The sequence below is a fragment of the Biomphalaria glabrata genome, chromosome 14 (genome assembly GCF_947242115.1).
Source record: "Biomphalaria glabrata chromosome 14, xgBioGlab47.1, whole genome shotgun sequence".
NCBI lineage: Eukaryota > Metazoa > Mollusca > Gastropoda > Planorbidae > Biomphalaria > Biomphalaria glabrata.
Window position 1 is genome coordinate 18,151,524 of NC_074724.1, and position 240,260 is coordinate 18,391,783.

Consider the following 240,260-nt stretch of genomic DNA (forward strand, 5'->3'; position numbering starts at 1 on the left):
GTTTATGTTGTCCACTTGTCTTTGTGAGAGATAAACAATTAGATAGAGCCATTGTTTGTCTAATACATGCCTAACGGCTGTCTGTGTCGGCTCTATCGAAGTTGTTAGTGAATGGATGCTGCGGGGGTGGGGGAGGGGCTAGCTGGAGCTTGTGACCTTTGACCACTGGTGTGGTAATTTGCATACAGGCGAAATGACTCTGGATCAGAAGAATGTTTTTTTGGACATTCCGATGGTCTAGAGGCTAGTTTCGCTTGGTGCGTTATCGCTAGGCGGTGGTGTCGAATCCAGTGTCACAGGTTCGAGCCTCGGTCGGCGCAGTCCCTTATTTTCGTAGCATTTTAATTCACTACTTTCTCTCTTAAAAACTTGGTCCCTGGTGCTGTTATTCATTTATGTTTAATATATGTATGTATCATTTGTTTCAGCACCTAGCTTCAACTCTATGTTTACATTTACGATTACAGCATTATTGCTCGTACCCACTGAAGCTTCTATATGTAATGTGTTTATGTTGTCCACTTGTCTTTGTGAGAGATAAACAATTAGATAGAGCCATCGTTTGTCTAATACATGCCTAACGGCTGTCTGTGTCGGCTCTATCGAAGTTGTTAGTGAATGGATGCTGCGGGGGTGGGGGAGGGGCTAGCTGGAGCTTGTGACCTTTGACCACTGGTGTGGTAATTTGCATACAGGCGAAATGACTCTGGATCAGAAGAATGTTTTTTTGGACATTCCGATGGTCTAGAGGCTAGTTTCGCTTGGTGCGTTATCGCTAGGCGGTGGTGTCGAATCCAGTGTCACAGGTTCGAGCCTCGGTCGGCGCAGTCCCTTATTTTCGTAGCATTTTAATTCACTACTTTCTCTCTTAAAAACTTGGTCCCTGGTGCTGTTATTCATTTATGTTTAATATATGTATGTATCATTTGTTTCAGCACCTAGCTTCAACTCTATGTTTACATTTACGATTACAGCATTATTGCTCGTACCCACTGAAGCTTCTATATGTAATGTGTTTATGTTGTCCACTTGTCTTTGTGAGAGATAAACAATTAGATAGAGCCATCGTTTGTCTAATACATGCCTAACGGCTGTCTGTGTCGGCTCTATCGAAGTTGTTAGTGAATGGATGCTGCGGGGGTGGGGGAGGGGCTAGCTGGAGCTTGTGACCTTTGACCACTGGTGTGGTAATTTGCATACAGGCGAAATGACTCTGGATCAGAAGAATGTTTTTTTGGACATTCCGATGGTCTAGAGGCTAGTTTCGCTTGGTGCGTTATCGCTAGGCGGTGGTGTCGAATCCAGTGTCACAGGTTCGAGCCTCGGTCGGCGCAGTCCCTTATTTTCGTAGCATTTTAATTCACTACTTTCTCTCTTAAAAACTTGGTCCCTGGTGCTGTTATTCATTTATGTTTAATATATGTATGTATCATTTGTTTCAGCACCTAGCTTCAACTCTATGTTTACATTTACGATTACAGCATTATTGCTCGTACCCACTGAAGCTTCTATATGTAATGTGTTTATGTTGTCCACTTGTCTTTGTGAGAGATAAACAATTAGATAGAGCCATCGTTTGTCTAATACATGCCTAACGGCTGTCTGTGTCGGCTCTATCGAAGTTGTTAGTGAATGGATGCTGCGGGGGTGGGGGAGGGGCTAGCTGGAGCTTGTGACCTTTGACCACTGGTGTGGTAATTTGCATACAGGCGAAATGACTCTGGATCAGAAGAATGTTTTTTTGGACATTCCGATGGTCTAGAGGCTAGTTTCGCTTGGTGCGTTATCGCTAGGCGGTGGTGTCGAATCCAGTGTCACAGGTTCGAGCCTCGGTCGGCGCAGTCCCTTATTTTCGTAGCATTTTAATTCACTACTTTCTCTCTTAAAAACTTGGTCCCTGGTGCTGTTATTCATTTATGTTTAATATATGTATGTATCATTTGTTTCAGCACCTAGCTTCAACTCTATGTTTACATTTACGATTACAGCATTATTGCTCGTACCCACTGAAGCTTCTATATGTAATGTGTTTATGTTGTCCACTTGTCTTTGTGAGAGATAAACAATTAGATAGAGCCATCGTTTGTCTAATACATGCCTAACGGCTGTCTGTGTCGGCTCTATCGAAGTTGTTAGTGAATGGATGCTGCGGGGGTGGGGGAGGGGCTAGCTGGAGCTTGTGACCTTTGACCACTGGTGTGGTAATTTGCATACAGGCGAAATGACTCTGGATCAGAAGAATGTTTTTTTGGACATTCCGATGGTCTAGAGGCTAGTTTCGCTTGGTGCGTTATCGCTAGGCGGTGGTGTCGAATCCAGTGTCACAGGTTCGAGCCTCGGTCGGCGCAGTCCCTTATTTTCGTAGCATTTTAATTCACTACTTTCTCTCTTAAAAACTTGGTCCCTGGTGCTGTTATTCATTTATGTTTAATATATGTATGTATCATTTGTTTCAGCACCTAGCTTCAACTCTATGTTTACATTTACGATTACAGCATTATTGCTCGTACCCACTGAAGCTTCTATATGTAATGTGTTTATGTTGTCCACTTGTCTTTGTGAGAGATAAACAATTAGATAGAGCCATCGTTTGTCTAATACATGCCTAACGGCTGTCTGTGTCGGCTCTATCGAAGTTGTTAGTGAATGGATGCTGCGGGGGTGGGGGAGGGGCTAGCTGGAGCTTGTGACCTTTGACCACTGGTGTGGTAATTTGCATACAGGCGAAATGACTCTGGATCAGAAGAATGTTTTTTTGGACATTCCGATGGTCTAGAGGCTAGTTTCGCTTGGTGCGTTATCGCTAGGCGGTGGTGTCGAATCCAGTGTCACAGGTTCGAGCCTCGGTCGGCGCAGTCCCTTATTTTCGTAGCATTTTAATTCACTACTTTCTCTCTTAAAAACTTGGTCCCTGGTGCTGTTATTCATTTATGTTTAATATATGTATGTATCATTTGTTTCAGCACCTAGCTTCAACTCTATGTTTACATTTACGATTACAGCATTATTGCTCGTACCCACTGAAGCTTCTATATGTAATGTGTTTATGTTGTCCACTTGTCTTTGTGAGAGATAAACAATTAGATAGAGCCATCGTTTGTCTAATACATGCCTAACGGCTGTCTGTGTCGGCTCTATCGAAGTTGTTAGTGAATGGATGCTGCGGGGGTGGGGGAGGGGCTAGCTGGAGCTTGTGACCTTTGACCACTGGTGTGGTAATTTGCATACAGGCGAAATGACTCTGGATCAGAAGAATGTTTTTTTGGACATTCCGATGGTCTAGAGGCTAGTTTCGCTTGGTGCGTTATCGCTAGGCGGTGGTGTCGAATCCAGTGTCACAGGTTCGAGCCTCGGTCGGCGCAGTCCCTTATTTTCGTAGCATTTTAATTCACTACTTTCTCTCTTAAAAACTTGGTCCCTGGTGCTGTTATTCATTTATGTTTAATATATGTATGTATCATTTGTTTCAGCACCTAGCTTCAACTCTATGTTTACATTTACGATTACAGCATTATTGCTCGTACCCACTGAAGCTTCTATATGTAATGTGTTTATGTTGTCCACTTGTCTTTGTGAGAGATAAACAATTAGATAGAGCCATCGTTTGTCTAATACATGCCTAACGGCTGTCTGTGTCGGCTCTATCGAAGTTGTTAGTGAATGGATGCTGCGGGGGTGGGGGAGGGGCTAGCTGGAGCTTGTGACCTTTGACCACTGGTGTGGTAATTTGCATACAGGCGAAATGACTCTGGATCAGAAGAATGTTTTTTTGGACATTCCGATGGTCTAGAGGCTAGTTTCGCTTGGTGCGTTATCGCTAGGCGGTGGTGTCGAATCCAGTGTCACAGGTTCGAGCCTCGGTCGGCGCAGTCCCTTATTTTCGTAGCATTTTAATTCACTACTTTCTCTCTTAAAAACTTGGTCCCTGGTGCTGTTATTCATTTATGTTTAATATATGTATGTATCATTTGTTTCAGCACCTAGCTTCAACTCTATGTTTACATTTACGATTACAGCATTATTGCTCGTACCCACTGAAGCTTCTATATGTAATGTGTTTATGTTGTCCACTTGTCTTTGTGAGAGATAAACAATTAGATAGAGCCATCGTTTGTCTAATACATGCCTAACGGCTGTCTGTGTCGGCTCTATCGAAGTTGTTAGTGAATGGATGCTGCGGGGGTGGGGGAGGGGCTAGCTGGAGCTTGTGACCTTTGACCACTGGTGTGGTAATTTGCATACAGGCGAAATGACTCTGGATCAGAAGAATGTTTTTTTGGACATTCCGATGGTCTAGAGGCTAGTTTCGCTTGGTGCGTTATCGCTAGGCGGTGGTGTCGAATCCAGTGTCACAGGTTCGAGCCTCGGTCGGCGCAGTCCCTTATTTTCGTAGCATTTTAATTCACTACTTTCTCTCTTAAAAACTTGGTCCCTGGTGCTGTTATTCATTTATGTTTAATATATGTATGTATCATTTGTTTCAGCACCTAGCTTCAACTCTATGTTTACATTTACGATTACAGCATTATTGCTCGTACCCACTGAAGCTTCTATATGTAATGTGTTTATGTTGTCCACTTGTCTTTGTGAGAGATAAACAATTAGATAGAGCCATCGTTTGTCTAATACATGCCTAACGGCTGTCTGTGTCGGCTCTATCGAAGTTGTTAGTGAATGGATGCTGCGGGGGTGGGGGAGGGGCTAGCTGGAGCTTGTGACCTTTGACCACTGGTGTGGTAATTTGCATACAGGCGAAATGACTCTGGATCAGAAGAATGTTTTTTTGGACATTCCGATGGTCTAGAGGCTAGTTTCGCTTGGTGCGTTATCGCTAGGCGGTGGTGTCGAATCCAGTGTCACAGGTTCGAGCCTCGGTCGGCGCAGTCCCTTATTTTCGTAGCATTTTAATTCACTACTTTCTCTCTTAAAAACTTGGTCCCTGGTGCTGTTATTCATTTATGTTTAATATATGTATGTATCATTTGTTTCAGCACCTAGCTTCAACTCTATGTTTACATTTACGATTACAGCATTATTGCTCGTACCCACTGAAGCTTCTATATGTAATGTGTTTATGTTGTCCACTTGTCTTTGTGAGAGATAAACAATTAGATAGAGCCATCGTTTGTCTAATACATGCCTAACGGCTGTCTGTGTCGGCTCTATCGAAGTTGTTAGTGAATGGATGCTGCGGGGGTGGGGGAGGGGCTAGCTGGAGCTTGTGACCTTTGACCACTGGTGTGGTAATTTGCATACAGGCGAAATGACTCTGGATCAGAAGAATGTTTTTTTGGACATTCCGATGGTCTAGAGGCTAGTTTCGCTTGGTGCGTTATCGCTAGGCGGTGGTGTCGAATCCAGTGTCACAGGTTCGAGCCTCGGTCGGCGCAGTCCCTTATTTTCGTAGCATTTTAATTCACTACTTTCTCTCTTAAAAACTTGGTCCCTGGTGCTGTTATTCATTTATGTTTAATATATGTATGTATCATTTGTTTCAGCACCTAGCTTCAACTCTATGTTTACATTTACGATTACAGCATTATTGCTCGTACCCACTGAAGCTTCTATATGTAATGTGTTTATGTTGTCCACTTGTCTTTGTGAGAGATAAACAATTAGATAGAGCCATCGTTTGTCTAATACATGCCTAACGGCTGTCTGTGTCGGCTCTATCGAAGTTGTTAGTGAATGGATGCTGCGGGGGTGGGGGAGGGGCTAGCTGGAGCTTGTGACCTTTGACCACTGGTGTGGTAATTTGCATACAGGCGAAATGACTCTGGATCAGAAGAATGTTTTTTTGGACATTCCGATGGTCTAGAGGCTAGTTTCGCTTGGTGCGTTATCGCTAGGCGGTGGTGTCGAATCCAGTGTCACAGGTTCGAGCCTCGGTCGGCGCAGTCCCTTATTTTCGTAGCATTTTAATTCACTACTTTCTCTCTTAAAAACTTGGTCCCTGGTGCTGTTATTCATTTATGTTTAATATATGTATGTATCATTTGTTTCAGCACCTAGCTTCAACTCTATGTTTACATTTACGATTACAGCATTATTGCTCGTACCCACTGAAGCTTCTATATGTAATGTGTTTATGTTGTCCACTTGTCTTTGTGAGAGATAAACAATTAGATAGAGCCATCGTTTGTCTAATACATGCCTAACGGCTGTCTGTGTCGGCTCTATCGAAGTTGTTAGTGAATGGATGCTGCGGGGGTGGGGGAGGGGCTAGCTGGAGCTTGTGACCTTTGACCACTGGTGTGGTAATTTGCATACAGGCGAAATGACTCTGGATCAGAAGAATGTTTTTTTGGACATTCCGATGGTCTAGAGGCTAGTTTCGCTTGGTGCGTTATCGCTAGGCGGTGGTGTCGAATCCAGTGTCACAGGTTCGAGCCTCGGTCGGCGCAGTCCCTTATTTTCGTAGCATTTTAATTCACTACTTTCTCTCTTAAAAACTTGGTCCCTGGTGCTGTTATTCATTTATGTTTAATATATGTATGTATCCATTCAATAGTAGCTGTTTAAATCAGGGAAATAGTTTTTCAAGCTCATTAGCGAACTGTCCAAATGCTGTGTACAGTGTGTTATGCATTTCAGCGTATCTGCATCAATTTAATACTTCAGCACGACATAGCCTAAATTGTGCCGATGTGCCAGAAACCCAATATATCAGATGTCAAATATCAATTAAATACCGGTAGCCCAATTCTTTATAAAGAGAAGAGAGAGAGATATCTATCATTAAGAAAAATTGAAGTTTATGTCTATGTTCACTGGTCAATAATCGATTTAGATTATTCCCTGAGATCGCCAACAAACCTCAGTATGGAAAAGAAGCTGCAGCGACTAGTCACATACACATACTTGCATCCAAAGGATGGTTTTTAGTGTAATGAAGTATTTTCATGCTTTCATCCATTTGAAATTGTGTAGAGTTGTGCATAGCACTAGGAACTCCAAGGCCTGAATGAACGGTATACACCTCACATTAGGCTCACATGCACCATTCTGTCTGACCGGGGGGGGGGGGGGGGAATCAGACTCTGGGTTAAACTCGTGCTTAGTTTGACGTTTAATCCCAGTGACAAGGACACTCCAAACTCTCACGATCGTTTCCACCCGGGCGCCACAGTGAGGCAGGGTAGCTTGCCCGGGCATGTGGAGTGAAAGGTCGTAGGCCTACATGCTTTCATCCAGAACTTTCTATAGGTCTGTGAGCATCTTACATGTTGACAAAGCCTCTCTGGCTACACAACAATGTGTGGATTTGAAATATAGGGCAACATTTTGAATTCATGCAACTAGTCCTTTATTAATTCCAACCATATTTTTGTTCCAACAGTGCTTTTCGAAAACATCTATTCCAATCAATTTTGATCTAGTGCATATTTTGTTCATAGCATTAAAGATATATTTTCCTGTTGCGTGAACTAATAAAGGCTGGCAAAGTAAAAATTCGCTATGAATTTCTTTATTATTTTTTTCTAATAACACCTTATATTTGCAAACTTGGCAATATCAACCCACTGTAATTTAGCCCCTTAAAAATGCTCTACAATAGTAGAGAATGGCAATTCGTAGCGACCTTGACCTTTTTAAGCCACACATATGGAAATGAAAAAAATAAAGTTTATTTATTTGAGTTTGCGGAGGGTAAGTCCTTGATAGACGCACTACCGTAAATTGGAACTCTACCGGGATATATATATCTATATTTCAAGCATGTAACAACTACAAGCAGACACTGAGACACTTTTTAATCACTACATTGTTGCCAACCGACCGTAAGATTTGAAGTGTTAGCATTAATTTAAAAATGAGAAATAAATACTTAAAAGAATCTGACTCGTTGAAATTACAATATATATTTTTCTCTTTTGTTGAGCCCGGCCTACTCTGGCCCTGCCTAGGTCTATAGTTTTGAGTACACAATTCAACAGTTCTCTTATTTTGAAAGTGTAGTAGCATTTGTGTGTGGCTGTTTAGTCCCTCCCCATCCCGCTGTACGTGACTTCTCTGACACTCCAGGTACAAACTACATTAAATCGATGTAGTTAAATGTTGGTCCTCTTTGGGTTTTATTGGGTTGATAGAAGAACATTTATTTGTGTGGAAAATGAAAGGATGGAAAACAAAGAGAAATACAAACACAAGTCATAACTCTACACTTCAAGAAAATGTATTATGTGTAAAATATTTGTAGATAGATGTCAAAAACTAAAATAAATCATTTGAATTCTAACAAAGCAAAAAATTGATCAACTACTGGCCTTAATAGGAATGAAACTATAAATATTAGATAATATATATATAGATCTCCCTATATACATATACACACACCTAAAATGATTTTTTTTTACTGAACTAAATCCACAAACATTTCATTGTTAAAATTAGTTTTCAAAAAGTAGAAAATTGCACACACAAAAATGCATATAAAAAAAATGTATATATTTCTAAAAAAAAATTAATCTGTCAGGCATCTTTGAATGTAAAAAAAGAGTAAATGTTAAAATTAAAAAGATCATGATTATACTTAATTACTTCTATATTAAATCTGATATATAAAATACACTTTCCTTTCAAGGTAGAAAGTAACACAACTTATAATGGTGATAAGATCAAAACATTGTAAATATTACACACAAACACATAGGGACTAAATATATTAAAGAAAATAGTCTCAGCAAATAAAATCAAGTGAAATTCATTTATAGCCTGAGGATAATCCAAAGACTTTCAATAGAGAGTACTAGTGGAGAGGGTAACCAAGGTAATAGTTACTTTGTAGTATGGTTAATAAAAGAATCTTCGAAAGTACCTGAGCATAAAAACAAACATTGTATAATTATAAAGTTTTCTGTTACAAATGTCAAACACATTAATGAAAACTATGAACCTTAGTGGTACAACCAATTACTAATAGCTTAACAAAAAGCATACAGTAGCAGCACTAACAAAAATTAGTTGAGAGAAACATCAAAAAATAAAATAAAAAGTAATAATAGCATAATTTGAAAGAAGGCCTTCACTGCTCTACATTTTTCACTGTTTCTCTTTAGAACTATTGTCATTGATACTGTTATAATCTGTTTTATGTTCAAGACATTTTCTTACAAATAAAAAAAACAACATTCAAAAAATGATACTTGATTAGACTAAAGTAAGAATATGAAATTCTGCTGGGGATTTCTTACTAAAAAAAAAAAACTAACAAAAAAGTAAATTCTCAGAAAAATTATTGAATTTCTAAATGTTTTTTTTTTTTTAAAAAGACTAAAGAATGCTAAAAGTTCATACTAAAATTTCTCTGGAAAAGTGCCCTTGAGGTTCAATGAACAAGTAAAAAAAACAATTGCTATAGTTATAGCACAGTCGAACAGAGATACTGGTATATAGAACACTTGTATCAAACATCAGAAAACAGTCAAATGAAAACACTTCTTTAGATCAAATGCTTTCAAACATGAACATGGGATATGCAAATAATGACTGAACAAAATTAGTTTAAAATTAAATAATGACTAGAATACTTTGAAGACCTAGTCTTATGGTTCAAGGTCATGTAAGAAGTATACATATACACCTTATTTTAAAAATCATTCTCTGAAATTCCTTTTTTTTTTAAAGGATAAAAGTTAGAAAATTTTGCATTTCTCATAAAATGGAAAACATAAATTAAATAAACTAAAAAACAAAACAAAAACAAAAAAAAAAACTAACATTTGAAGTGAACTATAATTTGGAGAATTTTCATCACATGAGTAATGGCTATATATCAGGTGGTAAAAAAACAACTAAATTCTATGTAAATGTATGTGTATAAATCAGTCAGTCTATTCACAGGAGTCAAAGCACCAGAGTATAATGAAGAAGAGTATCACACAAAATAGCAAGGGGAATACAGTCACAGTCAAGGAAGAAAGAAATAGTTCTAGCAACGATGTATTTCAACAGTGGAAGACTAAGTCAAATCAGCATCAGGGATGGCATGTGATGTTACACCCTTTTAGCCTACAATTTGTTAGAAATGAGATACGTTTTATTTGTATATTATCTAAAAACCACCCAAGAATCAGAGTGAAATGTCTAAAACAAGAAAAAAGTATTTCATGAAACAGTCTGATTAGGTACATATGATTACACTGGCAACCCTCAAGTTTTTAACCCCTTCAATGTAAACAACACTTGATTAGTGATGACATATTACCAGAATAGAGAATTGTTATGTCTTGTCAATAGTATAAGATATTGAATTATATTACTGTTAAATCAGCTATTTATAGAGAATATATCATACAGTGGTTTATGTAACATACCCTACTCTAGTTAATTAACTTAATTATTTAGTTTTGTTTCATAATAAATTAAGTACTGGTATAAACTTAGAAAGTAGCAGCATAAAGTTCAAAGTGTAGACACATAATATTTGGGGTACAGAAATGTATATTATAATGATATAATAAATGTAATCCTACTAAAAATGTATCCATGCAATCCATACAAATGTACTGTAGCACCAGGAAAAGGTGAGATGTAAGATCTTGTCTTTATTTACTATAAGCAGGAATACCAGTACTCTGTAAATATAAACACATTAATTATTGTAGTTTTGTTCTTTAGTAAAACTCTTAAAAAAAAATGTGAAGAAAAAAAACAACCTAATTTTTGGCCAATGAAGTTTTTTAGTCAGTGCAAGGACTGTTCCTATTTAAAACAACAACATTACAGCTAGGTAGTATTAGAAACATGATTTATGTACAATCCAATTACAGTAGGAAGAAAAGAGCCTACAGCTCAGCAGCTGGCTAGAAGAATAAGATCAGTGATGCTTATGTTGTTTTAACCAATATCATGCATTAAAATTAAAACCAAATATGTTCTAAATGTCTTGTTTTGATACTTTTAATCTGGTGCATTGAAATGGCAAACTATTCTTTAAAGACTTGTCTTCACTGATAAATCTTTATTATTTTCAATCTTTTACTATAGTTTTATACAAAAACATTTTAACCAATTCAATTCCACAGCAGCCAAATGCGTCTGTTACTTATTCCATCCCTTGAAGCGCTTGGTTAACAAACTGCTATACAACAATGTATGAATAGGCAATGCAATGAAATTCTTGCTAGATACGTTAACATGAGAGGGACAGAAGTTTAATGTCAATTTTTTTGGATGATTCTTCTTCTTCTTCTTCTAGCCAGCTTTATTGCTGCTGAGCTGTGAGCTCTTTTGCAGACTGTGCCAAGGAAAAAAAGTGTGCTGTTTTCTTCAGCTGTTCAGCACTGCCGTAAAGGGTGTTGGTTATGTTGGGCTGTAGTGGAAGTAGGGTCTGCCTAAGGTGGATTAGGGAGGGGCATTCAAAGAGGATATGGTTTACGGTTTCAAAGGGGTGGGCGCAATGTCTGCAAAGGGGTAGTTGTGTGGAGTTTATTTTGTTCAGGTGGTAATTTAATAGTGGTGTGTGTCCTGTTCTTAGTTGGAAGATTGTAGATTGTTCTTTGCGGGGGAGGAAGTTAATACTGTCCAGTTTGTTAGGCGTAGTCATTTCTCTGTACATGGCTCTGCCTGTGTTTCCTGATGCCCATTGGTTGAGCCACTCCTCTTTGTGATTGATGACTAACATTGACCTTAGGGTGAGGTAGCTAACAGGTCTATCTGGTTGTTCCATAGATGAACCTGCCTTTGATAGCTTATCTGCCTTTTCATTTCCCATGATGCCAATGTGTCCAGGGATCCACTGTAGTGTAATATTGATATTTAATTTTGATATCATCTGGTGGATTATCACAATGAGTGTTGTCAACTCTCTTGGGCTGTTAGAGGTGCTGCTGTTAAGTGCTTGCAGAGTAGATTGGGAGTCTGTAAAGACAACAATATCTGATGGTGGTTGCACTCCTTCATATAATTTGTTTTCCACTGTCTGGAGTGCTATGGTAATTGCCTCAATTTCGGCTTGGAAGTTTGAGCAGTAATCACCACAGGGTGCGCTTATCTCAAAATGTTTATTTTTAGGGAAGACCAAGAAGGCACCAAGACCAGCATTGATGGTAGCTTTGAAAGCCGATCCGTCTGTATAAATATGGATAGCTGTTTTTTGATAGCTTTCGATTGTTTCAAGCGTGCCTACTTTGAGCTCCAGTGGATTTGATTCTTTTGTTAAGGTGTTATTTAGTAAATTTGTTTTGATGGTTGGTTGTTTGTAGTTTAGTCCAGGTGTAATGTTTGAAAACCTGGTAATTTTTTCTCTGTTATTGGGTAGGTGGTGTTTTAGGGCTAGTTTGTCAGTAAGTTGGATCAGAGTCCTTTGCTTTTTTTGGTTGTTTTTCCTATTTCTCTGTGTTAGTAATTTATTTGGATGATCGTCCTCCAACCTTCTGTATCTCTCAATAGCTTCTAATGCTGCTCTGTTGCGCCTTAACTTAAGAGGTTCAATATTGGAGTCTATTTCACAGGCTGCTGTGGGAGTAGTTCTCTTTGGATGATCAGTTTTGTGATTGCCTTTCAATTTCAGAAATTTCTCATAGCACTGGGTCATCATGTTCAGATGAAGATATAAATTATTTGAGAAATTAACTAATGTAAATGAGATGTTTATCTTGAAATAATAGAAAATGTCAATCATGAAAATGAAAGCAGTGGTTTAGACTACATTTAGATACGATTATGCATTATTATAATAATTGCCTTTAAGCATTGGTCCAAGATCAACTTGATTTTAAAAATTGTACGTCTAAGCACTTTTCATAAGTGCACATTAATATATAAAAGCACAAAGTTTTTAGACTAATACACAGTAATCAATTCGTATGCAGCTAGATTCTGCTAGATATTTTGGTTAGGGTATTTGTATTTCTTGCTGAGCTATCTCCTTTTGACTGGGATTTGAGAGGTCTACAATTTTGAGTGGGCAGAGATTGAATAAGTTAACTGCCAAGCTTTATATAGTAAGAAATAAAGACTACCATTTCAGCAAACAATTTGTCCTGTACCTAAAGTATCTATACAGTATTAAACCAAAGCAAGGTTTAATATTACTCTTACAAAAATTTTTTCAAAAGTTATTTTACCATAAGACTAGGTTGTAAAGTAGGCAAAAGATGACAAAATAAATGAAAAGATAGACACTAAAAGATCTCACAATTAAACGGACTCCTAGCTGAGATTCAATTTCTTTTGTGCTGGCTAAAGCTGGTTTGAGTTCTCCAGTGGGCAAAAATCCAACATGACGGTTTTTCTCCTTAACAGATTCTAGTGTAACAAACTGTCTTTGAGTCTGACTTAATTGAAATTTGGTCTCCAAGCTCAGGACACTACCTGGAGGCTGTAAGGAATACAAAAGAAGACTAGCATATAATATGCACTATACAAAATATTCTAAATCTCTTGCTGATCTATTTATGAATATTATTTGTAATTACTTTTTGGTTGACTTTTATAAGCATAATAGAAATGGATTTCTCTTACAAGTTCAAGTTAAATAATTTACATCATGGCTAATAACATAGATAGTTAACTTACATCATAGCTAATCTCATAAATATATATAAGTAATTTAAACTAATGGCTTCTCTATAATAAGTTGATTTACAATAATTATTTATTTTATAGATAAGAACTTTCTATTTGTAGCATTTGACTTCAGGGGAAAAAAGGGGTCAGGGTGGGGAGGTTTCCATAGGTGATTTATGTGCTCAACAAACAGCACAGCTTAAGTGAGGATTTGAGCTCAAGCCCCCTTGATAGATAGTCAAGCAGTTTATGCCATTAAGCCACACATCATATGCAAGTGCTCATGTGACTATCCAATTATTGATACACAATAACAGCCACAAGTTGAGCATCTGTAATCAACAGAGGTTTGCAGCCTTTTTCCTGCCTGTGGTGTAATCACCATCTGTGAGCCAGGACCCCTTCTTTAGGATTGCCCTCCATGTTAGCCTATCCTTGTTGTTTTTTTTTTTCTTCCAACTGATAGTGTTAGTTTTGAAGTGTTTCATGTTACTTACTTCATCAGTAATTTACACAATGGTAAATACCATAATTACGTAATTGGCACTAATTTTGTCATATTATATATGTTTGATCTAATTTCATAAGTTTCTTGAATTCTTTGATATAATGACCATTATTACTTAAAATTGCCATGGTTTTTAGAATTAGAAAGTTAATAGTCTAAGTGTTTATTACGTTAATCAATATATCATGTTACTAACAAAATTTATTTTAATTTCAACTTATATAATGATAATTGTACCATTTAACTGATTTTTGGATATAAATACACATACTAGGAGTTGTGTTTTCATTTACCCAATAGGTTTTTTTTTTACAATTAAGTTTTTGTTTTTATATAATAAGGTAATTATTGTACACTTGATCAATCAATCTTTTACATGTAATTTATTTCTTTTCTCTTAGATTGTTTATGACCAAAAATAAAAGGAATTAGTAATATTTAAATGTAGAAGAAAGAGATAAATGTAAAATACAAATTGATAGATAAAATGCCACAATTAATTTTGGTTATTGGGATCTTTTGTTTTTGAACAAAATCTTCTCAAAGGTTTCAATTTATCTTAAATAAGAGTTACATATAAATAAAATATGGATTTGAACTTTTTGTAAGCCCCTATATTGTATTCCATTCAGAATATTTTTTTACAGTTTGAACTACATTATATTAGTTATTAGAATTACTTCAATGTTGGTGGTGAAAAACAAATTGACATTCCAGCAAGGGCTTCATATACTGTATTATTACAGAAGCAGGTCTACTTAATAGCACTAATCTAGATGAAACAGTGATTCCTTGAACAACACTATTTCAAACTACAGAGTTAGTTTCTTATTCTTTTTCGTTCTCATTTTTATGAAGGGTTCAGATAAATAATCCTATATCTGAAATAAACAGCTCTGCGGTTTATAGATCAGACTGTTCTCAATATAGTTTTTTTTTATTGAGAAGTTTTTGGGCCAGTGTCTTGTTTGAGACTCTCGGCAGAGTATGCAGCTTTGTAAAACATGATCAGCAAGGGCAAGTTTCACTAGTCCCAAGTTTTAGCTTCTGGAATGAGATTTGACAATATTTTGGTGTTGCTTTAATATTTTTTGTAATAATCTCTCATACTTTGGCTTTGTTTCTGAAGTGAGAGTGAGAATCAATACTTACACAATGTTTAATAAATGTAACTCCATCATTCACTGCAATATAATTATGATAGTTATGAAGATGAACTTGATTTTTGCCTTCATTGACTACAGTCCATACAGCTGATAATGAGAATTGAACAAGTGAATTTTGATTATAATTACATATGATTTTAAATGAGAAAGCTATTACACAATACAACTCAAACTGTTTAAAGTTAAAGAAAATTATGAACTTCTTGTTTTAACAAGTTAATGCATCAAATGTGAAGAACTAAAGTTATATTCAAATTATATTTATTTTAACATTTCATTTGAAGACTTTAAACACCTACATTAAAGAGTTAAATACATCTATAATTACTGATGGTATGTCACAAGAGATCTGACCCCCATGCATACCCAACACTAGATGTAGCCAATTAACAGGTGTAGATATTCAGACTAAATAAACAAATACCTAGATTTTCTATAAATTTACATTTTTTAAAATAATTTTAACAGCAATTGTAATTAGCCAATTGCTTAGGCATAATTAACACTATGTTTTTTTTTAAACAGTTTGAATTAGACATTAAAGTAATTGAATTGTATTGCATTTTAATTCCCAGAATTATCTGACTATTTATTGCTGGATTAAATTCATGATTTGACTTTTATCTAGATATTTTCACTTACTATTGAATGCTGGAGGGTCAAGAGGTCCTCTTGCATCTAAAACATTTTGACCTTGAGGACTTAGCACAATTTGAAGGCTTTGACCAGTGATCCTTGAAACTAATTGAACTGTATTGCCATTTCTAAACATGTCCTACAAAGAGTCATTCATACAAGAAGCATTAGTTTCAAATATCAATACCTAAAAGTACACATTTTTAAACATGTTTATTTATAGCAGATTACATTGGTTTAAAATGAAAATATTACAGTCTTTACAATTAACAAAAGAAACCACAAATGTTATTTTAGTAGCTTTGTTTAGGCTGAAAAGTCCATGTTAGTTATGTTTTAGAAAATAAGACAAAGTCATTTAAATATAATCATTATTTGTTGGACCTACAATTGTATATTTAAATTATATAGAATTCATAATATCTTTTTTCACTGTTTATCTGAACCCAGTAAAAGAAATTTTGCCTGTAGAACTTTATTCTTTTTTCAATATTACATTTTCTTCTAATGCCATTTAATTATTCAAAATGATTCTGGTTTGGATCTTTGAGTGTGATTAGGTGTATTTTATTTAGAGGACAAACATTGGATAAATTATTATAATGTACTAAAAAAAAAAAAATATTCAGCATCTTTTACTTTAAAAAAAAAAAAAGAATAATTTGTTTTTAAAAAAATAATTTTTAAATGTAATTTTACCTTTATATGCAATTAAAAGTGGATGAAAGAATTTTGGATTGTTCACATGTATGTTGCCCTTGCAGGACAGCTGTACTCAAACACAAATTGAAAACTGACCAATAGTAGACCTATCCTATCATAAACTGAATTTGTAGAGCTTTTCAATTTATTTTGTAATTTTGTTTGGAGAGCTGCATTACCTTCTAGTCAGATAGAAAATCTGGTGTGATTGTGTTTAATATGCACATATTATGTTTATAGACCTAAGAAATTGATCTTAATTTGCTGTAAGTACAAAAATGTTCAATATGAATAAATAATTGGGCAATAAAAATAGCATTTCAGAATATAGAAATAAAAATAACCCTGTACAGATGCTGCTTATAGGTACCTAGTGGTCACTGAATAATGCAAAATCTCTTTTGACTTATTAAATGAGACTTTTTTTCTCTATTACAATTAAGAAGCTCCAATAAAACAAAATGCATAAAAAATTACTTCATAAGAAGTTAGTTTTTCCTTTGTTTCCTAGTACAATGAGCTCTATTGAATTAAGACCTACACTGTAAAAAAAAGTTTTCTAGCTTTCAAAGCAGCAAGCAGTCTATCAAATATAATCAATTTTTGTATCTTATTCTTATATAAGCCATTCCTTACCAGAAGAGCAGACTGATAGTTTTGATCAACAGCTTCATTGATAGATTTACCAGCTTTATCCAGTTCTTTGCCCAACTGTTTACTTGCTTTTTCTGCTTCTTTTTTTAAATTGGAAAAGAAACCACCTTTCTGAAATAATGTTTAGACATATTTTATTTTTTGACAAAATTAATGATGAATTTATAAGTCTTTTTTAATCAATCAAACATTTAGATTTAGACTTTATGACCCATTTGATGAAAGTTTCACAACACAAAACATAAAACAAAATGAGATACAGTGATTTCTCGCAACTTCATTCTTCACATTTTGTGGGTTTTCACTGAATATTAATAAGAAAAATAATTCAGGTATCTTCGCAAGCTTACTGCAGAACTTGATTGGCAGATCAGATATATAAAAATTTTATTACAAATATTAGCTAATATTAAATTAATGTTATAAATAATAAAATATTACAAATTAAGAGTACTGTAATATGTACAGTATAGTATTTACACTCAAATGAGAAGCATCATCACCCACCGGAGATGTCAATCGTTTACATAAGACAGGAAACAACACATGATTGGTTGGTTGCTAGAGAAGCGACCAACCAAAGAGTGCTGCTTTGCATTCCAATCACAATGTTCTTAACTCAGCAAACAACACCTTTAGTAGAAGTCCCTAATAGTCTGAGGCCCAAGATGAGGTAGCAACTTTCCTCTTGGTTGCTTTAGAAACACACATACACTCCATAATTAAAATATATCCTGTAATCTTAGCAGCATTGGGTTTTTCAGTTCACAAAATCAATTTTCTTTGCCAAATAAATCAGAAAGTGTCCATAAACAGATATAAATCAAGAGAATCATTAGCACTACTATGTCTTGAAATGTATCCAATACAAACAAGGAAAATACTTACTGACTTGGATGGTGGTGGAGCTTGAGCAGCAGGTGGTGGAACCTGAGCATAAGGTGGTGGAACTTGAGCAGCAGGTGGTGGAGCCTGAGCATAAGGTGGTGGGGCCTGAGCAGCAGGTGGTGGAGCCTGAGCAGCAGGTGGAGGCACATAATAGCCTGCTGAGGGGTATGTTGGCTGAGACATTTTTTAGCCTGAAAATAAATACAAATAAATATAAGTTAAATACTAAACTTGTTTAATATGTGAAATCCGCTAGTTTATTAAAATTGGTTCTCATATTTACGGACTTGAGGTATAAATCAAACAATGAGAAACTTTTACATAGAAATACATTTTTGTAAAGCAAACTTACATTTTTAGCATAGAACATTGTCAGGACAAGGTAAATTCAATATATAACATTTACAATAACAGAGGAATGTGAAATCTAGTAAGGTCAACTTTTAGATCCATTTCATTTCATGCTTAGAGAGTTGTAAGCCAGAGGCGTAGCTAGACGTGTGCAGGTGGTGCGGGCCACATGGGGCTTCAAGTGATGAGAGGCATCAAACTAAGTACAAACTTTCTCAGTAAAAACTAAACATTGTACATTCATGAGCAAACACAAACTACTTAAATTTGAAATGTAAATTACACATGTATTTATTTAGCTACCTTGTTAATTTCCTCTGGTCTTTCTAAAATTAAAAGTAAACTGTAGACCAGCTTGAATTAAATTGACTAGGTTTGTTTGAATCTCTTAACTCTAAAGGCAATGCACTTTTACACATAATTCTAAGGCAAATGCCAAATGGCAAGAGATTTTTGAGAAAGTAGAATAAAGTACTTGGCAAAACAAAAAAAAAAAGAATTTTTATTTTCCTTCCCCTGCATATTTTTCTCACAAGATCCAGTAATAGGATACATCTGCATTTCAAATTCAACTAAATGGATTCAATGAGTGGTGGGGTTTCTCACTAAAAATTGAAAACCTAGAGACCATCAGAGCTTGGAGGGAACTAGAAATTTGTCTGCATGCAAAGAACAGTATTGACAATAAGCCTCAACTTTATTTTAAAAAGAAGGAAAAAATTGAAAAGACTCTTGAACATCATTTGTTTTCTCTCAAATCAGAATCTGGCATTAATGGGAATCACAAAGTGGTAGAAGAATTCAAAGGATAAAAATACAAAGTCAGTTTCTTGGTATTAGTGAAATCATTAAGTCGAATTCATTCCTGACAGAACATAGTGTTTGAACCAAACTTACAAAAATACAAAACAGATTTATAAAAACATTGTAATTTGGAGTAGTCATGAAAATAAATCATACAGCAAATAAAACAAGCCAAATATTTCTCGATTACTTTTGATAACACACCTGACATCTCAAACTTTGATCCAAAATTTTATGGCAATGGATAATGATGGGGTGAGTCTTTCATTGACTTCATCAAAACTAAGGACAAGCCGCTGAAATCGCTGTACATGTAATGATTTTAGAGGGGCTACATTCGTTTGGCTTAGAAATAATGGACTGGAGAGGTCAAGACTGATAATGATGCAATCATGATAGGTTAATACTAGGGTATCCAAAAATGTATTGTAGAAGTCAATCCTAAACAGAATTCATTGCCTGCTCAAACCATTCTCCTCTGAATTTGGCAGGAATTCAAGCTGCTGAGGTTGATGTTGATGCAGTTACATTTTTAACCAGAACTAGCTTTAAGCGCTTGGTTTCTAAACCCTTTGGAGTACAAGAGTTTAGGGATAAATTTTCACAAATTATAGAAACTCTGGAGACATTTACTAGTACACTTGAGAATTCTTCTACGAAAAGCAGGCAGATTGTTAGCTGTTATGCAATCTTTAAATTTTTTCTACCTTAGTATTTGGGCCCTGTATTAATTGAATTTAACTACGTGCAAGTCTACATTCAAGTACAAGCCATAACAAGCATTGCCAATTCAAAACTGCACTTAAACTGAAAACATTAAAGACATTCTTAACTACTAGTCAGGAGGGCATCACTGAAACCTGTATGGCATCGCACTGATTAATGTTGTATTGCAAAATAATTACACTGCATATGACATATTCATATATGATAAGTTATAACTTTATAAGCTTTACTGCACACAGTCAAAATTCATGCAAGGCAGGCAATTTGAATATTGTTTGTTACATATTGATGAGAGGAGATACCAGATCAACTCAAGTGTCTCAAGACCAAGTGTCGAAGTGTAAGAGTAAGACAAGTTAAACGCAGTGACTTAACTTCTTAAGACTTAACTTTAACTGACTTTTAATAAGTGACTCGAGTTGAGTGAGCTCCAGGCGAGTACAGGTCCAGCACTTCCACTAGTTCCACTGGTCTAGATTCTTGAAATTGAATCTATTGAGATTATTCAGTAATACTAGATTACTAGTTACTAGATCTATAGTCCCTAATCTATAATATAGATCTCTAGGTCTATCTAGTTTTGGTAATAGTAGATCTACTATCTAGTCTAGATCTAGATCTAGATCTAGTAGATAAATAGATTCTATCTCTTCGTCTCTTGACTCTATGGAAGGCCTGATAATAATAAAATTGTATATCTTTAAATAGACTATTCAAACGTACATATGTTCACTGTGTATACGAAACTCTACATATACGTAGTATCTCAGATAAGCACGGTAAAATTAGAATCTAGATCTAATAATGGTAACCAGTGGCGGCATAAACTATAGATTGAATGTGTCAAATTAGAAGGCTGTCTACTAGGACATAGACATAATCTCAATGCGTATACTGACCAAGCTTTAAGTATATTTCGAATTGCTCAATTTTTAGCGGCAACCAAAGGGGAATAATCAAATTTCCAATGCAACGGCTACTATTTTCTTTTAAAATCAACTATGCAAGCAGTTTTTTCATAAGAGTAGCCTACACCATTTTTTCAACTATTTAATGTACTATTAATAGTATAAAAGAGACGACTATCTACCATCTATACAGTATTGTTTTAGATTCTTTGTCAATTTTTTAAAATTAGTATTTAAATTAAGTAATTTCTGTCATATTAACTACAGTAAAGGAATGTTTCCTTTCTTTTTAAGAGAAAAAAAATCTATTTAGTATACATTTAAGCAAGAGGAGTGGCCAGGGCGAAAGAGCGCCGAACAAAACAAAAAGCTGAGAGAAGAACCAGGTCTAGCTGCAACTGACCTAACCCAGGTATGCGGCCGGCTTTTTAAAGCGAGGATTGGACTTTACAATCATCTTCGAGTCCATTGGAAATGATAAATTTGCTCATCTTCGACCACGAAAGAGGAACTTTAAAACAACAATTAATAATGTAATGATTCTATTACCGGTACACGTGAACTGCACAATCGAAAATGAAAGTGGGTATCAACTAAAAAGGGAAGGGGGATTTATTTTTTGTTAAGTATTTGAAGAAAGGATTGACCCTTTACAAAAAAAAAAATTAGATAATCATTCAATAACATTAGTAAGGCTAGGTTCACATTTAACTTCACCCTCGCCTATTCCATAGTTTGCTAGACCGTTGGGCACCACACAAGATCTGTCTACCGTCTTCCTCTCTGTCCTTTGCCTTTAATAGAATGTCATTCACTAACAGGCCTGTCCATTCTTTGATGATGTCTTCCCATCGCTTTCTCTGTACTCTTCCTCTTCATCTTCTTTCAAGTTCTTTCTGTTACTGCTCCTTGAATAAAGGTCTTTGCGAGCCCTGAGGACCTTGTGATGTGGCAATAGAATTTGAGTTTACGTTTTTTTGACAGTGGTTAGCAGGTCATCGTAGTGTCCAATTGCTGTATAAATCCTGTTTCTAAACTCTTCATTCGTGATGCGGTCTTTGTAAGTGACACCTAGGATTTGACTATATCTTTATAACTATCCGTTCATTGACTACATATGAATATTAACGATGTAATAACTACAATGTAATTGACTACACATTATAACATTAATAAATCTCCGTATCCTGTGGTATCAATTTAAGTCGTTAGTCGAACTAACAATTACAACAGCATTGGCAACACTTTCGACACGAGCACATCTCTTCTTTTTATATGGACGGAGGTAGGGTTGTAGTTGTTGATAGTTTGTAGTTCCTAGTTTCTGATGCTCTTTCTGAAAGTATTGAAACCTGCCTTTTTACCTGCCTGAGAGGACCACTTCCGGAGCCGATTTTGTGTTTGTGTGTCCACACAAACTGTCTTTGTAACCTTGTTAATTTATGATCTATGATCACACTAACAAAAATTCTTTAGGACATTACGAAATAAGAGGCCTTTTGTTGTTAATCACTTAGTTATTTAGTAGATTCAATCTTATATGCATGTCAGATAGTAGAATCCCTAAAGATATCATATAAGCTGAGCTTGCGGAGAGAGTCAGATCCAAGGGCCGCCCAAGACTAACCTACAGAGATGTCTACAAGCGAGACATGAGAACCACATGCATTAACGAAAGCATGTGGGAAAAGATAGCATAGAGAAAGACTGTACGAACCTCAACGAGAGCAAAAGAAATGAAGCTGCCTTAGTCAAGAGAAAGAAAAAGAAAGCTGCCCTATCAGTTGGCCCTAAAACGGATGCATATACATGCTCGAACTGTGACAAACTGCCGCTCCAGAATTGGCTTGATAGTCACTCCAGATTCTGCCCTGTCTCAAGACGAAACCAAAAACCAGTGATTTATCTGGGCGCATTCATTGTCTTACGAGACAAAATGAGTCCTTCAGTCGTAGAACGGCTATGGTTCATCTCGAACACTTTTTCATGTGACTGTGGACCCCTATTTTGGAGAGACACTTCAGTCTACATATATCACAGGTTAAACTGGCTTTCGCTTTGGTGGTAGAGGAGCCGGCCATTTTTCGTATGGCACGCTTTTCTTCCAGAGCTGAGGCCCATGTTTTTTCACTGTCAATATATAGCTTCCTTGGTCGGCTTCTCTCTCCATCTGGTGCAGTCTAGGGCTATGTCTTCCCAATTGTCAGTATCAATGTTAACTGTTTTTAAGTCCAGTCTATTACATCAACGTAACGGAGGTGGGGCTGTCAGTTTTTCTTGAGCCATACGCGAGTTTCCCCGTAAAGAAGGATTTTAGGGATGCGATTGTCCTCCATCCGGTGAACATGTCCTACCCAGCGCATGCGGCGTTGTCTGAGGACTGTAAGGATGCTGGATAGACCCATTCGCACAAGGATCTCAGTATTGTACACTCTCTCTTGCCATGTGATTTTCAAGATCCTTCGGAGGCAGCGCAAATGGAATGAGCTTAACTATCTCTCTTGCTTTGCGTAGATAGTCCACGACTCACTGCTGTACAGTAGCGTACTCAGAACGCATGCCTTGTATACCTTCATTTCGGTCGCTGTAGTTAACTTCTGGTTTGCGGACGAATAGCATATCTCTTAGTAGGGTGGTTCGGATTTGAGTTTTGGCCCTTAGTCTGGCAATATTTATAAGTTTGCCATCAAATCTGGAATGAAGATAGATGCCTTCGGTAGATTTGTCCAACGCGTGATGGAATTAGCAGTTAAAAAAGTATTCCGAAGAGGGTTGGGGCCAGGACACATCCTTGTTTGACTCCGCTGTTTATACTGAAACTTTCGGAGCAGGTGCCGTTGAACTACACAGTACCCATCATATTTTGGTGAAAGGAGACAATTACATTTAGCAGCTTGGGTGAAATTTTATAAAGAGGCCAACTCTGATGACTAGATCAATGTACAAAGGCATCCTTTGCTCTCTGCACTTTTCCTGAGGTTGAGGGATGGAGAAAACCATGTCAATCGTGGATCTCCCTAAGCGAAAGCCGCACTGTAATTCTGGATAGACCACCCGATCAGCAAGTTTTTGTAGCCTGGGAAGTAGGCTATCACTCGAGCAAAAACTTTGCTTACAATGTTTAGGAGGGAGATTCCACTGTAATTGTTGCAGTCGCTTCTGTCACCTTTGTTCTTGTAGGCCTACAGGGTGACGATCTTAGCATCCCGCAGGTCCTTGTCAACATTTGGAGAGCTGTTAGGCCTATACATACACACACACACATTAATACATTTTATTTTCATTAAGCCCTTATATTTCTATGTGATGTTCATGGAAAAAAAAAGGGTTGGGGCGCCAGTAAAGTACCTTGCCCCGGGCTCACTACGCCTCTGCTCATGTTATCCTAAGTTTCCTAACATAGGATCGCGTTTGGATATCAATTTGCTTATGTCTTTTGAAGTTACCAGAATCCCTATATGAGTGCTGTACCCACCTAAAATGCCAGATTATGAGAGATTAAGTAATTTATATAGATTTAAATGATTACAGAAACATTTGAGGGGTGATGAGCGCTGCCCCTCGTCGCCATTGGTTTGTGAGTGGCCTCACATGCATGCTTGCACCACCTCTGGTCAAATAAAAAAGAATTACAATGTTCTGTTCGTTCACTATGTATTCAAACTTCGATGGGCGGGACATGTAGTCCTCATGCCAGACAATCGCCTTCCCAAACGACCGCTGTGGGCAGGAAAGCGCTCCCAGGGAGGTCAACACAAGACTCCAAGTTCGGCATAGGATTTTCTTGATTTAGACCTGATCTCTATAACTGACTCCTAAAATCTGTCTTAGCCATCTTTGTTGAGCCACATCTAGTGTTTTTCATTTCGGCAGATGACTATTCACTGCACTTTATTAATGGAGCCCCGCCACTGGTAGAAATGTGTAACCTCTCTTGAATACGCTCTTGGAATTAAGTGAATGTAGTTTGCTAAGACTAAGACTGCTTTATTGATCCTTACGGAAATTTGTTGTGATTACAAGGACTCGTTTCTCATATAAAGACAACACAACAGAAAAATTCACATAAATACAACAGACAACATAAAGAGTTCATTCAGCGACTACACACAGGTATCTTGGTGCATTCCATGTTCCCTGATCAATGAGTGGCGGTGATAGAGTCTGACCGAGTGAGGTACGAACGAGTTTTTGTACCGCTCCGTTCTTGTTTTGATTGACAGTAGTCGCCCACTTCGCGACGACCTGGCGTAGTTCTGATGGAGCGGGTGGCCGTTGTCTTCCAAGATTTTTTCGATTTTTCTTAGGCACGTTTGTTCAAAAAGTTCCTTTAAATGTGGTAATGTTGTGAGTGTAATTTTTGATGCTTTTTTAATGATGTTTTCTAGACGTTGCAACAGTTTAGACGAGGCGTTGCCTTGCCAACAACTTATTCCGTATGTTAGCAGATTTTGTACAGTCGCACCGTAAAATGTCTCAAGGATCTTCTTGTTTAATTTAAAACTGTTGAGTTTGTATAGAAAAAAGAGTCGCTGGGCTGTTTTCTTTGTCAGAGTTCCAAGGTGGTGTTCCCATGAAAGCTTGTTGTTGATGATAACGCCTAGATATTTATATGCCTTTACTTGTTCTATAGATGTAGTGTTTATTTGCAGTTCACGTATAGTTTGTTTTTTCTTTCTAAAATCTATTATAAGTTCTTTAGTTTTTGTTACATTCAGTTCTAGAAAGTTGTCGGTGCACCAGTTTGTAAACTCTTCTATCGAGCTTCGATACTGAGTTTCGTCTCCTGAAATAAGACCGACTATGGCAGTATCATCAGCGAATTTAATGAGTTTAACTGAGTCATAGATTTAGATTTATATCGAAAAGGGAAGTTTTATCGTCAAAATCATCTGTTGGGGGTTTTAAACTAAAAATTCTCTGGAGCTGTTGTTTTCTTTTAAATTCAAAACCCCATTTAGCTACGGTAATATAATTTCGTAACTGTAGTTTGCTTTAGAATAATATTGAAGATAGAGGTTTTCCACCCCAAAACGCTCTGTAGGGGGATTTTAAACTCAAAACCATCTGGAGGGGCTTTAAACTTTAAAAAAAAAAGCCATCTGTAGGAGAGGGGTTTTAACTGAAAACTCCCAAATTGGATTGGCTACGCTCAAATAATTTTAGTGTGTAATTTGCTTTTTTTTTATATTGAGAGGGGTTTAAACTCAAAACCCCTTATGGCAACACTCATAGCATTTTGAGTGTATAATTTGCTTTTTTTCTTACACTGAAGATGTATTTTTTAGCTTCAAACCCCTCTGGCGGGGGGTTTAAACTCAAAACCCCTTTGGCTACGCTCATAGATTTTAGAGTGAGTAATTTGCTTTGTTTTTATTATTAATGAAGTATTTTTTACCTTTAAACTCCGCTGAAGGGAAGTTTAAACTTAAAACTGAGTCAAACCCATTTAGCTACGCTCATAACATTTTGAGTCCGTAATTTGCTTTTTTTTTTATATTGAAGAGGTATTTTTTAGCTTCAAACCCTACTGAAAAGGGGGGGGGGGAGGGTAAACTCGAAACCCCTTTGGCTACGCTCATAGAATTTTGAGTGTGTAATTTGCCTTTTTTTATATTGAAGAGGAGGTTTATCGTAAATTTTGGAGGGGGTTTTAAAATCAAAATCTTCCTTAACTGTGCTCTTGGAATTTGGGGATTGTCGTTTGCATTTTTTTTGTTTTGTTTTATAGAAGAGGGGGATTTAACTGCAAAAACCCCTGGTAGGGGGTTATTAGCTCACCCCCCTGGTAGGGGGTTTTAAACTCGAACCCCCTCTGGTAGGGGGTCTTTAACTCGAACCCCCTGGTAGAGGTTTTTAAATTCGAACCCCCCTGGTAGGGGTTTAAACTCAAATAAACAAAATCATTGCAAAAAATCAGTCATTAAATTCCGATCGTAAATTTTGGAGGGGGTTTTTAATTCACTAAATTCCGATTTGAACCCCCAACCCCCCTTGCTACGCCCATGATATATATATACATGCCTATGTCTATGTATTCCAAGGGCGTGTCAGATTTTCTATATGGGTCTGTGCTCACCGGAAATCTTGTGTGTGTGAAAATATTTACAGTCTATAATACCGAGGTAAACAAGAAACTGCATGTAGTTCTGCAATTTTTGGTAATCTATATCAATATCAGTATATCTAGATAGTAGATTTCTATCACCTAGATAAAAACAAATAGTCTAGAAAACGTAAACCATTCATTTAAGGAGCTGAATATTAATAAACAATGGCTGGCGTGCTCTTTGAGGATATTTTCGACGTAAAACATGTCGATCCTGATGGCAAAAAATTCGACAGAGGTAAGACTAAGAATAAGATTCTAAGAGTAAGACTAAGACAGAGTAAGAGTAAGACTACTAAGACCTAAGACTCACTAAGAGTAAGACTACTAAGACAAGAGTATTAGACTAATTTACTAATTAGAGTTAGAGTTAATTAGACTATTACTCAAATACTATTACTAATACTTATTAGATCTAATTAGTTATTAGTACTACTCACTACTAGATCTAGACTTTAATTTAGTGTAAAGTGTCTTTAAGTACTTAAGTTGACTTTAAGTTTAGAGTAAGAGTTAAGACAGTTAAGTCAACTTAACTTAAGTCGTTCATCGTTAGTAAGTTAAAGTTAGTAGTAAGACTTGCCCACACTTCACTTGATCTAAGTCTAACTTAACTAACTAGATCTAATAGATCTAATATAATTATTAATATATTCAATATATTGTAATTTAATAACTAAGTCAAAGTCACTCTAAGTCAACTAAGTCTCTACGACTCTAGTCACTAGAGATGTATTAATAGAATTATTATATCTATCTATACTACTAGTCTCTAATAGTTATTAACTATTACTAACCCAGGGCATTTGTTATAAAAAGTTTTATCTCTATCTCTAGAGTAATCTAGACTAGATCTATAATTCTATATTCTATATAATCAAAATAATATGTGTTATGAGAAGATCTACATGTTTGACTAACTGTGGCAGTGTGACTGTGAATGTGTATCTTCTGAGATTTTCTAGCCTGACCACTCAACACACAATAAATAAAAAACACTATCGCTTGGTTGTCTTGTCATGGCCCACTACAATAGTCTTGACTAGCCTTACACTGACCATTTTGTTAGAATCAGACACATGGTCTATTTACTTTTTGGGACTGGGAGGGCTGAGGGGTGTAGATGAAAAGGTTACTTTTTTCTCGAGTTGGCTATCTATGCTTTTAGATCTAAATATAACTGTACCATATCTATAGACCATAGCTATGGACTAGGCTGTTGCTAAACAGCCACTGTAAGAATGAAGTGATACACGATTGGTTAGATCTAGATTTTCTTTCAGTATTGTTGAGGGAAGTAACATATATATGCCTTTAGACCCTAAAAAACAAAATCTCAAAGAACACTGTGTTTTTTTTTATGTCAAGAATTTACTGTCTAATTCATTAAATATAAATCTTTCTAAGCGTTAAATAAAAAATGTTAAAATGTTTTTTACAATTGCAACTTGTTAGCAGAATTTAAATATTTCAATAACTCAAATTTGAAAAACCATATCTTATTAATAATAAAAGTCAAATAACTCCTTTTTAACAATTCTTGTTCAAAACCTAAAACAACAAAAACATTTTTTTAAATGTTTATAAAGGGATTATTTTGCTCTTAATAACTAATGAATGTTAGCTTTAAAAAAAAAGAACGTTTGGCGGCAATACCCGAAGACATATAGTCCATTCAAGATAAATATTTTCTAGTTCTCTAGTCAAATTTAAATTTATTTCTTTTTATAACGATCAAATTAGAGTTTTCCAGTTGTGGCCAACGAGCTAGTAATTTTTTTCCCAACTGTCAAATTTCTAGGAAAATCGTTAGAGCCATTTTTTAGATCTGTGTCGAGGTTTTTCCCTAAGGTACAATAGAATTTAAGGTTTTGTAATAAAAAATAAGTTGTAAGACTAGATGTGGAACAAATGAGACTAGATCTAGAGTAATTAATGTCATTAAACACTTTAAGCATAGTCATTGGCATTTATTACATTGAAAATTATTGGCTAAAAAAAGATTCAAAATACCTAAAAACTCCCTGACATCCATTTGATTATAAAAAAAACAAAACATAATGGTAATGTTGTAATGCATCACTCAGCATTGTTGCATTTATATTAAATCTGATGTCAAAGAGGTGTAGGGTCAGTGTTGTCAAATGCAAAAAAAAAAGTTTTATAAGTTATTGAACAATTTTAAACTCATGTTTTGTCTAATGATGCTACCCAAGTAGATGAAGGATTCTTCTTTCTACAAGTGTCAGCCATCCAAAGAAAAGGGTTTTGTGTTCTTCATTAACCTTGTCTTATCCTTTGTTAATAACCAACCTAGTTTATAATGATGTGTCTGCCACTAAGTTAGTCTTTTCCTGTATTAGCTATTGGTTATGGGAAAGAGGTGTGATGTCATATGCCATGTCTAAAGCCTCTAACTGGTTACATAATGTCCATTGTATTCCATTCCTGTGTGGCTATCCTATAATTTGGTCCAGATATTTAACTTATTTCATACCTATTCCATTAAAGTGTAATAGTCAGTCCTATTTAGTCTTAGTCAAAGATGAGCACAATCTCACTTTCTATGAAATGAGTCGAAAACCATGTCAGCTTAGTAGGGCTTTAATACACTGAATGGCTAAACAACACACATTTCGTGAACACATTCTTACGGACGAGTTACAAGCACATGTAAAAATAAGAACGACAACCGATACAGTATATAATTTCATGATTTCAAAATAATGTAAAAGTTTAGAATTTTTATATTTCTGTTTACTTGATATAAATCATAAAAATCTAGTGCCTATGAAAGAATTAAGCTACACCAATGTTTGTCCTTTATGGCTTGGGTTTTCTACACATTTTTTTAAATGTTGAGATACATCTACAGATTAATAGTATTTCTTTATTTATAAGATACAAATAACAAGGCATTGTCTTAGATTTCCGAAGATTAGTGATGAGTGCAGTCTTGCCACATAGACCCAGTTATGACCTGCATATTTTGCCAGTACTGATGCAAACAAACCTGTTTTCCGACAGACATCTGTTTAAGTTTTCTTGTCGGGATCTTCACGTCTCCTGCAAAGACTTTTGGTCTCAAACATGTTTCCAATAACCTTCGTGAGAGCTCTCTAGCTTGAAGTTTATCTTTATACGCTTTGTGTGGGGGAAGTATCTCTTTTATGATGTCCCCGTTTAAGCTCGACAAAACGATCGCCTTTGGCATGTAGTTGTCTCCCTTATGGGTTAGGTGTCCGACGCATTGCAGTTGATGGGTTAGGTGTCGCATTGCAGCTGCTAACCGGTACTAACCTTAACCTTTACACTGTCCACACTTGTCTCCAGCAGAACATGGCCATTCGTAAGATAGTATAGTCAGCATACGCCCATCTTTGATAGAAGCATTTGAGCAGCATTAGGTGTCACCTTTAAAGAGACAGACCTTTTTTTGCCTTTCAATTATTTGAAAGAGACCTTGGCCAGATGTTTCTAAAGACAGTGACACACTGTGCAGCCAGGTCCATGGAGTGACCAACAACATTAAGAAGGTGGCCATTCCTATTGATGTATTTGGCAGTAGCCCTATCTCGCACTCACACTCACACACAAACATACATAAAGCCTGGTAAATTGTTAATGTGTGTGTTCTCACTGAATTAAAATCCGAGCTCGACTGATGGCTACAAGCTCGTCAACAATACAGAATGCTCTACCTATACAACAAAAAGTCAAGTCTAAATTGATAGTCGAAGGCAAGCTGAGACAAAAGATATCAGAAAACACATGCGTAAGACCAACTGCACACACCGACAGACTTGTCCTGTGTCCTAATTGAAAGCAGAATTCTATTTGGTAAGAAGCCAAACAGCTTCATCCTGATGTGGGAAGTTTGTTTCATCTCTCACTTGAACATAACTCCAGATAGTTAGTTCAAATAGTTTCTGTTCTTTCGAATAACATCTCACATTTTGTGTTTTAAAAAGACAAACTTCTTATTTATTAAAAAAAAACATGAGTGATATATATATAAGGCATATATATACATATATCAGCCACGTGTTGGCGAAAACTGCACATATTTTGTATTTGTCTTCTAAATCTAATTCAAAGTTCTGATGTCTGACTCACTGAATGATAAACAGTCATTCTCCCAGTTGGTAGGGACGATCAAATACAAACATTGAAACTGTTATTACTTAACTTAAGCCTATAACAAAAAGCCTTTTTCTCGATTAAATCGCAGCGGTTAAATTTATCAAAAACATTTTTTTTTACTCGCAGATTCAATCCTATATGTTTTTCCGACATTTAAATGTGTCAAGTAGGCCTACAAAATTATATTTCTTTATGCTTTAAGCATTTTTTTACATTATTTCGTTCCAGTTTATATATGTATCAGTTAATCAGTTTTGGTGTATGCCCAGTTCCTGTACCAGTAACGGTTAGATGAACTAGTCTTGACTCAGTTTTGGTGTATGCCCAGTTCCTGTACCAGTAACGGTTAGATGAACTAGTCTTGACTCAGTTTTGGTGTATGCCCAGTTCCTGTACCAGTAACGGTTAGATGAACTAGTCTTGACTCAGTTTTGGTGTATGCCCAGTTCCTGTACCAGTAACGGTTAGATGAACTAGTCTTGACTCAGTTTTGGTGTATGCCCAGTTCCTGTACCAGTAACGGTTAGATGAACTAGTCTTGACTCAGTTTTGGTGTATGCCCAGTTCCTGTACCAGTAACGGTTAGATGAACTAGTCTTGACTCAGTTTTGGTGTATGCCCAGTTCCTGTACCAGTAACGGTTAGATGAACTAGTCTTGACTCAGTTTTGGTGTATGCCCAGTTCCTGTACCAGTAACGGTTAGATGGACTAGTCTTGACTCAGTTTTGGTGTATGCCCAGTTCCTGTACCAGTAACGGTTAGATGAACTAGTCTTGACTCAGTTTTGGTGTATGCCCAGTTCCTGTACCAGTAACGGTTAGATGAACTAGTCTTGACTCAGTTTTGGTGTATGCCCAGTTCCTGTACCAGTAACGGTTAGATGAACTAGTCTTGACTCAGTTTTGGTGTATGCCCAGTTCCTGTACCAGTAACGGTTAGATGAACTAGTCTTGACTCAGTTTTGGTGTATGCCCAGTTCCTGTACCAGTAACGGTTAGATGAACTAGTCTTGACTCAGTTTTGGTGTATGCCCAGTTCCTGTACCAGTAACGGTTAGATGAACTAGTCTTGACTCAGTTTTGGTGTATGCCCAGTTCCTGTACCAGTAACGGTTAGATGAACTAGTCTTGACTCAGTTTTGGTGTATGCCCAGTTCCTGTACCAGTAACGGTTAGATGAACTAGTCTTGACTCAGTTTTGGTGTATGCCCAGTTCCTGTACCAGTAACGGTTAGATGAACTAGTCTTGACTCAGTTTTGGTGTATGCCCAGTTCCTGTACCAGTAACGGTTAGATGAACTAGTCTTGACTCAGTTTTTGTGGATGCCCAGTCCCTGTACCAGTAACGGTTAGATGAACTAGTCATCCCAGAACCTGGTGAACCCCTACTTGAACCGATCCTCCACTAGCCTTCCCTCCATGCCCTACTCAAGTTTCTCTTCTGTACATTGCAGGCTGGAGACACCAATGGCAAGTGGCAATGTGGCAAGTCCCACTCCCCCCCCCGGTCCCTATTCTTCTACTTTTGAGTCTCTTATAAATACTTTAAGCAATCAGTCATTGGAGCGGCACTTACCCCAGTTATCGATCTTTTTTTTTTCTTCTGCGTATCGATCAGCGATTGATTTGGTGGTGTGAACATGTTGGGACAGGGCTGTCACTAGGGAGTATAAGTTAGTGTTTGACCATTGTTTTGTTGTACGTGGGCTGCATGCTACTCCATTGATTCGAATGTATTCTTTGACAATGTATCTGGTAAGTAGAGAGTCCAACTACTGTTCTGCAACCTAAGTATAGGCCTTGTTAACTGAGACATAGCTGATAGATATATACAAGCTAACTCGTATTAAAACTCTTTGCTAAGGCTGTTTTTTTTTTAAATATTAAATGCATGGACATCTATTTCTACTTCTACCCAAATGATTGTGTCAATGAAGGACTCTAGTTTTGCAAAGTATTCTGTTTGCCTTTTCTAAGACTAGTTTCTAACATCACCGTTCATTTGGTGGAGATGAAAAGTAGAACATTAAGTGGAAGATGGACCAAGATTTAAGTATTTTGTAGAAAATTTGAGTCCTTTATTGTAGTTTGAGTATGGGCTAGAGACCTACATATCTAACACAAATATTTGAGTACTAAGTAGATAGTTTACTGATTACTGAGTAAAGGATTGAAAAGTCAATAAAGTGATTAAGTACTGCTTAGAAGATGATCAATTATTGACTTCATCTGGTCGTTGATAAGGAAACATAACGTTGAAACGTATTTCTTATTTCCTAGTCAACATTAGATCTAATTGATGACACTGTCACTGCTTCTTACACTTGATGACACTGTCACTGCTTCTGAAACTTGATGACACTGTCACTGCTTCTGACACTTGATGTCACTGTCACTGCTTTTTACACTTGATGTCACTGTCACTGCTTCTTACACTTAATGACACTGTCACTGCTTCTGACACTTGATGTCACTGTCACTGCTTCTTACACTTGATGTCACTGTCACTGCTTCTGACACTTGATGTCACTGCTTTTTACATTTGATGTCACTGTCACTGCTTCTTACACTTGATGTCACTGTCACTGCTTTTTACACTTGATGTCACTGTCACTGCTTCTTACACTTAATGACACTGTCACTGCTTCTGACACTTGATGTCACTGTCACTGCTTCTTACACTTGATGTCACTGTCACTTCTTACTTTCAACACATCCCTTGGTTTACCTTTGCTCAAACATTTCTATCTTCATTGCACTTAGTAGAAGAATGTCATACATTGCTCTTAGTAGAAGAATGTCCTACATTGCACTTAGTAGAACAGTGATGCCCAACCTAATTCGACCTGCACTTAGTGGAAGAATGTCCTACATTGCCTTTAGTAGAAGAATGTCATACATTGAACTTAGTAGAAGAATGGCCTGCATTGCCTTTAGTAGAAGAATGTCCTACATTGCCTTTAGTAGAAGAATGTCATACATTGAACTTAGTAGAAGAATGTCATACATTGAACTTAGTAGAAGAATGGCCTGCATTGCACTTAGTAGAAGAATGTCCTACATTGCGCTTAGAAGAAGAATGTCCTACATTGCACTTAGAAGAAGAATGTCCTACATTGCACTTAGAAGAAGAATGTCCTACATTGCACTTAGTAGAAGAATGTCATACACTGAACTTAGTAGAAGAATGTCATACACTGAACTTAGTAGAAGAATGTCATACACTGAACTTAGTAGAAGAATGTCATACACTGAACTTAGTAGAAGAATGTCATACACTGAACTTAGTAGAAGAATGTCATACATTGAACTTAGTAGAAGAATGTCATACACTGAACTTAGTAGAAGAATGTCATACACTGAACTTAGTAGAAGAATGTCATACACTGAACTTAGTAGAAGAATGTCATACACTGAACTTAGTAGAAGAATGTCATACACTGAACTTAGTAGAAAAATGTCATACACTGAACTTAGTAGAAGAATGTCATACATTGAACTTAGTAGAAGAATGGCCTGCATTGCATTTAGTAAAAGAATGGCCTACACTGAAGTTAGTAGAAGAATGGCTTTACATTAAAACTAGATATTTCCCCCACACTTGTACAAGTGTATTTCTATTGTTTCATTCTGTACACTGGTTATTGTTATTCCTGTTCGATACTTCCCTCTCACTTTAATCGTTATTAGAATTGATGTACATGCTTACACAGAGTACTAACACAGAAGTAGAAACTTTTATGTGAATACACATTATTTCAAAGAGGATAACTGGAGATCATTTCATAGCGTCCGGCACGTAATGAAACAGACGCGGTCATTGGACTGTACCTCAAATAAAAAATATGTGAATGAATTATTAACCGGAGATTATAACTATCGATTACCTCCCATCTCCCCTAAGAAGCAGGTTAACTTTCTACTCCACATTCCATATCTCCCCCCCCCCCCAAAGATTATCTCCCTTGTACCCTCTGCTCACCTGTGTGCCATTGTTCCGACTCACCCACTTGGCGGGATCCTATTTATTGCCTTTGGTACCTTTTGGCAGGCAGTGTGCGCGCGCGTGCTGTGATGCTAAATCTGGAGGAGAACACCCCCCCCCCTCTTCCTTACACCTCTTTTTGTTCTGTATTCTTAGATTGTGTTTCTAGAACTCTTGTGTCGGGATAGACTGGCTCTCAGTCTCTCCTGCTTCTGTGTTTCTCCTTGTGTTGTGTTTGGGCTGTAGCTAGAATGCTAAATGTGGATTTAATTATGGATAAACTCGTAAGTAGTCAACCTGGGGATTGGTCTCGTTATATCACATCACTAGTACAGCATTAGACTTGAGTTCAATCACTTGTTCTTATCTTGACTTCTTGTAAACAGTGTAGGATATACACAACTTTTAGTAGGCCTTCATGTTTCTTGCAACCCGAATAGGCTGCCCCCCCTTTTTTTTTTAAATTTTCTTTTTGAATTATCCAATGAAAAGTTTGTACACAAGTAAATGTAAACCAGTGAAGGGTGTGTACATATATATGAGAGCAAGCTTATTGTAGGTCTTAGCCAACACGTGGTAACACTAACCTAGCTGGTAGACACTACCAGGAAGTAGTCTTGCACGACCACATCAACTGGACTTATCAAATTTAAAGTGTTCTTACTGGTAGTAGCAACAGTAGGCATGAAAATATTTATCCCAATCCTCTTGTTAGGCCCAAAACTAATCCAAAGTGTAAATGGATCTGTCGTACTAAACTTCAAACCTTACCTTAGTAAGAAAACCAAGCAATCACCTACATTAGTATCACTTTACATCAATATATGAACTTCTTAGTAGGATTCATTCCTTTACATCAAATACATGACCTACTTAGTAGCATTAATTGCTTTACATTTACATCAAATACATGACCTACTTAGTAGCATTCATTCCTTTTACATTTGCATCAAATACATGACCTACTTAATAGCATTCCTTCCTTTACATTTGCATCAAATACATGACCTACTTAGTAGCATTCTTTCCTTTACATTTACATCAAATACATGACCTACTTAGTAGCATTAATTGCTTTACATTTACATCAAATACATGACCTACTTAGTAGCATTCATTCCTTTTACATTTGCATCAAATACATGACCTACTTAATAGCATTCCTTCCTTTACATTTGCATCAAATACATGACCTACTTAGTAGCATTCTTTCCTTTACATTTACATCAAATACATGACCTACTTAGTAGCATTTATTGCTTTACATTTACATCAAATACATGACCTACTTAGTAGCATTCATCTCCTTAGATTTACATCAAATACATGACCTACTTAGTAGCATTCCTTCCTTTATATTTACATAAAATACATGACCTACTTAGTAGCATTCATCCCCTTAGATTTACATCAAATACATGACCTACTTAGTAGCATTCATTCCTTTACATTTACATCAAATACATGACCTACTTAGTAGCATTCTTTCCTTTACATTTACATCAAATACATGACCTACTTAGTAGCATTCCTTCCTTTACATCAAATGCATAACCTACTTAGTAGCATTCATTCCTTTACATTTACATCAAATACATGACCTACTTAGTAGCATTCATTCCTTTACATTTACATCAAATACATGACCTACTTAGTAGCATTCCTTCCTTTATATTAAATACATGACTTAGTAACCATTCCTCCGATGAAATAAATTACCTTCTAGCATCTTACTTTAAACTACATTGATGACCATGATAAGCTCCCCCCCCCCCCCCCCCGTTAATTATTAGGTCACGGTAAGGTAGCTCTAATTGCTTTCCTTCTAACTCATAACCCTGTAACATCTCCCATCGACTAGGTCTCCATGCCAACTCTGGAATAGTCTTCAAGTCGACCCCTGGCACTTTTTACTTTCTCCAGGCCGCCTCCATGTTCATGTAGTCGTTATCCCAGCGCTAATCTGGGACTGTATCCCAGTCACTGAACTGCCAGTGTGTGACTTGCTTACTCAGCTAAATGTGGTACATAGTTGTGTTGGTCTATGCAGTGGTGTGTCTCAGCTAGGGCCTTTAGCATGTTGACACTTGATAACCTTATGACATTTCAAGATTCATCCTAGTAGTCCTGGTCTTGTTTAGTTTACACATATCAAATTCAGATAAAACGTTGAATCTATCTATCTATCTATCTATCTATCTATCTATCTATCTATCTATCTATCTATCTATCTATCTATCTATCTATCTATCTATCTATCTATCTATCTATCTATCTATCTATCTATCTATCTATCTATCTATCTATCTATCTATCTATCTATCTATCTATCTATGTCTGTCTATTCTACAATCTAGACTAAGACTGTAGGGGCCTTTGTATTCAAAGTTAGTGAGAAACGCATATTTTTCTTTGAAAATGAAGTCTCTAAATCATGACTAGTTTCCTTATTGTAAAGTTGAGCCAATCTTAATGTCAGTTTTACAGTAGCTACCAGTACAACTAGAACGTTTCATAGCGTAAGGAAGAAAAATTAACAATCAAATTCTAAAAAATTCTAAAAAAAAAATCCTTTAAAAAAGACAATGCTCTTTTTTTTACAACTTCAATGCCTAGGTATCTTACTTATTTCTGGTTTACCTTATTTGTTTATTTTATTATCCAAGTCACAATTACTTGGAAACTATGACTATGGTCATGTCTGTGTTGTCACAACCCTATCGTCTGTAACTGTAGACTTCATTATTTCAATTGAGATCTTACCTACTCTTTTGTACTCGGACTAAATCTTCATTGCCTGAGTTCTTTCTTTCTCCCATACCCCCGTAGTGTTTTTCTTTCTCTCCCTATCTCTCTTTCTCTTTTTCGCTCTCTCTCCCTCTCTCTCTATCTTACGCTGATACCAAGACGTCTAAGCACCTGCTTTGTTTTACTTGTGTCAGTGGCTTCTATTTGTTGAGTGCCTAAAATGAAACAGATGACTAACAAAATGTACTTTACAACTTTATGTCTCACAATATCAACCTCAGGAGTATTAGAGAATTGTATTGGTCCAAACAATTGGAAATTCCGTTTCATTACACTTGTCCACCTCAGCATTACTACTATAACAATATATATAAATATATGCAAACAGGAACAATATACACACACACAACCAGCGCTTTATTTACATATATATATATATATATATATATATATATATATATATATATATATATATATATATATATATTATCCTTTTTCTTTATTTAAAGGTGTTTTATTGCAACTATTTTGGGCGGGAAGTGGATGTTTCTCTTGATTTTGATTGTATCCTTTTAGATTGACTCACTGTGAGCTGTATAGAACAAGTACACAGCTAACATACTGAGCATTTTGAGGATTTAAGATTAAAAAAAAATTCTAACTATTAAATATTTCATACATCAAAAACTTTACATTTCCAGTGTCAAGACTCTTCTGTGAAAGTGAGTCTTTTAAGATGGACCTGATATTAGATGTCAACACACTCATTTATCCAGTGGAATTAGGTGAGTCATCTTAGTACCAGACACTTTCTCTTTTTTGGTGTTGTCTTCTTACTGTTGCATTTCTGCTTTAATAATAGATCAGTTGAATTGAAACAAAGAAAAGAAATCTAGACTAATAGATCAGTTGAATTGAAACAAAGAAAAGAACTCTAGACCAATTGATCAGTTGAATTGAAACAAAGAAAAGAACTCTAGACCAATTGATCAGCTGTATTGAAACAAAGAAAAGAACTCTAGACCAATTGATCAGCTGTATTGAAACAAAGAAAAGAACTCTAGACCAATTGATCAGCTGTATTGAAACAAAGAAAAGAACTCTAGACTAATAGATCAGTTGTATTGAAACAAAGAAAAGAACTCTAGACTAATAGATCAGTTGTATTGAAACAAAGAAAAGAACTCCAGACTAATTGATCGTTATATATGAAACAAAGAAACTAAAAAAAAAACTATCTTGACCTGAAAATTCTATACACCTACATCATTTTATATAGAATTGTGTTATGAATTCTGATAAGTGGGGACAATTCAAAGACAATATTTAAAACATATTTAACATCTACAAAAAGAACATTTACAACAAACCAAACATTTACAACAAAAAACAAAAAATTAATAACAAACCAAACATTAACAACAGAACAAATATTTACAATAATTGAAACATTTATAACAAACCAAATATTTGTAACAACTCAAACATTTACAACTAACCAAACATTAACTTCAGACTAACCAAACATTTCACTTGATAAACTGGTGAGTGCCTGTTCTCATTAAGGTGCTAGTCTAATAATCCTAATTAATGTATTCCAGGTGACAAATTCCGCCTCGTCATTGCCACCACTCTCCGTGAAGATGGTTGTCCAGACGATGGTGAGTTTAACCCCACGAACACCGGACCTAGTCGAGCTGACCAGTTTGAGTATGTGATGTATGGCAAGGTCTACAGAATCGAAGGAGATGATGGCACCCTCGACTCTTCTAGACTGTAAGTTTTCAATTTGTGCACATTCAGCGACTCTACAGCACTTGGCTTAGCCAGCTTGTTGAGGACTGAGAGGGTTGGGTAGTTTTTCATCAAATTAAAATTTATCTTGTTTTATTATAATGGAAGTCCTAATATGGTGTAACTATGCCTTCAAAGAAAGTGCTGTAAAGTTGTTGTTTTTTCATGGCTTTTCATATCATTCTTTTCTTTTTTTTTTTTTCTTTCCTTATTTTCAAAAAGTATTTGTGAACACATGCACCAAATGAAAAAGTTCCAACTCTTAAATTCTTGACTAATTAAATTGTGTAATACTATTGAGTATCCTAACATTAACACAGCCCCCATGACCATTATTGCACCTATTAAAACTTATGGTTGTATCTTATGGTACAAGTTTTTTTCTTTCACTCTAAAGACAATATGCCATTGTGACTAAGTTTTGTTGATTCTCTAGTAATTCAAAAACTTAAAAATTATTAAAAGTGTAACATGAATTCTCTTTTTCTTTATTTTGTGTAACAAATGTGTACTAAGTCAATAATTCAAGCTCCACTTTAAATCATTGAATCATATTTGACTACATTTTAGTACACTCTGCACACAAAAATAGACTCTTTCCAAACACACTGTGTTAACATCCTTGTTCCCCCCCTCACACACACACAATATAATGGACTTTCCCCAAACACATTGTAAAAGAATACAAAAAACTTTTTTTTTTTTTTAACTGTTTCAATAGATAAACTATGACATATAGCTCAATGTAGATTTTCCAAGAATTCATTTTGTTGACTGGAAAGTTCCATTTCCTTTGAAATACACTGAATATGTTTTCAACTTTCAAAGCTTGCTGGAAATATATTTCAAGATAGGGGATACTCATTTGTAAATATATACTGTTATAATACACACCTATTTATAAATGTATACCTACTGTTAGAAGACACACTCATGCTTTAATCTATATTTACTGTTAGAAGACACACTTATCTAAAAATAGATTTATAGGCCTACTTACTCTTAAAGGACACTAACATAAATCTACATCTAAAGATAAAATGTGAAATACTTTTGGTTGGCAGACCTACAGTTTGAAAAGGAGGAGGTAACTGAACTCTTTGATATTTTAGTGGCAAGGAAATACTGGAGGCCAAAGTAATAGACTACATTCTATTCCGAACTTGAAACAAATCTACAACGTTTTCTCCTCTTACACTTTTTAAACATACATCAATAATACCAGGACATAAAACTCTAAAGTATAACTTATAAATACAAAAATAAAAACAACTAATACAATACAATGACTAAATGATAAACCACATCTTACTTCTAGTGCCATTAGAGCATATCACAGGTTGCCTGAATCAGCCAGGAAAACCAATGACATAGCAGAGTTAAAGTCTCCGAATAGCATACAAGATTTGATACCTGTAACACTTAATGATAATCTAATCGTTTTGAAGGAAGGTCTGATATTCATAAGAAAAAATCAAAAATCAAATTGACATTGAATTATTTCTTTTTGTTTCTAACACAATTCCACCTCCCTGAAAATATCCACCACATCTCAAATCGCCTGTGCCATACATATCAACATCATCATCAAATACTATCAACAGTTGTTTAATATGTAGGCATAGGCCAAAATATGATTTTGGTTGTATTTTGTTTCCGCTGCTAAAGAATTGTCTCAAAGAGAATGGTCCTCTTAACGTTTGTGGGTCAAAATGTTGTGTATTCTGTGCAGCAGTCTGTAATGGATCAAAATGTTGTGTATTCTGTGCAGCAGTCTGTTATGGGTCAAAATGTTGTGTATTCTGTGCAGCAGTCTGTTATGGGTCAAAATGTTGGGTATTCTGTGCAGCAGTCTGTAATGGGTCAAAATGTTGGGTATTCTGTGCAGCAGTCTGTAATGGATCAAAATGTTGTGTTTTCTGTGCAGCAGTCTGTAATGGATCAAAATGTTGTGTATTCTGTGCAGCAGTCTGTAATGGGTCAAAATGTTGTGTATTCTGTGCAGCAGTCTGTAATGGGTCAAAATGCTGTGTATTCTGTGCAGCAGTCTGTAATGGATCAAAATGTTGTGTATTCTGTGCAGCAGTCTGTAATGGGTCAAAATGTTGTGTATTCTGTGCAGCAGTCTGTTATGGATCAAAATGTTGTGTATTCTGTGCAGCAGTCTGTAATGGGTCAAAATGTTGTGTATTCTGTGCAGCAGTCTGTAATGGATCAAAATGTTGTGTATTCTGTGCAGCAGTCTGTAATGGGTCAAAATGTTGGGTATTCTGTGCAGCAGTCTGTAATGGGTCAAAATGCTGTGTATTCTGTGCAGCAGTCTGTAATGGATCAAAATGTTGTGTATTCTGTGCAGCAGTCTGTAATGGATCAAAATGTTGTGTATTCTGTGCAGCAGTCTGTAATGGGTCAAAATGTTGTGTATTCTGTGCAGCAGTCTGTAATGGGTCAAAATGTTGTGTATTCTGTGCAGCAGTCTGTAATGGGTCAAAATGTTGGATATTCTGTGCAGCAGTCTGTAATGGGTCAAAATGTTGTGTATTCTGTGCAGCAGTCTGTAATGGGTCAAAATGTTGTGTATTCTGTGCAGCAGTCTGTAATGGGTCAAAATGTTGTGTATTCTGTGCAGCAGTCTGTAATGGGTCAAAATGTTGTGTATTTTGTGCAGCAGTCTGTAATGGGTCAAAATGTTGTGTATTCTGTGCAGCAGTCTGTAATGGGTCAAAATGTTGTGTATTCTGTGCAGCAGTCTGTAATGGGTCAAAATGTTGTGTATTCTATCAATTTTGTGTATTTTGTGCAGCAGTCTGTAATGGGTCAAAATGTTGTGTATTCTATCAATTTTGTGTATTCTGTGCAGCAGTCTGTAATGGGTCAAAATGTTGTGTATTCTATCAATTTTGTGTATTTTGTGCAGCAGTCTGTAATGGGTCAAAATGTTGTGTATTCTATCAATTTTGTGTATTCTGTGCAGCAGTTTGTAATGGGTCAAAATGTTGTGTATTCTATCAATTTTGTGTATTTTGTGCAGCAGTCTGTAATGGGTCAAAATGTTGTGTATTCTATCAATTTTGTGTATTTTGTGCAGCAGTCTGTAATGGGTCAAAATGTTGTGTATTCTATCAATTTTGTGTATTTTGTGCAGCAGTCTGTAATGGGTCAAAATGTTGTGTATTCTATCAATTTTGTGTATTTTGTGCAGCAGTCTGTAATGGGTCAAAATGTTGTGTATTCTATCAATTTTGTGTATTTTGTGCAGCAGTCTGTAATGGGTCAAAATGTTGTGTATTCTATCAATTTTGTGTATTTTGTGCAGCAGTCTGTAATGGGTCAAAATGTTGTGTATTCTATCAATTTTGTGTATTTTGTGCAGCAGTCTGTAATGGGTCAAAATGTTGTGTATTCTATCAGTTTTGTGTATTTTGTGCAGCAGTCTGTAATGGGTCAAAATGTTGTGTATTCTATCAATTTTGTGTATTTTGTGCAGCAGTCTGTAATGGGTCAAAATGTTGTGTATTCTATCAATTTTGTGTATTTTGTGCAGCAGTCTGTAATGGGTCAAAATGTTGTGTATTCTATCAATTTTGTGTATTTTGTGCAGCAGTCTGTAATGGGTCAAAATGTTGTGTATTCTATCAATTTTGTGTATTTTGTGCAGCAGTCTGTAATGGGTCAAAATGTTGTGTATTCTATCAATTTTGTGTATTTTGTGCAGCAGTCTGTAATGGGTCAAAATGTTGTGTATTCTATCAATTTTGTGTATTTTGTGCAGCAGTCTGTAATGGGTCAAAATGTTGTGTATTCTATCAATTTTGTGTATTTTGTGCAGCAGTCTGTAATGGGTCAAAATGTTGTGTATTCTATCAATTTTGTGTATTTTGTGCAGCAGTCTGTAATGGGTCAAAATGTTGTGTATTCTATCAGTTTTGTGTATTTTGTGCAGCAGTCTGTAATGGGTCAAAATGTTGTGTATTCTATCAGTTTTTTGTATTTTGTGCAGCAGTCTGTAATGGGTCAAAATGTTGTGTATTCTATCAATTTTGTGTATTTTGTGCAGCAGTCTGTAATGGGTCAAAATGTTGTGTATTCTATCAATTTTGTGTATTTTGTGCAGCAGTCTGTAATGGGTCAAAATGTTGTGTATTCTATCAATTTTGTGTATTTTGTGAAGCAGTCTGTAATGGGTCAAAATGTTGTGTATTCTATCAATTTTGTGTATTTTGTGCAGCAGTCTGTAATGGGTCAAAATGTTGTGTATTCTATCAATTTTGTGTATTTTGTGCAGCAGTCTGTAATGGGTCAAAATGTTGTGTATTCTATCAATTTTGTGTATTTTGTGCAGCAGTCTGTAATGGGTCAAAATGTTGTGTATTCTATCAATTTTGTGTATTTTGTGCAGCAGTCTGTAATGGGTCAAAATGTTGTGTATTCTATCAATTTTGTGTATTTTGTGCAGCAGTCTGTAATGGGTCAAAATGTTGTGTATTCTATCAATTTTGTGTATTCTGTGCAGCAGTCTGTAATGGGTCAAAATGTTGTGTATTCTATCAATTTTGTGTATTCTGTGCAGCAGTCTGTAATGGGTCAAAATGTTGTGTATTCTATCAATTTTGTGTATTTTGTGCAGCAGTCTGTAATGGGTCAAAATGTTGGGTATTCTGTGCAGCAGTCTGTAATGGGTCAAAATGTTGTGTATTCTGTGCAGCAGTCTGTAATGGATCAAAATGTTGTGTATTCTGTGCAGCAGTCTGTACTGGATCAAAATGTTGTGTATTCTGTGCAGCAGTCTGTAATGGATCAAAATGTTGTGTATTCTGTGCAGCAGTCTGTAATGGGTCAAAATGTTGGGTATTCTGTGCAGCAGTCTGTAATGGATCAAAATGTTGTGTATTCTGTGCAGCAGTCTGTAATGGGTCAAAATGTTGTGTATTCTATCAATTTTGTGTATTCTGTGCAGCAGTCTGCAGTTGTTGTTTCTCTCATTCAATTCTTGTTGCAATGTTGCTTATGTGTGTGTAGTATCTGTGTGTGTGTTGACACTGACGTGACTTTTGTATTCTCACCAAGTCTATGTTACAGTCCGAGACGCCTCTACACAATGCCGCCATGTCCACTAGATTCGGACACAATGTACATCTTTTTGTTGTTTCCATCAACTGACACTTTGTTCATGTGGATGACATTCAATCATTTTACTTTTATGATTATAAAGGGAAAGTCTGTGCGCGCGTGCGTGTATGTCTGAACTTGCTCCACCCTCCTCCCTCACCGCTGGTCCTCCCTCCCACTAAGCAAGTCCAGCTATGTACTTAAGTAGTGGGTAATCTCCCCAGTCACGGCCATGTCACAACTGGCACAATGGGGGCTCGTGTACGGACGTGTGCCTCCACGTCTTTACCTCCACTGCCGGCCCTGTTAAACAAAGGAGCTATGTCGGGGATCTCCCTGCCTTTCCCACCGTCTAGCTATCAGGAAACTATTTACCACTGGGTCTCTGTTGTCATCTCATCTATTGAGTAGCTGTTGACTTTGGACTCCACTAAACGGAATGTGATTAGAGCTACTTTGAATAGACAACCACAAATATACACATGTGGATAAAGAGCTGAAAAATGTATTGCCCACATGCCTTTGTTCTCCTTCTTATAACATATACAGGTGACAACCGACTTACCACCACTGAAATGATCCGCTCACCCCCTGTGTATTCCTACGCGTTCAAAGTTTTCACTCTGAGTTAAAATAGAACCGCTGAGAAAACTGCGGGGAATCTGGTTGTTAATTGGTTGAAAGGTCCAGTGGGGTGACTTAAATAGGGCTTCATCGTGAACTTAACATCTAAACTAGTCTGCCACATTGACGGTGTGGAGCAGACGAACTGGATTTGGACGAGTCTTGACAGGGATGTGAGCTTTCCTACTAGATTTCTTTTGGAGACAATTTTTTTTTAGTGACTTGTACTTAGCGAGGGCGACATACCGATGTGCACATTTGTTGAACTGAAATTTTCTTCGAGTCAACTAGCAAATGATCAAACTTGATGTAGATCAAATTAAACTGCTTCTGAAATTTTTGGCTCGTAAATACTTTTAGAACAAACATGTGTCGAGTTTATCCACTGTTGTTAGATTGAAGAGAATTTTTCAAATCAAATTTTTGAAAGTAAAAAAACGTTGAGAAAAAAAAAGACTTGTATTTGTTTCAGTGCTATCGTTGTATTAGTTTTTAGTTTTCTGTGTACTTCTGCGAGATGTACATTTGTTCACTTCCTGCTAGTCAATTCATCATGTGTAGGCTACACTGTTTGTATTTTGTAATGCTTTTAACAGTTCAACTCTCCTTTAATGTGAGTTTTCTCGGTACTCACTATTCACTAGGCTATTCAAAGTGAAGTTACTTCTTTTAGACCATGCGGTCAAGGGGGGCAGATGTTGTAGAGCTCTCAGTTTCTGTGACCGACGGTTAACGAGGGTATCGTGTGGCTTAGACTTCACCAAGGTTTGCAAGAGTTGTACGGACTCACGGGACTCTTTAAATAATAATAAAATAAAAAAAAAACGAAGTTCAAAATGTCAGTTTTCACCGGAATTCGAACTGAAGACCCTCCGGTTCGAAAGTCTTGCCACTCAGACACCATTAGGATATTGGTTTCTCTGAGGATGGTGTGGTCAATAAATAGATGGAATATAAAGGCAGTGTCTACTAACGTATTGATTATCAGCCAATACAACTATTGGGACTTAGGTTGCTTATGTTAGCAAAGTTATCTATAGAACTGCCTTGAAAGACATATGGAGATCATTGTTTATACTTCCTCAAGATACATTGGATTATTATTGCCATTTAGTTCGGTATATGCTTACATTAAACTAGCCATTTAGTTCGGTATATGCTTACATTAAACTAGCCATTTAGTTCGGTATATGCTTACACTAAACTAACCATTTAGTTCGGTATATGCTTATACTAAACTAGCCATTTATTTCGGTATATGCTTACATTAAACTAGCCATTTAGTTCGGTATATGCTTACACTAAACTAGCCATTTATTTCGGTATATGCTTACATTAAACTAGCCATTTAGTTCGGTATATGCTTACACTAAACTAGCCATTTATTTCGGTATATGCTTACATTAAACTAGCCATTTAGTTAGGTATATGCTTACGCTAAACTAGCCATTTATTTTGGTATATGCTTACGCTAAACTAGCCATTTAGTTCGGTATATGCTTACACTAAACTAGCCATTTATTTCGGTATATGCTTACACTAAACTAGCCATTTAGTTAGGTATATGCTTACGCTAAACTAGCCATTTAGTTCGGTATATGCTTACATTAAACTAGCCATTTAGTTAGGTATATGCTTACGCTAAACTAGCCATTTAGTTCGGTATATGCTTATATGCGCCCAGATGAGTCACTGGCTTTGGCTACGTCTTGAGATGGGGCAGAATCTGGAGTGACTGATCAAACCAATTCTGGAGCGGCAAAGTTTACCACAGTTTGTGCATGTATATGTATCTGTCCTAGGGCTAGCTGACAGTGCAGCTTTCTTTTTCTTTCTCTTGGCTGACGCCAAGTTACGGTTATATGTTCTGTATATGCTTACGCTAAACTAGCCATTTAGTTCGGTATATGCTTACGCTAAACTAGCCATTTATTTTGGTATATGCTGAAACTAAACTAACCATTTAGTTCGGTGTATGCGTTCACTAAACTAGCCATTTCGTTTGACAAAAGTACAATTCTTGCATATCCCTATAGTTTGATGTATTTCAAACCAGATTCTTTGGTAAATGAGTTATCTTGGACTAGCCATGTCATTTGTGGCAAGCTGAAGTCTGATCATAACCATTTATTTTGATTTATGAAGTGCTGATCTATCCTTATAGTTTTATGTTACAAGTGTCTATTTCCAATCGAATCTCTGTGAAGCTCCAATCCAACAGAATCAATAAGTAGATATTGATGAGTTGAGCAGTTAGCTAGCACTATGGGAACATTACACAACATGACTTTGAATAGATGACGCTACTTCGATACTAGAGCATACATACTGCTGGACTATTTTCCTAGCATTGTTCCACAGTCTAGTTTGTAACAAAGTAGATCGGCCGTCAGTTTAGATTTATGCTGAGTATGGGCAAATCGATAAAGATCGGAGTCGTGGCCAATCGATAAGATCGAGTCGGAACAAATCAATAGAGATCAAGTCATGACAAATCATCGAGCACCTTTTGGCCATTTATCATTTTGTATAGTTTCACTTCTTCTTTCTTTCTTCTTTTAGTCCCCCCCCCCCCTCTCGCTCTTTCTCTCTCTCGCCTCCTTCTCTTTTCTTTCTACTCCTCCTCCTCCCTAGTCTAGAATGTTTCACTCAATGTATACGTACTAACATTGACTCACACAAAAATGTGGAGATGGCCTCTCACAATGTTACGATGTCTTTACACACACATTATTAAAATAGCCTCACACACACAATGGTAAGATGGCCTTACACACATTGTTACGATGGCTTTACACACACACACAGTGTTAAGATGGCCTCACACACACAATGTTAAGATGGCCTTACAGTGTTAAGATGGCTTGCCTCTGTTCAACTAGTGTTCACTATTTGTAGTTGACTTAGAGAAGTGAGTTGCCGTGAGTCATCACTTAGTAGCTCCATACAGGCGAGACCCAAGAATGTAGTCAGGAGAGCTGGGGGGAGATGTGATCTATTACCTACATCGTGCACTTAGATCGAACGTCGGATACAATGGAGCATTCTGTACACGTTTTCAACTAAGTCTCGGAGGGCAGTTGTAGAGGCACATTCAGAGATTTACACCTGAGGAGAGGTCAGTGTCTGTGTGATAGTCCTAAGTACTCTAGCAGCAATCACTTTAGGTCGTTGAGGAGAGGTCAGTGTCTGTGTGATAGTCCTAAGTACTCTAGCAGCAATCACTTTAGGTCGTTGAGGAGAGGTCAGTGTCTGTGTGATAGTCCTAAGTACTCTAGCAGCAATCACTTTAGGTCGTTGAGGAGAGGTCAGTGTCTGTGTGATAGTCCTAAGTACTCTAGCAGCAATCACTTTAGGTCGTTGAGGCAGCGCTGCAGTTTTTTTTATTTAGTTAGTTAGTTTACATTCGGACACATAACTAACAACTAACAAACAAAAACGAAATCAATTTTCTTATCTTTTTCATCAAACATAAATACAAACTCATTGGGATTGCACTATAGTGTAGAAACAACTTTCTATTGTTGTCTCGACTTCATAGAACAACTAGGTGCTGGTTTCTTGATAGTGAATATTTGTAAACACTAAATACTAAATGTTTTTTGGCGCTTACTTTAACAATCAAAATTGCGACAAGTCACAAACTGCTCAGTAAGATCAGTGAAACAGTTTCTTCTCAATCTAAGCATTTCTCCTAACCTGTAGAACTAGAAACGTTTCTGCATGGCTAATCAATGTTTTACCTTATTACAACATTTAGGTTAGCCATTAGGGGGAGGGGCACGCGAGGAGTTGTCCTTACTGTGTGAGGAAAGGGGGGGGGGAGAGAACTCGAGAACGTAGTCCACCATTCCGTGCCCTGTCTAACTCCACACCTACTCGCGCTATGGCGGAACGCTTAGGTTGGGACCTGTAGCGTACGAGTCCCAACTTGTCGCGCTGCTTATCTGTTGGTCTGTTTGCTTCATGCTCGGCTCTTGTCTATGAATGAAGCACAGTTTGAGTTTGGTCCAGTAGTAGTGAATGTGCAGCCCCGGTGTGTACACTTGGATGTCCAGAGATTGAGCCCAGCATTAGATCTAGTTGTAGTGTGAAGGTATACCTAGAGACATAGACTAGTCTAGTTCTGCTTGAGTTGTGCTGTGGACAAGATCTAGATTAAGTATTTTCTAAGAATTCAGTGCATTGTAAATTAGATCTGTAGGAAATGTATATACATAAGTTCTTCGTGTTACATTGTACTTTGGCCTATGTGAAATGTATATTTTTTTCTGTATAATACTGTATTTAACCAGAAATGTTTAGCCTATAAAGTAAGTAGCATAGAAAATAGTTGGACCCAGATGTGTCTAGTTATTTGTGTTTCATCCTTCTTATGTATTTCATTCTATTGACATTGTTACTCCGATAGAATGTTATATTGTTTCTTCACACCTACATGTATTTCTAATGTCATGCACATTTTGTTCTAATGCCTGTGTGGGGCCATGGCGTAGCTCATGGTTTTACTTAATAACTATTAGAGTTATGCCTCTTATTTTTGTAGTCATGGCGACATTGGCCTGGCCAGAGTGGAATGGTGGACCAAGGCAAGTTGATGCTTGTTTATACATTAGTTGCCTCAAAGGTATGTTGGATTCGAAACTGTTGATAATACTATAAGAGAAACGAGCACTTTTTTTTCCCTTCTATTTTTTTGATACATTTCTAGTTTTAATGGAAAGAATTCTCTGTTAGTTCCAGATTTGGCTTGTATTTGTATCGGGAATTCCTCAATATCATTGTCTCTGGTCCTAGATCTACTCGTGTTGCAATGTACACTCTCTTTGATTTACAATCTAGTTATTAGTTGTTGTTTTTTTCTTTCTTGGTCTACACATTTGGTTTTCACATTGCATGTATTATCATTTTTATTTAATATGCAAATTTGTATAACCAGATTTATTTCATTTCGCTAGTTTTGGTTGACCCAAAAATGAGGTTTGGGCTTGTCCATTCGAGATATCACTGCCTATGTGATTCAATGACTAAAACTAAGAGACTATTTTTAACCTATTTCTGTACTATTTCAATGAAAATGCAAGTATTTTGGTAGTCAAACAATCGTTGGACTTTGACTGACTGACAGGAACATAAAGTTGAGTGTGTCTGACTGACTCTAGTCTTTTGTTCACATGTCTAGAATGTACCTGTACTTAGTGGGTACACCACTGCTTGGGACTGGTAGACAAGTGTAATGTATAGCTGTGTGCCCATAGAATAGACGCTTATAAATAGATCAAACAAAGTCGTGGCAGATCTCGTGATGTGTTTTAGTGCTGGCTTTTATAGATATATAAACATATCAGATTTTTTTTTAATAGCCTTGTGAGTTTGAATTGATTCTGTGTGAGTTTATGTCTGTGTGTCATAGAACTCAGTTCATGTATAGTCATGTCTTTTGTTTTAGTTGACTTCACTTACTCAAAGATGCCTGGATATGTCTGTTACATTCTAGGAAAACAATCACTAGTGTCTCTCTCTCTGCAGCAAGGTTTACTTCTAATCACTGAACTTATTAATAGATCTGCTTCATTCTAAATGTTTCCATATGAAACACCAACTGCACTGCTCAGTTATTCAATAAGCACAGCTAGTTTTATTTATAACATTCCCAGTACTCAGTGCTGCTATGTTTCGAGATATACGGTAGACTAGTTTCAATGCAGCTCTAATGCGTCACTGCTTCCATAAGAACACTTACAGTGAAGCTGCACATTTGGCCCATCCACAGCTTGATGCCTCTCTCTTCTCTATTTGCCCTATTAGAAAATACCCAAATCTTTGCTCAATGCTTCTAAAATGTATACACATTACTAATACATAGGCTCAATGCTTCTAAAATGTATATATACATTACTAATACATAGGCTCAATGCTTCTAAAATGTATATATACATTACTAATACATAGGCTCAATGCTTCTAAAATGTATATATACATTACTAATACATAGGCTCAATGCTTCTAAAATGTATATATACATTACTAATACATGCTCTTAATTGGATCTGATCAATTCCCCAATTCTTCGCTGTATACTATTTTCAATGCAGCTTTATAAAACTATTACACTGCTTAATGTTTCTGTATAAAACACTTTGAATGTTGCTGTACATAACACCCGAACTCCTCAACACTTGTATCAATGCTTGTATCAAGGCTTGTTTGTACATGTACATATGTAAAAGCTTGTATATTGAACTGCCACTGTCTAGGGTACTACGTGTGTTGCACAGTGAGTAATGTTGTGAACACAGCTGGTGGTATCTTATCTAGAGGCTAGTTCAAGCATCCAATTTCTTCTAGCTATTAGTAGTCTACCTGAGCTCAAGACACTTGTAGCTGACCATCTGGAACTAGAACTGTGCAGTCAGGTGAGTTGGCACTGACTAAGGTATCATCCTGTGTTCACAGTAAGTACTGACCATGTGAACACAGCTGGTGGTATCTTACTTTGTGGTCAACATTCTACCTTTAACAACCGGCTCACTTTTTTTTAACACCTCACTTCTTTCTGAATGGTTCTAGGGTGAGCTGCGCAGACTTCATGTCAAAAACAATTCAATTGATTCGTTTTACTGATTACAGTTGCTCTGTTATTATGATGACGTATTACACTGACTATGTGTGGTTTATGCCATGTCCAGCCTTGCTTTGACCACTAGGTGGTGGGGTCAACATGCGTGACTTGAATAAAGAAACACACACGTATAGCTGGAAGACTTAATTAGTCTAAACCCAATGCTGTTTTTATCTTCGACTACTTGACTCAAGATAACTCACTTGTATGTAGGCCTATATAAGTCAGAGATAGCCAGAAGTGGGGGCATATCAGATGAAGATAACTTGAAGTTTACCGTAATGTCCATGATATAAATTGTATAGTTTATGGCTTGATGTGTAGATTGTTATAACACACTTATTCAAACACTTCGTGTCCTATTTCAAGATCACTTTTGAAATGTCAGTAGGAACGAAATAATATATAAGGGGAATAACAGACAAATATCTTTTAAATAATGAGTTGTCGCCCTTCTGGCAAGATGTAGGCTCGAATAGTACTGTAATAGTACTGTAACATAAAGACTAGCAGCTATCAAATATGTTTGAAAAATGTTATCGCTTCAAACGTTGTTAGTAAACTAAATCAAGCTAGTTCACTAAATTCAGCTACGATTGTTTTCTATCTCAATGTTTGCGAGTCTGTTGAAAGTTCATTGCTGACTTCATTGGTCTTCATTATCGACTTTTTCCTTTGTCTTCCCATACCGACCGGCACACTTATGTTTTAGTGATACATGTTTGAATGTGCTCATTCATAGCTCAATTTTTTTTTTTTTTTTTTTTTAAACTTTGATTTGTTGAGCCAAAAATGTGGCTATTGGCTTAACATGTTCACCCTAACCCTATGATACATTGCTGATGGCATCTCCATATTTTATTTGTATTTCATTTTGATTCCTTTATGTACTTTGTAGTCTGTGTTTCAATCTTGTTTCTTGTGTAGGCTTGGTCAAGTTATTTTGTTTTCACTTTGTTTGCCTCAGTTCAAATTTTACTTGATGCTTTGATGATTACACATGTACACTTCTTGTATTGTACACTTGTACTGGTCAATAGTATTGTACACTTGTACTGGTCAATTGTATTGTACACTTGTATTGTACATGTTCCACTGTACACTTGTATTGTACATGTTCCACTGTACACTTGTATTGTACATGTTCCACTGTACACTTGTATTGTACACTTGTATTGTACATGTACCACTGTAAACTGGTATTGTACACTTGTATTGTACATATTCCACTGTACACTTGTATTGTACACTTGTATTGTACATGTTCCACTGTACACTTGTCTTGGTCACTTGTACTGGTCACTTACATTGTGCACATGTATTGTACACTTGTATTGTACACTTGTAATCTTGGCGAGACTTTCAACTTTAGTAACCTGTGACAAGTTTGGGTGTGTGTGTACTGAATGTCTCAATAGGTACTCGCTATTTAAGTCATTCGACAAAATATCTTCTTTCTTCTTCTGGTCTTGGTATGCAGGAGAAGTACCGGTAGTTAGGAATCAATATTTTATGTAGCCAACAGTTTATGTTCACTTACATGCAGTACTAGGTTAGTTATTGTTTCATGTATACACATTGTGAAGATCAGATCTGCAGAGGACAACCCCCAGTACTCTGATTTTAGTCACGTATGTAAAAGGTTAAAAAAATAAACAAAAAAATATTTTAAAAATGTGTTTTTGGTTTCATTGATTCTTTTGTTTTGTGTTTTTATCTTTAGATTAGTAACAAACAAAAGTAAACATATTTGTGTACACTGGACATTTAGTGTACATTTGATATACACAAACACACATTTATATATCTTTACATTCCGATATTCCTTGTAGGTGAAGCGTATTGTACATAATAGTTTTGTACATAATAGCGTAAGTTGAAGAAATTACAGGCTTACGTTTAAAGTAGAATTACCAAATCTAGCATGACAAGACACATTTCTAGTTCTAAAAGAGACAAGTATGACGTAGGTCTTGTTTCAAATGAAATCACATTATGATCTTATTATTATCTATCAAGTTACACTTTAGGAATTGTTTAGAATTACTTATCGCTTCCCTACCTTCAAGAAGAACATTAAGACCAACCTGTACCAACAATTGAGATTAGTTTGTCGACTTAATTTTTTATTTATGTTTGTTACTATAGAAATGAGTATGAACTGAGTATTATGAGACATGGGCCATAGTTAGATGAGACAAGAACACGTTCAGACAAGTGTATGTTGTTCTCATTATAAAGTACCGGTAGTACTTAAAAAGACTAATGAACATAGTCTGAATCACACTATTTCACTTTAAAACAAAGAAATGTCCATGACAATGAATAAAAGAAATCTGAAGACTCCAAGACTCCACCTTTACATATTGATAGCAAGCATTGTGTTTCCAGGAGCTGAGCTCACCACTGATGTGCTCTCACGTGTCTTGTATTAACCCATTCCGTCCAAACCCTATTGTAAGCAACAAATATCTAATCTCAAGACAGACTACCTTCAATGAGTATCACACTGTTATGTAGTAGTGATTAATACAGAGCTCATATTAATACGATTCTAGAGTAGAGCATTGACACAGAAACGAAACCTTACACAAGATTAGGATTTTAAAAAAATACAACAATAGTAAGATAACATAATAGTATAGAAACATAACAATTTTAGAGAAATATATACATGTAGAAACAACAATTTTAGAGAAACATATACTTGTACAAACACATAACAATTTTAGAGAAACATATACTTGTAGCAGTAGAAAAACATAACAATTTTAGAGAATTTATACTTGTAGAAACACTTAACAATTTGAGAGAATTTATACTTGTAGAAACACTTAACAATTTGAGAGAATTTATACTTGTAGAAACACTTAACAATTTTAGAGAATTTATACTTGCAGAAACACTTAACAAGTTTAGAGAATTCATACTTGCAGAAACACTTAACAAGTTTAGAGAATTTATACTTGCAGAAACACTTAACAAGTTTAGAGAATTTATACTTGCAGAAACACTTAACAAGTTTAGAGAATTTATACTTGCAGAAACACTTAACAATTTTAGAGAAACATATACTTGTAGCAGTAGAAAAACATAACAATTTTAGAGAATTTATACTTGTAGAAACACTTAACAATTTGAGAGAATTTATACTTGTAGAAACACTTAACAATTTTAGAGAATTTATACTTGTAGAAACACTTAACAATTTGAGAGAATTTATACTTGTAGAAACACTTAACAATTTTAGAGAATTTATACTTGCAGAAACACTTAACAAGTTTAGAGAATTCATACTTGCAGAAACACTTAACAAGTTTAGAGAATTTATACTTGCAGAAACACTTAACAAGTTTAGAGAATTTATACTTGCAGAAACACTTAACAAGTTTAGAGAATTTATACTTGCAGAAACACTTAACAATTTTAGAGAAACATATACTTGTAGCAGTAGAAAAACATAACAATTTTAGAGAATTTATACTTGTAGAAACACTTAACAATTTGAGAGAATTTATACTTGCAGAAACACTTAACAAGTTTAGAGAATTTATACTTGCAGAAACACTTAACAAGTTAGAGAATTTATACTTGCAGAAACACTTAACAAGTTTAGAGAATTTATACTTGCAGAAACACTTAACAAGTTTAGAGAATTTATACTTGCAGAAACACTTAACAAGTTTAGAGAAACATATACTTGTAGCAGTAGAAAAACATAACAATTTTAGAGAATTTATACTTGTAGAAACACTTAACAATTTTAGAGAATTTATACTTGCAGAAACACTTAACAAGTTTAGAGAATTCATACTTGCAGAAACACTTAACAAGTTTAGAGAATTTATACTTGCAGAAACACTTAACAAGTTTAGAGAATTTATACTTGCAGAAACACTTAACAAGTTAGAGAATTTATACTTGCAGAAACACTTAACAAGCTTAGAGAATTTATACTTGCAGAAACACTTAACAAGTTTAGAGAATTTATACTTGTAGAAACACTTAACAAGTTTAGAGAATTATATACTTGTAGCAGTAGAACATATAACAAGTTTAGAGAATTATATACTTGTAGCAGTAGAACATATAACAAGTTTAGAGAATTATATACTTGTAGCAGTAGAAACACAACAATTTTAGAGAATTATATACTTGTAGAAACATAACAATTTTAGAGAAACATATACTTGTAGAAACACATAACAATTTTAGAGAAACATATACTTGTAGAAACACAATTTTAGAGAAACATATACTTGTTGAAACACTCAACAATTTTAGAGAAACATATACTTGTTGAAACACTCAACAATTTTATAGCCACATATTCTTGTTGAAACATGAAATAAAATAGTCTAAAAACATGTCATGTTTTTTTTGGTCTCAAATAATTTAATTACAAACAAAAACATAAAATGTTGAATTTGTAAAACATGACAAACACGTTTTGCGTTGATTCAACAAAAACCTCTAAAGTACGACTGCCTCGCAACTGATCTGTTCAAACACTCCATGCATCATGCAGTCAAACACTAGAATCTACAGTTGACTTTTGTCTAGAAGTTGTACACACTAAGTCTAGATATGTTATCATCTAGACATTATTTTAGGCCTAGTTTTTGTGGATTTACTAAGAGCATCTCGGTCAATAAAAAAAAAAATCAACGGATATGACCTTTTATATTTCTTTTTTGCAAATTAAAACACAAATTCTGGAAAAATTCATTATTATTGATCCAGATTACATTTAATTAATTATGCACACACAAAACTACCAAAGAAAAACAAACATTCTCAGGGTGTTGGTTCTCTTCGTGGTCAAAATAGTTCATGCTTTGGCCCGACAACTCAAGGATGCTGTAATCTGCCTACACTCAGGTCTTGTGGCAGGATAGCCTCGAGACATAATAGATGAACACACTTTTAAGTATTAGGGGGATAACAAAACGAATAACAATCCCCTACTAAACTTTAGGAGAGCAAGAGTTAATAGATAACAAAACGAATAACAATCCCCTACTAAACTTTAGGAGAGCAAGAGTTAATAGATAACAAAACGAATAACAATCCCCTACTAAACAATAGGAGAGCAAGAGTTAATAGGTAACAAAACGAATAACAATCCCCTACTAAACTTTAGGAGAGCAAGAGTTAATAGGTAACAAAACGAATAACAATCCCCTACTAAACTTTAGGAGAGCAAGAGTTAATTGACATTAGTTTGCAATGATTGTTTTTTTTTTACATTTGTAATGTTCTTTTCTCTTTTGAATGACCGGTACTTTGAAGAATGACCGGTACTTTGAAGACTGACCGGTACTTTGAAGACTGACCTCTCTTGATGCTTTCTCTTGACGTTTCAGTTTGTATAGGGTAAACAAGAAAAACATTTTAAAAAATACTCAAAACAACAAACAAAAGAAAACAAAGTTGATATTAAGTGTAATTGTATCGGTTAGTTTGGATCAGCTGGACAGCATTTAGAATTTGTTTTGCTAACTTTAAATTTACCGGTGTGTATATTTAGGGGGAAACTTTCTTCTTTCCAAGTATTAACACGTAAAACTGATCTGACTGTTGTGTAAATGGCTCTTGTGAATGTATTCCGCTTTATGACACGTATATCTAAGGTAATGGTTGAATTTTGATCGAAATTTGTATTATACAGACATTTCTAATCTCTCTTCTCTGTCTCTCTCTCGTTCTATCTTTCCCTTTCTAAACATGACCTTATATTGTATGAGTGGAAACACATTGTAAACTAGACTATATGACTATGCATGTTGTATGAGTGGAAACACTTTGTAAACTAGACTATATGACTATGCATGTTGTATGAGTGAAAACACTTTGTAAACTAGACTATATGACTGGGCATGTTGTATGAGTGGAAACATTTTGTAAACTAGACTATAAGACTGGGCATGTTGTATGAGTGGAAACACTTTGTAAACTAGACTATATGACTGGGCATGTTGTATGAGTGGAAACACTTTGTAAACTAGACTATATGATTGGGCATGTTGTATGAGGGGAAACACATTGTAAACTAGACTATATGATTGGGCATGTTGTATGAGTGGAAACACATTGTAAACTAGACTATATGATTGGGCATGTTGTATGAGGGGAAGGGTGTTAGAGGCAAAGCGTTGATTTGCTGGGGTACTAGATCAACAAATGGACTACGAATCATTGATATAAGTGAATGCTTAATGGGTAGATCAAATTGACTGCTTCTAATTTCACAAAGATTGACATTGATATAACTCGCGCTTTAGTTTCTCGCTATAACGATCTAAACATTTGGTCTGTGGGATGGATTCAATGAGGTACCGGTATATCACACGTGTTTAGAGCAGTGGTTCCTTGTTCTTGTTGTACCGGTAATAAAAAAAAAGACAGTTTCAATATAATTTCGACTTTACTATTTAGTTCTATATTTATACACACACAACATCACGTGAAATATACTTATATTTTTTTTTAAACTTTTAAAGTTGTTTTATTTATATACAAGCACACACACACACACGCACATGTTTGATCAAAGAGTGATAAGGAGTACGGGCCTATTTCCCCACAGTACTTGCCTCTAGTTCAATCTCTCACATGGAACATTTTAATATACAGTTGTTGGACGTCCTAGTCTCTCACATGGAACATTTTAAAATATACAGTTGTTGGACGTCCTAGTCTCTCACATGGAACATTTTAATATACAGTTGTTGGACGTCCTAGTCTCTCACATGGAACATTTTAATATACAGTTGTTGGACGTCCTAGTCTCTCACATGGAACATTTTAATATATACAGTTGTTGGACGTCCTAGTCTCTCACATGGAACATTTGAATATACAGTTGTTGGAGGTCCTAGTCCATCACTCCCTTCGAACCGGCCCACCAATGTTACAGAAGTGTGCCTTACAAGTTCTTTCAAAACTGAACTCATTCCAGAGTCTCACTGACTGCATCCATTAGGACCTAGAACAACCTGACTGAATGACTGCATCTATTTAGTCTGTAGGACCTAGTATAACCTGACTGAATGACTGCATCTATTTAGTCTGTAGGACCTAGTATAACTAGACTGAATGACTGCATCTATTTAGTCTGTAGGACCTAGTATAACCTGACTGAATGACTGCATCTATTTAGTCTGTAGGACCTAGTATAACTAAACTGAATGACTGCAACTATTTAGTCTGTAGGACCTAGTATAACCTGACTGAATTACTGCAACTATTTAGTCTGTAGGACCTAGTATAACTAGACTGAATGACTGCATCTATTTAGTCTGTAGGACCTAGTATAACTAGACTGAATGACTGCAACTATTTAGTCTGTAGGACCTAGTATAACCTGACTGAATGACTGCATCTATTTAGTCTGTAGGACCTAGTATAACCTGACTGAATGACTGCATCTATTTAGTCTGTAGGACCTAGTACAACCTGACTGAATGACTGCATCTATTTAGTCTGTAGGACCTAGTATAACTAGACTGAATGACTGCATCTATTTAGTCTGTAGGACCTAGTATAACCTGACTGAATGACTGCATCTATTTAGTCTGTAGGACCTAGTACAACCTGACTGAATGACTGCATCTATTTAGTCTGTAGGACCTAGTATAACCTGACTGAATGACTGCATCTATTTAGTCTGTAGGACCTAGTATAACCTGACTGAATGACTGCATCTATTTAGTCTGTAGGACCTAGTATAACCTGACTGAATGACTGCATCTATTTAGTCTGTAGGACCTAGTATAACTAGACTGAATGACTGCAACTATTTAGTCTGTAGGACCTAGTATAACCTGACTGAATGACTGCAACTATTTAGTCTGTGGGACCTAGTATAACCTGACTGAATGACTGCATCTATTTAGTCTGTAGGACCTAGTATAACCTGACTGAATGACTGCAACTATTTAGTTTGTAGGACCTAGTACAACCTGACTGAATGACTGCAACTATTTAGTCTGTAGGACCTAGTACAACCTGACTGAATGACTGCAACTATTTTGTCTGTAGGACCTAGTATAACCTGACTGAATTACTGCAACTATTTAGTCTGTAGGACCTAGTATAACCTGACTGAATGACTGCATCTATTTAGTCTTTAGGACCTAGTACAACCTGACTGAATGACTGCATCTATTTAGTCTGTAGGACCTAGTACAACCTGACTGAATGACTGCAACTATTTAGTTTGTAGGACCTAGTATAACTAGACTGAATGACAGCAACTATTTAGTCTGTAGGACCTAGTATAACCTGACTGAATGACTGCAACTATTTAGTCTGTAGGACCTAGTATAACCTGACTGAATGACTGCAACTATTTAGTCTGTAGGACCTAGTATAACCTGACTGAATGACTGCATCTATTTAGTCTGTAGGACCTAGTATAACTAGACTGAATGACTGCAACTATTTAGTCTGTAGGACCTAGTATAACCTGACTGAATGACTGCAACTATTTAGTCTGTAGGACCTAGTATAACCTGACTGAATGACTGCATCTATTTAGTCTGTAGGACCTAGTACAACCTGACTGAATGACTGCATCTATTTAGTCTGTAGGACCTAGTACAACCTGACTGAATGACTGCAACTATTTAGTCTGTAGGACCTAGTATAACTAGACTGAATGACTGCATCTATTTAGTCTGTAGGACCTAGTACAACCTGACTGAATGACTGCAACTATTTAGTCTGTAGGATCTAGTACAACCTGACTGAATGACTGCAACTATTTAGTCTGTAAGACCTAGTACAACCTGACTGAATGACTGCATCTATTTAGTCTGTAGGACCTAGTACAACCTGACTGAATAACTGCATCTATTTAGTCTGTAGGACCTAGTACAACCTGACTGAATGACTGCATCTATTTAGGCTGTAGGACCTAGTATAACCTGACTGAATGACTGCATCTATTTAGTCTGTAGGACCTAGTATAACCTGACTGAATGACTGCAACTATTTAGTCTGTAGGACCTAGTACAACCTGACTGAATGACTGCAACTATTTAGTTTGTAGGACCTAGTATAACTAGACTGAATGACTGCAACTATTTAGTCTGTAGGACCTAGTAGAACCTGAGTGAATGACTGCAACTATTTAGTCTGTAGGACCTAGTACAACCTGACTGAATGACTGCATCTATTTAGTCTGTAGGACCTAGTACAACCTGACTGAATGACTGCATCTATTTAGTCTGTAGGACCTAGTACAACCTGACTGAATGACTGCATCTATTTAGTCTGTAGGACCTAGTACAACCTGACTGAATGACTGCATCTATTTAGTCTGTAGGACCTAGTACAACCTGACTGAATGACTGCATCTATTTAGTCTGTAGGACCTAGTACAACCTGACTAAATGACTGCATCTATTTAGTCTGTAGGACCTAGTACAATCTGACTGAATGACTGCATCTATTTTGTCTTTAGGACCTAGTACAACCTGACTGAATGACTGCATCTATTTAGTCTGTAGGACCTAGTATAACTAGACTGAATGACTGCATCTATTTAGTCTGTAGGACCTAGTATAACTAGACTGAATGACTGCAACTATTTAGTCTGTAGGACCTAGTATAACTAGACTGAATGACTGCATCTATTTAGTCTGTAGGACCTAGTATAACTAGACTGAATGACTGCAACTATTTAGTCTATAGGACCTAGTACAACCTGACTGAATGACTGCAACTATTTAGTCTGTAGGACCTAGTATAACTAGACTGAATGACTGCAACTATTTAGTCTGTAGGACCTAGTATAACCTTACTGAATGACTGCAACTATTTAGTCTGTAGGACCTAGTATAACCTGACTGAATGACTGCATCTATTTAGTCTGTAGGACCTAGTATAACTAGACTGAATGACTGCATCTATTTAGTCTGTAGGACATAGTATAACCTGACTGAATGACTGCAACTATTTAGTCTGTAGGACCTAGTATAACTAGACTGAATGACTGCATCTATTTAGTCTGTAGGACCTAGTATAACTAGACTGAATGACTGCAACTATTTAGTCTGTAGGACCTAGTACAACCTGACTGAATGACTGCATCTATTTAGTCTGTAGGACCTAGTATAACTAGACTGAATGACTGCAACTATTTAGTCTGTAGGACCTAGTATAACTAGACTGAATGACTGCATCTATTTAGTCTGTAGGACCTAGTATAACTAGACTGAATGACTGCAACTATTTAGTCTGTAGGACCTAGTATAACTAGACTGAATGACTGCATCTATTTAGTCTGTAGGACCTAGTATAACCTGACTGAATGACTGCATCTATTTAGTCTGTAGGACCTAGTATAACTAGACTGAATGACTGCAACTATTTAGTCTGTAGGACCTAGTATAACCTGACTGAATGACTGCAACTATTTAGTCTGTAGGACCTAGTATAACCTGACTGAATGACTGCAACTATTTAGTCTGTAGGACCTAGTATAACATGACTGAATGACTGCAACTATTTAGTCTGTAGGACCTAGTATAACCTGACTGAATGACTGCAACTATTTAGTCTGTAGGACCTAGTATAACCTGACTGAATGACTGCATCTATTTAGTCTGTAGGACCTAGTACAACCTGACTGAATGACTGCAACTATTTAGTCTGTAGGACCTAGTATAACCTGACTGAATGACTGCATCTATTTAGTCTGTAGGACCTAGTACAACCTGACTGAATGACTGCAACTATTTAGTCTGTAGGACCTAGTATAACCTGACTGAATGACTGCATCTATTTAGTCTGTAGGACCTAGTATAACCTGACTGAATGACTGCATCTATTTAGTCTGTAGGACCTAGTACAACCTGACTGAATGACTGCATCTATTTAGTCTGTAGGACCTAGTACAACCTGACTGAATGACTGCATCTATTTAGTCTGTAGGACCTAGTACAACCTGACTGAATGACTGCATCTATTTAGTCTGTAGGACCTAGTACAACCTGACTGAATGACTGCATCTATTTAGTCTGTAGGACCTAGTACAACCTGACTGAATGACTGCATCTATTTAGTCTGTAGGACCTAGTACAACCTGACTGAATGACTGCATCTATTTAGTCTGTAGGACCTAGTATAACTAGACTGAATGACTGCAACTATTTAGTCTGTAGGACCTAGTATAACCTGACTGAATGACTGCATCTATTTAGTCTGTAGGACCTAGTACAACCTGACTGAATGACACTCCAGTTTGTTGATGTCTCCATTATCTACTTCGACAGTCGTAACGTTTGGAGTCGTTGTTTGTTTATAAAGTCTTATCTGTAAACTTCATTCCCGAAAAAGTCAGAAAAAATCCATCTTGCGTGACACTCTATAACTTGTCCGTACTGGTCTAATGGTCTATAACGTGTGCACACTGGTTTTACACGTTATAACTTGTGCACACTGACGTTACACTTTATAATTTGTGCACACAGAAGTTACACTTTATAACTTGTGCATACTGACGTAACAATGTATAATTTGTTCACACAGACATTTCACTTTATAATTTGTGCACACTGACGTAACAATGTATAATTTGTTCACACAGACGTTACACTTTATAATTTGTGCACACAGACGTTACACTTTATAATTTGTGCACACAGACGTTACACTTTATAATTTGTGCACACAGACGTTACACTTTATAATTTGTGCACACAGACGTAACAATGTATAACTTGTTCACACAGACGTAACATTTTATAATTTGTGCACACAGACGTTACACTTTATAACTTGTTCTTTTTGTACTTTTGTTGATATTTATATCTCGATTGTCCCCACTATAATTTTTTTTTTTGGATGGCGCTATTCCATTACCTCCCCCCCCCCCCGCCCTTTTTTTTTTGTTTTTTTACAAAGCTTATATCAACTTACTTTGTCTGGTTGTCTGGTAAAAAGTTTATACACTTTATTTCTCCCACACCCAATCTCGGAGCAAGCTAAAATTTGCACAATTATTTCTTTTACCCAACAACACAAGAATCAATTTAAAAAAAAAACAAAAACCTACCAATTAGTTCATTAACTATTGGTAATTAATTATTTTGTTTGGTAACTCGAACAAGGGAAAGAAATTATTCTTGACTGAAGTGGTGGCATAAGCTGAATTAGTCCCCTTTATAGGTCGCCTTCTGAGGCTTAGTGAACACATACATGAAATGTATGCGTAGGACGTAATCATCTTCTTTTTTGAAGTAACGTCTGTATTATATAAGATAGAAGATAATAGGACAATAGATAACCATATAATCTTCCCTGTTCATAAGCTCTTCACTAGCAGAGTTGTTACCGCGTTGGATTGAGAAGCCCTAGAAGGCTTTAGACTACGAGTTTGAATTCATGTCGCTCACTTTAAAAAAAGAAAATACATGTAAAAAGCGATAATCTGGATACCCCGTTTTTTTATCCCCCCCCCCCTCCCCATTTCCAACGGGTCCAGACAAGTTATAGGATCATTGAGAAAGCTAAAAACATGAAATTGCGCTAAATAAAACAATAGGTGAAAATATTTCTAATCGCGTTAGTCTAGACTCTATGTAATGTATCAATGTAATGCCATGCCTGATCCCAACGAATTGATACAACGACACTTTGGTATGTTTATTTTGCTTGTTTCCCACTTTGAAGTAAATTGACCAATTTCATTTTTTTTTTTTTGGTTGAATTTCTGGCCTCGTATTGCGTATTGCTCGTGTTCACTCTGACAAATGTCGAACCAGAATTGTCAAGTTACAAACAAAATTGTGAATGTCATAGGCCTACACTAAAATGAGACAATGCTATTCTTCAAGGGAACATGATATTCTCTAGATATGAAATGTAGGACATTGATCTTCGGCAGTTCTCTCTACACGAGAACTTGATCTGACATTTCTGAATGTCTTGACGTCTTGATCAGCTAGTCAAAGAGATCGATTATTGCCAACTTTAAAATCGATATTTACCTAGCTACCGGAGGGGAGGTCTTCTTCCAATGAATGGAATCTGGGATCGATCATGAGGGTCAATATTGAGACCTTTCCTAAATGTATTTACTTTTAAACTATTACATAAAACAAACTGGCTCAACCAGTTTATCTTTGAACACATTTATCTTTGTACACATTTATCTTTGTACACATTTATCTCTGTACTCATTTATCTTTCAACACATTTATCTTTCAACACATTTATCTTTCAACACATTTATCTTTCAACACATTTATCTTTGAACGCATTTATCTTTGAAGACATTTATCTTTGAACGCATTTATCTTTGAACGCATTTATCTTTGTACGCATTTATCTTTGTACACATTTATCTTTGTACACATTTATCTTTGTACACATTTATCTCTGTACTCATTTATCTCTGTACTCATTTATCTTTGAACACATTTGTCTTTGAACACATTTGTCTTTGAACACATTTATTTTTTGAACACATTTATCTTTCAACACATTTATCTTTGAACACATTTATCTTTCAACACATTTATCTTTCAACACATTTGTCTTTCAACACATTTGTCTTTGAACACATTTATCTTTGAACACATTTATCTTTGAACACATTTATCTTTCAACACATTTATCTTTCAACACATTTATCTTTGAACACATTTATCTTTCAACACATTTATCTTTGAACACATTTATCTTTCAACACATTTATCTTTGAACACATTTATTTTTGAACACATTTGTCTTTGAACACATTTATCTTTCAACACATTTATCTTTGAACACATTTATCTTTCAACACATTTATCTTTCAACACATTTATCTTTGAACACATTTATCTTTGAACTCATTTGTCTTTCAACACATTTATCTTTCAACACATTTGTCTTTCAACACATTTATCTTTCAACACATTTATCTTTGTACACATTTGTCTTTGTACACATTTATCTTTCAACACATTTATCTTTGAACACATTTATCTTTGAACACATTTATCTTTGTACACATTTATCTTTCAACACATTTATCTTTCAACACATTTATCTTTGAACACATTTATCTTTGTACACATTTATCTTTCAACACATTTATCTTTCAACACATTTATCTCTGTATCATTTATCTTTGAACACATTTGTCTTTGAACACATTTATCTTTCAACACATTTATCTTTCAACACATTTATCTTTGAACACATTTATCTTTGAACACATTTATCTTTCAACACATTTATCTTTCAACACATTTATCTTTGAACACATTTATCTTTGAACACATTTATCTTTCAACACATTTATCTTTCAACACATTTATCTTTCAACACATTTATCTTTCAACACATTTATCTTTCAACACATTTATCTTTCAACACATTTGTCTTTCAACACATTTATCTTTCAACACATTTATCTTTCAACACATTTATCTTTCAACACATTTGTCTTTCAACACATTTATCTTTCAACACATTTATCTTTCAACACATTTATCTTTCAACACATTTATCTTTCAACACATTTATCTTTCAACACATTTATCTTTGAACGCATTTGTCTTTGAACGCATTTATCTTTGTACACATTTATCTCTGTACTCATTTATCTCTTTACTCATTTATCTTTGAACACATTTGTCTTTGAACACATTTATTTTTGAACACATTTATCTTTCAACACATTTATCTTTCAACACATTTATCTTTCAACACATTTATCTTTCAACACATTTATCTTTGAACACATTTATCTTTGAACACATTTGTCTTTGAACACATTTATCTTTCAACACATTTATCTTTCAACACATTTATCTTTCAACACATTTATCTTTGAACACATTTATCTTTGAACACATTTGTCTTTGAACACATTTATCTTTCAACACATTTATCTTTCAACACATTTATCTTTCAACACATTTATCTTTCAACACATTTATCTTTCAACACATTTGTCTTTGAACACATTTGTCTTTCAACACATTTATCTTTCAACACATTTATCTTTCAACACATTTATCTTTGAACAGATTTATCTTTGAACACATTTGTCTTTGAACACATTTATCTTTCAACACATTTATCTTTCAACACATTTATCTTTCAACACATTTATCTTTCAACACATTTATCTTTGAACACATTTATTTCTGACCATATTTATCTTTCAACACATTTATCTTTGAACACATTTATTTCTGACCATATTTATCTTTGAACACATTTATCTTTCAACACATTTATTTCTGACCATATTTATCTTTCAACATATTTATCTTTGAACACATTTATTTCTGACCATATTTATCTTTGAACACATTTAGCTTTGAAAACAAAGACATTTATCTTTGAACAAATTTAGCTTTAATTTAAAAAACACCTAAATGTTACTTTCCGTTGTGTAGTTCTTGTGTAGACCTCTTCAGTTATGCTCTCATGTCAGATTATGTCACGAAATGTAGATCTCTTGACTCATGTCCCATTCAGATGACCTTCTTGTATTTGCTTACATCGTATAATGATAATCAGTTCCAGTCAAGTACTATTTACGTGACTTTTCTAAGCAGTGTTGTTTGAACAGAATCAAACGTCATTATTCAGTCTGAATCAGAGGCTTTTGGAGTATTACAATGCTTATAGTAACTCGCTCTGTATCTCTCGAGGATGTTTAGATTTTTACAATCGATTTTTCGATCACTCATCCAATCGTCAGCAAAATTCGCACACAAGCTCATGATCGATGACAACATATTAATCAATAAAAAGAAAACAACCAATTACTTAATCAATTATTCCCATTTAATTAATTTTGTTTTTATTTAGACTATATAGAAAAACATGTACTAAGCTAAGGAGAGGTAAGCCGTGAATTGTGTCGTTCGCTAACATTTTCAAACTGAGACTAGACAAGAAAATGTTCTATTTTTATAACTACTTGGATAGCTCAGTGGCTAACAAGTCGGCCTTTCATCTTAAAGAAAAATTGCTTTTAAAATTACAGTGTCTTTATTTCTATTTTCACTCCTTATTTTTCCTTCTACCAATAGACAGTGACTTACCATCAGAGGGAGCAAAGGACTGTAAACGTTTAAGACTAAAAAGACTAAAATAATAAATAGAAATAGAAATATTTAAAAACACTGCTTATAGTAAAACTCAGTAAAAAGTAGACAATAAATGTAAAAACAAAGCGCTGGGTGTGACTCTCACTTGAACTCCTACTCAACTCATCCAAGTCTGTTGTTTCAATGTTTAGTGGGGTTTAATATAAGCAGTGGTGTTTGTTTTTTTGTTACTATTTATTCATTATTTATTTGACTTTGACTGTACCAAGCGAATGAGTTTAGTCTTGAGTGAACTCAATAGAAACCATGTCTGCCCTTACATGTTGTATTTTAACACGTATGGACTAGATTTAGAGAGCACTGACGCCATTCACCGCTCCCCCCCATCCCAAAGCTTTTGTGTGTGTGTGTGTTGCCCTATATTTTCCCGTCGTTTTTTGTTTGTCATTCGCTGTCAGCTGAACTTGAACGTTTGTATTTCTGACATTTTCTCCTTGATATTTGGCAGCAGAAATCTGATTTCTATTGAACTCCTTTCATTGGCAGCTGTTCAATCAACCAAATCGTCCACAAAGCTGTAGTGTCAATACGTTACCTTTAGCTACTGGTAACCATAGGACTTTGTTTCAGATAGGTAACAGAAAAAGAACCAAAACTTCCTTCTGCTAGAGGCTTGTCTGAAATTTAATATTGCTTATCACTGTAGTTTTGAAATCGAACATTCAAACTTTGTGTTGGCATTAAAATAAAGCTTGCCGTTTGTCATTTGGGTTAAATTTTTTTTATAAACGTTAGTTTGTGTCCAGCCACAGCAAGTCACGTGATTTATTCACGTTTGGGGGGAGAACTTTTTCACAGAGCGTGGCTCACTCAAGTCTCTTGACTGTCTTGTACATTTATTTTATAGTTACCTGAACTGGACAGCCGTCCTGAGACAGCCCAATGCCAGATTGTAATGACCTGGTTTCAGCCGTCCTGAGACAGACAGTGGTGACCAGGTTTCAGCCGTCCTGAGACAGCCCAATGCCAGATTGTAATGACCTGGTTTCAGCCGTCCTGAGACAGACAGTGGTGACCAGGTTTCAGCCGTCCTGAGACAGCCCAATGCCAGACTGTGGTGACCAGGTTTCCATGCGTACGAAGGCCCAATTCAACGTGTCGCAACACGAAGTTTACCTTTCCTTGCACTGACATACATACACACATGTTTAGTGGTGCGTGAACTACACACATGCACAACACACACACACACACTGATAGTTCACTTCTGTCTTATGTGTAAACTAAAGACATTTACTACTCTTGTGTTAAGTAAATAAATCTCCCCCTCCCCCTTTATTGATTTATACAAATGTGCATGCCTTTGATTTGTGTAAGATTATTGCTCCCCCCCCCCCCCCCCCGAGGCTTTATAATCAGCTCCCTTCAAACCAGTAGAAACCTATCAGCAGTGATAAATTCTGCTAAATCACATGAACTGTCTCGTTGCTGTGACCTCTGTCACTGACTGAGGATGTCACCCAGGCGTTGACTCTGGCGCAAAGGTGTTCTAATGTTCTAAATTGTCAGTGAAAAGGTCGCACGGAAACAGAAATAAAGATCTACAAGGAAAACTTCAGTTTTATAGAGTGGAGTGATTCAAGACCTGCTTTTTTCTTTTCACAGTTCTGTAAACTTTTTTTCTTGTCAGTTTTGTATTTTCTTAAGTGGAGCAGCATGTGTCAGACGAACTAGACTTTTGATTTGTGTCTAACATTGTGCCTACTAGACTATTCATTGATTCTGTATTTCAACTAGATGAGTCCTTACACTTGCTATTGAGTACAAGACTGTGTGTGTCTATCAGCTGTACCAGGATGTCTGTTTATTCAATGGTTTATTTCTAGCAATGATGTGATGAGAACACACTGACCAGTGCAATGATAGTTGGAGGCTGCTACTGAACATGCGAACTCCAGTGAGAAACGAAATAGTTGAGTGACAAAACTAGCCGCTAGCCTCCTCTCGAACAAAACAAAAACTACGTCATGTAGCCGCACTAATACACAGATTTTTACTTACGTCCCGTAATTCTACAATGCCTCGACTTGTTTGTTTTGGATTAAGTGCGGGGATAGTACCAATGGACGGGTTTCTGTTAACAGTACGGACACTGTGACGTTAATAGGTGGTTGATTGATTAGGCTATAAACTATTCAAATTCACAGTTAAAACGAGATTTAAATGTTTAATATTTTGTTACATGGTTCAATAATTATTGATATCATTTTTTATTATCCAAGTATTGAAATCTATTTCTCCTGGACCCCCTCAACCTTTTTTTTTCTTCCCTCTAAATCCTAGTCTCATTCCTTGAGCCAACTCCTACCTACCACTCGAGGGCCCGCCCATTTTCTGACTAATGCTCTGTGCCGCTCAGACTTGTCTGTGACTGGTTTCTCGCTGGCTCAGCAGCCGTCAGGAACTGGCGAACCAACAAAAAAAACCCCTAGCTTTCAGAATTGTTTGAAGGGGTGGGAGTGGTACCCGTCAACACACGCATGCACACGTACCCAGGCACGCACACACTCAGTGGGGTAAGAAGAAATCAAACAGGTTTTCTTGTCATCCCCTGAGTCTGGTCACAAAGGACTTGTGTCTGGTCTACTTTAAGCTGTGTCGACAACTGGAAAGTTCAGAAGCCTGGACAACGTGACTCAATAAGTGTTACGGGAATGTCCTTTTCACTTGCCGTTTTCCTAAATCGGCACTCTCCAGTTCTGATGTAGACACATTCTGGGACGGACATGCGCTAGAACAAGAGTTGATGAGAGGACGTTCAGGTGGACTCAGAAGTCATTCAGCTGATCTGTTTCAAGTATCTAGATCTCAGTCTTCTACCTATGTGACCGTCAAGTCTTCCGATAGTTCAGTGTGTTTCTTCTTGGTTGTCACCTGGACTTAGTAATGAGCTACTTCACGTGGCCGTGACATAGAAACATGTAGCACTCCTTTCTATGTGATATTTGTTGAGTAGGATGTTGTCTTCAAGTCTATTTGTTGATGAAGGTATGTAGTGGGGCTTTTGAGGACTTCTAGTCCACCAACTACTTTTGTTTCAAGAGGATTTGTTTTGTTTCGGCTGGATGGACGTTTTTGTCTTGGCTATTTGATGGTGATCATTTGGATCCAAGAGTTGATCCTAGTTTTAAACATTTGGTTTCTTTTTTTTTTTTAAACTTTGTTTTCGGGAAAATTAATAGTCCAAGTATTTAATAATGCGATTATCTCCCCTACACTAATAGCTGAATTTTGTTTCATGATTCTTAATAGTTTAGTTTTTAGAAACTGTCATTTCTATTATTATTATTTTTTCAATGAAGAAAAATCCAATTAGATCATCGATTACTGTCGCTATTGAGGAACTAAAGAGTTCACTAGGCTGAGATAGATTTGATTGATTTGTGTGGCTTGCAGGTAGTGCCTAACATCCGATAATATCGATAGTATCCGCTGTATTGAAGTGCCTAGGATCTATTTAAAGTAGTAAATAGGACACACCACAAGTTGGCCAGGTAATAGAGTTATCTTTGGTATTATCAGCTTGACTTGGAACGTAACTGTTCATTTCGTGTTACACAACTGCTCTGTGCTGTAAGAGTGTTGGGAGTGAGGATCATTCTGAATACATTCCAAAAGTTGGAAGAGTTGAACCTTTTTTACTTCTCTTGACGTCATTTTCTCCGCTTTCTCTTTCTTTCTCTCTCTCTTTCTCTTTTCTTTAATTCTCTCTCTTTTTTCTTTTCTCTCGTTCTCTCTCTTCCTCTCCTCTTTTGTTTTCTGTATTGGAGTCGTTGTGAAGAGTTCTATTTTGATCATCTTCGAGTACTTGTGGAGGTCTGGGTGTTCCTACTTGATGTTCGAGGTGAGCTTGTTGTTTTGGCCACATAGCAGCATAGTTAACCTTTGAAGTGACTTAAGTGTTATTTGGGCCATTAGGGTTTCGAGGGGAACTACTTAATGCTAAGCTGGAAATCTGTCTCTAAGACTTGTGGTCACTGTCTAAAAGTAGGTTTTGTTAGGAATAGATCGAACACCCAATTGATCTTGTGTTTGGACTTGTCTTTCCTCCATCTTGTCTTCTCTGTGTCTCGCATTCCCGAGACATGTCTATCCAACCGTAACGGAATGTGTAACCTACAGTCTCAATATCTATTTTTGACTGTTCAGACTTTGGGACAATGTAGTTAGCAGCAAGCACCCACGCTCAACACACTACGTGTCACATGGGGAATAAATGTCACTGTCAGAAAGGTGACGTCACATCCATGCAGTGACAGAACTGTTGAGGCTTGAGCGTCTGCCTGTGGAGGTATCACTTCTGCTCTCCTGTGAAGGACTTCACTTATGAACGTTGTATACATTCAACCTCAATACTGTCCTGAGCGCTAACAGTAGAGCTGTATGGAATACATTGGCTCTGAATGATGTCTGTCTGTCTCTAGTATTTCTGTCTGTCTCTCATGTCTACCTTTCTCTGTCTCTTGTGGTTCTGTCTGTGTCTCACATCTACCTCTCCTGTCTTAAGTAGTTCTGTCTATATTTTATTTTATTACCTGCCCTTGTTTAGCTTTTCCATACCTATATATTCTTTAAGCAATGAAGTTATTATCACCAATTATCAATTGCATGTTGCTTGATGTCCCTGCATGGATGCATGTATATTACCACTGCATGTAACTATTGTACAGTTTGATGTAAACTTGTTTAGCTTAGCGCTTACATCGCATGCTAGTCTATAACGGTTTTGGTGAAGATGTTGCTTGTAAGACACTACAGAGCGTGTGTCTGCTGCCAGAGTTTCCTTCCGTACCAGCAATGCATTCTACATGTACTTGCATGCTGTGTAAATGCATTATCTGGTATCTGAAGGAGGCCTGGCTAGTTCATCAAGGCACGTCACTAAACACATTTTGAGAGGATTCCATTGAAATCTGTTGAAATGATGACTTGAACTTTGATGAATGAACATTTGCTGCACTTAGAAATGACAGTCATATTGTAACCTATGCTTTTAAATGTAGGGCTCTAGTAGGAAAGAACCTATTGCCTGCCTGCTTATTGGTGACGTGTTTCTACTTCCGGTGCTTCATGCTCAATAGCTTCACGTTAGTTGAACATGTTTGCATGCCTCCATTCTGATCTATTCTGTCGCTGTGGTGTGCAACTGTGTATGGAAGCGACTGTATATCTCCTCTTGTTGTTCTTGTTGCTATGAAACTATTTTTCTCTCTTCTTTTTTGCTATTGAAACTACTATTGTAGCTCGGTTGCTATGTTTAGTTGTGGTTGCTTGCAGTTTGTTTTCATAATAATGCATATACTTGACTTGACTTGCAATGGGACTTTTAACTCAATGCATGTTTTATTGTTTAAGAAACATCATATTGTGTATGTGTGCGTGTGTGTGCACGCACCAGTTTATGTAAGAAACATGTTTAAAGATAAAAGTCACATAGACTTGTGTATTGAATCATTGACTGCTCCCCCCCTGGCTAGGTGTACCCTACATTGTGGAAGAGGAGTTGTTGGTCTTGTACCGACTTTGTGTTTGCTGGCTACAGATAGTCGGTCAAAGTATAAGGAATGTCTGATAAGTCAGCAGTTTACTGAATTTCCTCTGATTGAACTAAATACCAGGCAACTCAATAGCTCTATTCAGGTTTATGTGTAGTTCCATAGAGTTGTTGAATTCACTTAAAAACTGGTTTGATCCAATTCTATTTTTTATTCACTATGATTTAGAATGTCACAACGTAAATGTTACAGTCAATTGAAGACTCGATACGCATTTAATTTACACCAGCACTTTCAAATTGAACAGAGTGACACAATTTGTGGCTGTGCAGGCTAGTAGCCTACTGATGCTATAATGTTGATAAAGTTGCCACATTACAACATTTAGATCATTGGCTCAGTAGATCATTGGCTCCTTAGATCATTGGCTCCTTAGATCATTGGCTCAGTAGATCATTGGCTCGGTAGATCATTGGCTCCTTAGATCATTGATCAGTAGATCATTGGCTCCTTAGATCATTGGGCTCAGTAGATCATTGGTTTAGTAGGTTAATGAATTTGTTATCTAGATTTGTTGCTAATTATTTAAAATGTTTCTAATTTAAATTCTTTAAAAAACAATTGTTTAGATTTGCAATCAGCGTACAGTTCTTGAAGACATGTTTGTTTTGTCTGTGTTAAAACACAATTTAGTTTCACTAAGTGTCTGCTAGACTCTTGTCTGTTTAAGTGAACTGACTTTTGAAAACGACCCTATCTGTGTACGGTATCTACGTATTGGAGTCTACGTGTGTGTATGTATGAATATGTATACATCGTATTTAGTCACCTTTGAAACACGCATATAATGTAACCCACTTTGAATGGCGCTTGAGACCAGGTTTTATTACTATCTAGACCTAGCTAGGAGACACCCACTCGTTCTTATATCAACTGGTTTGGGCCTTTTTTTATGTGGGCGTATAGTGTTCGCATTGAATCTCCGCCACACCTGGTAGTAATAATCCTTGTTTGGGAATCTTGTGTAAGAACGCACAGACTAATTCAGATTAAATGAAGAATTCCCAACGAGCTATATAGAATCTCTATTTGAAATCAACATTTTGTATTTGTTCACTGTTCTACCTTCTACGTGAAAACTTGGTCACTGAGACTCGTCTCTACAAGCTGTCGAGGACAATATTAGCTTTGGTTTAGTTTTGGTCTCTATTGTAGTGGACCTTTTGAAATAGACGACCGTAACGCTGTTTCTGTCCAGCCGTGAGATGACATTTGATGACTGGCAACTACACATTGCTTTCTTTCCAACAACTTGGTTGTTTCTAGGCTTAGGTTTGATTGGAAAGTGAATGTAGTTCTGATTGTGTTACTATGTTTAAACAAAAATGTATAAAAAATTAAAATGGCAGTGGCCGATGTAAAGAAATAAAATAAAAATAAAATGTAAGAACTCTTAGCATTGTCTTGTTAACTTGATCACTTGGTGCTGTCTTGTGTGGGTGTTGTCAGTAGAGACTAGTACAAAGTATCAGACAGGAAGCAGTTGTTTGAACAGGCAGGTCACTGTGTTTCTGGAACTAGGACATGATCGGATGACCAACACCATACGTGGGCTCAGTGACATCACAATAACTAGAAAAGTAACATGGGGGACTCTCAACACGAAGCTAAATGTACAAGAAAAAAAGAATGTTTTAATACTTCATTACAAAACCGGTCAGATAAATGTATAAGGAAACTTTACAAAAATGACACACAATTTTTGTCATCAAACTCTTCAGAATCTAGCCATGATTGAACAAATAGAATTGAACTAATGAAGTGCTCTTCGTAGTGCTTTGCAGTTAGTTCATAGAAAATAATGAAACATTTAGACAAAAACATTGTTGAATTTTAAAATGATTCCTTCCGCAAGTTGACCAGTTTACAAACTGACCCTACACAATATTTAAGAATGACACACACACACACTTGAAAACGTAAAAAACAAAAAAAAAAAGAAACCAAATGTGGTCACCATGAATTGAGTGTCTAAAACTTGTATGTCTGTGCAGTGAGAAAAGATCTGAAGAAAACATTGTAACCTAGCACTCACCTTCATGTGACCTAGCACTCACCGTCATGTGACACAACAGGCAACTCGTAATACAGTGTTTACAATTATGTACAAGAATGAATCCCATTCTTATTACTGACAACATTTGATGAGAGATAATATATATTAAGTTCAGAAAATTGTCCTTCAATAGGATCTTTTGGATTTGAACGCTGCTAACTAGTTTTAAAAAATCCTGTCCACTTCAGTTCCAGAGTCCCTCAACACAAGTCTGCTGCATCAAGTCTGTATTGGTCAAGACTTTTCTGGCTTCTCAACTAGAAACTTTTCATAAGTTGATAAGGTGGGGGGGGGGGGGGGGGAAGAGGGGCAGAACATCGTAGTAGTCAGACGGAAACAAAACAAAAATTAATTGCAGATCGGTACAAACTATTTTCTACTGAAACCTCACGGTTCTTGATATGCGTAGATTAAAGTAATCACAACATTTTGTTCTCTTCAAACTTTTCTTTATTTTGAAATTGAAGCCATGGATTGAACTGAATCCAACGTGATGAGAGTTAGACTTCAGACCCTAGACTTGGTTATTTGTACCAGTTGATTCATTCACCAAGCTACACTCCAATAGTCCCAGGGTATTGAATTCACACGCTTGCCTACCACGCTTCACTGAGCACATTTATATAGGTCAGTCTCGCTCCTAAACCTGTAGACACATGATCCGACACATACAGAACATGACTGATGACCCGAATGCCGTGGACCTATTGAACAGTCGGTGTATGGGAATATGCTATGGGCCTTCATTGAACTGCAAGACAGATCGTGTGATCAACTATTGATTGGAGTAGAGTTCGATAATGCCGGTGTATGTTCCCATAACGACAGCCTTTTGGTTCGCTATACCGCATTATCTCTTCGTGGCGAGAGGATGGCGTCTCTGGGAGAGACATTTCGGTGGAACATTTGTTGTTAGTCAAAGTTGGCGTCTTGAAGAGTTAGGAGGAAGTTCATGAACTAAGGAAAAGTTCATGACTACATTTAGGGGAGGGAACAGAAATGTACTCAATTTAGGAGACACCAGCCAAAACTGTTTTTAGCGCTATGTTCCTGATTGTACCGGGGGGGGGGAGTAACTTGTATATTGTATAGGATAAACTTAAAATGCATAGATTAAATATACTTAGATAAACATAAAATGCATAGGTCAAATATAATTAGATAATTAGAATATGTGGACTAGTGTTGAAAAAATAAAAAAAACGTGATTATTGGTTGGTTCCTGGGCACGTGCTGAATTCTCATTGGATGTGTCCTAACAGATCTGCCGCTCCGTTCTGGTTCATTGGTTTCTAAACAAAATGCTGTCTAGCTGTTCAGTTTCGCTTGACTAGATGTTGCGCGAAAATGTTTCTGGACTGGAGTGGCGGGGAATGTTCACTTGATTATGGCTGGTAACTCTAGGCTACGTAATGGCACATGTAGGCCCAGAGTAAGCAGTTCCAAGTCACCACTGAATAGAACACATTTCTAGGTGTAGGGATGGTCTACAGGTTTTAGAGGGAACGGGGGAAAGTGATTCATATGAAGGAATGAACAGAAATAGAACAGAGACAAAAACAAATGGGTGTCTGGGAAGGGGGGGGATAAGGCAATTAGGTTGAGGTCGAGAGGAGTTCAGTTGTACATGTAGGCGTTAAGTCGTAGATCGACTCTGGCTCATCTCGAACACTTCTTCTTGCTATGTACTAGTAAATCAAATAGCATTTTATCATCATCACGTTTGTGGTTGAGCTGACATTAAACCACTGCATGTAGTTCATCTATCACATAAGTGGTAGGACTAATATAGCCTACAGTGATATATTGACATAAATCAAAATAATAGGCTACCTTATCTGACAGTCTCTTATAGCTCCAGTTTCTGCGATATTATTATAAAGAGTTTCTGCGATATTATTATAAAGAGAATGCGATATTATAAAGAATTTCTGTGATATTATTATAAAGAGTCTCTGTGATACTATTATAAAGTCTGCGATATTACTATACAGTGATGCCCAAAATACGGCCCGCGGGCCAGATCCGGCCCTCGACATGGTTTCATCCGGCCAGCCAAAGCGTCGGTCCAAAAAAATGAAGTGGTTGAAAAGTGTAACTTTACGTACGCTAGGACTCTATTCTTTTTTCTCTAATGGATTGGTACCATGGCTTTTAACTTTGTGCGTTTATGAGATGGGACTCTGAATGTAGAATCTACAAGGAAAAGTGATCGGATCTTTACTTGTTTTGCGAACATTCTAAAAAGTTCTATAAAGAAAGTGTGGCTGTTTAAAAAAAAAAAAGAACAAAATGTAAAAGGCATTCTTGGTTTGAGTCGCGAATAAAAGATTGTTAAACTTCGGGTACTAGATTTTTTACTTTCTAAAAGTTTCAGGTTAATTTCATGTCGTGTTTCTATCTTTTTGTTGATGTGGCCCGCGACACGAGGTTTGGAAATTAAAATGGCCCGCAGGATGAGCAAGAATGGGCATCACTGTTATTATATTATTGGTCTTAACCCCCACCCCCAATCCCTTTATTTAGTTCGTTGCTTTGAATAGCTGTTAGTTTGAACACTATCAGTTTGTCTGGTGGTACTTTTTGTTTGCAAGTCTATTCACCTTGCTCCAGTGGCACGTGAACTGTTTCACCTTGTCTTCATTCTAGGTCATGGTGGAAAGAATCCTCCGATATAAAGTGTTCCATCTCGACAGTGAATATATATATAGGGCAGTGCTAGCCGAGTTGTCTCTCATGATGGACTTAAGTTTCACTACCATCACAATGTCATTGAGAAATTCACTGGCTACTTCCACACGTGTAGGAACGTTCCCATTCATTGGAGAATGTCGATATAGTGTCTCTAGACTGTATAGTCTCAGTTTCTGTTGAACGTTATGTTTATTGTCAACTTATTAGGTGACGGTCAAGTAGACACTTTTTTTCCCCATCGACTGGAATTATTTTTAACTTATTTTTTTTTATCAAGATAAGTCTGTTGACTTTCAAAATGATGTTTATAAAATAATTACAAGAAAAAATAAGCAGCTAAGCCAACTAGTGAAAACCAGATCCTGCATTTAGTTGTAATCACAGGCATATATTTAATGTACAGTCGGTAGGATTGTGGCAATTTGATCGCTGTTTCCTTTGACTTTTTTGCAAAGCTTATATCAACTCACTCTGTCTCGATTAAGCTGAAATTTTTCTTTTATCTGACAACATAAGAATCAATATAAAAAAAAATTAACCGATTACTTAATTAATTAATAGTAATAATTAAAAGAATTATTTTGTTTGGTATTTCGAACAAGGGAAAGAAATTGTACTTGATTGAATTGGTGGTATAAGCTGAATTATTGTTGTTGGTCTAGATCTATTACAAATTTAATTACATGACTGATCCAAACTAACTGATACAATACATTTCGTATAAGCTTTGTTTTTATATAAAAAAAAGTATTTTTATGTTTTTCATATGTAATGATCTAGTTCACCTAAAGATACGCATAGACCTTTATATTAACTATTGCTGTTCTAGTTATGGTTGACCTGGTAGTAACACGTAATTCTATTTTTTTAGCCAAATCAACCGTGGACACCATAAGAAAAAATGAAAACCTGGAATCTTTATATGAAGTTGTTTGTGAATTCACTTTAAACAAACATTTCCAAAGAAAACAACAACGTAAGTGTTAGTACAGTTCAAAGTATATTTACATCCGGGTCATAAGTCTAAAAGAGGGAAGATGTTCTTACTTTCACCTATAGACAAGTCACGAGACGCCAATCAGAGAGTGCTCTGTAACTAGGAGAATGATACGAAGCTCTTAGATTACTTACAATCTGTTAGCAGTTTGTACAATGGTATGATTGGCATCTAAGTTTGACTCATCTGTTAGCAGTTTGTACAATGGTATGATTGGCATCTAAGTTTGACTCATCTGTTAGCAGTTTTTACAATGGTATGATTGGCATCAAAGTTTGACTCATCTGTTAACAGTTTGTACAATGGTATGATTGGCATCTAAGTTTGACTCATCTGTTAACAGTGTGTACAATGGTATGATTGGCATCTAAGTTTGACTCATCTGTTAACAGTGTGTACAATGGTATGATTGGCAGATGTCTGTCGGATGTCCGAGGCAGGTACTCTCGAAACATGGGACTATCCAACCCAGTAAGGGTTGATGTCATAGACTAGCTCCTGGTCCACGCGTTCCAATGAGAAAAGTCCTTCTCAGTGGTCAAGGGCTTTGCCGCTCCGATACCCCTAAATAAGCATTTTCAAAGGTCACTATTGGCATATTCATCTCAAATCTATAATAACGACCCCTACTGAGGCCACCTACGAGTTTATGTGGAAAAAAACAACAACTCCTTTTGTTATCTTGTTTATTGCCATTTCTTTTTGTTTTACTCTACTTTTATGTCCACCTATGGGAGCAGGTAGGATGACGTATATAAAGTGTTCTTTCTTTGCCAGTCAATGTGTTTGTCTTTCAGCTTGGTTTTTAGACTACTCTCCACTAGAGCTCTGCCTGAATGGTATAGCTTCGGCTGTCTGGCAAGTTGTTGAAACACATTGACTGGACATACAGAAATGCTGTCATGGAGATTGTATAGATCACAATCACAATATATGGTTATATATGCTCTCTTGGTGTACGGTGGTGCTGACATCAACTGATCTCTTGGTGTACGGTGGTGCTGACATCAACTGATCTCTTGGTGTACGGTGGTGCTGACATCAACTGATCTCTTGGTGTATTGTCTCACTATCAAGTCAAAGAACGCTAGTTGACTGTTGCACCTAGGACATTATTTTATCATCATCGTTATTATTATGCTATCTGGTGATAATGCTTATCACATTCTATTACGTAAGCGTTAATCCGATTGAAGTAGTTTCAAATGTTTTGGGCGATGCTTTATTCACTTAGAAACCTATTGAGTGTCTCAAACCTAATGGGGAGAAATAGTTTTGTTGAACACGTAGAACTTATATAATAAAATAATTCTTTCTTTAGACCGTTTCTATTTGACACCAGTCTGTCGTACGATCACCAAACTATTTGTATCTACACAGTATTGTTCAGTTCTCCACCCAGTACAAATTATGAGGGAGTCTGGTGTGAATGTACATTTTATATTCTTATAGTTATAATGTTTTTTTGTTTGGTGTAATGCACAAATTGTAAGACAAATTTCCATACGGACAATAAAGATTATTATTATTATTATTGACATCTCTGAGTGGGAGTGTAAAGTAAGTGGCTGTCTTAATAAGATCTAGATCTAGTTACTAGCGAGTTCAACGGCGGCATTGAGTACTCCCTGTTCTGTTACATGATCAAATACACAAGTAAACAAATCAATCAAAAGGGGTGGGGCTAAACCCGGTACAGGTAGCCCTTTCAGACCTTGCAATCTTGTTGTTTCTGTTTCTATGATCGACGACAATGTCATGTCTCCAACACTCATTCTCGGATCAAGTGGACATTTACCACAATTATTTCACAAAGCACGAATCAATACAAAACAAAAATCAACCAACTAGTCAATTAATTACTGTTAATAGATTATTTTATTTAATACAAAAAAATGGAAATGAATCCTTCATTAAGAGATATGGTTAACTATGTGGGGCTTTTGTCACCCTATTGTATTCAGCTTAGAGTATCTTGTGTTCTCACTTGTTGTCACAGCTAGACACCTCGTCTTCAGTCATGATGTTGCCCTAATCTGAGACCACCTGGTTACAGCGATGTTCAAGTGTTCCATTTAGTACACGTTCAGACACTGTCTCATGTATGTAATTACTTAACAAATAGATTTTGTAAGGTCCGGGATACATGGCTGTATACTACACTCTTGTTCAAGTCTTTGACAAATGGGGAGAATCATCTAGCTTCCAGCACTTGGCTCTCATATATATATATCAATTTTTTGTAGAAACTTTCTACGCTTTTTGGGTTCAGTCTGTCCAGTGGTCTCCTAAATGTGATCACCCATTCCCACCAGCAACGAGCCAAGAACTGACGGCACTTTTCGATACGTTAGCTTGGGGGACTCGCGCACTAGTTTCCCTCCATCTCGTCCGCCCTAAGTCTTCATCTGATGACTTCTCGACTAAAACTTTTATTTACAGCGCCATAATTCATTTGCTAGCGGGAACGGGCGGTCAGGCTTTGCTTGGATCCTGGCAACTTCTTTAGGAGACCACTGGACAGACTGCCACCACACATCTGAACTATCTTAGCCACTGAGATGGTTCCAACTGTCCACTTCTAAACTATCTTAGCCACTGAGATGGTTCCAACTGTCCACTTCTAAACTATCTTAGCCACTGAGATGGTTCAAACTGTTCATTTCTAAACTATCTTAGCGACTGAGATGGTTCAAACTGTTTACTTCTCAACTATCTTAGCGACTGAGATGGTTCAAACTGTTTACTTCTCAACTATCTTAGCGACTGAGATGGTTCAAACTGTTTACTTCTCAACTATCTTAGCGACTGAGATGGTTCAAACTGTTTACTTCTCAACTATCTTAGCGACTGAGATGGTTCAAACTGTTTACTTCTCAACTATCTTAGCGACTGAGATGGTTCAAACTGTTTACTTCTCAACTATCTTAGCGACTGAGATGGTTCAAACTGTTTACTTCTCAACTATCTTAGCGACTGAGATGGTTCAAACTGTCCACTTCTGAACTATCTTAGCGACTGAGATGGTTCAAACTGTCCACTTCTGTTTTTTCTCTGGTCCCGGAGTGGAGTTGTTCCATGCACGTCGCTTTCTAAGTTTTTTTTTCTTCTTGTTTTCTTATTCTATTGTATTCCTACACTTGTTTAAAACATAGACTATTAGCGTTTGGAAAAGGTCTGGACACTTGTAGTTAACAAGCATTAGCTAGCGATGTCATTGAGACTAGAACTTGTTGTTTTCTGGTCATGTCTTTGAACCAATGCTTTTACGGTTTCTATGTTGACAATTTGAACTGAATCCAATCAATGTATCCGTTCATCCGATGCCCTGACAGATTACATATCTGTTGCTATCAATAGTCTTTGCTCTAATGATATCCAACCATTGTAGGCAGCATGTGATCAGCTGATAGATCAATCTAATCAATACAGATAATCATTTCAAATCGCAATTCGGGGCTAGTAATGATTTCAAACAAGGTTTCAGGTTTGTTTAGTGGAAACACAAACTCAGAATCGGCCCCCGAAGTGGTCCACGGCAGGTTTCAATGTTTTCAGCATGAATATTCCGATCAGAAGCTATGAACTGCAACACTTTATTTCAAATTGAAGTGGCTCGTAACACTTTGTTTAGGAATACAAATATTTGTTATAACTTTATTAAAAAAGAACAAAACCGTTTTGATACACGTTTTAAAGAAAAAGTGGCTCCTTGGTTAATATAGTCTTCCCTGTTTGTTTGTTACAACTAAAAATGAATTGTAATAAAATGGTGTATTCAATTTTTCAAATTTACCGTCTCGCTTTCAGAAAAAAAGGTAGCCACCAGAACTTTGCAAGATCTAAAATATGATGTTGGATTTTCAATATCTTTTTTTTTAGTTTTTGCGATCTAAACAGGACGGACGGACAGATAGACCAGACAAAACTATTAGCGGCTATTCCCCTGTTGAAAACTGTTAAAAAAAAGACTTTTAGGATATGAAAATCCGATGACCACATTTTACATTTACATAGTAACTTAGTTTTGGCAGGTGTGTTGATGTTGGTTGAAAGGAACTGATTGCTAGGGGGAACAATAACTGTATGTATGATCTAGTCAAGGGTTCAATGTTTCTTCCAAGAGATCTGCTCTAAACGTAACAACTGCTTTATGAATAGAGGTCAATAGTTATTTGAACAACTCTGATCTAAACACATATACATTTTTTACTAAGTGAAACGGTAAATTAATAATACATGAAATAAAATGAAACATAGAATATTGTGAATGAAATAAAATGAAACATAGGCTAGACCATTGCACATGAAATAAAATGAAACATAGACTATTGTGAATGAAATAAAATGAAACATAGACTTGTAAATAAAATAAAATGAAACACAGACTATTGTAAATGAAATAAAATGAAACATAGACTATTGTAAATGAAATAAAATGAAACATAGACTTGTAAATGAAATAAAATGAAACACAGACTATTGTAAATGAAATAAAATGAAACATAGACTATTGTAAATGAAATAAATTAAAACATAGACTTGTAAATGAAATAAAATGAAACATAGACTTGTAAATGAAATAAAATGAAACACAGACTTGTAAATGAAATAAAATGAAACATAGACTATTGTAAATGAAATAAAATGAAACATAGACTTGTAAATGAAATAAAATGAAACATAGACTTGTAAATGAAATAAAATGAACTATTATTTTTGTTCAATATATAAAAATCGTTTTTATGTTAGTTTTTTCTAATCAATGTCTCAGTAAATGGCCACCATTGCTAGCAATAAGCCATCCTAACGCTATGACTTTAGTTTCAACTCGAAACTCACTGCTGGGCTTAGAGAACAACTTTGAACCATTGCACATGAAAAGTTCAAAACATTCATTCTTTTGTGTGTGTGGGGGGGGGGGGGAGGATACAGTCAGGACTTTTGGGACACGACAACTAGGACATACGCCTTTTCGTCTTCCACTGCTGACATTCTTCGAAGTGATTTTCTTTTCTGAATGATCTGTGAGCCAAAACAAAAACATCCTTAGCACGTTGCCTTTGAAACTGTCTCATCAAACCAGCTTCAAAAATTAGAGTAACTCAACGGGTCTAGAAGAGCCCCTGTGATTAGAGTAACGCAAGGGGCCTAGAAGAGCCCCTGTGATTAGAGTTACACAACGGGTCCAGAAGAGCCCCATTGATTGGAGTAACGCAAGGGGCCTAGAAGACCCCAAGTGATTAGAGTAACGCAAGGGACCTAGAAGAGCCCCTGTGATTAGAGTAACAACGGGTCCAGAAGAGCCCCAGTGATTTAGAGTCACATTATGGGTCCAGAAGAGCCCCCTGTGATTAGAGTAACATAACGGGTCCAGAAGAGCCCCCTGTGATTAGAGTCACATTATTTGTCCAGAAGAGCCCCCTGTGATTAGAGTCACACAAGAGACACCCTTGGTTTTAAAACCAACCTACTTCCTAGTTAAATACATGACGAAGGAGTTTGTTCTCAAAGACTCGGTAGACATCATGATTACAGTTGATAGGTGACGTCAATGTTATTAATAGCTTGCTGATCTCCAGAAGAGGTGCTGACCTACTCGCTTACGTGTGTACTTTGCTTGTGGATAAGTATTTTTGTATATTTATTTAACTCAAACTTTGGCCGCATTCCTTGACTTAGACTCTTTTCGTGGTCTTTGACAAACAGACATTTTGGCAGAACTGTGTATATATTGTTAATTGTCTTTGTAAACAGTTGACATTATGGCTCACGCAGATTATTTAGAATTCTAGGCATAGAAACCAGTATGATAATAAAATACAAAGTTGATCACAATTCTAGTTCAAAACAATTAAGTAATACTGTAGCAGTACGCCAGTGGGTGGCCACTGTGGTCACGTGACGCTGACAGTACTACTGATAAATCTGACGACAGCCGATTAATCGATCCGGTGACTTTTTCTTTTAAATTTCTCAGAATTGATCAGGTAATCTTTTTTTTTTTTGAAGTGTTGCCAAAAAGATTTCGTTTGGTCATTATAAGCCAACGAAGTGCATTTGAAAATTCATTTTGCCTTCACAATGTATGACTTCATTTCGTACTGAATTGTTACCTCGTTCTTCTAGAATGGACTCTATCGCTTCTTCTAAATCTCCACCAGTGGATGCACCGTTTAGTCTGTATCAAGCAGTCCCTGATTTTTTGGCAGTGTGGTTAGCTGGTTGTTTCGCCTGCAACAACCACTCTCCACATTACCGCCAAATCAGCCGACCATGCACCAGATAATTCTTTCGGACGTTTATTTTTAGGATGTTCAGACAGGATGCGTTTATTTATTTCAATAAGTTTTCACAGTAATTATACTAATGTGTGACATATTTGTGTGCTGTAATTGTGAAGATAAAGTTTTATTGAAATGAATATAGGTCAACGTATTTGTGTCTCTTCGTTTGTCTCTAGAATGCTGCTTCGTATGTTGGCACCAATTAGAACTAGTTAGATTTGCTCCTTTCTTTCCAAACTATTCAAACTGCTTACGTTTGAGTTTATCGATGAAGTATCGATCGACTCCCAATGTTTAAATATATCGATAGCTAATCGATTGACACACCAGTAATGTGTCGCTAAAATTTGAAGCGATCTCTTAAGTTACCAATAGACCAATCTTTACATTTGCTATTGATCTATTGATTCAGACCAACACAAAGGCTAAGGTTTAGCGTGCAGTGAAAAGTCTTCTACTAGAAACATGCTAGTTGGAGGTGTGCCTTGTCTTTGTTCATAAACTACCAGACCAAATGGTTCAAGACTTAATGTTCAGTAAGACTCTTTGGCTGCAACTTATTGTACTCAATGTGAACCACTGTAATGACTACACTGTTTAAAGATATACTAGCATTTAAACTTGACAAGTACACGCCGAGTCTAACCAAAACTTTGTGAAGTGTCCAATACTGAGGTGTCAATGATATTCTGGGGGGGGGGGTATTTGATTTGCCTGGAAGCTTAAGGTTTTAGTTATCGTTTACTTTCAATGTTCCTCACATGCCAATGACGAGGTTTGGAAGAAAAAAAAATATGCTTCAAATGTTTGAAACTGTATTGGGTGAGGGGGCGGGGTGTGAATTGAGTGCCATTTTTGTGAATGAATAGTAGCTGGCTTATGAAATACTGTGAACATTTCTTTTGTTTCCCAAGTGAACTTTTGGAAATGTTTCCTTACCTTAGCCAGATTACACTCTGCTTACTTGAGTTAAACAAATGTCCTTCAATGCCAACTGAATCTCTCTCTACACGTAATCTTTTGTAGTCCATGTACACATTGTATTCATGTATTTTGTAATGACTGCTAGAATTTAAAAAAAAAAAGCTTAGATATATTAGTATTATTGTATTATTATATGTTAGTATTATTGTATCTGAAGACTTTCTGAAGTATCTAAATATGTACTAAGTGATCACTTCATTTGTTCCAGGGCTGCCTACGTGTCGTTTGGAGGTCTACTGATGAGACTTAAAGGAGATCCGAACAACTTGCATGGCTTTGAAATAGACTCCAGGATATATCTCATGATGAAAAAACTGGCTTTCTGAAGGAGGATGATCTGTTTGAATGGAAATAGTGTGTGTGTGTGTGTTGCTAGTTGTACTCACCACAAAGTGTTCGAAGTTGATGTACTACATTATGTTCTCATTTCAAAATAAATATTAAATCACATGCACAAACTTGACTTACTAGTTTTATTGTTTTATGTGATGTATGATTTACTACTAAATTAGAAAAATTATATATTTTTTTTTTAACTTTCACTTAAAAACTCAATGGTTTGTATTTTGTTTGATCATTCACATTGAATAGTCAAGAACAAATTTAGCTCTGGTCTTCATCATTAGACAGTTTTAGTTTCAAAAAAAAAAATCAAGTCAATTTGTGGCTAATAAGTAGCAAAGGCATTGTGTGGTTATGACACTGACCTTATGATTGGACTAATTGTCCTACTTGATGTTAGATGCAGGAAGTAATCTATAACAAACAGTACCTAGCATAGGAGATGTCAAAATGAAATACTTCTTCTAGATATGAAGGAGGCACTCAACCTTCTCCACTAATTCTGCATCAATGTTAGACTGTCTCAACTTAAGCAATGCTGCCAGACTTTACACACAGAATACATTTTTACTGTCTTAACTGTGAATAGACCTTGCTTTTAATGACCTAACTGTATACAATTTAGCTCTTGTGATATGAAGGGAGAGTAACCCTTGAAGGATTACAGGCACGACATGGCCTAAATTGTGCTGATGTGCCAAAAACTCAAAATATCATGAGATAATACTAACTTCATTAGGTCAGTGTCAAGAAATAGAAACACATTTCCAAAGGAAATAAGAAAAAACTCAGTGAGATATCACAGGCTTTTATTTCATAGTATTCTCATTGGCTTTTTTTTTAGAAGGTGTCAGGACTTCAAGTATACAATTTGCCTTTTCTATCACTATTGCACATACATTGTGGGAGCTGACATTGAAACTTCATTCAAAGCTCATGTTTAATGACATAGTGAACTTTACCAACTAAGAGATAAACCAATAGGAACAATAGTTTACAATTCAGTTGATCAAACTCTTTATCTATTTCAATCTTCTAAGCAAATAAATGCAAGTTAGATAATTCCTTCCATTAATTTGACTGAAAAGCAATATACCCATTAACACAAATGTTTTATTTTGAAACATTAAAAAAAAAGAGCAACAAATAAATACAATAGTTAACAATACAATCAACAAAATGAAGTGGTAATAAAGTCAACTAAACATTGTGTCTCACAATTAGCATGACCCAGTGAAAACTTTGCTTAACAGACATCAATGTACTACAAGATGTGAAATTTCAGCTTGAAATAAATAAATTTGCACTTGAATTTTTGATTCTATTCAATACAAGCATTCCCATCACTCTCTACTTGCATCACTTGTGATTCTTGAACAACTTCCTCCTTTTTTTTTTCTCCACATTTGATCTAGACAAAAGTTACTAGTATGAATTGTGCATTTAAAAAAAAATACAGAATCCTATTTAAAAAAATGAGGTAACCTACAATTGAAGTTTCCTACTTATTTGGCTCAAAGTCCTGTAACAACTAGGGAGAGCTATACTTCTGCTTTGTTGTATGAATACAAAAATTACTAAGTTTTAGTTGACAATGAAAGTGAAAGAAAAAACAAAAAGCTGATAATTAGAAACTAATTTAAATGAATTTCTTCAAGACATTTGCTTTTAAAATAAAAGTCAATGAAATGTCATTAGCTTAAGAAAGCTGAACAATTACTGGCACTACAGAAACTGATGTTTTTAACTTTTGCCAGAAGTACTGTACCAAGCATTGTTCAGATGCCTTTTAATTCAATTTAGCTATTTTATTTTTAATGACAACTCTATTATATTGACTAGCTCAAGACAATCTTTTTGTGTTTTATTGAGGTCTAGTAATAATGCCACCCACATGCCAGATGATAGAATCCCTAAACACATCCTATATGCTGAGCTTGCGGAGGGAGTCAGACCCAAGGGTCGCCCATGACTAACCTACAAAGATGTCTGCAAGTGAGACATTAGAACCATAGGCATCAACGAAAGTATGTGGGATGAGATAGACCAAGACCGGACAGCATGGAGACAGATTGTATGTGCTGGTACGAACTTCGACAAGAGCAAAAGAAACGAAGCTGCATCAGTTAAGAGAAAGAAAAAGAAAGCTGCTCTGTCAGCCAGTCCTAGGACAGATGCATAAACATGCACGGACTGTGGCAAACTCTGCCGCTCCAGAATTGGCTTGATCAGTCACTCCAGATTTTGCCAGTCTCAAAGACAAAACCTAAACCAGTGACTCATCTGGGCGCATCCATTGTCTTCCGAGACAGAAGGAGCCATATATAATAATAAAAAAGAATGTTACGTTTGCATGACCATTTCATTCTCTTGAATCACCAGCAAGTAACTTAGTCATGAAGTCTAAAGAGGTAGAGGACAATGTTGGGAAAACTAATGAAATCAACGTTTTTATAAATAGATAACACAACAAAATTTCTAGGTTCATATTTCTTAGCAATAAAAATAAAATCACATTTTCTTAATATATTTGATCTAGACATACATCATGCAATAAAAAAAATTCAATGAATTTAATGACCAATAGTTGGATCAAATTTAATATATGCCCAAAATGTAAAAAAAAAATAATTCATTTATTAGAAACAGCAAAAATTAGTTGACAGCTGATATACTAGAAGGCCCAGGTATTATATGAACAGCTGGAAGGTTATAAGTTAGAAAGTCCAGAAGTTTTACATATGAACTTCATTTCTAGAATGTAATCAGGGGGGGGGGGGGGGGGGGTATGATAGCTGGCTCATTATATGTAAGCCTTCATTTTTTTTTCTTACCACTTGGAGATCTTGTAGTTTATTTAGTTGGGGTTGAACTCAATGAGGAATTGTTCAGGTAGATGCAGTGAAATGCTATAGAATTAGAACTCCAATGCTAGTGGAAAGCTTTTTATTTTATCTGACACCTTGTGGGATTTACATAAGCTATCTAGCTCTTTCAGTGGGAATTACTTTGATCGAAAAAAATGGAGTTTTCCGGAATGAACACAAATTTTCAAGAGGGTAGAGTTACTAAAACAACTATAACTTTTTTATTTATTCAATAATCTAACATATTTGATTTTATTTTAAAGGAAAATGAATGGGCTACAAAAGTAAAGTAAATTAAATAAATTATTCAAACAAAATTTGTTTTTATTAATTTTAAACTGAGTACGGAGAAAGAAAATATTTAAAAAATTCATAAATACAAAATTGATATACTAAAAGATTTACCTTTTAATTAAATATTTAATCCATAAATATTAAAAAATCATGATACTTAACACATTTAATCACTTTACATTTCATAAAAGATGAACAAATGCACTAAGAAATTGTATTATTTACATTTTTCGGGTCCCGGGAAATAAACTAAAAAAGAGGATCCATTTAACATAATATTGCCTATTTTTTTTAAACATGTTGGTACTGCATCGAATTTACTATCAAAACAAAGAACAATCAGTCCCACATCCGGTAAATTAAAAAAAAAGAGAGAAATAAAAAGACCAGTGCTGGCAAAGTTACTCGCTGAGAGTAACGCCGCACTGAAAGAGCTAGTCAAGGGTGGTTGGAACAGTTTCCTACATTTAAGTTTTGAATAATACTCAAGCTGAAAGGAACAGAAAAAAAAAATTTAAACAAAGGTTAATTTTTTTTTCTTTTTGCTTAAGTTGTGAATTAGTTTTATTAACATTATATACATATATATATATATATATCAATAAATATATAATAAGCAACTTTAATAATTACTCCCCTAGTTAAACACTTTAACATTAGAAAGAGTTCATTAATTTTGTGTAACACGAAACAAATCAAAGAAATTGTACTTCTCAATAAAAAAAATGTATGGAATAATATCTAGGTGGCTATAAATCAGGTATTTTGTCTAAATCTATTTGAGAATCAACATTTTCTAAGTTTGTATTGTCTAAATGATCAAGATCAAATACTGCATCATCTAAAACATTGAACTGATGCTGTGGCACTTGGATTTGGTGAGGAATGGAAACATCTACAGGCAACTCAGTGTTACCAGTTGAAGAAATCTCTTGGTTAATGTTGGGTGAATCTACAGGACCTGATAGGGATAGATTGTTACTTTCTGAATTTGGAAGATTATCATGATGCACTGATACAGAAGCTCCACCTTCAGGATCTAGTAAAGTTGCTGACTCAAGATTCTGGTCTGCTGTTGCTGGAGGTTTTGTTTCTCCTACAGGTGCAACAACCTCAGGAGTTGAAGTTTCTTCAGCAGCTGTTGAGTTGGTGTCTGGATCAAAGTCCAGTGTGAAAGTAACTGGTTGATCCTTGTGGTCACTGATGGTCAGTTCTGGTTGGACAGGCATAAGGTGAGTAATGTTGGACAAAACAACTGCTAGATCCACTATACCTATGTTACCCTGAAGAAAGATAAAGCAACATTTAGTAGTTCTAAAGTAGTAGAAATATGTAAGTTGATAGCAACATTTTTTTGTCTATTTCAATTCCATTTCAAATAGTATACAATAAAGTTCAAGAAGTCAAAAGTGAAGCTCAGATAAGATTGTCAGATACATTAAGTGGTTTAACTATTTAACAAGAAAAACATTTTAAAAATACTTAAAAACAAAAAAACAAAGCATAATTGTATTAATTTGTTTGGATCAGTCATGTATTTAATTTTGTGATCTTTGGGCGCCTCTGAGTTCACCCAGCTTTAATGGGTACCTGACATTAGTTTGGAAAAAGTAAAGGAGGTTGGTCACTGTGCTGGCTGGCCACATGACACTCGTTAACTGTGAACCACAGAAACAGATGACCTTTACATCATCTGCCCTAGAGATCGCAAGGTCTGAAAGGGGAACTTTTTTTTTAAGTCATGTATTCAAATTTGTAATAGATCTAGATTAACAACAATAAATCTGCACAATTACAAATATTTTACCAACTGATTTTGTTTAGCCCTATTTCATGCTTTAAGCTTTCTCAATGCGCCATGATCCTATCAATTGTCTGGACCAGTTGGAAATGTGAGGGGGAAATGGTTAATTTAAAAAAAATGATTCCTGTGTTTTCAGATAAAAGAAATAATTGTGCAAAATTTCAGCTAAATCCAAGATTGGGTGTTGGGGAAATAACGTGTATAAACTTTTTACCAGACAGACAGAGTGAGTTGATATAAGCTTTGTAAAAAGGTGAAGAACCTGAATTCTCCTCAGCCAACTCAAGCTATCAATATCCATTCTGCTAGTGAATCATTTATGTAAATAGGTTATATCAGTGATGCCCAACCTAATTCGACCCGCGGGCCATTACAATTTCCAACACTCGTCTCGTGGGCCACATGAATGAAAAGTTATTTAAATGAAATGAAATTGTTCTGAAACTATTTTGGTGGAAACCTATGGATTTGATACTTAATTAATAGGTTATTTGACAATTATATATTTTTTTTTTACGCATCAGACAATACCTTCATTTCTCTATTTAAATGTGAGCAACACTGGCTCATGTTGTGGTCTCTTTTCAATAAATATTTCCATGGATCCTCCAATTAATAGGCATAGTTTAACAATCTTTTATTCGCAGCTCAAACCAAGAATGCCACCAAATTAATTTTTATAATGCCCTTTTTATGTTGTTGTTTTATTAAACAGCCACACTTTCTTTATAAAATAAATATGTTGGCTTATTATCATGTTAAACAAAAAAAGGTAAAGATCTGTTAACTTTTCCTGGTAGATTCTACATTCAGAGTCCCATTTTATAAACACACAAATGTTAAAGGTCATGATACCAATCCATCAGAGAAAAAGTGAGGGCCCAAACATAGGTAAAGATACATTTTTTCAACTTTTTGTTTTGTTTGGAAGGTAGATTTCTACACTTAGAGCATTTTTAAAGACACTGAAAAACAAAATTAAATATACTTTTTAATGATTTTTTTTGCTTAAAAATTGTTATCAAGTAGCTAAAAATAGCATAATGGCAAAAAGCTGGGTTTTATAAGGTAGGATCTAGCCAAGCACTACACCTATGAGTCTAATGAGTTTTTCATATTTATTGACAAAACATCTGTCTCACAAGGGCAATACCAAAACAGCTCTTCAAACTGTCAAATGCTGTTTCACTAAAGCCTATCTAATATATTCATAGATCTGACTAAAGCTTTTGATAACGCCAGTAGTGAAGGCCTTTGGCAAATCATTTGCAAATTTAGCTGCCAGGATCAATTCATAACAATGGTGCACAAATTCCATGATTACATGCAAGCAAGAGTCCACAACAACGGAGACTACCCCAAGCCTTTTCCTATCTCAAATGGTATGAAGCAGGACTGTGTGCTGGCTCCAATTCTTTTCAGCATAATGTTCGCACAGAAAGCGTTGGTCCGACCACATATCAGATACTGAAATCCTACAGTTGTCCAACATGAACAGTATCGATGCCACAGTAAAAAAGGTCCCAATTTCAATGGGCGGGACATGTAGTCCGCATGCCAAACAATCGCCTTCCCAAACGACTTCTGTACGTGAGCTGTGTGCAGAAAAGCACTCCTAGGGGTGTCAATACAAGAGCTATACTGACAGCCTTACGAGCTCCTTCAAGGAGTCTGATATTGACATTCATGGCTGGGAGGCACATTCTAGATCACTCCTCATGGCATGAAGCTGCGAGTGTTGAAGTCACGAGATATGAAGCAAGAAAAGTGGCCAGTTTAAAAAAGCGCTGAACCATCTAAAAGCTGAGAGAAGACACAGGCTTATCTGCAACTGACCAATCTACCCATGCCACATATGCAGCCAGCTTTTTAAAGCAAGGTTTGGACTTTACAGTCATCTTCCAGTTAATAGGAAATGAGAAATGAGGAGCTATATATCTATCTACAAGGTCAAGTTCAAGGAGCTTGTTTTTTTTTTGGTACAGCCACAAGGCACTTATGAACATTCACCAGGTCAATTTTGTTTTATACATAGACATTTATGCGAGAAAAAGAACATTTGACTTGAACATCAGAATCGCACAACCAAGTAATGATCCTGTTTGTTTTACTTCCACGATTTGTATTTTTCTCATAAACTTGTCAACACACACACACAAAAGAAAGACCAAATGTGCTTTCAATTTACCTTCTTATTGATGTCACTGAGTGTCCAGCCAAGAGAATTTGCAAGCTGGGCTGGAGGAAACAGTGCATGCATACACTTGTTAATAAAGGGAAGCAGGTCTGTGGCATAGGTGGCACAAAACTGTTCAAATTGATCTTTCTCTTTAGAATTCAATGTTGTTTCTTCAGCTCTGAAACATAAATCATACTCTTTTCAAGCAAGAGAGCAAAGCATTGCTCCTACCAACAACTTGTACATTGATTGAATGATACAAAAAGAAATTGAATTTAGTGATCAGATCTACTAAGATAAGTAGTCAGTCTACTTCAAATAAATTTAACTCAATATCTTATTAGGTTGACTAACATGCCATGACTTCAAATAATTGTAACTCAATATGGTACTAGATTCACTAACATGCCATAACTTCAAATAGTTTTCACTAAAATTAATTTGAAATTTTTCTTTAGAAAAAGAGAACAAGCATTAATAATCTATTGTATTAAATTATGTGGTTTGTTTACTATTATTTACCAGAATTCCTAGTTTTAAAAAATCTGAATTGCATTTAACCCAAAATAAGTTGCCCATCTTATCTGTGGAATGCTAGAATTGCATGTTTGACCTGATCAGATCAAATCTTACCTGTGAAAGGCTAGAATGACACGGTTGACCTCAAGGAATGACTTTTGCAATTCATCAGCTACTTTACAAGCCAAATTCATGGGAGCACATAGACGCAGGTCATTAAAAGCAGTAAGGAGATGATTACAGTAGGCAGCCAATGGGTAGAAGTCCAACAATGTTGTGGGGGGATACAAGTGACCACTCTGCAATGGTAAGATATGTTCTTACAGTAATTTTATTTTATGACATTAACATTATGTTTCAAATATGTGAGGCATTATTTTACATGAAAACTTGTTGCATAAAGATAATCCAATCTAAAGTTGATATCAACATATATATACATCCAATCTAAAGTTGATATCAAAATATTTACATCCAATCTTAAGTTGATATCCACAAATAGACAAAGTCTAATCCTCTAGTATACACTACAAAATCTATTTACCTGTGAGGCAGACATGCCAAGAGTTATTCCCCCTGTCATTGCTAAGCCAAGTAAATTGTAAGACTGCATATTTTCTTCAAATCTAAAAAAAAATAAAAAAATCAGGCTTTATTTTTTTCTTATTTGCCAATGTATACATAAAAATGGAAAATGCATTAGAACAAAGCTATGGTTTTAGTTCTCAATACTGGATAGGAACGAAAGAGCCTATTTTCAACAAGCCATTGCAGTTTATAAATAGAAACCCAAACCAGGAGATTAAGCACCTCAGAAACCATTTTAGAGAGGGCAAAGACTGAAAAGGGAGATACAAACCAGAGCACAGAAAACTAGTTAAGTAAACTACCTAGACAACCTTATTCCTGATGTACTGAATCAAAAGTCAAACTTTTGAACATTTCCTTTAATCCAACAATCACATGCCCAGTGCAGACCTAAGCTCTCAACAAAATTTTAGGAAATAACCACTTGTATAGGTTACCAGACAGCTGCACACACATAGAACAAAAAGAAAGACAAAACTAGTTGTTGTTTTTCTTTACAACTGCACAAACATGTGTGTGCATGAAAATGTTGGTCAGACTTTACTTTGTAAGAGTGTTGAGCTATTTTTGTTTATTGTGTGATAATCAAAGAAAAAGCTTTTCTCAATGTCAAGATTATACCTGGGAATGCAAAAGAAAAAAATCATAGAACTTGAGGAGCTTTGTGTTTGAATAACACTTAACAAATTGAGGGTCCAGCAAAAATTAAAATGGTTTGTCCAATTTATAAAACTGCTAACCAAAGATCCTTGTGAACAAACACCATTCACACCTAGCAATAAACTGTCAACAATTCCTAGTGATGGTCTAAAGTAGAAGCAGCAGAAGGAAGTAACTATAACTGTCAATTATATCATTAAATAAAAGCAACTTAAGTATCACAGCGCCCTCTTGAATATCTGCCACTTAATAAGAAAAACAAATGATTAGTGTAATCTATAAGAAATTATTCAAGTTAAAATTTGGTTTCACATGACCATCTGAGCAATAAAAGTTATCTTCTTTGTATTAATTAGTTGATGTTTTAATTGGGCTATCACAGCACTCTCTTCTTTATTGAACTTAACTAATAAGAAAAACAAATGATGAAAATAAAATAATTACTTTTTATTGGCTTCTTTCAGAGCTTCAACAAAATATCTAAGAGATGCTTTTTCAAATATTGGTGCCAGAAGTCCACGGAAATCTGCTCCCACTCGACTGAATGATAAACCAAAGTACATACATTGGCCTAGAATAGAGTCGAGGCGACCTCCAATACCTTCTTCCAGATCTTTCTCTAGAGTTTCTAGAAACTGTAAAATCTGGCAACAAACGAACATAAATTGTGAGCACCTGAATTCTAGGTCATATACTTCACATAGCATGAACCAAAATTCACATTTACTTTTGATTGGTCTCTTCCCTTGCCCATACATATATAAACTGAAACGTTAGCCTGTTGGTTGTAGCCCAAGATAAAATTACAATAGCTTTTCACAATTAATGGGCAGTCAAAGAATGACATCCCCATTTAAAATCCCCCCCCCTCCCCCCTGAAGTTGTTAATGTACATCCTTTCAGCACACACTTCTTATACCTCAGGTTTTTTTTCCTTAAAGAAGAAGTAGCTTTCTTTTCTTTCTCCTACAGAACAGTCTGAGAGCTACAGCTCTTTCTACCCCCCTCCCCCACATCTTATTATCAAGTGCGACTGTACTTACTTTTTGAAGTACCCAGCTGTGAAACAGTAAAGACTCATGAATAGTGTCCTCCTTGCCAGTACTAACAAGTGGATCTTCATCAGAGAATATTGCTCGAAATTGGGTCATGATATCAAACAAGTGAACTCTGCTGGCTTCTATTGTTTTATTGATATGATTGTATGCTGAAAGATATACAACAATGAGTAAAAAAAACAACTAGACATTTGTAGCAGAAAAAATATTTTTTGTATTTGGTCAAGTTATATAAAATATACAAAAAACTACTAAACATATAGGTCTAAATTACAACCAGCTGAAATGGTAATAAAAATTATTGATATTATATGATAAAGAAAATTGTAAGCTAAGACAAATACTAATAAAAACTTACGATCTCCTTTTGGTATAGAATCTAAAATAGTCTGAAACCAAGAATCTCTTGCCTTTTGAAAAAAAGAAGAAAAAACAAAAAAAATTTACGACACTAGCATAAAAACTGAATTTAAGATTTAAAACAAAAACTTATTAACTACCTGAAGAAATTGAATTCTCAGCTCCGCTTCAGTAAAAACATCCAGTCGTCTTAAATATCCAATAACTTTCAGGCAGGCTGGGAGTTGTAGATTTGTTCTAAGTTGTTGAATGAGTTGGTTTAACATGAGTTGGGTGGATGCTTTCACTTCATTTACAATACCCTAGATACAGAAGAATAAGTCTGTATTACTAGGAGACTATTTCATTATCCACTAATAGAACCTATATCTAGAAACTGCTATTAAGATGTTTTTAAAGACCAAATGCATGGCTAAGACAATTAAATATATTTTATTTTCCTATAAAGATTTACTCTTAATCCATCAGAAATCATACATGTTAAGTATAGTTTCACATGACCATCAGAGCAATACAAGTTGCCTTCATTATATTAATTAGTTGATGTTTTAATTGGGCTAATGAATGCCAAAAAAGGAAGTACCTAAAACAAATGAATTTTAAAAAATAAATACTTATATAAAATTCTTCTTTTGTTTACACTATTTCATGACCTACTATCAATTTGATCTCACTGGACGAATGGCTTTAAATCTTTTCAAAGTAATCACATTTTATTTACATATGCTTACAGCATTGTTATTGTTCCTATTATTTTCCTTATTCCAAGGTGATTTCAAATCATCACAAAGTATTCTTTATGATAGGAAAATAATTTTTCCTAGAAATTATTAGCAAAGTGTTCTTGTCTTTAATACATTTTTACTAGTCATACAAATATTTCTATCTTTATTTAAGTACATAAACTTTAAATTGTTTTAAATCTTTGTATTTCCCTAATGGATCTTCTCATTTAGAAAAAGGAAGATTTTTAAGCAAAAAAAAAATCCATAAACATCTCTGATAAGAATCATAGTGTTTGTCTAGGACATGAACATAAGGGAATATATTTTTTCATCTGACAAATTAGTTTTCAGAAATGATCTTTTGAAAGCAGCGTTCCCCTTTAAGACCTTGCAAACTATAGGGCAGATGATGTAAAGGTCACCTGTTTCTGTGGCCCACAGTTAATGAGGATGTCATGTGGCCAGCACAACGACCAACCGCCTTTACTATTTCTCAACTAATGTCAGGTACCCATTAGAGTTGGAGGACTCAGAGGCACCCAATGATCCCAAATTTAAAAATCCCAGTCTAAACCAGGATTCAAACCTGGGACCCTGGTTCGAAGCTAATTGCTTTACCGCTTAGCCATCACGCCTAATTCCAAACAATGTGGAAGGATCTTAATCTCAAATTAATCTTGAATCCTTAAATAAACTGCAGTGAAGTATTTATTTTTTAATCAGATTTCTTTTTTTTAAATAACAAACTTACAATGATGACATGAATATTGGGATGTTTTTTCTCCAGTCTTCTAGCATACGCTGCCAACTCCAATGCTTCTTCATAATATCTATTTCTAACACATGTATCCATCAACTGAGGCATTTCCAGAATTTCAAGAAGTTGCGAATGACGTTGCAAGGTCAAAATGTTCATGCGACGACTGAAAACAAAAACACAGACAAATATAATGCTCAAATAAAGTATTTCTGAAATTGTGTGCATGTATCAGTATCAGTAAGTTTGAAATTGTGTGCATGTATCAGTATCAGTAAGTTTGAAATTGTGTGCATGTATCAGTATCAGTAAGTTTGAAATTGTGTGCATGTATCAGTATCAGTAAGTTTGAAATTGTGTGCATGTATCAGTATCACTAAGTTTGAAATTGTGTGCATGTATCAGTATCACAGTAAGTTTTACATTTTCAATTTCAAATGTAACAATTTCAGCTCACTCAAATATAACACATTTTTATTATGGCCTTATGTTTAAGCCTGGAATGATGTGTCTTTTAAATTAGTAGCTTCATCATTTATAGCTAGATGGCATCTGTCCATCTCAAAAGTTTCTTGACTTATCTTCAAATTTAGTATTTGTCTGATGTTCCCACAATCCACCAGAAGTTTTATAATATGAGCATTTGCTGACAATACCATTTTGATACTCCCCACAAATTGATTGGGGTATATACAAATGAATTGAATGTCTTAGTTTTAAAATGAAACATTTTAATGTACAAATGATGACTAACAGAGTTTAGAAAATGCAGAAATTTTGTTTCAATCTAACAGTAATTTAAAAAAAAAAAAATTCAGTGCTGGCCGAACCTTGAACTAATCTCTTGGGCTTTCTGAATGACATTTTTGCATTCTTCTGAAAAGTTGGGTAATTTATTCAATAGACTTTCAAGATGTTGCTCTATGATTTGAAACTGTAAAGAAAAATATAATCCTCAAAATAAAACATATTTAATATTTTCTTTAAATAAACTATGCATTTGAAACTAAAGAAAAATATTATCCTCAAAATAAAACATATTTAATATTTTCTTTAAACTATGTATTTCACAGTCTACATCTATCTATTATACAATCTAAGTTTTAAATTTTACATCTTGAAATATCTCCTTGGAGCAGTCTGCTGTCTGAATAAATGTTGTGTAGTTGTGAAAGGCTAAGTCTTGAGTTTCTGCCAAAATATGTGCTTTCTCTTCTGACAGCCGGTCAGGTTCTCTTGCTAAACAAAAAAAAAAAATATATATATATATATATATATTTATATATATTATAATAATAAGAAGAATGAAATCAAAATGATAATGACTGCTCCATTACTCAGTGACTTAATATAATATTATTTAATAATTACACTTGACAAACATTTTACTCACAAAGCCTTTCTGCTCCATAAGAACTGAGTTCAACCAAATATTCCACAAAGTCTGGATTTTCTTGCCAACTTTCTATAATAAAGAATGCAACAACAAATGTAATGTTTATAATAGGTCAACAAATGAAGATTACAATTAACAAATTTTCCACACCAAACACAAGTAAGACATATTATTCAGTATTATGTTAATATCATTTTTTTTTCTCCAGAAAACAATCTTTTCAAACAATAACAAACTTCTCTCTTGATAGATAAACATCCATTGCAAGCTGTGAGTCAGATTAAAGTGAATTTATATTTAACCTAACTCATGAAAACATTAAAGTAAAACATTAGATTAGATCTATTATTTCTATATATATATAGTCTTATTACTCTAGTTAGACTAACATTGAGAACTAGATATAATCATATAGATCTTTCTATACTATAGATGAACATAACATAATTAGATCTAAAATTAGAAGATTCTATCCTAGGCTAAAGGCTTCGATTCTTCTTTCAGCCTCAGCGTTTTAATTTTACTGAGAAGTTAATGTAACTCTTCCAGATTTTCCACAGTTTGCTCATGGCAGCAGTTTTATCTCCTTTAGTGATAGATCTAGAGATCTAAATCTAGATTAAATGCAACAGAAAATGCTGGATATCACTCAAGAGACCAGAAAAAGAAGACAAATGAGTAAAGTAAAAGTTTGTATTTTTACAAGTCAATGTCGTCAATGAATACTCTGCCTCTGGTTGGCAAAAAGGAAGAACTCCTCAATACTGTGAAAAGACAATAGCTGAGCTGGTTTGGTCATGTTGTAAGACACGACTCACTGTCAAAACTTGTAAAAAGTAATTCTTCAAGGTATAGTGGAGGGAACACGAAGAAAATGTCCTCCAAAGAAAAGCTGGCTCAGTGGCAGGATAACAATAAAATGAATAATAACATAAAAAATTTATTAAAAATTAAAAGAATGACTTAGAATATGGACCGCTAAAGAAAAGCTGCTGACCGAGAAAAGTGGAGGGATATGGTCATACCAGGGGTTCTGTGTAGACTCTAGATCTAGATGTAAAAACAATGAAAATTCAACAAAATACAAACCTGAAAATGAATCTTTGAATATTGAAGTTAAAATATTTTCATCTTCCACGTCTATGCCTGCCATTTTATGTTGTTGTGGTCTAGCTATATATATATATATATCACAGACCTATATATACATTACAAAAGTCTGTAATCAAAATAGATAGCAACTTCATATTCATAGGTTAGTGAGCAGTGATACCCAGCGTTATACGGCCTGCGGGCCATTTTAATTTCCGACACCCGTGTCGCGGGCCACATTAACAAAAAAAAAATATTAAAAAATGAAATAGAGAATAGTTGCGATAGACCTTGCAGTCTATAGGACAGATGATGTGAAGGTCATCTATTTGTTTCTTTGACCCTCTGTTAACCAGAGTTTCATGTGGCGCCCAAAGATCCCGAAATTAAAATCACAGTCTTCGCCAGGATTCTTACTGGGACCTCGGTTCGGAAGCCAAGCGCTTTACCGCTCAGCCACCGCGCCTCGAAAAATTGTTTTATTACAATTCCCGTGGCTCCATTAGGCTTACATACACCCATAAGCTAATTACGTAACAAGGATTTCAGGTGTCTTATAACTAAAAAAGTCTTTCAACTAAAGGTTTCTGTAGACAACAAGGCGTAGAAATCTAGTAATTATTTCACAATCTGCTGCTCTGTCCTTTAGTTTAAAATGGAGATTTTCACCAATATCGTCCACTCATTTTGCAGTTGTCATGCCAGAAAGGCTGACAGCTTTTTTTCAGGACGATTTTATTCTATCACTGGTAGCCAGCATTTTTTATACTACATTTCTATTCTTTAAATGTGAGCAACTATCTAGCCTCCATGACAGACGACTCATTTTCTTGACTTCTTGGTAAATATTTTCGTCAATCGCTTACTTCTAGGCGTAAATTAGCGATCTTTTCTTAGCGGCTTAAACCAACAATGCCACCATATTTTTGTAATGGTTTGTTTTAGAAAGACAATAGATTAGAATGAATTCCAAGAAAAAGTCCTAATAATGAGAAAATATTTTTTCAATATTTTCATTTTTCTTTTATTTTCTACATTTTATACCGATGTTTTGGCGGGCCAGTCGAAACCAAGTCGCGGGCCGGATCGGGCCCGCGAGCCGTAGTTTGGGCATCACTGGGTTAGTTGATTGATTGATTGTTGGTAGACATAGTCACGTGATGAGGGCAAAATGTATAGATTAGAACAAATATTTATAAACTATCCAACTTATGAAAAGCAAAATTCAAAATGAACAAGATATTTTAATAATATAAATTTATTTTGTATTTCTGTTAAAAAGTATATTTATGTGAAACACAAAAATAATAATGCCTATGTTTTGTATTTGCAGGTTTTATTTCACCTGTCCTTATAGTTAAAGTAACTTATACATCTAGTCTGTTGGAACATTTGGACACCACAAATGATCTGTCAACCATCTCTCTCCAATCCCTAAGCGAAGTGAAAATGGTGGCCCCGAACGAAATTAATAGAAGAACAAAAAATTAAGGCTGAAAATAGCAATGAATTAAAAACCTTTCAACATATCTCAATCAACAAATAAGTTAACTGATTTAGCGCCAATGTAGCATGAATCATAAATTGCTTCATGGATGATTTATGATCGTCAGACTAGAAATAACGTTTTACGTTTCGACATTTCTTGAATGTCTTCTAACATATTGTAGTAACTTAAGTGAGGCAACTCAACGAGGACATTGACGTTTATTTACACGGAGACATGACAAACACAAAGGATATCTGCCTTGAGCACAGCATCTCCATATTGGCTCTAGACTTGGGCGGAAATCGTTAGTCTCTTATGTCAACATCTGACTTGTCTGGTCACTGATAGTGCGCACCTTCTTTCTGCACTATCTTGGAAGGCGGTGCGCATAGCAAAGTCATAACATTGCCCCCGTTTTAACACTTTTCGTCCCGAAAAGAAACAGTGCAGCTGAGGTTTGACAGTTCAGGTGGAGGTCGATCAGTGGGAGCCACAGGCGGCAGGGAGCGTGTTCCCCACGAAGCCATCCGCATTGTTTTCCTCCAGTGCCGCTTTCTCTTTCTCCAGTTGACCAGGCTGTTGTTGCTACGATGACGTGGCCGTTCGACACACAAAGAGATATTGTCGAGCACTGTTTTCTTCAGCACAGCCGTTGATTGGACACGCTGTCTCAGCAGACCTTCCCGACAGACGCCTCTCAAGGGAGCTGCAGGTTCACATGCAGCCACGTTGCAAACAAAGTCCAATGCACCGCAGTCATCCTCAGACAACAGTCTCACGTCTAGAATACAGGTCTCTTCAGTTTCAAGTGGAAAATGTCTTCCTCTTGACGGCTCAGATTTAGAGTAGTCCGATTGACATTCGTCTATGCCAATGTCGATGATGATGGTAGAAGTACATATGCCCTGTTGGTGGTTTTCTTGGCATCTAAATTCTATGTGTGATGCGCCGCACGTACAATTCATGGTAAACTTCTGGATGCAGTTGTCGAGCTTCGAATTTCCTTCGTAGGCACCGGAAGATAGGCAGAGGTCTTTAAAGTTCACAGCAACAGGCTTGAACGTAGACCCAACGTTGTCTTGATCTGTCCGGCTCATTGAGGTACTGGTAACAGGTACAACAGGAACAAACGCTTCAGGCACATAACAGACTTCAGTTAAGGTACTGGTAACAGGTACAACAGGAACAAACGCTTTTTTTTTTTTTTTTTTTTTTTGTTTAAGATCATCACAGCAATCGCCATCACGTTTCTCGTCTTGAAAGTCACAACCACAAGACTTGCACACAACACAGACACAGACGGCGCTCAAATCCCCAGCGTCTCCGTCACCACTGTTTGTGCAGCCACAGTCTTGACCACGCAACTTCTTTACCAACGAGTCTATAGGCAACTGCTCCTTTATCAACGAGTCTACTCGAGACACAATTTTATCTACCTTTTTCCCAATACTGTTAATCTGTTCACACATTGCATCAATACCTTCATTTATCTTGCCAATAAGCTCATAAATCTCCGGTTCAATTTCAAATAGGTAGGTCTCCGGATCTTCGTCTTCATCAATTAAGGCTTGCCGGAGACGAGCTGTAAGCATCTCCTTGCTACCACCAAGCTTCAGACGTCTGTAACGAAGTTCCTGCCTTAGCTCTTTAACTAAAAGCTGGTCTAGTTGTTTCAAAGATGCCATTGTGCTAGAATCCTACCTCCTCTCGTTGAGTCGAATATAATCCCACTTCTGAGACCAATTGTAATAACTTAAGTGAGGCAACTCAACGAGGACATTGACGTTTATTTACACGGAGACATGACAAACACAAAGGATATCTGCCTTGAGCACAGCATCTCCATATTGGCTCTAGACTTGGGCGGAAATCGTTAGTCTCTTATGTCAACATCCGACTTGTCTGGTCACTGATAGTGCGCACCTTCTTTCTGCACTATCTTGGAAGGCGGTGCGCATGGCAAAGTCATAACAATATGCAGTCTAACAAGTAACCTAGATCTAAAAATTCATGTAGGCCTAAGTATATACCTTGAATCATAGCTGAAACCATGGGCGTAGCCAGGATTTTTAGGGGGAAGGGGTTCTCCCCTACTCTGCCATTATAAGTGTGTTTTTGTGTGTGCACAGAATTATATATATATTACATTCTGACCCTTCATTCTTTCAGAAGATGTTCATTTTAACCTAGAATATGTTTTTCCTGGAGGGAGTGGAATAAATTGTAAACACCCGTCCTTGCCAGCAGTGAGCTCCATCAGCAGGGCTCTGGGCGGAGCCCAGCGTCAGGCACTTTTTCCGATATTTAAAAAAAATGCATATCCTGAGGTATCTATACTACAGTGCATTTTCCTGCTATTACAAACTTTTAGTTCAAAACCTAATCTACTATTCGTACTTACTTAGGACTTAATGCTACCGCGCCGTTCGGCGCATCAAGCAGTCCCCACAAAAATCTGTCACTGGCATTGTCTGAAGCCTCTTCCCACCCAGTGTCCACTACTCTGAGATCCTCCATGAAAGTGTGGTGCCAAGTTATACTATGATTTCACTATTTCCGCTTTCCTAGTGATGGCCTACATGTCATTGCAACTCTTGGTATGCATAATTCATTTTGTCAGAAAACATGTCCCCCAAACCTCTTCCGACACTCTGTCACAACCTCACAAAGTGGTCGACTCCCAGTTCGGCATATGATTTCCTTGATTGACATCTGATCTCTATAGCTGACTCCTGCAATCCGTCAGAGCCATCTTTGTTAAGCGACATTTAGTCTTTCTTTCAATTTCGGCAGCTGACTCTCATGCTATTTACTGCACTTTAATAATGGAGCCCAGCGGCTGGTAGAAATGTGTAAACTCTCTTGGCCACTCTCTTGGAATTCGGTGACTGTAGTTTGCTTTAGATTTTAAATCGAAAGGGGAAGTTTTTTCGTCAAAACCATCTATTGGGGAGTTTTCAACTAAAAATTCTATGGAGTTTAAAAAAAAAAAAAAAACTCAAAACCTCCTTAGCTACGCTCATAGAATTATATAGGTGATTGTAGTTTGCTGGAGAATAATATTGAAGAGGGGGTTTTCAACCTCAAAACTAGCTGTAGGGGGATTTTAAACTCAAAACCATCTGGAGGGGTTTTAAACTTAAAGCCCTCTGGAGGAGGGGAATTTAAACTCAAAACCCCCCTTGGCTACGCTTATAGAATTTTGAATGAGTAATTTGCTTTTTTTTATATTGAAGAGGTGGTTTTTAGCTTCAAATCCCGCTGGAAGGGGGTTTTAATAAACTCAAACCTTCTGGATGGGGTTTTAACTTAAAGCCCTCTGGAGGGGGGAAGGGGGTTAAACTCCTCTTGGATACGCTCATAGAATCTTGTGACTGATGTATACTTTAGTCTTATAATGAAGTGGGGGTTTTATCGTAATAAAAAATTTCGGAGGGGGTTAATAAAATCCACCTTGACTATGCTCTTGGAATTTGGGGATTTTCGTTTACATTTTTTTTTGTTTTATATAAGGGGTGGATCGCACCCCCCCCCCTTTTCCGTAAAGGATTTTAAACTCAAAACCCCTCTTAACTGCACTGGGGCAAGTGATGGTTTAATATTAAAATCTCGCCTAAAATAAACAAAATCAAAACAAAAAATTAGTCACAAAATCCCCCCCCCCCCTTTGACTACGCCCATGGTTTGAGACTTATAAGAGCTAGGCTATAAGACACGTTAGAGCCATACAATTCTGCTATGTTTAAGATTTTATTCATGTTTCAAAATTTTCTCTCTAAAAAAATTTCTTGGGAGTTCTATGCGAGGCCCCCACCAATGGAAGGCCCTAGTCCACCAAGTCTGAAGAGCATCCCACATGACCAGGCAGCCATTGACGTTAATGTTTTTTCACTGCCATTGTCTATATTCATAAACATACGCAAAATTGACTACTAGTCAGTAACTATGAAAAGGTTACTCTATCAATAACATGACATTATTTTCAATTTTCAAGGTTAAAGAGGTGAAACACAGAAAGAAAAAAAAAGGAAATTAATGGATTCTATCAACTCATACATGCTATTTTTCAAGAGAAATGTGTTGCTCAATCTCAAAGCATACATTTTATTTCAGCGACAATTTAATCCTTTAGACACACAGATTTTAAATAATTTTTTAAACCTTTTTTCAGCTCTGATGTGAGAAGAAAACATACTTTTTTTTATTATGTAAAGAAATAGTATTCTATATTTTACTTACATTACATTAATTTATAATTTTGTTTTTTCTTTAGCAAACATTAGTATTGTTTTTGTTGGTACAACAAAGTTGTGTTTCTTGATCAGCTAATAGAATGTATTTAGTCAGACTTCTAGACAAATCAACTCAAGTAGCAGTTGAATCTTTTTATGCAGCTCTTTTAGAAGCTGATGATTAGAAATTTTCATTTTGTTAAGCTAATGTCCCTGGTAGACTAGTTTAAATGATTATAGATGATGCGCCCAGAAACAAACTCTGCTGCCAGAGTAACTAAATACTTCAATTCGAGCTACAAAAACTTGGCCAAAGTTCAAGTATGAGAATGAATGTCTTGTTGCTATAAGATAGATTGCTCTTCCTTCTATATATGTAAAACTGCCTTAGAAGACAGAAGGGAGATAGAGACATACACAGTCTCTCCAAGTGGGACCTAAGGACTATGGCTATCATGTTGAAGGAAATTTTTCAAGATCAGAAATCTATACAGAGAACTGCCTGATCTGGAAACCACTGCTTGGTTCATCTCAGATATAGGATTACTGATCTGAACCCTCTGACATGTAAAATGAGAACGATGAAGAAGAAAGCATCTAGAAAGACTATGCATGCTAGTATTCGGAACCTAGTCTCTGATAATTATGCCATCTTTAGACTTAAATTGCATAAATAGGTCCTAATCAATAGTGTAAAATATTTCAGTATGAAATATTTAAGCAAAACAAAAAGTTGAATTTTAAAACATACTCTGGTATTGTTAAGAAAATTTATTTAAAAACAAATGAACAACACATGTCAATATCTGAATGAAGAAACATGTTTGAAAATATCAGTGACTAATATAAATATGCAAACAAAATAAATAGCAATAAAATATTTACATGAGTGATGTATGCTTTAGTTAAAAGTAATATTAACAATTGTATAGAAATGTTGATCTAAATAATGTACATTCAGAGAGATTTTAAATAATATCATCTTGTTCTACTGAGTTAGATGCTCCTGATGGTAAGGGAGATAAGCTGGAGGGATGAGTAAAGGCTGCATAGGAAAGCTGAAAAAAATAAAAGAAAGCTTGTAACATTTTGAAGCTAAATATAATGGACATGAAATGTCACATGAAAGGGAAAAGAGGAAACATTTATTGTTACTTTTAAAACGAGGCTGTTGGATTTAACAATGTACTAAAACGTGTACCCTGGGAGCTTGAAGTGAAGACAGAGAGCACTCACTCTACAATCCTGCTAAATGTAGTACAGAAGTCAAAGTACAAATTAGCAGGAATTAGAAATTAGATATAGTGAATGGAAGTCACTTTTATATTTAAAGAGCTTGTCATATTGTATAAGTCACACACACACACACAAACTTATTAAGTGACTTCGTTATCTCGTTTATAATCAAGATGTATAAAAAACAAAGTTATGGGCAAAGATATCCACCAATCTGGAACACTGTTAACAGTGCTTTAAAATTGAGACATATATATATTGTTACAAATGAACAGTGATAGGTAGAGGTCAACGTATGACCCCGGCGAGATGACACAGCAGCTAGTGTTCCCTGGAATCTACATGTACAAACAAAGACAGGATGAGACGTGTCCACGCGTGTTGTTCCAGGGGACGAACAGATCTAAGTAGGGGGACAGTTACTAATGAACAGTGACAGATAAAGGTCACTACGTGTGACCCCGACTTGATGACGTTTCCTGACATGTTATTCCAGAGGATACTAGGAGTGTTTGTGCAACTTTGGAGAAGCGATTAGGGACTCTATATAAGCCAGAGAGTTAATGTTAAAGTGAGTCGTATGGAGTCGTGAGTGAGCCGTTACAGTCGATACAGACTATGTAAGACGTGTGCGGCTCTGTGGAAGAGAAATGTGTACGACTCGATGCAAGTTAACTAGGGTAGAGTTAACTGGAGTGGACTACTGTCGTTAAAGTCTATACAGCGAACTACAGTGGACTTGAGCCGTTACAGTCGATACAGTCGATGTAAGACGTGTGCGGCTCTGATTCGGTAGACTTGAGTACGACTTGGTTCAGCTTTGGGAGACCTGGAGCGACACTGGCAAGTGTGTCGTTGGTCTGTTCTGTGGAATACGGCTCGAGCAAGTTGAGAAGAGATGAAGTGCAACGAAGTGAAGAGATGCAGTGCAACGAAGTATAGCTAACTGTAAACTGACAGATATTGTACAGTCTTCTACGCTACATGTTACAGTAATGTTAGAGTTAATAGTCATTAAATTTATATGCAACTGAAAGTTTAGTCGTCAAGTTCTTTGCTGTGTTTTTATTTGTGTGCCAACTAATACATCTAGCCAGAAGATTCAGAAATACGTAACAATATATATATATATATATATATATATATATATATATATACTATATGCAATGGGTTATTTGTACTTTGACAAACAAAAAGTGTTTCTTATAGTCGATGTATTTGTAATTGTGATTCTTAATATAAATGTGAATGTCAATATGTCTGTATTTCTGTTACTGAATTGAAATGTTTTGTTACTGTAATCAGAACAAATGAGTAATTTTGCAAACTATAAATGACTTGATTATTATTGGATGACAAAACCAAGTAGTTTCCGTGCCCTTGTTTACCTGATTTAAATTTGGTCTGGGTCTATTAAAAGCACTTGGTGGTCGCTTCAATCTTAAAACTTCAGATGTAGACTCAGGGGGAAATTCTTTGTGCACAGTCTAGAAACAAAGATAGTTAATGATGTTGTTTTTTTTTAAGCTTAAGTTTTCTCTATATTTTTCTTTTTGTGTTTTATTCTGAGATTAAAAGAATAATAATAGTAAACAATGACATTAGATAAAACAACATTTATTTTCAGCCTAAAATTATAATTAGCCATACACCCTTAACTTTCTGTTAGTTCTGCTGAGCAGATTTTTTTAGTTATTTACTTATCTACTGTATACTGAATAGAATGGACAAGAAGCTATGGCAATTAGTTAACAGTCAACTTTTTAATAGGACAAATTTAATAACAAATGAAATAAGAAGCCTAAAAAGCAATATATACATACTATATATCGAAATGCCTAAATACAACAAAGATTGTCTAACTAAAGGTGCAATTCAAGTCTTGAGAGTTATAAAATAATTGCCAAATCAAATTGTCAGCGATTGATAAAGATGGAGTCAAATAGATTTCTTACTAAAAGGTCTCCAATGGTATATTTTTTTACTTTGAAAATTCCAATATATAATTCTACTTAAAAGAAGATAGATTTCTAAAAATAAAAATATTTTTTAAACTAACTTACTTTCAAGGGAGGTAAAACTTGTGGTTTTATTTCAGTGTTGGAATTTTGTTGCTCTTCAGATATCTCAAGAATTTCTTTGTCATTCTTGAACTGTATTGTGTGGGAAGTTTTTGGAATAGGACTATCAAAAGAGATTATAGAAACATAAGTTAGAAATGTAGTTGGAAAGGACATTTCTACTAACCTTTAATGGTAACCCTTAATTCTCCAATATTATTTCCACAAAAAAAATAAAATAAAGTTATGCATTATGGCTGAGGAAAGCTATACAATTCTATTAGTCCTAGCAAAGAGATTTAATGCTTAGATATGAAGCCCAAATACTAGAATAAGAACATATTAATTCAATTATCATATTTTAAAAATTTAAAAAATAAATCATACTCCAAAAAAAAATAAATAAAAGCTTGTGTTTAGATTCAAAATTGCATAGTTTTTAATATGTTACAAAAATTTTATTAAAAAATTAAATAAAAAATATAGATCAATAATTACTGTGAAAGCAATTTATATTTACCATCATAATATGTTGACAATAAACTAATTTACCTGTAGTCAATTTTTTCTTCAAAAACAGGAATTTGAAGTTTAGATTTGGCAACTGGACTTTGAATGTTGTCATTAGTTACTGCTAGTTCTGTATTGTCATTAGTTACTGCTAGTTCTGTATTGTCATTAGTTACTGCTAGTTCTGTATTGTCATTAGTTACTAGCAGCTCTTTATCATTATGGTGATCTTGATTGAAATCTCTCATGTTGGCCTCCACAAACTTGATTTTAGTTTCCCCAAACCTGTCAGACAGAAATAAATATTACACTAAATGTTAGTACTATAACCAGTTGACAGACATAAATACTGCATTATATGTTAGTATACAACATGATATATATATATATATATATAAATATATATATATATATACACACACACTATAACATGATGTTATATCAATAAAATTGTTATAAAAATTTTTTAGGTTAAGTAAGGTAATCAACATTTATATTGCAATTTCAGTGATCACTGATTGTTGTGTTGTCTGGGACAATAATGACCAACCTATTTATAATTTACTCAAATGATTTAATGTAATTGTAAAAGCTGGTTGGAAACAGGTATAGTTTAGTCTAAGTAATTACCCCAGCTTCTACAAGGATTTGATATTAAGCTAGTTCTGCAACCCATTGCAACACAGATCCAACAATTAAAACCAGATTAAGTTCATAAAAACAAGTGAAGTCAATTTGGAGCATACAAAATACAATCAATGTCAATGTCAATAAAAGAAGCAAACTGCAAATCTATAGTAACAGTAAACTTTACTTGTTGACATGTTGCCATGGTGTGGCTCCCTCGGGTGCCACTCTGTTCACAAAACATGGGCAGTACTTGTCCACATATGGTTTCAGACAGCAACAGAAGACAAGCAGCAGTATGACAATAACAAGAAGGATAACCAACAGTGTGATCAATAAATTTTTCAGGACAGTTGAGTCATTGGTCTGTAATATTGATGCTGCTGCTGTTGCTGATCAGAGAAAAATATGAATGCAGTATAGAGTTAAATTACTGTGACAACCAATCCATCAACATTAAAACTTAGGATACATGGAAGGTCAAGGTGTAAAATGGACACTACTAGACTATTTAATAAACATCAGATCTAAATCTGTTACATTTTCCTCTGCTTTAGTAAAAGTGAAAAGATAATGTAAAAGTTAAGACTTCAGCAATTTGTAAAAATGTAATGCATGACGTGTGTATTATGGTAGACAAAATCTGATTGTCACAACATTTTCCACAATTTTATTCAAGCAATGTATAGTGATACTTTCCTATTTTTTGGAAATTTAAAATTAGAATTTAGTATTGTTACAGTACATTTTTCTATTACAATACCTGGTAATAAATTTTAATATAACATTTGTTAATGTAAAACTATGTTGAGAATTGTATGTTGTGTTTAAAATCAAAATTAAACTGAATTTATCTGGCAGCTATAGGCAACTATTAAGTGTACAAAGTCTCAAAAGGTATAAAAGAGAGAATAAAACAAAAAATATTACGGATGTCAGGTCCAGCAACAAGAGTGCTAGTCTGCACTAAAATGGTATTAGGTTGGTCTGAAATAAAATGAATATCACTTTATTGCTAGTGAATAAAAATATTCTAATAAAATGTTCTATTCTATTATACATAATAGGACGACAATTAAATATTTAAGTTATGTAAAATCATTAATATATAACCTAATTATTGTTATATTAAATATATGGTCATTACCTAAACACAGGAGTTTTGAGGTAGATTGTGAAATAGCCGTAGTTTGAGTATAGTCACAGGCATCACAACTAAACTGTCCTGCAGTCTCTGAATAGAATCCAACAGGGCAATCACTGCAATTCTCTTTTGTCAAATTGTAGTAGCTACCACTGGGGCAAGCAGCTATTAGAACAAAGTTTAAAATGTCAATTTGTACTGGTATTTAACAAATTGGAAAAACAAAACAGTTGTGTGTATGTTGAAAAGATGTTGCTAGTTAAAAGTTGAAAGGAAGATTGGCAACAATATTTTGTAAGAATTAAATTGTGTCTTTATTTTGTTGACTTACTGAAACACTCTGAGTTTGAAGTTGTCCCTTGCTGTGCTGTGGTTGTACCAGCTGGACATGGTCTACATACACTTGCATTTAGCACATCTGTTTCTGTTTGGTAAGTGCCTTTAGCACACTCTGTGCATTGCTTAGTCATGTTATTATAAAACTGACCAGCTGCACAAGTCACTATGGAAACAATATGCAACAAAAGAAAAAAAAATCTTTTAAAATAAGATACTACTAATCAATTTTCTTTGTTATCAGTATAAGCTATTAAAAGTAAAACATGGTAAAAAAAAATTTACTACTAATCTACTAATATTAATCAAGTCATACAGCAACAATGGTCTACAAGAACTTTTCCACTGGGACATGTTTCCTCAGCATTTATAACCAGAGACTGAAAGTCTGGTGTGGCCAATGTCTGGAGATAAAAAATAATGACATATCTGAGGCTTGAAATAAATGAAAGTATTAACAATACATTTTAACATATTATCAGGCTACAGCTATGATATATACTAATGTTGAAAAGACTGTATAGAATGGTACTCTTGTATTAGTTAGAATTGTGTTTTTTTTTAAATATTCTTCTTCTTCTAAGGAATTATGATGTACAGGATCTCTCTCTTAATAATTTAAGACCAAATAAAAAGCTAGCAAGATGTGTACTGATAAATAAAATACAACTCTCAACAAATAGGGACTATAAATGCAATGGCTGATGTGGCAAAAACAGATGGGTGGGTGGCCACATGAAACACATCCTCTCTTTGGACATGAAGGTGTTACATTCTTTCTTCTTCTGGTTGCCAGATTTTTGCTGCTCTGCTGTTCATATAGTGTGTCCTGGAAATAAAAGTGTGCTGTTCTTCTTAGCTGCTCCACACTAGCATACAAGGTGTTATACTGGTTGCCTGAGGTAATGAAATTTGTCTAGTTTTTCATATCTAGTTATAGCTGTACAATGCAGTGCCATACCGATCTTAAAAGTGGTCAGCTTAGGTAAATTATTAGGCATCAACTTGTTAACACTTTCTGGAGAGATGCTACTAGACAAGCATGAAGAGGATATTGGACATTATTAGAAGAAATTAAGTGTGCACATTTCCTTGTTTTTTTAACATTTCTACTTCATTGGTAATCATGACTGAAATTACGAGCATGTTTTTGTGTGTTTTTTGTTTTCAATAACATTTTGAAGTTAGTGGTGATTATGACCAAAATTATAAGCATTTTCTTTTATTGTCTAAATCATGGTGTGATTGATAAACTTTAAGAATTAACAATACAGCAGACTGAATAATGAAAAAAATACTTACATCATAAGTAAACAGTCCCTCATCTATCACACTAATCAGAATTAAATTTTGAATGGCTAGTCTGCTGGATTGGTTAGCAATATCAAGATAGGCACTGAAACAGAGAAAGTAAACAAATAGATGACAATGCTATTCAATGATATCACAGTAAGTTTGTTATCCAATATCAATTTATCATGTGAAACCATGTTACACAGCTTTTATTCTACCAGTAATAAACTATCCCACACCCTAGTGCAGGTAAAGTCCAATGAACTGAGCTCTCCATATCATTCAAACAAGTAATATATAATGGAACACTAGTACAAGATGTTGCACAGAGATCTGGCCAATGAGTCTGCAGAGATGTCAGAGATTTCTTTAGGGCAAGGATGAGCTGATTTTCCAAATCTTTGTGAGCTGAAGAGCCACATGAGCTTGGAGTTATAAATGTATAGTTTAGTGTGATGGTGTAGTCATACAATGGTGCTGTACATACTGTGAAAGAGAAAAGTTAATAATTTGAAACACTATATTAAAAGATATTTATTATTATTATGTTATGGTTACCCATTTTTAAACCGTGTATTATACTTGAATATATATTCATATATGCAGTCAATAACTACACTAATTATATAGCAGACTTACAAGAACAAGGGGGAAATTGAAATTGTAGAAGTCTCTCAGGAGAGTCATACATCCCATAGGTTCCACAAGTGTAGTATTTAGGAGACTTGGACACAAGGTGATAGTCCTTTCTGTTACATTGTACTGAGCAATGTATAGCTGACTTGAGTATTGTGCAGTTTAAGGCTTGACTATCACTGGCTTTTGGTTGCATACACTTAGTGCCTTTGAAGAGTAAAAATTTTCTCATAAAATCTTAGTTCAATGTTTGATATGTATAAACATTTTTAATGAAACAAATATAACTTTTGGTTGTTACTGTTCAACAAATCAACAAAACATATTATTGTTACCAAAGGAGATTTCTTAAAGGGCTAGACCCTCCCTTTTATTATATAGTTGCTACTTCAAATATAAATATATGTCTTCAATAGTTTGTTTAGCTTACATTTATTAAGACAAAAGAATGAACTGAAAAAGAAGGGTAAAGGCTTGTTAGGCTTCAAACTCTGAATTCTTGATGTCTAGATTTTTAATATTATAGTAGTTAAGAGATTTAAAAAAAAAAAGTTTTGAAAAGCACATTTTGTTGTGGAAAACCCAAAACTAATTTTAAGACAAGTAAAAAAAAATGACCAACATAGACTTAGGCCTGTCATGTATTTAGTGCAATCATTGCTAGATTCTACATAAAGAAAAAAAAATGGGAAGTGAGTCTTTTTTTTTATTTCAAGAAGTAATTATTGAAATAATCTCAGCATGAATTTTCCATCGGATTAACAAAGAATTGAGAAGAATAACATTAGGTTCCATAAATGGGAGCCTGCAGGATTTTTTGCAGGGGGGGGGGGGGGGGTTGCAAGTTGCCACCTGTGACCCAAAATCGTAGAAAAGAAAAGAACTGGTGCCGACTTGCCCCCGCCCCCATGCGATATTAAGTACACTGTGAAGTAAATACTTGTTTCATGAAATAAAAAAACAGCTAGCATATGAACAAACTATTGACTGTACACATTGCTAAAGTTTATCCGTGGAGCCCGTGCATTCCAAAGGTCGATAACAAATGCCAACGCTGCCGAAATTGTCAATAACTTTACTACTGAATAGCCTCTCGTGGCGATGGACAAGCCGGCGATGAACAGTTATCTGGCAGTTCTGACACTTTTCTATACGTTGCAGCCAGTGGCGTAGCTAGGGTATTTGATGTCCTGTGCGGCAGTTCCTCATGATCCCCCCCCCCCCCAATTTTTGTTTTAAAGCAAAAACTTTCTATGTTGCTGGAAGATTGATTTCCATCTGAGGATTCAATGAAGGTGACTAAAATTCATGTTTATCATGGCGTTGTTCTTATGGGGTTATTATTTTATGAACAATACGGTCCAAGGAAGGTATTTCCATCAGTATCTCTTTCTTATGTGTCGATAGAAAATCTTCATTTTTTTGCCTGGCAATTTTTTCTTATGGCCAATACGTCTTTGAGGCCCTGCATGACAATGTACCATAAAACTTTGTGTCGAGATTTTAGATGTGCACTGTGGGAAATAATTGAGAACTATTTGCTTTTTATACTTTCTGTATGATTTTTTGTTTGTTTTTGTGAACACTTATATTTACTATAAATTCGTTTTTATTTTGTTGGAACATTTACGTATTCGGTCTCTCAGAAATTGATTATACTTGGATAGTAATTTCACTCCAGGACATTTCTTTGATTTTGTATTGCCAATTCTTCTTCAGCTCGTTTGCAATGCCCACGGAGTGCCAAATTCTGCTTTTAGAGAAAAACACATGATGTTCAAGATTCCAAATAGATAATCTCTCCACATCTTTCCCTCTTGCTTAGTTAAATCTTGAGCCTTGCTGTCCTTATTGTTGCCTAGCCACAGACAAACTTCAAGTTCCCTCCAAGCAAGTGACATGTGGCCGAGAGGCTAAAACCACTTGGTTACGGCTTGGCCACTTTACAAGGGGGCTATAGTTCGAAATAGACTCAAGCAGTGTTGTGTTTGCTGAGCGGTCGGAAAATCTTCTCCCAGATACCCTCACTGGTCCACAAAAGAGATTGGACTAATTAGTAATTTTAGAAAAGCACTATTATAAACTCGTCCATAGCAAGTGCATTGAACAATGAAGTAACATCATGTAGGCTTTAAAAAATGTAAAAGTGCGTTGCCTTCAGAGATCTAAACAAATCTGGTAAAATTTGATTCACGCTGGTCTACAGCTTACATTTAATTTAAGAAAGAATATAGGACATAACAAATTATCAAAACAAATAAATGTGTTTGTTTTTATTGATGTAATTATAATGCGTAGTTTAACTGAGAAAATGTGTCCTCAGTTTGATGCACCCCACGATTTAATGCCCTGTGCGGCCTGCACCACCCGCACCACTCGCACATTGCTAGCTACGCCACTGGTTGCAGCTTTTGCATCCTTAAGGATGCAGACAAAACAGGTTGAACTGAGCATGATTATTGCTTGAAAAATGAGACTTTAATGGAAAAAACTAATGAATTAAGATACGGAATGTAAAGTCGTGTTCTGTAATAATCCCAAAATGCAAACATGTGTAGGCCTATCTGTCGACTGCGAATTCTCGGCAGCACCTATTCATTACCAAGTTTTGTTTTGTCTGCCAGCTTTTTGTTATAAGAGACATAATATTACTCAGGATGCCATCTCTGAAGTGTTCCTCAGCATGGTCAAGTTGGTTTTAGATTATGTCATTAATCTGACTACTGATGTGCTGTTGGGCGGCCACTTATGCTAAGATGAACAGACTGCAACATCACAGAATCTGGTTTAAGAACAGATTAATAATTGACGACAATTAAATCAGAAAAACGTGAGAAGCAGGCACCCATTACACATTTGCAGTTTGTCAGGTTTCACTTACAACCGTTATTTTTAAAACAGTCAAAGTCATCTCAAAGTTGTGACTTATAGCGCGAATGAATTTGTATTTCTCAGTTCATCGTGTCTCACAAAAAAAGGTTAATTTAGCACCAATGCTCTCGCTTAAGACTGTTAAGGAAGAAATAGATAATCTTCTTGATGATACCAACAGTTTTACGTATATCTGAAATGTCATTCAGGTCAATGATAACAAGTTTAAGTTTGTGGGACGCGCAACGGACAAAAGCTGCTTTTGGATATTTTCACGAATCCTTGCATGAACACAGTTCTGAATCCATCATCGGGCAGCCATCTTTGCTTTGGCAGAGTTGTTTGCCCTTGTGAAAAATGTACATAATGTATTTGCTGACACCTGCGGGTGCCCATGATTCCATACAAAATTTAAGGTGCAGGGGCGTATCTAGGAATTTTCCATCTTTTGGGGGCCTGGGGGCTTGACCTCTTTGGGGGCCCTGCAATTTGCGTAATATTTAATTTTTAATCTAAAAAACACTAATTTGGAGCCCCCCTCGAGTGGGGTCCCGGGGGATTTTCATATTCTCCCCCTCCTCCTCTCACCCTAGCTACGCCACTGTTAAGATGATCTAGTCATTTGCCTTTTTCTTACTTTGATATGGTTGTGAAAGCTAGATAGCTTACTGAATACTGACATTGAAACATGAATTCAGAACATTTTATAAACGATTGCTGGATACATATTTGAAAGAGAAAAAAAACAACTTAATCACAAAAAAGATTCAGAAATTGAAAGTTTTTCACAACTAAAAAGACATGAAAGTTGAAATGTTTGGTGAATGTGAGGCAATTATTAGGAAGTATACAAATAAATAACAAAGTACACTTTGGTGCAATTTATTTGATAAGCTGTCACTGCTTTATAACACATTCAATCTTAAAATAGTTATTTTATCCTTTAAAGTTAGTTTTTAGTTCACCCAAAAGTATCAAACTTACGCCTTGTAATGATCTTGAATGTACACATATCAGCATTGCCCAGGATGTCAAAGCCTGCATATGCTGCACCCTGTATGCCCCAGCCCATCTTTGTTTGACCAGATACAAGTGTGGAACTCACAACAATAGTGTTCAGTGCTGTAGGGGACTGCCAGGTTGGATTACTCACTCTGTCAGTAACAATAACTTGATCTGATGGACATGTTACAAACTTCACATCCGGTACAACTGAGGGAATACATTTAACAATGCTCATTTCAAATATAATTGTCAAATATATGGTTGCTGTTAGTTTTTAGAAACCTTTTAAAATGATAGAAAGGTTACAGTTATTTCTTTTTTCAGATTATGGTTAGGTTGACAAGAGATACAGTTCTTGATTGTGACAACAGTTTCAAATCCTGCTAGCAGCTAGAATTTGTTTCATTTCAGATTTTGAGACCTAACCAAATTCATCCAGCTGAATACATGTCATTCTAACTAGGCCCGACTCAGTGAACACAGAAGCATAAGAATGTTATGTTAACTCAAACCAATAATAATTATTTTTTAATTTATACAAATATAACATTTAATTTAAAACCATATAAAACTAACATTACCTACATGTATGCCATGTTTGCTTACATGGAAAATCAGCTTACCAGTTAGGTGTTTACATGAGTTTTGAAGAATACATATTTGTGAATCCAATTCACTTTGAAAGTCAACAGGAGCTGTTCTTCCAGAAGCCATTAAAGTTGTAAAGCCAGAGATCCAGCCATTTGGGATGTAGGAAATATTAGTGATTAAAAGCTTGACTTCAGACTGGGTCAAGGTTGTGTTGGTAATGTAGACACGACTTAGTCGACCAATCATCCCATTAGAATGGCTGACTGAATGAGTCTCCTGCTTGTACTCACCACCTAGTATCAACCAGCCACTGAAACAAGGTAAAGATGTAAGACATAATAGAGAAGTAGTTCAGTCAATTTCTAACCAGAAACAAAATGTGAAAAGGGAGGTTAATAGTTAGAACATACTGCAAAAGTATTTTGTGTTGTTTTTATTCATTGACCTTCTTTACATAGTATTGTGAATGTTTGACAATAATTTACCATTTTTTTCACTAATTGAAAAATAAAATTATCTAATTTTTCCTAAATTCATTTGTTTAAAATTATCCAACATTTGTTTATTTTGTTTAAAAGAATGTCAAATTTTGAGATATAATATTAGTACAAAGTTTAGCAATTAAAAAAAAAGTCAAATAAGGATTTAATATTAACTTTGTATATTATCATGTCATCTTAATTTAATTATACTCTTATCCATTTATGTAACCTACAGATTTCTACAGAAATCTAACTTACTAAGGCAAAAAGGGTGTAAATATTGTTGAGTTTGTCCACACAGTTAACCCATCAATGTATAGGGCAACATGTCCAGAACCAGCATCATAGGTCACAGCCACATGGTGCCAGAGTCCATCAGCAAGTGTAACATTAGCAATGACCACACTTTGTTCATTAAGTTCTAAAAATAAACTCATTGGCTGGTAACTTTCTAGTCTTACCATCTCCGTGACACTAGTATAATCTGACTCAGTGCTGTATGAACAGAGAGAGAATATTTCAACCAATACTAAATGACACAGACATCAAATAATAAATAAATAATATTATAATATTGTTTGAAAAAGAACAGGTAATTTTTATGTGTTTTTATCTAGTTTGAAAATCTATAAATTATTTGACCTGCATCCATAAAATGATAAGATAATGCCAGACATGTGTTTCTGTGTGTATCTGATCCAAGTTGAAATAGATACTGAAGTAGTATTAATAGGTTGCACCATCTGTTGGTAATCTGATAACTGATATCCATTTGTGGCAGTTAGTATCAGATCAAAGTCATTAGGAACAACTGCAAGAAGACATCATAAAAGAAATAAAATAAAGCTTGGCTTATTTTAACCTATAGAGAAATGCAATTAACATTTAGGAAAACCTAGTGGACCAAAGTAAAACAAAAACCATTAAGGAGTTTCTCAGCTATGAACAAAGTCAAATTATAAACACTAAGCTTGCTATTAGTCAACACTTAATCAATACAAAGCAGAGAAGAAATAAAAAAAAAGGTTGTTAAAGTAATGACAGCATACAAGTACCTACTTTTACAACTGTTTCCTAACCTTCCTTCAAGACACTGGCAAGTGTAGCTGTTCAGTCCATCAATACAGACTGAGTCTTCTGGGCACACATTGGACAAGCAATCATTGGGATTTAGTTCACAGTGGAATCCTTCAAATCCTGACAAGAGAACAAAGCTAGTCAAGTGCAGTGACTTGGAAAAAAAAACAACACCACCAACATTTTCAAAGGAAGGAAAAAAAAGGGTTGATATAGTTAAAATATTTTTAGCATATTAAATGAAAATGTAACTAAATAATGAATCCTCAGTTATTCTGCTTCAATATATTTGTAATAACCCTTAAGCTATAATCCATTCAGTTACATAGATCTCAACTCAAATCTTCCATTGTACTAACCTGGTAGACAATCACAGTATATTTGTGTCACATTATCTTGACATGTTCCTCCATTAAGACAAATGTCTGATGAGCATTGCACATCTTTTATTTGGCAGAATATGCCACTGTAACCTAGCATCCGGAAAAAAAAGAACATTTTTACTCTCTACAATGGAATCTTTGAAAAAAAGCAACATAGATTAATTTTAAAAAATACCTAACAGTGATGTTAATCATTTTAGAATTTAAATGTTCTTGAAATAGTTATTACAAATTCTCACAGAGACCTAACAGATTTTCTACAAACAAGATTGTGCTTATAACTTAACAAACAAAAATATGTTGATTAGTTACAAATGGTTTATTATTCTGTATTAAAATGGGTTGGCAATAAAAGAAATTAAGAAGCAAAAAAAAGACAATAAACTCCTAAATTACATCATAATCACATAACAATATAATCGCTACTTCAAATATAAATATATTTATAAGAGATATAATTCTAAAGCAATGTTTGTTAGTTATTTATACCAGAGATAAGGTCATAAGCTAGTAAGAAAAGTTTGAGTTTGACATATTATGAGCATCTCTTTTACTAACAGAGCTTACAATAGCATTGCAATCTGTTTAAAGCATGATTGAACTAGTATTTTTTTCACATCCAAAATCTACAAATTTAATTTAATAAAAATGTTTGCAAACTTTTGAAAGTTTTTCACTGCGTAGAAACAGGTTGTAATAAAAATTTAGTAAACACATTTTAGTAAATATAACTGAAGAGATTTGTCAAAAGAAACAACTCCAATACCTCATGATTCCTTTTTTACATTTTTTAAAATGCTAATTATCATCTGTGCTAGGTTTTGTGTATTATATCTACATGTGCTTTTAAACAATTTGACCAATTCTTCACAGGTATGTTTTTTAAAATACATAAAATAAATAGAATAAATTTATTATGACTTTGCATGTTATTAAACTGACCAGATTCACAAGCACAGGAGATAACTCCATCTCTGTCAATGCATTTGCTTCCCTTCCCTTGACAAGGATTACTAGTTAGACAAACATCAAAAGTATTTTCACATCTGCCTCCTGTGTAGCCATACATACAGGAACACATATATCCTTGCTCATAGCTGACACATGTAGCATTGTTATAACATGGCAGGGAAAGACAAAAGTCAACAAAACTTTCACAGTTTGATCCTGTATATCCAGGGGCACAGTGACATGTATGAGAATCAAGAGACTCTACACAAGTTCCACCATGTTGACAAGGGAATGAATCACACAGCTGGTTATTAGATTTCTTGAAATAAAAAAAAGAGGATTATGTGAACATTCTGATTAGATGTCATTACATTTGTTTAAACTTAAGATAGGTTGGCTGATTACAAATTTTAATGTAAAAAAATTACTTTCAACAAACCTGATATATTTATTGTTAAGGTTAGTGCTTTTTTTCTTTTAATTGAAAAGCAGTGTTTCATAATTTAGCAATATATGATGAAGTTTAAATCTTACTGTACAATTTTTTCCAAAATAACCAGCATCACACTGACAGTAGTAATCTTGAAATAAATCAATACAGGTACTGTGTAGTCTGTTACAAGGGTTCATGGTACCTTCACAAATATTGACATTGTCTGTACAGATACTACCTAATGTAAAGTAGATAAAAAGATTTATTCTATTATTTTTATTATATAAAAATTACACATTTAGAACCATACATGTTTCATTCATTATTGTGACTAGACTTGAATGAACAGACAATTGTATGATTATCATTATTTACAGGAACCTACCAAAAGTTTCCAAAGGACATTGACAAGTGAATCCAGGAGTAGATGCTGATGGACTCTGTAAGTCAGTACATACACCACCATTAAGACATGGGTTTGGTTCACAGTCATCAAAGTTGTGTTGGCAGTTGGCACCTACATAGCCTGAAGTAAGTCTTGGTATTAGTACATCTAGTATACAATTCAATCTAAACAAAACAGCAAAACTAATGTGTAAATTCTATTTGGCATAATAGAATGTTTCTAATTAATAGAAGCACATCTATATCTCTTCATTAAAAATAAATATTTCCAAAGAAAACACCACCCAAAATAACTATCAATCTAATTACATCTTTTTTTGTTATTACTGTTATTCTCAAACCAAAACTAAAAGAGTTTAATATGAAATAGCCTAAATAAAAGAAAATTCATTTCAATTGAGTTCAAAGAAATAAGATATTTAATTAACCTTTAAACTATGGAAATAGCCACAAACACACTTTATAAAATTATTATTAGGTGAACCTAATCTTTTATCAATTACATGTGAACCTAAATCTTTTCGTAATTACATAATGAGTAATGCAACATAATAAAAGATACAAAAGATTGGTATTACTAACCTGTGATACAGTTGCATATGTAAGAATCACCATTTTTGTAACAAGTTCCTCCATTCTGACATGGGCTGGGATTACAGGCATCATAGAGATTTTGTACACAAGTACCTAGTACTGAGGACATGGACATACAGTGATGATGAAATACAATTGGAATCCTTACTAGTTAATGATTCTGTAGTGATAAATCATTTTTTTTTCAGACTATGTAATATGTCTGTTATGAATTAAGATTTTCCCTATTAACCTATAGAAGAATCATGCAGACATTTTAAAAGGGATGAAAGTTTGTGAGAATGTTTAATCCAATTTTGTATTGGTTAGTCAGAAAGAGGAGTAGTGAGAAACTATGGTTGAGTAATTGTGAACTACAGTTTATTTTTTATGTTTTCATAGCCTAGTAATAGTTGCAGCAGCTCCAAGACAATAGCGGTCAGGACGGTTGTAGTACATACTCTACCAAACATTTTACTACTGAATATCCTGATGGCTGATTTTAGCTCAATTTTCTAGAAATGTTTTAGAATCTTTGCCCAATTAACTATTAACAGTTTTTTTTTACAAATATTCTTTTAATTTGATGCTTTTCTATGTAGTAAGTCATATTTTGTTTTTGTTAGATTCAATTTAATTTATATATTGGTTAATTTTTTTTGGTTAAATTTCCTTAAACATTCAACTATATGAGAACAATATGAGAAATTGTCATAATGAGCATAATTGTTTCTTATATCTGGCTCATTCAATTGATCCACATCAAAATATGGTTTCTGTCAGGACTTTGATTATGTATTATTAGATATTTAAATATCTGAGAAATAAAGTATAATTTTAAATACATTATGTGTGTGTATTAAAGAATAACTATATTTTCATTTTACTTGATAATTATACTAGTCCCGATGTTCTGCCTAACAGACACACCATACACATTCAGTTGTACATAAACTAATAAAGAATGCATATGATGATTTAAAATAAAATATGAATTTAATACAATGATATTTATACAATGATGTTGAAGTGAATGATGTGAATGACAAGTAATCAGAAATAAATATGAAAATAATAAGTCATATATAAGTTCATAGACTGAATAAGTCATAAGTTCATTCTAAGTAATTACTTAAATAATATTAATAAAGTAAGGACCTTATACTATGTCGCTTGACAACATTGACAAAACATTGATAATGCTTTCAATTGCATTACAGTTTCATAACTTATGCCAATGATTTGTCTCTGTAACAGGTATAGTAGAAACTAATAATGCACATCAATCTTGGTAGTAGCATACAAGGACTTTACTTAACTAACAGTGACAGTTTCCTTTGAATCCATTCCTTAATTTCAATAAAAAAATTAGTTATAATATGACCACATATAATTGTCTCCCCACACGTCAGCACACGCCTCTCTTCCATACTGACGGGGTCCAAAGGGATGGCGAGCCATCACAATTTGGGGACAGGTGGCTGCAGGAGTTTGCCAGAGTGCAGAAGTCTTACTACTGTCCCTCCGCCTACGGGGCTCCAGGACCGGATTTTCTGTTAGGGTTTACTCCCTTAGCCTTAGACCTTACAGGGACACACACACAAGGCAGTGCGGCTATTGACCTATAGCTAGGGGTTTGGTTTGTGGGCAACAGGGCGTGTCCGCACGCCGACGGGCCATGCCTGCCTCACATCTTGGGGCCAAACCTCCTCCGAGACCCTTGCAGTTTAGCCTGAGGCTTCGCAGCCTCAGTTTCCATCTGCCACCCCGAGGAGGTACTGCATAGGACTTGCTGTGGAGAGGCTATGTACTGGCAAGAGAGACTTACAAAATTGCTCCCCTTTCACAGCCCAGCACTCGCAAATTTACCGCCCAGGCTTTCCCCCAGCAATGGAGAGGTCACTCCATCTCTGACAGTAATGTCTTTGAAAAAACACGGAGAGTGGTAGTTACCGGTGATAAGTTCCTAGCTGATTGGCGTAAGCTGGAACGCCAGGGACCACTCTTGACGGTAGGAGGGGCTTTTTAGCCTCACTGGATAGCTACTGCCTGCCTTAAGCCGAGCAGCCCTCGGACAATAAAGTGCTATCCCGCCACAGCTTGCCGCACCACTGGGTGCTTGGTACTAAGACAAAATCAAAAAGCAAGCTGCTCACCCGCACCTGCAAATAAAATCAAAAGAAAACCCTCAACATTAATGCGTTTAGCAAGCTGGAACATACGGACAATGTGTCCTGGCTTCAATACTGACCCTGAACTCGTCACCGACATGCACAAACAGCTATTATCGACAGAGAACTCAGCAGACTAAACATTGATGTGGCCTGCCTGCAAGAAACAAGACTGGCAGACAGTGGATCTCTTACAGAAAGCAACTATAAATTCTACTGGCAAGGAAAACCAGAACAAAGCCCTAGAATACATGGCGTCGGCTTCGCAATAAGAAACAGTCTCGTCCCCTGCATTGCAATGTTTCCCATTGGCAATGAAAGAGTAGCACACATGAAATTTGCATCACCGCAAGCAAAGTTAATATAATCTGTGCTTACTCACCAACCCTTGCTGCACCGGAAGAGGACAAAGACAGATTCTTTCAAGCTCTAGAGGACGTAATTAAAAGTATGCCAAAATCCGAGCACCTCTATATAAATGGAGACTTTAATGCCCGTGTTGGTGATGAAAATGATGCATGGCCAAAATGCTTGGGACCTCATGGTGTTGGCAAAATAAATGACAATGGCCAAAGGCTACTCGAGTTCTGTAGCTCTCATGAACTGTGTATAACAAATACATTCTTCTCTGGCAAGGAACGCCATAAAGTCTCTTGGCAGCACCCACGCTCAAAAAGGTGGCACCAGCTTGACATCTGCATCACCCGAAGGACGGATCTGAAAAGTGTCATCCACACCCGTTCATACCATAGTGCGGACTGCAACTCAGACCATTCACTAGTGCTAAGCAAAATAAAGCTACTTCTCAAGAAGGCTTACACTTCCACTCAACCCAGAACTAGGCGAATTAACGTCAACCATGTAGGTGACCCAGAGAAGTGTGCACTCTTTGGCGAGCTCCTAAACAGTTCAATCCCCTCGTTAAGTGATGAAGAAGACATCTCTATCAGATGGGAGAAATTAAGAGACGTAATCTACAGTTCGGCAATCACCGCCTTTGGGCCTCAAAAACACAAAAATGTAGACTGGTTTGAGGCGAATCTAGCACATATGGAACCTTGCATCGAGAAAAAACGATCTGCACACCTCGCTCACAAGACAAAGCCTAATCCAAAATCTTTGGAGGCCTTCAAATGTGCTAATAAAGAGGCGAAACAAATGGCTAGAAAATGTGCTAACAACTTTTGGAGGGATACCTGCAACAGAATCCAAGACAGTCTCCACTCAGGAAATAGCAAAGCTCTATTTGATGTCATTAAAGCGGCCCTGGGTCCAACAGTGTCTAAGCCTGCCCCCCTTCTATCCAAATCAGGAGAAAAAATTACAGATCAAACCAAGCAGCTAGAACGATGGACAGAACACTACCTCGAAGTCTATGCCACACAGAATACAGTAGACGATGTCGCCCTGGCTTCTCTACCAGATCTTCCAGTACTGGAATGCCTAGATGAGCTTCCGAGCCTTAGTGACCTCAAAAAAGCAATTAACTGCTTAAAAAATAGAAAATCTCCTGGGAGTGATGGTATCCCAGTGGAAGTAGTGAAAGTCAACGAATCACTCCTGCTCCCTGAACTCTATATTCTCCTCTGCCGCTGTTGGGAAACAGGTCATGTCCCACAGGACATGCGTGACGCAACTATAGTCACAATATACAAGAACAAAGGGGATCGGAGTGACTGCAACAACTATAGGGGTAACTCTCTCCTCAGTATAGTGGGTAAAATCTTTGCTAGAGTGGCACTATCCAGGCTGCAAGTGATAGCTTCTAGAGTCTACCCAGAGTCTCAGTGTGGATTCAGGAGCGGTAGATCCACTATAGACATGATATCTTCTCTACGACTACTGCAGGAGAAATTCAGAGAGAGAGACAGACCCCTTTACAGTGTTTTTGTTGATTTGACTAAAGCTTTTGACATGGTCAGCAGAAGTGGCCTTTTCAAACTCCTGAGGAAAATAGGTTGCCCTCCCAAACTACTGAAGTTAATTGAGTGTTTTCACGAGGAAACTAAATGTACTGTCAAATTCAATGGAGCCCAATCAGCACCTTTTAAGGTTTGCAGTGGTGTCAAGCAGGGATGTGTGCTCGCACCTACTCTGTTTGGCATATTCTTCTCCTGTCTACTGCACTGCACCTCAAGTAAGCATTAATGGCCAACCACTAGAAATTGTTGATCACTTTTGTTACCTTGGCTCCATCATATCCAACAACACTCTACTGGATAAAGACATAAACAACAGGATAGCCAAGGCAATGGCCACCATGTCACGGTTGCAGAAAAGAGTCTGGGACAACATATTGCTGACTAGCAGTACTAAAGCCCTAGTCTACCGGACCTGTGTGTTGAGCACCTTGCTGTACGGAAGTGAAACATGGTCAACCTACTCATGGCAGGAAAAAAAGCTGAATGTCTTCCACCTCCGATGCCTAAGGCGGATCATTAAAATAAGGTGGCAAGATAAGATAACCAATGAGGAAGTGCTACATAGAGCAGGATGCCAGGACATCCGCTCTGTTATCAGCAGCAGACGCCTTGGCTGGCTTGGCCACGTTCGTAGAATGCCAGTAGGTCGACTTCCACAGGACATCCTGTATGGCGATGTAATAGAAGGCAGGAGAGCCGCTGGTCGCCCACTTTTACGTTATGCGGATGTATGCAAACGCGACATGAAGCTCTTCAAAATCGACACTGGCAACTGGGAAGAGGTGGCACTGGACAGATCCACATGGAGAGAGAGCATAAAGAAAGGGTCACAGATTGCAGATGTCATACACAACAGAAGCAGAAAGAAGGGTGAAAATGCAACGGCGCCTGGTGATTATATATGCCCAACCTGCGATCGCAGCTGTGTATCAAGGATTGGCCTCTTTAGTCACACAAGAAGTTGCAAAGGGAAAAGATCGTCTCTCGAGGCGTAAAATGCCACAGATAATTGTCTCCATATCTGAGATAATATGATCAATTTGGATTTGGATAAGAGCCAGACAATCCATGTCATTTTATTGATGTCTCTACAAATAAAGCACCATTTTCTTTGAAAACTTAGGAGAATTTGATTGCTATGATTTCTCTTTAGTTACAAAGCTTTCTAATCCATTTTACAAAGCTTATATTAACTCAATCCATCCGTCTGTCTGTCTGGGAAGATACTTTTTGCAAGTTTTTACTCTGATTTCCTATTCTTGGATCAAATTGAAATTTTGCAAAATAAAAACAAAACAAGCTGCTGTAAACTATTTTGCTACTCACCATCTTGAATAAATCCTTCTTGACATAAACAAAGCATCTGATTGGTCAGATAATCATCTACACAATATGCAAATGCTGGGCATGAAGCAGATGTGCATCTATTTATTCTTATCTCACAAAGGTCACCACTAAACTTTTCAGGACATATACACACAAATGTATTGGACGGTCCATCATGACAACTGCCATTGTTTTTACAAGGTGAGGACTGGCATGAATCTTTGGATCAGAAGAAACAAACACTTCATTACATTTAGGAAATAAATTTAAGACATGCAGAAATATGCCAAGTTAACAAACAAATAAGTTTACAAACAAATAATTAAAAGATGGTATAAAAAGATCCTAGGTATAGCATACCGGTATTGTTAAAAATTGCACAAATGTGAATTTATAAATACACACATAAAGCCAAGACTTCAGTAAAGAAATGACTTCTGGGTAATACCTGAGAATGATGGAAACTTTCAGTGCTTTATTTGTTGCCTCTGTTTTTACCTACTTTAAATAGATTTCATTAATTTTCATTTAATCACTACATCACACTTACCCATATCAATTTGACATGAGTCCCCAGTGTAGCCAGGTAAACATTGACAAGTTCTTCTAATGTTTCCATAAGCCTGACATGTGGCTCCATTCTCACATGGAACATCATTGCATGGGTTACGAAGTTGATCACACAATCTGAAATTTTTCAAAAACAATGGCAAAGTCTAAATTACAGTCCCTCACAGCTTTGGGCTTTTAACTTAATGGATAAATATGAATGACATCCATGTTTTGCCAGTTTTAAAACAAGAATGTGATTTTTGCAAGAAAATATTAATGTAGCAAATACGTTTAAAAATAAAGGACTGTTTACTATTTGTTTAGTTTATTTAAAGAGTAGTCAAGTAACTCAATCAGACCTTTCAATTTATAAGGTGATCTATAGGATAGATGATGTAAATGTCGGTTAGGGACGATTGTTAATTAGGGTGTAATAAAGCCAACACAAATACCAATGTCAGGTACCAATAGAGTTGGGTGGGCATACTGAAAATCCCTAAATTCAAAATTCCAATCTATACAGAGATTCCAACCTAAGACCACTGATATGTGTACATTGAATATATGCTACATTTTTAAATCTCTGAATTGATAACACTACTTTTGAATATCTTTCAAGAATTTTTTTTTATTCTTTTACGTGCAGTAAAGCTATGAAGGTGTAGAGCAAGAACATTGGAGTAATCTAGGAAATGTTCTACATATTTATGTATTGGTTAGTATTTTTAAATATAATTTATTGCGTGAGATACACGATTTCAAGTTTCTTTAAGGTCTTGAATACTTTACCTAGACAGTGGTCTGATTAAGTATTTTATTTTGAAGGCTGGTAGTAGTTATCTTATCTTATCTTATATAATACAGACGTTACTTCAAAAAAGAAGATGATTACGTCCTACGCGTCATGCATTTAGTCATGCATATTAACCAATGACTTAAATTCTGCCAAGTCACTGGTTTTCCTGGCTAGCTCAGGCAACCCATTCCATGCTCTAATAGCACTAGGGAAGAAGGAGTATTTGTACAAATTTGTCCTAGCATATGGGACGAGGAATGTGCCTTTATCTTTGTGTCTTTCAGAGTATTTTATTAAATTTTGTTTTTGTATTTGAAGATTATGGTTCAGTGTTTTATGTATGATTGCTACTTTACTTTTGAGCCTTCTGTCCTGAAGGCTTTCTAAATTTAGGGATTTTACTAAAGGTGTTACTCTAGTCAAATGTGAATATTCGTTTGTTATGAATCGCACTGCTCTATTTTGTGTCTGTTCTAGTTTCTTAATGTTTTCTTGAGTTGAGGGGTCCCAAACGGAGGATGCATATTCTATTATTGGCCTAACCAAGGTTAAATAACATTTTAGTTTTATGTTCTTATTTGATTTATAGAAATTTCTTTTAATAAATCCTAATGCTTTGTTTGATTTTTTTGTAGTTTCATCAATATGTGGATTCCATGACAGTTTTTCATTTATTATAACACCTAGGTATTTTGCGTTTTTAGTCTGTGTTACTGGTTTGCCATGAATAAGATAAGTGGAATTAATTTGTTTTAGTTTTTTTGTTACTCTTAACAACTGACATTTTTCTGGGTGGAAAGACATGCTCCAATTTGATTCCCATTTCTGTAATTCATCTAATTCCCTTTTTTTAAAATATCTGTGTCTTGTGTTGTTTTTATTGTTCTATATATTATGCAATCGTCTGCAAATAATCTGACTTTTGTTCCTGAAGTAATGCAATTTGGTAAGTCATTTATGTAAATTAAAAATAGTAGTGGACCCAAGACTGTTCCTTGAGGTACACCTGAGTTTACTGTTATCGGTGTTGATTTAGAGCCATTTATCATTACAGTTTGTTCTCTCCCTATCAGAAAATCTTTAATCCACTGATGCAGTGGACCATTAATGCCGAAATATTTTAATTTTTTAAGCAAACTATGGTGGTGAACTTTGTCAAAAGCCTTAGAAAAATCTAGTAAGATAGCATCTATTTGTTCACTATTATCTAAACCTTTTGAAAAATCATCAATTAGTCCTATAAGTTGTGTTTCACATGATCTATATTTCCTAAAGCCATGTTGGTATGGTGTGAGGACATTATGTTTGTCTAAGTGGTTTATGATGTTGCTACATATTATGTGTTCTAGGATTTTACATGTGATGCTGGTAAGTGATACTGGTCTGTAGTTTCCTGGGTCAGATTTTTCTCCTTTTTTAAATAGGGGGGTGACATTAGCTTCTTTCCAGTCCTTTGGTACTCTGCCCTCGTTAAGTGAAGCCTGAAAGAGTATTTTGAACACTGGGGCTAGCTCATTGCTTAGTTCTTTGAGTAATCTAGCTGGAATACCATCAGGTCCAAAAGCTTTATTTGGTTTGGTGTTGGCTAATAGTTTTTGAATTCCATTTTCTTGTACTACTATATCTTCTATGTTGTCTACTTGGTTCAAATTCAGTAATATGTCTTTGTCTCCTGGGGCTGAGAATGCTGATGCAAAGTATTTGTTTAGGATGTTTGCTTTAGTTTCATTATCATTTTGTAATATATTATGTTCATCTTTTAATGGCGCTATGCCTGTTGTTTCCATTTTCTTAGACTTAATGTATGACCATAGGTTTTTGTTGTTATCTTTAGATATTACATTGTTTATGTATTCATTCCTACTTTATCTGAGTAACCTAGATGGGTTGCTTTCTGTTTCAGATACATTATTGTTTAAATTAAATTAATTTTTTTTTTTTATTCAATAATAATTCTATGCTTCTCCATCATTGTTGTAATTATCTTTTCCTTATTATTACATTTAACTGTAAGTTATTATTGCATTTGACTCTACTTATTAAGCTTAGTTTTAACCAAAGATTAGTATTAAGTTTGAACCAATAGCATTAAAGTATATATTGATTTTTAAAAAATACTTTTTTTCATTGCTTAAAAAGATGATGCAAAGTATTCATGTAGTTTATAAGCTTTAGTCAAATTATCCTTAATGCGTTTTCATACCAATTATAGGTGAGAAGGGTAGACAAGTCTATAAGTCTCCTGCCTTCAGAGACTCAAAAGTTTTATAATGTGGCCAACATAAGCTTTCCATTTTGAAACAATTTAGGTCAACAGATTAGAAACTATTTAAAACATGTTTGGAAGTAGTCTAAGCTTAAGCCAAACAATTTACCCTGCTGGTCCATTTGTGTAGGGACTGTAGGATGGACAATGACAAGTAAAATTATTGAGCCCTGGCTGACATATACCATCATTACCACAAGAACTGGTGGAGCATATATCATTGTTGTTAATTTCACAATTCATACCAGAGATATGGGCATCTAGAGAAAATGAAATAACTATATTAAATACATTCATTATATTTGTAAGTAGAGCTAAATATAATGTATTGCACAATCATTAATACAAACATTTGTTCGACCATTGCATTCACATATTAAGCCTTCGTATTTCTACTTTCAACTGTATGTAGTTGTGTTTGAAGTAACAGCCTATTATATAACTTACATGGACAATCACATCTATATGTTGTTGATCCAGTTGGGACACAGATTCCTTGATTGTAACAAGGCTGTGAGTTACATGGGCTGAGAATGACCTCACATTGTCTACCAGAAGAGCCTGGAAAAGAAATATACTCTTTTGATAACAGAAAAAGGATAGTAATGAGTTGACATTTATGATAGTGCTGACACACTTTTTAAAGCTATTTACATTTTACATAATATTATTAATAACATAAAAAAAAGTGAGAATTTCTGAATATTTTATTTTTGTAAAAGACTTTTTTTATTAATATATTTCAATACATTTAAAAAAAAAACTATTCATTAAAAAATATAATAATAATAATAATTAATAATTTAATTAATAAAGCCCTGTTAACAAACAAAATGTAGGCTCAAGGCATTGTGATAACATTACAAACATAAACACAAGTGCTAAAAGGACAAACTAATCTAAAAAGTTTTTAAACAAATAAAGTCTTAATGCTCTTCTTAAAAGTAGTGTAGCAGTTGTCTATCTGACATCAATGGGGAGTGAGTTCCAAATATGTTTAATATAATAAAATAAAATATGTTTAGATTTTCTCTATTTTATATTAAATCTAAGGTTTTAAAATATTTTTAAAAAATCAAAGTTTATAAAAAGAGCAAAAGATTTCATTTAATTTTTAAAAACTATCGGCTAAAAATTTTTGATTATCAAAATAGCATTTGATTTTCAAGATAGCAAGCTTTGAATTTGTGAAGTGTGTACCAAGAAATTGTTTCTCACCTTCTGGACAAATACAATAAACTTGATGGCCACTGACTTGACAAGTACCTCCATTGAAACATTTTAAGTTGTCACATAGAGACAGCACTGGGAAAACAAAATATCATCCAATAGATTCCATAATATTTCAGTTAAAAAGTTGAATTAAGTTTATTATTGTATTATTGATACAAACGTTTTGTATGGAAAAAAAATGTAATTCAATTTAGGATCACTTATCACATGGGTTTGATGGTATATGCACTACTCAATATGGCTAATAACTACTAGTGACTTCAGCAGATACTTTTCTATTTAATGAGACTACAAGTATATGCCTCAGGTTCTTACCTCCATCCTTACAATCTGAAGCAGAAGTGGAGGCCACTCTGTCTGTCATAAAATTAGAGGAACATTCGGAACAACTTTTTGCCTGTGAAGAACTTTGATAGAAACCTCTTGGGCATGGAAGACAAGGTTGAAGACCATCTTTAGAGTAGTAGCCAGGAAGACAAGGATCTGGGCAGAATTAAAGTACACTTTGATTTTAGTAAACAACCAAGACAATTTTAGAATAATGACTCTAATGTGACTATACTAGGCACTGTTTTATCGTCTGACAATGGGGTTATCATTGGGTTACTCTAGGACAGCGGTTCTCAATCTTTTAAGGTCCGTGACCCCTAATACAATTTTCCACTATGCAGTAACCCCCAGCTTTATTTTGTTTTGTTTATAGGCCTAGCTCAATGGGATTTTGCTATGTTATAAAATCATTATCAATATTTCTATATCTGATACCCATGATGTATTTTTACTGTTAGAAACTGAACATAGCAAGAGCTTAATTTAGTGTAAAATGTGTCAATTGAAATTTTAAAAGTCTGCCTAATCATAGAAAACGTACAGCCATTGATACAGTAAACTACATAGATAGGTACAATAATATTGTTGTGACAGTTTTTACAAACACACCAACATTAGTGTGAAGGTTGAGCTTGTTTTTGTTTCACCAGATGAAGAGCTCTCAGGGCAGTCTTTGTAAGATCATAAAGAATGTGATCTCCTGCTTTATGTTTACTTCTGTACTTAGACTTGATCACTAAGAGCCTGGACAACCTACTTCTGTACTTAGACTTGATCACTAACATCTCCTGCCTCAAGTCTACTTCTGTACTTAGACTTGATCACTAAGAACCTGGACAACCCAGTTTCCCAAAGATAGGCTGTTGGAAATGTCAGATAGAACCCGATATGACTACAAACAATGGAACCAGAATTGTGTAACTGACATTGAAGAGAAATCATTATTAGCTGCATCACCAGGGGCGGACTGGCTATATGGGCATTTGGGCAAATGCCCGGTGGGCCGGTACCCAATTGGGCCGGTAGGGCCACCGAAATGGCCTGATCGAAGTCACTATGGCACATATCAAGTTGTTAAAGGTTTTATAATATTCTTATTATGTTATTATCATTATTTTTATAAAAGGCCCTTTGAGCATCGTGTTTAAAAAAAAAATCTTTCACAGACATTGCAGTGTAATACTATTTTAATCAAACACATTTTCCGAAAATAAAATGTAGAATGTAGACAGTGCTACTAGTAGGCTTCATCTTTTTAGGGCCTACATAATTGCTGATTTAAAAAGATGCTATATTGCTTATTAAGATATAGAGTTCACTAAATGCATGCATATTGATACATTATCAAACTTAACAATGATTTTTAAGGACCGATACACCTAGAAATGGATGCCCATCACATGATAGAGAATTTGTGGGCCGAATTTTATAGAAATGCCCGGGCCGATTTTGACACCCAGTCCGCCCCTGTGCATCACTATCGATGTAGTTTTTGTGGCAACGTCTTCATTGCTAATGTATGTCAATGAATCAAACTGAGTTCCAAGGACTCTTAGTAACTCATTTTATACCAAACATTGAAATCCAGATCGACATCCAAGAATACTATGAGCATCGCCTGTGCAGACACCACAAATATTTTTGCAAGAGATCTTATACTTTTCAAGAACTCCTGCTCTAGGAGCTTGGGAACCACAATACCATGGTTTCCTAGACCCAGGGCAGAAATTTAATAAAAATTGGTAGCCCAGTTACCAAAAAGCTGCCCCACCATTCCACAAAGAGGCTGTCAGAAACTCAGGTATTGGAGTAGCAGTCTCTCCATAGAGCATGGCTGCCACATAATAGGAAAGTGAAGATCCTGACCATGTTAAAAAAAAGAAGCCTCATATTGTGAATAATGGTGTGACCCAACTCATTAATGCGGTTTCATGAGTCGACGCAGTAACAAATTACATCAAATTCTGTAAAAACATGTGTGTCAGTACTAAGAGCATCAAGATATACCCCAACAATAAACCATAGGTCACTGCAAAAATAAAACGGGAAATAATCAAAAAGAAAAGAGCATATATGAGTGGCGATGGACAGACAAGGAAAATAGCTCAATGAAATCTCAACGTCATTCTTGAGGAAGGGAGGAGAAACTACCGCACCAACCTGGAAGACTCAATTAAGACAAGTGACATACGACAGGCGTGGGGCATCATGAACAAAATGGCAGGAGCACAAGTCAAAATGAAAAATAATCTTGCTACAAGAGACGAAAAAACATTAGCCAACGAGTTAAATGATTTCTATTGTCGCTTCGACACGAAAGATTTTAATTATCTAAGACTCAAAGCCCTAGATGATGTCAATGTTAACAACTGTTCAGAATTAGCAATTACTAAAGAGCAAGTTTGTAACATTTTCAAAAACGTCAACCCAATGAAAGCTGGTGGGCCTGATGGAATAAAAGGGCGAATCTTAAAAGAATGTGCTGAACAACTAGCTGAACCTTTCCAAGATATTTCTTCAACTTCATTACTAAACCATGAGATACCACCTGTGTGGAAGTCATCTATAATTGTACCTGTGCCAAAGGTTTCCAAACCAAAAGAAATGAATGACTATAGACCTGTTTCACTTACTTCCATTGTGTCTAAATGTTTAGAAAAATTGGTTAAAATGTTTTTTTTCTGAATGATCTTTGTAATAAGTTAGACCCTTTACAATTTGCTTACCAAAAGAGTAAAGGTGTAGACGATGCCATCCTAAATATTTTAAATTGTGTCTACAAACATCTGGACTTACCGAACACTTATGTAAGATTGTTCTTTATTGATTTCTCATCAGCTTTTAACACTATACAACTTCATTTACTCATTGAAAAGATGAAAGCGTTGAAGATTAGTCCATACATAATACTATGGGCTAATGAATTTTTGACCCAGAGATCTCAGAGGGTTAGGGTAAACAATGTTATTTCAAATGAACGCATAGTTAACACAGGGGCGCCCCAGGGGGAAGTGACATCGCCATTGTGGTTCATTTTGTACACCAATGATTTAAATCCGATAGTCCTTTTTGCTTCTTCACAAAATTTGCTGATGATGCGGCTCTTCTTGCCCTGCTCTCTGAGAGCTCAGACGTAAATGAGTATTTCAAAGAAATAGAACACATTGAAAAATACTGTAAAGATAATTTTTTATTATTAAATGTAAAAAAAACAACAAAGAAATGATAATCGATTTTCGTAGAAAAAGAATGAAAATGATGTTGTTTCTGTAGCTGGAGAGACTATTGAAATTGTGCAAACCTTTAAATACCTTGGTACTATCCTAGACAATAAACTAAATTTTACTGCAAATACTGATTATATCAGCAAAAAAGGGCAGCAAAGATTACGATTACTAAGAACACTGTCCTTGCTTAATGTTAGCGAAAAGGCCTTGGCTATGTTTTATCACGCTCATATCTGCAATATTTTAAGTTTCAATATCACTGCCTGGTATGGCAATCTGAGTATTAAAAATAAAAATAAACTTTATAGAATCCTAAATGCTGCTGGTAAAATCATTGGCCAAAAACAAACCCCATTTGGGCAGTTGTTTGATACAAACATCTATAAAAAAAACTAACAAGATCCTCGAAATAAAGAATAACCCTTTGTGTCAGGATTTTGTGATTTTACCATCACAAAAGAGATACAAGACACTGATAGCAAAGACAAACAGACACAAACACTCTTTTGTTCCCCTGGCAATCAAATCATTAAATAAGAACAATCTGGTATAAACTTTGTCACATGTAAATTATGAGTGAGTCTGGTGTGAATGTACACTTTTGTTTCTTATAGTTATAATGTTTTATGTTTGATGTAATGCACAAATTGTAAGACAAATTTCCATATGGACAATAAAGATTATTATTATTAAATGTTGAGGGACCATCAGTCATGACTAGTGGGAAGAGATCCAATTTCAAACCTGTCTGCTGAAGGAAACCTTTTCCAGTGGTCAAAGGTTTTATGGGGGATTTGATGCACAGATAGCCTGAAAGCAACTTTTTGAAAAGTTATAATGACTTATTCAATTATTATCGATAATTAAAGCACCTCTTAGTGTCTCTGTTTCAGCTATTCTGCATCAATATTTTTTGTTGTACAGTGACTTTTTTAAATTTTATTTTATATAGCTTTTAAATAGCGCTACTTTCATGCTTATAGCATTGTCAGAGTGCTATGGTTCAATCTCATTTGTGGAATAGTGTGTGTGGGGGGGGAAAGGGTATATGGGAGAAGGTTTTTCCGTGTTACCTTTAGGCGCTCAGTTAACACAGCTCTGCTTGAGTCGGGTGTCGAACCTCAAGCCCCCTTCATAGGGAGCCAAGCCAAGCCAAGTTCAAGCATACTTAGCCTCTCGACCACACATCCTTTATTGTGGAGATGTTAAAATTGCTTAGAATAAAAAAATAATCTTCTTTTAAGCTAATGAATTAATAAGATGCAATTGTACCTCGACACTCTCTGACTGATCCTTGACCTTGACGTGTTGTATACTGACCAGGCTGACAGCCACTGCACAATTGATTACTAAAAGAAAATTGATTGACTGGACATATCTGACAGACAGCCTCACCACTAGCAGATGTGTATCCATCAGGACAAGTTACTGACAAAAGGACAAATGAATAATATCTATATTTAATTTTTTTATTTACAAACAAAATATAAATAAACAAAAACATTATTCTTTCAGTATAAAAAATATGATTTGTTTGAGTTCCCTTCAAAATCTAATGATCCACAGATTGCCTAAGTTGACAAAAGAATTATGTGACTAACAAGACCACCACCTTTTATTTTCCCCTGAGCAAACATCAGAATGTGTGCCTGGTCATATTGTATGAGCTCTGGACTATTGTTCTGTAGTTTTGATGGTCCCGAGTTCAAACCCTGCCTGTTACCTTCAGGAGGTTTGGGCTAGAAATCTGAAGGAACATCCCAAACATGTAAAACATTTCACCTTTTTTTTTTACATTTAAGGGGTATTTAAGAATATTGGAATATTTTGAATATAATACCCCCACACACACACAGTCTCAAATTTGACATCGTCAGTTTGGTATCCAAATGCTTAGTTTTTGAAAAATAATTATGTCCTAAGCTGATAGTCATTTAAATCTTATTTAGTCATTGTTTCTTATGGTTGATTCAAGCAATGCTCTAAAGGCAGAAAAAGTAGAGTTTTTATTTGAATTAGCCCTACCATATAAGCAACAAATGAGCTCTTATCTATAATTGAATGTTTGTTTGAATGTTATGCTTTGGTGTTTTTTGTATCATTGCTACTTGACTTTTTGTTTAGTCATCTATCATTTAGTGTCTCTAAGATTAGTGGTTTTTACCAGTTGTGTTACTCTTGCTAATTGTGAGTATATTCACTTGTGATAAACCTCACAGCTCTTTCTTTAGGGTTTGTTCTAGTTTCTTTTATTAAATGAGGGATTTCAATAGGTACATAGATGTATTGGTAATTTTGTTTTGTTCTAAGCATATTTGTATTTTAGCTTAAAGCTAACAATATCCATTTCTTTAAGGATAAGTCTAATATGCCACAGAAACAGAAATAAAATACAATCTACTAATACTCAAGTATGAATTTTTTTTTTAAGTCTCACAGTAACAGTCCATGACAGAAGTGGCCCCAGTATTCAGCCAGTTTGATCCAGCTGGACAAGGGAGACAATCTTCATAGATGCTATCCAAATAAGTAGCAGCTGGACAAGGAGTGCAAGTGGCATCAGCAGACGTCAACAATCCAGGTGGACAGGAAACTAAGGAGGAGAAAAATGTTTTCATATTAATTTTTTAAAACTAATTTTTCATATTAACACTAACTAACGAATTAATTAACATAAAATGTTTTCATATTAACATACAATTTTAATGAAATGAAAAAACTTATTTTGTTGAATGTATAACACTGCTCAACAAAACCTGATACTAACTAATGTAGTTAAGAACAATGTAGATTGGATGGACAAGTAACATTCATAGATAATGTTTTACAACTAGGACAATAGAGTCCTCCATGGCTGTGTGGCCTTACCACAAATGTGTCTGTTTGAGATATTTTTCAGTTCTTCATTCTTGTAACAAGAGTACATACTCCCAAGTGAACTATTGTACTCAGCTGTATGTGAGGCTAGAAAATAAAGAATATAAAAGGAATAATTGAGTTACTCAAATTGATAATAGGAGGGTAACTTCTCATCAATGAGAATTGAAGAAATGTTTTTTTGTAGAGTTTTGCAGTGGATTCTATTTGTATTCTATTACAAACCAAAAGGAATTCCAAGCAAAATATCTTTCTCCATCTATGATCCAAAATTATTTAAGGTATTGATTTTGATACATCAAGAATGTAGACAATATCACTGTCATTGTAGTCATGTGCATTTTAATTGTAGTGAAATGCATTTTAAAAATCTTTTCTTATAGTACAACTTTTCCTACTAACTGTTATTTCAAAGACTTAAAAAAAAACAAAAAATCTGTTTGTACTTCCTTTGTATTTACATTATCCAATTCCTATTTAGTGGATTCTTTAATCTGGTTAAGTAAGATTTAATTATTGACATGCACAAAGAGCATGACTCAGCAGTTTGTTAAACCTGAACTATACCAAATAGGACTTGATAAGAATAATGGCCAATTCTTGACTATTCTACAAGGAGCATTGGTCAGGGCTCTATTGCTCCCAGCCTCTGAAGACTTACTTAGACTACAGCACTCAAAGAGCAATGGTCAGGGCTCTATGTGCTCCCAGCCTCTGAAGACTTACTTAGACTACAGCACTCAAAGAGCATTGGTCAGGGCTCTATGTGCTCCCAGCCTCTGAAGACTTACAGAGACTACAGCACTCAAAGAGCAATGGTCAGGGCTCTATGTGCTCCCAGCCTCTGAAGACTTACAGAGACTACAGCACTCAAAGAGCAATGGTCAGGGCTCTATGTGCTCCCAGCCTCTGAAGACTTACTTAGACTACAGCACTCAAAATTCTTTTGCTCTTAAACATTTGGATCAACTTTGCTATGATTAAAGCTATTCTGTGAGTCAATGGAGGACATAGTCCTAGCAATATAGATAGTACAAAATTATGTTACAAGCCACTGCATGTATACATACTGTAGCATCACATCAGTGTTATAACATTGGCAAATCACATGAAGATGATATTGATATAATTGTTGATAAATACTCTAAACCCTTACTCAAGAAACTAAAATACACTATTAATGAATGTACTAGTCTTACATCAATACAAGAAGATGTAAAATTTAAGACATTACTGTAGAATTTAATTTTTTTAATGTGACTTAGAGATTTACATAGCAAAGAAAGCTACTGAAATATTACATTCTTTTTCCTAGTGTGTTTAAACAGATTATCAGTCCTGCCAAAACAATAGTTCTCTCTCTTATTCTAAACATTAAAACCAGTCATTTCATTTCATTGAGCAATTTTTTCTTATATATGTTACTGACAAAGTGTGAAATCCGGTATTCTATAAAATGTCAGCAGATTTCAGGCAAAGTTGGAAATGATTTCTCCATTTATTTAACATTTACTTTCTCTTGTTTTTACTTTTGTCCTCTTCTATATGACTTTGTTTCTATTTTGTCCTCCTATGGGTGTGAAAGGTCTGGTAAGCTTTAGTGGGTCTCACAGCATTTTTCTAAATATAAGATAATTTATAAAATACAAAAACTGAGGAAGAGTTGGGAGATGCAATAAAAATGTATATATGGCTCCTTTTGTCTCGAAAGGCAATGGATGCGCCCAAGTGAGTCACTGGTTTTGGCTTAATCTTGAGATGGGGCAGAATCTGGTGTGGCTAATCAAGCCAATTCTAGAACGGCAGACTTTGCCACAATTCGTACATGTGTATGCATGTATGCAATAAAAATGTATACTAACAAAACATGTAGATGAGAATTTTGTTCTATTTTTTATGGATGGATTTTTTTAAATTACCCTTTTATTTTTGTATAAATTAAGATCACAAACTGGAACATTATTATAAAAATATTTATATTTTTTAAGAAAAAACTTACAAAAATATTTTAAAATAATGAGCAGCCTTCAAGAGTATTATGTTAACTTTGAATCTCTTTTGCTGTTGTCTGTAGACAGTTTTACAAGCTCACTATGCAAAATGTTTCAGCATCTTTTGATTTCTCATTATAGAAGAAACTAAACAAAATTATATTTACTAATGAGTATTACTATTTGAAAATATGATTCGACAATTTAAATAATTATTTCATTATTTGAAAACTGAAATTACATTCAGTATAGGCTAGAGGTATAATGGGTTACAAATGTATTTTTAGTCTTAAGAAATTCTGCTATTCATTTTGTTATTTTTCTCTTAATTTATATTTTATTTATACATATTTTTCTAAATGAGACATTTTCTCTTTTGCCAGACATAGATTAGTTATTCTATAGAATGCTCGCATTTCACACTTTGCTGGTAATATATATAGTAGAGTCACTATTGCGGAGCAGGCATGTTTGCAGAACAGCTCGTCAAATCTACTTTATTTTCTGCTAAACTAATGTAAGGGTACTGCCCATGGTCCATTTCACTACATTTCCTATATAAGGGTTTTCCTTTCACAGCAGAAAATTAATTTTGTCTCCAGGTTAAAGTTGACAGGTGTGGAATCGTCCATTATTTTTCATGTTCCAGGAGAACCGCATTGGCCAAGGCTTAAGGCTTTTAAAAAATGATAATGACACATCACCTGCATGATACACCTATTTTTCGGTTTATAAATGGATGTGGAAAAACTTCATTTCATAGCTATCTACCAGGAATTCAATTAAAAAAAATTAGGAGGTGTTCACCCAGTTTTTACCTTTTTTAAGATAGTCACAGTTGTGGAACAATATAGATGTTATTTATTTGACCTGCGCATTTACTATCATTTAGCTTAATATTTACATAGTGATTTAGATTATTGTAATTTAAATATGAGTTTGTATTAGTATACATAAATTTAAAAACATATAGAGAATAATATTACATATAATATAGAATTTATGATTACCAGACGTCCAGAAAAAAGTAGACAAATCATAATATCAAATATCATATAGGCCTATGTTATATTAATATAACAAAAAAGAATGAAAGAATAGTGGAAAATAAAACCTTGTAAGGAAAATCAGGGTAGTGTGACGTCAATTACAATTAAAGAAGAGGTAAAATATCTAAAAGTGACAATGTGTTGTCTTAATCTTTAATAAAATAAAATTAATGTAAAGGATAAGGAGTTCAAGTATTAGACTTATAAAAGATATGCTTTATATAGGCTTTGTTCCGATATTTTTACTGTGTTCTGCAATTGTGACTTCTTAAAAAATCCTGTTCTGTAATTGTGACTGACCATATCTCAGTCGATTTTAATGTCAAATTTAAATATTATTTGAAAAACTACACAATGCCTCTATTTTTATCGGAAAATGGATGGGCAATGCCTAGATACTTTTAGTGTTTCCATAGGTCTAACCATTTCGGAGCAAAAAAATGAAAACTAAAAGTAGCTGCAAACTGTTCCGTAATAGTGACTCTACTATATATTAGGTCTATTTATTTCAAATATTATTTAGTAGAATCTCAATGCATGAAAGAGCTATTGTCACTAACCTACACAAACAGGTTTCTTTCTAGACCAGCCTTGAGTTTGAGTACAAGACATATTCACTGAGTTCTGTAGGGGGTTCTCATAGAATACATAGCCAGGCTCACACACTACAGTGCACATATAGCCATCAAGTGTTTCTATACAGCTTATGGAAGCATTTCTCACTGTTAAACTCCAATTGCTACAGACAGGGCCTGAAAGTTTTAGACTAGGATTAAAACTAAAAACAATAAAAGCAAACAAAACAAAAAGAAATTATTTTAGTTATATGTATATAAAAGGGTTCTGGCAGGTGACTTCATTTAAAGAAGAACCCAAAATGCAATACATTGCATCTCAAATTATTTGATTTAAGACTAATTAAGACATTACCTAAAAATATTAAAATTCCAACAATTTGTCATCCTACAAATTTTGACATTTCATTTCTTTAAGATTTCTTGCATAAAAAGCTTCAGCATTACTTCTTCAATTATCATTTATTAATTTCACAATGTATATAAAACTGAAGAGTTAGAACTAAATACCTTGAACTTTGACCTGCACCAGACATGAATGAGAGTTGCCTGAAAGATCACTGGCTGATATTTTGACAGTGTAAACCTGGCCATTACTGAACCTATCTACCACAAGATTAGCTGGCGAGTACATTACATTTACAGTACTAGAATCATCTGTGAGAGATGTCACAAATTGACTTAAGTCAAATGACTTGACATCATTCACATCTGTCAAGGTGTAGGTAAATGAGGAAATGCATTGAAGAGTTGGTGGAAGCTCATCTGGTAAGGAAATGTAAACAAACTTCAAGTCACATTTAGTTTAGTCATACATTTATAGCATTACTATTGTAATAAGATTGATCTGAATAGTTATTAGGTATAAGATAAATACATTCTGGTAAAGCTCATAATCAGTTAGTTGTTAGCTTAAATAATTTATTTTATCCAATCCTTGATCATCGTAGCAGTTTATAGATTATTTTCAAAGAAGATATTGCATCTTGCTTTGTTATTGTAAATATGTAATAATTTAAAGTCATAATATGTAATCTATTTTTTTAACAAATGTTCTTCCATAAAAAGGATAAACAGTATTACTCAACCAACCTTTGATAACAATATCAATGGTACATGTAGCTTGATTGCCTGCAAAATCCCTAGCTGTGTATGTAATTGTGGTGTTGACAGATACTACATGACTCATATAGAAGTTGACTGGAGACTTGGTAAAACTTGCCACCTGTAGATGAGGTGTATGGAAAATAACTTCCATAAAAGATAAATGAAAGTAATAGTTCAAACTCTAATACCCTTATAAACATGCCTATAACAAAAGGTTCCATTCAGATAATAGAATTTTCATAATAAAACAAATACTAGAGATAAGTTTGCAAACAAATGCTTGAGATTTTAATTGCATTTTATAAATCAATGTTAGACTAACAAATGTCAACTATTGAAAGTTGTACCTCTACATTATCAAGTGCTATAGGTTCCACTAGATTTGGAGCAGTGAGTTTTTCAATGACAACTCTGTGTGTATCACAATGTAAAATCTTTGGGGGCTCAACATCTGATACAAACAAACACATCTATATTAAAATTCTCTGATTAAGAAACATAAGTGTATATAGAAATATAAGAAAATGTTTTTACTGATTATAAAACAAAGTATAAATTTAAACATTCTTTCTCTGATAAAAACAAAGTCTATACAAAGGCATATGAACATGTTTTAATTCAAACATTACTCTATGTATATTAACATATCAATATTGTTTTTCTATTTCAAACACCTCGCTTTCTAATTAAATGTATGAATGAATATTTGCTCGTAATGTATGTTTTCCTAAAACTTTTTTAGATTAGTTTGTAATTTTAGCACTCATGTTTATGTTTGTATTCTTATCACAGCACCTTGAGCTGAAAATTTGCTTGTTAACAGCATTCTATAAATCATTATTATTATTATCATGTTAAAATGAGTATTCATTCTCTGGTGCAGCCAGGGTTGAGTTTCGTTAAAGGGAAACAAAATTCATCGTAGTCCCTTTATCAGTTTCCACCGAGGAATTTTCCAGTGATGTGGCAGGTCTGCAGAAGTACCGCCCTCTGACAGGCAATGAGAATGTTCCTAGGAATGCCAAGGGCCTTAAAGGGCCTGTGAGGTCAGTTAATTTTATGCTCTTGGTTGATATAACAATAGGTTATATTGTTGCTTTAGATAATTTCCATAAATGCTTAATCTCCAAGCCTAGCTTCCCATATTTTTGTTATCCTTATTATTATTATTATCTTTTCAAATAACTTGCAGGGGTTCCTTCAAAATAAAATAATTATACTCTGTGCAAATTCATGTGTTAACCAGTCATTTATGTTAATTAGAGACTGCCCATGGTTTTCCTGATTCAATAAACTCAATTTCATGCTCTGTCACTTTTTCTTAAACTAAATTGGGAAACAAGTTAAAGTTAACATTTACCAAGTAAATTTCACTAACTAGCAGATGTTCACAGATGTGCATAATAGATTTCTACATTCTACATTTGTACTATTCACACTGAAGACTTACTTGCTGAACAAGTTTTGTGTTAGACACAAAGTTTATAAACAAATCTTTGATCTGCTCACTTCAACTCTATCTTGAAAGAAAGAGTCTAATTTTAATCACTAGAGTATAATACAAGTATAAATATCAACACCAGAAACTAACCAACACAATGTGGTACTGTACTGTTCCACTGTAGGACTTTTTGTACTGTATTCCACTCACACAGTAAAGGTCTCTTATCAGTCAGTTCAAAGTCTGATCTCTCACACTGGTAGTAGACTAGACTGTACTCTTCATAGGATTGAGTGATTTGTTGGACACCAGGACTTGTGCCTGGATCATTGCAGCTAGCACCTTGATGTGATGTCAAATTTCATACAAGAAATCCTTACAAAGTTAATAACTACACCATACTCTACAATAGCAGTGCAAGAAGCATCATTCAAACACGATTTTCTATTAGAGGAATTTATTTGACTTAAACTAGAAAATCAGAAGGATATGTATACTATCTAAAGCAGGAAAAAGTTTATCATTACAATCATATTATTATACTTATCCCCATAACAGATGAAAATCTAATTAAGCATCTTTCAAAGGCACACTAATAAAAATATTTAACAAGGCACCACTCATGATGTTTGTTAGGATAAATATTGGAGACTTTAATGCTGAAAATTGAAACTAGAGATATAGATGATTGTTCACTAAACTATGGACTTTGTTCTAGAAAAATGTCTTGACAGAAGTACCAAGTTTCTAAAAACAACAATTAAGCTACTTTGCTCTCATAAAAAAAGTACTTCTAACCAGATAAGTTATGTTGGTTATTTACTAAAATTATGGATCAAATATTCTGTATCTATGAAGATATGGATCAAATATTCTGTATCTATGAAGGTAAAAGAAGGACAAATGAAGAATGACAAAGAGAAATCTAATAGAAATTAAAATACTGAAAGGAAAGAAAAAAAAAACATGCTAAGAAATAGGGAAGAGAAAAAAAGTTTTAGTATTCAGTAAAAGTGTTTGAAGAAACAATATCTACAGGCAAAAAGACAGAATTTAGTTGTCACAACATATTTCAAAGCATGAACATTACTAGATGTAGAAAAACAAAACATTCACAAACAAACAAAATATAAAAAATACTACGAAGTGTAGTTGTATCAAATAGTTTGGATGAGTGTTGTAATTAAATTTGTAATAGAATTAGCCTAACAATAATAAATCTGTTAGATTAGAAATATTTTTATCAGTTCTTTTTGTTTAGCACTATTTCATGCTTTTAGCTTTCTCAATATCTTATCACTTATCTGGACCAGTTGGAAAATGAAAAGGGGAGGGGGAGAGAAAGTGATATTTGGGTGAAATTTACCATAATCGTTTTTTAAAAGCATTTATTTTAAAAAAATTTAAACTCATGACTCAAGCCACCTTGAGCCAAGGTTCTAACCACTCTACTAGTGAGGTGTTTGTGAAAATAGAAGATTGCATAGTTAACTTCTGTTTGTTTCGAACTTATTTTAAAGCTTATACTACCACTTCAGTCAAGTGCAATTTCTTTCCCATGTTTGAGATACCAAACTAAATAATTAATAACCAATGGTTAAATAAATGGTTACTTTTTTCTTGTGTAGTCAGGTCAAAAAAATAATTGTGCAAATTTTCAGCTTAATTCAAGATTGGTTGTCGGAGAAACAACATGTACTAACAGAGCGACAGACAGAGTTGGTATCAGCTTTGAAAAATAATAATGAAACCCAATATAAAGTTTGGCAATAAAATCTCAAGGTTCATGAAAAATAAAAAAAAAAACCAACAACTTATTCAACATCTAGGGGAGGAAAACTCAGAAAAATGTATGGACCAACATAAAATGACTGGATGTAAAATATGAAATGACAAAGAATGAACTATAACAAAACACAATTAGAAAAGACTTACAGGCAAACCAAAGAAGAAAAGATGGCAAGAAACAGACCTAGATCAGCTTGGGAGTCTAGACTGACAGGAAAAAAAATATATATCTCAATGGAACCCCCTTAAGGTCAACTGTAGAGACAAAGTGATAAATTTAAATTATTTAACAATTGGCCGGCATCCTGCAAAACACATACATCTGACAGATATAATGAGAAACATAGAAAAAAATATTTAAAAAAAAAAGAAACAAAGGTGTCAGGATATTTATAAAACAATATTGATGTAAGTATCCATAAGTATAAGTACCTATATAAGTAGCTTTATATAAATGTATCCTGACTCAAAATTCAATATCAGTTAAAACCACCATAAACAGAAATAGTAAACTTACCCATACACCTTAGATCACCAAAATCCCAGAAACCACTGGACATGCAAGTGACCACTGAAGTTCTACTGATTGAGCTTTGACCTTGAATCATGAAGTTGCCTTTACATTTAAAGATAAAACTACTGCCATATGTTGTGGATGTAAACATATAGGGCTCAGTACCTGGCAGTTGACTAGGTATTTCACAAGTAAGAGCTAGAACAAAATGAAAATAGTCGCTGTGTAAGGTTCATAATAATGTATAGGATTACCTTTTATTCAAGTGTATACCAATAGAAACAAGTTAGTCTCAACCTGCAGGGCACTGTAGACTTGATATTTCAGCTTGATATGCATGAACTTTGATATCATAAACACACCTTGATCTCATGGCTACCTCCCCCAAACCTTGAACAGTACAGGTGGCATTAAAGTACTGTAAGTAGTTGATGGAAAAGCTTGGACTCACTACTGAGGAACTTAGTTTAGGAGTTGAACAGGTGGCAGCTAGATGAGAGAAAAACAATGTATAAGTAACATTACAATCTTTAATGATGTTGTTCTCTTTATATGTTCATGTAAATTAAATTGGGTAACTGCATTTCTTTAAAAATTATTCCCATGTACAGAAACTCTCTACATTTCCATAATTTAACTCTCTATACTTCCATAATTAAACTCTCTATACTTCCATAATTAAACTCTCTATACTCCCATAATCAAAGTCATCTCATTATACATAAACCTCAATAAGGAAGTTAATTCACACAAAGCTGTGGTTAATGCTTCACAAGGATGTTTTAACTATCTAAATTGGAATCTAGGGATTTTAGTATCAGGCCCTTCAACCTTAAGTAAAAAAACAAGAGCCACTGGTAGAGCAACACACAAATAATGAACAGCGGATCTTGAAAATAGATTAGATTTTATTAAGCTGAAATCATTTCATTTCTCCTTATGCTGAACTCAGATTCAGATTATTTGTATTCTAAATGTTTTATATTAAATTTTTTCAGAAAAATAATATTTACCTTTACATGTTGGAGGTGTTCCATCCCACTGACCAGAAGTCAAACAGGTCAGTACATTAGAACCTACTAAAGAGAACCCAATCAGACACAAATAAGTGACAGTATCACCTGCTGTATATCTTGACTTGTGTGACAATATCATTCCATTAGTAACAGTGGCAGACAACTTTGGACACATTATTTCACCTTTAAAAATATATCATAGATAACTGTTCAAAACAATAGAAATATTAAGAATTAATTGTGAAATTTATTTATATACTTACTTAAAAAAAATTCACTTTAATGAACAAGCAGCAACAAAAAATTAAGTAATACAGAATCCAAATTTAAGAACAAAAATACAGAAAATGGAACATTTCATAATTGTAGTTAAATATAAAGCCTAATAGCTTTAACATATAGTCTTAAACTACTGATTTGTCTTAAAAATCCCATGCAATATAGCACCTGGTTACACTTACTTGGCTCTATACAGGAATGGTTCAAGTAATATACATTCCAATATTCTAGGCCATTTTCTGATTCTGGTATAAATATATCAGACTGTCCATCTTGCTGGAACAAAGTGGCATTGAGCCTAGGACAAGAGCAAACATAGCTGCCTATTGTGTTGGTACAGAGTTGTTCACAGTAACCATTGTTCATAGAACATTCATCAATATCTACAGAGATTGAAAATAAAATAAATAAACGAACAATAAATACAAACATTTAAACAATAATTGTGAAATTTATTTTAATACTTACTTCAAGTTTACCTCAGCATAAAAAAGTAATAAAATTTTGTGAAAGCTGGTAAAGCAACCTAACATTCAATTACAAAGATTCAACTGTACCTGTACATGTATGATTATCTGCACTGAGTGTGTAGCCTATAAGACACAAACATTTAAAGGAGCCTATTTCATCAGCACACAGTTGATTACAATATGTTTGACTGCTGTTACATTCATTGATATCTGTTCAATTATCATAGACATATGTTAAGATATCTAGAAAACATTCATTATAGAAATCTGAATAGCAGTTATTGTGTAAAAATTATGACATGACATAATGAAGGTTTGTTTGGCCAGTCTCCTAGCTTAGTAATGTCATGCCAGACTTTGCTTTCAAATTAAAGGTTCAATAAATAAAAAAGGTTCAGTGAGTGAGTGATTTTCATGAGATATACACATATAGAGTTATAAATGCAGTTTTAGATAATTCTAGTTCTATTTAAAGCAGAGAAAAAGTATTTGTTTCATAATCTTCATTTGGAAAAAAATAAATTAAGTTTTCTTTAACACTTCAGGACACAGGTTTTTTAATAATTTTCACATTGTTTGTTACAAATCTAGGAGAATGCTGAGGTTCTACAAAATAAACTTTTAGAAATTATTGAACACATTTTTATAGCTTATTAATTTAGCCAGCAATACATACAATGATGTTATGATATAACATTAGACACAAAGACTTACTGATACATCCATCATAATACACATAGACAAACTCATAAAACATTACACACAAAGACTTACTGATACATCATTACATACATAAACAAACTCATACAACATTATACACAATGAAAAAAAGTAAATTTGCACTCTCAGATCTATGGGGCAGATGATGAAAAAGTCATATGTTTCTGTGGCCCTAGGTTGACGAGGGTGTCATGTGGCCAGCATAATGACCAACCACCTTTACTTTTCCCCAACTTATGTAAGGTACCCATTAGAGCTGGGTGGACTCAGAGGCACCCAAAGATCCCGAAATAAAAAGTCCCAGTCTTCACCAGGATTCAATTCTGGGACTCTTGGTTCAGAAGCCAAGGCCTTTACTGCTCAGCCACAGTGCCTCCACACACAATGACTTACTGGTACAAAATTACACACAAAGACTAATTGATATAACATTCCACACAAAAATTAATTAATATAACATTACACACAAAGACTAACTGATATAACATTACACACAAAGACTAATTGCTATAACATTATGCACAATGACTTAATGATACATTACGCACAATGACTTACTGATACATTACACACAATGACTTACTGATACAACTTGGAAGTACTGAAGGTGTTCCACAAAAGAAAGTACTTGAACCAGACAAGTAGAACCCAGGTAAACAGGTGACTGTAATCAGGTCACCTAAACCTACTTCTAGTGAAGGTGATCTCATAGTAGCATTCTCTATATAAGGAAGACCACATTTGATCCCTGCAAGATAAAAAAAAAATCTTAACATAAAGAAACTTTTATAAGATATGAACAGAAAATGATAACATTGTCTAGATTACAAAAGATAAAATACTTTAGTTTTTCAATCTGTGCTGTTTATTTATTTATAGATAGTTTAATGTAGGATAAAAAAAAACATTTTTTAAAAATTGCTTTTGTATAGCACATCTTACATGCTATGTTCAGTGCACTATGATCCAATCTCTTTTGTGGACATGTGGAGAATAGGCTATCTGCTGCCTGTTGCCACTTTGTAACTCAGCTTGAGTCAGATTTGAACTCAACCCATATTGACAGGTAACCAAGCAGTCTAAGTCATTCAGCCACATAGTGAAGTAAAAAGGAGTTTCCCTTTCCGAACTTCAATCTATAGGGCAGATGATGTAAAGGTTAACTTGGGTGTCATGTGTCCAGCACAATGACCAACCACCTTTACTTTTTTCAGAACAAATGTAAGGTACCCATTTGAGCTGTCCTAAAGGTCCCAAAATTAGAAAACCTTCACCAGGATTTGAACCTGGGACTCCCGGTTTGGAAACAAAAACTTATTTTGATGGTATGAAGCTTATTTTAAATGACAATATTTGATATGTACTTACTAATACACTTAGGTGGCTCTGAAGACCAAGACCCATTAATACAGGTGATGACTTCAGCACCTATCAGCTCAAATCCATAGGTACATGAAAAATGTAAAGTTGATCCCTGCTCTGTACCATTCCCTAACATGAAAGTGAGATGACCTGAACTAGGTGCTAGGACAACTGCACACTGAGAGATAGCTGGAAAATGTCATTTAAACAAAGGTTTCAAATAAAGATGAGTTTTTAAAAGGAATACTAAAAGAGTGTAGGTCTTAAAGTTTCTTTTCCTTAAAAAATAGTAATTCTTAGTTCCTGTGTAAAAAGAAAAGCTGTAGGCCTACTGTTTTAAAAGATGAAGTGTTTCATTAAAGAAATGAATACGTTTACAACTAAAAAATACTTCTACACATTGCACTCTGACCTAGACCAAATTATAACCACTGGAACCTCAAGGAAAAAACTATTCAAAAAGATTTTTAAGACTGTAAGTGGCCAGATAAGGAATGATGTGATTACAAGCTGAGAAGTTTATAAGCTTATAGGCATTGGTGCAGTATTGAAGCTTCTGAAATAATCATAGTTCAGACTGTTATTCTTATTTTATTATTTAAAAGCATTAAAAAAAGATACATTATTTGACTTGTGTGATTGTCTAAAAAGGTAGAACTGCTTCTCAACTAATATACATAACAATAATATCAACTCTACTCACATAAACAACTGGGTAAAGGTACCCAGTCACCAGTTACATTACAAATGCTTGCTCCATCCCAAGTACCATTAATAGATTTATAGCCTGTGTTGCACACATAATGAAGGTAGCTGCCTGAGAAAACATCCTCAGTACGAGTTATATGTCCATGTTGAACAGTTGGAAGACTGCTGCAAACTACTCCTGAAAAAAAATTCAGTTTGTAACAGTTTTTATCACAAAGTGATAAGAACTTATCTCTTGAAAAAAAAAAGCACTACAACAAAATGCATATAAGGTTTTCATCATTAACCCTTAAAACGCGTGTGGTAGTTTAGCCTCTAAACATCAGACTAGTGTTTGCACTCATTGAAAAACAGTTCAGCACTTTAAGGGTTAAAAGAAACTACTGAAGCAAGAAATTAAATTTAAAAAATATTTAAATATAAATTTTGAAAGCAGCTATCACATTTCTAGCTTACTCTAAAGCAATAAATGTATAAAATAAAAATGACTAAAACAATTCAAAATAAATTACTTGTACAAGAAGGAACAGCCTTGTCCCAGACTCCAGAAGTATCACAAGTTATCACTAAAGATTGCAATCCTTTGTATGGTTTGTCAAAGATGTAATATTCTGGACATGTTACATTATAAGTGACTCCATGAAATGCTGGTTCCAAAGGGCGTAACACAAGTGATGTGTCATTGAGTGGGATACAACCTAAAACAATTAGGGTTTCATGAAAGCACAAATAGTTTTTTTAAGTAAATAATACAAATCTTGTTACATTTTGAGCCAAAGTATATTAAAAACAAACCTGTTTTATAATAGGCTCTGAATCCTGTTCCAGAAACAACTGCTGATGATAACATGACAACTTTTACTCTACCATCTGAAGACTCGATGTCAAAAGGAAGTAATTCTCCAGTATATCCCAATCCAGGATATGCTTGAATTTCATTAAGATCCTTATAGATCTAGAAAATGAAAAAGATTTTTGAAATAAGATCTCTTAGGCTGGTTGAGTAATTTAAAGATTTTAAAATGTTTAAAGTTACTACATAAGGTAATGACCAAAGCATCTACACCTGAAGTTTACATTTTCAAACTTAAAACACATTTTCGTTTTTGAGAAATTAATTTAATTATTATAAAAAATGAAATGCCAGAGAGTCTGCAACTGCAACTAATTAGACGATTGTTAACAATCACTTTTACCTGAACATTTTATATAAATTTATGACATTCCTCATTCTCAATTTACTGAAAAAAGGAAATCTATTTCACATTATTAAGTTTGTATTGTATTTACATATAAGTTTTACCAACATTTATACTGTAGAATGGGTTATTATAGATAAGGCTAATACCAGAAAAGTGGTACCTGTAGGTAATCTTTCTCTGACTCTAAGGAAAAATTGGTGAAAGTTAGCTTGAGTGGTCTTCTCTGTTCAGAGTTTATGATCCAAGTACAGTTCAAAACATTGGGATACACTGAGGGGTTTAAGTAGAATCCTGGTGAGTGGATCTCCCCTTCATTGGCAGTAACTTCATAGCTGCAGCCTAGTCAGACATGCAAAGACATTAAGATATTAGCAAACATCAACAGTGAACATGAAAGTTTCTTACAAATAAATAATCACAGAAGTGTTAAGACATAAAGCTAAGAAAAATAAAAGAAGTGCATGTCACTGCAGACAAGACCTACAATAATATTGTTACGAATCTCACTATCCAGGCTCTCTGCAAACTGCACCATACACCACCAACTTAAAGAACTTGACAAGTCAGGGCTCCAAAATAACGTAAAGGTTTAATGTCCATAAATAACAGCCAATACTGTACAATTGGCAGCACGTAGAACAGTACAAATAGCTCTGCGATAACAAATATCTCTCCGATAACACCGTTCCGCCGTATCAAGTCTTGCACTGGCCTCTCCGTCTCGTTCCGGGCTTGCACTGGGTTCAACAGTTCAGGACTGACTTCACACACTAGGCTCGTTGTGTCGGACTCGATCACAGACCAAGATCAAGACGCCGTTCGTCTCAACTGTACTTGATAGTACTCCGCACTGAACCGTCGTAATGCTCCGTACAGAACCACACCGTTGAACTGTGCTGTAGTCGACCGTGTTCTGAACTCCTGTCGTGAACCCGCTTTCTGAACCGTCTTGACTGCGTCACCTCCGCTCTTATATAGGGTCCCTACTGGCCTTCTCGAACCGGACAGAACGCCGCTCGACGTTTCTAGGTGGTCAGATGACTACAACTCTCGTGACGCCCCTGAGCTCTGTTCACGTCGGCGATCCTTCCCGAACTCTCTTGTTGACACTCGTCTCGGCCGATCGTCGTAACTCGTCACGGTTGACCGCTCGTCTAACGCTGGCCTGGGGCGATTTGCGTCGGCTGACTACACACACACCACTACCCCCATCTGTGCCACCACCAGGTTTATAACACTGCCCCCTCCTTAGATCTGTCCGTCCCGGACAGAATCAACATCATGACATTGGCTGTAAAGTTTCATCGCTGTAGGTGGGGGTCGATCGGTGGCAGTTGGCTTGCCTCTTGAGCTTGACGGAGTCATCCATGTTGCAGTCAGTAATGGTCGCTTCCTTCTTCTTCGCCAGTTTGCCTTGACCTGGTTGCCCCGCCGTCGTGCTTTCATTGCCATCCACGTGGAATTCAGAAGACGTTTTCTTCTCCTCCAGTTAGCCTTCATCTGGGTGTATTGACGTCGTGATCGCATCGTCATCCATGTTGCACTCAGGAAAAGTCGCCTTCTTCTCCTTCTCCGCCAGTTGGTCTTCATGTGGCTGCAGTTATTTCTTGGTTGAATCAACTTGCACGTTGGACTACGTAAACGCCGCCCTCTTCTTTTCCTCCAGTTGATCGTCCTCTTGTTGCAGTGACGTTTTGGTTGCATCGCTCTCTTGTCTGTCGGTACTGAGGACAGCCACTTGACACATGGAGAGGTATAGGATGTAAGGGCAGGGATTACCAAGATTGTTGACCAAAGAGGTGGCTTCATAGGGCTTTGCGAAGAAGGACTGGGATGGGCTTCAAATCCACAGGGCAGGGAATTGTGGGACAGATCATCATCTTCAGCCTTGTCTGGAGGGCATGCTTGTGGGGCAGGTTGGTAACACTTCACTTCATCTTCGGCCTCAGGCTCCATTCGGCTTTCTTTACCCTCATCAGGACCTCTCTCTCTCGTCTCAGTATCGGGCCAATCGCTTGTTGGTTTCAGACCTTGTCGATGACTTTCGTCTTGCAAATGTCCATCAACGTCAGGCTGCCTTGGATTCTCTTGAACACCATCAGGACTTTCCTCTCCAGTCTTAGCAGCTGGACCAACGTCAAGCTTCCTTGGGTTCTCTTGACAGCCATCAAGACTTTCATCTCCAGTCTTGGTAACTGGACCAACGTCTGTTGGGTCCGGACCTGGCTGGTATCTCTCAGCTTGTAGATGTCCCTCAACAGCTTCGTCAGATTTCATTGGGTTCCTTTGGTCACCATCAGGGCTTCTCTCGCTGGTCTTAGAATCTGGGCAGGCGTCAGTAGGGTCCAACCTTCGTAGGCCACTTTCAACTTGCAAACGTTTCTCAGCAACATGCTTGGACGCGGAGCAAACATTCACTTGATCTGGCTTGCTGTTTGAGGTGATCTCTTCTTGCATAGCTGCCATATGTCCCTGCATAGCTGTCATCTGTTCTTGCATGATACTGGTACTGGTGGTCAGTTGCTGCATGCTACTGGCGAGCTGTTCCAGCAAATTAGGTTCGACTTCAAAAAGATATGTGTCCGGATCTTCTTTTTCTTCCAACATGTCTTCTCGGAGGCGTGCTTGTAAAGTTTCCTTGTTTCCATATACCTTCAGCCTTCGTCCACGGAGTTCTTCCTTCAGTTCTCTAAAATCAAGTTCGTACAGCAGTTTCAGACAAGCCATAGTAGATCCGATCCAATCCGATTCCGATCCCACTTCTGACACCAGTTGTTACGAATCTCACTATCCAGGCTCTCTGCAAACTGCACCATACACCACCAACTTAAAGAACTTGACAAGTCAGGGCTCCAAAATAACGTAAAGGTTTAATGTCCATAAATAACAGCCAATACTGTACAATTGGCAGCACGTAGAACAGTACAAATAGCTCTGCGATAACAAATATCTCTCCGATAACACCGTTCCGCCGTATCAAGTCTTGCACTGGCCTCTCCGTCTCGTTCCGGGCTTGCACTGGGTTCAACAGTTCAGGACTGACTTCACACACTAGGCTCGTTGTGTCGGACTCGATCACAGACCAAGATCAAGACGCCGTTCGTCTCAACTGTACTTGATAGTACTCCGCACTGAACCGTCGTAATGCTCCGTACAGAACCACACCGTTGAACTGTGCTGTAGTCGACCGTGTTCTGAACTCCTGTCGTGAACCCGCTTTCTGAACCGTCTTGACTGCGTCACCTCCGCTCTTATATAGGGTCCCTACTGGCCTTCTCGAACCGGACAGAACGCCGCTCGACGTTTCTAGGTGGTCAGATGACTACAACTCTCGTGACGCCCCTGAGCTCTGTTCACGTCGGCGATCCTTCCCGAACTCTCTTGTTGACACTCGTCTCGGCCGATCGTCGTAACTCGTCACGGTTGACCGCTCGTCTAACGCTGGCCTGGGGCGATTTGCGTCGGCTGACTACACACACACCACTACCCCCATCTGTGCCACCACCAGGTTTATAACAATATAAATAAATTGAATGATCATTTTAATACCTGCTTTGTAGGATAATAAAAATCCTTTAGCTCTAGTGAAACTTGTAGAACTGAAATATATCAAAATGCTGTTTCCAGTTGAAATAATTGGATTGCTGTACACAGATTGAGAAGACAATCGATCAAGGATGTTAGAATCCAAAGTAGAGCCATCATAAATTTGTAAATAATCTTCATTTCCCAATTCAATATCAATAATCTGAAACAAAAAATTAGCAATTAAAAATAGCATTGTTTTGTAAGCAACTCAAAGTTAATTTTTGTTAATAAAATCAATATTCACAAGAGAGAGAGATAGAGATGTTGAATCAATCTGATGTTGACTATCCATGGCCTTTCACTGGGCAATAATAATGCTATAGAAAATAAAATATAAATATTTGTACCCTTACCTCAACAGTAACAAGCCTTCGACCAGGTGAATATATAGTCCATATATAAGTGTACTGACTGGGATAGTTAAAAGGATAAAGAGGTGACATCAACTGCTGAGGTCTAGTAGTAGCATATAATGTTGAAGGTTGTACTGGAATATTACCTAGAACTGAGAGCAAACAAAAGTCAAATTAAGAGATTTAGCAAGCCATGAGCCAAATGCTACAAGTTTATTGTTTTTCAATGGCTAGAATATTATTGGCTGACAAAAAAAAATCAACTAAAAAGACACCAACTTTGTTTTCCACTAAGGCCAGGACATGTCTTGATATACGTCCAATTCAATTGTTTTTCATGATTGGAAATCAGTCTTGGCATTTGTGTACTCTTATAACACATCAGATCTTTGCTGCTGAATGTCAAGGCCACACATAATGTATCTTGGAGACAGACACTGAAAATATTTGTGTTTTTGTGAAAATGTTATCTATATAATGTGAGCATGCATATAAATAAATAACATTAAAAGGTAGCTTACACACTAAATTTACATGTTCAATTCTACTAAACAATCTATTTGTACTGCTATTCTAGTTATAGAGTTACCTGTAGCATTCCAGCTGTGTTAACTTCAATGATGATATAGGTATAAGAGACTTGGATTCAAATATAAGGCCAGGTGCTTTCAATAAGTCACATTCAAAATCTAAACAATATATCAATGTGTGATTATTTGGAAACAATAGATGCTCTGAGAAAAACAAAGCATAAACAACATTTTAATAACAGTGATAAAGAGGAGGATCCAGAAGTGTATACATGAAATTATTAATATTCCCTCCATTCTCTACCTTTTCATTCACATTGTGTGGCTTAAAATGTGTCTTGGATAAAACAAGCCTAATTTTTGTAATGTGTTAAGATTGAAGCCAATTAAAAAAAAATGTAGGTCAACTATTCTAATTTTTCTACAACTAAAATTGTAAACAATTACAAAAATTATAATTAACGAAATATAAAGTTTAAAATGTTTCCATTAGCTTTACAATTATTAGTTTTGAAAAAAAAAACATGGAGATCAGAATGTGATCATTTGTTAGAATATCACTAAGATTTAAGAATTTAAATATCTCAGAAGCTATGTACAGAGAGGTTTTCATTTAAAAAATAAAACATGGACAGAACATATTATTTTTCAGTGCATGTCATAAATTGTTGAAATAAAAAAAAATCTACCAGCTATTCTGATGTAATATTTTTAAATATCAAAATTGCTTTTATATTTTATATCTCAGTTGCCTATGGTCTAATCTCTTTTGTGAACATGTGGAGGCTGTTCACATGCTGTGCTCAGCAAACACAACTCATTGTTAGTAAGCCAAAAGGTTTATACCACATGATGATATAAGATAAGATAAGGTCTAAGATAAATTTTTTAATGTCTTTAATTCATGCGAACCGTAAAGTTAAGTAGCTGTATTCTGAGAAACTAAGAATAAGTTTCATTTTTATTGTTTCTAATAGCAACATCTGAATGCTGTTTAAAAATACATATAATCTATGAGAGTGAATTCCCTTTTTTTTTTTTATTTACCTGATCTCCACCGAATTTGAAAACCTGAACTGGAAATAGTTTTGTCAGAAACAAATCTCAAAAGAGCTAAATTATTGGGTGAATACAATGGTGTCTCCACTTGGACTTGTTCCAGTGTTCCAGATAATCTTGCAAGCAGTCCACTAGTGCTAACACTTCTTCCTCCTACCCAAATCTCTAAGAAATCTACACCATATTCTGTGCTGAACTCTAGAATCTGAAGGATAAAGTAAATATGAAAGAAACATCCACATACTAATTAGAAATATTAAAATTAATGCTAGTAAAGCATCTCAAATTTCTGATTATAATTTCTATATGTATTTTTATATAAAATTTTACCACAATGTCAACAAAAATAAGCCAATAATATTTGCTATAGATTATGATAGAAATATTACATAAGAATTTAAAGTATATAAACATTGAAATCTTGAAATGGTTTCACAGCATACATTGTATAAATTCAGTACAATGTAATTATATATACAGAAATATATAAACAATATCAAAGATACTATAGAATTTTATAAAGTAAATAATAATTTCTATCCAACTATCCCTCCACCCACCCAGCCATCCATTTATTAATCCATCTATCTAGGCCTATACTATACCAGGCTACAAAGAACAGAAAACTAAAAATGAAAGAACAATGATATTTAAAAGTGTATTACAAACATAACTTTTTACTTTAAATATTAAAATATTCAAGGTAAAATATAAAATTTAACTCACCGAAGATACTATTGAAATTCAAATGTTTTATCCTGTGCAATCCAAGCTACAGGACTTACCTCAAACTGAAGTCTTTTCCCAACTTCCCCTTCTATAACCCACTGACATGTTTGTTGTTGGGGATAAACTATTTGTGGACTAGAAGGAAACTGAATGGTTTTCTCCCTTGAAGAAATGTAATAGGCACAGTACTGGGCTGAAATAGGACAATGATTATACTTTTTTTTTTTTTAGAATCTATTAAGAACAAAAAAAAAAACAACATAAAAAAAAACGGACTCAAATCTATACTTACAACAGTTTCTTTCATCTGAAAAATCCCCACAGTTATCTTCCCCATTACAGACCAAAGAAGATGACAAACAAAGTCCAGAATCACAGTGAAATGTCCCTAAAGAAAAGTTGGTCTAAAATTAATGGCATTACTCCAAATGAAGAGTCAACTTTATTAGGGCGACTGTTCTTGATTGATGTGTATGAATGTTGAATGTTGTTGTAGTAGAAAGGCAGAATCCATTTGAATGGATCAATAAATTATCTTCATAGCTCAATGATTATTCTTACAATGGTATCTCCAAATATTGTGATGTAAGTATATTTTTCCTGCAGGTATTTAAATGTGGTGATATTTAACCTAGAACAAAATGTTTTTTGCAAGAGAGGATTTGAGCCTCTCAAGCCCACACTCAAATGGATTAGGTGATGATGATGAAGTAAATTTGTTTATGTCGTATAAAGTTTATAAAAAGAGACACATGGTAGTGGTACAAAAGTCTAATTTATTACATGCTGAAAAGATAACATTTATCAGGTATTGTTTGAAGAAATTTTATACCTACAGGACATGGTGAGCGTTCACAAACAACTGAACTCATTTGATCACAATTTCCCATATACCATAACCAGTTACCATTTGTTTTTCTTAAGAATGCACAAGATCCAGCCTGTTAAGTTTTTGAAAAAGAAGGAAAATAGCACATCAATTCCATGATGAAATCAGTCAGCTTATAATCTTGTTTTTAAGTTAAAAAACAAGAAAAACATAAAAATAATTAAAAATAAACAAAGCTTATATTAAGTGTAATCGTATCAATTTGTTTGAATCAGTTATGAATTAATTATCTGTATTACTGACCTAGACATATTACATCTGTGCGATTAGAAATATTTTTACCAATTGTTTTAGTTTAGCTTTTAGCTTTCTCAATGTTCTATGATCCTATAACTTGTCAAGACCAGTTAAGAAAGGGGGACGGAAGAAAGTGGTATCTTGGTAAATATTTACATGATCGTTTTTTAATGCATAAAAAAATCTCCACTCAGGACTTGAGTCCTCAAAGGGACTAATTCAACTTATGCCACCACATTTGTCAATTATTATTTCTTTCCCTTATTCAAGATACCAAACAAAATAATTAATTACCAATAGTTAATTAATTAACTAATTGGTTAATTTTTTTTTTATTGATTCTTGTGTTGTCGAGTAAAAGAAATGATTGTGCAAAATTTCATCAGAGCCAAGATTGGTGTGGGAGAAATAATGTGTACAAACTTTTTACCATACAGACAAACGGACAGACAGAGAGAGTTGATATAAGCTTTGTAAAAATAGTTTGGTTATCTGACAAAACAAAAATGTGGATCAAGGCTATTTACTAATCTTTTTATTTTTGCTTTATAAATAAGGAATACTTTTCTTTTATAAGAATGGCAGAACCCTAATGAAACAAAATTAAATTTCTTTGAGTTTTGTCTAAAAGCTTCATCGCTATAAGATTCATTATCATAAAAAAGAAATGAACCCATGCTGTTCTTAAAGGGATTGAAAGGCACTAAGGGATAAATTAATAAACTCCACACTTTGAAGAACACAAATACATTGTTCAGAGATTACTGACAAACAGAAATATTACTTTGAGAAATTTATACTATTTGAATTAACATTTAATATTTTCCTATTCATTCTATTGGTACTTTGTCATTGATGTACATGTAATGAATGAACATATACATGCAGGTCTGTTTCTTGATTGTTTATACTCATTGCTTTGCTAACCTGTAAGTTTGGTTCTCCATCTCCCCATACACCAACATCAACAGAAGTTGGAGAGCCATCACTCCAAACTGCATCGATATCACTATCACTTGGGACTGTTTTGTAGCCTACATATATACAACACATTTTTTAAACATCTATTGTTTTTATTTTAGCTTTAAATTGATGATAAAAGTCTATGAATAAAAAATATCTGCCAGAAAGTTTCTTGGAACAATTTCATTAGTTCAAAATAGTTGGTTATTATACAAAGAAATACACAAATAACCTTAAATACAATCTTAACGCTAGGGCTAAAAATTTAACAAAGGAAATGAACAGAACATACCAGTCCAAAAACTAGTGATATTGCCATCCAAATAGTTAACAAAGGATCCTATTTTTTCAGTCATAACAAATCCTGATGGTCTTACTAGCCAACCTCCATACCTAGAGAGTTCAAATGCCATGATCTATTAAATAAATACCCTTCTGTAATAATCATAACATACAAAGTGACATCATTAATCTATTATGTTCAACTATGAACCAAAAAATAATTTATCAATGTTGAATCTTGAAAGACAAAATTATTAATGTGAAAGCTACAAATAAATTTGTTGTTCTAACTATTTGTGTGGGCAAAATGTGAACAATCGTAACATTTTTACTGAACGCTAAAGAGTATTCTAAATATACAATCTTTATCAGCTGAAAAAACATTCTAAATAGATACACACCTTTGGCAAACATCAGACGATTGCTTCCAATGTAGGGTAATTGATGGCAACAACTGGTAACATACATTATAGATATCTGTCCAGCCTAGTTATTGTATATAAAAATATATTAATGTTAAATATCTTAAGGGCAACAAAAAATATGTATCATCCAATAAATGGAACAAAATATTAATAGTTTTAGATTAACTTTCACTATGGTTATTATTTGCACTTAATACTCAATGCATGTATGCTTGTTTCTTAATTATGTAATAGCTGGTATTAACACGTATGGATGGCTGCCAGGTTGTGCGGTATGCGCTAGACTGTCTTTCAGTCATTTTAATACCCTGCCAGCTGCCGTCCCCAATCGTCCTGCGGGAGGCTTGGACTAGGAATTATATTATTTTCAACTCTGAAGGAACATCCAAAACATGCAAAACATTTTTACAGACACAAGAAGGAAAACACTAAATCTAAACCTCTTTTGCCTTGCTGCTATACCCAAACATGGGCAATGCTTCAGAAAAAGAAAAGAGTTGGTGATTCTTATGCAGCTTGCAGCACAAAGTACTACATACTGGTAGATCCTGCAACACTACTGATCCCAAATTGTATCAGATGTTAGCACTTCCTTTGGATAGAACAGCTGTGTGGAGAAGGGGTAACTGTTGTGTAGGTAACATCATTGCTATAGCCCAGGCTTTCATCTCATTTCTCTGAGATGAACCATAGTCATCTTAGGACTCATACAGAGGTTTCCACTAATAAATATTCTGTGTGTGTTTTAAAATGATGTGCTTGTGATTCTAACTAGAGAGTCAATTATTAGTAAGTCAAATACATTTGAAAACAACCCTACAGTTAAATAAAAGGAGGGAAGCCTAAGTTATAGATCTCATTGATGGGATGAAGTTGTAGTAGAAGTAAATAAATGAGCTTAATGTGCCCATGTCATTGATAAGCCTTGAGTAGAGAGATGTGAATGAAAAGGCTTTAGATTAAGATGCGATAGGTGGAACTAATTGGGCTTAGACATGATTGATATTTAGTATTTTCAGAGAATAAGAATCTGGTGGTGATAGATGGAACTAATTGGGTTTAGACATGATTGATATTTAGTATTTTCAGAGAATAAGAATCTGGTGGTGGTAGCCCGGAGGATTTCCAGCTACCCGTCGCCTCAGCGTGGCCCTCCGGTGGAAACATCCAGAGGTGGATCTGGACAGGCAAAGAACGAGTAGCGAACCAGGCCTTCTAGCAGGTCTCCCTGGGTGAGCTTTTGTTTTTTTTATCTCACTCGGGGTGGGGATGGAACAAGTAACCTGCAACCCAGTCCAAAAAGTCCGCCACGCCGTTCCACAAAGGGGGTCGTCATCAGTTCCGGATTGCTGGATTGGCGGCCCTTGCACGGAACAGTGGCGGTTACAGTACCGCAGTTAGCGCTGTCCCTGACACTTATAGCGGGTGACTTAAGACTCGGGGACGGTGCGCTGTGTACGCGGCACGGCCCGGTCTGGCCCAGTCAATCGATATGGCCGTCTACCGCTGGGTGCCCTCAGACAGGACAGGGGTGAAGAGCCCCATGTCCAGGCCTGGTGGTTGGATAAAAGCCTTTCTAACCATCAACGGGATAATGGCGCCTCCGCCGCCGATTACCTACTGGACTTCATCGAAGGTGGTGGTAGCCTCCTTTGATGCCAACAAAGCAATTGAACAGATAAACAAACAAGATTACTAAGAGAGTTTGTGTTGTCACACATCGGAGTCGGATCCCTGTCGGAATATTCAAGACGTGATTTTGTTTTGATTGTCAAAAGTAATAATGTTTCAGATTTATTTGGCTTTGTAAAAAATGTTTTTTTTCTGTAAAATCTTTTACATGTTTTGGATGTTCCTTCAAAGTTAAAGATAATTTACTTCCTTATCCAAATCTCCCGCTGGACGACGGGGGATGGCAGCGAGCAGATATGAAATCGGGACAGTTGAGCATGGGCGCCCGCAGGGGGGTGCAAGGTGGTGCATTTTCACCCCCCTGGATTTTCAGTAGACAAATTCTAGCCTGTTTTTTTGCACCATCAAATCAATTATCTTCTTAGTAGCAAGTGAACAAATAGTGCTTCCCGAATGCAGCCTATTTAAAGTATTCTTATGACATCGTCAATGACTACAAGAAAGAGAAATGGATGTTGAAGTATTTCACCGTCTTTTGTTTACACAGCTGCTTGTTTTGCTTTAGACATGTCGCTGAATCTGGACTAATTGTTGCGAGATGACTTATTCTCTTGCCATTTTCCAGACGCTATCAAACTTTTTTTTTAATGAATGTACAAAACTTATCAACATCCTGTTTTGGTATTCCAGACTTTGCTCGACGGTATTTCGAAGGACGTAAACCTGTTCATTACCTTTTCCTGTAAAGAGCTCTTAAATAATCTCTAATATAAAATATATTCAGCTCAAGGTTCCTCAATTCTATATCTGTACATTTTTAAGTTATGTAATAACTTTTGATAAAATATTTTAAAAAAACACAAACATTTTAAAATATACCGGTAATCGAAAACCATTTTCGTGTGTAACCATAAATTAATTAGCTTACAGTATATTGTTCAACATAAAGAAATAGAATAAACAATAGTTGTTTGTTTTTTAGGGCAGATTTTTTCCTGGGGGGAGGGGTGACACCCCTAGCTTGCCACACCGGGTGACGCCACTGGGTTATACTCTATATTATTTTATGTAAACCTTTCGCGATAATGGTCTAAAAGGTGTTCATTTAAAAATGAAAAAAGACGTCTATGAGAAATATTTCTTTAAACATGGTGTGTGTGTGTGTGTGTGTGCGCGCGCGCTTCTATATCGAGAAGACGTTAGCGATTGTTTGGTGGATATGCAGTGTGAATGAAACAAGATGGCGCTGTCATAAGCTGTTCTGGGTACACCAGACGACTCCAGAATGTCATAGTGAAAGGTGTTTTTGTAGAGTTAGATTTTGTTCTAAATACCATTTTATATTCTTACTAAAATCTACTACATTTATTTCATGTCATCTCAAGCTAAATTTGTCTGTGTTGTAAAGAAAATTATTTCAATTTTTGGAAGTTAAGATATAATACGCATACAGCGGTTTAATTGTCTACCAGCTGTTTGGTGCTACAAGTCAACGACCGGCAACAACATATGGTCTTTATTAAATTTTACGAACCTTGATCTAATTTCTTAAGGGTAGTTTCTGCTTTCATGATAAAAAAAATAAATAAACTAGATCTTCTAATACACTGGTGAATCATTTTTATTGATTTTTTAAAAGAACAAAATTACATTTTTAAAACTCACCTGCTGGACACAGCAAACGTAAGTCTTGAGAAAACTGTTTTGGAAACATGAAAGAAACAATTTATGGACCTTGAATAAATTGCATATGCAAAGTACTAATATAGTAGAATAGTACTCAGTGGCGTAGAGGGGAGGGGTTGTCCAAATATGAATATGTGGTCAAAATGCAGGGGGGGGGGCTAAAAAGGTCAAGCCCTCCGAGCCCCCAAATTCCTAGCTACGCCACTGATAGTACTTATTAAAACGTTCAGCCTGATTCAATGAAGTTATTTGAATCAATGAATTGGCTAATGTCGTTGTCCCTAATGTTCGCTACATCGTTAAGTGGAGAACCGATCAGTGACTGCTCAATAAACAGACAAGTCAATTAAAATACAAATCAAACTTTTTTAAAAACCTCGCTTATATTGAGTGAAATAGCATCAATTATTTTGAATCAATCTTTTAATTCATTGTTAATAGATCTAGACCAGCGGTTCTCAACTTTTTTTTTAGCTCGGCGACCCCTTTTCATTGTTTCCAAATTATCGGCGACCCCCAACAATAAAATTATATTTGTTGTATATAACTGCTTTTTCTAATGATATAAAACATAATACAACTGTGAATGTATTAACAACATTTTATGTTTAATTACAAAACAATATGTCATTGCCGTATTGTACAAAAATAGGCCTATATTTCTTCATGTAATTTATCCCCCCCCCCCACCCCGCCAAAAAATATTTTATGGCGTGCATTCATGAACTTTTCTATTTGGTATTCAATATCCATGTTCAAGACTTATGTGAAAAGTTTCACAAGTATGGAGAAGCATGGATAGAGTTAAAATAAACTACATCACTACCATTGTTGCGACAGTTTGACAGTGTTTCTGTTTCAGCAGATTCTTGGGACGGTCTTTGCAAGATCACAAATAATGTCATTTTCGGCAACTAGTTTTTTTTCTGTATTTCCCTGTACTTAATAACTAACAGGCCTGTTCAACTGTCGCAACAATTGTATTGGTGGATACCAAATAGAAAAGTTAATAAATGCACGCCATACAAAAATGAATACACTTTCTGATATACATCTCGTGTTGTAGTTTCAAGTAGTCTGCAATAGAAAAACTCGTCTTTTAAATCCTCATTATTTCTATACCTAAACCTAAGCCAACATTAATAGGTCTCTATGACGGCAAAGCTCAGATGTTTAATATCAATAGAACGTTGCAGTTATTTAGGTTACAGAGCAAAGGCGGACTGGCTATATGGGCTTTTGGGCAAAGACCCGGTGGGCCGGTACCCAAATGGGCCGGTTGGGCCACCGAAAGGTCCGCATGGATGCCACTAAGTATTAAATTGATAAAGGTTTTATAATATTCTCTTTAAAAAAAGCGGACATCTGAGATTCGTATTTAAAAGAAATCACTCTACAGTGTAATACTAATTTGTTCTAATAAACTTTCCGAGATAAAGTAATAGCCTACATCCGTAGACAGCGCTACTAGAAGTGGGCTTCACCCTGGGCAATTAATAAGCAACATAAGGCCCTTTTTCAAATACGGAGCTCACAATTATCGACACTCCAACTTAACATAATGATTTTGAGGACAGGTAGGCCTATATTTGGATGCCTATCACATGATAGGTAATTTATGGGCCCCATTGTATGGAAATGCCCGGGCCGATTTTGACACTCAGTCCGCCCCTGGTCATAACGTTTGATTCAGTTAGGATTGCATATAAGTAATAGTGTCTTAAAAGTCAATGTTTTTACAATTTCTTAACAGAGTTAAACGACTTAAAAGTTTTCCAATAAACAAACAAATGTTCTACCTAATATCAAATGTGGGTCCCAGCTGGCCATGAGTCATTGGCTCAAGCGTAATGAGCTCTTTCGCGCCATGGTTGCTAGGCGACCGTTGTTGGCCCCTATTGGTCTTGGGCCCGGCTTCATTGAACTCTTTCGCGCCATGGATGCTACGCCACTGCCCCTACTGTCGTATGAAACTTAGGCTAACTTGATATATTAATAAACATCAACTTACCTCTATTTAATTATTTTAAATGTTGGTGGTTAACGCCTAGTTCTATATAAATATCTCCATTTCAAATACAAATTTGTGTCCGGAGTGTGAGATAAGAATTTAAATAATTATTGACTCTTGTGTTTCTGGACCTTATCGTCATCTCTGATATTACCTTTATACATTATATTAGTCCAAGTAGTGAGAACCAATCTAGCAATCAAGAGCTGCTATCAAGTTCTTGACGGAAAAAAAAACCTCTCTTTTGTACTCTTGTAGGTTACACTTTTAAACCGATAACAAAAAACAAATAAACAAACTTCGAATGGATGGTTTTGAGGTCATACGATGAGAATTCGTAGGATTGGCATCGTATTGGTTTCAAAATCAACCACCACAAGAAAACAAACAAATAAACAAACAAACAAAAAAAAAACAATTTTCGAATGGATGGTTTTGAGGTCATACGATGAGAATTCGTCGGATTGGCATCGTATTGGTTTCAAAATCAACTACGGCACGAAAACATACAAACAAACAAACAAACAAACTTCGAATGGATGGTTTTGAGGTCATACGATGAGAACGATTGAGATTGGCATCGTATTGGTTTCAAAATCAACCACCGCTGGAATCCGCTGTCGGAATAATTTATATCGGCACACTCTGAACCTCCAAGAAAACATTTAACATAGTGCTGTAACTCAGCCAGCAGCGAGCTCAAAGAACCTCAACGAAAGGGATATATCAAAACTACAGTTGAATAATAGAACAATAGTAATGCGATAACAAATATACCACTAGAGGAACCAATAATAGCGGCACTTATTTCTTGTTTACATCCTAGATTTAATTATCGGCCATCTTGGACTTCCTCTTAGCGTGTCTCTGTCCTGTGTTTCATGGTGCACAGTCTCACACCTAATGACAGTGCGCAATGTAGGGTCATAACAATATATATTTTATTTGGCCTTGACAAAAATTGTTTAGTCTAATGATCGAACCTAGATCTTGTGTGTCATTAGCGAGACGCTCAATAACAAGTCAATTAAATATATGCAGCACTTTATTTTGAAATAAATTTTTCAGTCGTTAGTCTTTTATAATAACTAGATCTGACTGTGTTAAACTGCTTTTTCTAGAATCTATTTTATTTCTTTCCTATTCTGAAATATATTGTCAAATCTGAGTTAGTGATTTTGCAGATTTTCACCTTATGACCTCATGACCAATCTACCCGCTGGATCGCTTCCCCCAGCCCCATCCCACCTCCCAGTGTGCTGTCGGTGATAACGTTCAGGACCTTAGCGTGTAGGACAAAAAGTTGGTTGCCACCTAAATCAATATAAAATTGAAAAAAAAATTATGACCGAAAAATACACATTGAAATAAACACCGTCCTGTATCTATATCTAAATAAACAAAAATAAGCTTAATTCATATAGAACCGATAGCACAAATGTGCTTCATGAACGATCCATGATCCCCAGAGTAGAACTAAAGTTTAAAACATTTCATCAAAAGCAAGAAACAATGGTCTTCTAGCATGTGTACTCTAACAAGTAGATCTAACCATTCATGTATAACCTTCAATTATATTAGACACTTAGAGCTATGCTAGTAGAGAGCGCCATGAAGTTCTGATAGGTTTGAGATCTGTTTCGTGTTTCGCAATTTAAAAATTCTATAAAAAAAATTCTTTGGGTTTTGTGCAAGGACCACACCAATAGGCAGTGTACCCGTGGGCCCGGGTTCAAGAACATCTTTGTGGGCCCCCCTCCAGCCTATAATACAATTTTAGTGTGTAAGAAAAAATAAGCAATATAAGTGTAAAGACATTCCAATGTAAAGATCGAAACTTTAAAAAAAATAAAAATAAGTAGATATGTCATAATCAGGGGCGGACTGGCTATATGGGCTTTTGGGCAAAGGCCCGGTGGGCCGGTACCCAAATGGGCCGGTTGGGCCACCGAAAGGTCCGCATGGATGCCACTAAGTATTAAATTGATAAAGGTTTTATAATATTCTCTTTAAAAAAAAGCGGACATCTGAGAATCGTATTTAAAAGAAATCACTCTACAGTGTAATACTAATTTGTTCTAGTAAACTTTCCGAGATAAAGTAATAGCCTACATCCGTAGACAGCGCTACTAGTAGTGGGCTTCACCCTGGGCAATTAATAAGCAACATAAGCCCCTTTTTTAATACGGAGCTCACAATTATCGACACTCCAACTTAACATAATGATTTTGAGGACAGGTAGGCCTATATTTGGATGCCTATCACATGATAGGTAATTTATGGGCCCCATTGTATGGAAATGCCCAGGCCGATTTGACACTCAGTCCGCCCCTGGTCATAACGTTTGATTCAGTTAGGATTGCATATAAGTAATAGTGTCTTAAAAGTCAATGTTTTTACAACTTCTTAACAGAGTTAAACGACTTAAAAGTTTTCCAATAAACAAACAAATGTTCTATCTAATATCAAATGTGGGTCCCAGCTGGCCATGAGTCATTGGCTTAAGCGTAATGAGCTCTTTCGCGCCATGGTTGCTAGGCGACAGCTGTGGGCCTCTATTGGTCTTGGGCCCGGCTTCATTGAACTCTTTCGCGCCATGGATGCTACGCCACTGCCCCTACTGTCGTATGAAACTTAGGCTAACTTGATATATTAATAAACATCAACTTACCTCTATTTAATTATTTTAAATGTTGGTGGTTAAAGCCTAGTTCTATATAAATATCTCAATTTCAAATACAAATTTGTGTCCGGAGTGTGAGATAAGAATTTAAATAATTATTGACTCTTGTGTTTCTGGACTTTATCGTCATCTCTGATATTACCTTTATACATTATATTAGTCCAAGTAGTGAGAGCCACTCTAGCCATCAAGAGCTGCTATCAAGTTCTTGACGGAAAACACAAACTCTCTTTTGTACTCTTGTAGGTTACACTTTTAAACCGATAACAAAAAACAAATAAACAAACTTCGAACGGATGTTTTTGAGGTCATACGATGAGAATTCGTGGAATTAGCATCGTATTGGTTTCAAAATCAACCACCGCTAGTAAAAAATAACAAACAAACAAACAAACTTCGAATGGATGGTTTTGAGATCATACGATGAGAATTCGTCGGATTGGCATCGTATTGGTTTCAAAATCAACCACCACAAGAAAACAAACAAATAAACAAACAAACAAAAAAAAAACAATTTTCGAATGGATGGTTTTGAGGTCATACGATGAGAATTCGTCGGATTGGCATCGTATTGGTTTCAAAATCAACCACGGCACGAAAACATACAAACAAACAAACAAACTTCGAATGGATGGTTTTGAGGTCATACGATGAGAACGATTGAGATTGGCATCGTATTGGTTTCAAAATCAACCACCGCTGGAATCCGCTGTCGGAATAATTTATATCATCACACTCTGAACCTCCAAGAAAACATTTAACATAGTGCTGTAACTCAGCCAGCAGCGAGCTCAAAGAACCTCAACGAAAGGGATATATCAAAACTACAGTTGAATAATAGAACAATAGTAATGCGATAACAAATATACCACTAGAGGAACCAATAATAGCGGCACTTATTTCTTGTTTACATCCTAGATTTAATTATCGGCCATCTTTGACTTCCTCTTAGCGTGTCTCTGTCCTGTGTCTCATGGTGCACAGTCTCACACCTAATGACAGTGCGCAATGTAGGGTCATAACAATATATATTTTATTTGGCCTTGACAAAAATTGTTTAGTCTAAGGATCGAACCTAGGTCTTGTGTGTCATTAGCGAGACGCTCAATAACAAGTCAATTAAATATATGCAGCACTTTATTTTGAAATAAATTTTTCAGTCGTTAGTCTTTTATAATAACTAGATCTGACTGTGTTAAACTGCTTTTTCTAGAATCTATTTTATTTCTTTCCTATTCTGAAACATATTGTCAAATCTGAGTTAGTGATTTTGCAGATTTTCACCTTATGACCTCATGACCAATCTACCCGCTGGATCGCTTCCCCCAGCCCCATCCCACCTCCCAGTGTGCTGTCGGTGATAACGTTCAGGACCTTAGCGTGTAGGACAAAAAGTTGGTTGCCACCTAAATCAATATAAAATTGAAAAAAAAATTATGACCGAAAAATACCCATTGAAATAAACACCGTCCTGTATCTATATCTAAAAAAACAAAAATAAGTTTAATTCATATAGCCACGATAGCACAAATGTGCTTCATGAACGATTCATGATCCCCAGAGTAGAACTAAAGTTTAAAACATTTCATCAAAAGCAAGAAACAATGGTCTTCTAGCATGTGTACTCTAACAAGTAGATCTAACCATTCGTGTATAAACCTTTAATTATATTAGACACTTAGAGCTATGCTAGTAGAGAGCGCCATGAAGTTCTGATAGGTTAGAGATCTGTTTCGTGTTTCGCAATTTAAAAATTCTATAAAAAAAATTCTTTGGGTTTTGTGCAAGGACCACACCAATAGGCAGTGTACCCGTGGGCCCGTGTTCAAGAACATCTTTGTGGGCCCCCCTCCAGCCTATAATACAATTTTAGTGTGTAAGAAAAAATAAGCAATATAAGTGTAAAGACATTCCAATGTAAAGATCGAAACTTTAAAAAAAAATAAAAATAAGTAGATATGTCATAACCAGGGGCGGACTGGCTATATGGGCTTTTGGGCAAAGGCCCGGTGGGCCGGTACCCAAATGGGCCGGTTGGGCCACCGAAAGGTCCGCATGGATGCCACTAAGTATTAAATTGATAAAGGTTTTATAATATTCTCTTTAAAAAAAAGCGGACATCTGAGAATCGTATTTAAAAGAAATCACTCTACAGTGTAATACTAATTTGTTCTAGTAAACTTTCCGAGATAAAGTAATAGCCTACATCCGTAGACAGCGCTACTAGTAGTGGGCTTCACCCTGGGCAATTAATAAGCAACATAAGGCCCTTTTTCAAATACGGAGCTCACAATTATCGACACTCCAACTTAACATAATGATTTTGAGGACAGGTAGGCCTATATTTGGATGCCTATCACATGATAGGTAATTTATGGGCCCCATTGTATGGAAATGCCCGGGCCGATTTGACACTCAGTCCGCCCCTGGTCATAACGTTTGATTCAGTTAGGATTGCATATAAGTAATAGTGTCTTAAAAGTCAATGTTTTTACAACTTCTTAACAGAGTTAAACGACTTAAAAGTTTTCCAATAAACAAACAAATGTTCTACCTAATATCAAATGTGGGTCCCAGCTGGCCATGAGTCATTGGCTTAAGCGTAACTAGCTCTTTCGCGCCATGGTTGCTAGGCGACAGCTGTGGGCCTCTATTGGTCTTGGGCCCGGCTTCATTGAACTCTTTCGCGCCATGGATGCTACGCCACTGCCCCTACTGTCGTATGAAACTTAGGCTAACTTGATATATTAATAAACATCAACTTACCTCTATTTAATTATTTTAAATGTTGGTGGTTAACGCCTAGTTCTATATAAATATCTCAATTTCAAATACAAATTTGTGTCCGGAGTGTGAGATAAGAATTTAAATAATTATTGACTCTTGTGTTTCTGGACTTTATCGTCATCTCTGATATTACCTTTATACATTATATTAGTCCAAGTAGTGAGAGCCACTCTAGCCATCAAGAGCTGCTATCAAGTTCTTGACGGAAAACACAAACTCTCTTTTGTACTCTTGTAGGTTACACTTTTAAACCGATAACAAAAAACAAATAAACAAACTTCGAACGGATGTTTTTGAGGTCATACGATGAGAATTCGTGGAATTAGCATCGTATTGGTTTCAAAATCAACCACCGCTAGTAAAAAATAACAAACAAACAAACAAACTTCGAATGGATGGTTTTGAGGTCATACGATGAGAATTCGTCGGATTGGCATCGTATTGGTTTCAAAATCAACCACCACAAGAAAACAAACAAATAAACAAACAAACAAAAAAAAAACAATTTTCGAATGGATGGTTTTGAGGTCATACGATGAGAATTCGTCGGATTGGCATCGTATTGGTTTCAAAATCAACCACGGCACGAAAACATACAAACAAACAAACAAACTTCGAATGGATGGTTTTGAGGTCATACGATGAGAACGATTGAGATTGGCATCGTATTGGTTTCAAAATCAACCACCGCTGGAATCCGCTGTCGGAATAATTTATATCATCACACTCTGAACCTCCAAGAAAACATTTAACATAGTGCTGTAACTCAGCCAGCAGCGAGCTCAAAGAACCTCAACGAAAGGGATATATCAAAACTACAGTTGAATAATAGAACAATAGTAATGCGATAACAAATATACCACTAGAGGAACCAATAATAGCGGCACTTATTTCTTGTTTACATCCTAGATTTAATTATCGGCCATCTTTGACTTCCTCTTAGCGTGTCTCTGTCCTGTGTCTCATGGTGCACAGTCTCACACCTAATGACAGTGCGCAATGTAGGGTCATAACAATATATATTTTATTTGGCCTTGACAAAAATTGTTTAGTCTAAGGATCGAACCTAGGTCTTGTGTGTCATTAGCGAGACGCTCAATAACAAGTCAATTAAATATATGCAGCACTTTATTTTGAAATAAATTATTCAGTCGTTAGTCTTTTATAATAACTAGATCTGACTGTGTTAAACTGCTTTTTCTAGAATCTATTTTATTTCTTTCCTATTCTGAAACATATTGTCAAATCTGAGTTAGTGATTTTGCAGATTTTCACCTTATGACCTCATGACCAATCTACCCGCTGGATCGCTTCCCCCAGCCCCATCCCACCTCCCAGTGTGCTGTCGGTGATAACGTTCAGGACCTTAGCGTGTAGGACAAAAAGTTGGTTGCCACCTAAATCAATATAAAATTGAAAAAAAAATTATGACCGAAAAATACCCATTGAAATAAACACCGTCCTGTATCTATATCTAAATAAACAAAAATAAGTTTAATTCATATAGCCACGATAGCACAAATGTGCTTCATGAACGATTCATGATCCCCAGAGTAGAACTAAAGTTTAAAACATTTCATCAAAAGCAAGAAACAATGGTCTTCTAGCATGTGTACTCTAACAAGTAGATCTAACCATTCGTGTATAAACCTTCAATTATATTAGACACTTAGAGCTATGCTAGTAGAGAGCGCCATGAAGTTCTGATAGGTTAGAGATCTGTTTCGTGTTTCGCAATTTAAAAATTCTATAAAAAAAATTCTTTGGGTTTTGTGCAAGGACCACACCAATAGGCAGTGTACCCGTGGGCCCGTGTTCAAGAACATCTTTGTGGGCCCCCCTCCAGCCTATAATACAATTTTAGTGTGTAAGAAAAAATAAGCAATATAAGTGTAAAGACATTCCAATGTAAAGATCGAAACTTTAAAAAAAATAAAAATAAGTAGATATGTCATAACCAGGGGCGGACTGGCTATATGGGCTTTTGGGCAAAGGCCCGGTGGGCCGGTACCCAAATGGGCCGGTTGGGCCACCGAAAGGTCCGCATGGATGCCACTAAGTATTAAATTGATAAAGGTTTTATAATATTCTCTTTAAAAAAAAAGCGGACATCTGAGAATCGTATTTAAAAGAAATCACTCTACAGTGTAATACTAATTTGTTCTAGTAAACTTTCCGAGATAAAGTAATAGCCTACATCCGTAGACAGCGCTACTAGTAGTGGGCTTCACCCTGGGCAATTAATAAGCAACATAAGGCCCTTTTTCAAATACGGAGCTCACAATTATCGACACTCCAACTTAACATAATGATTTTGAGGACAGGTAGGCCTATATTTGGATGCCTATCACATGATAGGTAATTTATGGGCCCCATTGTATGGAAATGCCCGGGCCGATTTGACACTCAGTCCGCCCCTGGTCATAACGTTTGATTCAGTTAGGATTGCATATAAGTAATAGTGTCTTAAAAGTCAATGTTTTTACAACTTCTTAACAGAGTTAAACGACTTAAAAGTTTTCCAATAAACAAACAAATGTTCTACCTAATATCAAATGTGGGTCCCAGCTGGCCATGAGTCATTGGCTTAAGCATAACTAGCTCTTTCGCGCCATGGTTGCTAGGCGACAGCTGTGGGCCTCTATTGGTCTTGGGCCCGGCTTCATTGAACTCTTTCGCGCCATGGATGCTACGCCACTGCCCCTACTGTCGTATGAAACTTAGGCTAACTTGATATATTAATAAACATCAACTTACCTCTATTTAATTATTTTAAATGTTGGTGGTTAACGCCTAGTTCTATATAAATATCTCAATTTCAAATACAAATTTGTGTCCGGAGTGTGAGATAAGAATTTAAATAATTATTGACTCTTGTGTTTCTGGACCTTATCGTCATCTCTGATATTACCTTTATACATTATATTAGTCCAAGTAGTGAGAACCAATCTAGCAATCAAGAGCTGCTATCAAGTTCTTGACGGAAAAAAAAACCTCTCTTTTGTACTCTTGTAGGTTACACTTTTAAACCGATAACAAAAAACAAATAAACAAACTTCGAACGGATGTTTTTGAGGTCATACGATGAGAATTCGTGGAATTAGCATCGTATTGGTTTCAAAATCAACCACCGCTAGTAAAAAATAACAAACAAACAAACAAACTTCGAATGGATGGTTTTGAGGTCATACGATGAGAATTCGTCGGATTGGCATCGTATTGGTTTCAAAATCAACCACCACAAGAAAACAAACAAATAAACAAACAAACAAAAAAAAAACAAACTTCGAATGGATGGTTTTGAGGTCATACGATGAGAATTCGTCGGATTGGCATCGTATTGGTTTCAAAATCAACCACGGCACGAAAACATACAAACAAACAAACAAACTTCGAATGGATGGTTTTGAGGTCATACGATGAGAACGATTGAGATTGGCATCGTATTGGTTTCAAAATCAACCACCGCTGGAATCCGCTGTCGGAATAATTTATATCATCACACTCTGAACCTCCAAGAAAACATTTAACATAGTGCTGTAACTCAGCCAGCAGCGAGCTCAAAGAACCTCAACGAAAGGGATATATCAAAACTACAGTTGAATAATAGAACAATAGTAATGCGATAACAAATATACCACTAGAGGAACCAATAATAGCGGCACTTATTTCTTGTTTACATCCTAGATTTAATTATCGGCCATCTTGGACTTCCTCTTAGCGTGTCTCTGTCCTGTGTCTCATGGTGCACAGTCTCACACCTAATGACAGTGCGCAATGTAGGGTCATAACAATATATATTTTATTTGGCCTTGACAAAAATTGTTTAGTCTAAGGATCGAACCTAGGTCTTGTGTGTCATTAGCGAGACGCTCAATAACAAGTCAATTAAATATATGCAGCACTTTATTTTGAAATAAATTTTTCAGTCGTTAGTCTTTTATAATAACTAGATCTGACTGTGTTAAACTGCTTTTTCTAGAATCTATTTTATTTCTTTCCTATTCTGAAACATATTGTCAAATCTGAGTTAGTGATTTTGCAGATTTTCACCTTATGACCTCATGACCAATCTACCCGCTGGATCGCTTCCCCCAGCCCCATCCCACCTCCCAGTGTGCTGTCGGTGATAACGTTCAGGACCTTAGCGTGTAGGACAAAAAGTTGGTTGCCACCTAAATTAATATAAAATTGAAAAAAAAATTATGACCGAAAAATACCCATTGAAATAAACACCGTTCTGTATCTATATCTAAATAAACAAAAATAAGTTTAATTCATATAGCCACGATAGCACAAATGTGCTTCATGAACTATCCATGATCCCCAGAGTAGAACTAAAGTTTAAAACATTTCATCAAAAGCAAGAAACAATGGTCTTCTAGCATGTGTACTCTAACAAGTAGATCTAACCATTAGTGTATAAACCTTCAATTATATTAGACACTAAGAGCTATGCTAGTAGAGAGCGCCATGAAGTTCTGATAGGTTTGAGATCTGTTTCGTGTTTTGCAATTTAAAAATTCTATAAAAAAAATTCTTTAGGTTTTGTGCAAGGACCACACCAATAGGCAGTATACCCGTGGGCCCGGGTTCAAGAACATCTTTGTGGGCCCCCCATCCAGCCTATAATACAATTTTAGTGTGTAAGAAAAAATAAGCAATATAAGTGTAAAGACATTCCAATGTAAAGATCTTAACTTTAAAAAAAAAAAAATAAGTAGATATGTCATAGCCAGGGGCTGACTGGCTATATGGGCTTTTGGGCAAAGGCCCAGTGGGCCGGTACCCAAATGGGCCGGTTGGGCCACCGAAAGGTCCGCATGGATGCCACTAAGTATTAAATTGATAAAGGTTTTATAATATTCTCTTTAAAAAAAGCGGACATCTGAGAATCGTATTTAAAAGAAATCACTCTACAGTGTAATACTAATTTGTTCTAGTAAACTTTTCGAGATAAAGTAATAGCCTACATCCGTAGACAGCGCTACTAGCAGTGGGCTTCACCCTGGGCAATTAATAAGCAACATAAGGCCCTTTTTCAAATACGGAGCTCACAATTATCGACACTCCAACTTAACATAATGATTTTGAGGACAGGTAGGCCTATATTTGGATGCCTATCACATGATAGGTAATTTATGGGCCCCATTGTATGGAAATGCCCGGGCCGATTTTGACACTCAGTCCGCCCCTGGTCATAACGTTTGATTCAGTTAGGATTGCATATAAGTAATAGTGTCTTAAAAGTCAATGTTTTAACAACTTCTTAACAGAGTTAAACGACTTAAAAGTTTTCCAATAAACAAACAAATGTTCTACCTAATATCAAATGTGGGTCCCAGCTGGCCATGAGTCATTGGCTCAAGCGTAATGAGCTCTTTCGCGCCATGGTTGCTAGGAGACAGCTGTGGGCCCCTATTGGTCTTTGGCCTGGCTTCATTGAACTCTTTCGCGCCATAGATGCTACCCCACTGCCCCTACTGTCGTATGAAACTTAGGCTAACTTGATATATTAATAAACATCAACTTACCTCTATTTAATTATTTTAAATGTTGGTGGTTAACGCCTAGTTCTATATAAATATCTCAATTTCAAATACAAATTTGTGTCCGGAGTGTCAGATAAGAATTTAAATAATTATTGACTCTTGTGTTTCTGGACTTTATCGTCATCTCTGATATTACCTTTATACATTATATTAGTCCAAGTAGTGAGAAAAACTCTAGCAATCAAGAGCTGCTATCAAGTTTTTGACGGAAAACACAAACTCTCTTTTGTACTCTTGTAGGTTACACTTTTAAACCGATAACGAAAAACAAAAAAACAAACTTCGAATGCATGTTTTTGAGGTCATACGATGAGAATTCGTGGGATTGGCATCGTATTGGTTTCAAAATCAACCACCGCTAGAAAAAAATAACTAACAAACAAACAAACTTCGAATGGATGGTTTTGAGGTCATACGATGAGAATTCGTCGGATGGTCATCGTATTGGTTTCAAAATCAACCACCACAAGAAAACAAACAAATAAACAAACAAACAAAAAAAAAAAAAAACTTCGAATGGATGGTTTTGAGGTCATACGATGAGAATTCGTCGGATTGGCATCGTATTGGTATCAAAATCAACCACGGCACGAAAACATACAAACAAACAAACAAACTTCGAATGGATGGTTTTGAGGTCATACGATGAGAACGATTGAGATTGGCATCGTATTGGTTTCAAAATCAACCACCGCTGGAATCCGCTGTCGGAATAATTTATATCGGCACACTCTGAACCTCCAAGAAAACATTTAACATAGTGCTGTAACTCAGCCAGCAGCGAGCTCAAAGAACCTCAACGAAAAGGATATATCAAAACTACAGTTGAATAATAGAACAATAGTAATGCGATAACAAATATACCACTAGAGGAACCAATAATAGCGGCACTTATTTCTTGTTTACATCCTAGATTTAATTATCGGCCATCTTGGACTTCCTCTTAGCGTGTCTCTGTCCTGTGTTTCATGGTGCACAGTCTCACACCTTATGACAGTGCGCAATGTAGGGTCATAACAATATATATTTTATTTGGCCTTGACAAAAATTGTTTAGTCTAAGGATCGAACCTAGATCTTGTGTGTCATTAGCGAGACGCTCAATAACAAGTCAATTAAATATATGCAGCACTTTATTTTGAAATAAATTTTTCAGTCGTTAGTCTTTTATAATAACTAGTTCTGACTGTGTTAAACTGCTTTTTCTAGAATCTATTTTATTTCTTTCCTATTCTGAAACATATTGTCAAATCTGAGTTAGTGATTTTGCAGATTTTCACCTTATGATCTCATGACCAATCTACCCGCTGGATCGCTTCCCCCAGCCCCATCCCACCTCCCAGTGTGCTGTCGGTGATAACGTTCAGGACCTTAGCGTGTAGGACAAAAAGTTGGTTGCCACCTAAATCAATATAAAATTGAAAAAAAAATTATGACCGAAAAATACCCATTGAAATAAACACCGTCCTGTATCTATATCTAAATAAACAAAAATAAGTTTAATTCATATAGCCACGATAGCACAAATGTGCTTCATGAACGATTCATGATCCCCAGAGTAGAACTAAAGTTTAAAACATTTCATCAAAAGCAAGAAACAATGGTCTTCTAGCATGTGTACTCTAACAAGTAGATCTAACCATTCGTGTATAAACCTTCAATTATATTAGACACTAAGAGCTATGCTAGTAGAGAGCGCCATGAAGTTCTGATAGGTTTGAGATCTGTTTCGTGTTTTGCAATTTAAAAATTCTATTAAAAAAAATTCTTTAGGTTTTGTGCAAGGACCACACCAATAGGCAGTGTACCCGTGGGCCCGGGTTCAAGAACATCTTTGTGGGCCCCCCATCCAGCCTATAATACAATTTTAGTGTGTAAGAAAAAATAAGCAATATAAGTGTAAAGACATTCCAATGTAAAGATCGTAACTTTAAAAAAAAAAAAAAAAATAAGTAGATATGTCATAACCAGGGGCTGACTGGCTATATGGGCTTTTGGGCAAAGGCCCGGTGGGCCGGTACCCAAATGGGCCGGTTGGGCCACCGAAAGGTCCGCATGGATGCCACTAAGTATTAAATTGATAAAGGTTTTATAATATTCTTTTTAAAAAAAAGCGGACATCTGAGAATCGTATTTAAAAGAAATCACTCTACAGTGTAATACTAATTTGTTCTAGTAAACTTTTCGAGATAAAGTAATAGCCTACATCCGTAGACAGCGCTACTAGCAGTGGGCTTCACCCTGGGCAATTAATAAGCAACATAAGGCCCTTTTTTAAATACGGAGCTCACAATTATCGACACTCCTACTTAACATAATGATTTTGAGGACAGGTAGACCTATATTTGGATGCCTATCACATGATAGGTAATTTATGGGCCCCATTGTATGGAAATGCCCGGGCCGATTTTGACACTCAGTCCGCCCCTGGTCATAACGTTTGATTCAGTTAGGATTGCATATAAGTAATAGTGTCTTAAAAGTCAATGTTTTTACAACTTCTTAACAGAGTTAAATGACTTAAAAGTTTTCCAATAAACAAACAAATGTTCTACCTAATATCAAATGTGGGTCCCAGCTGGCCATGAGTCATTGGCTTAAGCGTAATGAGCTCTTTCGCGCCATGGTTGCTAGGAGACAGCTGTGGGCCCCTATTGGTCTTGGGCTCGGCTTCATTGAACTTTTTCGCGCCATGGATGCTACGCCACTGCCCCTACTGTCGTATGAAACTTAGGTTAACTTGATATATTAATAAACATCAACTTACCTCTATTTAATTATTTTAAATTTTTATTTTGGTGGTTAACGCCTAGTTCTATATAAATATCTCAATTTCAAATACAAATTTGTGTCCGGAGTGTCAGATAAGAATTTAAATAATTATTGACTCTTGTGTTTCTGGACTTTATCGTCATCTCTGATATTACCTTTATACATTATATTAGTCCAAATAGTGAGAACCACTCTAGCCATCAAGAGCTGCTATCAAGTTCTTGACGGAAAACACAAACTCTCTTTTGTACTCTTGTAGGTTACACTTTTAAACCGATAACAAAAAAACAAATTAAAAAGCTTCGAATGCATGTTTTTGAGGTCATACGATGAGAATTCGTGGGATTGGCATCGTATTAGTTTCAAAATCAACCACCGCTAGAAAAAAATAACAAACAAACAAACAAACTTCGAATGGATGGTTTTGAGGTCATACGATGAGAATTCGTCGGATTGGCATCGTATTGGTTTCAAAATCAACCACCACAAGAAAACAAACAAATAAACAAACAAACAAAAAAAAAACAAACTTCGAATGGATGGTTTTGAGGTCATACGATGAGAATTCGTCGGATTGGCATCGTATTGGTTTCAAAATCAACCACGGCACGAAAACATACAAACAAACTTCGAATGGATGGTTTTGAGGTCATACGATGAGAACGATTGAGATTGGCATCGTATTGGTTTCAAAATCAACCACCGCTGGAATCCGCTGTCGGAATAATTTATATCGGCACACTCTGAACCTCCAAGAAAACATTTAACATAGTGCTGTAACTCAGCCAGCAGCGAGCTCAAAGAACCTCAACGAAAGGGATATATCAAAACTACAGTTGAATAATAGAACAATAGTAATGCGATAACAAATATACCACTAGCGGAACCAATAATAGCGGCACTTATTTCTTGTTTACATCCTAGATTTAATTATCGGCCATTTTGGACTTCCTCTTAGCGTGTCTCTGTCCTGTGTTTCATGGTGCACAGTCTCACACCTAATGACAGTGCGCAATGTAGGGTCATAACAATATATATTTTATTTGGCCTTGACAAAAATTGTTTAGTCTAAGGATCGAACCTAGGTCTTGTGTGTCATTAGCGAGACGCTCAATAACAAGTCAATTAAATATATGCAGCACTTTATTTTGAAATAAATTTTTCAGTCGTTAGTCTTTTATAATAACTAGATCTGACTGTGTTAAACTGCTTTTTCTAGAATCTATTTTATTTCTTTCCTATTCTGAAACATATTGTCAAATCTGAGTTAGTGATTTTGCAGATTTTCACCTTATGACCTCATGACCAATCTACCCGCTGGATCGCTTCCCCCAGCCCCATCCCACCTCCCAGTGTGCTGTCGGTGATAACGTTCAGGACCTTAGCGTGTAGGACAAAAAGTTGGTTGCCACCTAAATCAATATAGAATTGAAAAAAAAATTAGGACTGTCAATGTCTTCTTCCACTATACATATGTATGTGTCATGCTAAATGTACCCAAGTCCTGGATAATACCATAATGACACGTACAATGACAAAATAAGATTCAGAATGCCACTTTACCGACATATAACATGTTTAATTACATTATTTTCACTATAATACAGAAAAATAGTTAGAGTCTACACTTAGACTATATATATCCAAAAAGTCCAACTGTCCTGGACTAGGAACAAAAACACACTGCCTTATCATGAGTTACATTGTTCAACAAAACATCTCACCAAATAAAAACAACCCAAAACAATAACAGTTTTGAAATCAACCACCTGAATTGCCCCCCTTCTCCTCTACAGTAAACAGGAGACCCAGGCTGACCAGAACTCAGTCCTGACATTTCTCCCCCCTTTAATTTTTGTCTGTTTCTGGGTTAATTTAAAACAGACAAACTTCCAATAAAGAGATTTTCCAAACGTACATATATCAACATGCAAACAAAAGTAATCTTGGTACTAAAACATAGCCTACAGTTTGTAAAAAAAAAACACAAAAAAAAAAAAACGATGTATCCACATGAAATGTCAATACTAAACACAACCTGCTAGGCAATAATAATTATATGTATATATATATATACATATATATCAACATGTAAACAAAAAAAATAGTCAGTGAACAAGCATATTTTCCGAAATGTAAATGTTATATACAACATACTAAGCAATTATAATTATATATACATATATATCAACATGTAAACAAAAAATAGTGTGCAAACAATTATTCTACCTTTTGTAAAAGGCGGTTAATTACATATCCCCAATCCTAGCAAACAAATAACTTTGAAATGAATAACTATTAAATGTCAGTTATCTGTAATCAATGTCATGTTGGTCTATTCTGTTAGTCTAGATAGAAAGTCAGCAATTACATTTAGTTTGCCCTTTAGATGTTCTACATTAAAGTTAAATGATTGTAATAATAGAGCCCAACGACAAATTCTATTATTCCCATATGTTGCGCTCTTCAAAAAGGCCAGTGGTCTATGGTCACACTGAATTGTGAATTTAGCGCCATATAAATATCTGGACAAGCGTTGCACCCCCCAAACAATGGCAAGGCATTCTCTCTCTATTTCAGAATACCGTTGTTCTCTGGGCAACAGTTTTCTGCTCAAGAACTTAACAGGATGGAATATTCCTTTTACTTCCTGCAAAAGGCAACATGATATGGCTATGTCCGACGCGTCTGTTTGCACAATAAATGGTCTATTAACGTCTGGTAATTTCAGTATAGGATCTCGTGTCATGAACATTTGAATTTTTCTTAATGCCCGGTCACATTCTGGAGTCCAATTGACCCTCGTCGGTGTCCCTTTTTTTAACAATCCAGTAATTGGAAATACTATTTCCGCGAACGCTGGAATAAATCTGCTATAAAAATTAGCAATACCTAGCAAACATCGAACCTCTTTTTTCGTTTTTGGTGCTTTTATATTTAATACCTTGTCTCTGTTATTGGGTTCTAGGTATATGTTTCCTTCACCTACAATATTACCCAAGAAAGTTATTTTAGGATACGCGATTTCGAGTTTGCTTGGCTTGATAGTAAACCCATATTCTTTTAGCCTGGACAACACTTTCTCTAGTGCTATTAAGTGTGATGACCAGTCATGCCCGAATACACAAATGTCATCAAAATAAAACACAACATTTTCCAGTCCTTTAAGAATGGTCCTAACAGTCCGATTAAAAAAACTAGGAGAATTAAGCAGACCAAACGGTAGATATTTAAATTGAAAGTGACCACTTGGTACCCTGAATGCAGTGTACTTCCTACTATTCTCTTCTATTGGTATTTGCCAGAAGCCTTTTGTTAGATCTATCTTTGTAAAAAATTTGGCACTATTAAGTTGTAAGAAAAGATCTTCTTGGTCTGGAATAGCCTCCGCGTCTAATTTGGTAACCGCGTTTAATTTCCGAAAATCTATGCAAGTACGTACTGTTGAATCTTTTTTCTTAACCAAAACGACAGGAAAGGCATAGGGCGATTGAGACTCTTCAATAATGTCCATTTCAATCATTCGCTTTACCCGGTATATCAGTAATTATATCTTTATACTTCTCAACTAGCGTCTGAATCTGTTCTCTTTGGGATTCGGTTAATTCGGTATTGATAGTAATATGTTCCCTGGAATTTGTATTCAAGAGTAGGTAACTCAGTAACTTCATCCTCTTGGTTATCATCTTCCTGGTCGGTTACAAGGGACGCTATGCACGCATGTAATAATTCTTCCCCTTGACCCCCATACAATACATGAGACGCACTTCCCGAGAGTTGTAGATCACTATTTTCCTTACCCGTACATTCCGTGTTGTTTTTTTCATGATATTTTACTAATCTGTTAACATGAAGAATTTTTACTCGATTGCCTTTCTTTATTTTTACATTAAACTTGTTAATTCTTTTTTCTACTTTATAAGGCCCCTCCCAGTGCAAGGCTAACTTATTCTGTCTCTGTGGTTTCAGTAAAAGGACAGAATCACCTGTTTGAATATCTTTTTCTTTGCTATTTCTATCATAATACCTTTTATAATTTTCCTTACGTTTTGAGCTATTATTCTGAGCTATTTGACAAGCTACAGCCAGCCTACTTTTTAGGTCTAATAAATAGTCAAACACATTCTTTATTTCTGGTTCTACCTGTTGATTAGTAAAAAGATCTTTTAGAATTGACATAGGCCCCCTGACTTTCCTTCCATACAACATTTCATAAGGTGAAATGTTAGTAGACTCATTTGGTACCTCTCTGTACGCAAACAGAAGTGCATTTATAACTCTATCCCAATTCTTAGGTTCTGCTTCGGCCGTCTTTCTCAGCATGCACTTCAAAGTCCCGTTAAAGCGTTCTACGCCCCCATTTGACATGGCGTGAAATGGTGTTGATTTAACAATCTTTATTTAAAAAAACTGACATATTTCTTTGTATAATTCGGATTTGAACTGAGATCCATTATCAGAGAGTATCTGTTCCGGGAATCCTATTCTAGTAAAAATAGCACTTAGAGCTTCTATTACTACTGGTGTTGTTGTATTAGGTAGTGGTACAGCTTCCGGCCATCTTGTTGCCAAATCAACCAACGTTAAAATGAATCTATTCTTCCGATCTGTCATTTGGAGTGGTCCTATGATATCAATAGCAACTTTAGCAAACGAAGTGGAAATAATATTCATGCGCCCTAGTTCTACCTTTCCAGCTTTTCCTGGGTGTCTACCTCTTTGACAAAGGTCACAACATTTAATGTATGTTTTTATATCTTTATCTACCCCAGGCCAAAAGAAATGCGAATATACCCGATACCTGGTTCTATTTATAGACATATGTCCAGCTAAAGGTGTAGAGTGTGCTATTTCTAATATTAGTTCACGTCTATTCGTAGGGATTACAAGTTGTCGTTCTATTACCCCAGGGGTATCTTTTCTCTCAAATTCTTTGTAAAGTAGACCTTCTTCCACTATAAATGATACCAATCCCTTTTTCTTATCTTCGACCGTTCCTGCTTTCGCCGTTTCCCATAATCTAACTAACGAACTATCATTTCTTTGATCCTCTCTAAAATCACTGTCCAATTCCATCCACTTACTTAAACCAATCCTGTCATTATCTTCCGATTTGACCCTATTGTCTTCTGCTTTCGCCATTGCCCTAGTAACAGCATTCCCATATAAAAATGCTTTAGCCTGATCAACATTTCCAATAATAATATCTGCTATTGGGTCCTTGAACATGGCCGCTACAAAGACTCCTTTTAAAAATGGAGTATCAATGTCTATCCAAGCAAGTGGATACTGAAAAGTTTGTCCATCTATTAATTTTAAAGTGAAAAACCCATCTATCTTCTGACTTTCTTCTATCAAACTTTCTCGGACCCCAATTATGCTCGCCCCCGTATCTCGTAGGACAGATACCCTTCGATCTCCTAAAATTCCCTCAACTATTTTCAATCCACCAACTGATTTATCTTTATAATCCAAAAAATTAGATGTATCAGTGTGACATGCAAACAATCCCACTTGTTGCCCCCTTTCTGGTAATACTCTTAGTCATTGCTGTGTTGGACCTCTATTCTCATTTATCTTTACCCGACACCATCGAGCAATGTGTCCGCCCTTTCCACATCTATAGCATATCACTTGTGTACCCTCTGTGTTTATATTATTCGGGCGACCACTGTTAGATTGACCAGTGGCACCAAAAGCTACATATGGGATTTCGTTGCTAGTTACTTTGTTACTTCCCTTTACAATATGTGTGGAGCCTTTCGTGGCATCTCTAAATTGATCAATACAGTCTAAGACCTCTTGGGCTGAAGTAGGCTTTCGTAGCAAAATATCTTTCAGGGCCTCAGAAGATAGCACACTGTAAAGTCTGTCTCTCATTATAAGGTCAATTATACCGTCTACTGTCATTGGGGTTTGTGATGTTTTAAGCCAGTTGTCAAATGTCCTTTTCAAATGGACATAAAAATCTTTCATGTCGTCCGTCTTTGGGGAAAGTTCGTGCCACAGTGTTCGGCAGGCTTCTTCTGTGAGTTGGGCTTGTTTTAGGAGCTCCCCCTTAACAAAATCATAGTCAGTGTTATGTATCAGTTTTGTTTGTATCATAAACAATTTTAGTTTTTCATTTAACTTGTGAGTGAGGACAAGTGGCCATCTTGTCTTGGGTATGTCGTTAGCAGTAGCAGTCGTTTCAAACAGTTCTAAGTAGAATAACAAGTCCTCGTTGTCTGTCATGCATTTTAGGTTTTTGTCTAACTGTTTACTCTGTTGGGGGTTGTCGTTAACTGTCATGTCTTTCTTATCCATTTCATGTTGTCTTGCTAGTTGTTTGTCCTCCATCTCTCTTATATGTCTTCTCTCCTCCGCTTCCCTTGTCAGTCTATCTAAGTCAATTTTCTGTTGGGCTTCTATAAATTTCTTTAACGTTTTGCCCTTAAACCCCAACATCTGAGCCTGGGCTACTATCTCCTCAAATGGACGAGGTATAAACTCTGACATTTTCCTACAGCAGTGTCCTTTATTACAATATTACCTCACAAAATGATATACATACAAAAACAATTAAAGCAAAATTAAAATAATACTAATACCTCTGCTCCTACTTATGTTGTTCAACTGGTACTCCAACAGGTTAAAGACAATAGTCCAAGGTTATCCAATAATGTGATTTCTCTTAGTCTATTTCAGGTAGATAATCCAACAGGTAATCCCAACATGGCTTTATACCTACGCGCGGTACCGGTACTTGGAATGTATCACATAAGTTAAATTCATATAAGTATTATATCCAGCAGTAGCTTCTTCAGTATAATCCTAATAGAATGTACCACAAAAGTTAAATTCATATAAGTAGATAATCCAACAGGTAATCCCAACATGGCTTTATACCTACGCGCGGTACCGGTACTTGGAATGTATCACAAAAGTTAAATTCATATAAGTATTATATCCAGCAGTAGCTTCTTCAGTATAATCCAAATAGAATGTACCACAAAAGTTAAATTCATATAAGTATGAGATCCAGCAGCAGCTTCTTCAGTATAATCCAAGAAATGAGCGTATTGGTAATCCAATTATGAGGAACGAAATTGGCCATGCATATACACTTATGTTTAGACGTACGAGGGGGTGCTACTATTACTTGCTAATAGTGAACACATTCGGCATGTTAAATCATTATTATTAGATAGTAGCAGCCTAAAATACAGTCGACGAGTTTCCGCTCCTTATGGAATTGAACTCTTTCATTAGTACACACTTGGAGATATGCGTTGTCTGGGTGCAGCAGATACTTCAGGTTACTGTACTCAGAGATATATGCTGTCTGGATACAGCAGATACTTCAGGTTACTGTACTCAGAGATATGCGTTGTCTGGGTGCAGTAGATACTTCAGGTTGCAGTACTCAGAGATATGCGTTGCCTGGGTGCAGTAGATACTTCAGGTTGCAGTACTGAGAGATATATGCTGTCTGGATACAGCAGATACTTCACTGGAGATTGATGCAGCCATCGCATGTAGTTGTTTTGGACGGGCCCCCAAAATGTCAATGTCTTCTTCCACTATACATATGTATGTGTCATGCTAAATGTACCCAAGTCCTGGATAATACCATAATGACACGTACAATGACAAAATAAGATTCAGAATGCCACTTTACCGACATATAACATGTTTAATTACATTATTTTCACTATAATACAGAAAAATAGTTAGAGTCTACACTTAGACTATATATATTCAAAAAGTCCAACTGTCCTGGACTAGGAACAAAAACACACTGCCTTATCATGAGTTACATTGTTCAACAAAACATCTCACCAAATAAAAACAACCCAAAACAATAACAGTTTTGAAATCAACCACCTGAATTGCCCCCCTTCTCCTCTACAGTAAACAGGAGACCCAGGCTGACCAGAACTCAGTCCTGACAATGACCGAAAAATACCCATTGAAATAAACACCGTCCTGTATCTATATCTAAATAAACAAAAATAAGCTTAATTCATATAGCCACGATAGCACAAATGTGATTTATGAACGATCCATGATCCCCAGAGTAGAACTAAAGTTTAAAACATTTCATCAAAAGCAAGAAACAATGGTCTTCTAGCATGTGTACTCTAACAAGTAGATCTAACCATTCGTGTATAAACCTTCAATTATATTAGACACTAAGAGCTATGCTAGTAGAGAGCGCCATGAAGTTCTGATAGGTTTGAGATCTGTTTCGTGTTTCGCAATTTAAAAATTCTATAAAAAAAATTCTTAGGGTTTTGTGCAATGACCACACCAATAGGCAGTGTACCCGTGGGCCCGGGTTCAAGAACATCTTTGTGGGCCCCCCTCCAGCCTATAATACAATTTTAGTGTGTAAGAAAAAATAAGCAATATAAGTGTAAAGACATTCCAATGTAAAGATCGTAACTTTAAAAAAAAAATAAAAAATAAGTAGATATGTCATAACCAGGGGCGGACTGGCTATATGGGCTTTTGGGCAAAGGCCCGGTGGGCCGGTACCCAAATGGGCCGGTTGGGCCACCGAAAGGTCCGCATGGATGCCACTAAGTATTAAATTGATAAAGGTTTTATAATATTCTCTTTAAAAAAAAGCGGACATCTGAGAATCGTATTTAAAAGAAATCACTCTACAGTGTAATACTAATTTGTTCTAGTAAACTTTCCGAGATAAAGTAATAGCCTACATCCGTAGACAGCGCTACTAGCAGTGGGCTTCACCCTGGGCAATTAATAAGCAACATAAGGCCCTTTTTCAAATACGAGCTCACAATTATCGACACTCCAACTTAACATAATGATTTTGAGGACAGGTAGGCCTATATTTGGATGCCTATCACATGATAGGTAATTTATGGGCCCCATTGTATGGAAATGCCCGGGCCGATTTTGTCACTCAGTCCGCCCCTGTTACAGAGATTCTGATTATAAAGCTTCGTTACAAATGATGAATTTACGCTAATACTATTGAAGTAAAACCAGACCATACATAAATCAACGTAATATTTTCTGTTCGAAATGTTTTGTTATTGTGGTTTTTTTTTTTGGCGTTAGATTAATTTCCATGGGTTCTTCCAGGATGAAAATACTTCTTTTTAATAGCGTTGACTATTTAAACACTAACCTATAAATAACCGAGTAGTAACTATCCTCTCTTTCCACTTTCCTCGTGACGCTAGTATACAACTAAGAAATACGATACCGCAATGTTACGCCATGCTTAAATTTGCATTAATTTAAACTAGTAAAAAATTATATATGCTGCGACAATTAATATTGTTATAAACCTGGTGGTGGCACAGATGGGGGTAGTGGTGTGTGTGTAGTCAGCCGATGCAAATCGCCCCAGGCCAGCGCTAGACGAGCGGTTAACCGTGACGAGTTACGACGGTCAGCCGAGACGAGTTTCAACATGACGGTTCGGGAAGGATCGGCATCGTGAACACAGCTCAGGAGCGTCACGAGAGTTGTAGTCATCTGACCTTCTAGAAACGTCGAGCGGCGTTCTGTCCGGTTCGAGAAGGCCAGTAGGGACCCTATATAAGAGCGGAGGTGACGCAGTCAAGACGGTTCAGAGCCCGGTTCACTACAGTCCGGTCGACTACAGCACAGTTCAGCGGTGTGGTTCTGTACGGAGCATTACGACGGTTCAGTGCGGAGTACTGTCAAGTACAGTTGAGACGACTGGCGTCTTGATCTTGGTCTGCGATCGAGTCTGACACAACGAGCCCAAGTGTGTGAAGTCAGTCCCGAACTGTTAAACCCAGTGCAAGCCCGGAACGAGACGGAGAGGCCAGTGCAAGAGTTGATACGGCGGTACGGTGTTATCGAAGAGATATTTGTACAGTCTTGTGTTACGTGCTGCCAATTGTACAGTATTGGCTCTTATTTATTTAACTATTAAAGTGTTACGTTACTTTGGAGTCCTGAGTTGTCAAGTTCTTTAAGTTGGTGGTGTATGGTGCAGTTTGCAGAGAGCCTGGATTGTGAGATTCGTAACAATATGTTTGAAATAATTCTGATTTAGTTGTCTATCTTTCAATAACAACAACATAAAATTATTAACTTCCAATCGAAAAACTATGTACAATGTCAGAGTCGAGATAGACAAAAAAAAAATTATATTTTCGATGGCCTTAGGTGACCCCCGACAAAATGTCATTCGACCACCAGTGCTGAAGATGATGACCTGTTCCACAATTCCCTGTCCTGTGTTATTGAAGCCCATCCTATTCCTTCTTCGGGGGTCGAAGGGGTCGCGTACCACAGGTTGAGAACCATGATGTAGACTAACAATAATATAAATGTAAATAGAAATATTTACATTAACTTATTGATTTAACTCTGTAAGCTACAAAACAGGATGAAATAGGAGTTTAAATAACTTTTTTTAAATTAAAAAATAGACCTAAAAGTGACAGACGGGTGACCCACAAAATAGCGCCGACAAAATAGTGTCGACAAAATTGCGCGTACAAAATAGCGCAAAATTTCCCAACAAAATAGCATAAAACAAAATAGCGCGGACTGATATAAGATGTGAATCACGTGTATAAAAGTACCGGATTTTACTAAGTGAAGATCCTGGGCAGCATTTTTATTGGTCTCAATATAAATAGATCTAAAAGTATGCCATATTTGTACAGAAAAATTTATCTCATTATCCTTTTTCACCAATATTTAATAAACATAACTGTGGCGACCCCGTTCAAGGGTTAGGTATGATGATGTGTGTGTTACACATTTATGTTACAGTATAATAAGAAATCTTGATTATCTGGGGCATTTGAACAAACCAGGGCGTCTCTTGCAGCAATATTGGCAAACTTAAGTGTGTCAGGATTAGTTAAGCTGGCGATCACTTATCTCGCCAAATGTTTGTTAAATCTCATTGTTCCATCTGCCGATGCAAATACTGCCTTCGGCTAAATGTAGGGAATTTGTATAACTATAACTATAACTATGGAAGGACAACTATATTGATCGCCAGAGACGAAACCGCAGAGTGACTCCAAGATTTCCGATATCGTTTTGGAATGTTAGAGATCGTGTACAGGACAATCTACCACGAACAAACAATTAAGTGGAGGGATGGCACCGTTCATTTCAGCTGTCTATTGACGGTCATCACTCCAATGTCAGCAAGTTAATCTCTCACTTCCTTAGAGAACAAAATACTGAGAATAAGATTTTGAGGTACAATGCTGGAGAACAAAGTCAAGCTGCAACTTGCTAGACGTCTTGAAGATATAGGGCCAATGCACGACAACAAGCCAATGATAGAGTGTCCATGTGACATTGCTTACAATTTAACTTGGTGAAAGTTGTGTATGTGTGTACAAGTATGGATGTATTTTTGTATGTTTTTGAAGTGCATTTTCGGAATATAAATAATTGCTCTATTTTGAACTTATTCATTTTAAACTTAGTTTCATTCTTGCACAATGTCAGCATAGTCATATTTTACCATATTTAAAGTACTTCTTGCTAAACGACCGAAAAATATTTTTTCCGCGCTATTCTGTCGGCGTTATTTTGTCGGGGAACCGATGGACGGACATGCAGACTACACAAAACTATTAGCCGCTTAATGACTTTCAGGGGCCTCTCTAAAATATGTAAGCATAAAAAAAAAACTAAAGGGTTTTATGAAATTTTACTTTTGAAAGTAACGCTTTGGTTGTCTGCTCTTCAAATATGTTCCCTGTCGTCTGGATGGTCACGTGTACGAACTCTGCCCGCCACCCCCACCCCCGCTGTCGCTTGGGTGTAATAATCTTCAATTCTGATGAACAAGAACACTATAATGGCTCAAATGAGTAAATATTTCAAATAAAGGCGAATAATAAATGCGTGCTAAATTTGAAACAGAACTTGCAGAATCGACACGATCAATAAATAGCAATGCTTAATCGAACGTGTTCATTGTTCCGAATCGTCATTTAATCAATATAAGATCGATTACACTAACGTTATCGTCTGAGGCTGATCCTCCACTATTGATGTGTGACCTCCTCCGTTTGAAAGAGAGTCTGTTCAAACATCTTCCAAGGAACATGGGATACTAGAATTGTTTTTTGTGAAACGTATCCAGTGACTTTTGCATTAGAATGTTAGACGTTACTCACTCTTAACACGAGCTTTAGGACATTCGAAATCCACCCCAAAAAACAACTTGTATCAATAGCTCCGGCCTCCATGCTATTTAATAGTCAACCACCACGTCTTGAAAAGAAAAAGGCTTCAAAAGGTGGTATCCATATAAGTAGGCTAGGAACTAGATCTAGTGTTTTTATTCTGAAGTTGAAATGTTTAAATTTGTAGGTAAAAATTGCAATGACCAACCCAGAAACTGACATTTAAAAGCCAGATTTTATAAAAAAAAAACATCAATTAGATGTTTCTTGGATTTAAAAGCAATGAACACCAAAGTAATTAGATGTAGCAAGATTTGGATTTCATCAAATAAAAAAAGTCATTTTCTAGTTAACAGCTGTTCTAACTTTAAGCTAAAACAAAATGGTGGCTTGTAGACTAGATCCCATAAGCAATGCACATACAAGTAAATTCTTAAAACCTGAGACGCCCCCCCCCCCCAAAAAAAAAAGAAAGAAAAACCCGACAGAAAATTAAATCAGAGACGACAAAGACAAATAGCTTTGCCGAATGTTCCGCCAACACCCAACTTCATCTGCACCAAGTATAGCAAGTCAGTAGGTCCCATCAGGACGTGAACTTGCACAGAGAATGTAACAGTTGAAACAATGTAAAATGATTGTTTCCATGTCTAGATATCTAAGTGTGTCACTAAATAATGAACTCACCGACGTGGAATGTTTAGTGAAGACCAATAGGACCAGAAGATATCCCTTGAGCATGATGGGAAGCCGATTATTTGATCTTGTATAAAAGTAGCACGAATGAGAGTAGCATTTTAATTCCTGGAATAAAAATACACAAATATTGATTTGAAATTTTCAACCGCCAAGACACTTTTATAGATTTATTATAGTACTATACTTTACATGTTTGTAAAAGTTCTGTCACTAATCACACACACAAATCAGTCAATATATGCTCTGTTTTATTGTCTAATAAAAGTACAACACTTTATTGCAACTCTATGTAGGCAGACAAGCTAAATAGTCGTCTTAATAGCCACATTTCTTTACTTATTGTAGAACTAGAACTACTCGACAAGCTGATTGTTTTGCTATTACATATTTAAAAAACAGGCCCATGACCAGGGAAGGTGAGAAGTGACGAAGTATCGACGCCCCCCCCCCCCCGAGTCTCCATACATTTAAGGCTTACTTGCTTCAAGTATTAATATATGCATCCCAACACTGAATACTGCTGGAATCGTGGAGATGTAGTCCTTCCCAAGTAATATCCCTTTTTATTTCAGAACTAAATGTGACACAACCTACTACAGTACACATGCTGATGTCATTAATGTCATGAATACTGTGTACTCCTTAAAAAAAATTATAGTAATCCAGGCTACAGTCAGTTTATGAATGGCGTCACATGCCACTTTTTTATTTTCTGTGTTTGTTGAAGTTTGCAATTCTACATATGAGTTATTTCCCTTCTCTTGGTTTTCAGCATTCCCAGACAAATCGATTATATTTTAGTATTGGGCCATGTCTGAGGCATTTGAGCCATGTCAATACAAAATAAATTGAGTTATGCCCCATGCAACATTCACTTTGTTGTTATATATAATTTAGAAGCGTTCCCTCTAATGATTGGTTTATGTTCTTTATCTTATACATTACAGACGTTACTTCAAAAAAGAATTTTAATTCTTCCGACACCCAGGGTGCAGATGGCTTGAGGCTGTACGAGTGACAAGCAGTGCATGATTATCCAGTATTTTTTTTCAAGCAAGAATTGTAATTGCACAGAACGTCTGTGTAGCTCAGTTGCAACAGCATAAAGATTATGTCCATTTTGAAGGAGACAATGTCTCTACAGCTTTAAGTTTATGGGAAGTCAAACAGGTGATTTTTTTTAGTATTAATACACCCTCAACGGATACAAACGGAATAACATTACACCGCTCTTACAAAAGGAACTTTGCGAATTTTTTTTTCGATGAAAAGTCGTTGAGGATTTCTAATGTGGGGGCCTTTCTCTTGTGGAAGCCCAGGGGCAGTAACCCCTCCTGCCATCCCTCAAATTCTGCCCTGACTATATGCAAAGAAAATACCTTTGCATGCATTTTTCCTAACATATGGAACAAAACTAAAGCACACTTCTGTTATGTTGTTGAAAGTTACATTTTAGAGCTTAATTCTCCTTCTGCTTTTTGTGTTCTATCCTGCGGTATATTTAAATAAAGTAATTTACATCTGATACCTAAGTGACGTGCTAATGGTTCATCTGTACCAGGACAGTTCTTAAATTTGACTTGAAAAAAAAAAACAAAAGACTTTTGATTAAATCCTTTTTGAAAAAAAAAATAGGTGCCGGTATCAGTGATGGATTGCCTAACTTTTACCTACTAATAAATTAATAATTAACGTAAAATACAAGAAAAGGAATATTTTCCCCCACATTGAAGGAGGTGCCGGTACGCCGTACCGATGCGTACCGTCACAAAAAAAGCACTTTGGCAATCATTTATAGAAACGTTTCTCCAACCGGAGGATATTCATTCACCTGACCTACTTTAATATACCAAAGACACTGTTAACATCTAAAGCTTTATTACACTGAAGAACGAAAATAACTACACAGTAAAGGTTAAGTCACGGAATATGGCCAGTAGACAATCTCACATGAGTTCACAAATATAAACAAACACAATCGATATAAACAAACATATTCACGACATCCCCCTTGTAACAGGATTAACATCTTAATGCAGTGATGCCCAAAATACGGCCCACGGGCCAGGTCCGGCCCGCAACATGGTTTCAACCGGCCCGCTGAACCGTCAGCACAAGTGTAGAAAATCTCCCCCCCCCTTTCCAAACAAAAAGATTGAAAAACTGTATCTTTGCCTACGTTAGGCCCTCTCTTTTTCTTTGATGGATCGGTACCATGACCTTTAACATGTTTACGTTTATGAAAAATGAAAGCCGAAGAAAGTACAAAGTGGACTTCGAATGTAACAGGAAAATTGAACGCATCTTTACTTTTTTTTTGTGTGTGAAACATAATAATAATCCAAAATATTTGATTTGTAAAGTAAGTTTCGCTGTTAAAAAAAAATTAAACATATAAACGGCATTATTAAACAAATATGACGCTATACTTGGTTTGAGACGCGAATAAAAGATTGTTAAACTACGCCTAAAAATTGGAGGATCGATGAAAATATTTACCAAAAAGAAACAAGAAAATGAGTCAGTGGTAAAATAGCTACAATGATAATTGATGTGAAGCCATTTTCCAACGCGTAAAACAAAGATCAACTTCAAATATCCAATTTTCAAGTCAATTTCATATCGTTTTTTGTACATTTTCAGTCATGTGGCCCGCGACACGAGTGTCGGAAACGAAAATGGCCCGCCGCTCGAATTAGGTTGGGCATCACTGTCTTAATGAATATTGATAGTCAAGGTCGTAATAGTCAGAAATTTGGTAATTGTCAGACATGTTTATTATATCTAGACTGGAAACAAATTCCTATCCGCGATTGATCGATTCAGAGACCGACATATAGTAGTGTCACTATTGCGGAACAGGCATGTTTGCGGAACAGCTCGTCGAAATTAGTTAAAATCTACTTTATTTTGAAATTTTCTGCTAAACTATTGTAATGGTACTGCGCATGGTCTATTTCTCTACATTTCCAATATACGTGTTTTCCTTTCGCAGTAGAAAATTAATTGTGACTCCATGTTAAAGTTGATAGGTGTGGAATCGTTCATTAATTTTCAAGTACCAGGAGAACCGCATAGGTCAGGGCTTAAGGCTTTTTAAAAATGAAAATGACCCATCGCCTGCATGGTACACCAAATTTTCGGTTTATAAATGAATGTGGAAAAACTTCATTTCATAGCCATCTACCAGGAATTTAATTTAAAAAAAATTGGGAGGTTGCCACCCAGTTTTTACCTTTTAAAAGATGGTCACAATTGTGGAACACTTTAGATCTTATTCATTTGACCTGCGCATTTAGCTTAATATTTACATAGTGATTTAGATGATCGGAATTTAAACATGACATTGTATAAGTATACATAAATTTAAAAATATTGTTGTAACTCTATTTCCGCACTGAGATACATGGTGCGCACTAGGCACTGTTCCACACGAGCGTGGAACAAGGGAGAGGAGGAAATGGAGACATGATAGTAGATGCCGGCTTATTTCGTTGAATCAAACTAGATCTAAAACAAATTGACATTCTGTGGTTTGTGTGTGTTCTTTACTTAATCATTAAATCCTTATCTATATTATCATTAACCTGTTTTGAGTGTTTTCCTGGAAATTTATAGCAATATTTAAAGAATAATAGTACATATAATATAGAACCTATGCTTACCAGACGTCCAGCAAAAAGAGGACAAACCATAATATCATATATATATATATATATATATATATAGATATATATATATATATATATATATATATATATATATATATATATATATATATATATATATATATATATATATATATATATAATATTAATATAACAAAAAAGAATTAAAGAATAGTGGAAAATAAAACCTTGTAAGGAAAATCAGGGTAGTGTGACGTCAATTACAGTTAAAGAAGAGATAAAGAATTAAAAAGTGACAATGTGTTGTCTTAAGCATTAATAAAAATAAAATTAATGTAAAGGATAAGGAGTTCAAGTATTATATAACACGAATAAAATGTGTGCTTTATATAGGCTTTGTTCCGACATTTTTACCGTGTTCCGCTTCCGCAATTGTGACTTCTTTAAAAAATCCTGTTTCGTAATTGTGACTGAACATATCTCAGTCGATTTGAATATAAAATTTAAATATGTGTTGCAAAACTAAACAATGCGTCTATTTTTATCGGAAAATGGATGGGCGATGTCTAGATACTTTTAGTTTTTCCATAGGTCTAACCATTACGGAGCAAAAAATTGAAAACTAAAAGTAGCAGCAAACTGTTCCGTAATAGTGACTCTACTCGCTATATAGATTTTTTCAAGTTCTAATGGAAGTCGCCCCAATCAATCTTTTCTTAGAAAAGTAATGATCTTTTGTTTTCAAAGTTTAGAAATAATGCAAAAATCAGTTCTCGGATATTCTTTAGAATTGTACAGAACTATATATTCACGCTAATATATGAAACAAAGCCATTTCCTGTTAGTTTCCATTGTTTCAAATATCCTATATCGAAATAATTCATGTCTGTTGATTTTAATCATCTTATGTACATTTAAATAGATTGATTACCTAGATCAGGGGTGGGCAACCTTTTGAGTCGGAAGAGCCAAAAATTACAATTTACAATTGTCAAAGTATATAAAGTGTGCTAATATGTTTATATTACGTCATTGTTTGTTGTGAATGTTTTGTGATAAAATAATTAACAGGAAGTCAGGCAATAAAAAAGGATAGTCATCTATGTCTGTTGATGTTAAGACTGTTGAGATAACAATTAACTGTAACTTATACTCCAGGTTCAAAAATGCCAATAGCTGATCCGTTATCGCGTGCGTACATCAATGGTCAAATCAATCAAATTCAAATGATGACATGGTTATGAGAATTCATAGTGTGGGCTTGCGCTCACAGAGCTATTTTTTTGGTGTGTATTTTTATAGGCTAGAGCTATTTTTATGTATTCTATTTTTTTATAGGCTAGTGCCAGAATTAATATTTGTACTTCCGCTTTTTGTTATATGGGTTAGGGCGGGAAGTATAAATAGTTAAATCCAGGCTACATCCTGTGCAGTTGACCAGTGGTCAGTAATGTATATCTCTTGTCTATGTGGCAGTTGATGATCTTAGTGATCTGGCGTATGATAATTTAATCATTGCTATATTTCTGTACCTGGGACGGCCTGTATGTGTAGAAATATTTTATATTTTCTTTTACTAGATCTATGTCACACTGTGTGTAGATATGCTAGATATATTTTAATTTAGTTTTATTTTCTAGTTGGCAGTTGTTCCCAACATGCTGTATTAAAAATGGCGGCGACCAGCTTAGCCTGATATGAATATGTTGTTCATGTTCTACATCTAGTAGAATATATGATTTTGTATTTATAGTTTTGCATTTATGTATTGCAGGCTATTATTACTGCTGAATATAGATCTAGCTGCTGAATATAACTGTTGTGTTATTGCTGCTTTAAGCTGCTATTACTCTGCTGCATTTATTACTGCTATTGTTATTACTTCTGTAGATCTAGGGAATCTAGTGTTATTTTGATTCTGATTATGTTTTTGTAGTGTTGCCTTAGTCGGCTTAGACCTAGTGGCTTAGTCTGTTCTTAGTGAATAGTAAGGTACTAAGGTGTTCTTGTTTTAGTGTTGGTGTTATGGGTTGGTTGTAATAGACAGTTAAATAATAGAATATTGTAGATCTAGACTAGTTTATTGTAGTGTGATTGTAGTGATTTAGTTAGATAGTTGGTTTGATCAGTTTGTGTTAGAATAAAGATAGTTGGTTTGGTTAGTTTGTTGGTGTTTGTAGTGGCGTAGATTTAGAGGGTTTTAGTTAGTTGCTGGGTTTAGTTGTAGTGGTTAGTGTGTATATATATTATATTTTATTATTGATTTATGTTTATGTAAAAAAGTTTAATTTTGTCTTATTTAATTTCAATTAAAGTTTGTTCTTGCTTTCCTTTAGTTTAAGTTAGTATGTCTGGTTGCTTTGGCGACTCTAGCCCCTTGGTCATAGACTGAGGTGTCACAGACTGAGCCCACCCAGTAGCGCTAACATCTGCCTACTGTTATAAAATTTAATGTTGAGCAGAGAAAAGGTCTCCACTCAGCGCCTCCTGACCTGCTCACAATAGCGCAACAGCACAGTTTCCGGGAAGTGATCAGAAGATAAAAGAAATTTGTCGCAAAACTGAATCTGATGTTAAACTGAAGTTATTGAGTAATTATGTTAAAAAAGGATGGCAAAAGTTTAAAAATCAAGTGCATGAAGCAGTAAAGGTGTACTGGTCATTTAAAGACAGTATTCATGAAGAGAATGGAATATTGTTTTATGAGAACAGAATTATAATTCCTTCAAGTATGAGAAATGAAATTCTCGACAAGCTGCACACAGGTCATTTTGGTCTTGAGAAAACCAGATCCAAGGCCAGGATTGTCCAAAGATATTTTTTTCGACAATAATAACATGTTCAACATCTGCAATGTTCAAAAGAATTAATATGAAGGAAAAATTGCTATATCATGCTGTACCAGACAGATCATGGAAAACATTTGCGACAGATTTGTTTGAATGGCGAAACAATGACTATTTTCTGGTTATGGACTATTTCTCTAAATACCCTGAAATAAAACGACTGGAGAACAAAACAGCAGAATGTGTTATCAGGGCACTGAAAGGTATTTTTGTTAGACATGGCATACCAGAAGAAATAGTGAGCGACAATATGCCATTCAACAGCTATCAATATAGAGAGTTTGCTTCTGAGTGGAGTTTCAAGATAACCACATCAAGTCCCAGGTACCCTCAATCAAATGTTCAAAGTGAGGTGTATGTTGGTATCTTAAAGCAGATATTCAACAAAGCATACAAAAGTGGAAAAGATCCATATCTCGTTATGCTCGAGTATAGAAATACTCCGATAAGCGGACTACCGTATTCACCATCACAACTGCTGATGAGTAGAAGACTCAGGGACATCATTTTAACTGATTCCAAACTATTGCAACCATCGGTAGCTGAAAATGCTCAGTGCTGAGACATTACTCAACGAACGACAGATGAAAAGCAAAGTGAAATACGATGCAAAAGCAAGACTAACTAAAGATTACCCTGTCGGAGAGAAAGTGAGAGTTCGTCTGGGACAAACATGGCACAAAGCAGTTGTCATTAAGAAACATCCATCACCCAGTTCTTACATCATAAAGACACACGATGGAAAAACCTACAGACAAAATCAACGGTTTTTGAACAAGAGTTTCGAAAATGACATCTCTGGGTAGTGGGTACTATGATACCGATGAAGACAAGGAACAGTGAACTGTTGTAACAAATGAAATAGATAATTATAGACCAACGTTTATAGAACTTAATGTGCCGGTCAAGACAACCAGAAGTGGCCGAGTTGTTAAGGTTCCCTATAGATATCAGTCTTAAGAACTTTTAAGGAAGGATGTGATAATAATTTCAAAAGGAAGGATGTTCTAATATGTTTATATTACGTCATGTTTCTTGTGAATATTTTGTGAGAAAGTAATTTACAGGAAGTGAGGCAATAAAAGAGGATAGTCTTCTATGTCTACTTGTATAAACACAAAGTTTCTGTTATTATTATTGTTATTATTAATTAATATCTATAGTAATTTATTTATCTGTGACAACAGAACAGTGTTGCTTATTTTTCTGAATTTAACCAACAATAATTCAACGAATATGTTTCAAACAACTCTAGTAGTACCTATCCTTTCTGAATAATAATTTTTTTTTTCATTGGACCTCATTCACCAATCGTAAACAAATAACATTTAGCCACGTGGTAATATTGATAAAACAATGAAAAAAACATATCACGTGACAGCCTTTATGGATTGCGTAATTTGTATAGAAGAGATAGAGAATCACGTGGCTAAATGTTGTTTGTTTACGATTGGTGAATGAGGTTCATTGAATATTATTTAGAAAAACAAATGACAGCGTAAAGTACATTAAACAGTTGAAGCAAGTGGCATATTGAGTAACTGGTTACATCAAGTAGACAGCTAGAAACCAATGTCAGGTACCTAGTGAGTCGACACAGAAATAGTGCCATGGAGGGTCAAAGCACAAAGGTCAACTCTACAAAGCGAAGAAATAAAAAATTCAATACGTTAAGAACATTTAATATTGTCTTCAGATGATAAAAAAAAAGAAATAACAAAACTTTGTATTTTAAATTCTTTACCGTATTATGTTTGATAAGTTCGACTCCATGTCACCACTTTGTTCTTGTAACACCAGTCTTGTCAACTGTTTAGTTTCTAGAGGTAGAACACTGGGTCTGTACATAACAAGTTCTGGCAGACGATCATTACACGCGGCTACAAAGGAGTTTTTAAAACAACGAACGATTTTCTTAAGCAACACTGGCATTGACACACTCGACTGATTTGAGACGGTCGAATGAATAATTGACACAAGAAAGGTTTGAATTGAAAGCTAGCAACGAGACATGCTAGCATTGTGTTGAGACGTCATCTAAGTGTGTGTGTGTGTGTTTGGTACATGACACATACATAAATGAAGTTAAATATATTTACATTCATAATACACTGTAAATGTGTTTTATTGATTACATCCAGACGTATAATTTTATAGAAAAACAAATATGCAAATACACATTCTTCGTTGATTTTACTATTTCAATATCAAATCAATATTTTCTTTGTTGAAATTCAAAGTACATGAAATTTTAATGAATTATTACACATGACAATTTTTGAACCGTTTCACTTGTTGATTACATTAATTGTTAAACACTGTGTGTGTGTGTGTGTGAATTATATAATAATAATAGGGCTTGTCTTCGAGTCCGAAGATTAACTAGGAATGCAGTATTTCCCGTTGCTACGCAGCCCCAGCTGTGACCATAGGCGCCCTCAGGGGAGTGCAAAGGAGTGCACTTGCACCCCCCTGGATTATGGGCAGCCAAATTCTAGCCATTTTTTGCACCATCAATCAAAATCTAATTAACAACTGAACAAGTAGTGTTTCCACTGGTGACCTAAGAACAGTTGTAGTGGACTAGCCTAGGCTTATCAGGCATTGATGGCTAACCATGTACGTACACCCCTCTGAATTCTGAGTAACCAACTTTTAGCCAGGTTTTTTTTTACACCTTCAAATGAAATTAACTTCTGATAGGAAGCAACTTAACATGTAGTGCTTCCACTGAAATAAAGTAAATAAGGAAAAGTTATTATTGTAATCAACTAGAATAGGCTAATCTGTAGTTCATGTCCGACCATGTGCGCTTTATTATAGGCTTGCAATTCAATATTCTATAGCATGTTAGTCGTGACTATTTATTTTCACTTGCACACTATTATAGTTATCATTATATTTAGTAAAGGTCTAGAATGTGCTGAAAGTTGTTTTTTTTTTGGTCTTGGAGGACAAATCAATCATTGCCAGCTGTCTTTCGATTTGATATATATAAACGTTTCATTGAACAAGATTGAGGAGTGCAGTCATCTTGGTAAATGTATTTACGTCTTGCGGAGTTGCGGTCATTGTTTGCGCTCAATAAAATAGCAGGGTGCATGACGCGTAGGACGTAATCATCTACTTTTTTGAAGTAACGCCTGTATTATATAAGATAAGATAAGGTTAAACACGTCCACTAGTTTACGACAGAAGAGATATAAGAAATGTTCTTCCAATCCATCTGAGTCAAAACGTTGATTTGTATCGACGGAGTAGGCCTACTGACAACAGCATCAATTAACGGTGTTTTCTTGGTATTTCGGTAATGAAAATGCAGATATCTCTGACACTGAATCGATGTGTTTTAGCGTTGTACTTGTTGATGACAATTGCATTCGAGAAGAATTCCTTAGTTTTGTCCATGTTGTTCATAGAGACGCAGTGCCTGTATCTCATGTCATTGTCAGCGAATATGTATAGTCTAGACATACAAAACAAACTACTCGGTCAAGGCTACGATGGCTGCCCCCGTGATGGGTAGCACTCAGAACTGTGTTCAGGCTAGGATTCATGAAAAATATCCAAAAGCAGACCTTGTCCGTTGCGCGTCTCATAGACTTAAACTTGTTATCATTGACCTGAATGACGATTCAGTTGTACGTATGGTGTCATCCAGAAGATTATCTATTTCTTCTGTAACAGTCCCACGCGAGAGCTTTGATGCTAAATTTACCTCTTTTGTGTGAGACACGATGGACAGAGAAACACGAATTAATTCGCGCTTTAAGTCACAACTTTGAGAAGATCTTTGACTGTTTTCAAATAACGGCTGTAAGTGAAACCAGACAATCTGCGTATGTGTATTCAGTGCCTGCTACTCGTGTGTTTCTGATTTGTCTTTTAATTGTCGTCAATTATTCACCCGTTCTTGAACCAGTTTCCGCGAGGTTGCACAATCGGCTGCTGAACAGCACCCAAGCAGTCACATTAATGACATAATCCAAAACCAACTTGACCTTGCTGAGGAACACTTCATGGGTGTAGCCAGGATTTTTTTCGGGAGGGTTTTTTTTTCTCGCCCCCCCCCCCGGCCATATATGTGTGTGTGTGTGTGTGTGCATAATTAATCTTTATTATATTCTGACCCTTTATTCTTTCCATTTTAACCTAAAATATGTTCTTCTTGGAGTGTGTGAATAAACTGTAAACACCCGTCCTTGCCAGCAAGGGGTTCTGGGGGAGCACTGTTAGCTCCCCTAGCGGTGTTCGGGGCGCAGACCCGCCGCCAGGCATTATTGTATTTAAAACAAAAAAATGCATATTCTGAGTATCTACAGTGCATTAGGAGGTTAAACTCAAAACTTTTAGGATGTGTTTTAACTGAAAGCCCTTGGGAGGGTGTTTTTAAACACAAAACCCTTCTTGACTACGCTCATACAATCAGGTGACTTTAGTCTTATAATGAAGAGGGGTTTTTAACGTAAAAAAATCTAAATTTCTTTGGCTATCCTCTTGGATTTTGGGGATTTTCGTTTGCATTATTTTGTTGTTTTATGTAAGAGGGGGGGTTTAATGGCAAAAACCACTAGAAAGCACTAGCGGATCCAGAACTTTGGAGTGGGGGGGCGATTTTTTTTCAAACCCTAACCCTAACGCCCAGTAAACCCTAACCCTAAGCATAAACGTACGACAGGATATAAAACAAAAAAGAGTTAATTGAGGCCTTTCTCTTGCAATCTTGGGGGTCTGGGGGAGCGCTGTAAGCTTCCTTTCCCGAGGCCAAAATCGTTTTCTTGCATTCTTCACTGCAGAAACGCATTCTCCTGGCATCTACAGCTAATTATTCATCAGTGGGGTTTGGGGCGAAGCCCTGACGCCAAAAGCGTCTTCTTGCATTCTTCACTGCAGAAACGCATTCTCCTGACCTACAGCTCATTATGCATCCTATTAAAAAAAGGACCTTTTGAATAATTTTTTACTTAAAAAATATTTTAATATGAGCTTATAGGCCCTTAATACATTGCAAATAAATCTGATTCGTTCCTTGAAAAGATAAGATACCCCACATATTTAGCTTAAGTATCGCCGCTGAAAAGAAAATTATTCCAAAAATAATGTTTAACAAAAAATGCTCATTTGTAAGTGATACATTATGTACAAAAGCATGTTTGTAGTTTGTTTAGTTACAGAACTATAATTCAAAGCTCTAAACAAAAAATTTCGGATTGGGAGGAGAAATTAAGTGGACCAGTTAGATTCTACTCTAATTTATTTTGCATTTTTAGGATTCAAGCATATATTGTGAGTTAAAGTTCCAAATTAATTTAACTAGAAAAATATCAGATTGAGTAAAGGTTGGAAAAAGGAGACTAGGAAAAGAATATTTGGGTTCAGAACTCATCTCAATCGTTACTCTTATACTGAAAATTTTCATATGAATTATACATTTTCCAAAGCAAAGTCTTTCTTAAAATAATTATGATAAATTCATGTGAAATTACATAAACTATGTCGCCATATTTGACAGATTTGTTTTAAAACGTCATGTTTTCGTCTGGAAAGGGGAGAGGGCGGTAGAGTGAAAACGTTATTCCTCGCTCCTTTTTATTATTTCTGCTAATTATAACATTTGGCATTCAAGAATAGGGGGTGGGGCGACTCGATATAAGAATTTAATTTATAGCATATATAAATTATATAAGTGACAGATTTGTTTTTATTTTGTAATTTCTTAACTAAAATACAAAAAGAAAAAGTATTGGTTTGTCCGATGGGTGGAAGGCGATTGCATGTAGGCCTATTGCCCCTCCCACCTGGTACAACCCTTTTTCATTTTATATTTACTAATGGTAAAATTTAAGATTAGAGTGTGGTGTGACATAATATACAAATGGGTTCATATATCAATACTTAGCTTATATTATATAGATATTCAACTAATTTTGTTCACAAACTATGATTTCTCCATAAAAATAGGACTGCCCCCCCCACTCAGAGGGCTAGAGTGGAGAGGGCAGTAGAAGCAATCGCCCCCCCCCCTTACTCCACCGAATCGGCCAAGATACCAGAAGGGGAGCGACATAATATAAATTATATACATCAATTCAACAAATTTGTACATAAACTATGAATTCTTCCTAAAAGTAGGACCGCCCCCCCCCCCTCAAAGGGTTTAGGTGGGAAGGGCAGTAGATATATTCACCCCGCCCCCACCCAATCAGCCAAGAAGGAATATAAAGATCGGTTAAAATATCAATAACAAATTTTAATCATATAGATATTTAATTGATTCTGTTAGCAAGCTGTTAGCTTCTACAAATAAATTGGACCCCCCCCCCACTCGAAAGTTGGGATAGGGACGGGAATAATGCCATCGCCCCCTCCCGACCCCACCAAATCGGTAAACATACAAGAGGGAAGGGGGCGAAATAATCTAAAAAATAGGTTGAAATATAAATAATTAGTATATGTTATTAACATATGTAATAACTTCCTATACACTCAGCCGAGTGGGGTGGGCCCCCTTGATCCACCAGTGCTAGAAAGAGATTTTAAACTCAAAACCCCCTTTGGCTGCGCTGGGGCAAGTGATGGTTTAATATTAAAATGTTATATAAAATAAACAAAATGAAAGCAAAAAATCAGTGACACATTTTTTTTAGGGAAAAGTTTCTTTTGTTGAGATTTTGAGTTAGAGATTCCCCCTTTACAAAACAATTAGATAGCCTATATTAGATAATCATTCACTAACGTCAGTTAGGCCAGATTCACATTTAGCTTCACATTCACTTATCCCTTAGTCTGAAGTACCACACAAGATCTGTCTACCGTCCTTCTCCTTTTCTCTATGTCCTTTGTCTTTGATAAAATTTTATTTACTGTCTTCGCATTGAGTTATCTTCATCTTCTTCCTGGTAGGCCTACTTTTCCCTGAAGGAAGATCTTTGCGAGCCCTGAGGACCTTGTGATGAGGCCAGGAAGCCATGCATTTCTAGTGTTCTAGCTCGATGGTTAGAAGATCTAAACCTAAATGGCCTAAACGCTATTCGATAGGGTGTACTTAGGTTTTTATTGCCACTAGAATAAGAAGTAAGTATCAATTGAAGGAATATCTCAATAAAATATCATTCACATTATGATTGGCTAAAAATTGTAACCAAACACAGCCAATGACAGAGTATTTTTTAGTTTCCTTGCACAGTGCATACTATTCTACTAATGTTTTAAATGTTTTCCTGCTAGGCTACAATATGCTTGTTTTAATTAGTGTAGCCTATATTATGGAAGAAAGGAAATTTTTAAACAGCTATAATTTGAAACTAATTTTCCAAATACTAGTTAAATTCCTAAATGCAATTGTAATGGGCATCTTAGACCACGTCTGCAGAATGGACAACTCATCCCTAAAAGGAAAGCGAGTTTAAGGTGGACAAAGAAAACGTTTCTGGGACACCCTCAAAGCATCCCTCAGAGCCTTGAACCTTGCCCTCTAGGAAGATGGAAGCACACAATAGAGCATTATAGTACCGCGCTTAGAGAACTGGCGCAACAATCGCTAAGGACAAGAAAACAGTGCAGCTGAACACTTCACATAGATCTCACACTAGGAGGCACACACAACATTATCCCAAAATAGAATTTTGTGGACATTTGAGTTTAGAGAGGATAGAACAAGACATTTAGAGAGGATAGAACAAGACATTTAGAAAGGATAGAACAAGACATTTAGAGAAGATAGAACAAGACATTTAGAGAGGATAGAACAAGACATTTTCCAATGGACCTGCTGATATCTAGAGAAAAAGAAAAAGTATAAGCGGGGCATTAAAGAGAATATTCCACTATGTAAAATGTTTTAGCTTAAAGCAAATAAAAAGGATCAACTTATGATGAGAATATAATTTAAGGATATTTTACTTTGTGCTTTAGCTTTAATAAATAAAACAAGGTTACAATGACAGTTTGTGTTGAAACAAAGTCAAAATCGGCTCCCGGCTTCAATATTTTCAGAAAGAACATCCGAATGAAATTATATCAAAGACAAATGACAGATAAGAATGGGAATGAAGGTTGACAGATCTTGTGTAGTGCCCCAACGGTCCAGCAGATCAAAGGATAGGTGAAAGTGAATGTAAAGTTAGATGTGAACCTGGCCTAAATAGTTCCCCTTTCCCTATGGTCTATAGGGCAGATGATGTAAAGTTCATTTGTTTTTGTGGCCTACGGTTAACGAGTGTGTCATGTAGCCAGCACAACGACCAACCGCCTTTACATTTCCCCAACTAATGTCAGGTACCCATTAGAGCTGGGTGGACTCAGAGGCGCCCAAAGATTCCGAAGTTGAAAATCCCAGTCTTCACCAGGATTCGAACCCGGGACCCCCGGTTCGGAAGCCAAACGCTTTACCGCTCAGCCACCGCGCCTCCCCTGGCCTAACTGATGTCTTATAATTGATCTAATTGTTTTAAAAAGGCTCAATCTCTTATTCGAATCCTCAAGAAAAAAACAAAACATTTCCGTTTCTGTGTGATTAATCAATTATAGGGTCAAGAAAATGCAGTTTACAAGATTAATTACTATTCGTTTTAAATTATTTCTAACTTATAATGCATATTAAATAGATTTTTTCTCTTTAAAAAAAATAGTAAACATGTGTAAATATAGTACTTAGTATAACAGAACTTACATAACGTAAAAATACAAATATAAAAACAAAAATTTTGACAAAAAATCTACAACTGTTTGTATAAATGTATTAAAAATATGGAAAACTGTCGTCTCCCCTAGTAAAGAGCCTCAAGTGTTTGAGTGTTTAATACTGAATAGTTGTAAAAGTGGTGTATTTTTATGAAAAAACTGCTTGCATAAGTGATTTAAAAAATTAGATTTTTCGCTTTCAGAAAAGAAAAAAGTAACCGTTGCATCAGAACATTGAATGGTCTAACTCTAAAATATTGTGATGTCGGATTTTCACTATCTTTTCTAGTTTACGAGATCTAAACGGGACGGATGGACAGACATTTCACACAAAACTAATAGCGTCTTTTCCCCTTTCGGGGGCTGCTAAAAAAACAACAAAAGCATCACTTCAGTCAAAAGAAACAGAAAAGTTCATCGCATACAAGTATTTATTAGATCAATTCACTGCACAAAGCTAGGACCAGACAATGGTTAACAAGAAATAGTTTGAACCATACATCAACATGAAACATGACTAGGTTATGAACCATACATCAACATGAAACATGACTAGGTTATGAACCATACATCAACATGAAACATGACTAGATTATGAACCATACATCAACATGAAACATGACTAGATTATGAACCATACATCAACATGAAACATGACTAGATTATGAACCATACATCAACATGAAACATGACAGGTTATGAACCATACATCAACATGAAACATGACAGGTTATGAACCATACATCAACATGAAACATGACAGGTTATGAACCATACATCAACATGAAACATGACTAGATTATGAACCATACATCAACATGAAACATGACTAGATTATGAACCATACATCAACATGAAACATGACTAGATTATGAACCATACATCAACATGAAACATGACTAGATTATGAACCATACATCAACATGAAACATGACTAGATTATGAACCATACATCAACATGAAACATGACTAGATTATGAACCATACATCAACATGAAACATGACAGGTTATGAACCATACATCAACATGAAACATGACAGGTTATGAACCATACATCAACATGAAACATGACAGGTTATGAACCATACATCAACATGAAACATGACTAGATTATGAACCATACATCAACATGAAACATGACTAGATTATGAACCATACATCAACATGAAACATGACTAGATTATGAACCATACATCAACATGAAACATGACTAGATTATGAACCATACATCAACATGAAACATGACTAGATTATGAACCATACATCAACATGAAACATGACTAGATTATGAACCATACATCAACATGAAACATGACTAGATTATGAACCATACATCAACATGAAACATGACTAGATTATGAACCATACATCAACATGAAACATGACTAGATTATGAACCATACATCAACATGAAACATGACTAGATTATGAACCATACATCAACATGAAACATGACTAGATTATGAACCATACATCAACATGAAACATGACTAGATTATGAACCATACATCAACATGAAACATGACTAGATTATAGTATGCATTTTAAATACAATTTATATACACAAATAAGCAAATAACAAAAGAAGTCACAAGTTTCTGAAAAAAAAAGTTGAATTTACTCAAATAAACTAAATATGTATAAACATTTAAAATGTTCAATATAATACAGATATATACAATAAACTGTGTTGCTATATCAAACAAAAGTTGAACACATTTGACACCAACATAAACAAAATATTACAGTTGCTTGCTCTTGGCTTTTAAAAATTGAGATAGATGTTTTACATTTCAAGAAAACTTGATAAATAAGTCATCATCATCATCATCAAACTCCATTTGAGTGAGGGCTTGAGAAGTTCAAATCCTCCTTTGCAAAAGCCCTGGACAGAAACCCTGCTGTTTTGTGTATGCTTACATGTTACCATACAGGTCGAGAATTTGTGGTTTCCCAAACAGGACAGTGGCTTGCTTAGACCTGGACAGCCTCCACCATGGGGGCCCTCATGTGCTCCGCAGGCTTTTTGGGATTTATCCCAACACTCAAACCACTTTTTCCTTTCTATTTTTTTTTATTGCTCTGGATAAAAACTCAAAGCCTGCTCGGTAGGTGGTGTTAGCCCTCCCTGGTGGGCCAAGGAGTCAGCAATGGTGTTGCCAGTCACACCTATGTGACTGGGTACCCATTGTACAACATTATTACAGGGGTGCCATAGCGTTGCTTTATATTTTGTGAAACCATAATGACAATGTCAATATTGGAGGGTATAGGTATAATGCATGATTGAAATAAAAACATATTTAAAAATATAATTTGAAAACATCAACAATAAAAAAAATATACAAAAAAGTCTCCACCACCCAAACAAATATTACATTTCAGCATAAATCATCCTTAATTATGTATGTTTTAGTTTGGCCAATTTATAATTTATTCTACAATATGAAATATAACTGGGCTGCTAGTCACTTCTTTATGTGTCAGATACTTTGATTTCAAAGAGGTAGAGAATAATGACATCTCATAATTTCCAAACAATTAACATAAAGTCTTAATCCTATTATGCTTTAATTAATGTATGTACACAGACAAAAACAACAACAATGTATGGATCATTTCAAGTAGGCCCATTTGGGTTACATAGATATGTAAAGTTTGTTATGGCACATTCACTTGATACAAATACATAAATAGGAATGAAATATTACAATTTAAAGATTTTGACACTTCCTTGAAATAAGCAGAAAGAAAATTAGCATGCTGAGAAAAAAAAGTAGGAAACTTAATGTTTTTGAATATTAGTGTTCTAGTTCTTGTGAATGTGTATTTTCAAGCCTTAAGGAAGATGTAAGAAAATCAATCCAATTCAAAGCTTATACCAAATCACTCTGTCTGGTAAAAAGTCTGTACATATTTCTTCAAAACCCAATCTCTGTTCAAGTAGAAACTTCGCACTATTATTTCTTGCACATCACAAAACAAGAATCAAATAAAAAACAATTAATTTTTTAGCTATTGGTAATTAAGTATTTTGTTTGGTATCAAACAAGGGAAAGAAATCATACTGAACAGATGTGCTGATATGTTGAACTAGTCCCCTAGAGGAAGCTTGAAACATGAGTAAACAATTTTTTTATGCATTTAAAAAGCAATCACAGTAACATTCACCCAGACACCCCCTTCTTTCCTCCCCTCTTTCCCAAATGGTCCAGACAAGTGTTAGGATCAGAGCATTAGGACATTGAGGAAGTTCAAAGAATGAAATTTCACTAAACAAAAACAATGGATAAAAATATTTCTATCGCACAGATTTATTATTGTTTGTCTAGATCTATTAAAAATAAATTTCATCACATGACTGATCCAAAATAATTGATATTTGAAAATTGATAATTGAAATTGTATTTTTGTTTTTCTTGTTTTGCAAGGTAAATCTTAAAATTACTTTTTTTTTTTTCCACTGTATTTGCAGCAGAAATTATTCTATTTATTCAAATATATTACACAAGTTTTACATAAGTTTTAAAATGTTAGTAATACAATAAGTCATATGTATGCATTAAATATAGCTGGCATATTGAAATGTTTGAGTTTATAAAAAATAAAAAAATGTGTTTTTTGACAAATAGGAATTCCATGTAAATTTTTTTTTATTACCCCAGGTCTAACAATTTACTTATTAATTTAGTGTCAAATGTATATTTTTGCTTTAGTTTTTCTACAAGATGAAAACTGATGATTATAACAGAAATGATTAAATTTGAATATCATAAAAATTAATTTAACATTGAGATGTTAATGAAATTTGTAATCAATTGCAGAAGTTTAGCACATATTAACGCAATTTGAATCCTTTATGGTAAGTGATTTCATTTACAAAAAAAATTATGTGACAATCAAAAAATATTCCCACTATATAAAAGTTAAGTTACAAATTTTTCTGTAAAAAAATCTCTGACAAGGTGATAATTAGTAAACGGAATAAATAACAAATAAATAACATAACACGTAACTGTCACAATACAGGATTTAATCACCGATACAGTATATACATTTTAGAATAATTAAAGAAAAAAATGCTAGAAAAATCCAACAAGAGCTGCAAAATGAAAAAAAAAAATTGCACACATATCTCTCACATATTTTTCGTATCAACACATAAAAGCAGCAATAACCCAAGGATATGGACAGAGGGAAATGATTCACTCCACATGATCAAAGTATATATTACTGGCTAATTACAAAATCCAAATTTATGGTTACCTGATATCGGAAAGGTATCATGTCCTCCTTTAAGCAAGCAATGGTTATGTCCTCCATTTAGCAAGCATTGATAGTGTCCTCCATTCAGCAAACATTGGTCATGTCCTCCATTCAGCAAGCATTGGTCATGTCCTCCATTCAGCAAACATTGATCATGTCCTCCATTCAGCAAACATTGGTCATGTCCTCCATTCAGCAAACATTGGTCATGTCCTCCATTCAGCAAACATTGGTCATGTCCTCCATTCAGCAAACATTGGTCATGTCCTCCATTCAGCAAACATTGGTCATGTCCTCCATTCAGCAAACATTGGTCATGTCCTCCATTCAGCAAACATAGATCTAAAATCCGACATGGTCCAGCTTTCATTTTGTTGTTTACTGGGATATAATTTTAGCACTTATTTGAATTCAATCCTTTAAATCTTCTGATTTACACATACAAACTGACTCAGAAATAGCAGAAAGATGATAAGTTTAGTGTCAACCTTATTCTTGAACATATGTTTGTATATTCAAAGTTTTTTATAAGAAACTTGTTACTCAGAGCTACTCATGATCTTTAGCTTTAATTTATTTTCCAATTTCTGGGTTTCATGCAAGTGCTTGGTAGAAAAGAAATAAAAAGAATTCTATTGACTCTGAGAAGCATTTTTCTCACAAAGTACAATTTTAAGAAAATGTTGTGCATACAGTTCAAAATGTTTATTTGCATAAATGATGAACTCTGCAAGAAGTTGCTTTATATCAGACATGAGCTGTAGGCATGAAATTCTACTGCCTACAATAAACTGACATGCTTCAACAAATATATAGTAATCCTATTTTTAAAAAATCTACTTTGTCTAACATTGTTTCTGTTTTGCTTTTTTTTTTAAGACTTATTTTCCTTTTGCACTCTTCTTAAAGTATAGAAGTCTGTGGTAACCCAACAACCATATAATATAAGTATTTAGTATTGTCTCAACTTTAAGAATGATAACCTACAATTTTAAAACATTTGGAATAGTTCCAATATATTCATTACTATTTAGAATTATTTTTGTAATAAATAAGGAAATTTAAATAAATACAATGTCTATTCTTAGCCTAAGGTCTGTTGTTGATAAATCTGAACAGTCTAAAACCTTGTAAATAAGCCATACAAAAACAATGTAAATCTAATGTGAATGTGTCATACACCAATTCGTCCAACAAAAAGAAAATACCATTTATAACATTGCTCAACTGAATAGTTGGACTGCAGCAAGTTAAATTAATCTATATTTGATTTTTTTCTCCATTGAATAAATTATAACACAGCTGATCTTCATATGCAAAAAAATAACAATATTTTAATTAGTAAAGTTTTACTTCACATACCAAAAAAAAAAGAACATATCTTCAACATTATCTACTGGATCACAGTTTCAATGCATGGGTGGTAGCCAGTGACTGTCTCCATTAGAGCCCATATATCCTGCCCATCTTTGTTGTGTGTAGGGCAATACAGTAGCACATTTATATTTAGTCTTTGTACTGTTGTCCCTTTGTGAGCAGCTAAACTTTAATCTTAATCTGAAAAATATATTAACATGTAAAACTTTTTATTACTTTAAATTAAAAAACTAGAACATGCTAAAGAAATTTATTTTAGTTCCTTCCTCAAATGTAGCTAATTGTAAAAAGTGTAGTTTACCTAAATTGTTACTTTATTACATATTTCATAGTATAAAACAGAGATTTTTTTAATATGGATAATACTTTTGTGTAGAAAATATCCTAGTACCTGTAAATTGTCATCTGTCCCATATTTAAATCTAAAGGATTGTACTCATCATCTGAATGTGTATAAACACCTTCTTCTGACACTTGATGGTCAGACAGTTTCAAACACTCCATAGTCACAGCCTCTTCATACTCATCATGGTTCATTTGATAATAGGAACCTAAAAATTAGACAATGATAAAGCTGTTTTAAAAGATTGAAAATGTATTTAACCTATGAAACAAATAATAGAAATGTGTAGTTATTTTAACTAATGTCCGACTGTCTTACTCTCTGGGTCAAGTCGAATTTCTCCCTCCTTAGCCAATTTGTCTGCTATACATTTCTGATCCTGGGGTAGAATAGCCTGCGTCTTGGAAGGGAAGAACCAATATGTGGCAAATATGATATCAATAGTGCTATTGTAATCAGAATGTGACTGGGCAAATGTTGTCGGTGCCAAGGTTCCAGTTGAAAGGAGACGCTACAGACCAAATTCAAAGTAATCAATGAATTTTCAAGCCACAAAATGAAGATGTCTAGATATGAAGGGTAAATATCTACAATGAAAATTAGCATAACAGTTCCTATCACTTGAACCTTTTTTTTTTCATTCCTACTAGTAGCTCACACTTTCTACATGGGCTAAATGTGGTATAAAGAAACAAATGTTTTACCTGCAAACCTTCATCATCATGTGGACCAACATGGCGGCGGGTACGCCTCTTGTTTATCAACTGTATACTTCTTTTTAATTTCATCATGTTTTTGGGATAACTTCCTGTGGTGGTTCTTTTATTTACTGACCTGTAGGCGTGCGGATATCTCTGGTTGTAATGAGCTGCCTTGTCATCGGCAGGATAGTATGCACCATAGGGTGGATTGTAATAGCCTCTGTTACCAAAAGTATCTGTGTCTCTGTATGGCAGACTGTATTCATCATCCGCCATATTTGGATGGAGATTAAAACTTGATGATGGGTTGTAATTATCATTGTTGCTTCCCTTGGGTACATATTGTGTTCTGGAATTGTAGTTTTGCTTGCTTGCTTTCTTTCTGTTCACTATTGGGGATGTGATTCCAGGACCTTTTTTAGAACTGGTTCTGTGAGTACTCACATAATCTGGTTGATTGTAGAGGCTTTCAGCAAACTGGTATCCACCATTGTCAGCATCATTCTTTAGTATACAAAGATAAAAACCAAGTGTGAAATGATTGATAATGTTTTAGATCTACTGTGTGATTTAAAAATGCCAGAACATTACACTCAATATATTTAAAAAATAGTTGATCTCAAGAAATTATTAAACTAATGCAACAGTAAATAGTAGGTCTATTAATTCAGATAAACTCTTTCAGAACTTCAACAATAAACAAGGTTTCAAAGACAGTTTGTGTGGAAACACAAACTCAAAATCGGCCCCCGAAGTGGTCCACCCAGGCAAGTCAAAAGGCAGGTATCAATATTTTCAGAAAGAGCATTAGAATAAAATTCTATCAAAGACCAATGACAGAGAAGAATGGAGATAGAAGGTTGATAGATCTCGTATGGTGCCCCAGTGGTCCAGCAGACCAAAGGATAGGTGAAAGTGAATGTGAAGTTAAATGCCAACATGGACTAACTGATGTCTTATGATGAATATCTAATTGATCTAATTGTTTTGTAAAGGGTCAATCTCGTATTCAAATCCTAAAAAAAAAAAGAAAAAAAAAACATTTGCGTAGAAAAAATAATTCTATGGTTGCAGTGTACCACTGCAGTTCACGCGATAATATGAAAACCTACTTATTAATCGTTATTTTAAATTATGTCCAACTTATATGCATACTAAATAGGTTTTTTTTCTCTTAAAATAATTAAACATTATTTTGGGTAAATGTAGTAGTTAGTAGGACAGAACTTACGTAACCTAACAATACAAATGTAAAAAAAAAAATATTTTTTTTAACAAAAAGTCAAAAACCATTTGCATAAACGTGTTAAGAATATGGTAAATAGTCGTTTCCCCTACTAAAGAGCATCTCGTGTTTGTAACTATTAATATTGAATGGTTGTAAAAGTGGTGTATTTTTATGAAAAAACTGCTTGCATAAGTGATTTAAAACATTAGATTTTTTGCTTATAGAAAAGAAAAAGTAGCGGTTGCATCAGAACTTTGAATGGTCTAAAATATTATGATGTCGGATTTACGCTATCTTTTCTAGTTTATGAGATCTAAACAGGATGGACAGACATTTCACACAAAACTAATAGTGTCTTTTCCCCTTTCGGTGGCCGCTAAAAAGTCAGAACTTCTATAGATTCTCTATTAAAACAAGATTACAAAGAGAGTTTGTGTTATTAATTGTGTTATGACACAAACTCAGAGGCGGCCCCCATCAAATTCATCAATGTTTTGATCGTTTAAAGAAATTCGGCGTTATTTTTCACATAAAAGCAAACAGTGCAACACAATGTCTTTAAAATACTCTTCTAACTCTTCTGGAAAAAGTAGAGTAGTGTTAAGTGATCACCTAAAATCAGTATGGAAACCTCCAGATACAGTGTCGGTGGCACCTAGTGAGGTAGCTCAGGGTGTCATCCCTCCCCATCAACTTTCTTGAAATATGTTCCAATGAACACTAATGCTAGTTATTATTTTTTTTTGTTGCACCAATACAGTAAGCTCATTAACTACTTTTATTGAATTTTTACTCATGTAAAATCCCAATGTTAATTACATTTATTCAAATGTTATTGCACATTTTACAATAATATTTAATTAAAATTATAAACAGAGTTAACAACATTATATGAACAGGTTTCTTTTGTTATACTTTAAATGGTATAACGTTGTGCTGTATCATGTACACTTCAGCTACCATCTAGATGTGTCAAGGCATATTTGGGCATATATCTCGAGATTGTATTATTATCTTTTCCCATATGTCTGCTTTTACCAAGTTTTACTTTTTCTAACTTGGTTGTCACCCTCAGAATGTCTGATGATGGTATTTGTTTTTTTTTCTACTCACACCCAATCCTTAAGGCTCTTGAATTACCTGTCTGAATATAGCTAGTGGGAATAGTGAATAACTTTCTATTTAAATGTAGACAAAAAGATGAAAATTTGTTGCCAATGAAATCTTTTTTTTTTTCATGTTAAAGTGATTGGCTTCAAACCCAAAGGGTCTCATGTTTGAATCTGGGATCTTGACGTTTTGTATTTGTATTCAAAAACCAGATTCCAGTTGATGAGAGCACTTTTTGTTGTATTTCAAATAAATATAAGAGTATTTTTTCTACAAATTTCTTCCACTGCCTTCCTATCTGATCTAAAATGTTTTAAGTCTTAATTAGGGCACAGTTATATAGAGAAAAATAGAATTTATTAAATATTTTGAAATCCTATGACCTACTTCCTATTGATAATTGCACATTAGATGTATTTTATAAGACTTCAAAGTAATATTTTAAAATGTAGTATTTGTACTAAAAATTTGGTTTGCATTTTTAATTTAAAAAATAAAAGGGTTAATTTTAGAAATTTAAAAGTAGCTTTTTTTTTTAGCACACAAGGTTATTAGTTTTGAAATCTGCATGTGAAAGAGAAGCAGAGAGACTGAACAAACATTATAGTGTTTTTGCCTAATTCAGGTAATCTAAAATTAATTACATACATTAATTATTATACTAACCCACTGAGTAGAAGCTTCGGAAGCAGCACTAAATATTTCAGAATGTTTTATGATGTACTCATATGCTTCAACAGAGGTGTTAACCCATTTACTGTGCTCAACTGTCTTTCTTTGTTCTTGGAAAAGAAGTTTTTTTTAAAAATATATTAATAATTAATAATATTTGTATCAAAATATTAAACAGCAGAACAAAAGAACAGCCTGTCAATGTTCACAATGTTAAGAGTTATCTTATCAATGACAGATGTCCCTTCAAAAGCATATTAATGTGTTAGTGTTCATCAAATCATGATGGGGGCCTCCTTAATTTCAAAACAGAAAATACAAACCCAAGCACACTACAAGTCCACTTTAGGGAACTGCAGGAGAGCTACGGAGATTGTGGCACCATTTACACTGACGGATCCAAAATGGATGGAAAGGTTGCATGTACCTGATCCTTTTGGAACAAAACAATCTCCCTATGGATGCTCCGTCTATATGGACGAATTACATGCAATATTGCTTGCACTCATGGTCATAAAAGCATCAGACATGAGAAAATTTATCATATGCTCCGACTCCAAATCTGCATTGCAAGCTTTGGGGTGGATGAAGACTGACATTCCATTGGTACATAACAGCCTAAAGTTGTTGGACCAAATAACAGCTGACCATAGGGATGTCACCTTCATCTGGACCCCCTTTCATGTGGGCATAGAGGGAAATGAAACGGCAGACCGAGAAGCAAAAAGAGCCCTAAATCAAGCGGTGTCAGGAACCAATATTCCCTGCTTGGACCTGAGACAGAGTATTGCCTCTGCCACCTATTGAGAGTGGAAGGATTGGTGGGAGGCTGAGACCCACAACAAACTCAGACAGATTGTGGCGGATGTCAGGTGGCGACCCACATCTAAGGGTCTGACAAGGCGTGGAAGCACGACCATGTCCAGACTTAGGATTGGCCATACCTACATCACACACTCCTTTGTGCTGAAGAAAGAGGAGACCCCACTTTGTGAGTAATGTGATTCTCATCTCACCATGGAACATACCCTCATTGATTTCCCCAGATACCAGGATACTAGGGGGAAATGTTTTAGAACACACAACTTAAAAACACTGTTCAACAATGTCAACCCTGGGAAGGTACTGGGCTTTGTCCGGGAGGTGGGGTTGATGGCGAAGGTTTGATTTGTGAAATTGTTAATATATAATATTTACAAAACATTTTTATTAAATTATTAATTTTTTAACTGTGAACAGAGCTTGGTTTTAATGGCTTAACTATATAAAGTTTAGCTCTTGTGGTATGAAGGGAGAATAACCCTTGAAGGATTACGGGCACAACATGGCCTAAATTGTGCCGATGTGCCAAAAACTCAAAACTAAATGCGGTTGGTCGTTATGCTGGCCACATGACATACTGCTCATTAACCATTGGCCAAAGAAACAGATGACCTTAACATCATCTGCCATATAGATAGATCAACAGATAGAATCCTGCATGCTAATAAAAGACTTAAACTCTGTTTAGTCAGTCATTCAATTTCCTGACTTATTCAGGCAACCCATGTCATTCTTTAATGGCACTAGGGTAGAAGAACTTATCCAAAATTTTCTTAGGGTATGGCATACGAAATGTGTCTTTGTGTCTTCTGAGTATTTTATTAAGTTGTGTTTTGTATTTTTAAGTTATGTTTCAGTGTATAATTGCTATTTTTCTTTTTTTGTCTTCTGTTCTGAAGTGTCTCTAAGGTTAATGATTTTACTAATGGTGTTACTCTTAACAAATGCAAAAAAGTGTAAAATGTCTTTGAATTTAAACTGGATGAAGCCCAAAGAAAAACCAGTCAATGTTTACAATTTCACACTCTTTGTACTTCATGATGTAGACAACTAGATGATAAGTACATATGCACCTGGCTCGAGTGTAACTGGCTCTCTGAATGTTTCAATCCAAATCTTTTTTTCTTTTACTTTTTTATGTTTGAAAATTGCAGTATTGTAAAAAGTTGAAACAAAGATGTAAGATAATTTTTGATAATACCTGAATTATAAATAGGAGTTCCTCCTTTGGGTAATGTTCTACTAATAGCTACCAACTTTGAGAAACCATTAGATTTAAACCTCAGTCTACAAAGGTTAGAGCGACTTTTTTCATGATCTTTTGTACCTGTCAACAAATAATTTTATGATTCTTTTAAAACATTTATAAACTGTTAAATTCTTCAATAGATTGTTAAAAATGGAAGGGATGATATAAAAGTAATGTATACTTCAATTCCATATTTATAGCACACATTTTTTAACAAACATTTTTATTGAAAAAAAAATAGGTACAAATAGTGAAAAGATACAATAAAATAACAACTCAATGTTTCTTTGTTTATGACTGCATTTTATAAAATCAAACTATATAGACTAAAAAGGAAATAGCTTACCCTACCCTTCACAAAACTGAACTCTTCGGTCGCTCCTTCGTGTCCTGCACAATCAGCCATCCAAACAATGAATGCATCATTTCCTAAACCCTCCATTGCAACTGTTAAAGGTGAGGATTGGGAACCAATTGTATCTCGTAGAGGAGGGTCAATTAGCCTTTTACCTGTTTTACCATCAATGACTGTAGTCTGGTAGAAAAGGAATAATTTCTCATTGTTTGCTATCAAATGCACCTGTAACTTTGTTAATAGACTGTACATTGTTGAAGATTGATTACATTGTTCTAAGCTCTAAAGTCATCACTGTTACATTGTTGCTACTATATTTATGTTCTTTTCAAAGTATGACACGAACCTGTCAACATCTTTAAGTTGTCAATAAAATTTACACTCTTTCTGGAAGTTCAATAATTAAATTATACCTTCACATAATTAAAACAAATTCTTTAATTAAAATATCAATCTATATAAGAACACAATGTAGTGTAAACAAGTTTACAGATGAAACATTACTTATAGTAAAAAAAAAATTATTATTATTTGAAAATGAATTCTCACTGATACTTTTTTAATAGACCAGGGACTAAAGTGACTGGGAATAAAGTGACCAGTGGATTAATTAAGTGACCAAGAAGATTAAATGACTGTGAAATATTTTGTTCAGAAGATAAATCGCATGAGATTAAGTGACTAGAGGATTAATTGATTTATTTTTTTAAAAAGTGATTATAAAAACAAATAATTATTAGATATAAATTGCCTAACGAGTTGTATGAAAAAAAAATGTGGGCAATGCACCTTGGTTCTCTTCTTTCAATAGTGTTTTTATTTACAGATGAAACCAAAAGTCAACCAATTTGTAAAAATCCATCATTATGTTTAATTTAAAATGACTTTAGACCAACTTACCTCAGAATAATAATACAGTGGATAGCCAGGACCATGGGCAAACTTGACCAAAAAGTCTGGAACATCATCTTCATTATAGTAGCCAACAGCTGGGGTGCTGGTAGGAATGAAAGAAAAAAGAGTATATATATATATATTTAAATATATAATTCATCTTACATCAGACTAACCACTATAGAATGATTAAAGAAAGCAAAGTTTGAAATTTAAATCCTAGTTGACAGCTTAATTTTCTTTAATACATAAGGCTATTTTTACATGGACCTCTATTCAGGTCGCACATTCCGAGTGGGCAAAACCTAAAACCTGGGTGGGCACAGTTCTTAAAAACAGCCCTAATGATTTTCCTAGAAATTTAATAGTCAATGTATAACATTGGGAAAATAATAAATAGCTCATTGGCCATAATAGGAAAACTCTAGTTTGACATATTTTTCAAAGTATAAAAAAATTAATTTAAATTGTTTGTTTGTTTGTTTTACATGTCTGGGAATGTTCCTTCAGAGTTGAAGATAGTTTACTTTCTAATCCAAACCTCCCGCAGGATGACGGGGCATGGGAGAGGGCTGGATTTGAACCCTCGACCATCGCTAAATCCAAACAAAACAGTCCAGCGCGCAAATCTTAAAAAACCAGTGAAATTTTGGAGAAAATAAAGTCTAAGTATACTAAGTATAAGTGGTTCTACAGTAACAGCTTATTTAATTCATTTCTGATGCATATTGAATAATTCAGTATTTTAGAGAATCCATAAATGTTGTAATAAATCAATTAGTTTTCTTTTAAAGTATAATTGGATGTCATAAATAATTAGTAAAATGTTGTACCTAAAATTGCATATTTTTTGTTTTCAATACAAAATCATTTTAGAATTAAATAAAATTACTAATTAGCATGAAATATTTAAAAAATAAACAAATTTAGTTTTTAATCTGAATATATTTAAGTTTTATCCACTTGAAACAGCCAGGTTAAGCACATTTCACTAAAGCTTTGAGTAAATCTTTTGTTTTTAAGTATTTTAGCTTTTTTTCCCTCTCCAACTGAGTGTATATATAAGAATGTAAAATGTGGATTTTGTAAAAGAAGACTTCAATACTTATCTTTAGGAACATTCATTCATTTGTGTTGTTTTTTAATTGTGGTATTATTTTAAAAAATTGTTTTGAAAGTTGTTAAAGCAACACAACCTGGATTTTTACTAAAACATGTATTTTGACATATTTTAAATACTAAATTTGATTAGAATCAAATCCAAATATCAGTCATTTTTTGAATGAATTTTACTTTTTAAAAATATTTTCACAGGGTTAAAGTATATTCCTTTGTTCCAATGAAATCATTTTATTATCAATTAATGAGATAAAGTGGACACAAAAACTTTAAAAAAAGAAATGAAACAGAAAATAATAAAATGAAATAATTACATTGCTGACAACAGACAACTCTAGTAGACCAGCTTTGAGTACCAAGACCAAATCAATCACATTTATTAATGATATACATCTTAAATATCTAGACATTTTCTTTGGCATTCTAGTATATTCATTTTACTTAATTTAACTCTATTTTAGTAAGTTGTATTTTTAAACCTGTATGTTTCAGACATTGGAAACCTCAAAGACCAGATTGGTCTGTACGTCTTTCCATCTAGTGCCAATATTGTTGAGTTGAACATAGGTACAATGATGTCTTCAATACCATCGTGAGTTATGTCTACTAGTGCTGGTGGAGTCATAAAGCCTTTGTGTGTATCAGACGATAATTTCACTGACTAGTTGGATTCAAATTGAATAGAAAAAAAACTTTTAAAAGGAGATTTATGGAGAGCATTATGGAAGGGAAGGAGAGATGATTGAGAGAGTGATAAGTCTGAAAGGAAAGATGGTAAAGGATGAAGAAATAAATAACTAGTGATGAACGTTTACAAAGTAACAAGTAAAAATATGAAAGAAAACATGTTAAAGTGATTATTAAAGGTGTTTTACAATTTTCATACAACACATCTTAATATTTTTTTAAAGTTACATTCAATGCATTAAAATTTAGAGAGAATAGGTCAAATAACACAATATATCATTAAAGATAACCTTCACCCATTATACCACTATTACATAAGATCTTAACGAAGTGGTCGTCTCCTTTCCATTAGAACTAAAACAGAAAGATTTAAAAACTCCCTCATCCCACTGTTGGTCAGAGTGTTACACGATCATCTGTCATCATCAAGAAGTCCATAGAAGTCTATTCTTAAGCGCTGGTCATGTATGTGTTTCGTGTGTGAATGTTCTTTGTATTTGCATCTATAATGTTATTGTTACAGTAGTTACGCTGAGATTGTTAATTGTTGTCAAACTGAATTTCCATTTGATTGGATCAATAAAAATTATCTTATCTTATAATATATATCTATCAACAAAAATCTTATCATTAAAATAAGCTTCTCCCAATTTCTTTCTGAGCTCACCCTATCTCTAAGTCCTTGCTTGAGGCTCTCAACTTCCAGTCTCCACAGTGATCCATTGTGTGTTTCCCCTCCAGTACCGAAAATCAAGAACTGCACTCCATCGAGATGGGAGATAATTTGAGGAGAGTAGTAAGACTCACGGTTGTCAGGGACGCCTGTCCACATTACTACTTCCCCTGTTTTTCCACTTACCAACATAAGTCTCCCTGAAAGTCTATGAGCACTGCCTATAGAATAACAAAAAGATCATTCAGAAGAGCACAAGCTAAACATACGTATATTTAAAGAGAGAGAAGATGTATCAAATTATACTGTTTATACATATAAGTAAAGTAGAATGGAAGGATGTAAACAATCTAGTTCTTCATTTATCTACATCTAAGCACATTTGGCTAAAATAGTTTATTAAATAGAAAGGCTTTACATATTCAGACACTTTAAAGTTGAACAAACCTGCTTCTTGTAAAGGATCTCCGCCGTGGACCAAAATAATATCAGGAATGTCATCCCCAGTGATATCATTGATATATTGAGGAGTGTAGAAGTTCATTACTGGGTTAATCGCTTCCGTTTTGCCTAGTTCCCACAGGACCGCGCCATCTTTACAACTGATGGCCAGGAAAGTCTGTTAATTAGGACAAGTATTAGTCTCAGAGAATGTCTTGAGCATAGAATTGATAGCAGTGAGAGAAACATGTTGCTCTGTGTAACATTCATTCAGCTGGATGGTAACTTAATGACTACATTCATTCAGCTGGATGGTAACTTAATGACTACAATAGTGAAGGCACAATATGACAACGAAACCACAATGAAAAACTGAAACAACTGTAAACAACTCATTATACATTAATTAACTGAATGTACGTTTACATTAATTTTTGACAAAATAAAAATATTCATTAATTATTAAAGATCGTGACAGGAAAACTATCTGATGTTTGTCTGTCAATCATTTCCCCTTAAGTATACACTGACACTTATATCGATTCCTACTCTATGATATAGTAGTTATATTCTATACACATACACGATATGTAAAAACATATGTACACACTGTCATGCCTATTGATCTCTGCATGTAATTCATTGTATTAGGTACACACAAACATATGTATTTACCTTTGCAAGTAGTTCATAAATATCATGTATTAACACTGGCACCTATTGACCTTTGCAGTAAATGTTTAATGTGTAAACAATGACACACGTATTGACCTTTGCTAGTAAATGTTTTAATGTGTAACTACTGAGAATCTGTACATGATGTCTGTAAAGAAACATAGACTAATGTCTGCATGTGATGTCTATAAAGAAACATAGACTAATCACTGCTTGTGATGTCTTTAAAGAAACATAGACTAATGTCTGCATGTGATGTCTGTAAAGAAACATAAACTAATGTCTGCATGTGATGTCTGTAAAGAAACATAGACTAATGTCTGCATGTGATGTCTGTAAAGAAACATAGACTAATGTCTGCATGTGATGTCTGTAAAGAAACATAGACTAATGTCTGCATGTGATGTCTGTAAAGAAACATAGACTAATGTCTGCATGTCTGTAAAGAAACATAGACTAATGTCTGCATGTCTGTAAAGAAACATAGACTAATGTCTGCATGTGATGTCTGTAAAGAAACATAGACTAATGTCTGTATGTGATGTCTGTAAAGAAACATAGACTAATGTCTGCATGTGATGTCTGTAAAGAAACATAGACTAATGTCTTCATGTGATGTCTGTAAAGAAACATAGACTAATGTCTGCATGTGATGTCTGTAAAGAAACATAGACTAATGTCTGCATGTCTGTAAAGAAACATAGACTAATGTCTGCATGTGATCCTCTCACCCCTGCACGTCCAGCGGAAAGACAATCTTTGACGCCATCTTTGTTCAGGTCATACTGACAATTGAGGCCGTAAATCTCGTGTAATGTGTAACGGCGCCATAATTCTTTTCCCGTGGCGCCGTCCAGCGCAATTAGCCCCCCATAACAAGGTTTGTTGCCGTCAAAATAAATGTCGCAAACAATCTCCTTGACTCCGTAACCATCGGCACCTGAAAAAGGAACAGACACAAATTGATGTAATCAAGTCAGAACCTATAAAACAAACAGAAAATAATGTACTCAAGTCAGAACCTAAAAAACAAACAGACAGGACCATACATGCATAAGTCAGCACTTAAAAAACAAACAGTATTAAATGATGTTGTCTACTCAAGTGGACAGTAGACTACAGTCTTTTACATTAAAGGTTCGGCAGAATATTCAACAGAATAAACAGTTTAATATAAAACTCAATGTAATTTCTGTAGACAATAAATTAGACCAGGGAGGCCCAAAATACAATTCGAGCGTTTATCGGCATCTTTGAAAAAAAAAAGCATAAATGTTAATCCCAACATTTAAAAGTATTTTTGCGACAAAAAGTGTAGAGTGATCGAACGGATGAGACACGTCATATGTAATAACTGAACATTGTGATTTTTTGCACTATCTGACAAATCTGACATTAGTTGGGAAGGGGGGGGGGGGAATTTTTGATGCAGACGTACATTTGGAAGTTGATTTCGGGAAAACAATGTCAAACATCCAACTGATTCACTCACTCAGCGGTGTCATACAGCCAACTGATTCACTCACTCAGCGGTGTCATACAGCCAACTGATTCACTCACTCAGCGGTGTCATACAGCCAACTGATTCACTCACTCAGCGGTGTCATACAGCCAACTGATTCACTCACTCAGCGGTGTCATACAGCCAACTGATTCACTCACTCAGCGGTGTCATACAGCCAACTGATTCACTCACTCAGCGGTGTCATACAGCCAACTGATTCACTCACTCAGCGGTGTCATACAGCCAACTGATTCACTCACTCAGCGGTGTCATACAGCCAACTGATTCACTAACTCAGCGGTGTCATACAGCCAACCAGCTTTGATATCACTTCTTTGCCGATAACTCACAGTTGAACGATTCCTCATTTCCCTGGCATGTGTCGCATCTGGTAACAAAAAGTAGCGGACTCGTTACAAGGTTGAGCGACTGGATGGTTGAGAATGCGCTCAAGATGAATGAAGATAAAATAGAAGACATTAAGATTGGCCACTGGAAACAACAAAAGTCGAGAGTACTCATTTCCTATTCATCACGAACAGGCAGGTTCCTTTTATCCACGAAGTTCGCAATCACGCTTAAGTCAGTTCTACAAGGGTCTGTATCAGCAGCTACGTTAATTGTCCTATAGGCCTATTAGTCGACAAAAAAGCTAGCTATGGTATTAAATCCCAGTCTTAGCAAGGATTCGAGCCCGGGACCTCCAGTGAAATCGAAAATCTACTACAAGTGGCTATGTTTTCATTGGATCTACAACAAAGAAATACCCTTGAATTATGTGAGCTGATCAATCGATATGTCTCTCAGAGAGCCCTGCGTTCCATGAGCTCAACGCTTCTAGTGGTGCCACGTTTCTCCCTCAAAAGCTATGGTTTGCGGGCTTTTTCAGTGCACGGCCTAAAAGTTCGGAACTCACTCCCCATTGATCTCAGACAGACAACATACTTCACTACATTCAAGAAGAACATTAAGACCTTTCTGTTCAAAACTTTTTTAGATTAGTTTGTCATTTTGACTCTTGTGTTTATGTCTGTTATGTTATTATAAAGCGTTGAGCCTCCATTATGTTTGTTAGCAGCCTTTTATAAATGATATAATTAACTATTCATATTATGACCGTAGACATAAAGTTAGATAAACGTGTTTGCAATAACAATGAGTAGGGAGCTGACTAGTTAGCATTACGTTTATACATTTATGCACTAGGTTTTAGATTTTTTATAAAACAAAATGTGTATTAGTACATTTAGTACTGTCTGTGAACCAGCTACTTACATTTCAAACAAAGTATTTACTTTTTAAAAGAAAAAAATCTAGTATATATATAAGTAGAATATACTTTGAAATAACAATGAATAAGTAGTGTTTCATATTATACATGTTAATCACAGGGTGCTACCCATAAGAATAACCCATTTATGACAAACTCAACACGTTATTGATGGATATAGATCTACAATGAAATAAATATTGATTGGCTTCTACTGTTAAGTAGTCATATAAAAGTTATCACTCTACTCAATGGTTGTGTAGCTTAAAAAGATGTTTTCAAGAGATAGGCTTAAATCCCTGTTCCATAATCTACCTCTGGATGGCACTTAGATCTAGTTGATTTATGAACAGCAATATATCGCTGGCAATATATTCCAGAACTTTCTAAGAACAGCAAAAAAACAACAAAAAAAAAAACACCATTTAAACATTGTAGCCAAAATATGGCGTCACGTCTTTCTGTGAGTTTTTTTTACATGAGACTTCTGTTCATTGTGTTTTTTCTAGTTAATGTTCATTTTTTTTCTAGTTAATGTTCATTTTTTTCTAGTTATGTTCATTTTTTTTCTAGTTAATGTTCATTTTTTTCTAGTTATGTTCATTTTTTTTCTAGTTAATGTTCATTTTTTTTCTAGTTATGTTCATTTTTTCCAACTTCATTTGAAAGTCTTAGTGACTTGATCTTGAATTATTAATATCAGATCATAATGAGCCTGAATTCAGAAATTCTACAAGCTTCCTCGTCCAGACTACTTTGGCTGAGTTGATGGAAACAACCGTTGAACATGTCCAGACTCGACTCTGTCTCGTAAGCATTTAGAATGAATAGAGTTTGTGGTCTACTTGAAATATTGTTATATCACTCCAACAGAGCGAATAAAATAAAAGTGATTTTTTCCCATTTCCGTGTGGTACATGACAAGTGAGGTAAAAAAAATTTCACTCTTAAGGTGTTTTGCAAATTTAATAATTGACCTTCTTTTTGTTATCATTGAATTATTTTTGTTTTTAATTGAAGTCTTTTATTACAATTTACTGGGTTTTTATTTTTGGTTGAATCAACTTACCGTTTTTCTTCATTGTTGAATAGATTTTATTTATTAGATGCATTTGTAAACTTTGTTTTCAAACTCCACAGTAGCGTAAGTCTGTTGAGACTAGAACATTTGAAGCACATTTGAAAATTCCATATCACCACAAGACTCGTGATCCATTCAACCTTCCCCTTCAACTTAAAGCCTTTCTTTTTAAACAGTGCCCTTCCAAGCTCCAAGCAGTCTTGGGGAAGTGCATAGCAATTTTTCTTAGTCAAGGTTTTGTGTGCAAGTGTGTTTCTATATACGGCTATGATTTACTAGGGTTAAGGTTTTGAAAACAATCTACCCCTTCTCTTTTATTTTTAACAAATCTGGATCGGTCATTGCTTCACATGAAGATATAAGAAAGCTTTTAAGCATAAACATTAAAACTAGTTCTACCGCCTCCCTTTTCGTTTCTTTTTTAAAGACCTTCGTCTTCTCATTTTGTAGTTTTGGTGAAAAGAGGCCGCACTGCATAAAAATATATATCTTTGAATAAGCAGCACAAACATGTAGGCTACATCCGCCCCAAAGCCATCCCCTCCTCTAAGAAATCGCCAGTTAAACTTTTTCCCCAGCCTCGTATTTTAAGAATTTTGCAGTTCATATAATACATTTGTTTGCTTATCAAAGTAAAGCGTAGCAATAAACGGAAAAAAATGAGCAATGAGGTGATGGAAGTAGTGAACATCTTTTGAGAGATTACGATTAAAATACTTAAGATCATGCCGCTGAGAACGTATCTCCTGTCGGCCATCTTTCGCGTAATCGTTATTTGTCAATCTCTCTTTCTTGAATATAGGCGCGTCATTTTTAACTTCACTTTTTTTTAAAATTCCAATATCTATTTAAATAAAAATTAATATTTAAAATATTGCTGATTTTATTTTACAACTATTATGATGATGAAAAGTTCTGAAGATGAAATGACAGGAAATGAAATATAAATTCTACGTCGATAAATCCATCAAGCCCATTGGAGCACAAACATCGTCGTAAGATACACACACTGCATGCAGTCTCCACCAGTCAACAAAAGCTAAATGTACTTACCAGTGGCAAATCCTAAAACGACGTCCAATACTCCATCCTGATTTACATCCACTAATCGAAATGCAGACTCAGTTAATAACTTGGGAATACCCACGACCCAAACATCGCTAACCTCCAATTTATCACAGCCGATTAAAATTGCTCTTTCAGATTTCACAGTATCTCCAGGTAAAGATTCTCCTTGCTTTACCAAGACACTGTTTGTTATACTTGTGTGTTTATTGGCGATGTAAACAATAGTTGCCATGACACCGCACAATACGCTCACCAAGGCAACGAAGTAAAATATAGGTTTGAAAAGAGAAAAAAATTGACATTCAGATGTCCTTGTTTTCACCTTTGTTCTCTGACTTTTAGTGCGAGGATGCATCAAAGGTTTGGAGGCAGAAATTTCGAGGTGCGGATCTTGTACGAACACTTCATCTTCATCGGACTCTTGGACGTCATAGCCGTTCTCCACTACAGGAATTTCTTCATTGATAAAACCATTTCTGTTTTTACGCTTTTTGCTGAAGAATACTCGAGCACTTGCCATTTTGTTGATAAGTCAATAATTTGTTCAGTTGGATCGAAACTCTTTCGTTTTTTTTACTTGTTCAAATATACATTTATTTTGTTGATCTCAAGAATGTAGCAATCAAACTATTCCTTTTTCATCGGATACAAAGGTTTCTTGACAATTTGTTTTTTCAAACCATGAATTTAATAAACTTTTGAATATTCTTTCCGGTGTTAAAAATATTATATCCCTGGGAAAAATTCAACCTGTGAAAGAAAAATTCGGAAAATTAGATTTTGACTTCATATCTTCACAAATGTCTATTGATATTTTAAAAGAATTTCTTTGTTAGGTTTTTTTTAACTATACCGCCTTCAAATGTTCAAAATCGATTTGTTTCACATTTTTTTAAAACAATGATCAATTGACTTCATGTGATTCAATTTATCAGGTGGCTTCACATGAACAATTATCTGTAGGCAAGCTCAACAGCGACTTTAGTTAGAAATACTATTTCATATTAATCTTCCCATACCTTTATAATTATATAAATTATATAATTATATATTTATATAACAATCTGTCTTCAATCCTCTGTAAACTATAAAATCTCTACCACTATAGTCTCATTTGCATCGACTATTAAACAAACAACTGAGGCAGGTTTTACTAGCTGGACTTTGTAAGAATACAAATGGGAAGCAAGAAAAACATAAAAAAATAATATAAAAAAACGTTATACGAAGTGTAATTGTATCAAATAGTTTGGATCAGTCATATTATTAAATTTGTAATAGATCTAGACCAACAACACTAAATCTATCCTGTTAGAAATATTTTAACCAATTGTTTTGCTTAGCGCTATTTCATGCTTTTTACTTTCTCAATACGCTATGATCCTATCATTTATCTTGACCAGTTGAGAACATGGAGGAGAAGGAACAAAGGGATATCTATCTCACCACGCCTCCTCAAACCGACATACTTACCACTCTGCTACTGATGTGCTTATGACTAAAGAAGATCTCATAGTTATGTATTGTTTGTTTCGAACTAATTTTAAAGCGGCGACATATAAAGGAGACTAATTTAGCTTATACCACTACTTCACTCATGATTTCTTTCCCTTGTCCAAGATAAGAAAACTAAATAAGTAATTACCATTAGTTAATTGTTCAATTTTTTTTTTATTGATTCTTGTGTTGTGTTGTCAGGTAAAACGTATGTTCAGTGATTTTAATATATTTTTCCTCTGTCCGTCTCTTGCCATTGTAATATACTTCGTTTTTCTGTCATTGATCTTCATCTTCCTATTGATCGAGATGCTTCGTCCAGTTGTGTGAAAGCTCTAGCAATATCAGAGTGTTTTTACCCAATAAGGCAGTGTTATTGGAATAATCAAGATATTGCAAAGGTTGGTTGTGGCCCTATGTTTTCTTTTCCGAAGTAGATCTAGTTAGTAATTGTTCCCCTTATATGTGTACATGTTTTACAACTCTCCAGTGTGGAAGAGCATATAGGACAGTGAGTCTCCTTGTCTAATTCTCGTTTAAACCATAAATTCCAGTGAGTAATCTCCCTGTAATATGACTGTCACAGCATTGTTTGAGAATCACTGTGACATGAGGTGAATAGTAGTCACACAAAATAAGCGTGGCCATTCGCACGGGGAAAAGGATCGCGTCTGAATCTGGCCATGCGGGTCGTAACTTGTAACTCGGTCCTCAGAGTGGAAGGACATTTTGTTCTATAAGAGTAAGGGATTTATACAAAGTGTCTTTGTGAAAGGATTCTTATTCCAAACGTATGATTTGTGAGATATGAGTTGTTCTGGAACTTATATTCTATTGCTCATTGAGCATTTATGTCTGGATTGCTTATATATTATTATTTTATATTAATAAATATATTGTCTGCTGACACTGTGTTATTCTGTGAATTTCTATGTTTCTCGTGACAATAAAACTCAGAACACGCACACAAGAATCTAAAGTAACATCTAATAATTAGCCAGTAATACTAGGTGTTACAACGACTTAACGTTTTGGGTTGTTCAATGTCACGTGTCTTGTTTGTTAGGTTTGTAGTGTGTCATATAGATATTTCCTTTTGATACTGTCATAAAAAAAACATAAGCCATTTATAGTCTATATAGAGTTGGTCGACTGTATTCATGGCATTTTTCTAGTATATATCTTAGTGTAAAAATGTGATCGGTTGTGGATCTATTGGGTCTAAAATCATATTGGTAGCCACCTAAGATTTCTTCGAAATATTTACCATACCAAGTATCATTGTTATAACTATTATAAGCTTAATTAGTATCTTACAAGTCACATGTAAGAGAGAGAGAGATTCTTATCTTATCTTCTTATCTTATCTTATATAATACAGACGTTACTTCAAAAAAGAAGATGATTACGTCCTACGCGTCATGCATTTAGTCATGCATATTAACCAATGACTTAAATTCTGCCAAGTCACTGGTTTTCCTGGCTAGCTCAGGCAACCCATTCCATGCTCTAATAGCACTAGGGAAGAAGGAGTATTTGTACAAATTTGTTCTAGCATATGGGACGAGGAATGTGCCTTTATCTTTGTGTCTTTCAGAGTATTTTATTAAATTTTGTATTTGAAGATTATGGTTTAGTGCTTTATGTATGATTGCTATTTTAGTTTTGAGCCTTCTGTCCTGAAGGCTTTCTAAATTTAGTGATTTTACTAAAGGTGTTACTCTAGTCAAATGTGAATATTCGTTTGTTATGAATCTCACTGCTCTATTTTGTGTCTTTTCCAGTTTCTTAATGTTTTCTTGAGTTGAGGGGTCCCAAACGGAGGATGCATATTCTATTATTGGCCTAACCAAGGTTAAATAACATTTTAGAAATTTCTAAATAACATAATAGAAATTTCTTTTAATAAATCCTAATGCTTTGTTTGATTTTTTTGTAGTTTCATCAATAATGGGAACAAAGGGAAGCGTGGTCGAGAGGCCAAGTGTGCTTGAACTTGGCTTGGCTTGGCTACCTAGAAGGGGGCTCGAGGTTCGACACCCGACTCGGGCAGAGTTGTGTTTACTGAGCGCCTAAAGGCAGCACGGAAAACTAACTCCTAGATACCCCCTCCCCCCACCGGTCCACAAATGAGATTGGACCAAAAAAGCGCTCTGAGCATGCTATAAGCATGAAAGTAGCGCTATATAAAAGCTATAATAATAATAATATGGGGATTCCATGACAGTTTTTCATTTATTATAACACCTAGGTATTTTGCATGTTACTGGTTTGCCATGAATAAGATAAGTGGAATTAATTTGTTTTAGTTTTTTTGTTACTCTTGATAAATGACATTTTTCTGGGTGGAAAAACATGCTCCAATTTGATTCCCATTTCTGTAATTCATTTAATTCTCTTTGTAAAATATCTGTGTCTTGTGTTGTTTTTATTGTTCTATATATTATGCAATCGTCTGCAAATAATCTGACTTTTGTTCCTGAAGTAATGCAATTTGGTAAATCATTTATGTAAATTAAAAATAGTAGTGGACCCAAGACTGTTCCTTGATGTACACCTGAGTTTACTGTTATCGGTGTTGATTTAGAGCCATTTATTATTACAGTTTGTTCTCTCCCTATCAGAAAATCTTTAATCCCAGTGGACCATTAATGTTCCATCTCTCAAACAGAAATCATGGCCGTGTCCTTTCCAGACCTAGATCATTTACAATTATGATCTGTTCGGTTTCCTTGTGTGTAAAAGCTTTCTTAACGATATTTTTTATACCAGAAGATTGATAGCCTTGCGCACATTTATCTATTGGCTGACTCTTTCAGCTCTCTGAATAGCTGCCTTTACTTTTGAGTAAGGTGCCATAGCCTCTGTGGAAGTTATTGAATTCACTAACAGATACAAATATACAGTCTTCTTTTTTAGAAGTAGACATAGCCAGATGTTTGTAACATTTCTTCAAATAAAAGTTTCGACTTTGCAAGTTTTCCATAAATTGATAGGAGTGAATCGCATGTAGCGAGATGGCTGTGTTGTAGAGCGCTCTTCTTTCAACTAAGAGTTTTGCTTTGAACAGATGATAACGTTTTCATTGTCAGGATTTCATAACTTTGCTCTTGTAAGTTTATAATTCTTTGTTGAAGTCAATACATTATAGGATCATTGTACTGACGACATGACAACTACGGGAAACTGTATTCCCTGGTATAAGTAAGCGTGAAGTCACTTAGGGCACCAACAACTAGCCGTGTTTTGTTTTAGCAGCAAACTGTAATTCACAATACCAACGGCAACATAGAGTTAGATTAGTGCTGAAGAAAAGATTTATAAATCACCAACCTGAGTGTCGCCATTTCTCTAGTTCTATCACTGACACCAGATTCAGTCGAAGAGATCGATGCCAGATGTGTGTGTTGCCACTAACACAATAGACAGAATGCTCGACTTTAGAAGGACCATTTACACTTGTACTAAACAGAATACTGATCCTATAACAAACTGAACGAACAGATGTGTGAATTTATAGGGAAAAGTAAACAATGATAACGGATGAAAATAAATCCCCCCCATTCGATTGAATATTTGTAATCTCTCTTTATGAAGTCCACCGCTCTCGTCTCTAGCATGGAGAGAATTCTATGGAATAACAAGCTGTCTACGGGGTCTAATAATATCTAAACTTTAGCTGAGAGAAAATGACAGTTAAAAATGTCCGTACTGATACGTACACTAGCAATAATGTAATAACAGCATATTATACCAGCTAGTTCTAAACTATATTTAGAACCAAAACAAAGTAAGATGTAGGCCTAATACGCAAAAAAAAAAAAATGATTGTCACTTCGGAACTCCATACTTTGTCTTGGATCTCAACGAGTTAGACCCTGAAAGAATATTGATTAACCATGTCACAGCAAAGAGCTCACTCTCCACACACACACACACATACATTGGAGCGTGCTGGAAATAGAAACGTCACCACGGCTGCTAGACTTCTCTAGCACCAGCACCTACAATAGTTCTAAAATTATATACATCTAATGATGTGCTTCATTTCGCATTGAAATTGTTATTTATAGACTTATACAAATTCTAAGTGAAGTTTATAATTCCTTGTTGAAGTCAATACATTATACACCACATCCTTACACTAAGAGACCCCGCCCCCCCACACACACTAAACTAACCACTCGGACAGGTGCACCACACCATTGCACTAACTTGCAAGTATACACCCACACGCACACATACACCTTGCAAGTATACACCCACACGCACACATACACCTTGCAAGTATACACCCACACGCACACATACACCTTGCAAGTATACACCCACACGCACACATACACCTTGCAAGTATACACCCACACGCACACATACATCTTGCAAGTATACACTCACACGCACACAAACACCTTGCAAATATAAGCACACACATACATCTTGCAAGTATACACCCACACACACACACAAACATCTTGCAAGTATACACCCACACACACACAAACATCTTGCAAGTATACACACACACACAAACATCTTGCAAGTATACACCCACACGCACACATACACCTTGCAAGTATACACCCCCCCACACACACACAAACATCTTGCAAGTATACACCCACACACACACACAAACATCTTGCAAGTATACACCCATACGCACACACAAACACCTTGCAAGTATACGCACACACACACACACACACATCTTGCAAGTATACACACACACACAAACATCTTGCAAGTATACACCCACACGCACCCTTGTAAATTTTCAGTCATAAATAGTCATATCAATAGCCCACATACACCTTGCAAGTATACGCACACACACACACACACATACATCTTGCAAGTATACACCCACACACACACACAAACATCTTGCAACTATACACCCACACACACACACACAAACATCTTGCAAGTATACACCCACACACACACATACACCTTGCAAGTATACACCCACACGCACCCTTGTAAATTTTCAGTCATAAATAGTCATATCAATAGCCCGGTGGGTCACAAGTTCTTAAGAGAAATTACATTTACTACAATATCATTCATTCATTCTCATAGTGTCACTAATTTACCAATTTAAAAAAAAAAAGCAATTTAATACAACTGTGGTGATCGTCACTAGTTGAATAGTTCAGAGAGTATTGTTTCATTGATCAGGTTATGCAAATTTAAATAATAGGATTTTAAATCCAATATATGAAGCTTGTAATTTTTGCGACATTCGACTCTGTCAATTTTATACCCAAATTATGCCAAGGTGGAAGTATTCAACAATAATATATTTTAATATTTTAGCTTGAAAGCCTGTTGCAATATCAATATCCAAAAACAATTAGCCAACACCAAACCAAATAAAGCGTCTGGACCTGATGGTATTCCAGCTAGATTACTCAAATAACTAAGCAATGAGCTAGCCCCAGTGTTCAAAATACTATTTCAGTCATCGCTTAACCAGGGCAGAGTACCAAAGGACTGGAAAGAAGCTAATGTCACCCCCCTATTTAAAAAAAGTAGAAAAATCTGACCCAGGAAATTACAGACCAGTATCACTTCCCAGCATCACATGTAAAATCCTAGAACACATAATATGTAGCAACATCATAAACCACTTAGACATAATGTCCTCACCCCACCCAACATGGCTTTAGGAAATATAGATCATGTGAAACACAACTAATAGGACTAATTGATGATTTTTCAAAAGGTTTAGATAATAGTGAACAAATAGATGCTATCTTACTAGATTTTTCCAAGGCTTTTGACAAAGTTCACCACCATAGTTTGCTTAAAAAATTAAAATATTTCGGCATTAATGGTCCACTGCATCAGTGGATTTAAGATTTTCTGATAGGGAGAGAACAAACTAATAATAAGTAATAATAAATGGCTCTAAATCAACACCAATAACAGTAGACTCAGGTGTACCTCAAAGAACAGTCTTAGGTACACTACTATTTTTAATTTACATAAATGATTTACCAAAATTGCATTACTTCAGGAACAAAAGTCAGATTATTTGCAGACGATTGCATAATATATAGAACAAAAAAAAAAACACAAGACACAGATATTTTACAAAGAGGATTAGATGAATTACAGAAATGGGAATCAAATTGGAGCATGTCTTTCCACCCAGAAAAAATGTCAGTTGTTAAGAGTAACAAAAAAACTAAAATTAATTCCACTTATCTTATTCATGGCAAACCAGTAACACAGACTAAAAACGCAAAATATCTAGGTGTTATAATAAATGAAAAACTGTCATGGAATCCACATATTGATGAAACTATAAAAAAAATCAAACAAAGCATTAGGATTTATTAAAAGAAATTTCTATAAATCAAATAAGAACATAAAACTAAAATGTTATTCATAACAAACGAATATTCACATTTGACTAGAGTAACACCTTTAGTAAAATCACTAAAT

General features: G+C 35.4%; 5 protein-coding genes and 1 long non-coding RNA gene across 10 annotated transcripts; 1 reads left to right on the forward strand and 5 right to left on the reverse strand.

Moving 5' to 3' along the window:
- Positions 1–8,158: 8,158 nt before the first annotated feature.
- LOC106055221 (uncharacterized) lies at positions 8,159–20,558 on the reverse strand. 3 transcript variants are annotated; one of them, XM_056010918.1, is made up of 7 exons: positions 20,348–20,558; positions 18,067–18,257; positions 17,161–17,289; positions 15,829–15,961; positions 15,173–15,273; positions 13,142–13,324; positions 8,159–10,577 (listed from the first exon to the last, which is right to left on the reverse strand). In XM_056010918.1, the coding sequence occupies exons 2-7, from the start codon at positions 18,247–18,249 to the stop codon at positions 10,548–10,550; spliced, it is 759 nt and encodes a 252-aa protein (XP_055866893.1). In that variant the 5' UTR covers positions 18,250–18,257; positions 20,348–20,558; the 3' UTR covers positions 8,159–10,547. The 3 variants fall into 3 exon arrangements, with proteins under 3 accessions (XP_055866893.1, XP_055866895.1, XP_055866894.1); XM_056010920.1 differs by having other exon boundaries at positions 20,338–20,558; XM_056010919.1 differs by having other exon boundaries at positions 20,323–20,558.
- A 6,402-nt stretch (positions 20,559–26,960) lies between these two features.
- Positions 26,961–87,144, forward strand: LOC106055222 (DNA-directed RNA polymerases I, II, and III subunit RPABC3-like). Its single transcript, XM_013211411.2, has 4 exons — positions 26,961–27,202; positions 38,542–38,625; positions 39,442–39,616; positions 86,895–87,144. Exons 1-4 carry the CDS (start codon positions 27,130–27,132, stop codon positions 87,010–87,012), a joined length of 450 nt encoding a protein of 149 aa, XP_013066865.1. The 5' UTR covers positions 26,961–27,129; the 3' UTR covers positions 87,013–87,144.
- On the reverse strand, positions 61,331–61,716 carry LOC129922881 (uncharacterized). Its single transcript, XR_008774837.1, has 3 exons — positions 61,692–61,716; positions 61,462–61,507; positions 61,331–61,369 (listed from the first exon to the last, which is right to left on the reverse strand). It is a non-coding gene; the product is annotated as an uncharacterized LOC129922881 (long non-coding RNA).
- A 676-nt stretch (positions 87,145–87,820) lies between the features above and the next one.
- Positions 87,821–101,409, reverse strand: LOC106055219 (conserved oligomeric Golgi complex subunit 8-like). The gene is made up of 13 exons (XM_056010890.1): positions 101,325–101,409; positions 100,233–100,304; positions 99,954–100,078; positions 99,670–99,773; positions 98,834–99,005; positions 97,498–97,659; positions 97,356–97,407; positions 96,983–97,146; positions 96,384–96,583; positions 95,236–95,317; positions 94,806–94,990; positions 94,182–94,350; positions 87,821–91,472 (listed from the first exon to the last, which is right to left on the reverse strand). The coding sequence occupies exons 1-13, from the start codon at positions 101,386–101,388 to the stop codon at positions 90,939–90,941; spliced, it is 2,085 nt and encodes a 694-aa protein (XP_055866865.1). The 5' UTR covers positions 101,389–101,409; the 3' UTR covers positions 87,821–90,938.
- Positions 101,410–107,799: 6,390 nt separating this feature from the next.
- On the reverse strand, positions 107,800–196,249 carry LOC106055224 (sushi, von Willebrand factor type A, EGF and pentraxin domain-containing protein 1-like). Of its 3 annotated transcripts, XM_056010886.1 has the most exons (61): positions 196,093–196,249; positions 195,603–195,719; positions 166,936–166,969; positions 163,615–163,699; positions 163,224–163,324; positions 162,896–163,002; positions 161,675–161,783; positions 161,135–161,230; positions 160,899–161,035; positions 160,102–160,318; positions 159,114–159,213; positions 158,804–158,961; positions 158,525–158,676; positions 158,133–158,331; positions 154,744–154,922; positions 154,177–154,336; positions 153,894–154,079; positions 153,377–153,559; positions 152,680–152,862; positions 151,895–152,059; positions 150,679–150,801; positions 150,304–150,504; positions 149,840–150,025; positions 149,124–149,315; positions 148,830–149,024; positions 146,675–146,866; positions 145,431–145,534; positions 145,069–145,201; positions 144,487–144,741; positions 143,962–144,153; positions 140,353–140,448; positions 139,922–140,077; positions 138,757–138,912; positions 134,243–134,410; positions 133,913–133,999; positions 133,142–133,255; positions 132,804–132,954; positions 129,631–129,767; positions 129,081–129,299; positions 123,671–123,781; positions 123,065–123,209; positions 122,785–122,917; positions 122,242–122,569; positions 121,276–121,389; positions 120,899–121,036; positions 120,482–120,650; positions 120,098–120,334; positions 119,390–119,667; positions 118,746–118,973; positions 114,894–115,097; positions 114,494–114,740; positions 114,264–114,357; positions 113,278–113,365; positions 112,957–113,127; positions 112,629–112,790; positions 112,412–112,468; positions 111,669–111,873; positions 110,897–111,139; positions 110,348–110,468; positions 109,673–109,771; positions 107,800–108,106 (listed from the first exon to the last, which is right to left on the reverse strand). In XM_056010886.1, the coding sequence occupies exons 2-61, from the start codon at positions 195,654–195,656 to the stop codon at positions 108,017–108,019; spliced, it is 9,324 nt and encodes a 3,107-aa protein (XP_055866861.1). In that variant the 5' UTR covers positions 195,657–195,719; positions 196,093–196,249; the 3' UTR covers positions 107,800–108,016. The 3 variants fall into 3 exon arrangements, with proteins under 3 accessions (XP_055866861.1, XP_055866862.1, XP_055866863.1); XM_056010887.1 differs by lacking the exons at positions 195,603–195,719; positions 196,093–196,249 and adding an exon at positions 169,745–169,845; XM_056010888.1 differs by lacking the exons at positions 166,936–166,969; positions 195,603–195,719; positions 196,093–196,249 and adding an exon at positions 165,800–165,948.
- A 14,935-nt stretch (positions 196,250–211,184) lies between these two features.
- Positions 211,185–237,881, reverse strand: LOC106055225 (uncharacterized). The gene is made up of 14 exons (XM_056010889.1): positions 237,138–237,881; positions 232,293–233,057; positions 228,116–228,324; positions 226,716–226,887; positions 226,263–226,489; positions 225,388–225,569; positions 223,796–223,892; positions 222,892–223,075; positions 222,493–222,618; positions 220,464–220,579; positions 217,463–217,963; positions 217,077–217,269; positions 216,807–216,966; positions 211,185–216,595 (listed from the first exon to the last, which is right to left on the reverse strand). The coding sequence occupies exons 2-14, from the start codon at positions 232,825–232,827 to the stop codon at positions 216,448–216,450; spliced, it is 2,850 nt and encodes a 949-aa protein (XP_055866864.1). The 5' UTR covers positions 232,828–233,057; positions 237,138–237,881; the 3' UTR covers positions 211,185–216,447.
- Between the last annotated feature and the right edge of the window lie 2,379 nt (positions 237,882–240,260).

Bases quoted from the DNA above. Each gene is read 5' to 3' on its own strand.
- LOC106055225 (XM_056010889.1), bottom strand. From the start codon at position 232,827: ATGGCAAGTGCTCGAGTATTCTTCAGCAAAAAGCGTAAAAACAGAAAT. The intron at 223,893-225,387 runs GTTTAAAAATAC...CATTCCTACCAG, and splicing joins CCAATGTCTGAAACATACAG to CACCCCAGCTGTTGGCTACT. The intron at 216,967-217,076 runs GTAAGACAGTCG...TCTAATTTTTAG, and splicing joins AATTCGACTTGACCCAGAGA to GTTCCTATTATCAAATGAAC.
- LOC106055222 (XM_013211411.2), top strand. From the start codon at position 27,130: ATGGCTGGCGTGCTCTTTGAGGATATTTTCGACGTAAAACATGTCGAT. The intron at 38,626-39,441 runs GTGAGTCATCTT...AATGTATTCCAG, and splicing joins CATTTATCCAGTGGAATTAG to GTGACAAATTCCGCCTCGTC. The intron at 39,617-86,894 runs GTAAGTTTTCAA...CATTTGTTCCAG, and splicing joins ACCCTCGACTCTTCTAGACT to GGCTGCCTACGTGTCGTTTG.
- LOC106055221 (XM_056010918.1), bottom strand. From the start codon at position 18,249: ATGTCTCAGCCAACATACCCCTCAGCAGGCTATTATGTGCCTCCACCT. The intron at 15,962-17,160 runs GTAAGGAATGGC...GACTCTTTGTAG, and splicing joins ACTATCAGTCTGCTCTTCTG to GACATGTTTAGAAATGGCAA. The intron at 10,578-13,141 runs GTGAGATCTTTT...TTATATTTACAG, and splicing joins AGCTAGGAGTCCGTTTAATT to AGTACTGGTATTCCTGCTTA.
- LOC106055224 (XM_056010886.1), bottom strand. From the start codon at position 195,656: ATGCTCAAGGGATATCTTCTGGTCCTATTGGTCTTCACTAAACATTCC. The intron at 149,025-149,123 runs GTTGAGACTAAC...ATTTTGTTCTAG, and splicing joins AAGTCTACAGTGCCCTGCAG to CTCTTACTTGTGAAATACCT. The intron at 133,256-133,912 runs GTGAGAAACAAT...TTTCTTTTCCAG, and splicing joins TTATTGTATTTGTCCAGAAG to GCTCTTCTGGTAGACAATGT.
- LOC106055219 (XM_056010890.1), bottom strand. From the start codon at position 101,388: ATGGCAGGCATAGACGTGGAAGATGAAAATATTTTAACTTCAATATTC. The intron at 96,584-96,982 runs GTAAGTACAGTC...GTTTGTTGCCAG, and splicing joins ACAGCTGGGTACTTCAAAAA to ATTTTACAGTTTCTAGAAAC. The intron at 95,318-96,383 runs GTAATTATTTTA...ATTTTTTTTTAG, and splicing joins CTGAAAGAAGCCAATAAAAA to ATTTGAAGAAAATATGCAGT.